This window comes from Anabrus simplex, chromosome X (assembly GCF_040414725.1).
Source record: "Anabrus simplex isolate iqAnaSimp1 chromosome X, ASM4041472v1, whole genome shotgun sequence".
In the NCBI taxonomy this organism is placed as follows: domain Eukaryota; kingdom Metazoa; phylum Arthropoda; class Insecta; order Orthoptera; family Tettigoniidae; genus Anabrus; species Anabrus simplex.
This window is the reverse complement of record NC_090279.1, coordinates 86,483,054-86,771,411: the sequence shown is the minus strand read 5'-3', so window position 1 is coordinate 86,771,411 and position 288,358 is coordinate 86,483,054.

Here is a 288,358-nt window from a genome sequence, read left to right as displayed (position 1 = left end):
GCAGAAAATGGGAGCTGATAAGTGTTAAATATAGTCTGTGTATTTCAGTAAATTCTAAAGTCCGACTCGTTGGCTGAATGGTCAGCGTACTGGCCTTCGGTTCAGAGGGCCCCGGGTTCGATTCCCGGCCGGGTCGGGGATTTTAACCTTCATTAGTTAATTCCAATGGCCCGGGGGCTGGGTGTCTGTGCTGTCCCCAATATCCCTGCATCTCACACACCACACATAACACAATAACACGCAGTTCCCTACACGTGGCAGATGCCGCCCACCCTCATCGGAGGGTCTGCCTTACAAGGGCTGCACTCGGCTAGAAATAGCCACACCAAATTATTTTTATAGTAACTTCTACAACCTAGCATGGTGTATTTTGCTATCTGTAGGTCTGATTTGACCTTGTAATATTTTAGTGGAAGTTTATCACAGTTTCAGCTATTAATTTTCGTGCTGAAAAGACACAAGTAGAAATTGACGATGCTTGCGTATGGTAGATGTGTCACTGTGTTATAACCGACATTTATTCATATTTTTTTTAAGGATGGGACGTTAGATTGAGTGCATTTCTCATAAAATTTGTTCAGACGTAATGAGGTACATGTTTGCAGTATAGCAGTGAAATTTAAAGGATCAGTTGAGTATGCAAATTGGAAAGGTCTGGTCAACTTATAATTTGTACATGTCAGTAATTCCAATATTTATTTATTTATTTATTTATTTGGCGTGTGGCTACATCACTAAAACAAATAATATTTACAAATATTATCTCATACTAATAACAATAATTGATTTCATAACGCTAATAAGTTGAAGACAGGGGAGAGTTCGATTTTAATCTATCTCAGCAGTATAACTAAGATATTTAGCATCTGAGGCTGCCTCAAGACACTTTCCAAGCTAGTTAATCATAAAATTCATATCAAATGTTCGGCCTTCACAAAAGGTCTCATTATTTTATCCAACAATAGGCAGGAACGAATTCAGTCCCTGGAAAACTTCGTGCAATTCCATCTAAAACGAATCTAAAACTCATATAAGAAAACCCAATACATGGGAGGATCTACTCGATAATTACACAAACAAAATCTGGTAACTCATTTTCGCAAAATTACTCAGGTAAATAATTTCAAATACTTGGGAAAATCATCCAACAATCTGCATTAAATCATGAGGAAAACAGAGAGAGATTTCTATATTACAAGTAGGCCATAGAACCACATGGAAAAGTACGACAAAATATCAGTATCAAGCAACGCTATGTTAAAGCATTATAACACCGTAATTAAGCCTCAAACATTACACACGTCAGAAACCTTCATCAGCGAGAAAGATCATTATCTAAAATGATCGAAAAACAAGATAGGGAAGTCCTCAGGGAAACCATGGCCCAGTATGCATAGGAGTGTGGATGAATAGGAGGTCTCCGGAATTATATCAACATATTGAGGAAATATTAGATACAATCTTTGGAAAAGGTGATTGAAGTTTGATTGCCATATTCAAAGAATAGATGATGAAAGACTCACTAAAAAATTTAATAATGCCTCCTCGCTTAAAGTCAGAATAACTGGATAATCGAAATTGAAAAGGACCTTCAAGAAATCAACATACCAGATGAAATTATATGGGACACGCCTAGCTTTAGAACGTTGATGAACAAACATCATTTTGCTGAGAACCCAAGATGAGAACACAGTTACACAGAAGGAAGAACAGATGATAAACACAAAGAGGGAAGAAACTCAGGCAGGAGAAGAAAGCGCAACCATCTGCAAAATAAGTACAATCGCGCTCCTTAGTGGGGCAAAACATTTTGAAATAATAATAATAATAAGTAATGGAATGAGTAATAGTTACCATCCACGTGGTATGCTTTTTTGTGAAGTGTCAGTCTGCGATACATTTGTCAGGAGGTGATAGCTCGGGGTTCGGTGTATTGAGGTTTGGGGTCTATGTTGAAGTCAGTGTCATATGCGTCTGGACTATTGTATTTCCAAGTGAAGTGAGAAACTTCGTAACTGTCCATAACTGTCGGTGGTAGATAGGTTCTATTTGTCCATGTAGTTATGAAACCATGCGACTCAGTTTGTGAGACATGCTCCTAGTAGATACTCTAGAGGTAATGGTGTAGATAATGCCGAGGTTTATTTGTAAAAAAGCTCGAGGGAAAAATCAGGACAGAGTGTTTTGAAATATGGTAAGGTCCATGGTTTGAACACAGAACATGTTCGTATATCCAGAGGGATTCTTTGTTCATCCAATTACTCCATTAGTATCAGTGAAATGCATATCAAATTCTACAGATCCCATTAGACTTGAAATTATTCGTGATGGCAATAATGTTGACCGATATATTGTGATAATACAAGGATTTGGACGAAGATTTGTGCTGTAGTAAAAGGCCATCCGTGGCGAGATCGGTTTGCTCACTTGTGTAAGCCAGTGGAGAGCGGCAGGTATAAACCTGTTTGACGAGATAACGGGTGTTCACATTTATATGCGGCGGAACCTCTTAGGAAATAGAGGCCCGTGTTACAACATTATTGATGTTACAATAAATGGGGAGTAATTTGAATTTCAATTCTACTGCATAGGCAAATGACAAGAGTGGATTCTCAGTAACATTCCCGAACACTTGACTGTGTATTCTAGTTTCGATGTTTCCATAACACAGTCATAGTTCGTATTGCTACTGAGCGTTTAAATAATTACTCCGGTGACAGAAGGTTGTCCTTAGATATTAAGATTTCCATTTCTTGATATATTCATAGTGCAGCTAGGTGTTAAGGACTGCCGATGGCGTGTCCTTCAGTGGAAAGCAGGATGGTGGTTGAAGTGCATGGAAGGGATTCTTGGGATTGCTCGCCCATGCTAGGATCATGAAATTACGTAGCTAGCCAACTGCTCCTAGATGACAGGTGAGTATTCTTGTTTGACACAATGAGTCAGTACCACATAGTATTCCTTAGGGTGTAGTAGCACCCTGCCATTAGTCCATGGGATACCCATGATTTTTGCCATGTTGTTCATAAAGGAGTTGTAATATTTTGTGTTTATATTTTAGCAGGACTATAAGTGGATGCAGTTGAACTCCGTGACCTAAAATATGTAAGGGTTACACATGAGTCGACTTTATTTTGGGGTTTGACTGAAGGTTATAACTAAATGTTAACAGAATTTCTTTTCACAGGTTTTCATGAATTTATTCCAATCACCGACTTCAACCTGTTATTTCGATTCATGAAACATCATTCAGTCAATACAAATAACACTATTTTATGTTGTATAATTTTACGCTATTATTCACTGGCACTTGAAGTCCACTTGTTTAGGAGGGTCACTGTGGTCATCACGCACATTCAATTAACTTCAACGATAGGTCACTTTGGTCCTCAACCTTAAACATTAATATAGTGGGTGACCATGATAGCTCAGTGATGTACATTTCGACGTTTCTCAGATTCCATTGAGGGTCCAGGTATCTCGTCCTATGCTGATGGACAGTCAGTGGATGGCCTAAATTAAAAAGGTATCGAAAACACTTCCTCATATTTAGACGATCGAGAAATCGGATGCATAACGCACAGTTGTTTATGGAGCTGAGCAGATTGAATTTCATGTTGTTTTCTAGTTAACCATAAACTGGTTTCCTGTGAAAAGCCCTTCAGCCTTTTTTGTGGTGGATATTAATTTCAACTCGAAATCGTCCAGCCGCAGCGTTATATTAATATCACTGACCGCAGAACACTGTTTATGGCCATATTTTTTTAACAAACCCGGCATCATTTTTCATTGTATTTTATTGAATAAAATAGTTAGATTATGTAGGCTTTTAATTTATGTAGGCCTTCCTTGATACCCCAATAGTCATGTCTGGAAGTGACGAAGAGCCATTAACACCCCCTGAGATACAAGAGTTAACAATTCAAGCTGAAGACCTGCAACAGGCAAACACCAGTTTGACATGACGAAAAGGGTTCATTACTCACTATGTCTCTTCAACACTTCCAACGTTGAGATATAAGAGATATTTAGTAACTTCCTTGTGGCCCAGTTAGAGAAAAGAGAGAGGCCAATTAACTGCCCCCAGGTAAACTAAAATGGAGAAAAGTATACTGCAGCTGTCAACATACGAGTCCCTACTTAAAGGCGCCCCTCGAGAATTACGTGACATTCATGAATAGCTATGGGCACTGAAGTAGAACTTTCAATTTGCATTCAAAACCGGCTAACAGACACAATATTATCGTACAAGTGCCGAGGGAGCATGTACAGTTTTGAGCTGCTCGTCTACTCATAATTAAAAGAAAACACGACATGTAGGAAACGGGAGCACAGATATGCTCAGGTTTCAGCAACAATTTCTTAAATTGCGTCGTATTATGAATTGATTCGGCACTTGCTAATTCCCTTGAATTGTTTATTCATAAGTCTGAATACTTCTTTCATGCGCTTCTAGTCTTTTACCAGTTTTCTTTGTCATAGGATCCTTCTGTGTTCATCCGAATTAATTCTTATCCTCGTCCTGGACGGCTCCCAAACGATTGTTGATGAGCACACTTCTACTTTGGTCCGAAAACATACAAAGGGTCGTCCATGGTTGAGAACAAGCGGTTGTATATATCTGTGGTTGATGAGGTGATAATTCATGAAATGACCTTTGCTCTTTTCGTACACGGACCTAGTACTATGTTACCTGAAGATTTTCTCTCAGAGAAAATGGCACAAAAGGATGGACCGCTCCCCGATGTATGTTATGAGGTCGCAGAAAAGGTGCTGTTCTAGCTGAAGAGCTTACTACTTCTCTGCTGTGTGCGATCGCTTGCGCCTTGCTACATCTCCGGAATTGGAGGTCTTGTGGAACTCCGGACACTTGTGTAGTAGTTAGTGGGACGTTAAGCAAAATATCATTGTTATTAAATCACGTGCGGCTTAATCACGACGTGACGTGACGCTCGTGCGCCGTATCGCCCGTGTGAACCGACAGCGTGGTGCTGCGTGCGAACGATTTGCCAAGAAACACGGTGGAGTGCGGCATCTCACCAGTGTGGTTTACATGTCCGTGGTTAACTTAAATGATTCTCTTAACATTTTATCGCAAAACAGAGCACTCGTGTGTGTTCTGATCTGAAATGTAAAAGGGACCTTCTAGGCTGTATATTTGTCACAGACATAACACCAGTATAGCTTCTGGCCTGTGTGAGTCCGCATGTGAACTGGTATGTCGGTTTTCTGGATGAGGAATTTGCAACAGATATTGCGGCAGTGCGCCTTACTCCCGTCTCCTGCTGAATACCCTGATTCAAACATTGCATGAGATTGGCTTCTTGCCTGTGCCAGTCAGCATATGAACTACTAGGCTGACTTTGATGCTGAAGAATATGCCACAGATATTGCAGCAATATGGCTTCTCGCCTAAGTGTGTCCGCATGTCTTCTCCTAACTCGCGTTTCTGGATGAATGATTTGCCGAACACATTGCAGCAGTGTGGTATATCGCCTGTGAGGGTACGCATGTGACCTGCCTAGATGGATATTCTGGCTGAAGGAATTCCCACAGACGTTGCAGGAGTATGGCCTCTCAACTGTGTGTGTCCGTCTGTGACTTGCTTGGACGGATTTACTGCTGAATTACTTGCCACAGACATTGCAGCATTATTGTTTCTCATCTATATGTGTCCGCACGTGATAGCATGAACGGATTTACTGCCGAATAACTTGCAACAGACATTGCAGGAGTAAGCCTTTCGTCCGTGTGAGAACGCATGTGAATAGCATGGTTGTATTCCCTGCTAAAGGATTCGCCACAGAAAGTCTCGTCTGTATGGGTCCACATATGATGAGATAGAGTGTCTTTCCGGCTGAATGATTTGCCACAGACTTTGCGACGGTATGACTTACTTTCTGTGTGTGTCCGCATATGAACAGTGAGAGTGCTGTTCAGGATGAATGATTTGCCACAAACATTGCAGCTGTTTGGCTTCACGCGTCTATGGTTCCGCATATGATCGGTCAGACTGCCTTTCTATATGTATGATTTGCCACAGATATTGCAGCTCTAAGGCTTTTCGCCTGTATGGGTCCGCATATGATCGGTTAGTATGCCTTTCTGTATGAATGATTTACTACAGATATGGCAGCTGTATGGCTTCTCGCCTGTATGGGTCCGCATATGTTCTGTCAGAATGCATTTCTTCCTGAATGATTTGCCACAGAGATTGCACCTGAATGGCCTCTCACTAGTATGGGTCCGCACATGTTCGGTTAGATAGCCTTTCCTTATGAATGATTTGTCACAGACACCGCAGCTGTATGGCTTCTCACCTGTATGGATCCGCATATGACCGGTTAGAATGACTTTCAGAATGAATGATCTGCCAAAGACCTATCAACTGTAAGGCTTCTCGCCTGTATGGGTCCGCATATGAGCGGTTAGTTTGCCTTTCTGTAAGAATGATTTGCTACAGACATTGCAGCGGTATGGCTTCTCGCCTGTGTGAGACCGAATAACGTCCGGCCTTTTCCTGAAATTATTATGAGATACTGAGCATTCGTTTATAATCGCACCTGTATGCAATCGCGTGTCCCCTGTCAGCATTTTCCTCTTTGTAAAGCATTTATCAGAAAATACGCACACTTGGAGCGGGTGGATCCTGAGGTGTTCCGACAAGCTGCTTCGGCTACATAACACCTTTTCGCAGTGATCGCACTTGAAAGGTCGATCTTCCTTGTGTCTCTTCAGATGTCGCAAGAGGTCCAACTTCCCAGCCAGGATGTCACTGCACACACTACACCTAAAACTAGCTGATCCGCCATCCGGAGGTTGATGATCTCTATAGCTCACCTCGGGTCTCGATCTACAGTGACAAATTAAAACCATGTGACCAATAGTTCAACAGCCAACTCCACTACAACTCTCACACAGGGGATTATCTGAGGTAAAAATTCAAAACCTCTCACTTGTAACGAGAATGTGTTGCGTCCTTTCTTAATCACGATATCACGCGCAAGAAACTTGTCACGGTTTAGAAATGTACGAGTTAATAGACCTCATTTGAAGAAAGCATGAGAAGTGGTCCAGCCTAAAAGGGTAAATACTCATACAAGCTCTTTAATCCAGCACATATTATTCTACCGAAATCCGTAGTCTGTTCTCCTACTTAAAGAACGGCATATGCTTTGGAGTTTTGATCTTGTTGAACCACTCTGCGCTTTGTCGCAGGCAAGTAATAATTTTTGTAAAGGACGTTGTCCTTGAGGTTGTTTGAGAGAATGTCTGTGTTGTAGATATTAATAAAGTTGAGAACGTTTGCCGACATTCAGCAACATCTGTTGAATCTTTTATGAATGTTATTTTGTCACACAAATATACATATTGTATTTGTACATTGTTATCATATCACTATAGCATTTTATTATGTCACTGTGTCGCTTTTCCGAAATATGTATCTTTGATGTGCAATCAAACATAGCCAACCTATATATAGGACGGTAGGTTTATACAAGGACGTTCATAATTACTACCATGTACTACATCACTCTACGTCTTAATTGCTGTATTTAACACGGAAACCACTAATACTGATGAAATCCTGGAAAAGCTGAAATATAACTACTATACGACGGCTCTCTCCCTAGCATTGATACTGTCTTTTCTCCTCAAGACACTGCTGTTATAGACATTATGAGGGCAACACAGAATATGGCTTTGGTGGTAGCGTTTTATTACAATGTTCTAATATCCTGATTTTGAAACCAAACGCAACCTATCATGCCCTTGAATATTCTTACAAGTATTACTTTAACAATACGGATAGAAGGAGCATAAAAATCAAGGCTTGAGCCAAAATTCGAGATGACAAGACGTTGAATTGCACTGTAGTGGATATTGCTGCTATGCAAAGGAAGGAATGTTATTCTATTTATTTCAAAAGATCACGGGCAACGTGATTATCTTTAGTGGATTGATAACATAGTTGGATAGCATCCAATTCTGTGCCTGTCTCACCACCACAGTGTAGTTCTACATATTCTATGGAAGAAGGGTTAAAGGTGAGATCCGCTTACCACTGCCACATGGGAAAATCGATCACGCAGGCTAAAATATATCGTAACATGAACAGGTACTTTCCAATTCATGCTGTATGAAATGAATTCACATGGCCCAGTCGAATGCATGACTGGCTCACAAGCAAAGTAATGGGAGGCTCAACCATGTATTGTTACTGCACTCTTCGGAGAAAATAAGTGGACAAATGAAAGGGGGACATTGATTCCAGATATGACAGACTAAACCTCTTGATCATCAAACAAGATATTGATGTTGACACCACTAGACAACAGGGGGCAGAAAATATGACACTGGATTGTATGTCATGCGTTCTGTGGCATATCACGCCAAGCAAAGGTGCAAACGTCTGTAACCCTTCTTCTTTACGTGAATACTTTCCTGTGACAAGTAATTTATCAGGTTCACAATTAGTTTTCAGTAAAATAATGTTTCATTTTGCATTGATAAATATTCTACCCCAACCAGCTATATTGCTGTAACACGTGGCGCTTCCCAGGTGACGGATACGGGTTCCCCGCTGGCCTGCCGATGAACTTGAGCAAAATATAAAAGCTCTCGCGTACCAAACATGTACAAAGTCTTTAATGGCAACTTTGGCGGAGATGGAGACGTTCACTAGGGACCAGATGGCGGAAGAGGTACACTAAATTTCTGGAAGTTAATGCAGAAAAGAGGGTAGCGTTTCTTCTCTAGAAGAGTGGCTGCAAAAGGCATCTGTTCTCCATGTCCGCAGCTGCGTTACTACCTTCCGTCATGAGCACCTAAATGCTTCAAGACAAGCCGGCCGTAAAATAATGCCGTTACATCATTACAGAAATATGTCTCATGGTATCGGAGCCAAGGTTAGTGCAGCCCCTGGAAGGGACGCGCATTGGCAGGGCCCAGTCAGCATGAAAAGTATGCTAGGGTTACCGTCGCACGGGCTGTGACGGCTAACCATGCTAGTACCCCCATTTTGTATCCCATCATTGAATTATGCCTGGATGAAGTAGCGAATAAGCCTCTGCACTTGAGAGAAGGCTTGTAGGCATCTGAGAGGTGCGGAAAAAAAGATGGAATGGAGAAAAGTCATGGGAAAAGAGGTGTGGTAACTAACTGGTGTACAACAGAAACCGAAGGACAGTTCATGGTGTTGACATTGTCATATCAGCTAAATTTGACGGTTCAGTCTCCGAGGTGCTAAAGTTTGATAATCGCTTGATGTAACTCGTCCGCACTGGGCAAAGAGGGAAATTCCAATTTTTCACAGCAACGCTCCACAAACTGACGTGCTCATGGAAACCAAAGATGCGTTCTGGGCACCGCCTGACAAGAAGACCGCTGACTATCTTATCGCTGTCGCTGATCTGAATGGACGTGTCGGACCGAGGAAAGAAGAACAAACAGTTCATGCCGTTCATGGACTAGTGAAAAGAACGACGATGCCCAACAAATTCGCGATTATGCAGAAACTGATCATCGCAAACACACGGTTCAAAAAGAGTGATATTCATCTACTCAGTACTACAGTGGCTCCCATCCAATTCGCATTGACTACATCCTTGTGAGAGAGTGAAATCTCGAAGATGTTCTAGAGATAACAGTTGTCCCTTATTAAATCCTCGCGATGCAACAAAGGCCAGTCATCTAAGCTGCGGATAAAGTCACCAAGAGCCCAGTACTTCGCAGGAAATAGACAAACTGGGATCAAATGGTTGCCCCTGAAGAAGGAGACTAACGTCGTTGCAAAAGTTACAGAGCCACAAATCACCATAGTTGAAGTGAGCCGGACTTAACTGAGACGCCTTTCGCTCTATTCCTGGAACAATTAAGTCAGGGCGACGACAACGAAGGATTAAACATGACATGAAGGAGGTATTTGCCGTAACAAAATAAAACCGGTAGGCAGGTCTATATGTGAAACATGACATGCGCGAATTCGAGCGGAATTTTTAACGACTAGTCCAATCGAGCCATCGCAAAACGTCAGAGTCCAACGTTTTTACGGCATCAATGAGGAAACAGACGATTTGCTACTGGACAGGCGGGAAGCGCGAGTACACTGGCGGAACTATTTTGACAACATTTCAATCATGGAATTTCCGTATCTACCAATTCTAATCACCTCCGCTGTTGAAGGTCCAACGTAGGAAAATGACGTCACTAAAGTCCAGACTATGCTGAAGGAAATGAAACCAGGGAAAGCCATCTGCCCCGATTATCTTCCAGCAGAGTTTTGTTTCTCTCAATGGGGGGATGCAGCAGTGTGGCTAAAGCAAGCTTTTCAACCATATCATCAAAGAAGGTCAAAAACAAACAGACTAGCGACGGAGTATCAATTCAGAAATAAGGGAAGCCCTGGCGATTTTTCTAATCACGGCCCGAACATACTTCTGAGCCTCGCAACGAGAGACTTAGAACAAATCTTCGACGAAAGGATTAGCGATTTAGCCAAACATACAACAAGCCAAGCTGGATTTGTGTAAAATTGTGGCGCAATAGGAGAAACCCATGCTGCCGGACTATTACTTGAGAAACACTGTGAAAAAAATAAGAGGCTTCATGACAAATTTCTGGACCCTTAGAAGCACTTCCATCGGGTAATTCATGACCTAATCAGTCAGCCCTACAAGTACATGGCATTCCAGAGCACCTTGCTGAGAGGGTATAATTGCTCTACAAAGAACAAATGAGTTGTGTTCAAGCTGCCGCAGGAGCGTCTGATGACTTCCGCATAACTGTAGGAGTCCATCAAGGCTCCGGCTTATCACCACTGCAGCTCATTCATGTGATGGACACAATTACCACAAACCTGTGCAGTTCAATACCATGGACACTTATCTAAGCAAATGATATCATTTGGCTGAAGAGAATAAGCTAGACCTGCAGCGTCAAACAGAAGACTGGAACAATCGACTAGCACAATAAGCCCCGCGCCTCAACAAGAACAAGACAGAATACATTGCATTAAATCGTCGAGAAGTTGGAACCATGCCTGTTGACGTTGAAGATATAGCACGAGTAGAGATATTTAAGTATATTGGCTCCACAATCTATGATTATGGCCAACTTACTGATGAAGTCAACTTAAGGATATACAAAGCCTGACTGAAGTGGAGAATGACAACAGGCGCCCTTCCGCACTTTGGACGAAGGGCCATCTCTAAACTAAGTTCTACCGAACTGATATCTGTCCTATCGATATCCATCCTGTCGTTTTCTACGGCAACGAATGCTTCCCAGCTCTAGAGGTAAAACGCCAAATAAGCATCATGGATACGAAGTTGCTTAGGTGGAAGGCTGGCATAACTAGACTAGATCATATTTCAAATTATGTTATTAGAAAACGTTTTGGCATTACAGCGATCCAGAAGAAAATTGGGGAAAGGCGTGTGCGCTGGTTTGGGCAAGTGTTGCGTGTAGAGGACGATACATTGGGAAAGTCAGAGTATTACACAGAAAGTCGGTGAAAAGAGGCGCTAGGGACGAACCAAACAGCATAGACTGATAAAGTGCACAACGGCCTGAAAGTTGGAAGACTACATGCAGACATGGCCCGAGACCGAACTAACTGGAGTCAATGAACCACAACACCGGACCCTGCCACCAGATGCAGACTGATGAATATTCTGTTACAAAAATGGAGTGCAAAGGATATTTTACACATCCTAACATTCAAATTAGTTTATTGTATGTTCAAATTTTCTCCCCTAAAGCCTATGTCCGATATCTATAAAAACTTATTTTCACAAAATAGTGTTTGAATGGCTGAAAGCTTCTCGATTTCGTGTTTAAGTGACTCCTATAAATGCATTGTGAAGAAAAATGTATAACTCAACAAAATAAAAAATGGGTATATCTGTGTTAAGTGGGAAGGACAGTTTGAATATCCGGTGAAATTCTATGAGTACTGTGCCGTTACATTGCCAAACACCACAACAACCATAACGGCCAGCCCAAGGTATGAACTAGCAGTTACACAACTGCACCAGTTCGTAAGAAATAAGTGGAAGCTTAATCAGACACTATACACTCCTTCCAACAACAAGAGAACAAGAAAAACTTACCTTAACAAGTGGAGAAGTGTCACAACAAACCGTGGATAATTTAAATTAACCCCTGTACTGGACATCACAACACCAAAAAGTGAAAGAAAGAACAACAACATACCTTTAAGAAGGTAAAATAATTTAATCTTGATACCCAAAGTAGAACAACCTTTTTTTTAAATATAAAAATAAAATTCAATAAAACCGTCCATAGAAGAGAAAAACAAACAATAATATAAGGTAATTAACAACTGAGGAAAACTCCTGAAAAACTGAGGTCGGCCAACCAGAAATAAGTGTAAAAGGTACATGATAATTACTTTAAGTGAGTAGTGCCTTTGGGGTGCTTTACAAAGGGTGACCTTCAAAGTACAAGTTTTCTCTTCATTTACTCTTACTTTCATTTAACTTATTATATTCGTCCGGATAGTGTGATCATGGAGCTTTCGCAAGGGGATCAGGGTAATTACGTCTCGAGTGGCATAAACACAAGTAGAATAAACAGACGTTAAGACAGCCGAACAAACACAAACCGGGAAAATATCAAGTCAAGAAAGTTTGGATAAAGTGTTAAAGTCACACAGACACCAAAATAAAATATTTACAAAAGCGACAGAATCCCAAAAACAACCACTACCATCACTACAGAGTAGCCATGGTAACCAACATTCGCCATCAAGAGTTGGCAATGACCAATCACAAAGCATAAGCATAACAATGGTCGAAACATAAGGAACCCGGAAATTCCAAAACTCATTCATTTACATTTTACAAGAAAAAAATAAAAGGAAAAGCAGGAATAAAATTAAAAGAGACCCAAACTAAATTTCTGATACCCTGGAGAAAACTCACATGGTCCTAAAACCTTTCCAAGAGGTAGAGTTCATTTGAAGTACATATAGAGGAGATACACCTTATCTCCCAAAACTCCACATTAATAATAATCATAACTTTTCATAATTTCCCAAACTAGATGAAACGTAATACACCTTCATACCACACATATCCAAAGCATTAGGATATGTATACTATAAATTTTTACAGAGGAAACCCGAAAAACTTGAACAGTTACTGCCTTTTAAATTTTTGAACCAACAACTAGCATTATGGCTTTTTCAAAGGTCTTAAACACACGAAAGTTCTAGAAGAGGGCATGTTTTCCAAAACATCATTCCGGTCTCCGGCGACTAAGTTCAATTTAAATTAAGAAGAAACTTACAGTTGCAGAATCAGGCTTGTAGTAACATCAAAGCGTCAGTTGCTCCATACTCACGTAATGATATCACAAAATATTGCATTTACTGCAGACAGGAGGACGGTCTTCAAAATTTAAAAATTAAACCTTTAGAATGGCTGAAAGCCATCGCACTAATATATTAAGTCGGATCCATAATGTGCGCTAAGGCCAAAAGCCGGAGCGAGTGAGTAGCATGTCCTTCCTCCATCATGGCCAAGCTTCTTCTCATTTCATAATGGCCGATTACTCCCGCTGGAAGAGAGCAGTTCAACAAGATGGCGAGGAGCTCCCTGATTGGTCGGAGGCGAGGTCACGTTTCGACCACACCATAACAGATGGCAGCACACAGCAGAATGAGAGTTAACTATCAAGAGCAAGTCCCAGAGAATAAATTAATTACTTAAGAAATATGATGGTTTACAAGTAGGAGAAATCCAAGTTGAGAATATAAACGTGACACAGTTTTCTACGGCTAAACGGCCAAATCAAAACCGTTCCTTGGGAAAGCAGTTTTAAATCCGTAATACTGTCTCAGTACCTACAAGAGGGGAGTTCGTCAGTGTATTCTAGCCTGAATAGAATTTTGCAATTCATATTTCTGCTTACATACGTCATAGACAGCAGACGATTATATTAATCAGTTTGTTATTTTCACTCCGATCACGCCTATAAATATGAAGACCATGGATGTGTGGCACAAAGTGGTCAGCTCAGGGCCATGTGACACTCAACGCTCTAAAGCTGGAAGGAAGCCACATAACTAAGTGGTTCGTTCAGGACCATGTGTCTCTACACAAACGGAAGTAAGCCTCATCACTAGTTAGCTCAGGACCATGTGTCTCTCCACAAATGGAAGGTAATCTAAACACTAATTGGTAACCTCAGAAATACGTGTATTTCCACAAGTCAGCAATTAGGAAATTTTATGAATCTTAAAATCTTTTCTTATGTAATTCAATACCCAACTGGCATGGCAAATATTTTTGACATTTTAAAGGAAGTCATTTAAGTTGCGGCATGATATTTGTAGACTGCTGAAATGAGAGTGAGGAAACAATAGCGCCTGAGGTGGGATATAAAACAAAGTGGGAAGTAGCAGATAAGATCCGCTCGACTGAATCCTTCAGAAGCATCTAAAATCTATGATGTAAAATGGACTAAGCTACGTAGACAATGGACTGTCCTCTGACATATATGCCAAGAAAAAAGAAGACACATAAAATGCATGTCGCTTTGCTGGTCTCTGCACAAAATATGTTTAGAAAGTAGAAAGCTAATTTAGACTCCATCAAAAATAGAAATATGATTTTGTGTGTGAAAAGGCTTCATAAGCAACATTTTTACTGGTGGTCATAATACAAGATTGTTCTCTAACGTAGCCTATTGTGTCCTGTTACATATGAATTACAAACAAACGGAGAGTGTGAGCTGGTACTGGGTAGTTGTGAGGACCGACATGAATATTTCTTGCCACTAGTTGTGAAAGTACAGTAGGAACAAGTCAGTGCATCACATAAGAGCCGAGAAGACCCTAACCACTCACAAAATCAAATAAACCATACAGAATTCGTAGTTTCCATCACAAATCTTGTTTGAAGTCAAACCTTAGGCTACGACTAGCCATCGCATGACCTGCTCATACAAGGGCTTGGTTAAGAGCACCAATCCGAGACTACAGAATCATTTCCCAGGGATTATCAAAGATCATTTCACACAGTAACCAACAAAGGTGTGACAGCAAAAAGTTAATTAGCAATGTCACAACTACAGTTCAAAAACACTACTGCATTAAATGTTTTAAAACAGGAGATACACTTGTGGTACTTTGTAAGGTCAGTGACAATAATTACAATTTTGAAAGAATATTATATCACTACGTTATTTACCTATTATTATTATTATTATTATTATTATTATGATTAGCATAGGGCAACAAGTTAGATACATATATACAAATATATAGTATTTACAAATATACACAGACAAGAAACATGTTTTATAGCAGAATGTCCAGTTGAGTGATCCACTGTATGGCTTCCTTTGTTGGTTCCATAAAGTCACTCGGGCTACCTGTGTAGGAACGTCGTGTACATTCACTTACAATATGGGGATCATCTGCCGAGATGCACCAAAGTCGCACTCTGGTGATGAGATATATTTCCACTTATAAAGGGCATCCCTGCATCGTCCATGATTTGTTCTCACCCGATTCAGAGTGGTCCAAATCTTACGCGGTAGATGATGTTCACCAGAAAAGATGTTGTGTAAGGAACTGTCTGTGGCAACTTCCCAGCGACTTCTCCATTCTTCTAAAGGGTGAAAATTCCCATCAGCCAATGCAACAGCATCATGCAAAGATGGATGTCGTGACTCGAGCCTCGTTACCTTGAGAACAGGAATATCATCCAAAACAGGCAGTTGAGGGTTCATTTCTATCTTCTTGAACTCTCGGATGGTAGCATTTCATCTTTTTAAAACAGGTGGCATTTTACCTGACAGAATTGGGAGCCAATAAAGGGATGTGGACTGGATAGTACCAGATATTAACCGCAAGCTAGCATTCAGTTGAGTATCAATTAGTCTTGTATATGGGCTATCCAGCCAAACTGGTGCACAGTACTCAGCACACGAGAAAACCAGTCCCAAAGCAGAAGATCATGAAGTCTTTGCTGATGAACCCCAACTTGAGCCATACAATTCCTGAAGGATAATATTATGTGTTTTGAACTTTCTGGACAGATTCATAAGATGTTGTTTGTAAGATAGTGTGCGATCAAGTGTAATCCCCAAATATTTGGGATAGCTGCTATGCCGAAGTTCTTGGTGACAAAAACGTATGTGAAGTTTAATGCCACCTTGGCGATTATTCAGGTGAAAACATGACACATCTGTTTTGTTAGGGTTAGGACACAGTTGCCATTTCTTGAAGTATGTTTCAAGTGAAATCAGGTCTCTTTGTAGCACTTCTTCTGTCACACTAAGGTCTCGATGTTGAGTGGCTAGTGTTATCATATCAGCATAACAAAATGTTTGTGATGATATTTGTGGGAGATCAGAGATATACAAATTGAACAGTAGGAGAGACAGTACCGATCCTTGGGGTAATCCATTTTTGAGCTTCCTTTCTCTACTCATACTATTTCCCATACACACTCGAAATCTTCTGTCATCGAGCATATTGCTTATAACCTGCACGATGGTCCTACAGGGTACAATTCTGAGAAGCTTGAAAATTAATCCTTCCCTCCAGACTGCGTCAAATGCTGCTGTAAGATCAATGAATACAGCTGAGGTCTTGAGTTGTTTCTGGAAACCTGCTTCCATGAGGAATGTCAGTGAAAGCACTTGATCGCAGCAGCTGCGATTTGGCCTGAATCCAGCTTGATCAACTGTAATACGCTGAAAAATAGTTGCGCTGATTCTGTTGTGGAATAGCCTCTCAAAAAGAAGGGCAACTGGTCTATAACTGCTTGGGTCATTGGCAGGCTTACCTGGTTTCAAGATGGAAATCACTTTCGTTCATTTGAATTCTGCCGGGAGTTGTCTGTTCTGTAGAAGGTCGGTAAAAAACCTTAACAGCCAACTTCTTGCATTCTTCCCTAAATGAATGCGAAATTCTGGATGAATGTCGTCAAAATCTGGAGCTGTACTTGGTTTAACGTCTTTGAGAGCAGCATTGATGTCTTGCACCGTAAGCGGTCGTGAATACCTTGATGTGCGTGGTGTTCTTGATTCCAGAGTTTGGAGCTGGCGCCGTATGTATTTGGTATGTTTCTTATCTGATGGAGTTTGGGAAGTTAATAATAATGTTATTTGCTTTACGTCCCACTAACTACTCTTTTACGGTTTTCGGAGACGGCGAGGTGCCGGAACTTTGTCCCGCGGTAGTTCTTCTACGTGCCAGTAAATCTACCGGCACGAGGCTGACGTATTTGAGCACCTTCAAATTCCACCGGACTGAGCCAGGATCGAACATGCCTAGTTGGGGTCAGAACGCCAGCGCCTCAACCGTCTGAGCCACTCACCCCGGCGGAGTTTGGAAAGTTGTGACGATGTGAGATGCTACTTCATCCGGAGTAACTCCAGGCTGTTCCTTCACCAAATGTGTCCTTCCTCCAAGTTTTCTGCGGTGCCCCCAAGATCTTCTACTGGAATGAGTTAGGTCGATATTCTCCACTGTTTCAATCCACCGTTTTCTCCGGGTAGTATCCATGCTGGAAAGAAGTTCATCGGCTATGTCTTCATCACTAGTATGCAGATATTCGTTATAGAGTGCATCAGTCTCTGCATTCCAACCAGGGATGTATTCTTTTCTATGGCATACTCTTCTTCTTAGCCTCCATCATAACTGCATCTACGAAACGCTTGTAATTGTGCTTGGGAGCAATCCACCGAACACATTTATCCAGTTCAGTGGTGAATGTTGACAAGTTTGTTTTTCGGAAGTTCCTCCGAGCATGTGTTATTGACCGTACAACAGGAATTTTGATGCCAATATCCACTAAAATGGGGCCATGTTGACTGTGGGGAAAATGTCTTAACACTTTACGACTGGTATGTAAGGGCTGTCCTGCCTCATTGCAGCTAACAAATCACAAGTCAGGATTGAAATCCCTATTTCATGCAGCTCATTGGAAAGTACCAAGATCTTTTGGGTAAAAAATCAGATGGAGATTGTTCATTTCTGTCCATTCTACGAGTTTCTTTCCACATTCATTGTTATTCGAGTACTTCCATAGTTCGTGATGGCTGTTGAAGTCGCCTATATAAACTGCAGGGTGATGAGCAGTCGGGAGTACGGTACCTGACCACTGTGCGTTTGGGGGTTTATAAATGTTAAAAATAGTAACATGTGCCACTCGCACAGCAACACAATGGATGTCTTCGTTTTGAAAGAGCAGTGAGGCATCTTGGATATTATTACGAACATAAGTAGCTATACCATGTGCACTGTGATATGTTGCACCAAGAGCTATGAAACCATCAATGAGGCCCCTTTTCCGAAACTCTTCTTTATCGGCTGTATGGATTTCATGTATAACCACAACATCTATATTATTATTCAGGATAACTTTGGATAGGTAGTCACATCTTGCTCTGCTGATGCTTTCTACGTTAAGCTCGAAAACATGGATGAAAGGTACGATGTTTCTTGTCTGGTAGCTCTGAGAAGAGCCATTTCCATGAAATACTTCTGCCATTGCTGGAGGATCTTTAAAAAGATAGGTCCAGCAGCCACAGTTATTGCTTTCTTAGCACCACCCGGGGGTCACGTGTAGGGCACTTTGAGCGTAAACCTACGGACGTGAAGCAATAATGTACCGCCTATTTATCTACTTTTATGAGATAATAAATTCACTTACTTGAAGAATTCTGAATTTTTTTAGGCAACCTGAACAAATTTAAAATTCCACTTGTACCTGTCCATTTTATTAGTTAATACTAATTGTGTAAGTATGTTTGCAATCAAAACACTAGAAGCACCTGACTGACAATGAACACTAAAATGAATCAGAAAATGTGACCACATCACTGGAATGAACATAAATCAATAGCACAATTTTTTATGCTTACAACAATGCACAAGTTTTATTTGAAAACTATGATACCGAAGACGTAGCCTAACTGACCTCAAAGTTTCATTTCTACAACACATTATCTGCTTTGGCGTCCACAAATGGAGGAATCTGACTTAACACACAAGAGAACAGAAATGATCAGAAAAAGGAATCTAACCAAATAATTTCAAAATGACATTCTTCGAGTTATCACATTATTGAACTGAGCCATCATTATATTGATTAATGAAACTGATTATGTTAGTTTGAAATATTTATTGTTTACAATGTACATAAAACTTAACAATTTCGAATTAGAAGATTTAACTTCTAATCTACAAGTATAGCTTTTTCTGTGTGTCACTGTTGGCATGAACGTATAAAAATATTACTCAGAATATCTGGAAGCAATAGTTTCAGATAGCTTTTCAGATGATAAGAATGTGATGAACAAATGATGCAGAGAAAGTGAAAGAAAGAACACTTTTTCATGGTTGCTTAAAGGTATTGTAAACAAATACACTTCAAAAATATCTTGCTTTAGCAGAGATTCTTTTTGTAGATATATATTGAATAAAACTACGAGTACATGATGAAACATTAAATATGACCTTAAAGTTCCTGAATATTTTAGATAATTTTAACCAATAGAATTTTCAGATATTAGTGTTTAAATGTAACCTTGTAAAGACAGGATTGAACTGATGAAAATGGCCACTTTTGGAGATAAACCAACCACTACTGAACACAACTGTGAATAGGTACAACATATTCCATATTGTATAAAACTTGTAGTGTACGTACTTTGTTTCTTCTTTGATGTATGGCAACAGCTTTTCATCAGTTTGTTCCTCTATGAATATTTCCTCCTTAGTATCTTCGGAAGGCTGTCAGTAAGAAATAAGACAAGTAGAGTAAAGAAGTAAGGAATAAAAATATATAGGCCTAAAATAGAAACAGCTGAGAAAATAAATTTCATAGTGGCACAAGAAGAGTATAATTAATTTATCCCCCATTTAAAAAATATATAATGGAAAGGAACAATCAAATGAAAATCCCATTAAATGCAAGAGAGGTGACTACCTTGGTGGTAAATGGTACACAAAAATACATTATTATCAAGCACTAAATTTTAAAAGGACAGAGAAGAAGACAATTTCCTAAAAACAGTATTCTACAATTTTTGCTATTTTTTTCTATTAAGCACACAGCTCATCCTTAATAAATGTATAGAATTTACAAACTCTTACTCATAATGTTTTCTGTTTTACAAACATAATCAACACACATACCACTTGTGCAACTACTTCAAATAATACTATACAAATTCTATTAGGTTAAAATTTACATTGCATTTACTTATTTAATTTTTTTACCCTTTTTGGAACCTAACTTGCACAATGACCTGCTGTGTTTTAACCTGAGTCCCTTTGGCACTGCTTTTCAAACAATTGATGAGATTAAGAACATGAAAAGGAACACACTGTTGGACAGCAGTAAACACAGTAGCATAGAAAGGGAGGAACATTGCAAATTTGTAAATTTAAAATCACCTACATATTTGTGAATATTCAGCAGAGTATATGTACACATACATGTATGAGTGGAGGTACTTCCATGTATGTGAACATGTACAATTTTAGGAAAATAAATAATAGTAAGCAGTATCTCCAAATCATTACCCAATACCATTCCTTGCTTCTGTTTCTCTTTCTGTTGATCCCTAATTCCACAATGACTAGCCATTTTCTTCATCCTCTTATATTCATACTGCCCTGTTCCCATCTTCCTACATATGAGTTGACTTGTCACCTCTTTGTTCATTTCCATGTTCCTATATACTTTCTTTCCAAAAACACTTCACTGTAATATCAAATAATCCCACAGTACTCCTACCACTTTCCCAACAAGTGGACAATGCTTAAATCATAAGCATAGAAATATCCATCATCCCCCCCTCTGTACATCACATTAAGACCAAAAGCATAAATCAGTTAATGTCCCAATCAATGAATGAATCAATCAATGAATCAATCAAACAACAGCAATTAGGGCTGTTGGTTGTTTATATAGAAAAAAGATTGTGGAAATATATGAAACATATTATTTCAATCACTAAATCATTTTCCTATAAGTGAACATTTGCCAAAATTTGTCCCCTTGAATTCAAACTTATCTTCATGTTGTGAACTTTCCTACAGTTAAAGAACATGACTTAAATGTAATCATCAACTAATGTCATTCCAAGCCATCTCTTCAATGACATCTCAGAATATACTGCTTAATCAAACAACTTGTCTCCTTTCTCCAAGTCTCCCCAGCTGAAACTTTGCAACATCTCTGTAACACAACTCTTTTGTTAGAAATCACCCGCAAGAAATGGAGATATTTCTGTGGATCATTTCCTGTTCTCTACTCAAGTAATACTGGTGATGGTCTCACACTTTCATTGTGGCTTTACTGGAGATTTATATGCCCTCTCCTTTACAACCCCTAAATAACATCATAATCATATTAAGAGATCTGTAAATTTTATTTTCAATATGTTTAAATGATTACCATAATGAAGCTATATACTTATTATGAATAGCTAGGTACTTACAGAGATCCCCATGAAGAAATTTCACCCATCAATACAATAATAAAACCGGAGAGGACTCTTTCTATAAGTGAAACAAAGAAACTGACTTTTCACCATGTTTACAAATATAGCATTGCCCGATGTCCATCTTACAATATTGTCAAGGTCTTTTTCAGTTACTCATAATCCTGAAACTTATTTATTACACAGAGCCTCATCACTTTTTTCAGTTCATTATTCATATTGTTTAATATATCAGAAAATAAAGGTCTCATAATACTGCCCTGTGGGACCCAATCCCATAATTGTTACAGGATCAAATAAAGCTTCACCTACTCTAATGCTCTGAGACCTATTTTGTAGAAATACAACCGACATGGCCAAAATTTAATGGTAAAAGTTATATTTCTACCTTTATGTAAACTATCGACCTTTATAGCCTAATCCTTGAACTTGTTTGGAGGCAAAGTTTCCACTTGGGATATCCTGGTCCACACTATTGAATTTTTTTTATACAGTGGCTACAGTGAGAACCACAATGTAATTTCATTATTCACATGGTTTTGTGTCATTTTTTTAGTGAGCATGTTCTGTTGTTTATCTTTATTACCTGCATATTGTTGCTGTTTGGAAGTAAATAATGTGACCTATTGTTAAGACTGTGCATTCTGTAAATTACATGTATTATTGATACTATTCAGGAGTTCAGTTGATATTTCTTAAGAGTGGTTCTAGAGAACTGTCAAATTTTGAGGTTATGGGGAGACGAAGAGACCTTTCGCCAAGAAAGGCATTGTCAGAGAGCTACTTCTTGAGAAACGTCAATCACAACAAGAAATAGATTCTAGATTGCAAATACCACAGCAAACTGTAAGTAGAATTTTAAAATGTGAAGATAACGGGAAGACAAAATGTGATGATGATGATGCTTGTTGTTTTAAGGGGCCTAACATGGAAGGTCATCGGCCCAAGACAAAATGTCAACAACGTGTTGGAAACTGTGTGCAGAAGAAGAAACCAACCCCAAAGAGGAAGCAAAACTGATTAATTTGTCAGTAAACAACCGCAAGGTTACTAGTTTGGATTTACGTAAGAAATTAGAAGAGTATGGGTCATTTGTATTAGCTAGGACTCTGAGGCGAGAGCTGTTTAATGCTGGAATGAAAGCAAGATGACCTCAAGGCAAAGATAAGTTTACTCCTGCTATGGCTGTAAAGAGGTTCCAGTGTGCCACGACTCTCCAGAATTGGTCATCTGATGAATGGAAACAGGCAAGTCCATGACAATTACTGTAATTCCTAAATTACCATTCATTATTCCATTATAACCCAATCTATGTGATGTAACCGTACAGCACAGTAAATGTATGAAATTCTTCTTTTAAACCATACAGCTTATTGCATTTAATGCTAGGCTTATTTGTTTTATTTATTTATTTCAGGTTTGCTTTAGTGACGAATCGGTATTTCCTGTCATAGAAGAGACAAGTCAATATGTCAGAAGATAAGGAGAAGCATTCCATCCAGATTGAGTGAAGCATCCAACTTTAGTGATGGTCTGCAGTGTGTTTTCTTGGTATGGCTGTGGACGATTATATATTGTAGAAGGAACTATGAGACGTGAACAGTATAGTATTAAGAACCCGTTTGGTAGCTCAGGTGCAAGAGTAATTCGGCCAAAGTGAATTTATTTTTATGCAAGATAAGATTTTTATGCAAGAACAAAGCCTAGAAACAGTCCAGACATGAACCCCATAGAATATCCTTAGAAAATAGCAAAGAAAAGTCCAAAAAAGTATAACGACAGAAATTGGCTTGATTGAGAAGCTCGGTCAGATCTGGTGTCATGATGACGATTTAAAGAGTCAGTGTAAAATACTGTTTGAGGGTATGCCCAGTCTAATCAAGTCGCTCATGAAAGCTAAGGGAGTGCATAAAAAGTACTAATGTCATCAACTTTAAAATTGGTAACATCTTATCTGTTCAATTCTCGAATTTTTAATGTTTAATAATTTGGCCATATCATTATATATCCCGAACGCACTAATTTTTTGTCAGTAGTTTCCCGAGATCTACCCTAAGAAAATCCTTGGATATGTCAATCGTAATACATTTGACTTCCTGAATCTAATATATCTGCTATATCATGCTGGAATCCACAAGATGAGCTTCAGTGGAATAATGTTTCCTAAATCTGAACTACCTTCTATCGAGCCAGTTGGTAATTTCTTAAATGTGTATAACATAATCAGAAATAATGCATTCCAAGAGCTTGCATGCAACACAAGTCAAGACGACTATTGTGTAATTACTAGCCCTAAGTTTAGCACATTTTCTCTATACACAGAGTGCTACTATACTAAGTATTCATTCATCTGGTATAGCTGTTTCATACATACTCTAATCAATATCTCAAAGAACTGACTTTCGTATATGCCCAGAAATTTTACCCATCCCAGCAGCATTTCTAGTTTTAAATTTTTGTGTATTACATTCAATGTTCCGTATAGTGGATATTGTTAAGTAATTTCAAAGGATTAGGTGAAATTGTCAACTGCGTCAGGTACTGCAAAAGGACATGACCAAACCATTGGTAACATATCGTATGCGTCACGAATGACGGCTGCGATGCCCATCGACTAATGAAGTATACACATTCATATGTTGTGTAATTGCTACTTCATACCTTCCTAAATCTGTCAACATTCAACACCGTACACAGCAACAAGCCGGAGTAACACGGCTGAAAGTAATTCCAGTATCAAGGAAGACAATGTACACTGCCGGCTGGTGCTCTCAGTGCTTTTCAATTAGCATTCTGGCAGTGAAAATTGCATGAGTTGTTCCAACAACCTTAATGAAGATGCATTGGATAGCAATAATGCCGGCGATTTCACCCAGTCAATAATGAAGGCTACTCTAAAAGATCTTCTCATGTACAATTGGGTGCAATTTGGATGGTAATTTTCACATTCTGCTGAATCCTCATTTTGCTCAAAAATAGGCACAAGGATGTTTACAGCCCAATGACTGGGAACAGAGCCAGAGTCAACTCTGGCAGTGAATAAGCTTGTCAGCCAGTTGATAACGAGTTCTTTAAACTGCCTCATCTTCCAGAAGTTTGTGGATGGTCATCCGGTCCTGGCGCTCTTTGGTCCTTCATACTCATAATGGCACTCTCCACTTCCTCTGATGTGATGCATAGGATGGGACTTACCATCAGGAATATTGTGATGTGGTAATTCAATGCAGGAAATATCTACAAATGTTGTTGCCAATGATTGAGGATTTCTTGTTTGTCCTCTAATCACTGGTCATCTTTGTCTCTAATGCAGACAGTGTGCTCAATACTTGTGTCAATTTCCGTCAGATGGAAAACAGTTCTCTTCTTCCTCCCTTGAGCTCAGTGGTGTATAGTGTTTATCAGAATTACACCGACAAAAATTCAAGAATGCTCTACGTATTATGTTAAGAATAATGGTTCAATCAGACTGGCGGGAAAAATTATATTTTTGAGAAAATGAGGTTAAATTGTTACTTCCTGGTGCGCGATTGAAATTGAAGAGCTGCTGCCGCCTTTCAGGGAAGATAAGGGTAGGGAGGTGTTGTGGAGTGTATGAGCAGACAGAGATAATGCTTCCTCATACAACTTCGAAAGGATTATCTCTAACAGGCAATATCCAGAGTCCAGTTATCTAATAGCTGTAACTGCACACAGAGTTAAAGAACACACTGTATTTCAGACACACATGTTAGTCAAGGAAAGCATCAGATTGTTTCTCCTCTCGTCTGTTTGTCGCAGTAATATTCTATATTAATGAACATGCTCGAAGATTGTGTATCCCTTCCCTCATAATATTGTAAACTCAATGAAATACTGAACGAAGGAATCAACATGCCGAATGATTTGATTACAGTGTATGTTCAATAAGGCCCCCTCATACTTTGGTGTATAGTTCACTATGGCGTAGTAGTGAGTGACTATGGACTATGTCCAGGATGTGTAGTGTGTGGCGAACGGTTTGGAAAGCTGCCTGTATTCTTGTTACAAGATGTCTTCTCTTTCTACAGGGTTCACATAGTAGTCAATTCGTGTAGAACAAACTGTACAGTGCCTACCGGAGTGTGGAAGCGACTATGCGAGAAGAACGAGAATATTGTGCATTCGCATCGAGAATTACCTATTTCTCCAAATTTCACTTCCCCTCCCTTCTCTTTTCTGGCGCACAGCGGCTGACTCTCTGACATAGCAAATAGAGCAAGTTCATCAATTTGAACTGCATGACCGGAAGTAACAAGGTCACTTTAATTTCCTCAAAAGGAAACATTTCCCCGAGAATCTGACTGCACCATCATTCTCAACATTACATGAAGAGCATCCCTGATTTCTCTGTCAGTATAGTTCTCAGACACCTTGTACACAGGTCATTACAGTGAGTGCGTCTCGATTCAGTGACAGATTTCTTAGCCACAGGTTCCTCAAAGACAATTCTTTCCCTGTGTTCTGGAGTCTTTTTTGAAAGCCAATTTATATACAGTATGCCTTCGTCTTATCCTACAACTCTTCTTGGACTGCAATCATCCATAGGAACGTTAGATATTGAATACAAGAGGAACTAGGTTATATCGTACCCAAGTTTACTGTGACGGTTGCAGTGAAAGATCTGTAGAATGTGTCTACATGTTGTCAAATGCATTAAGATCAACAAGAGGAAAATTTATGTTGTTGCTAGGGTCTCCTTCTAGTCTTTAAGCTTCCACCACTTGATGTTCTTGAGGGCATAGAGGTCCTTAAATCCGCTATGCCTACCTTATGCAGAGGTGAAATACTGTCAGATGGTGTGAATGTTCACATCCTTTCTTCGTCGTAGATCACGGTGCTGAACAACGATAAGGTCAATTTGCTTGCTGCAGTCACCACAAGTGAAACCTCAAATATGAGTTCCATCACCATATCAGATACCGAAGGTATTACCACCATGGCAGCTATAAAAATTCTTAGTGACCATCATGCGCATTAAGGTCATCACAGAGAAGTGGAAACTCATCTTCAGGATACGCTGCAACATGACCTCGTAGCTCCTGCCAATGCTCTTCCTTATCCAGGTCATCACAGCCAGATTGTGACATAGAAAACACGAGTTCGAGAGGATGCAACGTCGAATGTAATTCACATAAGGCTGTCGGTATAGCGCTGAACCTCAGCAACTCAATCTTGCATGCTTGCGCACACAATGAAATCAACACCATTCCTGCTGGATGTAACCTGGCAGATAAGTTCACAGACATCTTTGATGTCATGAGATTTCTGGCCTTTCCAAAGCGAGCAACTTAAAATCTAATTACATAGCTACACTTCAATTCTAAACCGGACTTACATTATCCAAATTGCAACAGGTTAACAGGAACAATAGAATGAAAAGATTAAGTAATAATAAAGCAAGAATGATATTTACTAATAAAATAACTATTCTACAATAATTCTAAGCCACATTTAGATGTATCCTAACTACAATAGTTTAACTGAAGCAACAAATATTCCTAAAGTATGAATCTATGGAACATATGAGAATGTAAATATTCATTGACTATGTACATAAAATTTAGTTTCCTTGATTTATCAAAGAGACAAAAAGGTGAATAGTTTGAATGTAATTATCAGTCAAAGAACAGTGGCCAGTTATAATCATAAATTTAAGCCATATTAATGAAAGTTAATTGAACATGTACATTTGCTGTGAAAATGTGAAACATGCACTTCAGGGCTGTCGACAGTGGCTTCGAGCCCAGCATCTTATAAACGCAGACCTAGAGCTACATGGCCAGTTATTCAGTACAACAAGGAAGCAATTGCTTGAATTCCTTCTCTTCCAATACTTTTGTGAGAGTATCTTAATATGTAATTTCAAACAATACGTTAAAAAGTAAGTTTTTATTTTAAAAATTCAGCTTTCACAGTTCCCCAGATGTACATGCACATTTAGACATAAGTTTTCATATACATGTCCAAAATTTTACGATACATGGGGTTACTTTGCAAAAGTAAAGAGTAAAGTAGATTCCCAAAATTCTATGCAGAGCATGCTTTCCTCCCTTGAAGTCAAGATGGGCTGCCTACGTATGCTCTTCGGATCTAGGATCGAGGTGGCCCTTACTTCTTCGCAGCTTCTATGTATGCCCTTCACCAAGAATCCCTTTAAGAGACTTATCAAGCCTATCGGCATTGTAATTACGATAGACAATGCTTCCAAATTTATGCTTATATTCTTGCAACACATTCCGAAGTAACCCCACGAAAGATCTCCTGCTCAGAAGAACAGCCAAAGACATGATTCTTGAGGTGATCAAGCTAATGCAAGTTGAACATAACAGAACTTCAGTTAGAGTAGAACAATTCACTTCAACTAACATTTCTTGACAATGAGAACATTCGGTACCACACGATACAACAAGCAAAGTCTCTCACTGAGGGACAAAGGAAAAGAGACAACAATTAAGAAAAAGGTTTATCACAATAGTTCTATTAACTTTGACTGTCCTACATCAACACAGATCTATCCATATTAAGAAACAAAGTACAAATTTATGTGAAGATAAACCGACTTCCAGAATTATCGCATGGAATATTTGGAAGCTAATACTCAGAGAAGTGTACGAAAATACTAGTAAATTGCAGGGTATATGCTGTAAACGGAAATCATGCATCAAAGGTATCTGGGCATAGAGAAATACTCACGGTCAATTTATCTCCAAAATGAGGAGACTGGGTTGGATCAAACACATTTCAATGATACATGGGTGAAATATCAATTAAGAAATAGTAAATGTAATGAATATCATTATTTTACTGTAAAACCAAATATAGTATTAATATTAACAGCTAAACGATAGCTGGGCATCTCAGAGAAGTTAACTGTTAATAATGTAGAATGACACTGCGTAAGCACTGTACAAGTCTACAGATAACTTCACCTTAAAGTTCTACACAACAATCTATACTGAAAATGCGATTTTCACACCACACACAGGATTTCTGCAAACCAATTTTAGTAATTCAACAAGGCATCAATAAATCAAAATAATGCACTTTTAATACTTCTGTATAATTAATGCAGCAGTATATACTGTGGAAATAAATCTTTCATCTACAACACACTGCACCCGAAAATGGCATAACTGGAGTTAAAATTGAGATTGCCGCAAAAGCTTAATTTAATTCGGTCAATGGGTCATTTATAACAGCTCTGGTGAAGGCCAAGATCTGATAACCTTGGAGAAATTCACCTTTAAGCTCATAGCTGCATGGTCGTGTGGCGACCCGTCCCTATTTTCTTATTGGTCAGGAGGTTAATATGCGACAGATATGAACAGTTAAAATTTTCAAGCCTAACACCGCCCGGCAAGTTTTCAGAATTCTTCACAAGACCAGTTTTGAACCATGATACTATAAGAAGACGTGAAGAAATGTATGATCGGTTTCCTACTAATCAAACCTTCTAGACTGAGGACTGATAAAATCAGTGTGAAACCGACGCTCAACTTACTCAGATTTTACTCTACTGTTTTCATACTGCTCTACTTTAAAGCACAACTTCACTTCGCTTTCCCACTATAATTCGACAAGATATTCAATGCCAAACGTCGTTTATTAGCCGTGATGTCTTACAAAGGGAACACATTATTTCGTCTTCTGCGCGACATAACCACTACAATATTAATTCCAGAACACATGTGGTGTGCAAATCATCTGAACCCGCAAGTTACCTGTCGACTGACATTTAAATAGGCATGGTTGGAACACATATTAATGTGCCATTTTAGTTTCGGTTTGCGTCAGTATATGTATATGTGTGTGAGTGGAAGCCTACTGTTACAAGAAGCCTGCAAGACAGTGAACAAGGGGAATCATCATGCTGCTTGCAAGAGGAATCTCTACTTTCATCATGGTGCACCTTGCAAGGGATATTACTTCCGGAATGTGCCACTAAAAGGGGAGATCCCACAACACCCTAAAGGGTGCTAAAGGGACCAATCGTGAGACGTTGCCAGCCAGGACTTAATCAACTTCCATCATAAAAGGTAGAGAACCTTTTTAAATATTAATTTCCTTTTCAGAAGGACTTCATTCTTGAAATAATATCTTCTATTATTTTGTGTTACAGATTCTTACCGCTTCTCATCCACTTATTGGTGTTGGTAAATTTTGTGAATGATTGAAATACACTCATGTCCATAAAATCCAGAGCACCTTGAAAGACTAGGAATAGGAAGTTCATATTCACAGGACATATGCATTAGTATGTTCTGAAGAAACGATTAGCATTTGAAATATGCCGATCCTCAGGTTCAAGGTCCACATCGATATCTCTGCGCACAACCACGGACTCGTAAATTGTGCCTGCGGCTCTCGTTGTCACTATAAACCAAAGGTAATGGATCAGCGTGACTTGAGCAGACGTGCCTGATGCCTCGCAGACGTATGCAAGAAAAGTATTGTCAAGTTAGTGAGTTTGAAAGAAAGCGAATTATTGGCATGAGAGAACGTGATACATCTATCTGGTAAACTGCAGCTTGTGTGCGAAGTGTGTCGGCAGTGCAGCGGTTGTGTACAGAACGTTCATAGAAGGCCGTAGATCACAACGAGATGGGTCCGGTCACACCAACCAGAGAAGATCGACACCTCATCCGGATGGCATTGCAGCACAGATTTGCGTCTTCCTCGGCTCTGGCGCAACAGTGGAGCACATCGTTCACTACCAGGAGTGACAATCCGTCCCCGTTGATTACGATATGGGTTACCAGCGCGTCTTCCACTCCTCCGCCTAACTTTGACCCATGTGCATAAACATGCTAGACTGCAATGATGTATGAAACGACGTCACTGGGGACAGGAATGGCAGCAGATAGTGTTTTCGGACGAATCCAGGTCCTTTCTGTTTGAAAATGATGGCCGCATTTTGGGTCGCCGCAGACAGGGGGAGAGGCATCACACTGACTGCTTTCACACAAGACATACAGCGCCAACTAAAGGCGTTATGGAGTGGGGTGCTATTGGGTACAACCACAAATCAGAGTTGGTGTGTGTCCAGGTCAATGTTACCAGTTTGACCTACGTGAATGGCATCCTGCGAGCTTAGCCACACCCTTTCTGCACAACACCCCAGACGCCTTATTTCAGCAGGTCAATGCGCGATCACATGTCGCTGCATGAACACGTGCTTTCTAGTTGTCACAGAATGTCAGACGGTTGCCGTGGCCCACCTGATCATCGGACTTGGCGCTAATTGAAAATGTGTGAGATATGGTGAAAGGACGGGTGTGGAGCTCTGACCCAATGCCAACCACCAAAGATGAACTGTTGAGCCAGATGAATGCAGCATGGATGACTATAACCCAGGACCCCATCTTTGCCTTATACGTGTTGATGCCATCACACATGGAATAAGTTATCAGTGCCCCTGGAGGACTCAGCGCCTACTAGGCAACGGGGCACATGCCGAACCTGGGGTACTGAAATGCTAATCGTTTCTGCAGAAAATACTAATGAACATGTCCTGTGAATATGAACTTCCTACCTCTAGTCTTTCAAGGTATTCTGTTGTTTATGAAGATGAGTGTACTTCTAAGAGTTGAAATGTGTTGATATTGTAATAGTTCCATTATTTGAATTTCATTAACAACGTATTGCACTAACAATTAATTGTTAAAAATCGCAGACCAATTTGTTTAACTTAGAACCTAAAACACTAACAGGGATGGATACGGTGCATTCCTTTGTGAATTTTTTACATAATATTACACCTCATCTTGCATAATTTCATCAATGAAGTATAAATTGTCACCCAAATGTTACTTATGCACATTAGGAACTAAACTTATGATATAAAGGTAAGTTATGTTAAAAGTAATGAACGTGGATGTAAATGAAGGAGTGTTAATAATAGGCTTTAATAACATACGATGCTCTATTTAAGAAGGCGGTTAGTGCTCAATGGAAATAACCTAGCCTTCTTAAGTGACAGAATGGAATGATAGCTCATATTTATGAACAGTGAGGAAGTAGCAACCAATATTGCATTATGGAGAGTATATTATTGAGCATATGAAGCGAACAGCACAGTTTAAGGTAATAAATCACTCTCTGTGCTCACTCAACAACACCAAGCTTGTCTAATTAAGGAAACGTATCTAATTAATGCAAATATTAAACCATTATTAGGCTATCTTCTATAATGTGGGAAGATAGATTGACAAATCATCTTAATGTGCTAAAGTGATCATTCTTCTAGTTATTCGATCATGATTCTTATAGCGAGAGAGACATAAGTTCTCGAATGTTCAATAAATGATGAAGAACACACGTAATGTAATAATCATGCCTAACTAAAATGATTAACCTCACATGACCTAACTTTTGGAGGGAGGGGGTATTTGAAAAGTAGGGCTTAGCCAAGAATGCAAACTTAACCTAACATGCATGGATTCGACTCGAGGCCTAACATCACAGGCCATGGACTCAACCCTAGGCTTAACCTTACAAGGTCATTAGCTTTACAGACTCAAGTTTGATGTCCAAGAGTGCTGGCTTAAGCTATCAAGCACGGATTTGCTGCCCGGCTTAACCTTACAAGGGCGTTACAGACTCGAGTTTGACATTCAACCCCAGGCTTAACGTAACTAGACAAGATGAGACATGGTGCATGGGCTTTAGGAGCTGAGCTTCGTAGTGCATGGCGGCCATTCACATTATTTTAATAAGACAAGACAGATGGTGTAAAGCTTAATACATGTGCTTCATTCATGGGGGCATAACGCGGAAAGGTGACATCAGGTCATGGAGCTGAGTGACTGCAAAAGGCAAAAAAGGGCTACAAACTAAAGGGCCAAAGGGAATGAGGTATGGTCTAGGGCTCAGATCTGAATGTGGAACAAGATGATGGTATGGGACTGTGGAGATGGTGAAAGGTTTAACACATGTGCACTATTCATAGGGACATACCTCTATAAAGCTATTTCAAGGTCCTCAAGCTGAGCGGCTGCAGAGTTACAGAGGTTGTTGCGTAATGTACTGCTGGTTTTTAGTGTTTGGAACTCTAAATGTTTATTGTAACAATTCGAGCTCAGAAATTTGAATTTTAGAATTATTCTAGAATTCTTTTTTTGCTAGTTGTTTTACGTCGCACCGATAGGTCTTATGGCGACGAAGGGACAGGAAAGAGCTAGGAGTGGGAAGGAAGCGGCCGTGGCCTTTATTAAGCTACAGCCCCAGCATTTGCCTGGTGTGAAAATGGGAAACCACGGAAAAACATTTTCTAGAATTCTAGAAATAGAATACTGTTGATATCACTTAGGAGATTAAAACTTAAGCGTTCAGAACATCAAAAAAATGTTCACTACATGTGACTGGGACTGCTGAGTATCATGCTAAGTAAATGACTGCACGCTGAAAGTTTCTATTTAATTCTAAACACCAAACATTTGAGCTGCGTGAAATCAAAAAATTCCCCACACCGACTGGAAATCTAACTCAGCAATCTTTCCGTTGGACTGCTGTCTACCATAGTAACTAAATTATTGTGTGTTAAGTTCAGAAACACCCAACTTTTGAGCTACAAGAAATGAAAATTTCGCCGACCCGACTAGGATTTGAACCCGGGACTCATTTACTTGGGAAGCAAACAACCATGCTAACTAAATGACTGTACATTAACAGCTTTATGTGTTTCACTGAAGCACCTAGTTTAGCGTTACAAGATTCAAAGGAAAAAGCACTAGCAATACTAGGATTTGAACATGGAGCACGCTTGGACCCAAAGCTGAAGTGCTATTCAAATATCTAACTCCAAAAATTCAAACTTCTAATTCTGAGCAAAGAAAACAATCGCTGATTTGGGTTCTCAAACCTGGAGCTAACTTCGACTCAGAACTAAAGGTCTTTAGTTCATAAGAAGAAAAAATGTTGAAAGATCTCAACCTGACCCGGAGTCGATGACAAGCTTTTCTTTCACTGAAAACTAAGTGTGAACGATTGGCACAAACTATGTTAACTGAATGTGGAAAGAGAATGCAACAAATTTTGTATTAAGTAAGGTCGTAACACATGTACGTCTCAGCAAAAATGAAATTGATTGTAGGAATATTCTGATTAGACTTGGAAATATTTGCTGTGACATGAAATACAAAGTTCATTGTTTTTGCAATTAGCCTATTATGCATATCTTAGAAAAAGAACATTGGTGGTACGAGCAAGTTGACCAGACTTGGAAGTAACTTAATTGCTAAGACAGGGAATACAAAGTATATTGTTCGCGCATCGAACTGTGGACTGCAGATTTGAGACCTGCTGAAATGTTTACACCACATGGTACCTAACATTAGAGCAGGGAGCAATTAAAAAATCCCCAGGCCACCTGGTAATCAAATTCAGCACACTTTCCCTTGGACTGTTGACTATCATAATAGCTAAAGGATTCAATACACACAACCATCGAGCTAAAAGAAATTAAAAATCACCGACCAGAGTAGGAATCGAACCAGTGGCTTCTTTACATTGGCAAGAAACAAGAATGCTAACTAAAGGACTGTACATTAAATGCTTGTTTGTTTAATTGAAACACATCAAATTCGAGTTCCTTTCACGGCGGTGGGGGGGGGGCGCAATAATAATATTCTCTTTACGTCTTACTAACTACACTCGAAAGTTTGAAAAGTTTGCAATAATAATTTTGAAGAACAAAACTGCTTTCATGCTGAATAGTCAACGTTCACGCACAATAAGAAACATAAGGCCAGCACTTTAACCTCTTGAGCTACTCAGCTCCGCAATGAATTTGCTAAGTGCAGAAATTTCAATCCCCGCTTTAAACAATTTTTCAAGATGCCAATGTGCCAGAATTTAGTCCTGCAAGCTTTCCTTCATGTGCCAGTAAATCTAACGAAACAAGGCGGACGTACTTGAACACTTTCAAATACCATTGGGCTGAGCTAGAATAAAACCTGCCAAGTTGGGGTTAGAAGGCTAGCGCCTTAACCGTTTGAGCTACTCAGCTCGGCTATTCAATTATTAAGTACCATAAAAAACCCACACTAATAATGATGATAATAATAATAATAATTTGGAGAATCCAACTCACAAACAAATGTTACAATTTTCGTGTTTTTATTGTTGGCGAAAAACATTACAAAATGAGGATCGGGATAAGGTTAACTATGCAGGGAGCCACAGCTGAGTACTCTCTAATACTATTGATGAATGATATAAGGAGAAGAAGAAGAAGAGGAGGAAAGGAGAGGATGAGGAGAAGGTGAATAAGAAGAAATCTGTCGCTCTACAAGCTCGTTTCATAGAAATATTTTTAGCACATACTTTTAAATCTTCCTCGGTTTGATATCCCTCTGATCTCCTGCAGAAGGAATTTCCATTCACGGCTGGCCACAACAGTGAAGGAATTATTGTAGGTAAATGATTTTTGCTTAGGAATAGCGAGCAATGTCGAGCTCAGCGCTCTGGTATTTTTATCATGGTGTTCAGAAAGGCTATGAAATTGTTCATACAAGTAAGATGGGGATTGTAAGGTAAGGATTTGATGCAATGAAGTTAGGGTATGCAGCTTGCGTATGTCTTCAAGGCGTAGCCATCCGAGGTCGACATAAGACTGGGTAAAATGATCTGAAAATTTCAGATTAAATATAAATCTTACACAGGCATTCTGTGCACATCGTAATTTATCCCGAACTCGGTTTTCATGCCTTTGTAAACTACGTCACAATAATCGAATATTGGAAGAACGAGGGTTTCAACTACTTTCTTCCTTAAACTGAATGGGGAAAGTAAATTTGAAATTGTTCAATAGGTGCAGCATCGCGAAAAATCGTCTACTCACAGATATTCTCTGATCCGTCCACGAGAGGTGCTGTTCAATGACCACTCCGAGACTTTTTAGAGTAAAGCTTGCTTTTGAAGTCATACCTGAGGAGTGGACATGCAGTAATTAGTGGAAATAAGTCTTGAGTGGGCAACTGCTATGGTTTGGGATGTTTTGGGTTTAAAATAAGTCCATGCTGGGAAGATCATTAGCTTATGGCTTCTAGTGTGCCGTATTCATGTGTGACATATGCTACAGCGCAAACAAAACCAACTAGCACGAGGTCCGGAAACATGGCGCCGGAGCAGTTTAGACGAGGACTGGTTTAAAAATGTCGAATACGCAATGAAGTGATTGTGAAGAAAGGACTTTACTTTCATCTCTAAGCGGAGAAAACGTGTATATATGTGTAAATATTGTTAGAATTAAATCAAATGTAAAATGTAGAATGTATGAAAACAAGACGAAACCAAAGACTGAACACATAGGGTAATGTTACGGAGTATAAAATATCGATATTTGTTAATAAGAACGGTAGCGACATCTAAGTGTCAGTTGATGTAAGTAAACACCTAAGATAGAGTTCCACATCTAGTATCTAATTTTGTTATTCTATGACTTGTGTAAAACGTTAAAAGTATTCTTGTTCATTGTTAATGTCAATGTGATGGTAGTATGGAAATGATACGTAAAAATTAGAAATTGTATTCAAAAGGAATTTATTAGGGGATATGTATATGCAGTTAAGCGAATGCACCTGGCCTAAAATGACGGTGATATGCTTATGATTGTATAAAGGCCAAGCCATTACAGAAGGAGCAATACGATATATAATAGAGATTGTCCGTATCGTAAATAACTTCATATAATCAGAAGTGTATGCGTAATTGATTTACTAGTGGCTCTGTGTGTTGTCAAAGAACTAATATTAACCTTTTTCAGGTGTAATCTGCATGAGTCTAAAATGATGTTGTCAGAAATGTATTCAAGAAGTACTAATTTACAGGAGAATATGGAGTGCTAAATCATGTACGAGTAGGTCCAGCTGAGATGATGGAGTGGTTACCGGGATGGATAACCTAAGCCAGTGATTCATATAACCCTGGCCATTCAAGTCAGTAACTGCTTTCCATTATAATGATGTCTTTTTACTGTGTGCACTTTATTTGATGCAACATGCATCTGTATTTTATTTTAGTTACTAGTTTCTTTAATGTAGGTAGTAATGTATATGTAGTACATGTTCTGAAGTAGTTCGCCAAAACGTACTAGTAATTACACCTCGAGCGGCGTGATATTATGTTATTTGGTATATAGGAATTCTCATATGCGTTTGGCGACTCGGCATTCGAAATGATACGATACCATGCGAGTGAATGAATGGTTATGTTAGTGGATGACTTCGACATCGCTTATATTATGTTGTAGTGCCGTGATTACTGGAAGACACGAGCCTATGTATACATATGTAACAACATTAACATAGAATCAGCATATTTATCGCGAAGCTAACCTTGGTAATGCAGGTAAGTGACACAAATGTAGTAATGTTGTGAGTAATGACACTAGTGTGAATCAACGTGAGATAATAATAATAATGACAATGATGATGGTGTGAGTGTCAAATATATTAAGTACCTGCGATGATGGTGGTCATTGTGTTGATGAATAATTCAAGTGTATTAAGTGCTTGTGGTGGTAATAGTTATTATGATGATGAATAATAAAACATGGGGATGATATCGTGATATGCCACTGATGTGTGGGTTAGCTTACATAAAATTTAGTGGTTGAAATAATGAAAAGTGCTGTGCTGTGTGGATTATTTAATAAGATGGGAGGTGACAATGAAGATTTATCTTGATGTCGCTACATAGAACGTATTATTTAATTGCGTTATGCCAGTGTGAAGTTAGATAAAGCAAAAGGAGGTGTAACACTCGTATATAAGCTAATGCTGAAATTGTAATGCCCTGGTATAAGATGATGTTAAGGTTATAATACTCTTACATGATTGAATGCTGGGATCGTAATGTTGATATGTAAGTGTAGGTTAAGATGGTAAGGCAGATAATTATTAATTGCGATGAGATGTCGGTCACAATTGTCCTATCGATTATCGTTACGTTTCGGATGTCATATTCAAAATTTATGTCAATCATTAGCGTTTTTAGTCAGTATGACGGCGACGTGTTTGAGGCGTGCATAAGGCTTACCACGCGTACGGCTTCGAGGATATATGACGTGATATTAATAAGTTAGATGTTAACTTCATGGACATGGTAGTTTAGTAGATGTAGTAGAGATGTCGTATGTGGTTTTATTAACATTTGAGTGTATATATTCTTGTCCTTATGTATATTATCTTCGATTATTTATTTTATGCATTAGCATTAAGGTAACATGATCCTCGAAGGTATGCGCGAGGATGGACGTGTAATTATTGTCGCGTTGAGGCGAACCTCATCAGGACGTACGAGTTAGTTAAGGTGGTGATGATTATTTATTTTAATTAGGTTAGGCATCACATATAAAAAGACATTATTATCAGCTGAATTTGACATGAACGAGATTCTCCTATTGAAAATCAGACATCAAATCAAAACTGAAGGAATAAAAATACCTAAAACTTGTGGAGTAAAAGAAAGAACACGGTCATAACGGTAATTTTCCAGGTTTAGGCATGTTATTGAATAAATATAGATTTAGGTTTGGAATTTCAAATAGCAATTATAAAATGAGAAATGATCAATTTGAAATCACTGCATTATGTTGAATCGGGTATAAATTAATTAAATTACGACAGCCGTTTTATGTCATTACCAATTTGTTTTTCGGTAATATTTGAAATCTGCGTTATACTTTGGTTTCGTCTTAACTAGTAGGATCATTTATATACATACATACATACATACATACATTATCATTATAGACTGTTATGCCTTTCAGCGTTCAGTCTGCAAGCCTCTGTGAATTTACTAAACGTCGCCACAATCCTCGATTTGCAACTAGTGTTGTGGCCTCATTTAGTTCTATACCTCTTATCTTAAATCGTTAGAAACCGAGTCTAACCATCGTCGTCTTGGTCTACCTCTACTTCTCTTACCCTCCATAGCAAAGTCCATTATTCTCCTAGGTAACCTATCCTCCTCCATTCGCCTCACATGACCCCACCACCGAAGCCGGTTTATGCGTACAGCTTCATCCATCGAGTTCATTCCTAAATTAGCCTTTATCTCCTCATTCCGAGTACCCTCCTGCCATTGTTCCCACCTGTTTGTACCAGCAATCATTCTTGCTACTTTCATGTCTGTTACTTCTAATTTATGAATAAGATATCCTGAGTCCACCCAGCTTTCGCTCCCGTAAAGCAAAGTTGGTCTGAAAACAGACCGATGTAAAGATAGTTTCGTCTGTGAGCTGACTTCCTTCTTACAGAATACCGTTGATCGCAGCTGCGAGCTCACTGCATTAGCTTTACGACACCTTGATTCAATCTCACTTACTATATTACCATCCTGGGAGAACACACAACCTAAATACTTGAAATTAACGACCTGTTCTAGCTTTGTATCACCAATCTGATATTCAATACTGTTCAATTTTTTACCTACTGACATCAATTTAGTCTTCGAGAGGCTAATTTTCATACCATACTCATTGCACCTATTTTCAAGTTCCACGATATTAGACTGTAGGCTTTCGGCACAATCTGCCATTAAGACCAAGTCGTCAGCATAGGCCAGACTGCTTACTACATTTCCACCTAATTGAATCCCTCCCTGCCATTTGATACCTTTCAGCAGATGATCCATGTAAACTACAAACAGCAAAGGTGAAAGATTACAGCCTTGTCTAACCCCTGTAAGTACCCTGAACCAAGAACTCATTCTACCATCAATTCTCACTGAAGCCCAATTGTCAACATAAATGCCTTTGATTGCTTTTAATAATCTGCCTTTAATTCCATAGTCCCCCAGTAAGGCGAACATCTTTTCCCTCGGTACCCTGTCATATGCTTTCTCTAGATCTACGAAACATAAGCACAACTGCCTATTCCTCTCGTAGCATTTTTCAATTACCTGGCGCATACTGAAAACCTGATCCTGACAGCCTCTCTGTGGTCTGAAACCACACTGGTTTTCATCCAACTTCCTTTCAACGTCTGATCGCACCCTTCTTTCCAAGATGCCAGTGAATACTTTGCCTGGTATACTAATCAGTGAGATACCTCGATAGTTGTTGCAATCCTTCCTGTCTTATAGATATGTGCAATTACTGCTTTTGTCCAATCTGAAGGTACCTTACCAACACTCCACGCTAATTTCACTACTCTATGAAGCCATTTCATCCCTGCCTTCCCACTGTACTTCACCATTTCAGGTTTAATTTCATCTATTCCTGCTACTTTATGACAATGGAGTTTATTTACCATCCTTTCCACTTCCTCAAGCATAATTTCACCAACATCATTTTCCTCCTCCCCATGAGCTTGGCTGTTCACAATACCACCAGGATGATTTCCTTTTACATTGAGAAGATGTTCAAAATATTCCCTCCACCTCTCCAGTGATTCCCTGGGATCTATTATGAGTTCACCTGAATTACTCAAAACACTGTTCATTTCCTTTTTCCCTCCCTTCCTAAGATTCTTTATTACTGTCCAGAAAGGTTTCCCTGCTGCTTGACCTAGCCTTTCCAGGTTGTTACCAAAATCTTCCCATGACTAATTTTGGATTCAACAACTATTCGTTTCGCTCTCTTTCTTTCATCTACATATAACTCCCTGTCTGCCTCGGCCCTTGTTTGGAGCCATTTCTGATAAGCCTTCTTTTTACGTTTACAAGCTGCTCTCACTTCATCATTCCACCAAGATGTTCGCCTTTTCCCATCTTTACACACAGTTGTTCCTAGGCATTCCCTTGCTGTTTCTACTACAGCATACCCGTATGCCACCCATTCACTTTATATATCCTGAACCTGCTTACTGTCTACTGTTCGAAACTTCTCACTAATCATATCCCTGTACTTCCGTCTAATTTCCTCGTCCTGGAGATTTTCTACCCTTATTCCTTTGCAGACAGATTTCACTTTCTCTACCTTAGGCCTACAGATATTTAGTTCACTACAGATCAGATAGTGGTCTGTATCATCGAAAAATCCCCGGAAAACTCGTACATTCCTAACAGATTTCCTGAATTCGAAGTCTGTTAAGATATAGTCTATTATGGATCTGGTACCCCTAGCCTCCCATGTGTAGCGGTGAATAGCCTGATGCTTGAAGAATGTATTCGTAACTGCTAAACCCATACTAGCACAGAAGTCCAGCAAACGCTTCCCATTCCCATTAGCTTCCATATCTTCCCCAAATTTACCAATCACCCTTTCGTATCCTTCAGTTCTATTCCCAGCTCTCGCATTGAAATCGCCCATTAGCACTATTCTATCCTTGCTGTTGACCCTGACCACGATGTCACTCAATGCTTCATAAAACTTGTCCACTTCATCCTCATCTGCACCCTCACATGGTGAATACACGGACACAATTCTAGTCCTAATTCCTCCAACTGACAAATCTACCCACATCATTCGCTCATTTACGTGGCTAACAGAAACTATGTTCCGTGCAATGGTATTCCTGATAAAGAGCCCTACCCCAGACTCTGCCCTTCCCTTTCTAACACCCGTCAAGTTCACTTTATAATCTCCTATCTCTTCCTCGTTATCTCCCCTTACCCGAATATCACTTACTCCTAGCACATCCAGATGCATCCTCTTTGCTGACTCAGCCAGTTCTACTTTCTTTCTTCCATAAGCCTCATTAATATTGATAGCTCCCCATCGAATTCCATTTCGTTCGCCAAGTTGTTTCCAAGGAGTCCCTCGCCTGTCAAATGGGAGTGGGACTCCGTTACTCCCATAGGTCCGAGCCTTGCTTAAAATGTTCTGAGCTCGGTCGATTCATGAAGCAGGATGCTACCCTACTTGCACATAGTCCAAGTGAGGATCTCTCCTCTAACAGGTTATGGACCACCGGTGGATTGTATAGTCCCAGCCGCCTGAGCAGAAGGAGGGCCAGGACTCAGAATATGTCCGAGATGCCCACTCCCATTCCATAGCAACTGGTATCCCGACTCTCAGGACCACTTACTAGGCCACTCAGCCGTTGCCCATGGTTCACGAACTAGGACGTGACTACAGTAACCCACAAACATGAACCATTAATAAATATAATCCGATCCAGAATATCTCCATCTTTTCATTAAAAAAAGATATGCATGGCCTTACTTATGAAATTAATTCAAATTCCAAGGTCATATTTGGTATAATCAATTTTAATTCAAGACAAGGTCTCGATTGTTACAAGCATATCATAAATTATGAAAATAGTAATGCAAACATAACGGCGATTGGCTTAGAAACTTTAATATAGCAATTTGATAATAAGTCGCCCGATAGGATTCCGAATCCAATTTTCCACCGTTGATGCGATTTCTATTCACCGGAACATATTAGCTAGCTGAGGCACATACAAAGTCCTGTGATCCTATGAAACAGCCCCACAATAATAAAAGAACCCGTCAAGACCCTGGGTGTAGAGTGCTCCCAATGCTAACCTATGGGGCAATGCCACGAGGAGGGCGTACTAGATCCATGCTAATTTCCTCGATTGCTTCCGAAACGTCTGTTGGTTTTGAATGGATATACAATTGTACGTTGCCAGCAAAAATGTGACATTTACAATGAGTCAGCTGTTTAGCTAAGTCATTCATATAGACAGAAAGTGGCAAGGGAGCTAGGGTTGACCCTTGTGTTACACCTGTTTTTACATATTGCCACAAAGAAAAAGTACCCTGATTGACGACACTTTGGTGACATTCGCGTAAATAGGCTCCCATCCATTTCAGAGTACTGTAGGAGAACCCTAGGCGATAAAGTTTGGATAGGAGCAACTCATGGTCTACAGAGTCAAATGCTTTGCTGAAGTCCAACAATACTAGAATTGTCAGCTTTTGCTCATCAGTAGCCTCATCACTCACGCTTAGTAAGGTAGTACATGTACCGTGATTTCGTCACAAAGCTGACTAGTGTGGGTCTAGTATGTCGTGGTCGTTGAGATAGTTCGTGATTTGATTATGCACAATGTGTTCGAGTCCTTTGGCTGTTATAGACAGTAGTCACTGTTTAGTCTAGGAGATTTTGTTTTTTGTAAAGGATGTACCAGGGTCATTTTACAGACAGTTGGAAATACACTGTTTTGAACGAAGAAGTTGTATATGAATGTCAATACTGGAATAATGGTGTCGATAATTTTCTTTATCATTATAATGCATATGTTGTCCACCCCTGTGGATTTAGTTTTAATTTGCAAGAAAAGCGCTTTCACTTGCAGAGGTGAGACATAACTACAATAAAATTTGTCTCTGCCTATGCGTAGTGGGTTGTAATTTGCACTCAAAAGATTTTCTTTTGCTTCTTCGTTTAACTGAACATGGGAAGACATTAAGTGATTATTGAATTCATCAACAGAAAACTCCAAATCGTCTACCTTGTTCGGTTTATTTAGTCCGAATTGTCGGATTGACTTCCATAAGGTACCGGGTCTTACGTGAGGTTTTATAAGGTCATGGGCGTACGATAGTCGAGCGTTTCTTACTGTATCAGCCGTTTTAATACATAGTCATTTGTAATAAAGTTTTCCTCTGTCGGGTAATGTTTATATTTCCTATGAGCTGCATCCCGCTTGGCCATCATTACTTCTAATATTTTTTATCCACGGAGGAGTCTTTTAAAGATGCGTGCTGTTCATAGAGGGGCGTGTTTGTCAAAAATGTGAAATATCATGTTATTGAAAGGGTTGACCATGTTGTCAATGTTAGTTATATGAGTTATCTCCAGCCACAGCATCGAAATAGCGTCTTTCAATAATTTTTCGATGTCAATATGGCTATAGTCTCTGTGTCACATATTTAGGTTTATGTTTGGGGTATTGCAGTGCGTAAGACATAAAGATAATGCCATGGGCTGACAGTCCGGGAGGAGATATCTGGCCATGATGTAATACTCTGTCAGGGTTGTTTGTTACTATTACGTTCAGTAGTGTGTGTGAAGTTTTAGTGTGGTGAGTGGGAGAAAGTAGGAGGATCGCCATACCGCATGCCAGAAACATGTTCAATAGATGGGTGGTTTTGGAAGGATCTGAATCTAGAAGGTTTGTATTGAAGTCTCCCATCATTGTAACATGTTTGTACATAGGTTCTGTTAAGATCTGTCTCTAAGTCACTCAGACGGTGAGCTTTAGGTGGCTTGTATACAGCACCTCCTAAGCATTTCACAGTAGAGACCTGTATCTCTATGAACATGTACTCCGGTTTTCGCTCATACGGTTGAGGAGACTGACAGATAATTTGAGGTATCAAGCACGAAGAGACAAAGCACAGACCCCACCTCTCCCTTTGCCAAGTCTCTCATTCCTCAGAAGGCAGTAGCCAGGTAATTCCAGATTCTTAGCCTGCTGTTTGACTTTGAACCAACTTTCACTGCATAAGATTATATCAAAGGACAGTAGTATGAAAATCGCTTTTAGTTCATGTATACGAGCTTGAGAAACTAAACTCTTTGCATTAAGGTGACATGTGAAGTGCGCTTTTATGTCTATTTAGGGCTGACTGGAGAATGTGTCTTGCAGCTTCAAGGAGTGGGGATTGGGTCAATGGACTAGCAGGTAGACAGGTTGAAGGGATGGATTGGGAAGGGGAAGTGTGACAAGGGAAAGTATTGCTATGGTCATAGGGAATACGGCTGTGGTATGCATTGCCAATTAGTAAAATAAAATTAACTAGAACACAGCATGCAACTATATCCTATGAATGGTCAGCAATTAACATATTTTAGATAGTGAAATTGTCCGTAGTAGTAATAATATTAATAATAATAATAATGTGCAACAGCAGATTAGGCATACAGAATACACAATTAGGAGCTTATTGTACGTAGTGTTGGTGTGAGATCTATGTGGACGTAATATCGAGGCCTAACTTAAGTTAGAACCAGTTAGGAAAATTAGTAAAAAGGGTAAGTAGATGGACAGGTGGTAGGATCAGAAGGGAGATAAGCAAATAGATATTTAGATAAATAGATAAATAAATACAGTAAATGGATAGATAAGTAGAGAGCTAGGTACATAGATAAAGCTACTTGAAAAAACTAGGTTCTCAGCTGTGACTTATGTTGAAAGATGGGAGTGGACTCACATTGCCAAGTGATAAGGCAGCACTGCAACAGAAGCTTATGCCATAGGAAGTTCCATTAACTGGCACACTCTTAATTTCATCTCGTCGGCATTTTTGATTACGATGTCTCCTGAGTAAGTCAAAGTGTTTGTACAAGCAAAATGCTGAATTGCCATTTTCAAGATGGACATTCTGATAGCCATTAGATCTTCATGGATTTTCGTGGATGAACTTTTCAGTTTCCTTTTCCTAGTGAAGATATCCTGACATGAGCGATAGGACAAAAATTTCACTAGGATAGGTCTCATTTTCCCTGGTGATCGAAGTCCTGCTCCATGACACCTATCAATGCCATTAAGTCTAACATCTACACCTACTGCTTTGCACACGTTCAGCACTGGTTCATCACAGCCTTCGTTCGAACATTCAGGGATGCCGAAAATTCTTACATTACTTCTGCTGTATTGCTCCAATGAATCAAACTTGGCATCCCTATCCTTCTTCAGTTTGTGGATTTCTGTCTCCTTCTTATCAAGTTTTTTAGGTAACTCTGAAAGTGTTTTGATATTAAATTTTAAAATTTTTTCAAGTTCTTTTATGACCACTTCTCTTATGCAGGTCAAAATGGCCTGCACAATTTTTTGAAGGAAGCTGTCCGAATTAATGAAGTCGTCCACACACACTTCATGAGGCAGCGTATGTTGGCAGCACTGGTAGTGGCTGGGCTTCCAACTCCATTCTTTCGGTGGGCCATTTTCTTTACAATGAAAATTTGGAACAAAAAGAAGATCAATACCGACAAAACATTTGGGTATATACAAATGTAACATTTCTGCAAGTTTTTATCACTTCCACTGCTGTATAACACCTTCAAATCACTTGATTACTGTGGAGCCTCATTAACTCACGTCCATCACCAAACATTTCAACAGATAGGTTAGAAACTATACATGGTGCGGCCTGAACGGTGTCCTGATGCATTATACATTTACACAAGGTTTACCTACATCAGTACGTTTAATAATTGTAATAATAATAATAATAATAATAATAATAATAATAATAATAATAATAATAATAATAATGAGCACTAGAATGAGTATTAAGTTTCAGCGAATTTCACACTTTCCTGCATTCTTGTTGTTGTTGATGCTTGTTGTTTTAAGCGGCCTAACATCGAAGGTCATCGGCCCATTTCCTGCATTCAGTCAGTGTTTTTTGTCAGTATATACATTTTACGAGGTAGTGACTATCGCACATGTCATTTCAAAGTAAACAAACAGTCATCCGTTGGGTTGTGGTATTTTGTCTATACGCAAATTTTGTTGTGGAAGCAATGTATTTAAGTGATTAGAAAATTGAGAACGCAATGTAGGCCTTGCCATTCCCCAACAACACAGAATATACAATAGTAAGCAGATCAAAACATTGAAAATTCGATCGAACAGTCGATCAATCATAGTCGCTACTGCTTGCTATAGCCTATCCATATAGCTACTGATGCTATTGGTTACTTCACATTCTAGATCACACTTGTTTTCTTTAATGTTTATTCAGATTTATTTACAATTTATTCCTGGCATAAAAGACATACCCAAGATTAATGTTATAAAAATTGAAACATGTGCTTCTATTAATGGATAAACATGGTATGACCATTTCATCTGGTAGAAGAACGAATTTCGAGACTTTTCTCTGAATTCCCTGTTATTTCCTGGATTTCCTGCTATTTATTGAATTCCCTGACATTCCCCGGTTTCCCGTATGGGCGAAATTCTGTTAAACCTGTATTTGGATGGTGAGGCCAGTCTTCTTTTTTTTTTTTGTAGAAGTGAAAAGACGTTCATGAATGTGTGTTAATGTGTATGTCTTTACTAGCTGATGTGATAACCTCCTCCTGTCTTATTAGTCAAATGGGGACGCTCATGCTTGAAGTTGGCTACAGCTTCAATGTTGAAATCTACTATTGGGGGATGTGTGGTAAAGAATCTGTAACGAGAGGAGGGTAGGAAGATATTCAAGATTAGGAAATAAGGGTTAAATTTGACAAAAAACACTGTGTATATTTTTACTTACACCCTCGACCTTTCTGGTGTTAACTAGTTGCCTTTGCAGCATCAGAACAAATAACACTTGCACATCTTGTATTGTATCTCTGTGGCATTTAGGGAACGGAGTGTGGCGGAGGAGAGGAGATGGGCGGAGCATTGAGCTTATGCAGTGTTGGCTGTAGGCTGAACATTTACACCGATAATGGCAAAACTTCTTCGGAGCAGCTAAGGAAATCAAGGCTTTCTCGCAAAACAACCCTCAGAAAACCAACTCTTCACACAACTGCAGGCATGAGACTGACATGGCATTTCATCCCTCCTGCAGCAACACACTTTGGTGGAATCTGGGAAGCAGCTGTCAAGAGTCTGATATATCACCTCAGAAGAGTGATGGATTCTTATCCCTTCACCAAAAAAGAATGGACCACTCTCATAACACATACATCCTTTCACCAAACATCTTTTAGACGTGCCTTAATTGTGTAAATTGGAATTTGTGAATTTAGACATGTCTTAATTGTGCAAATTGTCATTTGTTAAATTACAACAAGTCTCCTCATATTTATAACACACATTCCTCTATGTAACACTTTGACTAGAGTGATCAGGATCGTGATTTTTATCCCTTAGGAATGAGATCATGGCTGATGATGCCCATGCAATGGGCAAAACATGTCTCCTTAAATTAGTATGACAAGATCAAAATCTTAATATTAAGAACCCAACGTGTACTGAATACATGGATTTCAATAAACTTTTGTAACATTGTTGAATTAATGTACATTTTAATACGGACCAGTCATGAGATTTGTGACATATAATTTTCTGAGATTGTTGTAAACAACCCATGGAGTGAAATTAAAGTCCACTGTTTGTATCGGAGATGAACCCTGTATACAAATGTTAGACTAATGTTGTGTAGGAAACTATCAACTCATATAAAGACTATACATCCAATCATACATAAGGAAGGCCATCTTCTTGTTGGTGGAAGACTGCACAATACTCCAATACTAGTGGACTGGAAAAATTAGAAATTCTGCTTCATCTCACAAATATAATTATGATGGCAGAACACCTTCATCTACTTCATAATGGCACTCAACACACTGAGAGAAAAGTTTAGGATCTCATCAGCAAAGGGGACTGAAAGAAGCCACACTCATACACATCTCAAGTGTTCTAAGTTGAATGCAGATAACTCAGAACAGTTAATGCAAAATACACAAAAGGTGCCTCTAACCCTGACATAAACATTTGTTATAACTAGCATAGAGTATGCCTGCCCAATTCTAGTAAAAAATCGTGTGAAATCGAACAAGACCAGACCGCCTATCTACCAAGGCTGTCTAAATAGACATGATACCTGATCTCACCACAACATTTCTCTCCGCACTTTATCGACTTAGTTCTCATAGAGGTCAACTCCTGAATATTTACAGCAATAATGGAACGAACTTCTTTGGAGCAGCTACAGAAATCAAGGCCTTTCTACAAAACAACCCTCAGAAAACCTACTTTTCACACAACTGCAGGCATGGGACTCAAGTAGCATTTCATCCCTTCCGCAGCACCACACTGGTGGAATCTGGGAAGCAGTTGTCAAGAGTCTGATATATCAGCTCAGATGAGTGATGGGTTCTTATCGCTCCACCAACAAAGAAGGGACCATTATTACAACACATACTCACATCCCCTCACCAAAGCTAAATGATGACCCTTTTGACACTTCCTACCTAACAACATCCCATTTCCTTATAGGAGAGCCAATTACTTCACTCTCTGATCATGATTATACAACCTTGCCCACAAGGCTATACTTTCAGCAGCTAACCCAGAACTCCCAGAAGAGATGTTGAAATGAATATCTCAAGAAATGGGCAATGAAATATCCCATAGCAACATAGTCAAACTGAAAGAAGATGACACGAATGCTATGAAGTGGGCGATGACAGTTATCTAATGTGTATCCTGGTAATACCAATATAAATGGTCCGCTATTGGACATTTGGACGGACCATTTATATTAGTATTATAAATTTACTCATTTGGAACAAATGTTTGAGGTTCCCTATGGGAATCAACATATCCTGGTAATGACGAATTCATTCACGTAACGAAAGTTCAGGTGAGTAACGGTGAACTTACTAGCCCTATTCACAAACACTATCCCTTACGAACTACGAAATATAAAGGCAAAATAACTCTTGAATCGCTTATCTATTCCTTGCATGTTGAAGTAATATTGTTCCGGGATTATCTGTGGAACGCAGAGAGGTGAAAAAAGGTGTCGGCTTTGAATGGGTCTATCTACGATATCAAAGATTAATTTAAACATTAAAAGAAAGGTTATATTTCTTTTCAGATCTCAAACTTAACAAAAATTTTCACTAGGTGAAGGAACAAAATGTCAGATACAAAATAGCAAACAAAAAGAGAAATGCAAGGGTTGGAAATTACAAGTTTTGAGCTTCCAGCTCCAATTTACAAGTTTACAACTTCACAAATGTTGTGTGTGTTTAGATAACGAGAGATATCTCCCAAGACACAGTTCAAGAGCACCTTGCTCCAAAGGTTACACGTACAGCCTTCCGAAGGCCCCCTCAATATTACACCAATATCACGAAAGAGTTTACATGCTCTTTAAATTCAACCAAGGAGGCTATGCTCAAACCTTACAATTTCTTGCCTCTTAAGGCACAACGTACAATTTACTATTTCTTTATACAGGGGCATCTATTACCCATACTACTGGCCTTTGTGGAAAAGAAGAACAGGATAAAATACTGGCCCAAACTCAAAATGTATGGAGCCGTACACTTGCCCTCCTTTAAAACCAAGATTTAATACCCTACTTGGGCTTGTGGCCCAATGATGCAGAGGCTAGGGAATCCCACACTACTGAGTGAATAGAAAAAGAAGTTAATGAGTGATTTACAGGAGGAAAAAAAGTTACAAAATCGTAGTCACTTCAAGATAAATTGAAGGAGAATTTGAGATGGTAAAGAAATCTCCATTCACCGATTTACAGTTTACGTCTGTATGAAATTTTACATTAGCAGAAAGAAAGTTTACGTTATAGAAAAAAGATGATTACATAGTTAAATATAAGAACCTACCCCTCGGGTGAGTTTGCGGAAATAGATACAGAGATAGAAAACTGGTGGCTTTTACCTGGGCTGATGTACTTCCTGCCGAACACTTATCCTCTATTAACACACACACTCAGAAATTTGAAGAGTTTAGACGAGGTAACTAGAAAAAGCCGCGGCATTTATACCCGAGGGGAGGGTTCGAGAAGGCATCGGACTAAATCCGACCACACCCTCTCAATTTATTGGATACTCAAGTAGATACAAGAAGCTTATGATTGGCCAAAAAATAAATACAGAAAATTTGTGATTGGCCAGACTCCAAAGCTGGCAGGATGAGAAGGAAGTGTTGCAAACCATGAACTATCAAAATACATGAAAGTCGATTTAGATGAGAAAACTTATAAACACAAGACTTCTTTAAATCATTAATTATTACACCTTGCACCAGAGTGCATGACTTCAGTTTTTTGTACAGACATCTATGGAGAAAAGTTCAAACTTCTAGATGTACACCAAAACAAAACAAAGAAATCCAGTCAGTTTAAGTAACTTTAAAATAAAATATTACTCAGTTATTCAGTAGTGACATCTTCTGATTACTACTTTATGCATTAGCAGTTTCAAGTTTTGTTCAATAGATAGTGTTCCTTAAGGCACTTCTATTAAATGTGCGGGGTTGAGGTGTACTTCCTGGTACAAATATTATAAGTCAAAATGGACTAGTAACACCACAGACCACATTAGGGAGAATAACAATATTTTTCACTTCCCAAGAGATGGCTGCAATGTGTGTGGTATACAAGCGAATGCTGACAGTAAACAAGCATATAACCTACAACTTGTATGAACAAATTATCTATAAATCAATAATTAATATAATCAATAAGATAACAAAGTTGTTTCATTTGGAATCAACTAGTAAAATATCCTGTAACAGTAACAAAACAATGTGTCTTTTAGCTACTTTGTGTTCAAAACAATTTACAAATTCAAAAGTATTAGTAGGAATGATACCAGATCCCAAATAACATAGAATAGAGGTCTTTGGAATAATCCTAACTGCTGCATAATTCATAACGCAAGATTGTGGAACAACTTGAAGGAAAAGTGAAAACTAGGTAAGTAAACAGACAATCTCATAAAAAAGTATATTTTCTGTAGGACTATCAATCATGTGCCCTGAAATGAAGGATCAAACCCTGGTATCTATTGAGCAATTTTCTACCCATTTCCATTTCTTGATGATGGCTTATCAAATTATGTACATTACCTCACGAGAGTTTTCCTGCGATGACCCTGGCTCTGTTAACTCTGATTTAACTTCTTCTTTCAGAGCTATCACTTCTGATACGTGTTCAAAATTTTCCTGTGGAAAATAAGATATATTAGGTATGCTCATAACACACATCTACAAATACTGTCACTAACAAATGAGCATGTTAATTCATTGATTTCCAGTATTACAGTTACTTTCAGAATTTCACTGATGTTTACAGATGATTTCTACCAGCAGAGAACTGTTATAACCAAAGGCTGTACTGAGAATGGTGTTACTATTCTTGCCCACTCCTTATGTCACAGAAAGGATGAGATGGAGAACAAAATATAAAATGCAAAATACTTTCTAGCCATATCAGAAGATATAATACCAGGGATGGAATTGGGGCCATCTCACACAGAATTTGGAAGGAAGCAGCGATAGGCATAAACACTAAATTGTATGAACTATTTTCATATGTACAATCATATCAATCAAATCATAAAAGTCGTGTGAACTAATTAGAAGCGTTACAACTCTTCTAAATAATTTTTTGTTCTCAGCATACAGTTTGTTTATAGACAGATTAAAATACCTTGAAATAATGGAATCATATTCTCTACTCTGGTTTTGCTAAGATCACAGGGGCTACATAAACCATTAAGGCAGTTCTGTTTCAAATAGCATATATCAATGCTTCCAAGTTTAAAATGAAAAAAAAATTAACATGAATGAAGCAGACTTATCACAGTCATATACCAGCAAAATATGTGATGTAGCCCAAAGGAAAAGCAACTAGAAATGAAATATTTTACTACTATAAGTATGTTATGTAGTGTTCTGTAAGGAGCTGAGGGGATGAGAACACCATCAGTGGAGAATCAGCAGTGTTGGAGTGTATATCTGCAGTTTCAGAAGATCCCTTATGATCTACGACAAAACATTTAAATTTTTCACTTGGATTCATAAAACCTTGTCAATAGTAAAGGGGGGGAAGGGACTGTGAATGAAAGCTCATGTTTTAATATAAGTTAACCTACTACTAAAAGTGAATTAAAGTATCAAGTTCTACAATATACCAACTTAACGCATTCAATATAGAAGAGAACAGTAGCTGAACTAAGGAATGGATAAAAAGGATGAACAAAGAGGACAGGGAAATAATGAAAAAGAGGAAAGAAAAACTCTCTTTAATGTGCCTTAAGAGCCTTAAGAAATTCTTCTCAGAAATCCTGCATTCTAGAGCCCTTAGACATGGTTCTCTATATAACATAGGCTGACCTGCATTTGAGGAATAAAATGAGCTAATCACTACTCAGCCTTTTTGAATGAATTCAACGCCTGAGCAAAATACTCATTTTGAGATAAGTATATTCAGATTTGGAGCTATTTTATCCCTCACATGTCATAGGCAAATCTGCTCTTTCTTCAACACACATAATATCTTCCAGCACATTGTGGATGTGAGGGTAACCCAGAATAATCACACCTGTGTTGACTTTTTGTTTAGCAGACTGGCGTATCGTCTCAAAAACACTAACGAATGATTTGTGATTTAACTTCTTCTACACTAATTATGGTAGGAGTAATCATTTTAACATGTGGTGCTAATGGTGGTGCAGTACTGTAGGAGAATCAATACAATGGGCCAACCATCCTCTATTATAATCGGAGGGGGAAAATAGAAGAGGTGCATTCCCTACAGGAAAGTTATTTAGATACTGACAGTAAAAAGTAGAGACTAATCCAACCACAACCGTAAGTTCCTAAGAGTTGGCAGCTTTGTGTAGCATGTTGTGGTGCATTCCAAGACAAAGAAACAAAACAGAGTCATACTACACTTAGATGTCCATGCAGCAAATGGTGACTGCTGGTGTTAATATTGGGGAAGCACATAGTAAATTATACCTCTGTCAAACTTATTGAACTGCTAAGAGTAAGTTTCTATAATGTTATCTGGAATGAGACTTACAAGTGATGCATTTGTTGTTTTTTCAAGCCCGGCTGGTTCCTCTTTGATCTTTATTTCCAGGTCCATTTCGTACCGCAACTGAAGTAGAAGGTACTGGGATCGTTGATTACTTCCAATGACCTTACACTGAAACATAAGCCAGAAAAATATATTACCTTGTTGATGTCATTGCTGCTTATGTTGTTTGTCAACAGACTAAGCAACAAGCTTGTAATTTTACATGATCATCATATTATGATCATAATGAAGAACTCAAAATTTGATATGCCTGTTGATATTGTAATCATAGCTAAGGACCTCAAGTTTTCTATGACTGATACTTCGATCATAGCTAAAGGCGTCTAGTTTTACATGACTTCTAAAACAGTGATCACATAAATAGGAAATATAAGTTAACATATCTGTCAATATCAAGATCATAGTCAAAGGACCCCTAGTATTATATGACACCATATATCATACAGTTTTATATGGAACTGAAACCGCAACAAAATTATATTTCTTATTAAAAATCCAATGCGCATCGCTTGTGATGGAAATGCACAAAACTTCTTGAAAATTCAGTGACTATTCCGTTTGCATATCACTCTGATCACCTGGGTCCATATCTTGAAATCTTCCTACAATTTATGAAAACCTATAACTTGTTTTCCGGTCATTGACCAGGTCAGGGATAGAATGAATGAAGAAGATAAAGGCTATTAGTATGATAGGGTCGCCACTTCCAAAGTGATTTATTAATGACTGATAGTTGCTATGAAATGAGAATGGAGTGTGTTGCTGGAATGAAAGATGATACGGAAAACCGGAGTACCCGGAGAAAAACCTGTCCCGCCTCCGATTTGTCCGGCACAAATCTCACATGGAGTGACCGGGATTTGAAAAACGGTATCCAGCGGTGAGAGGCCGACGCGCTGCCGTCTGAGCCACGGAGACTCCCTTCCTACAATTTATATCCTTTGCAATTAGCTTCAAAACTAACTGAACAAGATGACAACTCTTTGAGATTTGTTCTATCAAAATTTTCCTTCTCAGGATCAAATTCTCTCAAAACATTCTCCCCTCATCCAGCTGATTCACTATTTCTTTATTTGAGACATTTTCTATCAATCTGATAATCAAGAACTTCTGATATCATGGCCATTCAAAGGATTCAACTCTGTGTTTTCGGCACCAGTTATTATCCGTGTTTCACTTCCATATGGTGTCGTACTCCATATTCAGTGTAAACATAATTTTAAAATTTTTCAATCTGTGAACCTAACAAATGTGATGGAGAACAGATGGAAATTTAGGCTGGATTCAGTGATGATATTTATCAATATTTACAAGGCATGTGTTAGTGTACCATGGCACATGATCTCCGATGCATTGATAAAAAAAGGGCAGGGAGAGGAGAACCAATTATAAAAGCCATGAAAGACAAGTGAGTAAGTAGTATGAATACTACGAAGGGACAAACTATCTGGTTCAAAGTAGAAACAGGACTTCAAAAAGGATGTGTTTTATCCCCTCCAATCTTCACTACAGTCATGGAAGAAATCCACAAAAGTATACAAACAATGGGAACCAAGAAGGCATCTCTGCAGATGACACAGTAATATGCGGAGAAGATGAAATGGAAGCACAAGAACAAGACACTGTATGGAATTAGGAGATAGAGGAATATGGAATGAAAATAAGTATGGAAAAGTGTATGATAGTAGTGGTGTCGAGAGGTAATAGAGAAGGAAGTGGGAATATTGAAGTAAATGGAAGACCATTAGAAGTTGTGGAAAAAGCTTCAAGTATTTGGGGAGAATAATTGCAGAAGATGGGAAAATGAATTAAGAAATTGGAAAGAGAATTGAACAAGCCAATGAGTTTTACTAATGTGTGAGATATATAGTCTGTACCTGGGACATCTGAAAGATATATGAAAAAATTCTGCACCCAATGTATTACAAAATAATTTTGACATATGCATCAGGCACATGGACAACAATAAAACATGATGAAAGCAGAATGCAAGAGGCCAAGATGAAATTCCTTAAGAGAAATAATAGGGAGGGCAAGAAGGGATAAAGTCAGAAACATAGACATCAGGGAGAGGATTGGATTCCCTGAACTGAAAGGCAAGATAGAGTCCCGTAAGCTAAAATGGTATGGACACATGATGAGAATGGAAGAGGATAGAGTACCAAAGTAAGTATTTACAGAGAAAGTCATAAGAGAAAGACATCGGGGAATGCCCAGAAAAGGGTGAATGGATATGGAAAGGAGAGTACAGAGAAGAATGGAGTAAATGTAGAAAAAATATTCGAGGAAGGAAGGGAGTGGTAGAGAAAAAAAGAGGAGGTACTTGATTCACATTTCAATGCAAAAGACTGGAAATGGAAAATGAAGAAAATTCTAATGATATGAAGACAAAAATTTATACAATTGTCCTATCAGCTCATTGCATTGAGCAATGCCATCAACAATTACTTAAGTGTCCTTTCTTTATTTTTCTGTGCATGTCACGTCTAATGACACAACCGAGTGGTGTTTACCAGAGCGCCCCTTGTAGGGTGTTCCATGTCAAACAATTGGTTTAAATGTTTAGCAGTTTCAATCAATCAATACTGATCTGCATTTAGGGCAGTCACCCAGGTGGCAGATTCCCTATCTGTTCTTTTACTAATCTTTTCTTAAATGATTTCAAAGAAACTGGAAATATGTTGAACATCTCCCTTGGTAAGTTTTTCCAATCCCTAACTCCCCTTCCTATAAATGAATATTTGCCCCAGTCTGTACTCTTGAATTCCAACTTTATCTTCATATTGTGATCTTTCCTACTTTTAAAGATGCCACTCAAACTTATTCGTCTACTAATGTCATTCCATTCCATCTCCCCGCTAACAGCACCGAACGTACCACTTGTTACAAACCATCAGTCTCATTTTGGTTCCATATTGAAAACAGCAAGCACACTTAGTTTACAAAAGGAGTATATTTACTGCCCCGTCAATTCAATACAATTAATACCACGTTATGTGGTTAAATAAACACAGATGTTCAAAATTTTAAGGGGACATGTTCTGCCCATCCCTAATTTGGCATAATCAGCCTTATTTAATCTTAAAACAAACATTATTTAGAGGACAATAATATTTATGTTTTCCAAAATTTGAACTGTGATGTCTTAAGGTTAAAAACACTAAGGAATAGTAGGTACAATGTATGATGTTGAGACATGACATATACAGCACATGTTAAAATCATTGTAAACAATTTTAAAATCTTTGTCCAAAAGCAAATTTGTGTCATATAAAATTCTAAAAACAACTCTTGTCTGGAACTGAAGTGGATCCTCTTTGTAAGAAAATTCGAGCATATGTTAGCTTGAGGCAATTGTCAATACAAGTCTTCAATTGAGTAGCTGGTTGAAACGTTGAGGCTGGATTTTGTTTATTTTTGCGAAGAGGAGCTAAAGAATATTGACCAGGAGAAGAGGCGAATGTTTCAAATTATCTTATTAAGTTGATTGATCCATAAACTGCGCGTGCTCAACCCTAGCCAATCCATAAACTATCGTAATATATAGTAATATAACCAATGCAAGGAAAGATGTTGTTGTGCTGGTTGAAGCTGCTTTTGAAACAAGTATATCTGGTATTTGACAGGTATGTTTGAATTTCTCGTGAAAGTGTATTCCCTTTAGAAGATGTAGACCATCGTGGAAAAGGATGTGCATATACTGTAATGAAACAAAGAAGAAAGACGTGTAACACGGTGTGTGTTTTACCTTCCCCTCAACATTCCGTTCCTCCTCTACCACATCGATACAACACGAAGAGTAGGAACTCCAGACAGAACAACGCTGCTAATACACAAAGATATACACAGTTACGGCGAATGAGTAAGTACCCGTTTTACATAATACATAACTCTTGGATATTAACATACAATTAAAACACACACCGTCATACACGCCTTTCTTTTTTACAGTATAACCACATCCTTTTCCACGATTCTCTACATCTTCTAGAGGGACTACACTTTTACGAGAATTTCAAACATACCTGTCAAATACCAGATATACTCGTCTCAAAAGCAGCATCAACCAGCATATCAACATATTTTTTGCATTGGTTATATTACGATTATTTATGGATCAACGAACTTAATAAGGTAATTTAAAACATTCGCCTTTCCTCCTGGCCAATATTCTTAGGCTACTGTTCACAAAAGGATACAAAATCCAACCTCAACGTTTCAACCAATCTAGTCTATTGAAGACTTGTATTGACAACTGCCTCAAGCTAACATATGCTCGAATTTTCTTACGAAGAAGATCCACTTCAGTGCCAGACTAGAGTTGTTTTTAGAATTTTATATGAAACAGATTTTCTTTTGGGCAAAGATTTTAAATTTGTTTACAATGATTTTAACATATGTTGTATATGCCATGTCTCAACATCATATTTTATAACTACTATTCCTTAATTTGTTTAACCTTAAGAAAACACAGTTCAATTTTTATAAATCATAAATGTCAATGTCCTCTAAATAATGTTTGTTTTAAGATTAAATAAGGCTGAAGATGCCCAATAAAAGAAGGCGAAACATGTCACCTTACAATTATGAATTTCTATGTTTATTTAACCACATAACATAGTGTAATGGTTGTAGAGTCCGCCATGCTAACTCGCTACGGCCGGGGCGTCACCCATCGCCCCATCCCCTTTACGCTCGAGCGCGCCAATCCGCGAGCAACACTCAAGCGCTGGGCCAGCCCTTCTCACTTCTATCCGTGGTCGCGCCGCAGCGAACTACGGAAACGACTGGAAGATTAATCTGGAGTCTTCTATATCGCGAGGTTCCTCGATCCATCGAACATCCGGACTATTCCAGAAGGGCTGGCGCAGGTATAAAAGAGCAGTTACTTGCCTACAGTCAGTTAGTCAGTGAGAGCTAGTCAGTGAGAATTGGAGAGTGACAGTTAGTTAGTGAGTGAGTGGGAGCGAGGTTGAGTTCGCTGGAGAGCAGTCAGTGATAGCCTGACAGAGTGCAGCCTGATCGAGTATCTGTCTGTCGGAGCCGACGACCCGTTCCTGTCTTCCTGATATCGTGAGTGTGTGTCCCTTGAGACTGGCTGCTGGAGGAGAACCTGGAGTGTTCTGGAGCGGCGAAGAAGGGAACACTAGGAGACGACGTGTGAAGACTGCGGAGTTCAACGGGTTGAGTGAACAGCGGATACTATCCCGACCTGCGAGGCTGACGACCGTGACAGCGCTAACGAGTGTGACTGAGTGGCTGAGAGAGTGTACTGTAAATGATCGATGACTCTGTGCGTGTGTGTGTGTCATTGTAGATGGAACCTAAGAGAAACTAAGAGAGAGAGCGCGCGAACCGTAAGTGTACTTGTGTAACTTGTAAGCTCGGCTATCGTCTGTGTGTGTGTGTGTAAATCTGTAATTATAGTGCTTAGTTAATCTTAGAAATAGGTTGCTACCAGGTGCTGTACGCATTTATTCACTTAGTTACCCCACCAAAACGTTACAACTGGCGTCAGAAGTGGAATGGACAAGTGTGATACACTAGTGGATAAACTCTTACGTAAAAACTGGTGTCAGAATCGAGTACCTGGTAGCCGGCAGAAATGAATTCCGAACAGCTTCAGATTTTTCTAAGCAAGTTTAGTGAACTTGAAAATAAAATTTTATTTGGTTATGGCGAACTCATTAGTGAACTGAGATCTGAGCGGGGGTCAAACCCGGACCAGCTGAAAACCGATTTGAGTGAACGGTAGAGTGAGGACGAAGTGTGCTCTCTCGAAACCGAGGCCGACGTTGACGATGTGCGGGATGGCAACAAACTGGACGAAAAGGGATACGAAGAGATGCTCGCGGTTGTGGAGTCCGGAGTTCGAGGCCCAGAGGTGGAAGTGAGTGCCCTGCGTGCGGAAACGATGGCTGTGGAGACGCGAATGAATCCTGCTAGCAGCGACGGCGGCTCCAGCATCGTGAAGTTGGAAAACCTACGGGGCGACGGGATTACTTCCAAGAGAACATGCCGGACCCAATTCAAGACCGAACGTCCAAGAAGAGTGCCGAATATCCGATCGCCGGGCCACGTGTACAACGCAGCCCCCAGCCAAGTTCGACCTACGAGGAGGTTATGGGATTGCTCGACGTACGCTGCGGGGTCCACCAACAGAGAGCCACCTACCGAGTCAAGTCGCAGGAGAGGACTCAGCGCACAGATATAACGCCCCGGATAATCGACGCCGAGATCGAGCGACTAGGCGACGTGACTGTGGAAGAGTTATCGCGAGGTGACACCAAGCTCGAGGCGGCTGACGCCTGTGAGAAACTACGTGGCGCTGAGATCCGTCCAGGGAGGACGATCGGCAAGAAACAGAACTAGGAAGAGGCTCTGATGATGACTCACGAGACAGCGGCAGCGACTGCAACGGCACGGCTGGAGGAACCCCTACTAGGAGAGGGAGCAGCAATGGAAGACGAACCGATGACCAACGAACGAGGATGCCACCTGACTAGGACACTTGTTCCGGCACGAAGCTGCGTGTCGGTACGAACACCAAATTCCGCACCCCGGAAGAAGAGGAAATCCAGCAGGCCTAAATCTGGGACGAGCAAACCAGTCCCCGGCATCGCACTAGAGAACTACGAAGGCGCTCAAGCCCTGAAAATAGACGCGGATGTGGACAAAAAGAAAACCACCAAAGATCCGGCTGCCACGCGAGGACTTGCTAATCGTTACCAACGGGAACGAGGACACCGTCGACCGGACATAGCGGATCCCCCATGGGAAGGTGGTGGCCAACCGAACAAACTGTATTGCAGCGAAACGTGGAGGGGGCAATGTAATGGTTGTAGAGTCCGCCATGCTAACTCGCTACGCCCCGGGGCGTCACCCATCGCCCCACCCCCTTTACGCTCGAGCGCGCCAATCCGCGAGCAACACTCAAGCGCTGGGTCGGCCCATCTCACTTCTATCCGTGGTCGCGCCGCAGCGAACTACGGAAACGACTGGAAGATTAATCTGGAGTCTTCTATTTCGCGAGGTTCCTCGATCCATCGAACATCCGGACTATTCCAGAAGGGCTGGCGCAGGTATAAAAGAGCAGTTACTTGCCTACAGTCAGTTAGTCAGTGAGAATTGGAGAGTGACAGTTAGTTAGTGAGTGAGTGGGAGCGAGATTGAGTTCGCTGGAGAGCAGTCAGTGATAGCCTGACAGAGTGCAGCCTGATCGAGTATCTGTCTGTCGGAGCCGACGACTCGTCCCTGTCTTCCTGATATCGTGTGTGTGTGTGCGTCCCTTGAGACTGGCTGCTGGAGGAGAACCTGGAGTGTTCTGGAGCGGCGAAGAAGGGAACACTATAGTGCTATTAAAACAATGTGCGTGTTCTGACAGCTCTCGGCGTGGTAGTAGGAGGTGGCAACCAGTACACGCCTCCTATTTCAGCCAATCCCAGCTCGGCATGAACTCTCCCTTTTCCTACCCCCGCTGTCTGAAAGCTTCGTGAGGCGGTCGGTCCGAGTTCCACGTTGCCAATATAGTATACCGTAGAACATGTGGCTGAGCTAACAATGTCTACTTTGAGAGATATCGTTGTCTGTATAGTGTGTTTTTTAAATCAACTAAATATTATAGTGCTATTGTGTTCGTGTTAATAAGTGTATCGTTATCGAGGCTGGCATTCTAGTGTAGTGTAAATTATAGTATTGTGTAGTATAGTGTAATTTTAACACCGTCTCATTTACTCAACTCAAAATGTTGCAACCCGTTCAGAGCGCCGCTAAACAACGAGAGCGACCTCGAATTCATTCACATAGAAAAAAGGCAAGCGTAATGGGGAGGTATGGCTTCGCTATTCGTGGTCAAGCTCGCAATATGGTATGTGCCTTACGGGAATATTTTGAGGCTGAAGGAAAAAATGGAGGCCCACTGACAGACGTTAACAAAGTTGTAGAAAGAACAGCAGCAGCTTTAAAATTTCTCAAGCTACAGTAATTAGAATAGGGAAAGAAAAAGAAAAGAAAGAAAAGGAGCCTTGGGAAGAAGGGGAAAGAGAGGGAGTGGATGTAATTGGACCATCACATGACAGGTTATCAACACCGGGCAAAACCCGACTCATTAAAGCCTATGAGGAAGGGAAATGAGGAGTTTGTCTTACGATATTTGAGCTGATAAAATTACTACTGAGCCATCTTGGAATAATAGCAACGATATTTAACGTTTTTCTAACTCTTTCATGATCGCCGCTAATGGATATTATTTTCCGCAGAGCCTAGCGCAGAACGAGAGCTGTTGACTGTGATGTAGTAACTCCTGCCGGATCATGTGGCAACACAGCGCTCCCACTTCTTTGTTCGGCGCCACGTGCTGCGAACTGTCAGAACACGCACATTGTTTTAATAGCACTATAGGAGACGACGTGTGAAGACTGCGGAGTTCAACGGGTTGAGTGAACAGCGGATACTATGCCGACCTGCAAGGCTGACGACCGTGACAGCGCTAACGAGTGTGACTGAGTGGCTGAGAGAGTGTACTGTAAATAATCGATGACAACGTGCGTGTGTGTGTGTGTGTGTCATTGTAGATGGAACCTAAGAGAAACTAAGAGAGAGAGCGCGCGAACAGTAAGTGTACTTGTGTAACTTGTAAGCTCGGCTATCGTCTGTGTGTGTGTGTGTGTAAATCTGTAATTATAGTGCTTAGTTAATAAATCTTAGAAATAGGTTGCTACCAGGTGCTGTATGCATTTATTTACTTAGTTACCCCGCCAACACGTTACAATAGTATTAATTGTATTGCATATGTGGGGTAATAAATATACTCCTTTTGTAAACTAAGTGACATACCACTTAGCCGAGCAGCTCGTCTTCTTTCTCCCAATTCTTCCCAGCCCAAACTTTGCAACATTTTTGTAACGCTACTCATTTGCCGGAAATCAACCAGAACAAATCGATGAGCTGCTTTCCTGTGGATTTTCATTCCATGAATCAGATAATGCTGGTGAGGGTCCCATACACTGGAACCATACTCTAGTTGGGGTCTTACCAGAGAATTATATGCCCTCTTCTTTATATCCTTACTACAACCCCTAAACACCCTCATAACCATGTGCAGAGATCTGTACCCTTTATTTACAATCGCATTTATGTGATTACCCCAATGAAGATCTTTCCCTACATTAACACCTAGATACTTACAATGATCCCTAAAAGGAACTTTCACCCCATCAATGCAGTAATTACAACTGAGAGGACTTTTCCTATTTGTGAAACTTACAACCTGACTTTTAACCCCGTTTATCAACATACCATTGCCTGCTGTCCATTTCACAACATTATCACGTCACTTTGCAGTTGCTCACAATCTTGTAACTTATTTATTACTCTATACAGAATAACATCATCCACAAAAATCCTTACCTCTGATTCCACTTGTTTACTCATATCATTTATATACAAGAAAACATTAAGGTCCAATAACACCGAATTGAGGAATTCTCCTCTTAATTATTACAGGGTCAGGTAAAGCTTCTCTGAGATCTATTTTCTAGAAATATAGCAACCAATTCAGCCATTCTGTTGTCTAGTTCAATTGCACTCATTTTTGCCAGTAGTCTCCCATGATCCACCCTATCAAATGCTTTAGACAGGTCAATCACAATACAGTCCATATGACCTTCTGAATCCAAGATATCTGCTATATCTTGCTGGAATCCTACAAGTTGAGCTTCAGTAGAATAATCTTTCCTAAAACCGAACTGCCTTCTATCGAACCAGTTATTAATTTCACAAACATGTCTAATATAATCAGAAAGAATGTCTTCCCATAGCATACATACAACGCATGTCAAACTTACTGGCCTGTAATTTTCAGCTTTATGTCTATCACCCTTTCCTTTATACACAGGGGCTACTATAGCAACTGTCCATTCATTTGGTATAGCTCCTTCAAGCAAACAATAATCAAATAAGTACTTCAGATATGGTACTCTATCCCATCCCATTGTCTTTAGTATATCCCCAGAAATCTTATCAATCCTAGCCGCTTTTCTAGTTTTCAACTTTTGTATCTTATTGTAAATGTCATTGTTATCATATGTAAATTTGAATACTCTTTAGCATTAGTCTTCTCCTCTATCTGGACATTATCCTTGTATCCAACAACTGTTTATTGTTCCCCAGGTGGTACAAAAATTGTCTATGTTGAATACCTCGAGTAGTGCCTCAGGGAATTCATTTCACCCAATAGCAGTGTTTTTTAGTCACTTTGTGATACTTCACTGTAAATGTAAACTTACTGCACTAACAATGAATACTACAATATTTCTCCTACAGGTAATATATAAACTTTGTTACTGTGGCTAATTGAGTCGATTCTTACACATTGCCGGGGAACAGATTTCTATCTAAACACATATCTATTCAGGAAACTATGCTCAATAGTATTTTGTATATTTCAAAGTGGAGGACACTACTGAAATGTGCTGTGTTTACTTGTTCTGGCCATCACAGGTTATTCTATTAATATGTTATTAGCTTTACTTTCAAGCAACTACTTTTACAGCTTCCACAGCCAGAATGTATACCTGAGGATTGTTCTTCCATTCCTGCTAGCAGTTTAATGTTGCACTAACAACGCCACGGGAAAGGGATTAGATTAGGTACGCAGCAGCTTTAATTAAGGTTAATGATAAAATGGGGAACACGGAAACGTTTTCCAGGGCTGCAGATCCTAGGATTCGACACCATGCGAACTCACCGTCACTCGCCCCTGATAATCTTCTACACACCAATAAATCAGAGAGGCAGCCAACTGTTACCTACATCATCACGAATAGAAACCGGATGTAGCTGCTGTGGGATAATGATGTCATACTGAAGAATCTCCATAACAACACTGATATAACAAGATACAGATATCCTAAATGGAAACATTTCAAGATTTGGAACCCTACTGCCATATGTCGCAACCTGTAATGTAAAGAAAACAATAATTAAAATTACACACTACATACTGAATTTCTTTCTGAAACTACCATCCGCAATCCTCATCTGCGTAGCTCTTCAGAAAAAGATCGTCATTTCACTAAATTGAGATATATTGCTGCTACACACATCTTGCAGGTACTTGCAACGCACAGGCTGGGAGTTTTTTAAAAAGCAAGCTAGATATATGCGTATTCATTTTGAATGCTTAATTAAAAATAAAATTTAAGAAAATTAATAAAATTAAATAGTAAAAATTAGGAGAATGCTGAAACTGAGAAAGATTAATATTAACTTCTAATATTCTCAATTGAGATCTATATATTTAGCAAAAGTATATGACTGAACTTACCAACAATATGTTACTGGTTGTGAACACAGTGTAGAATGATACAAATCACAATTCCTCAAAGAAGAAAAACCGTAAATCACTTAACGGAATAAGCTGTAGAATTGGCTATTACGCGCCTTATATAACAACATATCAGCCACTTCGAAACAAAACCGGATATTTGAATGTTGATAAATCACCTACAACAAACTCTTGAAGAACAAATTTGATTTGCAACAGTCAGTAGATCAGGCTGAATTTAGGAAAGGATGTATTACTAACGACCACTGCAGAGTATGCGACACTTCTTCTGCTTCTGAATCTGCTTGAAATGTGAATGGGCTTGTTATATCACCCAGTTCCAATACTTGTAATAAATCACACTGTAACACTCATATACAGTATATCAAAATACACAACTGTGGGGAGAGTTGTAGTTTAACATATTCGTAATGTCTACAATTGCAGTATGCGACACTGGGTGCAATGTCCCGCTAAGTCTGGCTCAAGGAGGATATGTAGGAGAGAAGGAACCTCTCCGGGTGAAAAAGGGAATACCAAAGCAGGTCCATAAGTCTTAAGGAGTGTTATGCCATGGAAGGAGGGATCAACTGACTGAATTTTACGATCCGATTCTTCGTACACTAGGGGAAATAAAATCGTCCGGCTTTTGTACATATATACATGCATTTTCATTATAGTCCGTTATGCCTTCCAGCGTTCAGTCTGCAAGCTTCTGTGAATTTATTATACGTCGCGACAATCCTCTATTTGCAACTAGTGCCGTGACCTCATTTAATTCTATACCTCTTATCTTTAAATCGTTAGAAACTGAGTAAAACCACCATCATCTTGGTCTCCCTCTACTCCTCTTACCCTCCATAATAGCGACTATTATTCTCCTAGGTAACCTATCCTGCTCCATTCGTCGCACATGTCCCCTCCACCAAAGACGATTTACGCGTACAGTTTCATCCATCGAGTTCATTCCTAAATTAGCCGTTATCTGCTTGTTCCGTGTACTCTCCTGCCATTGTTCCCACCTGTTTGTAAAATCAATAATTCTCGCTACTTTTATGTCTTGTACTTCTAACTTATAAATAAGATATCCTGAGTCCACCCAACTTTCGCTCTCGTAAAGCAAAGATGGTCTGGAAACACACCGATGTAAAGACAGATTCGTCCAGGAGCTAACTTCCTTTTTACAGAACACTGTTGATCGCAACAGCCAGCTCACTGCATTAACTTTACTACACCTTGATTCAATCTCACTTACTATATTACCATCCTGGGGGAACACAAAAAAAAAAACTTAAAATTATCTACCTCTTCCAGCTTTGTATCACCAATCTGACATTCAATTCTGTTGACTTTCTTACCTAGTGACATCAATTTAGACGTGGAGAGGCTAGTTGTCATACCATACTCATTGCACATATTTTCAAGTTCCAACACTTTAGACTGCAGGCTTTCGGCACAATCTGCCATTAAGACGAAGACGTCAGTAGAGGCCAGGCTGCTTACTACATTTCCACCTGCCTGAATCTCTCCCTGCCAATTTATACCTTTCAGCAGATGATACACGTAAATTACGAAGAGCTAATGCAGTGGCGGCTCGTGGATATCAGCAGTGGGGGGCGCGCCTTACTTTCATAATTCCACAAATATCTCAAGTTCTTCAAACCATGTTATCAAGATAAACACTTCGAACACTATACGGCGCAATGCATATGCAATTGTTTTGATGATGATGTTGATTATTATTATTATTATTATTATTATTATTATTATTATTATTATTATTATTATTATTATTATTATTATTATTATTATTTAGGGATATTAGGTCGTGTAATAATAAATAAATACCAGCTGACGCGTTTCAATCCTGCGACCAGGATCGTCTTCAGAGTAACAACAAAGCAAAATGGCTACGGTCTCTCCATAGTAAACAGACTCAAGATAGAGAGACCCTGTTAGAAATGTAGTTCATTCCAGGGCCTCCAGAGTCACGGAGAAAGATGTTGACGAGTTAACTATGGAGGGTAGTCATTATCTACTCAGTATATAGCCGTCACCTTTGTTAAAATTATTCGGGCGTTTAGCAATTTCTATCGCCTCACGAATGATTCTGGGAATAAAATGTTTCTCTTTACAAATGACAGAAGTTGCATCAAAAATTATTTGGTGGTCATTATGTATGGCATGTTCTGCCACAGCAGACTTCTCTGGCTGGCAAAGACGTAAGTGCCTGAGATGTTCTTTAACCCTTGTTGCTACTTTCCTACATGTTTGGCCGACATAAACCGATCCACAGGAGCAAGGAATCATATATATTCCAGCGCAGTTTAAACAAATAGGATCTTTGACAGATCGCAAACAATTGCCTATGGTGCTATTAGGCTAAAAATGTTCTTGATATTGTGCTTTCTGAAATATTGCCAATCCTATACGTGACAGATTGCACGTATGGCAAGAAGACCAGACTCAAAGGACGAGAATCACGTGAAAATCTGCCTTTTGGCTTAGGATGTAGCACTTCGTCAATCTGTTTCCCTGAATAGCCATTGCTCAGAAATGTTCAATCAATCAATCAATCAATACTGATCTGCATTTAGGGCAGTCGCCCAGCTGGCAGATTCCCTATCTGTTGCTTTCCTAGCCTTTTCCGAAAAGATTTCAAAGAAACTGGAAATATGTTGAACATCTCCCTTGGTAAGTTTTTCCAATCCCTAACTCCCCTTCCTATAAATGAATATTTGCCCCAGTCTGTACTCTTGAATTCCAACTTTATCTTCATATTGTGATCTTTCCTACTTTTATAGACGCCATTCAAACCTATTCGTCTACTAATGTCATTTCACGCCATCTCTCCGCTGACAGCTCGGAACATACCACTTAGTCGAGCAGCTCTTCTTCTTTCTCTCAATTCTTCCCAACCCAAACATTGCAACATTTTTGTAACGCTACTCTTTTGTCGGAAATCACCCAGAACAAATCGAGCTGCTTTTCTTTGGATTTTCTCCAGTTCTTGAATCAGGTAATCCTGGTGAGGGTGCCATACACTGGAACCATACTCTAGTTGGGGTCTTACCAGAGACTTATATGCACTCTCCTTTACATCCTTACTACAACCCCTAAACACCCTCATAACCATGTGCAGAGATCGGTACCCTTTATTTACAATCCCATTTATGTGATTACCCCAGTGAAGATCTTTCCTTATATTAACACCTAGATACTTACAATGATCCCCAAAAGGAACTTTCACCCCATCAACGCAGTAATTAAAACTGAGAGGACTTTTCCTATTTGTGAAACTCACAACCTGACTTTTAGCCCCGTTTATCAACATACCATTGCCTGCTGTCCATCTCACAATATTTTCGAGGTCACGTTGCAGTTGCTCACAATCTTGTAACCTATTTACCACTCTATAGAGAATAACATCATCCGCAAAAAGCCTTACCTCCGATTCCACTCCTTTACTCATATCATTTATATATATAAGAAAACATAAAGGTCCGATAACACTGCCCTGAGGAACTCCCCTCTCAACTATTACAGGGTCAGAGAAAGCTTCACCTACTCTAACTCTCTGAGATCTATTTTCTAGAAATATAGCAACCCATTCAGTCACTCTTTTGTCTAGTCCAATTGCACTCATTTTTGCCAGTAGTCTCTCATGATCCACCCTATCAAATGCTTTAGACATGTCAATCGCGATACAGTCCAATTGACCTCCAGAATCCAAGATATCTGCTATATCTTGCTGGGATCCTACAAGTTGAGCTTCAGTGGAATAACCTTTCCTAAAACCGAATTGCCTTCTATCGATCCAGTTATTAATTTCACAAACATGTCTAATATAATCAGAAAGAATGCCTTCCCAAAGCTTACATACAATGCATGTCAAACTTACTGGCCTGTAATTTTCAGCTTTATGTCTATCACCCTTTCCTTTATACACAGGGGCTACTATAGCAACTCTCCATTCATCTGGTATAGCTCCTTCGGCCAAACAATAATCAAATAAGTACTTCAGATATGGTACTATATACCAACCCATTGTCTTTAGTATATCCCCAGAAATCTGATCAATTCCAGCCGCTTTTCTAGTTTTCAACTTTTGTATCTTATTGTAAATGTCATTGTTATCATATGTAAATTTTATTACTTCTTTGGCCTTAGTCTTTTCCTCTATCTCGACATTATCCTTGTAACCAACAATCTTTACATACTGCTGACTGAATACTTCTGCCTTTTGAAGATCCTCACATACACACTCCCCTTGTTCATTAATATTCCTGGAATGTCCTTCTTGGAACCTGTTTCTGCCTTAAAATACCTATACATACCCTTCCATTTTTCACTAAAATTTGTATGACTGCCAATTATGCTTGCCATCATGTTATCCTTAGCTGCCTTCTTTGCTAGATTCAATTTTCTAGTAAGTTCCTTCAATTTCTCCTTACTTCCACAGCCGTTTCTAACTCTATTTCTTTCCAGTCTGCACCTCCTTCTTAGTCTCTTTATTTTTCTATTATAATAAGGTGGGTCTTTACCATTCCTTACCACCCTTAAAGGTACAAACCTGTTTCGCATTCCTCAACAATTTCTTTAAACCCATCCCAGAGTCTGTTTACATTATTATTTACCGTTTTCCACCGATCATAGTTACTTTTTAGAAACTGCCTCATACCTGCTTTATCAGCCATATGGTACTGCCTAACAGTCCTACTTTTAAGACCTTCCTTCTTATCACATTTATTTTGAACTACCACAAAAACAGCTTCATGATCACTAATACCATCTATTACTTCAGTTTCCCTATAGAGCTCATCTGGTTTTATCAGCACCACATCCAAAATATTTTTCCCTTTGGTTGGTTCCATCACTTTCTGAATCAGCTGTCCTTCCCATATTAACTTATTTGCCATTTGTTGGTCATGCTTCCTGTCGTTCGCATTTCCTTCCCAATTGACATCTGGCAAATTCAGATCTCCCGCTACAATCACATTTCTTTCCATGTCGTTTCCCACATAGCTGACTATCCTATCAAATAATTCCGAATCCGCATCAGTGCTACCCTTTCCCGATCTGTACACTCCAAATATATCAAGCTGCCTATTATCTTTGGAAATGAGCCTTACACCTAGAATTTCATGTGTCTCATCTTTAACTTTTTCGTAGCTTACAAATTCTTCTTTCACCAGAATGAAAACTCCCCCTCCCACCTTTCCTATCCTATCTCTACGATACACACTCCAGTGCCGTGAGAAAATTTCTGCATCCATTATATCATTTCTCAGCCATGATTCAACTCCTATTACAATATCTGGTAAATATATATCTATTAAATTACTTAATTCTAATCCTTTCTTTACAATACTTCTACAGTTCAACACTAACAATTTTATGTCATCCCTACTTGATTTCCAGTTCCCTGTTCCCATATCACCGCTCCCTAGGGCATCCCATTTCCCTGAATGTACCTCCCTATTACCCTTCCAAACAAATTTCCTAACTTATACGTACCACTGCGGTTTAAATGAAGGCCATCCGAGCGCAGATCCCTATCTCCTACCCACCCATTAGGATCTAGAAATTTCACTCCCAGTTTCCCACATACCCACTCCATAGTCTCATTTAAATCCCCAATCACCCTCCAGTCAGTATCCCTCCTACACAGTATTCCACTAATAACAATCTCCGCTTTCTTAAACTTCACCCGTGCTGCATTTACCAGATCCCACACATCTCCAACTATGTTGGTACTTATATCAGCTTGCCTTACGTTGTTGGTACCAACGTGAAACACTACCACCTTCTCCTTCCCCTCCTCCCTCTCTTCTACTTTCCTCAACATCTGCCCCAACCTAATTCCTGGATAACATTCTACCCTGGTTCCCTTTCCTCCACACACTTTCCCCACGTGTCTAACGATGGAATCCCCCATAACCAGAGCCTTAACCCTACCCACCTCATTTGATCCCCTCCCCTCCTGGTCAGCCCTATCTTTCCTGATAGCTTCAGAAGCTACTTCCTCCTCCCTTTTCTCCTTCCCATGACCCTGTTCCACCTGTCTTTTCCTATCCTCTACTCTACATTTCCCTTTCCTACCTTTTCCCTTCCTCCTACTTCCACGCATCTCAGTAACAGTTCCCTGTCCCTCATCTTCCCTCTGTTGTTCTACCTGGAGTGACTCGTACCGATTTCGCACAGACACCTTTCCTGAATTCTGATCCTGAATGGCCTGCAATCTCCTTCCCCTTAGAACATTAGACCACCTGTCTTCTACAACTCCTTCCCCTCCCTCTTGTACACCTACTGTAACCTGTACATTGTTTGAGGGAGTCCTATCTTCCTTCCTGTCCTCTGTGAGAATCCTAATTATCTCCCTCAAACTTTCCAACTCCTCCCTCATACCCCTCAATGCCTCACCACACCTACAATAAGTACACTCGCGCTCCTTAGCCATTCTTTACGGGAGAAAAATTTTAAATTAAAAAAATAAAATAACTATTTGCAAAAAAATAAATGAACGGAGGGATATATTGTCTGGGATAGTACACAACAATAAGGTAATTAATATACGACTACACTACAATACTACTTAGTCGTGCTCTATTTTTTTTTAAATCCTACAACCCCTAACAGGATAAAAGCTGCTGTTAATTACTGAATATCGAAAGTAATACACAAGAAATACACAATTCCAAACTGCAATTAAGCCTATCCTAATTTCAACAATATTTTAGTAAGAGTTTCTACGGGTACCTCTACTACACCAGTACTACACAAATATTTTACAATAATAAAATAAGCACACTAAATTCTAATAGGATATTATCTCGTATACTACTGCACAGTACACTACAGTAATTTTTAAACTACTTTCAGACGTATCCTAATTACGATACCGGTACCGTACCGTATGTCACTACTAAGCACAACAGAAATGAAATTTGCAAGAACTACTGTACTCAAAGATTACCAACGAAGCTAAATGCTTAGACAAATTATTATTAGTATTACGGTCTAATAGATATACACGAAAGATAACACACGAATATAGCAGGCAAGATACGGCACTATCTAAATATACTGTATCTATACTACAATGTATCTGTATGTTCTGGATAGGAACTCAAGTTCACCGTTTAATTTATCCTCCTCACAAACTTCCCTTGCTCGGCTGATAAGAGTGTTTAAACTGCGCTGGAATATATATGATTCCTTGCTCCTGTGGATCGGTTTATGTCGGCCAAACATGTAGGAAAGTAGCAACAAGGGTTAAAGAACATCGCAGGCACTTACGTCTTTGCCAGCCAGAGAAGTCTGCTGTGGCAGAACATGCCATACATAATGACCATCAAATAACTGGAGAACTTCATTTCTAACAGGGTCTCTCTATCTTGAGTCTGTTTACTATGGAGAGACCGTAGCCATTTTGCTTTGTTGTTGCTCTGAGGACGATCCTGGTCGCAGGATTGAAACGCGTCAGCTGGTATTTATTTATTATTACACGACCTAATATCCCCAAATAATTATCATAATGTCATTTAGTGGTCGTGAAAGTATACGTATTAAGATTATTATTATTATTATTATTATTATTATTATTATTATTATTATTATTATTATTATTATTATTATTATCTGCCTGTTCTTGTCCACTATCGAATAATGTTTACGAATAGTTTCACTGTAGTGTTCACTTAAACAAGACACGACACTGACTACACCAAGCATTTCAAAGTCCATGGTACTATTGATATCACCCCTGTGGTGATCCATTTATCTCCTTTCCTAGAACGGGAGAATAGCAAGCAAGGAAAGCAGTAAAAGGTTTCTGAGATATCACTTCCACATATCCGCGGGTTCTTGTTATATAGTTTTTTTTTTTGCTAGTTGTTTTACGTCGCACCGACACAGATAGGTCTTACGGCAACGATGGGACAGGAAAGGGCAAGGAGTGGGAAGGAAGCGGCCGTGGCCTTAATTACGGTACAAGTTCTTCAAACCATGTTATCAAGATACACACTTCGAACACTATACGGCGCAATGCATATGCAATTGTTTTGATTATGATGTTGATTATTATTATTATTATTATTATTATTATTATTATTATTATTATTATTATTATTATTATTATTATTATTATTATTATTATTATTATTATTATTATCTGCCTGTTAATTACCTGCCTGGTGTGAAAATGGGAAACCACGGAAGACCATTTTCAGGGCTGCCGACAGTGGGGTTCGAACCTACTATCTCCCGAATACTGGATACTGGCCGCACTTAAGCGACTGCAGCTATCGAGCTCGGTTTGTTATTTAGTCACGAGAATTAATTTGTCTGTGGAAATCCCTATTTTCAGTGTCATTTTTCTTGGTCTCCGATTTTTTTCAACAAGAAGTCTACCACACTCCTTCAGTTCGACTTTCTACTCGATAGAAAGAGAAGAAAACGTTAGTTCTTTAATATGTTCGACGGTAATCATACCGTACGAAGTGCAAACATAACACTACGCCTACATATATATCACAACCTTCCTTTTCACAGTCACCTCACGAGATCATTCATCAACACAAAGCTAAACATCGCGCTCTCCAGTGAGTATGGCCAACATGAGTCAAGTGCGAGGAGACTAGTTACGCTCCTTACTCGTTTCGTTAGTTAATAGTCCTAAATATTACAAGACTATTTTAAACATATACCGACACATTTAACTCACGTAAGTGCCTGAGTAAAGTAGTTCCTATTTTTAGGAGAGAAATGGCACAAACTGACCCCTGTTAAATAGAAATAAAATCACCAATGTTTCGGGTAGGTTGGCTACAACGATAGGCCGCGGCAGAAACGCGCCGGAATCTCCGCTGGAACAGCACATTTCCACTCTGGCTCTGATTGGCTCCCTCAAGGCCAGCCAAGCGAGACTCGGAGTATTTGGTCCGCTATGAGAGAGCGCCCTCCTGCGCAGGGCCAGCAGCGCATCGGGCCGCAGTACAGTACAACTCGCGCCCTTAATTAGAATCTTATAGTAAAATATAAAATATTTCCCTTGTTAACATTTAAGATTAAAATTCCCGAATTTAATGGAACCCCGTGGGGGGCGCGCGCCTTAGCGCCTCCCTAACGAGCCGCCACTGAGCTAATGAGAAAGATTACAGCCTTGTCTAACCCCTGTAAGCATCCAGAACCAAGAACTCATTCTACCATCAATTCTCACTGCTGCCCAATTGTTATCATAAATGCCTTTGATTGATTCTAATAATCTACCCTTAATTCCATAGCCCCTCAGTATGGTGAACATCTTTTCCCACGTTACCCTCTTATATACTTTCGCTAGATCTACGAAACATAAGCACAACTGTCTATTCATCTCGTAACATTTTTCAATTACCAGGCGCATACCGTACTGAAAGTCGGATCCTGACAGCTCCTCTGTGGTCTGTAACCACACTGGTTTTCATCCAACTTCCTCTCAACAATTGATCACACCCTCCCTTCCAAGATGCCAGTGAAAAACTTTGCCTGGTATAGTAATCAATAAGATACCTCGATAGTTGTTGCAATTCTTCCTGTTCCCTTGCTTATAGATAGGTGCAATTAATGCATGTGTCCAAACTGAAGGTACCTCACCAACACTCGGTTCTAATCTTAGGTACTACCGGTATTCTATGAAGCAATTTCATCCCTGCGTTGCCGCTATACTTCACTATATCAGGTCTAATTTCGCCTACCCTGCTGCTTTATGACAATGGAGTTTATTTACCATCCTTTCCACTTCCTCAAGCGTAATTTCACCACATCATTTTTTTCCTCCCCATGAGCTTGGTTGTTCGCGACACCACCAGAAAGATTTCCTTTTACGTTGAGACGATTTTCAAAATATTCCCTTCACCTGTCCTGTGGTTCCCTGGGATCTATTATGAGTTCACCTGAATTAACCAAAACACTGCTCATTTCCTTTTTCCTTCATTTCCCAAGATTAAGTATTTCTGCCCAGGTTTCTCTGATGCTTTAAATAGCCTTTCTAGGTGATTACCAAAATCTTCCCACGACTTCATTTTGGATTCAACGACTATTTCGTTCGCTCTGTTTCATTCTTCTGCGTACAATTCAATGTCTGCATTGGCCCTTGCTTGGAGCCATTTCTGATAAGCCTTCTTTTTACGTTTAGAAGCTGCTGTCACCTCATCATTCCACCAAGATGTTCGCCTTTTCCCATCTTTACACACAGTCGTTCCTAGTCATTCCCTTGTTGTTTCTACTACAGCATCCCTGTATACCACATATTCTCTTTCTATACCAGTAACCTGCTTACTGTCCACTGTTCGAAACTTGTCACTAATAATATCCATGTAGGCCTACTTCTGTCTAAATTCCCCGTCCTGGAGATTTTCTACACTTATCCCTTTGCAGACAGATTTCACTTTCTCTGTCCTAGGCCGTTGAGATACTCGTACTTAGTTCACTACAGATCAGACCGTGCTCTGTATGACAGAAAAGTCACCTAAAACACGTACATTCCTAACAGACTTCCTGAATTTGAAGTCGGTTAATATATAGTCTACTCTATGGAACTGGTACCCCTAGCCTTCCACGTGTAGCGGTGAGTAGCCTTATGCTTGAAGAATGTAGTCGTAACTGCTAAACACATACCAGCACAGAAGTCCAGCAAACGCTTTCCTTTCTCATTAGCTTCCATGTCTTCCCCAAATTTACCAATCGCCCCTTCGAATACTTCAGTTCTCTTTCCAACTCTCGCATTGGTATCGCCCATCAGCACTATCCTATCTTTGCTGTTGACCCTGACTGCGATGTCACTCAATGTTGCATAAAACTTGTCAACTTCATCCTCATCTCCACCCTCACATGGTGAATAAATTGAGACAATTCTCGTCCTAATTCCTCCAACTGCCTAATCTACCCACAACGTTCGCTCATTTACGTGCCTAACAGCAACTACGCTGCGTACAATAGTATTCCTGATAAACTGTACTACCCGATACTCTGACTTCCACCTTTTTAACACAAATCAAGTATACTTTATAATCTCCTGTCTCTCCCTCGTTATTTCTTACCCTTAATTTCACTTACACCTAGTACATCCAGATGCATCCTCTTTTCTGACTCAGCCTGTTCTACTTTCTTTTTTCCGCAGTTCCCCATCGAATTCCATTGTTTACAAAGTTGTTTCCAAGGAGAACCTCGCCTGTCAAGTGAGAGTGGGTCACCATTACTCCCATAGGTCCGAGGCTTTCTTAAAACGTACTGAACTTGGTAAATCCATGAAGCAGGATGTCACCCTACTTACACATAGTCCTGGTGAGCATTTTTCCTCTAACGGGTTAGGGACCACCGGTGGATTGTGTAGTCCTAGCTGCATGAGCGAATGAAGGGCCATTATACAGAATATCTCTGAGGACCCACTCCTGTTCTGTAGCAACTGGTATCCAGACACTCAGGACCACTTACTAGGCCACTCAGCTGTTGCCCTTGGTTCACGAACTAGAACGTGACTACAGCAACGTACACCATGAACCATCTAATATTATTATTCCGGAAATATCGTGCATCACAGAGATGTAAGAAGGTGTTGTGCTGAATGGATGGACAAGGAATTGACAAGAGCATAATTTAATGCCCAAAATTTTGAAATTGTATTCCTTCCGTCTTGTTCTCTTATTTAAAATTTGGTAAATAGAAGATCTAAAAAAGCAATAACAATATAAAAATGAACTCGTTAGTTCCAACAACAACGACATAAAGTCCAAAATCAGGTACAAAATTAGAGAGAATTATCAGGATGATAATATTCGATGGATGAGTATTATTAGCTCTGAAACAGTTATACTATTTTACTGTATAAGAGAAGGTTTGCTCCATTAACTTCCATAGCCTAAGAGTCTGAGCTCCAAACTCAGAGGCATAAATTTCTTATAGCGCAGAAGGTTATACAATGGCAATCTTCAAATCAGGTATTTTCAGTCACTTCCGCTCTATTGTTTTTTTTTTCGGAAACACAAACAGGGGCGATGAGTGCCCATAATAAATGGCTATGATGTAAAAAGGTAAAGGTTGATAAAGATCGGGGGAAAACAAAATCCATGAGGGCGAAAAACCTGCGCTCCTTGTAGAAAACTCTTAAAACTTTAAGTGGGCTTATGGCCCCAACATACAGAGGCTAAGCGTATTGTGCGCCGGGGAGACTAAATGATAAACATTAAATACCAAAATCTGTTAATAATTTTAGAGGATAAGAAACTTTAGTCACCCCATACCGAGATGAACGGTAGTCAACAGAGGGTAATCACTCTTGTCCCCTTACATTATGTATTTCCCAGTAGGGAATAAAACAGATTACTTAGATTAGCGAATTTTTTTACATTTAAACAGCAGAGTTTAGTAATGTACATGAAATAAAAGAGTTTTGAATCATTTCATATGTTAAGAAAATTCTGCCATTACCTTGAGTTGCTGGGCCTTTGAACGCCGACTGCGTCCTCTGCCACTTTAGTATACGCCGCACACAATAAACTGGAGCCATGACCATGACAATACAGCCTTAAAGCGCTCAGCTTTTATAGTATCTGGAGGGAAGTTCCAGAACTCTTTACAGATAGGCTGGATGCTTTTACACACCCCAAAACAAAATTTATTTGGATAGAGAAAGTATACACAAATTATCTTTAATCCCGGCGGAGAGGATAATTAGGCCGATGGTAGAGACATCTAATAGATGAAAATCCAAGTGTATTGCATAACATTAATTCAAGTTCAATTACATAGATATCCTTATAGAAGGCAAGCAGTCTGACTGCACGGAGAAGGTGCACCCCCGGTACAGACCGCCACTCCCTAAGGTTTTGCCACGGTATGAACAGCTTTGAAATCTTGAATCTTGCCGTACATAATTTTTGATAAAACATATATAAGTTGGATTATCACTTGATAGATAGGCCTTTCATGTTTAGTTGTTGAAGTAAAGTGGTTTAGATAGTGTTTTCGAAGTACTAGAAGTTCGGGGTGTTGCGCCCAGAGTCGACAGCAAGAGCGGCCGCCGATGACGATGTCAGGATGGGGTCGCCCGGGCCCCCGAGGTACCCTCAGATATCATCCTCCTGTATATTTTGAGGAGCAACCAAGGCGATGGTCACAAAGTACCAAGTAGCATTATTCGGGCCAAATATAGAGTGGGCGGTTGGAGTTCAGCATCAAAGCCACTCCAGAGGATGATATTCCCAAAGGAGTCAGTTTGGACGGAGTCTCGGCCGGAACGAGGCGGGTCCATACCCCGCGCCGGCATCTCTCGCTCATTGACACGACGTGGCCTCAGGTGAAAATATGGCACTGTAGTATTGATTTTTGGGGCAACTGTAACTTACAGAGAGTGTTACATGTGGTGCAGGTACGGTTGGCGACTTTGGAGGAATAGTGTACGGAGTTTCTGACACAGGTTTGGAGGCAGGGTCCTTAGTGGCAGAATAATAATGAGATCATTGAAGGGAAGGTTTAAAAAAAGGATTTAAACAAAAAATGAAATTTAAGTTATGATGTTACTTAAATACATACAATATTTCACAGCCAACAGGGGTAGCAAGACTCCTTATTCCAACTTGATTATATAAAACTTAAACTAATAAGATGCTAAGGAAGGAAATATAATTAAATCAACAACATCATCCTTTGGTGGCATATACTGAAGAAGCAAATGCCTTTACACAGGTTTTACTTGACACAGGTGTAGCTCAAAAATCTTTTCATTTCATTGACAGGAGTAAGGAAATCAAGCCTAATGCAGGGATAATGAAATCTGAGGGCAAGCTTGCCCGCGGAAACAAAGTTTTTAACCATTACCTGATCTCCAATTTTTTACTTGGTGGATCTTTGTCCACGGTCATACCTCGTTTTTACTCTCCGGTGAGAGGCCTTAAGATTATTTCTAGCTTTTCCCCATAAATCTCGGATATTCTCTGGATCTATTGTCTGTGGCAAAATCTCATTGGTCGACTACGAATTTGACAAATGAGTATTTGGGACAAACTTAAACATAAGAGAAATTGGAAAAACTTGTGCTACTTATGAATGGCCGAGTTAAATGCTAATGATAACCAGTGTAAGGAAGTGTCCCTTTGGGAATGATCTCCGTGGTGAAAAGCAATAAGGGCAGGTCGAGGATTATGATTAACCCGCTCAGCTAGGGATGGTTGTGGGTGGTGCGCAGACGTCGTGACATGCGAGATAGAGAGATCGAAACAGAACATACGAAATCAATTACAGGGGAACGGCTTAGCGTTATCAGGAACAACATATTGACAGGGTCCAAAAGACGACAAAACAGAACTGAGACAAGAAATAGTAAACTGAGTAGTGGCAAGCCTAGTCGGAAACATCCATAAAAACCGAGTAAAACCACCCACAACACACAAGAATGAATTTAATCCCATTCCCTTTATATTGGGGAAGGGTGTGATGTAATCCATGTACAATCGCTCCATAGGGCGAGATGCTTGGTGTGAGGACAATAGTCTTTAATTAGCTGACAACGTGGGCTTGCTAATCAAACAAGACTTACATGCCTTAACCAGTTCCCTAATCTCGCCATCCATACTCTTCCAGATAAACGTCCCTCTTATCTCCTCTCTGGTTTTATAGATGAATAGATTTCCCCTAATGCGATCTCATGGTAATACTTCAAAATCATAGGTACTAGCACTGCTGGAACGACAATTTTTGTCTTCTGATCGTGCCTCGAAGGGCCACACAGATCTCCATTCCTCAAAACATAAGAGACGACATGTTCCCCAGAAGAAAGGGTTTCCATAATAGGAGCATGCACCGTGTCTCCACGCTGGCATTTGGCTATATCGTCAAATAACAAAGAGGCATTAATCAAAATTGCACTTATGCTAGGTGGTTTGAAAATAGAAGGGGAACGTCTTTCCTCCGGATCAACAGAATTAGAATCGCCGGAAAACATTCGGCTTAAGCCACTGCGACTTCGTTCTCCGACACTCGAATGTGTAGCACGTCAAACTGAAAAGCTGAAACCCTAGTCGCCCAACGGGTGATGCGTCCGGTACAACGGGGCCTAGGAAAAATCCAGCTCAGAGCCTGATCGTCGCCTCCAATTAAAATTTAACGTGCTCAATGTAGAGGCGGAATTTTTCGAGGGCAAATCAGACGGCCAGTCTTTTCAACTCATTATAGAGTACTTGGTCTCTTGAGGTGACAATGTTCCAGGCGCATTGTTAGTTGGGCGCTTTCCGATTTCATATTCATGAAGAAGAACCGCCGCACCGTAGATAAAGCGGTGTCTGTCTGGAGAAATCTGGCATTGCCAAGACCGGGGCGTTACACAGAGCTGATTTCAGATCCTCAAACGCAGCTTGTTGTGATGTCCCCAATTCAAACTGGTCACCTTTCCTGCGGAGAAAGTTTAGGGGTGCCTTCCTACTAGCAACGATTAGGAATTCACCATGCTGATGAATCTGGCAACACCTTTAGCATTTTTAGGAGGCTCGAATCTACGGATTGCGTGAGTTCTGAAATGATCGACCGAAACTCCAGAAGGTGACACAGTATGGCCCAAGAAGGACATGGATGGTTTAGCAAAAGGTACCTTTGACAACTTGATCGTCAATCCAGCTTTACACAAGTGTTTAGAGCTTTCTCTAGACGAGCGAAGTGTTCTTCAAAGGTCTCGGAGAAAACAACATCATCCAGATAATGGTACAGATAATTAAATTTAATATTGGAGAAGATGCTAACTAGCAGCCTATTAAAAACCGCCACGTCCCCAGGGAGCCTGAAAGGCATCCCGTTGTATTCATACAAGTTCCATTCACTAGCGAAACCAGTCAGATATTTCGATTCTTCCACCAGAGGTATCTGGTTATAGGTTTGGTTAAGATCTAATATGGTGAAGAACGTGGCCTTACGTTTGAAAATATAAGAACAGTCACGTCCGTAGGGAGCCAGAAAGTCACCCGGTTGTATTCATGCAGGTTCAATTCACTAGCGATAGCAGTCAGATATTTCGATTCTTCCACCAGAGGTAATTGGTTTTAGGCTTGGTTAAGATCTAAGATGGTGAAGAACACAGCCTTACGAAACCAAGAAAGACACGAATGCAAGTCGGGAAGGGGTGCTGATTATAGAATTATCTTACGATTTAATGCCCTCTAATCAAGCCGCCTTGAGGTTTCTGAACCAGAAAAATGGGTGAAGAATACGCCTACTTGGAGGGTCGAATGATGCCATACCTCAGCATTTGGTCAATGATTTCCTTGAGGGACTTTGTTTCAGGTGGAGATAGCCTGTACAGAGGAAATCTTAGACGGACCGAATCCGGAAACTCGATTTTGTATTCAAGTAAGTCAGTCACACTAAGATTTTCCGAAAGACGTCGGAAAATGACTGACATAATTTACGAATGCAATTAGCCTGTTCCTCCGGTAGATGGCTAACGTCTAACGACATCTCACTCCCGGTAGACGAAATAACAGATGATGATACAGAATTACATTTTAAATGAGGTATATGGAAATTAATCCTAAATTTGAATGTGCAGGAGTTACTTTGAAAATCGAGCACGATACCGGAATATGACATGAAATCTACACCTAATATCACAGGCCATGACAAATTTTTACCAACAAATAACATAAAATTAGATGTAAATTTAGAAATACGAAGTTTCACCTGAGTAAATCTTAAAATTTCTAGTGGGCAAGAGTTAGCGAAAACACATCTTACAGAAGGAGAAACTTATTCAGGAAATTTACAACTAAGCTTTAATTTTGAATACCATTCTTCCGAAACAATAGAGTGAACACTTCCGGAATCTAAGAGGGCAGTAACATGTTCATTGCTTATTTCAATTTTAAGGAATGGAACAAAATCTGAAGTATCGGAGGCAATCTTGAGGCACTCTTTTGGACCTACAAAGATGGTCTTAGGCGTTCTTCCCTCTTTAGAAGATATGATTTCCGATTTAAACTGGGCTGGGCCTTGAGGTGCAGATAGTGGTGCGGACTCAGCCGAGCACCCTAGTCATTTTCCATTGCTGTGGTTAGCAAAGGTAAAACCAGAAGTAGGACAAGAAGATATACTATTTGACAAGTTACAGTTCTTAGCCTGGTGTGTGAATGGCCCGCATTTGGAACAACCTTGAGAAGACGATCCTCTTCCGTACTGACTTTTAATGGGACAGCATAGTCCCCATTTCTACCCGCAGACCCTGACATTAATTTATTAACTTTATTAGACAGTTCATAAATATGTTGAGCCAAGGAGTTTGGCATATTTTAGTGCTCATCTCTGATTTTAAGAGGAAATAGATCCCCTACACTATTACAGAAATTAAAGAGTATAGCCTGAACACGTTTAAGCTGGTTTACTTTCCGGGTTGAACCGTGTTGTCGTTTTTTGTACATTACATACAGTTTGCTGACGTTTCGAATACATCGCAGTATTCTTTGTCAGGGCGACTGAAATACCCCTACTCGATCCGAGGTAACCAGTCTCCCCGGCAGCAATCCCACTACAAAGGGTGGTTCCTGACCTTGATCTATATATCCTAGCCTTTCTGGCTGACGTAAGCACTGAAAAAAAGAGATCTACATCATTCGGAATTCTTTCATCCGCACGAAGAAAATGCTTTCGAGAGCGGATATGAACTCATCATCATCATCAACATCCTAAACCATCTCCAGTTTCCCGGGTGTGGTATATGTACCATGTGCCCTGTACCATTCCTCCTCCACCAACTTGTTGCAATCATGACCTCTCAGCAATACATCGTTCTTAACTGAATCTATCCATTTCCTTCGTGGCCTTCCCACGGGTCGTCTTCCTTACTTTTCTGTCAAATTCCTTCCTTGCAGTTCTGTTAACTGGCATCCTCTTCATGTGGCCAAACCACTTCAGTCTTGATATCTGAATCTTATTGAGGAGAAAATCATCTATTCCTACTTCTTCTCGAATTTTCTCATTCCTAACCATGTCTTTCCTGGTTTTATGGATCACAGTGCGTAGAAATTTCATTTCAGCTGCCTGGAGTTTGTAATTATCTCTATTGGTCAGTGTTGTGGTTTCGAGACTGCATGTAAGAATTGGTGTATAATAGGACTTGTACAACGTCATTTTTGTTTTCATAGGTATTTGCTCATCCCACAGCATGTGTCTTACCTGGTGGAAAAATTGTGTTGCCTTATTGATTCGATTGTTCACCTCATGTTTTGCTAGGTTGTCATTTGATAGAACGCTACCCAAATAGAGCGGAACTGAACTAAGCTAACAAATTAAGGAATATTACAGTGTAATTAACATGCAGATAATTATGATAACCACACCTGATGATTTATTGTTTGTATAAAATTTCTAGTCTTCTCTCTTTAGCTCTTGTGTACTGCTCTGTTTCTTTCTTATTAAACTCCGGGATGTTTCCCAAGGCTGAACAGAGCCATCTTCTCATAGTGTTTCTCAGAAAACTGTCAACCCCATTTTGAGTCGAAGAACGAGGTTAACTTTCAACTGTTGGCATGTGTATGGTGACGTTTTTATTCACAGCATTGACGCATTACCAGAAAGTTATTCCGAATGAAGAAGCCTTAACAACGTTTTAGCACCGGCAGCCACTCGCAGACCAGGTCTTGAATATAGAACTTGCAATTCTGTTTTCAGTTTTTGTTCATTCTACGATTATATGCCGATCCTACCTCGTTCCTACATCTTTGTTTGTTAAAGGGTTCACTTGCAGTCTCGTCCTATTTATAATCTCTGTGCATTGCTCTTTGTATCGAGATATCGATTATAGGAAATACCTTAGCATTGTTGATTTTACAGCGGTGTGAATATTATTAGAAAATTTTGTATAAAATCACATTTATTCATTGATATTTTTTTTCAATTGAAATTAATCACATATTTAGTATTTGGTATGCATTCGCTTTGATTATATGGCAGATTCAGTGCGATATGGCATGCTTTCTACATTTTTTTGCAGGAATCTTTGATTTGCTTATCACAGTGCCATTTATTAATAAGTGTCTCTATGATATTTATCTTTGTTGTAATGCTGTTTTTCTTCAGTTTTCATTTCACAATGGCCCAGAGATTCTCAATGGGGTTTACATCTGGACTACTGCAGGCCAAGAAAGTACTTTTACTTTGTTTCCACTTAAAAGCTTCGTCACAGACTTCGCTTTATGGCAAGGAGCAACATCGCGTATGAACACAAAGTCACCATTGGGAATCCACTCTCTCATTTGCGTCAATAATCTTCTTTCAAGTACTGTTTTGTATTGCGGCTGGTTCATCATACCCTCTACAATATACAGACGTCCTATACCATGAACTGACGTAACACTCCAGACCATAACCTGGATGGGATGCTTGGGGCAAGAACTCTCCATCAGTGCTTCTCCTCACGTACTCACTACTTTCGCCTGTTATTGCAAACACTGGTTCGTCGGAAAAACATGCCTGGAAAATTAAAAACATATCTAATACCATACACATATCAGTATAATGAAAATTAAATGAATAAGTTTCTTGCAAGGGGAATTTCATTCATTTGTGTTAAATTTGGAATTTTCTTACTTCAGAATATCGTATCATAATTCAGGTTCATTGACTGGTATTATTATAAGTAACCAATTATAATTTTATAATACCTTGCTCCAGTCATCTCCGAATCGTTCACTCACGTCTTTTGCCCACGCTTCATCCAGGTGTCAGCGCAAGACACACACAAGCCAGTAACGGGAACATCTTATTCAGTTGTTTCCAAATCACTGTTTAGGTTCACAGCTTCCAGCACTGATGATGTCAGATTATCCTCACATTACTTCTCTTTGTATGAGTCTACCTTGCAGCTGGGGGTGGCATGTTCATAATTCCACAAAACAAGCTGGTATCTTTCCTTCCAATACCTGAACATCTCATTCCATAGCACAATCTCAGGTTGCTTCATAAGTCCAGTTATTCACTTCAGACGTTCTAGAAGCAATATAAAACTGACAGCTGTCACAATACAAATATAACGTACAGACTACACCAACCCTCTCTTCGTCATCATATAACTTCAAATCTCGCGCACAACAGTTAGCACATGCACAAGCTGAACGAATAACTTCTCGCAGAATCCTCAAATCTATGAACCTAAACCCACTTGAGGATTTATCTTCCATCTTGTATTCATCGAACGAAATGCCTCAATCAATATTCGTCTCAGCAGCACTGGATATCTTGAACGAAGTACTGCGGATACTGGTATCCTGTTCTGTGCCTTGCCCTAATGCATTCGATTTCTTTTTCGTAAACCGAGAAGAACTGTCCATTTTTACTTTCTTCAAAACTCTACGTTCACCTCAAGGCACACAGTTACTTTGAATAACATACAACTAACAAAATTAGCAATTGGTAAATCGGATATGAAACCACAGCAACACATATAGATAAATACGCTGTCAACAAAGGAACCTGAAGAATGCGGCGGCCATACTTTTCCACAGCTTTATTGATGAGAGGTTTCCATGGAAGAAAGACAAACACGTGGAAATTCTCCGTAAGAGTAATGAAAAAACTCGTCCTACAGAGTTGGGCGTGGCAGTATACAAGCAGTTACAGATACTCATTTTTCTCATATTTACAGATGGCATTGACCTGTAATATTTGTTATTAAAATCCTGACATGTTACGGTATATTACGAGCAAATAAAAATTTGCTATTTTTACTCATTTTTACGTATGTTCCCCCTTAAAAGGTGTTTTATGGGTATCATAGGTAGTTTAAGACAGTATAGTACATCATCTGTGTCAAGACACATACAAAATGTAGTTACTAAGGAGATACTCTAATCTATATAAATAAAATTGAATCTGTTTGTCTGTTTGTCTGTCTGTTTGTCTGTTCCACCATCACGTCGAAACGGCTGGATAGATCTCAACCAAACTTCATATTTAGAGTATACTCATCCCGGGGAAGGTTTCGATATGCATATCATTTTAAAATCTTTGAATACACGGGGGGTTTATAGGAAAACCAGAATGGTTTTCCACCATCACGTCGAAACGGCTGGATAGATCTCAACCAAATTGCATATTTAGAGTATACTCATCCCGGGGAAGGTTTCGATATGCATATCATTTTAAAATCTTTGAATACACGGGGGGTTTATAGGAAAACCAGAATGGTTTTCCCACCATCACGTCGAAACGGCTCGATAGATCTCAACCAAACTTCATATTTAGAGTATACTCCTCCCGGGGAAGGTTTCGATATGCATATCATTTTAAAATCTTTGAATACACGGGGGGTTTATAGGAAAACCAGAATGGTTTTTCCACCATCACGTCGAAACGGCTGGATAGATCTCAACCAAACTTCATATTTAGAGTATACTCCTCCCGGGGAAGGTTTCGATATGCATATCACTTTAAAATCTTTGAATACACGGGGGGTTTATAGGAAAACCAGAATGGTTTTCCCACCATCACGTCGAAACGGCTCGATAGATCTCAACCAAATTTCATATTTAGAGTATACTCATCCCGGGGAAGGTTTCGATATGCATATCATTTTAAAATCTTTGAATACACGGGGGGTTTATAGGAAAACCAGAATGGTTTTTCCACCATCACGTCGAAACGGCTGGATAGATCTCAACCAAACTTCACATTTAGAGTATACTCCTCCCGGGGAAGGTTTCGATCTGCATATCATTTTAAAATCTTTGAATACACGGGGGGTTTATAGGAAAACCAGAATGGTTTTTCCACCATCACGTCGAAACGGCTGGATAGATCTCAACCAAACTTCATATTTAGAGTATACTCCTCCCGGGGAAGGTTTCGATATGCATATCATTTTAAAATCTTTGAATACACGGGGGTTTATAGGAAAACCAGAATGGTTTTTCCACCATCACGTCGAAACGGCTCGATAGATCTCAACCAAATTTCATATTTAGAGTATACTCATCCCGGGGAAGGTTTCGATATGCATATCATTCTAAAATCTTTGAATACACGGGGGGTTTATAGGAAAACCAGAATGGTTTTTCCACCATCACGTCGAAACGGCTGGATAGATCTCAACCAAACTTCATATTTAGAGTATACTCCTCCCGGGGAAGGTTTCGATTTGCATATCATTTTAAAATCTTTGAATACACGGGGGGTTTATAGGAAAACCAGAATGGTTTTTCCACCATCACGTCGAAACGGCTGGATAGATCTCAACCAAACTTCATATTTAGAGTATACTCCTCCCGGGGAAGGTTTCGATATGCATATCATTTTAAAATCTTTGAATACACGGGGGGTTTATAGGAAAACCAGAATGGTTTTCCCACCATCACGTCGAAACGGCTGGATAGATCTCAACCAAATTTCATATTTCGAGTATACTCATCCCGGGGAAGGTTTCGATATGCATATCATTTTAAAATCTTTGAATACACGGGGTTTATAGGAAAACCAGAATTGTTTTTCCACCATCACGTCGAAACGGCTCGATAGATCGCAACTAAACTTCATATTTAGAGTATACTCCTCCCGGGGAAGGTTTCGATATGCATATCATTTTAAAATCTTTGAATAGACGGGGGTTTATAGGAAAACCAGAATGGTTTTTCCACCATCACGTCGAAACGGCTGGATAGATCTTAACCAAATTTCATATTTAGAGTATACTCCTCCCGGGGAAGGTTTCGATATGCATATCATTTAAAAATCTTTGAATACACGGGGGGTTTATAGGAAAACCAGAATGGTTTTTCCACCATCACGTCGAAACGGCTGGATAGATCTCAACCAAATTTCATATTTAGAGTATACTCCTCCCGGGGAAGGTTTCGATATGCATATCATTTTAAAATATTTGAATACACTGGGGGTTTATAGGAAAACCAGAATGGTTTTTCCACCATCACGTCGAAACGGCTGGATAGATCTCAACCAAATTTCATATTTAGAGTATACTCCTCCCGGGGAAGGTTTCGATATGCATATCATTTTAAAATCTTTGAATACACGGGGGTTTATAGGAAAACCAGAATGGTTTTTCCACCATCACGTCGAAACGGCTGGATAGATCTCAACGAAACTTCATATTTAGAGTATACTCCTCCCGGGGAAGGTTGCGATTTGCATATCATTTTAGAAACTTTGAATACACGGGGTGTTTATAGGAAAACCAGAATGGTTTTTCCACCATCACGTCGAAACGGCTGGATAGATCTCAACCAAATGTCATATTTAGAGTATACTCATCCGGAGGAAGGTTTCGATATGCATATCATTTTAAAATCTTTGAATAGACGGGGGGTTTATAGGAAAACCAGAATGGTTTTCCTCCATTTTCTCTTATACTATTGATTTTCTGTAAGCTTCGTTTACCGTACGTGAAACGTCTCGTCATTATAAACAACTTTCGTTATGTTCATAATTTACCTTACTCTTTACATGACGGAGAAATTTACAATTTTCTGCTGGTACCATGCTCTGCATTGAGTGACCGACAGACCGACAACGAACCTACAGGTTACCATGGCAACGTCTCTGACTGCATGCCAGCAAGGAAGTAACGTATTGCCATTTTCCTCATCAAGCTTTTAAATTCGTGGTTGTTCCTTAGGTAGAAGGCAAGAGAGGCGTCAATTGGCCTATCTGCGGGATATTGGCGGAATATCGTTGGATGTTATAACCGCCTTCGAATAGATTAAGTAATAACACCATTAGTCATCTTCTTATTATTTGTTTACCTAGGAATCAATGGACCTAAATTTCTCCTCTGTTACCGCTTTATTATATCCATAACTCCCACTAGCATAATTTATTGAGGGGCATTTGATTTTCCAATACATTAACTTGGCATTTACATATTTGTCGTTATCCGGCTGTCCTCAGTTATAATCCATTTCCTATTACTTTCAACTTTCTTAACTGTATTATTTTCTTCCTTAATTACGCCGTATGTACGCGAGTGCTACAAACTACTGGATGTATTTCCACCAATACTCATATTTAGAATACACCTGTCCTTGATAGGTTTTATTGGAAATATTGTTTCTAAATCCCTGAACTGACTGGGGGTTTATACGAAACCGAAACAGTGATTTTGCACTTCCACAAAATATACACAACCAACGTTAATTTAAATCTACCTGCCTTGGTAGAAATTAATTTCTAAACCTTTTTTCTCATGTGCATCATTTCGATACGAGGATTAATAAGGGAGATATTATTAACGGACCGTTTTTTTGTACAAGTCCCATCGGACTTAACTCACGAGCGGGTGCGTGTAAAGCGTATTCCTTACAACTTGAAAATTACTGAAGACATTCGAACCAAAATTCATATTTAGCATCCACCTGTCCAAAGGTAGGTTTTAAACGTAAATAACATTTCATGTTCCGGAATGGACTGGCGGTTTATAGGGAACCGAAATGGTGATTTTACTCTTCCACAATATATACAGAACAAGACCAACCTGACTGGAAATCGACCAAACGTGATGGAATTCCACCTCTAAACCTTTTTTTCGTGTGCATTTTTTCGTCAGGAGGATTAATAAGGGAGATATCATGAATGGTCAGTTTTGCGGGTTAAGTCCAGCGGACATAGCCAAAAAGGTGTTTTACATGGAGCAGATTCCTTATCTATATAAATCAAATCGTAACGACTGTGTGCCTCTACACTGACTATTTTGGCGAAATTTTCGTACAGCTTTCCGTTTAAGGGGTAATAATGACCATCTGCATAATTTTTGGTTTAGTTTCCTGAAAGTCCTAATTTTTACCCGCCTCGCCCAAAATCCAGATTGCGGCATAATCTGCCAGAAGAAAAAGAAGATAATTGAAATTTGACAAAATTATACGTTTTAGCCTGTAACTAACGGAAAACATCCAAGATCATTAAATTTTTCACTTTTTATCCCCGAAGAATATCGAAATATGCAGGCAATTTTAATGATGGTGCAGACCTTCGGAAATTCCTATCACATAACAGATTGCACAATCTCCGTTCAATTTGGAATGATCTACAACCTTGGTCTTATGACTTTTTGCCGTATCTGTATCCCTTTTACGTTTGATTTTTCTCTATTAATGGATGTTAAGTCAATTTGGAATTTTCACATGCATAATTCAGACCTTCGATTACTTATATGAAATACAGAATCATCAAACTCTTCACGAAAATTGGCCCACCCAGTAGCCATATATGAGCCAAATGCTATGTATGTAGCTGTCACATAATTATCCGAAAATTATTGTAATGTGAGATAATCTTACAAGAACGTTACCCTGTTCCACGTTTCTAACTCAATCTGACCCAAGAATAGATGACATATCATAGGACCAGCCATTTAGGCGACTAAATCCGGCGTGTCTTATGGTATAATCCTTTGTCGATATGACGTACGTTTAGTAGCAGTTAATCTGTAAATGAAGGTCTTCAATATTGTAAACACGCATATACTTTCGTATGTCGATCTATATATATTCACTGATGTCGATTTTTAGCGATCGAGAAAGGGTGGGTCTGCTATTGTAATCAGTACTCCCCACACCGACTTTGACTGGCAGTATGAAAGGGTTCCTTCTCCAACTCCTGTGTAACTGTCATTAGTAAGGAAGGTCTACAGTTGTAATGAATAGTTCACTTCTCGATTTGACTTGCAGAAGGCAAGTGAGCATGCAGTTTTGTTTAAAACTCCCCTACCCGATTGTGTTTGGCAGTAGGCAAGGGTGCCCGCCATTATAAAGAAATGTCCTCATCTAAAATGTGACTGGCATTAGGCATAGTGGCCTGCTATTTTGATGGAAACTCACCAACTTGGTGTGACTGGCAGTAAGCTGGCTGGAAGTAGGAAAATGGGCCTGGCATTATAATGATAACTGCACAACTCAATTTCGAGTGATAGTAGGGTAATTGCCTGCCATTATAATAAAAACTGTAATCTGTCTGGAAGTAGGAAAGGGGGGCTGCCATTTTAACGAAAACTCCCCAAATCGATTCTGTCCGCGTTGTAGGCAATGGGGCCTGCAATTATAATGTAAACTTACCAACTTGATTGTGAATGCCAGTAGGCAAGTGAGCCTGCCGTTATATCACAAATCCGTAACAAACACTTTACATTGGAAACAACGTACGGGGACCTCCCCATGCTCTTTCTCGGATAACGCTAAGAGGCATGCAATTTTAAAACAATCTTATTTACTGCATGTACACTATTTACTTCGATATTCGAATACAATATAGAATACCGTAGCGAAGCACGGGTACATTCGCTAGTATCAAAATAAAGCTACACTAGAGGGTTCGGTCAAAGCTTTAAGAGTATTATGTCAGCAGATTGGAAAAATGGAACAATACCCGCTGGCTGGAAACGATCCATCATCTACGTTCCTATACCAAAAAAGGCGATCTGTTGGACTGCACAAACTACAGTACGCTTGTCCTAATATCACATGCTAGTAAGGTGTTGCTAAAGATCACGCAACGAAGATTAGAACCTTAATTGTCTAAACCTCGAGCTCGTTTTAGGATAGATATCATTAATAATATGCGTTGGATGGTAGAGGGAGCACAAGAGTTGGTCATCAGAAGGCCTTTTATAGTGTAAATCACAGGACCATGAGGGATGTCCTTAGACGGATTAACATCTCTCTGTTTTGGATCCTAACTACCGATTTAAATTCACACTCTTGACTTAGTTATATGGTTCTCCGAGTACTGATATACATTTTACCTGGACTTTTTCTGACCGTAATTTGGCAGCTGCGATCCTAGCTCAGTCAGGTGGTATTTGAAGGTGTTCAAATACGTCATCCCCAAGCTGGTAGATTTACAAGCAGGTAAATGTGCTCTTGCGGGACTAACTTCCGGCACCTCGGCGTTATTGAAAACTGTACAAGTAGAGTAGTTAGTGGTACGTAAAGCCAATAACAAAAATATTCAGTACTATTGTTGAAATTGTACTTTTTATATTCTTCTGGGTTTATTTTATCTTACTGTATATTATTTACTTCTCATTGGTAACGGTCAGGTTTGGATTCGTGGTTCCTTCTTATAGTTAACCCCAGGAATAATAACGGGGGGTACATTGTGCCCACCACCTGCTATTTATTGCTCTGTTTCTTTTGACATTTGATATTAAAAGGCTGTAAAATGTATTCATTGTTACCAACTCCGAATGGTGTATTTGGTTTGCTCATTTTTACCGTCTGAAGGCGGCGCAGTCATTCAAACATGAGTGAGCAAGAAGTAACCCCTCCACTTAATTAGTATTGGCAGGATTTATAGCGTTGTTGGCCACTCACAATAAAACTGAAATAGTTTCTTTCTTGACTGCTACTAGACATTACTAACTGGATAGTTCTGTGTGTACTCCAAGAGCATTGCACCTGATAGATGGATGCTGGAATACTCTCCGAGATAGCTAATTCGTCTGAAGATTACGACATTGATATTACTGTTAGTGAAAACGAAGAAGGAACTGAGAATATATATATATATATATTAAGAAAGCGAGCTGGATTACCATCATGAGAGAGATACACAGATAAACCCAGTTTCAAAACTGTTATCCGCCAGACGCGTAGAAATGATTCATCAGACTGAATGTAGAACATTGAAAATATTTGCACTTTAACAATAGCTCAGTCAGCTGTTTATTTATGGGGTTGACAGCTGATAATGTTACCAAGTTGAAATATATTTCTTCAGCTGATTGTAAGGAATGTGAAATAAGTTGGTAAATATCTCCAATAATAAACATCAGAGATTCACAGGAACTTGACTTTAAGTGTTCGTCACAAAGCACACTCCCGTTCGTATACAATGACATTAAAAATAGGGTTGATATTCCTAGGGTTAAAGTTGTAAGTCACGCAGATAACAATAGAACAACAGTGGAAGCTATTGGATGAGGGTGACAGTGGGTTGAGTGAGAAGACGTATGCATAGAGTGGAACTTTCTTTCACACATCACAGGAAAACTAGAATCCAGCTTTGAATTGTTGATGCTAGTAAAATAAATTTTAATTTATCAACTGGGAAAATAAATTGTTAGATGATGCAAATATCTGTGAGTTTTCCGCAAATGTGTAGTAAAGCTGGAAATATGGTCATAATAATTATAACACCAGCTGCGCGGCGGAAATACTTGATGCGAGTCCCTCGACCTCTTGACGCGAGTGTAACGTCCAGCCGTCAGAGCAAATGAACACTATGACTATCTCGAGGAAGAACATCTTTACTATACACTCTTATGCCATTCAGCGTTCCGTCTGCAAGACCTGTGAAGTTACTAAACGCCTCAAGAATAATCTATATTCAACTATCCCTGAGACCTCGTTTATTTTCGTATTCTTATCTTTAAAACTGATTCTGACCATCGTCTTCTGTGTTTCCCTCTACGTCACTTACCTTTTACAACTACTTCATTATTCTCCTAGACAACCTACCTTCCTCCGCTCGCTTCACATGACCTCTCCACAGAAGCCGGTTCACGTGTACCGCTTCATTTATCGTGTTCATTCGTAACTCAGTCTTAGTACCTTCCTGCCATTGTTCCCACGTGTTTGTAGCAGCTATTTCTAACAGCAAACAGACTGGTACACAGATAGACTTCTTTCTTACAGAACACTCTGGCTGCGCGGTTAGAGTCACACACCTGTCAACACCACTGTCGGCAGCCCTGAAGCTGGTTTTTCGTGGTTTCCCATTTTAATACCAGGCAAACGCTGGGGCGCTTCCTTCCCACTGCTGTCCCGTCGTCATAAGACTTATCTGTGTCGTAAAGCAAATTGTAAAATAAATAAAACACTCACTGCGAGCTTCACACTTACTGTGCTACCATCCTGGAGAATACACATCCTAAATAGCTGAAGTGATCTACCTGTTCCAGATTTGTATCACCAACTTCAGATTACATTCTCTTAGGTTTCTGGATATTCATTGCATTAGCTTTGCTGTACCAATCACATTTACTGTGCTACCATCCTGGGAGAATACACATCCTAAATAGCTGAAGTGATCTACCTGTTCCAGATTTGTATCACCAACTTCAGATTACATTCTCTTAGGTTTCTGGATATTCATTGCATTAGCTTTGCTGTACCAATCACACTTACTGTGCTACCATCCTGGGAGAATACACATCCTAAATAGCTGAAGTGATCTACCTGTTCCAGATTTCTATCACCAACTTCAGATTCAAAAATTCTCTTAGGTTTCTGGATACTCACTGCATCTATTTTCAAATTACTACTAGGCCACCATATCTCAGTGTTAGACCAACCAACGCGAAGTTTCTAGATCCCGGGCTTCAGCAGAGTCTGCCAAACTGCTTACTGAATCCCTCCCTGTCACTTTTTACTTTCCAGTAGTTTATCCATTAAAAGTAGGAATAACAAACAGCTTTGTCTAATTCCTGTAACTCCTTGAACAAAGAACTCATTTCGCTCTCCGTACCCCAACTGTCATCATAAATGCCTTTGATTGCTCAATTATAGTATATATATTATTTGCTTTACGCCACACATAAACTCAGATAAGTCTTATGGCTTCGCTGCGATAGGAGAGACCTACGAGAAGGAAGGAATCTTCCGTGGCCTTCATTAAGGTACAGCCATCTTTAGGGCTGCCAACAGTGGGGTTCGAACCCACTATCTTCCGGATGCAAGCTCACAGCTGCGCGCCCCTAACCATACAGCCAACTCACCCGACAATTATAGCATATTATATTATGTTATATTATAAGAATAATTTAGTGTGGCTATTTCTAGCCTGGTGCAACCCTTGTAAGGCAGACCCTCCGATGAAGGTGGGCGGCATCTGCCATATGTAGACTACTGCATTATATTGTGGTGGAGGATAGTGTTAGGTGTAGTGTGTGAGTTGCAGGGATGTTGGGGAGAGCACAAACACCAGCCCCGAGCCACTGGAATTAACCAATGAAGGTTGAAATCCCGACCCGGCCGGGAATCGAGCCCGTGACCCTCTGAACCGAAAACCAGTATGCTGACCATTCAGCCAACGAGTCGGATATTATATTATATTATATTATATTATATTATATTATATTATATTATATTATATTATATTATATTATATTATATTATATTATATTATATTATAATAGTGGTTGCAGAGACCATAGGCCTTCGAATAGGAGCAGATGCATAAAAAAAGCGAAATTTTTTGTTCACTCGGTGACAAATTCTTTCTTTCCTAATCAGTTTACCCCACAGGGTTGGTTTATTCCTCGGACTCAGCGAAGGATCCCACATCTACAGCTTCAAGAGCAGTGTCCTGGATCGTGAGACTTTGGGTCAAGGATAAACTGGGAAAGAGGACAAGTACCTCGTCCAGGTTGCCTCACAAAAGTTCAAATAAAGCGTATAGGAATGTTTTGAGATATTAGAGAGCTATCGGCTGTCCTGAAAATACTTTACTGCAGTTTCCTATTTTACTTGCAGGCAAACAGCCGATTCCTTGCAACGCCTCACCCAGTTCCATTTCATCTTCATTTTTCTATAAAAATGTTCAAATGTTGAGGATTTTTCCTTCATTAAAAATATTTTACACCTGTTCAAGCAATTTTGCTAATGGGCCTTATTTTTTCAAAATTTAACGATTAAAATCTCACATACTTTTGTAGTCACATTCGCGCAGATACTTGCGGCTTGTAGTCGCTACGCATTCACGTTTGGAGCTGAAGGTTTCAGCACTGTTTTTTTTACTAATGCATCTATTTTATTTAATTTTCTCAATAATTATTTTTTTGTTGTGGTCTCTTTTGTTTTAGAGCTATCTGCAATATTTTGAACCATTGTTACTCCTTGTTGCTTGACGTAAGTCTCGTCTTATTCGTTAGAATTTAAATGCAGCGCTGCGCTACGTTCATCCGCACTGCAACAACGCACTTTCCTCCACAATCAAGCTAAATTCTCTGATTCATCAGCAACTTTCATCTAATCCTATTGTAGGCATGATAATGTATTGTCCACAGCGTCTACGGAAAGACAGTAGTGTTAGATAAAATGGGGGAAAACCGTTCGTTTTTTCCTATAAACACCCAGTCTATTCAAAGATTTTAAAAATGATATGCATATCAAAACCTTCCTGCGGATGTGTATACACTAAATATGAGGCTTGGTCGAGATCCATCCAGCCGTTTCGCCGTGATGATGGAACAGACAGACAAACAGACAGATAAACGGACACGAAAAATAAAAATCACCGGATTGGTATTGAGTTGACCTAAAACGGATAAATATCTGAAAATTTGGCAAAACAAATGAAATTACAGACAGCGGACCGCCTACAACTTTATTTATATAGATAAATGGACACGTCCAGAAGTGCAGACCTTTATTTCGAGAGTCGCTGCTTTGAAACTGTACGACATATCTACAAACGGACCTCACCATCAGACGTCTCATTTAGTGTTTACATGGTTGGCCCTACGACATCTTCTCGTACCTCCTATATTTATGGGTTAGATTGAGTTAGAGTCATTGAATTGAGTAACATTTTGTACAGTTTTATCACTCATGTGACAGCTAGAATCACAAAATTTGGCTATCATATGGCAACTGGTCATGTCAACATGCGAGCTGAATGTCGTCACTATATTATGTTTCCTATAAGTGTGCGAAGCGAAAACATAATCGTGTAAGAAGTACAAAATTAACTTGAAATCGGGAAATACATCTCTATTTAACGTATAAGGGATAGAAATACGACCAAAGTTGTAGATCTCTCCAGAATGCAAAAGATTGTGCTTTCTGTTTTGTGAGATGACTTACCGCTTAGCCACCAATTATCCCGAAACGAAGGTCTGCACCGTCGTTAAAATTTCATCCCTATTCCGATATTTTCCGGCGCCAAAATTTATACATTTGCGTAGCTTAGAATATTTCCTCAAAGAAAGAGTGTCCAGGCTTCGCGATTAGCATTCGCATATGTATGGAGGAAGAAAATAATACAGTTAAGAAAGTTGAAATTAATAGAAAATAGGTCAATAAATGAGGACAGTCGGATAGGACAATAATATGTAAACACCAAGTGAATGTATTGGAAAATCAGATGCTGCTCAATAAATTATGCTGATATGAGTTAAGGATATAAGAAAGGGGTAACAGATGGGATATTTAGGCGCTGGGATTCTTAGGAAAACACATGAGAAGATGACTAATGGTGTTATTACTTAAGCTATTCGATGACGGTTATAACCTCCAACGATATTCTACCAATATCCCGCAGAATGGCCGATTGACGTCTCTCTTGCTTTCTACCCAAGGGACAACCACGAATTTACAGGAATGATGACGAAAATTGCAATACGCTACTTCCTTGCTGGCAAGCAGTCAGAGAAGTTGCCATGGTAACCTGTAGGTTCGTTGTCGGTCTGTCAGTCACTCAATGCAGAGCATGATACCCGCAGAAATTAGTAATTTTCTCCGTCATTTGAAGAGCAAGGTCAATTATGAACATACTATAAGTTGTTTATAATGAAGAGATATTTCACATACAGACCACGACGTTTACAGAAAGACAGTAGTATAACAGAAAATGGGGGAAAACTGTTTGGGTTTTCCTATAAACACCCAGTCTATTCAAAGATTTTAAAATGGTACGCATATCAAAACATTCCCCGGGATGTGTATATACCAAATATGACGTTTGTTTAAGATCTATCCAGGCGTTTCACCGTGATGGTGGTACAAAACAAACAGACAGCAAACAAACAAACGGACAAATAGACACGAAAATAAAAAAACACCGATTCGGTATTGAGTTGACATAAAACGGATCAATATCTGAAAAATAGGCAAAACAAACGAAATTTCAGACAGCGGACCCCTACAATTTTATTTATATAAATAACAGATAACATTTATGAAGCTAAATGAGAATATTTGAATGGTAAAATTTGCTATTAATTTGAGGTAATAACGTTTAAATGAGGTACCTCGATTATTTAACTTAAATATACTAAGTCCTTACAACCAATAATTAATTATTTAATATATCTTGAAGGAAAGGGTTAGAGCTCAAATTCTGGAATCCCCAAATTACAACTGATCAATCAATCAATCAATCAATCAATCAATCAATCAATCAATCAATCAATCAATCAATCAATCAATCAATCAATCAATCAATCAATCAATACTGATCTGCATTTAGGGCAGTCGCCCAGGTGGCAGATTCCCTACCTGTTTGCTTTTCTAGCCTAATCCTAAATGATTTCAAAGAAATTCGAAATTTATTGAACGTCTCCCTTGGTAAGTTATTCCAATCCCTAACTCCCCTTCCTATAAATGAATATTTGCCCCAGTTTGTCCTCTTCAATTCCAATTTTATCTTCATATTGTCATCTTTCCTACTTTTATAAACGCCACTCAGACTTATTCGTCTACTAATGTCATTCCACGCCATCTCTCCGCTGACAGCTCGGAACATACCACTTAGTCGAGCAGCTCCTCTTCTTTCTCTCAATTCTTCTCAACTCAAACTTTGCAGCATTTTTATAACGCTACTCTTTTGTTCGAAATCACCCAGAACAAATCGAGCTGCTTTTCTTTGGATTATTTCCAGTTCTTGAATTAGGTAATCCTGGTGAGGGTCGTATACACTGGAACCATACTCTAGTTGAGGTCTTACCAAAGACTTATATGCCCACTCCTTTACATCCTTACTACAACCCCTAAACAACCTCATAACCATGTGCAGAGATCTGTGCCCTTTATTTACAATCCCATTTATGTGCTTACCCCAATGAAGATCTTTCCTTATATTAACACCTAGATACTTACAATGATCCCCAAAAGGAACTTTCACCCCATCAACGCAGTAATTAAAACTGAGGGGACTTTTCCTATTTGTGAAACTCACGACCTGACTTTTAACCCCGTTTATCAACATACCGTTGCCTGCTGTCCATCTCACAACATTTTCGAGGTCACGTTGCAGTTGCTCACAATCTTGTAACCTATTTATCACTCTATAGAGAATAACATCATCCGCAAAAAGCCTTACATCCGATTCCACTCCTTTACTCATATCATTTATATATATAAGAAAACATAAAGGTCCGATAATACTGCCTTGAGGAATTCCCCTCTTAATTATTACAGGGTCAGATAAAGCTTCACCTACTCTAATTCTCTGAGATCTATTTTCTAGAAATATAGCAACCCATTCAGTCACTCTTTTGTCTAGTCCAATTGCACTCATTTTATCCAGTAGTCTCCCATGATCCACCCTATCAAATGCTTTAGACAGGTCAATCGCGATACAGTCCATTTGACATCCTGAATCCAAGATCTGCTATATCTTGCTGGAATCCTACAAGTTGAGCTTCAGTGGAATAACCTTTCCTAAAACCGAACTGCCTTATATCGAATCAGTTATTAATTTCACAAACATGTCTAATATAATCAGAAAGAATGCCTTCCCAAAGCTTACATACAATGCATGTCAAACTGACTGGCCTGTAATTTTCAGCTTTATGTCTATCACCCTTTCCTTTATACACAGGGGCTACAATAGCAACTCTCCATTCATCTGGTATAGCTCCTCCGACCAAACAATAATCAAATAAGTACTTCAGATATGGTACTATATACCAACCCATTGTCTTTAGTAGAACCCCAGAAATCTGATCAATTCCAGCTGCTTTTCTAGTTTTCAACTTTCGTATCTTATTGTAAATACCATTGTTATCATATGTAAATTTTATTACTTCTCCTAAGTCTCCTCCTCTATCTCGATATTATCCTTGTAACCAACAATCTTTACATACTGCTGACTGAATACTTCTGCCTTTTGAAGATCCTCACATACACCCTCCCCTTGTTCATTAATTATTCCTGGAATGTCCTTCTTGGAACCTGTTTCTGCCTTAAAGTACCTATACATACCCTTCCATTTTTCACTAAAATTTGTATGACTGCCAATTATGCTTGCCATCATGTTATCCTTAGCTGCCTTCTTTGCTAGATTCGATTTTCTAGTAGGTTCCTTCAGTTTCTCCTTACTTCCACAGCCATTTCTAACTCTATTTCTTTCCAGTCTGCACCTCCTTCTTAGCCTCGTTATTTCTCTAATATAATAAGGCGGGTCTTTTCCATTCCTTACCACCCTAAAAGGTACAAACCTGTTTTCGCATTCCTCAACTATTCCCTTAAACCCATCCCAGAGTCTGTTTACATTATTATTTACCGGTTGCCACCGATCATAGTTACTTTTTAGAAACTTCCTCATACCTGCTTTATCAGCCATATGGTACTGCCTAATAGTCCTACTTTTAAGACCTTCCTTTCTATCACATTTATTTTTAACTACCACAAAACAGCTTCATGTTCACTAATACCATCTATTACTTCAGTTTCCCTATAGAGCTCATCTGGTTTTATCAGCACCACATCCAAGATATTTTTCTCTCTGGTTGGTTCCATCACATTCTGAATCAGCTGTCCTTCCCATGTTAACTTATTTGCCATTTGTTGGTCATGCTTCCTGTCGTTCGCATTTCCTTCCCAATTGACATCTGGCAAATTCAGATCTCCCGCTACAATCACATTTCTTTCCATGCCATTTCCCACACAGCTGACTATCCTATCAAATAATTCCAAATCCGCGTCAGTGCTACCATTTCCCGATCTGTACACTCCAAATATATCAATGAAATGAGCCTTAAACCTTAAACCTAGAATTTCATGTGTCTTATCTTTATCTTTTTCGTAGCTTACAAATTCTTCTTTCACCAGAATGAACACTCCCCGTCCCACCATTCCTATCCCATCTCTACGATACACACTCCAGTGCCGTGAGAAAATTTCTCCATCCATTATATAATTTCTCAGCCATGATTCAACTCCTATTACAATATCTGGTAAATATATATATATTAAATTTCTTAATTCTATTCCTTTCTTTACAATACTTCTACAGCTCAACACTAACAATTTTATGTAATCCCTACTTGATTTCCAGTTCCGTGTTCCCTTATCACCGCTCCCTAGGCCACCCTGTTTACCTGAATGTACCTCCCTATTACCCTTCCAAATAAATTTCCTAACTTATACGTACCACTGCGGTTTAAATTAAGGCCATCTGAGCGCAGATCCCTATCTCATACCCACCCATTAGGATCTAGAAATTTCACTCCCAGTTTCCCACATACCCACTCCATAGTCTCATTTAAATCCCCAATCACCCTCCAGTCAGTATCCCTCCTACACAGTATTCCACTAATAACAATCTCCGCTTTCTTAAATTCCACCCGTGCTGCATTTACCAGATCCCACACATCTCCAACTATGTTGGTACTTATATCAGCTTCCCTTACGTTGTTGGTGCCAACATGAAACACTACCACTTTCTCCTTCCCCTCCTCCCTCTCTTCTACTTTCTTCAACATCTGCCTCAACCTAATTCCTGGATAACATTCTACCCTGGTTCCCTTTCCTCCACACACTTTCCCCACGTGTCTAACGATGGAATCCCCCATGACCAGAGCCTCAACCCTACCCACATCATTTGATCCACTTCCCTCCTGGTCAGCCCTATCTTTCCTGATAGCTGCAGAAGCTACTTCCTCCTCCCTTTTCTCCTTCCCATGCCCCTGTTCCACCTGTCCTTTCGTATCCTCTACTCTACATTTCCCTTTCCTACCTTTTCCCTTCCTCCTACTTCCACACATCTCACCAACGGTTCCCTGTCCGTTATCTTCCCTCTGTTGTTCTATCTGGAGTGACTCGTACCGATTTCGCACAGACACCTGTCCTGAATTCTGATCCTGAATAGAGCCCTTAGCCTTCAATCTCCTTCCCCTTAGAACATTAGACCACCTGTCTTCTACAACTCCCCCTCTCCTTCCCCTCCTTCTTGTACACCTACTGTAACCTGTACATTGTTTGAGGGAGTCCTATATTCCTTCCTGTCTTCTGTGAGAATCCTAATTATCTCCCTCAAACTTTACAACTCCTCCCTCATGCCCCTCAATGCCTCGCCACACCCACAGTTCGTATACTCGCGCTCCTTAGCCAATCTTTACGGGAAAAAATGAAATTAAAAATAAAATAATTTAAAAAATAAATGAACGGAGGGATATATTGTCTGGGATAGTACTCAAAGATCACACAACAATAGGGTAATTAATCTACGACTACAATACAATACTACTCTATTTTTATCCTACAACCTGTAACAGGATAAAAACTGCTGTTAATTACTGAATATCGAAAGTAATACACAAGAACTACACAATTCCAAACTGCAATTAAGCCTATCCTAATTACAACAGAATTTATAATAAACGTTTCTACGGATACTTCTGCTACACCAGTACTACACAACTATTTTACAATAATAAAATAAGCACACTAAATTCTAATAGGACATTACTCGTATACTACTGTACAATACACTACAGTAATTTTTAAACTACTTTCAGACGTATCCTAATTTCGATACCGGTACCGTATGTCACTACTAAGCACAAACAGATATGAACTTTGCAAGAACTACTGTACTCAAAGATTACCAACAAAGCTAAATGCTTAAACAAATTATTATTAGTATTACGGTCTAATAGATACACACGAAAGATAACACACGAATATAGCAGGCAAGATACGGCACTATCTAAATGTACTGTACCTATACTACAATGTATCTACACTACACCACACTACGTTTGGTTAAATTCTTAAGTATCGAAAGGATTGCCGTACACGAAGAAAAACACGAATATAACTGGCAAGATATTATCTAATATATTATACCTTATCTTCACTACAATTCTACTGAAATGTGGTTACGTGATTATTACAGCTGGTGGATTACTATTATTTTCCCTACTCCACGTGACTGAGAGTAAAAGTGTCCTTAATTAGGCCTACTGAAAAATACGAGGTTGTCTACAATAATTTCTCAAATATTTCTATCAAAACTACTCCTACTACTCCAGGGACTCTAACTACAATTAGGCCTACTGGGATATGTGAAATTTATTATTATTAGCTAACCACTCATAAAGCCGGGTTGGATGACTTGCTTAGCACCAAAAGATGTTATTTGAAAACAGCTGATATGTTTTCTAATTCGATCAAAAAAATTACCATGATATGGATGGGCACCCATTAGTAACTGTACAATGGTTCAGGTGGAGATTAGAGTGGTGGCAGCAAAACCTTGCCAGAATCGCAACACATGCCTGGTGTTTCATCTTTCCACTCGAGAGCATTGCAGAATTGGCATTTATGGATGATTGTACCAATGGTTATCAAGCTGTTGTCTTCGTAATTCATTTCAGGATCGTAAGACATCCCGGAACGAAACTTAATTGTACATGGACGCAGTCGTCTTTCTTTTCGGACCCCTGGGTGATGTTGCTCATATCGCATTTGAATTGTCCTGTGATATTCACGATTATTTTGCTGGTGTGTAGCTGCCGCTGCTCTATGAAACTCGGGATTATTTTTCTGGTATGTCAGTACCGCTGCTCTGTGAACCTTGGGGTTATTCTTCTGGTACGTGACTGCCGCTGCTCTATGAACCTTGAGATTATTCTTCTGGTACGTGTCCGCTGCTGCTCTATGGACTTCGGGATTTTTATTTTGGTATTTACTTCCAGCAATGGTACCGTACGTGCGGAAGGATTATTTTGTAAAAATGTGGCTGCTTCTTTTTAAAATTGTATTTTTCTCGTACCGTTTGAGTATCGAGTACGACGTTTTTCAGAAACTTTTGTAACAACAAATGAAGCACTTGTTTCTTCGCACAGACATTCACACACAGTACGGTACTTCAAAATGTCCGTTAGAGAGATTACCAGTAAATCGCAATCTTTTTACGGGATTAGCTTCATCACTAAATATCCAGTATAACTTTATATCACGATAAACTTCAAAGCGGAATGGAAATATTTTGCCACCTGCCGTCAACTCACATGTTCCACCACAAGTTGAATCTTCTGACACGATAAGTCGGCACTATTGTGAAGAGGAATAGTTATTACCAAGATGATTTTCGGACAAAATGGAAACAACTTACGAAACAATAGCTTCACGAACTTCATCAAACCGTAACTGAGTAGAATATAAAATGTAAGAAAGAGATGTAAATAGACATGCACCGCCACCTACAATAGAAACAATGTTATGTGGCAACACTTCACCATTAATGTTGGGATAAGTTACTGCCATTATGCTGTGTGCGTGAAAAAGACGTTATCGCGCTGCAGTCTGTTATTTAACCTGTCTCCTTGAAATATCACACACCAGTACGTTGTATCTTCTGGTATGAAATGTTTGTACTCTTCTGAGGAGGAGTAGTTATTAGCAAGGATTGCCAAGGTTCAAACCCTTATTGCTCAAGAGTTCTGTGGCACTCACTTTATTACTGGTCGACAATATTATGCAAGTTGCCTCCGGTCTCTCCTTCGTCAATATGAGCGACATATCTTCGAACCATAGACAGCTTTGTTAATGACGCATGCTCGTGCCGAACTGGTACTGCTTTCGCCTAGCCTTTTCTACCAGTTGTATGGATGAAACATTTCATTTAAACTGTAAGCGGCTGCATAACTCACTAACAAAATATAAAACCGTAATAAATCTCATTGATAAAACAATATTCCTGAGGCTGCCCACAGGCAGATTCGAACCTGCATTTTTGCAGTCTGCACTCCGTTGACTTAACCGTTGCGCTATCAGCACAACGTAATACAACCTCTCACGAATTTACTCACAAACATTCGTATATGTAGGCCTATATACTGTTACTTTTATTTTATTTTCTTTAAGGATTTGGTTCATTACCGTCTTAAAATACACGGAAGTGGAGTGAATCGGCACGTACACGTATGTGTTGGAGAAAGTGCCGCTGCCATTTTTAATTGGCAAAAGCCAAAGATTCATGCGCGAAAGGCAAGCATTTCATCTGGAAAATCTTGAAAATACATATATTTCCGTTGACTTTTCAAGAAATGCAAGATTTTTGCTGTACTATTGAGACGATTTGGAAGACTGAATGAATATATATGTACAATATTGTTAAAAAAGCGGATATTTTGAACACAAATGTAAAACCACATGTCACCCCTTTTCACCCCTTTGAAATCGAAATTTTAAAAATTTATTTTTAAATTGTATTTATGATATATGGAAATAAATATGTGAGTGAATATAAGTACCTACAATATTTTTCACAGAAATGGAGAAAATCATCAAAAAAAGTAAAAACACCTTTCAACCCTTTTCACCCTTTAAAAGAGGAATTTTTAAAAATCCTTTCTTAGTGCGCATCTAAGCTACGGTAGGAACATGTCCTCAAATTGTCATGCAATTATCTCCAGTAGGTTTTGCTGTGCGTTGATTATCAGTCAGTCAGGACATCTTGCTTTATATATATAGATGCAAGAAATATGCACAGATGATGTCGCTAAACAACTCCTTATCTCCCCTTTTGGGAATCTGTTCTTCAGTATTACTGGATCTGCGGCCTGGAACGTCATGCTGTTTGGCGTAGGTCAGAGGAAAAGTTGTTCCTAGAAACTTTCTCAGAATGTGGCAGGTGCTCAGGAGGGTATCTTTCTGTAGTTCGACGTATGCGTGATGATGCAGGTATAATGCGGCCAGAGAGCTGTGCAACCCTTCTGGAATAACACCGGTACATGATATTACTGTTGGAACTGTCGTGGCTGATTCTAGTTTCCACAGGCATTATATTTCTATTGCCAGTTCTGTGGATTTTAATATCCTTGTGGCTATTTTTTATTTATCGACTAGAACAATATCTGGCCTATTGTTGCAGAGCGTGACATCGGTTATGCCTTCTTGGTACCATAGTAGTTTGTATGAAGAGTTTTCGAGAACGGGTGGAGGTGTATATTTCCAATATGCAGTTGATGACTGAAGAAATCCACATTTTACAGAAAGTTTCAGGTGAATGATTTTAGCTACCTGATCATGTCGGTGCTTATAATCGGTGTTGGTCAAGGATGGGCGGCCAGAGATGACGTGCTTTATGGTCTCTGTAGTTCTGGAACAGTGGCGGCAGTTGTATGAGACGACTCTTGGATCATTCCTGATGAATCTACGGTGGTTCCGTGTAGCAATTACGTGAATTTGGATGGCCAGATCAAATCCTTCTGTTTCAGGGAAAAGACCAGAGTAGGTCAGCCAAGCGTGCGACGCTGGTTGGTCGACATGAGGCTGATCCACTTCGTGGGGGTATTTCCCGTGAAGAGGTTTTTCCTTCCAAGTGTCCATATTCATCTCCTTTGTAGGTGGGCTAGAAACAGGCATTTCCGGCGACGATGGATTGAGAGTTGTATAGTTTATGTCAGCTCTGCAAACAGCTTGATGAAGACACGATGTATCAGCTCTCGAGTGGAAATATTCTCTTAGACTTGATATCAAATTGCTGTGTAAATTGACAATGGGTAAGAAGCCTTTACCACCTTCTGATCTCGGGAGTGTAAGACGATTGATTGCAGATTTAGGATGGTGCATATGGTACCGGGTGAGTGAAAGTGCTGTTTTCGTCTGTAACTGCTGAAGTTCTGATTGGGTCCATTTTCTGACGCCAAAGGAGTATGTGAGCAGTGGTACGGAGTACATTATTATTATTATTATTATTATTATTATTATTATTATTATTATTATTATTATTATTATTTCATCCTACGTAATGCCCACTTCTCTCAGTAGCCTGTGTTCTCTGTTAAGTAGTTTTATTATTGCGCTGGTTTCATTAATTTTTGTGATTATTGATAAGATGTTTGCCCTCGCATATTGCCTCCTAAGTAATGGCCCTGGATTATACAGTGAAGTGTATCATTACCTATTGTTACGTGCCAGTCCTGTCGTAGTCCCTTTCACTACTTGCTGAAAGGCCTAAGGAGTCAGATGACCGGGGATCTCCCAGCTGGCCAGGACTTTCTGTGAATTGTACTCATTGGTTGGTTTCCCATTGAGTTTCTGCGAGATACGGAAGTGTTTTGTCTCTAGCCATATCACGCGAGCTGTAGAAAGGAGGCTAGCTGCGAACAGTCAGCGTTGGGTTACATATGGCAGAGGTGTTGGCTGTCCCTGGTGACCCACGGGGAGTTGTGGTCCTTGTGTTAAGTGAGCACCAGAAGTGAAGACGGCTGTGGGCTGCCATCGTCGTTACACTGGAGTCACGACATTCTTGGGTATGGGACGGAGTACTGTGTGTGCTTTTCTGTGGACTGCGAACTGTCATAGAGTCAGCGCTGGAGCCCAGCTACCGTGAGTAATTCCTGCTGCTCAGCACTGTTGAATAGTTGCTGTGTAGTTGTTAATTGTATGCGATAGTAGAGGAGCTAAGGCGGTCACAAAGCCACGGACTGTCTGCCCTCGGGTTAGAACCATCATTGTTCCCAACTAGGGGTCAATAACCCCTAGTATAGTAGAGGTACAATGGCGATTTAGCATAAGAGAGCGAGCCTAACATCACAGTCGCCATCTTGAGGGGCCTAACTACACTTTAACAGCTAGTTACACTTCCCGATGCCTAAGAAAGCAAGCCTAACCTCATGGAGGGGCCTAACCTTAGTTGTACGGCTAGATGCGCTTTCTGACGTGATCAGTCGTTATCTTGGAGGGGCTTAACCTTACAGGACGTAGTTTTACGGCGATATGACTTTCCCGACGCTATCTTGAGTGGTAGGACAATGATGATTCTCGCGACGCTATCTTAAGTAGTAGGGCAATGGGGATTCACATAAGAGAGCCAACGTAACCACATGGAGGAGTCTAACTACGCAGGGCTATAGTTTTACGGCCAGATGCGCTTCCCAACGTGACTTGCACAAGATGGCGGCCATACACAGGTTCTTATAAGACTAAGTACTAGAACCTGAGTTAGAGGTTACTGTGCAATATGGCGGCTATACATACGCTCTTACGTGGCCAGCCAGGGGTGCTTGCGCAAGATGGCGGCTATACATAGGCTCTTATGAGACGGCCTAGAGGCACTTGCGCAAGATGGCGGCTGCACACAGTTTCCTATAGAGAAAGATGACGGCCATTGGCGTTTGCGCAAGATGGCGACCATACATAGGCTTTTATGGAGAATGATGACGTCCATGGGCGATTGCGCAAGATGGCGACTATACATAGACTCTTATAGAGAAAGATGACGCCATGGGCGATTGCGCAAGATGGCGACTATACATGGGCTCTTATCGAGAAAGATAATGGCCATGGGCGATTGCGCAAGATGGCGACTATACTTAGGTTCTTATGGAGAAAGATAACGGACATGGGCGATTGCGTAAGATGGGGACTATACATAGGCTCTTATAGAGAAAAATGACGCCCAAGGGAGGTTGCATATGATGGCGGCTATACATGGGTCTATTATAAAGAACGCTGCCGGCCATCGGTGATTGTACAAAATGGCGGCATTACACGGGCTCTTATAGAAGAAGATGGTGCCCAAGGGCGGTTGCACAACATGGTGGCTATACATGGGCTATTATAAAGAAAGATGACGGCCATGGGCTATTACACAAAATTGCGGCTATACATGGGCTCTTATAGAGCAAATGCCGGCCAAAGGTGATTGCATAAGATGGCGGCTATAAACGGGCTCTTATGGAGGAAGATAACAGCTATCGGCGATTGCGCAAGATGGGGCTATACACGGCTTCATTTGGAGAAAGATGACGACCATGGGCGGTTGCACAATATGGCGGCTATACACGGGCTCTTATGGAGAAAGGTGACGACTATGGGTGATGGCACAAGATGGCGGCTATGGGCGATTGTACAAGATGGCTGCTATACAAAGACTCTTATAGGGAGAGATGACGGCCATTCGCAATTGCGCAAGATGGTGGCTATACAAAGGTTCATGTGGAGAAAGATGACGGTTATGGGCGATTGCAAAAGATAGCGGCTATACATAGGCTCTTATAGCCTCCTCCTACTCCGACAGGACACAGCCGTCCTCCTCCTCCTCCACTTCCTCATCTGTATAGCAAACGGGCAAAAGGGCAGGGGACACAGCTGCTCTCCTCCTTCTCCTCCTCTTTATCCGTATAGCAAGAGGACAAAAGGGCACAGGACACAGCCGCCCTCCTCCCCGTTTTCCTCCTCCTCATCCGTAGAGCAAAATTGGAAAAGGGCAAATAGGCTCCTCTTCCTGGCAAAAGAGAAAATGGGAAGAAAGGACACCTCTTCTTTATGTGTGGGGCAAAAAGGCAAGAGGGCTCCCCTTCCCGGCAAAAAGGCCAAAGGGCAGCTCCTTATTCGTGGGGAAAAGGGCAAAAGTTTTTCTCTACATTATCTGTTTGGCAAAGGTGTAAAAGGGCTTCCCCCTCGTAGAAAAATGGCAAAAAGTCTCCTCTTTCTGGCAAAGGGGCAATAGGGCTCATCATCCCTACAAAAGGGCTCCACTTCCTGGCAAAAGGGCAACTCCTCCTCCTTACAGCTACTGAGGTTTGCTCAATCCATCTTCCTACGGACAGATGACTACTTACGTTATTAAACTAATGTAGCGTTATCATCTTGTTCTCGTCGCAAAAGTTTTTACCCTCTTCGATTGACGAGGGAGCGGTTGGAAGATGATGAGGTAAGGAGAACGTAATATTTTTTCGATTGGAATTGAAATGAAAACCTACAACCTGTTTTCCAGTCATTGACCGGCTCAGGGATGGAATGGATGAGGCAGATACAGTCTATTAGTACGATGGGGTCGCCACTCCCAAAGTGATTTATTAATGCCTGATGGATGCTATGAAATGAGAATGGAGAGTGTTGTTGGAATGAAAGAGGACAGGGAAAACCAGAGTACCCGGAGAAAAACCTGTCCCGCCTCCGCTTTGTCCAGCACAAATATCACATGGAGTGACCGGGATTTGAACCACGGTATCCAACGGTGAGAGGCCAACGCGCTGCCATCTGAGCCATGGAGGCTCCTCGATTGCAATTATCATGCAAAAATATAGAACTGAATGTAGAATAAGTAAATGTTGTATGTTACTATCCGACAAGGCAAAAGAGGTTCAATGGAGTTACAGAATGCAATTAGCAGAAATATAGATCTGACAAGCTAATGCTGTATGTCTTCATCCAGCAAGAGAAAACATGTTGACTGTTAAAAATAAAACACTTATAACGCAAACACAATAGTTACTGTGTTGTATATGTCTATTCGACAAGACAAGTTTAATCCTGTTACAATTAGCACACACTAGAATTGATTGTAGAACAAGCTAATATTGTATGTCTTTATCCGACATAACAAAACATGTTGACAATTAGTGTTGAGAACAGAAAACTTTTAACGCTACTGTGCTGTATGTTTCTATTCGACAAGTTACAATTACCACACACTAGAATTGATTGTAGAACAAGACGAAACATGTTTAAAATTAGTGTGTAGAACAGAAAAACTTATAACGCAAAATACTATGAGATTTAAAATCTGCGTTATAGGATTAATCTGTGTTGACACAAGCGCACTTCTATGCAGTCAGCCTGCACAAATAGAATTGCAAATGTTGTATATCTCTATCCGACGTACAGTTGTACATCATCTTAATTACTGCAGATGAAATGATTACTACATGGAAGGGGATACCTATCTTCTAAGGAGATTGATTTTGCGGGATTCGAACACATGCAACAGAGAAACAAATCTGTATAGCGATTTAGTTACCGTAACAGAATAAAAAATCATTCTACTGTGCAGATAAAATGATTTTACTACTTACCAGGGGGTACCTTTGTCCTACATCATATTGTGTTAAGGATAAAATTTATGGATTTTAACCCTGTTGTAACACTATAAAAGATTTTTGGGATTGAAACCTTGTTTACAAGGGAGGGGAATAGAAGTGTACTTCCTCTTAAATCATAAATCGCTACTATTATGGAGATAAAATGAGCTGTGAGAGGGATCGGTAATGTATATGGTTAACTTACCTTCATTTTAGGGACGGCTTAGTATTTTGAACAGAAACAATTATAACGCGAAACATTATGAGATTTGAACTCTGCATTATGAGATTAATCTCTGTACTGATACAAACGCACTTCTATGGAATCAGCGCGCACACATACACACATGGAATTGCAAATATTGTATATCTCCATCCGACGTACTTCTTCTTAATCACTGCAGATAAAATGATTTTACTACGAAGCAGGGTATACCATGAAAAATCTTTGGCATAAGGATATGGATTTTTGCGGGATTCGAACACATGCAACAGAAAAAATCTGTATCGATTTCGAACTCTGATTTAAAGGATTTCAAAACCTCGCTCTACGTAGTTAAATTAGTGCACATAGGTAGGACGTTGGTAAGATAGCAGGTGTCATCTTAACGACGTAGGCGCACGAAATTTAAAATCTGCATGCTATTTGACAAGTTCTAGCGACATTGGCGTCGATTTTGAACTTCGGGTGCCAACGCAGAATACCATGTGACCGTGACATCACGACCACGTGCTCTTGTTTGTAAACAAAGCCACGTGCTTGGCCACGTTCTTTTTTGAAAGCTCACATCTTGGCGGACCCTAACCTCATTTTTAAGGACAATATATTATCGCTAACCTCACTGCTATCATATTCACGGTGCTAAACCTCATTGCTGTTAACTTGTGCATGTGGTGGCCAGGAATTCTAAATCCATGTGCTTTTCTAACAGCTGTCAAGATAACAGCTGCCATCTTTAACCACGTTGGTGCGGTATTCTAAACAAAAGAACATCGCTAACCTCACTGCTGCCATCATGACGAGGCTAAACCTCACTGTTGCAACTTTATGAATGTGGTGGCAGGCAATATAAAATCCACGTAATCCTAACTCGGTACAATATTCCACGACAGCCAGCCAGCTCGCTCCCTGGAAATATTTACTTTGAATGTACTGTGTGTTAAATCCAGATCTGTTCTTTTCCATTTCAGTATGTAAGTATTGTTAATCTCAGGTAAGTGTGTGCTTTTCTACTGTGCGGTGCTAATAATTTACACGTCAACGCCTTCGAAAACAGGATGCTTTTTGTGTATGCATGTGTAGTTTTACGATGCAGAGTAACAGTAGGCAGTGATTATTGTTTTACCGTTTATTCACACGCTACTGCATGTAGCTATCAGCTTGGAGCTGGCAGGTCTGAAGATGCGTTTCCGTAGTTTCTAATTTTTGTACCAGGTAAATAATATAAGTTGTATCTTAGCTGTAATCAATTTTAGACTTTTGGGTTGACGATGTGTTAGCCTCCGGATCGTAAGATATTCGGTTCAAACTGTAATGTTAATCGTGGTAGTGGTGATTGTTGTTTTAAGAGAAATGTAACGTTTAATTCTGTATTTCGTAGATCGATTTTAAACATTGTGTGTTCTAAGCATGTGCTGTAAGTGTCGAGACCGTCCTACTGTGTGGCTGGGGGCTCGATTAGTGATTGTAGTGTTTCTTGTTTTATGAGGAAGTACATCTCTCCACTATTTATATCGTTCCGCTCACTTGGAGTTGCCCTTCTGTCAATGATTACAGCGTTATCGTTGCACAATTAATTAATAACGTTTTCGATTCCCGGGATTACAAGAAGATGGTAAGTATAGCCTGTTGTGATGTTTTAGAATTCTAATATGAATATCGACAGAAGATATAGTTGCAGAAAATCGCATTTTCTTCCACTATTTTATCTGCATAGTGGTAGTGATTATTGATTTATGAGGAAGTACATAAATTCCTCTCTCCCTGGGATCTAAGGTCGAATCCTATAATTAATTTTTCTTTCTCTATGTTATTTGCGATAAGAGAATAGGGTTTGAATCCATGTTTTCTTCTATTGTAACTAAATCAGACATCGAAATCCATACATTTTATCTGCGGTGATTAAGAAGAAGTATGTCGAATGGAGATATACAACATTTGCAATTCAATGTAGCGTGTGTGTGTGTGTGTGTGTGTGTGTGTGTGTGCGTGTACGCGTGCGTGCGCGCTGAATAAATGGAAGTGCCATTTTATCAATAGAGAGATTAATCTCATAATGCAGAGTTCAAATCTCATAATGTTTCGCGTTATAATTGTTCCTGTTCTAAACACTAAGCCGTCCCTAAAATGAAGGTAAGTTAACAATATACATTACCGATCCCTCTCACAGATCATTTTATCTCCATAATAGAAGCGATTTTTGATTAAAAGGAAGTACACATCTATTCCTCTCCCTTGTAAACAAAGTTTCATTCCCAAAAATCTTTTATAGTGTTACAACAGGGTTTAAATCCACAAATTATCTTCTTAACACAATATGATGTAGGACAAAGGTACCCCCTGGTAAGTAGTAAAATCATTTTCTCTGCACAGTAGTATTATTTCTTATTCTGTTACGGTAACTAAATCGCTATACAGATTTGTTTCTCTGTTGCATGTGTTCGAATCCCGCAAAATCGATTTCCTTAGAACAAAGGTATCCCCTGCTATGTAGGAATCATTTCATCTGCAGTAATTAAGAAGATGTACGTCGGATAGAGAGATACAATATTTGCAATTCAAGTGTGCTCGCTGATTGCATAGAAGTGCGTTTGTATCAACAGTAAGATTAATCCTATAACGTAGATTTTAAATCTCATAATATTTTGCGTTATAAGTTTTTCTGTTCTAAACACTAATTTTAAACATTTTTTGTCTTGTTCTACAATCAATTCTGGCGTGTGCTAATTGTAACTTGTCTTGCCGATTACAAACATACAGCACAGTAGCGTTAAAAGTTTTTCGGTTCTCAACACTAATTGTCAACATGTTTTGTTATGTCGGATAAAGGCATTCAACATTTGTTTCTTCTACAATCAATTCTAGTGTGTGCTAATTGTAATAGGATTAAACTTGTCTTGTCGAATAGACACACACAGCACAGTAATTATTATATTTGGGTTATAAGTTTTTCTGTTTAATAGTCAACATATTTTCTCTCGTTGGATGAAGACATACAGCACTAGCTTGCCAATTCTGTATTTCTCCTAATTGCATTCTGTAGCTCTGTCGAACCTCTTTTGCCTTGCCGGACAGTAACATACAGCGTTTGCCTACCCTACATTCAATTCTATATTTTTTCATGCTAATTGCAATCGAAAAAATATTATCTTCTCCTTACCGCATCATCCTCCTACCGCTCCCTCCTCAATCGAAAAGGGTAAAAACTTATGCGACGAGAAGAATAGGATAACGCTATATGAGTTTAATAACGTGAGTATGTGACGTTCAATTCTATTTGTGCAGGAAGGCATCTGTCCGTAGGAAGAGGGATTGAGCTAACCTCAGTAAATGTAAGGAGGAAGAGTTGGCCTTTGCCCAGGAACAGTGGCCATTTTGCTAGAAAGAGGAGCCCTTTTGTAAGGAGGAGGAGCACTTTTGCCCTTTTGCCAGAAAAAGGTGCCCTTTTCCCCTTTTGTTAGGAGGAGGAAGCCCTTTTAGCATTTAGCCAAACAGATAATGAAGAGAAACACTTTTTCCCTTTTGCCAGGAAGAGGAACCATTTAGCCCTTTTGCCCTACAGATAAAGAAGCGTTGTCCTTTTACCCATTTTCCCTTTTGCAAGGAAGAGGATCCCTATTGCCCTTTTCCCCTTTTGTTAGGAGGAGGAGGGTGGCTGTGTTCCATGCCATTTTGCCTTTTGCTATACAGATGATGAGGAGGAGGGCGGCTGTGTCCCGTCGGAGGAGGAGGATGCTATAAGAGCCCATGTATAGCCGCCATCTTGTGCAATCCCGCATGGCCGTCATCTCTCTCAATAAGAGCATATGTATAGCCGCCATATTGTGCAATCGCCTATGGCCGTCATCTCTCTCTATAAGAGCCCATGTAAAGCCGCCATATTGTGCAATCGCCTATGGCCGTCATCTCTCTCTATAAGAGCCCATGTAAAGCCGCCATATTGTGCAATCGCCTATGACCGGCATCTTTCTCTATAAGAGCCCATGTAAAGCCGCCACCTTGTGCAATCGCCCATGGCCGTCATCTTTCTCTATAAGAGCCCATGTAAAGCCGCCATATTGTGCAATCGCCTATGACCGGCATCTTTCTCTATAAGAGCCCATGTAAAGCCGCCAGCTTGTGCAATCGCCATGGCCGTCACCTTTCTCTATAATGGCCCACGTATAGCCGCGATCTTTTACAATCGCCTATGGCCGTCATCTTTCTCTATAAGAGCCCATGTAAAGCCGCCATATTGTGCAATCGCCTATGACCGGCATCTTTCTCTATAAGAGCCCATGTAAAGCCGCCATATTGTGCAATCGCCTATGACCGTCATCTTTCTCTATAAGAGCCCATGTAAAGCCGCCATATTGTGCAATCGCCCATGGCCGTCACCTTTCTCTATAAGAGCCCATGTAAAGCCGCCACCTTGTGCAATCGCTCATGGCCGTCATCTTTCTCTATAAGAGCCCATGTAAAGCCGCCATCTTGTGCAATCCCGCATGGCCGTCATCTTTCTCTATAAGAGCCCATGTAAAGCCGCCACCTTGTGCAATCGCTCATGGCCGTCACCTTTCTCTATAATGGCCCACGTATAGCCGCGATCTTTTACAATCTCCTATGACCGGCATCTTTCTCTATAAGAGCCCATGTATAACCGCCATCTTGCGCAATCGTCCATATCCGTCATCTTTCTCTGTAAGAGTCTATGTATAGCTGCCATCTTGCGCAAGCACCCCTGGGAAGTCTTATAATGCCTATGTATAACCGGCATCTTCCACAGTAACCTCTAACCCAGGTTCTAGGAATTAGTCTCATACGAACCTGTGTATAGCCACCATTTTGTGCAATTCACGTCGGGAAGGGCACCTGGCCGTGAAACTATAGTCCTGTGTAGTTAGACTCCTCCATGTAGTTACTTGTGCTCTCTTATGCGATTCTACATTGCCCTACTACATAAGATAGCGTCGCGAGAATCATCATTGTCCTACTACTCAAGATAGCTTCGGGAAGGGTATCTCGCCGTAAAACTACGTCCTTTAATGTTAAGCCCCTCCATGATAACGACTGTCTACGTCAGGAAGAGCATCTAGCCGTAAAACTACGGTTAGGCCCCTCCATGAGGTCAGGCTTGTTCTCTTAGGCGACGGGAAGGGCAACTACCTGTTAAAGTGTAGTTAGGCCCCCTCAAGATGGCGACTGTGTTGTTAGGCTCGCTCTCTTATGCTAAATCCGCAAAATCGCAATTGTACCCCTAATATACCAGGGGTAATTGACCCCTAGTAGGGGAGCAATGCTGGTTCTAACCGAAGGGGAGACCCTTCGTGCTTGTGGGACCGGCTTAGCTCCTCTATTTGCGATTGTGGAATTTCTCTGGAGATGAACTAAGGACCGATCATCGTGTGTCGTTCCTTCATTCAAACCCAGCCATCGGCAAGCAACTTCTGTGTGAGGTGAGAGCACCCTGTCCAACTGAGAGAGTGTGCTCATTCACGTTGTATGGTGTGCGTTATCCTGAAATAAATTAGAGTAATACAACAAACGGTGTGCGATTTGTGAAACTAACAATTGTTAAATTTATCTTTTGAACTTAACCTAATATGTGTTGTATTGGCGTTACAAGTGCTTTAGGCATCCCAGCCATTAGGTCAGAGGCATCCTGAGTTGGAGTTTACTTGAGGTGGGCTCGCTCCTTCTCTACCCAACAGCATGTTGTGACCAGTTTCCGACTGTTTCCAGACAAACCGCACTGTACCAAATGCCATCACTTCGAGGCCTAGTGATATATTTGATTCATTTTCATACCATAATATTTTAAATTTCATAACCATTTTATACGCACAGGATGAGATGGGTATCTCCCTATGGTAATGGAACAGACCATACTGCAAGCAACTCTACGCCGAGTGTCGGGTAGTGGAAAATAATCCGACTCCCTGACAGAGTGGTTGAACTATTCTGCGTGGAGGAATTTCCACTCAGTTTGATTACAAGGCATCTGACTTTCCGTTTCAGGAGAACCTTACAAACAATGTAATCCTACTCCTCACTATGTTTAAGGGTGAGAAAATACCTTCACAGACAGATGAACTGGATATACACCTCGCCAGTCACGTAGGATTTAGCAGGCAAGGGAAAATCTTCTAAGTATTACCCCAGAAGTGTGTTTCGTGATGTAAATTTGGCTACCTGCCATGTATAGCACAAGTTGAAGCCAAGTGATTTAAGTAGTAGTGTGAAAGCTGGGCGAGCACGAGAAGGGATGCTGTGAACGCAACGTTACCAATGTAGTAAAGCGCAACGGTCATAGCTAGCTGTTAACACTATGAGAAAAATTTACTGTAAAAATACACTTCTAAAAGCAGTGATTCTAAGTCATCATATTAAACAATGAATACCCAGTTCAGATGTGATCTCACAATGCTATTAAGTTGCCAGCAGAGTAGAACTCTCTACCATTGTGCACTGAACTGTCATGTTCAGAGATTGAATCGCTATTCCTATCACTACCAACATGTATGATGAGTTCTCCGAGCTACACATTCCTCATCCAGTACTCAACTCTTAGCCTGTATGCAAGTTCATACTCATTCCATTCCTCACTTATAACAGCTGCAAAAGCACTGTAGTGATGCACTCTTTATCCCTGAGTACCTGTTACATATTTGTGTCAGCAATTAGTTGCTTCACTGTACTCCAATATGTCATTAGCTAGTTCTCTTAATTCGTATTTATTGCCAGATGTTGAAGGTACTCCATTGATCTGATGGGTTGTCACACTTGATATGTTTGTGGTACCAACTTCAAGTCATGAAGTTATATACCTTCATTTCGTTTTCGATTTGAACATGCAGAGTGCGCAGGGTACAAACCGGTTCTCACTACCTGCATATAACCTGCACTGTCCAAAGATAGAAGGTCTAGTCAATTATACTCCCAAAACTTCATTACAGTATAGGATGGACGGAAAAACGTTTCATCTAAAAAAAAGGACCGATCTCTTGTTTTTCTCTGCTAAAGTTCTCTGGTACACCAATCTCTTAAGCAGAATTTATCTTCCATGTTCTTCACACTTATTAAATTTAAAGCCTATTGAAAGCAAAACTTACCTCAGACGTTTGCGACTCGCCTTGTAATACAGCAATCTTGAAACGAAATGATTCTGGATCCACATTATTCAACACCAATGCGTATACTGTTGTCAATACAGGACAGCGAATATGAGATTTATAAATTGCAGATCGCCTAATTCCGTCTGATGATGCACTTACCTGTATCATCTAGTAAGTTTCCATTATTCACTGCTCCATTTTACCCAGAGTGAATAGCTTCATCCCATTATCACCTCCCTTCTGATTTTCTTAATAAATGTCTGATGTTTCCTTACCACTGAAGCTCGTTTACTTGCTTGAAAGAAACGCAAGCTAAAGGAAATTGCACTCTTTCCTAAACCACGAAAAGCAATTACATTCCCTATGAACAACCTTGTTTTAGGACTTGCCATCACCTAACATACGGAGACAATACACTTCCGAAGGAATACAATACATTAAATCAACGGCGTCAGCTAAAATATCGCACAAGACAGTTCAACATTCGGCATGCAAAAGCCGACAGCACAGCTAATTAGGCACCTTTCCCGCCAGTACATACCCTACCTCGTTCTTACCAAGCTTTGCACAGTAAGGACGAGAATTTCTTTTCCTCGAGAGTCTAGAGAAAAATGGCTAAAATGTGGAGAATCTCACAGCATCTCAAAATAAATGTAATAGTGCCACATTCCCTTGAGCACCTTTGCGAATTGCAACAAAATGTTGGTGTTAGAACTTCTAGTTCAAAGTGCGGCATTCGGGTTATTTTAAACAACGGCATTTTTTGTTGATCTGTCCTGGAACACTTGGATTATTTCTTTTGATCTTATATTTAAGTTTATATGAACACATAAAGGAATGACATAGAAAATAACTTACTTTAGATGATCGTTAGAAATGAACACAAAAATAAAAATCAAACTTTCGCAATGGTTTCATGGGCTGTGAATTAGTGGAACATCCTTTTACATTATTTTAAAGACGTAATATTTATTATGAAATGTAAATTTCTCGAACATATGCAATGGTAATTACTTAGTATGTACTTTTTAGAAAATGGAAATTGCAGCACCATGAAGGCATAGAGTCGTTTGTGTTGATTTTCAAGATATGGAACGATGCCATGTAGGTATGTAACCGGTTAAAGTTTCAGACCCATTGGATTGTTGCTACAAGTCTCCCCACGTGATTGGTCGCGGAGGAATCAACTCCAGTATATGGACTCTGGTGTGGCGTAGTTGACTAGCAGTCTGTGCAGTGAAGTGTTCCCCGTAAAACATGCCTCGACGTCAGAGAAGAGCACGCTATCAACAACTGTCGCCGTTTGAGAGGGCTCGGATAATTGGGCTGTGTGAGGCTGGATTATCGCTAAGGACTGTCGCTGCACGTGTTCGCCGACAGGCATCTACGGTACAACGTGTATGGCAGCAGTGGTCAAATGAATGTACCTACACTCGTAGACCTGGCAGAGGCCCAGCGCGACAGACAACTCTGAGAGAGGATCGCCGCATCATTCGGATGGCCCGGATGGAACCCCATGCAACAGCAGCGCAAATGCGAGCAGCTGTTGCACCCCACGTTACACAACAAACAGTTGGTAATCGCCTGCGTGCAGCTGGCTTACGAGCCCGTGTCCGTGCAGAAGGTGTTCCATTGACCCCACAACAGCGACGTGTAAGGCTGGCCTGGTGTCGAGAAAGATCGACGTGGGTCGACGAATGGCATAGGGTCGTCTTTAGTGATGAATCGCGCTTCTGTCTTGCCCGCAATGATCGCCGGAATCGTGTGCGCCGACGTACCGGAGAGAGGGGCCGCCCAGGTCTTATTGTCGAGAGCACACAGGGCCAACACCAAGCATTATGGTCTGGGGAGCTATTGGCTTTAATGTGAAATCACAATTAGTGCTTGTTGAGGGCACTATGACTGCTCGACAGTACGTTGATAGGGTACTCAATCCAGTGGTTGTCCCTATGATAATGAACAATGCTAATGGGATGATTCAGCAGGACAATGCCCGGGTTCACACTGCACGCATCTCCAGAGAAGATCTCCAGGACATCACAACCTTAGAATGGCCCGCCAGATCCCCGGACCACAGTCCTATTGAGCATATGTGGAACATGATGGGTCGACAACTGGACAACCGTCCTCAGCCACCCACAACTCTGGAACGACTGACCCGTGCAGTGCAGCAAGCATGGTTCGCAATTCTTCAGGAAGCGATCCAGGGCCTTATTGACTCCATGCCTCGAGGAATTCGTCAATGTATTGCAGCTCGTGGTAGGCACATCCTGTATTGATTGTTGTCCAAACTTGCGGTCAAAGGAACCTGAAAGTGTAATAATAGAATCACAGCCGAACACTGGTCCTGCATGTTCAATTGCAGCAATGTAGCACCACTCCTTCTGGGTGTTGCAATTTCCATTTTCTTCAGTGTATTTCTGGAGCAGATGTCATAAAATCAGATGTCCGCTTCACACTCGCTCGAAGATACTCCCACTCTCCCCCATTTATTGTAAATAATTCACTTTACAGATGTACACAGTGAGCAACATTAACAGTGAATCATACAATAATGTTGACTGGACGAATCAGGCAACGTGATCTTGCTGCGACTACCAGAGTCGAGTTTTGTCTGTCATAAACGTGTTAGATTGTTAATAACGTAAATCTAAATACAGGATGTAATGAAAGTAACATGAACATACACTTCTTTAACATGGCATTGCAGTTTATTTTCTGGGTTATCCCTGAAATATTGACGGGCCCAAGATTTCCTCTTCGTAGCTATCAATATGCGCTCTAACAACTGCATCGCAGTCAAATGATTAGGCTTAAATTAAATGACTGACTTTTACTCGTAGGTTAAGTGTGATGTTGCAAACCTACTTACTTCCCCGTGAATAGAAGGCCAAACTTCCATTCATGACACAACCCATTGTCCCGTTGCGCACGATGTCAAAGCCTGTCGTTCTTAGTGTGCCACGTAACTGTCGTGTAAGATGTGTGCTTATGTCCTCGAGAGCCTCGTGGGGCATGCTTTTGTGAGAAAAGCATTGAGAGGTTCTCGAGAAACTTGAGAGATGTCCTCTTGTTTCCTATCCCTAGTGCACAGTGACAAAGCATGGAACTAGAGCTATTCAATATTGGCTTAACGGCAACGTCTCCCATGAGACCTGGGTGAGCACTGACCTGCGTTACCTTTCGACAACATTGGGCAATCTTCACTTTTATTGGCTTGTGACTGTACAATCCCCTGTGCAGATTAGAAAGCTATTGGTCTTGGATGACTAGGGCAAAAAGAGCAGGTAAGTTATCGAGAAGTTTGCATTTCCCAGAAGTTTCACTTGGAGTTGCTGAGATCTAGGTATGGAGGTACAGGCCTCACATGTGGTATTGGTGACTTGATCCGGCATGTGGAATACGGTATCAAGAGTTTTAATTCACACTGAAAAGCTGAGAAGTTAGACATTTGTGGCTTCCCCAGAACACATTAGCAATATTGAGACACAACACACCGCAAGGGAAACATTCCTCTACACGATCATGATCGTGTTGATCACCAGTCATATCAGTGCAGAAGTATGGAAAATCACAGACGTTGATCTGAAAAAGCAAAGAGGGTTTGGCTAGGACTGAGAAAGGAGAATGCCTCATACATTTTGTGATTTAGACAATAACACTCTTTCAATTCATGTTTATTACTATTAATTTGCAACATATAAAAGAAACAGAAGAAAAATTCTACTCATGGCATCTCTAAAATACAAAATGAACTAAGATTAGCACAAAATCACATAATCTCTGTGTCACAAAACAATCAAGATCTCGCCACTTAATTGCAGAAAACATAACACATCTCGTTCCATAAGCTGTAAAAAAAATTCTTTCTTGAGGAAACCACTTTTCATTGCTCAGAATTTAAATCCAGACCTCCTCGATAACCAACCAATGGCAATGTTATCCAGAAATCATGCCCCACTAAAATGATATTGTAAATGTTATTTAAACACCACTACTAAGTATGTTTTAGATTCACACAATATACTATTCCTCATTCAATTCTGAAGAGCTCAAAATAAATACCCTACACAGGGTGGCGCAAAAGTCACTGGACACTGATTTAAAAAAAAGATTGAATTTATGTTTCATTACAAATACAAACAATGCTAACTGTATTCTGTCTGCATGAATACATCTTTCAAGTCTTTGGAGCATTTACATACTGTATGGCATAGTGTGGTATCACTGTCGAAATCATGAAATGCGTCGTGTATATAGTCTTTTATTTCAGCAATGGTCCGAGGATTTTTAAAATAAACAGAGTCCTTGACGACATCGCGTAGGAAAAAATCCATGCACGTGATATCTGGTGAACGTGGAGGCATGTCACCCTTCGACCAATCACTTTTCTATGGAAAGTTTCATTTAAATAATCGCGGACGGCAGTGACAAAATGTGGTGGTGCCCCATCACGTTGAAAGTAATTTTCTTGAAAGTTTTCAGCACACGCTGTAAGTTCTGGTAACAGATAATTCTGAAGCATGTCCAAATACTTATCCACTGTAACTGTTCCGTCAAAAAATATGGGCCAAATACGCCAAATAATGATATTGCCCCCAGACACTCACACCGGGTTGATTTACTTGTTCTTCTAAGAAAAGATGTTTATTCTCAGTATACCAGTACGTGCATTTATGTCCGTTAACTTAAAATTGGCGTCATCAGACTACAGAATGCTATTGAATAGGTTAGGACCATCATTTTGTTCGCCAAGCATCAATTCACAAAACTTAAGACGATAAGGATCGTCTTGAAGTATCCCATGTCGTAAACGTGGTATGTTAATTTTAAACTTCTGTTTGTGTAACATTCTTTGCATTGACCCTCGTGATAAATTCAGCTCACTTGCTAATCGTCTGGTTGATTTTCGCGGACTTTGGTTCACAGCTAAACATACACGCAATTCATTTTCCTCAATTGTGACTGTTCTTGGGCGGTCAGATCCCGGTGCATCCATAACAGATCCATGTTCTTCAAAACTATTTCGTACGTCGTACGCTGTTTGTCTAGACGGTGGTTTTGATCTAAAGTGTTGTCCCCGTTCATTAACAACTGCAGTAGCACCGCTTTTGAAAATGACAAAATTAAACCAAGATTCGTTGGTAAATCAGATCAATGCACATCATATTATAAGAAAAACACAAATTACAGAGGACAATGAAATAACATTCCCAACAAATATACATTCACCAGCCTAGTGATACTTGAAATACACAATTAAATGTGTATTTATAAGAAAATCATAATTATTGATAAACAATTTGCTAACACCTTAATGCACATTTCAATCATCGTTTTCAAATTCATACTGCAATGACACTTATCAAGGTTACATAAACTGCTAGCACCGCCTCTCTTTGATTCTGTAACTTAGGAAATTCTGGTTTGTAACTGTAACCAATTAACACACAGAAAATTCTGAACAGTTTGCACAGTGGCGGCTGTAACCCATCCCCACTCCAAAAAATACAAATATTTAGAAACATACCGGTGTGTGGTTTTCTTTCTTTGACATTTGTCTTACGTCGCACCGACACAGATAGGTCTTATGGCTGCGATGGAACAGGAAAGGTCTAGGAATGTGAAGGAAGCGGCCGTAGCCTTAATTAAGGTACAGCCCCAGCATTTGCCTGGTGTGAAAATGGGAAACCACGTAAAACCACATTCAGGGCTGCCGACAGTGGGATACGAACCACTATCTCCCGGATGCGAGCTCACATCTGCGCGCCTCTAACCGCACGGGGAATTCGCTCGGTGGTATGTGGTTTTCAGGGGCTCTCCACTGAGTTTTCCACACTCAACAAACACGCAAACAACCCCAACACATATACACATTCCTCATAAAAAACTATAAACCTATATAATTAAACACACAATAACACCTGCAATGGCAAAATATTCACCAATTCAAACACTTGGTGTGAGCGCGCAAAAACGTAACTTGTTAATGTTTCCAACGTCATTGAAATAAAACCAGCAACGTCGTAATGCAAAATTACATGTTATGTTGACATTTATAAACTACAGATTTTTAAATAAGGAAAATCACAATATCATGTCCTTATTTTGACAACATGAAAAGTACAATTTTTATAGTTCATCGATTTACAAATGTGGCTATGGAATAGGAAAGTTGGTGGTATTCTATCCTCTTTGGTATTAAAAGACCTGGCGTGAACAGCTCTACAGCATTTTGTGTTCCCGTTTGCTTTGAGCGATCCCCTCTTAAATACTACCGCTTAGTCAAGAGGGTGCCAGCTGCCACGTTGTCATATCGGTCGTAATGCAAGTGTGACTAGTGCTAGTGCTGCCTCTCTGTGGTCGAACGAAGAATCCCTGTGAAGTGATGTCTTGGCTGTTGTTTCCACAGCCTGTCGGAACATTCTCTTTGTATCGAAAAAGTTGCGCACGCATGCGCAAAAGGCAGAGTTCCTGGTTTCTGGCTAAAAGCTTAGCTCTCGCTGAGCTGTGACCACACAGCACCCGGCGTGCAGCGCACCAGTAGTTACCTGGTTGTAAGGGGAGTTGAATAATTTCTTATTCTTTGGCTGACGCCTTTTCCAATGCACTGTATTTGATTGTAGATAATATTTTTCCAACAGGCAATGTGCTGCAGCACTTCAGCACATAAGGTACGGCCGCCACACAGGACATGACCATCAATGATGGACACTTCTAACCACCTCTCTACACTACTTTGGAATACATCACCATTTCCCTGTCACTATCCACAAGCAATTTCTTTTCAGCCTGCAACATTTTAATGCAGACATCACACTTTTTACATAATATTTTAATCACTTGCAAACTGATGTAGCTGGCAATGCAGACTAAAATCCATTGAGTTTCAAGGGGAACTCTGATATGAACTACTTCTTCTAATGCAAGATCTAACACATCTAAATTATCAATAACTGTATCATGGCTATTGCTATAGATATTATGAGCAAAGTCTTTCAAAGTAAATTCACGAAGTTTTGCAGACCTCATCTTTAATACACCTAACAGTTTGATCTTTCTTTCAGACTCAAGAATTCATTCCACAGAGGCATTAGAAGTGCAACCACTCAATCTCCTGTAGACACCAAATCTGAACTGTCTGTCTACAATTTTGTAGTAAACACATACGACCTGTGGTAATTAAAAATATATATTTTCACAGTTCTACCACTGTGGTAAGTATGTTTATCAAAGTAGTGTATGTTTCACTTGTCAATCTTCTTTCTGTTTATGACATGTGCCTAAGTCCATATATGTTTTAAATATGTAAGGAATGAAAGGTTCATGTTACCTGGACCAGTAATTGGACTAGCATCTTCATTCCTGGTATATGTATCTTTCATGGGATGCTGTATATTACAGACTGACCACCAGTTTTGAATTAATTTTAGGAAATGGATTGTGCCATCAGAAACATCTAAACCTTGACATTTAAGCAATTACAAATCAGCAACATTCTTACGATCAAAGACTTTACTGCTAATAATACATCCTGTCTCTATTGTTGTTGGATACAGAGCCATCCTAGATAATTATAAAGCCATTTTTAGTAACAATTTCTTCTCTGTACGAAACAACTCTTTATGGTCTGAAAATTTGGTCTCTAGTAGTTATAATTTACAGACTGGCTCTGTACCAACACCAACACTGACCACATCACTAAAAACACCAAATGTATTATCAAAGTTTGGTATAATAAGAGAATGTCACTGCCCATATCATTAGTTCTGGAGAGTATCTTATTTGATTAATTACAATGAGCTCTAACTGTTCCGGGACAAATTTTATTTTACCAATTCTCTCTGCATTAAACTCACAGGTCTAACTCAAGTGCATTTTTTCAAAAGGTTCATAAAATGAATCATCAGAATAACTTGTGAAATGACTTAGCAAAGTGTAAAACTTCGTCCATCTGTCATATTTCCGGTCTTCACAAGCACTAAAATGCTCTGTAGGCAAACACACATTTTTGTGAAACATTTGAACTGCAAATGAACTTGAAACTTTCAATCTCAATGTTGCAACCTTAATACATGACTCATCATTCACCTTCACAAACAATGCATAATCTTCCTTCACTATTCCATTGAATGGTTCAACGAATTTCTTCTGAACTTCACAGATGAAGGAGGTAAAATCTGTAAAATTGTCACATTCACACCACTTAATGAAATAACGTCTAAATACTAAAAACACCGCAACGCATAAAAATATCTTGATGACCGATAAAAGGACACTGCAACACTATTTAACACATACAAATATTCAGTGGAAAACAAACCAAAACCAAACCCCATGGCACTACAGCCATGAAGGGCCTTGGACTACCAAGCGACCGCTGCTCATCCCGAAGGCCTGCATATTGCGAGCTGTCGTGTGGTCAGCACGAAGAATCCTCTTGGCCGTTATTATTGGCTTTCAAGACCGATTCGGTGGAAAATAAAAATCGCGAATTCCAGTAGCAAGATAACCTCAACCAACCACACACGTGAGCGGTATAAACCGAACTGAATGTAAACACGCCCCACACGCCGTCTACACGTGGCCCAATGTGACAGCCATTTTGTCACGCATCTATATATGCATTCCGGTCTGATAATACTGTAGTTGGTCTGGGTTCATACGTGAAGAGAAATTGACAATCCTTTCCAACATACGATAAGTCAAAGACGCCAACATTTGGTTGTTTGAGATGATAGACGACGTGAAGAGGCTGGGTGGTGCGCATGCAGACGTAGAAGTATCGCACGTTTGAATTTACTGAAAAGTGTTTCTTATTTATAAAATAAGGAGCAACATAATAAATATAAGAGATCCGTCCGACTCCTTGGCTGAATGGTCTGGGTTGAGGCCTTCAATTCGGAGGGTCCTGGCTTCCAATACCGGTAGGGTCACGATTTTAACTGCTTCTGACTCGGGGACTGGGTGTTTGTCCCAACACTCTCCCCTTCATATTTATGCAACACTACCAACACGCAATAGTGATTACATACCATCACGTAGGCTTGGCGTCGGGATGAACATAAGATCGTAAAACAGAGTCAAATCCACATGTGAGACACATCTCGCACCCACTACACCAATGCTGTGGGAAAAGCGGTAGAATATAACAGATCCATGTCATGGATACAATTGACTTATATTAAATTATCGACAAGAAGCAGAAACTTGTAAAGGGAATACACAATTATGTAACATGCGTCACGCGCAGTTGGTACGATCTCAAAACTGACCCTCTTCCTGTCTCCTTACCAGGATGACGATGAAGTGTTGTAACTGCACGTACAGTATTTTATAATTATTCAAGTTAGTTCACGTACGTAGATTACTAAGTACTGTTCATTTGCTAGTTAACATTTCATGAAGTTCATATTTTCTCGTTGTCAGAACGTCGAACATTTTCTTTAGTAAATTGGACTTAGCTATGAAGCATGGTTCATTTACCACGACGCCATCAAGAAACACTGTTTCTCTTGCATTCCGAGACGGAAGTGCGCTGTGTGTCGTCACACGGCTTCGAAGAAATTCGCTGTGGCGCATCGAATGTTTCGAAACAGTCAGCGGTGACATTTAGCCCATATTTACTGTTAAAACTGTATTTAAATATACAAGAGGCGGAATAATTCAGGCTTATCGCATTCTATGTTGTACATATATAATCATGATATAAAACTAGCAATAATTCTTCTTCTTCTACAATTTCCTCATCGCATGTCCGCTGTCATCACGGCGATCGACTCTTGTTCCCAGCAAGTCGGAAAAGTGTGGTGGAACGAAGCCCACAACATTCTCGTAGATTATGTACGCAAGATTTTCTCCTTTTTGCCCTACTCCTCTTTCCTTAAATGTCATCTATAAGATAAACTGCAGGAGGTCACTTATTCATTTGAGCCAGTCCCATAATACAGTAAAAATTACAAGAAAGATGATACATATTAGAGTGGTGCTGCCTAGTACCAGATACTAGCACTAGTATCAGAGGGATGTTTTTCTTTACGTTGTCCTTGGACCTCCCAATTCTGTTTAAAGACTTCCATGTCGTCCAGGACTCTTTGTAGTAACAGAGAAGCTTCTGTTCAAGTTTCTCAAGTTCCAAGCGATCTGGGAATTTGCGGTTCCTGGTTCAAACATGGTTTCATTTGGATCTGTAAGTAGACAAGTTGATGTCTATCGAGAGGGCGAACTGTACGTCTCCACATTCGCGGCTACTTCACGTCGAGTGTCAGGTGGAGCTATTAGTTTTAGTTGGTTGGTTTTAGATACCCTGCGATCAGTCAGTAAGCTTCTACGAGTGCAACGTAGAACTTCTTGGCATGTACAGATTTATACCATACAGCTGTGGCACTGTTTCTGGATGAGCGGCCCAATCTGATCATGTCAAAGCATTGTGAGAGGACTTTTGCCTCGGTGTTGCCACAGTGATAAGTGCAAAGCTTGACCTCAGATACTTAGGCGCATCAGTGTGTTCCAGTACATTTCCCAATCACTTCACCTGCAACTTTCAGTATTCCCCACGTGAAAAGCATATGTCTGGTTCTTTGATGGATTTGGTTTGAAATTATTATTCCCTAAACGTATAAACCACCACATTACCTCACAATTTCCAATGACATGACCAAAGTACTCTACTTTCTGATATTGTACGTGACCTCCAGCTCGGAGTACTGTAGCCCCACATCTCGAAGGATGGTGTGCAGGCGTCAGCAACATAAAGTAAACCGGACGAGTTAGCCATGCGGTTATGGGCGCGCGGCTGTGAGCTTGCATCCGGGAGGTAGTGGGTTCGAACTCCACTGTCGGCAGCCCTGAATATGGTTTTCTGTATATTCCCATTGTTACATGGGGCAAATGCTGGGGCTGTACCTTACGAAGGCCACTGCCGATTCCTTCCCACACACAGGCCTTTCCTATCCCATAGTCGCCATAACACCTATCTGTGTCGGTGCAACGTAAAGCAAATAGCAAAATCACCATAAAATAAGACAGGACATACACAACACTGAAGTAAACAGGAACAGAGAAAATGAAGTGACACGGGATTTAAATAATTCTCTTGAATGCAGTCCTTGGGAACTAGTTTCAACAGGACTGCTCATGCTGTGATCAAGTACGCTGGTGAGAGACCTAAAGCACTGCACATGCTCCAGTGATGTGTCAGGTACTGTCAACTTTATGGGTTGAATGGCATGTTTTCTTACGGTCACTAAGTTAGTATTTTTCGTGTTTAAACCCAGAACGTTTTTTGACCAATCAATTTGCCAATATCTGTGGATTTTCATCACTTACTGCAAACAGAAAAGTATCATATGCATATTGCGGATTATTTATTAGATTTATTTATTTATTTATTTATTTATTTATTTATTTATTTATTTATTTATTTATTACGATTTGGAAATTCTAAATTCCCATGGAGGGAATTAGATATTTTTCCACCAATAGAGCATATCAAAAATCAGATCAAAAATTGTATATATGGTTTTACAGGCGTTTGCTCTATTAACCAGCATTTCGTCTTAGGTCTGACACTAGACTCGTCAGAGTGGGATGTGTCAGACCCTACCCACTGATGCTGGGTTGTATGCAGGTGCAATTTATCAGAAGCCTATTATAAGGCACAGTCTGATAACTGCATACGGGAGATGAAACTCCACAATGGAATTAGTGCCCGCCTAGCAATTCCAAATGGAAATTCTAAATTCCCATGGAGGGAATTAGATATTTTTCCACCAATAGAGCATATAAAAAATCAGATCAAAAATTGGATATATGGTTTTACAGGCGTTTGCTCTATTAACCAGCATTTCGTCTTAGGTCTGACACTAGACTCGTCAGAGTGGGATGTGTCAGACCCTACCCACTGATGCTGGGTTGTATGCAGGTGCAATTTATCAGAAGCCTATTATAAGGCACAGTCTGATAACTGCATACGGGAGATGAAACTCCACAATGGAATTAGTGCCCGCCTAGCAATTCCAAATGGAAATTCTAAATTCCCATGGAGGGAATTAGATATTTTTCCACCAATAGAGCATATCAAAAATCAGATCAAAAATTGGATATATGGTTTTACAGGCGTTTGCTCTATTAACCAGCATTTCGTCTTAGGTCTGACACTAGACTCGTCAGAGTGGGATGTGTCAGACCCTACCCACTGATGCTGGGTTGTATGCAGGTGCAATTTATCAGAAGCCTATTATAAGGCACAGTCTGATAACTGCATACGGGAGATGAAACTCCACAATGGAATTAGTGCCCGCCTAGCAATTCCAAATGGAAATTCTAAATTCCCATGGAGGGAATTAGATATTTTTCCACCAATAGAGCATATCAAAAATCAGATCAAAATTGGATATATGGTTTTACAGGCGTTTGCTCTATTAACCAGCATTTCGTCTTAGGTCTGACACTAGACTCGTCAGAGTGGGATGTGTCAGACCCTACCCACTGATGCTGGGTTGTATGGAGGTGCAAGCCGCCGCTGTCGCCATGACGTCATTTCATTCCTCCCGAAGGGGAGGCGGGCCATCAGCTGAACAAAGCAGCTCTTCGGCCAGAGGGTAAAACAAGAAGTAGTAAAGGTGAAATGTAGAAGGCATGTATCGTACACACCGAAAAGGGAAGAATGTAAGTGAAGTGGCGCAGGGAGACCGTGACAACAAGCCGGGACCCAGGGAGGAGCCACAAAGCACCCGATCGAGCGAACCCCCGCGAACACCAGAGAGAAGAGGGACGAGAAATTTATTGACAGAGGAAAGTATCTCAGGCGCGCATTACAGGAAAGTGAAAGTGTTACAGTGAGTTATACAAAAGTACAGAGAGCCACGAAAGAGAGTATTACAGAGGGTGAGGTGGGGCAGGTTGTGGGTACGATGGAACAGTAGTGAAAGGAGAACAAGAGGGGTAAGATTGGAGGAGAAGATAATAGAGAGTAGTGGTGATATTGGTGATGGAGGTGGCAAGTAAACGGAGAAGTTCGAAAAAGGAAAAAGGCGGCGGGCTGGAAAGTGGGTGCGGAACAGGAGGGTAAGGAGCGTGCGACGGGGGGTCGGGTGGCGGTGTTGGTCGGGAACGGGCTGAGGGGGAAGGGGAAGGTGATCGCGCAGCACGGGGTGGGGAGCGAGAAGGCTCCACACGATAAGTCCGCCGATGAAGATGGACGCCGTTGGTGATCAAGCGTTGGACGTCTTCAGTGGTGGGAAGCTGAAGGCGAACCATGTACGTCGGCCCATGGATGCTGAAGATGCGGAAAACTCGCCACGCCGGGACGCCTGCCTGATGGAGGTCGAGCAGGAGGTCATGCTCAGTAATAGCTGGGTCAACGCCACGAAGAACACAGCTGAATGTTGAAGACGGAGGATGTGTCGTAGTAGCGCCAGACTCTCGGACAGAGGCTGGCGGAGTGGCGCTGGCAGTAGCAACGGAATTTTTGATCTGATTTTTGATATGCTCTATTGGTGGAAAAATATCTAATTCCCTCCATGGGAATTTAGAATTTTCATTTGCAATTGCTAGGCGGGCACTAATTCCATTGTGGAATTTCATCTCCCGTATGCAGTTATCAGACTGTGCCTTATAATAGGCTTCTGATAAATTGCACCTGCCCCCCCCCCTCATACTACGCATTTCCACGCATTTTTTCGGCTGGGTGGCGTTCCTTCTTGCTGCGGCTCAGTCGGCCCAAGAATAAACACATGGGCAGACGCCTCGTTCGCTGTCGCCTTCCCTCAACATGCTGTCTGACTCCTGTCTCGTCAAGAACGTGGAAACTCACTATTCTCCCTCTGACATTCGCAAATGGCTGAGTGATAACCACGTCCCAACTACTGCGGTCATCCGACTTCAAGATGCCTCATCGGGCCAACCTTCTCCGGACATCGTGGTCTTCTTTCGTTCATCACGGTTCGCGAAGAGCACCCTCCTCTACGGCTACTTACACCTCCTATATACTCAATATAAAGCTCTACCCACTCCTGACTATATTCTAGAGCAACTCGCCTCCGATCCTGATTTTACTCTTAAATTTCCCTCCCTTGCACCCCCTTCCACTACCTCCGTTTGTTCCCCCTTGTCTTCCCGTACTACGGTCACTATTACCATCACTACTGTCACAGCTTCCGTTCATCCTTCCCCTTCTTCCGATACCTCCTGTGTACTGTCCACTTCTCCCTCTACTGTTACGTACAGTCATCCCTCCCCTATCATGTCCACAGCCACGACCTCCTGCACTTCGACCCTAACTACTTCCCAGTCATCTGCTGCTCATCGTCTGGATGTCACCATCGCAGCTCCGCCCGTCTCCCAAGGAACTGAAGGACCCTCGACGCCAGCCCCTCAACCGCTCTTCTTACCGAGCTGTGTCGTCCGTGGAATTGCACCCGACGTCTTGGATCAGGATATCCTACATGAACTACAACAGGAGGGTGTCCCTGTCCGACGGGTCTTTCGAATCTTTAACGCTGATGGCCCGACTTTTATGGTCCGCCTTCGCCTTGCCTCTCTTACTGACGTCGACCATCTTCTCACTACAGGCGTTCGTTTTCGAGGACGAATCCATCGACTGGAGCGTTCTCGCTCCCCACCGCGGCTTGCTGGCTCTACCCGTTTCACGTCTCCTCCTTCTCCTACGCCCTCGCCGCCACCAACCCCACCAGCGACAAACCCTCCACTCCCTGGTTTCTACCCACAGTTTTCCCTTTTACCATACCCTACTTTTGACCTTCTCCGACTTCTTGCCACCTCCATTACGAATATTACCACCACCCTTTATTATCTTCTCCTGCAACATTACCCAAACCCTTCCTCCCAATTCCTACCGACCGCACCTTTTGCACATGCATAAACTATGTAACATGCTTTTGTAATACTCTGTATTCTCCTTTTCTGAATGCGCGCCCGAGACACCGTGTAGTAGTCTCAATAAATCTTTTTTCCTTCTTCTCTGGTGTTTTTTGGGGATGGCTTGTGCGGGGTGCGTTGCGGGTCTCCCCTGGGTTCCGCCTTGTCGTCCCGCTGCCCCTGCGCCTACTCTAGTCTTTTCTTTCCTTTCTGGTATGTAGAGTACATACCTCCTTTACTGTTCTCTCTATTTCTTCTTTTTCTTTTCGAACGGCCCAAGAGCTCCTTGGTTGAGCTGATGGCCCGCCCACTCCTGAGGAGTGGGAATGAACCAACCTTGTGATGATGATGATTTTGCACCTGCATACAACCCAGCATCAGTGGGTAGGGTCTGACACATCCCACTCTGATGAGTCTAGTGTCAGACCTAAGACGAAATGCTGGTTAATAGAGCAAACGCCTGTAAAACCATATATCCAATTTTTGATCTGATTTTTGATATGCTCTATTGGTGAAAAAATATCTAATTCCCTCCATGGGAATTTAGAATTTCCATTTGGAATTGCTAGGCGGGCACTAATTCCATTGTGGAGTTTCATCTCCCGTATGCAGTTATCAGACTGTGCCTTATAATAGGCTTCTGATAAATTGCACCTGCATACAACCCAGCATCAGTGGGTAGGGTCTGACACATCCCACTCTGACGAGTCTAGTGTCAGACCTAAGACGAAATGCTGGTTAATAGAGCAAACGCCTGTAAAACCATATATCCAATTTTTGATCTGATTTTTGATATGCTCTATTGGTGGAAAAATATCTAATTCCCTCCATGGGAATTTAGAATTTCCATTTGGAATTGCTAGGCGGGCACGAATTCCATTGTGGAGTTTCATCTCCCGTATGCAGTTATCAGACTGTGCCTTATAATAGGCTTCTGATAAATTGCAGCTGCACACCAGCACTACGTCCCGCCCCACTATTTTTGCGGCTGGGTGGCCCTCTTCTCGACGCTGTCTCAGCCGGCCCAAGAATAATCAAATTGGCAGACGCCTCGTTGGCTGTCGCCTTTCCCACAATGCATACCTGTCTCATCAAGGGCGTGGATACTTCCTACTCTCCAACTGCCATTCGCGACGAAATCCGCAGTCAAGGATCTTTCGTCGATGCGATTCTCCGTCTTCAAGATGGCTTCTCCGGTCAACCTTCTCCGGATGTGGTGGCCTTCTTCCGCTGTCCCGGCCCACCGGCTGGCATTATTGCCAACGGTGTCTCTCTCGGCGGTGTCACACACGTGGCGGTTCCTACCCCGGATCATCTTTTGCAACAAATGGCCTCCCTCCCTAATTTTCCTCTTGGCTCTCATTTTAATCCGCCCCGCACACACCTTCCTACCTCCTGTACGACCACTTCTACAGTTACTACTCCTACCACTACGGTCAATGCCTCCTTGACCTCCCTCACCCTCACTTCCACAGCTAGTCACTCCTCCCCTCTCATGTCAACGACCTCCTCCACCTTCATCAATATGTATAGGTACTTTAAGGCAGAAACCGGTTCCAAGAAAGACATTCCAGGAATCATTAATGAACAAGGGGAGTGTGTATGCGAGGATCTTCAAAAGGCAGAAGTATTCAGTCAACAGTATGTAAGGATTGTTGGTTACAAGGATAATGTCCATATAGAGGAGGTGACTAATACTGAAGAAGTATTACAATTACCTATGACAGCAGTGACATCTACAGTAAGATACAAAAGTTGAAAACTAGAAAAGCAGCTGGAATTGATAAGGTTTCGGGGGATATACTAAAGACAATGGGTTGGGATATAGTACCATATCTGAAGTACTTATATGATTATTGTTTGCATGAAGGAACTTTACTAAATGAATGGAGAGTTGCTGTATTAGCACCTGTATATAATGGAAAGGGTGATAGACATAAAGCAGAAAATTACAGGCCAGTCAGTTTGACATGCATTGTATGTAAGCTTTGGGAAAGCATTTTTTCTAATTATATTAGACATGTTTGCAAAATTAATAACAGGTTTGATTGAATTTTGGCATTTAATAGGGTAGATCATGGGAGACTATTGGCAAAAATGAGTGCAATTGGACTTGACAAAAGAGCGACTGAATGGGTGGCTCTGTTTCTAGAAAATAGAACTCAGAGAATTAGAGTAGGTGAAATTTTATCTGTCCCTGTAAAAATTAAGAGGGGAATTCCTCAAGGCAGTATTATTGGACTTTTATGTTTTCTTGTATATATCAATGATATGTGTAAAGAAGTTGAATCAGAGATAAGGCTTTTCGAAGATGATGTTATTCTGTACAGAGTAATAAATAAGTTACAAGACTGTGAGCAACTGCAAAATGACCTCGATAATATTGTGAGGTGGACAGTAGGGAGTGTATGATGATAAACGGGGATAAAAGTCAGGTTGTGAGTTTAACAAATAGGAAAAGTCCTCTCAGTTTTAATTACTGCGATGATGGGGTGAAAGTTCCCTTTGGGGATCATTGTAAATACCTAGGTATTAATATAAGGAAAGATCTTCATTGGGGTAATCACATAAATGGAGTTGTAAATAAAGGGTACAGGTCTCTGCACATGGTTATGAGAGTATTTAGGGGCTGTAGTAAAGATGTAGAGGAGAGAGCATATTTGTCTCTGGTGAGACCCCAACTAGAGTAGATTACTTGATTCAGGAATTGGAAAAAATCAAAAGAAAAGCACCTCGATTTGATCTGGGCGATTTCCGACAAAAGCGTAGCGTTACAAAAATGTTGCAAAATTTGGGGCTGGGTAGACTTGGGAGAAAGGAGACGAGCTGCTCGTCTAAGTGGTATGTTCCGAGCTGTCAGTGGAGAGATGGCGTGGGAGGACATCAGTGGACGAATAATTTTGGATGGTGTCTTTAAAGGTAGGAAAGATCACAATATTGTAACAGTAAATGTGGTACTTCGGTAGACATGAGACGCAGGGCGTGTACCATTCGTTGAAGTGCGTACAGAGGGAGAGGGTTTGTTTAGAAATAAATCTTAAAATTTTTCCTCTGAGTTTATTAACAAATTCAAAGTCATGTCACCTCTGTACAGCAGATACAGTAGAAAATGTTCCTCGTCCTATGGCTGGCGATGTCCTTGGATTCCGTCAGATCTTCCTTTTCCCATACCAGTGAACCACCATTCCTCCCCCGATGGAAGTTCTAGAAGATCCATACGGTGCTGATGAAGGGCGTTGAGGTAGTCCTCGTGAATGATGAACGTGAATGAATATCGTTAAGCCTTCGGGCGAGTTAATGCAAAGACTGCTTCTGCACAGATGAGAGGAAAGTTTATCAATGGTTTTAACAAGGTTCAAACACGAAAAAAAGGTATCTTTGAGAGTTTATCACACGGTGAAATGTCACTAAATTTTGTGCCGTGTTAAATGAAAAGAAGGCCACTAGACTCGAATGAGCATGTAAGTTTAATACTCATAAAAATAAAAGTCCACTCGAAACTTATCGTCGAATTTTAACAGAGTCACTTGAAGTTTGTGGCACTTGGCATAATGTAAAGTAATGCCGCACGACTTAGTTCTTAGTTTGAAACACTGTTCAACGTAATTTAATTGGATTAGAAAATAAAGATGTTTCACTCGTGAATTCGAACTCATTCACGTATTGATAATAACATGAAATTAAAAGACGAAATTAATCATGTATTGACAGTCCTCGGTTCGACTGTTCGTAAAATCGAAACGCACAACTGAATGTTCGTAGAATTGAAACGTGCTGTTTAGTATAATTGAAATGCACAGTTCACATATGCACAGTTTACTGTTCATGACCTAAAGTTCATCAAATGGTAAATTAGTGACGTAGTCATGCTTGCAATCGAGTAAATCTGGATTAAAACACAGTCTCATAAACTTGAAGTATTTAGTACTCTGTAAGGAGCAAACTGTCCTAAGTCCTGTCCATAACATTAAACTTCAAATTACGAGCACTCGAAAACATTCGCAAGTCTTAGACACTCGTGTAGAATAAACAGTCACTTGATAATGTTCAGACGAAGCACAATTTATATCACGTCCCGTCGGAGTAAAAGTTTATCACTCACAGTATAAAGAAATCCGTACAAGTCCATATTCGACGCGATTGGGTTAAAGTACACGGACTCGAAGACTGATAGCCGCTTCACGCTAGATCACGGTCCTCGCGAACCGACTGTATGAACTCCACTGCCTAGCGTGCACATACACACTCTGGCCACATACTCAGGCCACACACTGCTCTGCTGAGCGAAGCAGTACTGTATTTATATCTGATCCGGGCCTTCACATCTCGTTCCATAACTTCATCGCCTCATGCCAGATTTACGTAAAACTCTGCAGGAACGTAGATAAGGGATCGGGTTACACGATGATATTGTTAAATTTGTTTAATTATTATTGTGGGGAAAGTTATTACCCATAGAATCTCGAAGAACATTCCACATCAGTCTAGGCTCTGTGTTGTGGTGAGGCATGCTGTGACGTCACCCGCTCTCTACGTCACACGCTCGCCGTCCAGTCAGTCTCTCGTAGCCGGCCCGGAGCGTAACGCGTAAGTTTTTTTTAAAGATTTCTATTACGGGGACTTAGTTTTGTACCGCCGTTACCGGTACAATATAAAGAGATGGAAGATTTAATACAATATGTAATGGTGACGAGAATCTAATTGTGATGGGAGACTGGAATATAGTGGTATGCAAAGGAGGGTAAAGTAATATAGTAGGAGAATTCGGATTGGGACAAAGGAACGAAAGAGGAAGTCGGCTGGGTGAATTCTGCAATGATCATAATTTAGTCCTTGCTAATACTTGGTTCAAACACCACAAACGACGGCTGTATACGTGGACGAGACCTGGAGACACTGGAAGGTATCAAATAGACTTCATTATGATTAGGCAGTGATTCAAAAACCAGGTGTTGGGTTGCAACACTTTCCTAGGAGCAGACGTGGACTCCGACCACAACTTGTTGGTCATTAAATGCCATCTGAAGTTGAAGAAATTGAAGAAAGGAAGGAATGCAAGGGGATGGGATCTAGACACGTTGAAAGAAAAGAATGTGAGGGATTGTTTCAAGGAACATTTTTGCAAAAGGATTAAATGAAAAGGCTGAAGGAAACACAATAGAGGAAGAGTGGATAGTCATGAAAAAAGAAGTCAGTAGGGCTGCTGAAGAAATGTTTGGAAGGAAGAAAAGATCAAGTAAGAATCAATGGATAACTCAGGAGATACTAGACCTGATTGATGAACGACGAAAATACGAAATTGCTAGAAATGAAGGAGGCAGAAAAGAATACAAGCGATTAAAGAATGAAGTGGATAGAAAGTGCAAGGTAGCTAAGGACGAATGGCTGAAGGAGAAGTGCAAGGATGTCGAAGGTTGTATGGTCCTATGGAAGGTAGGTGCTGCATACAGGAAAATTAAGGAAACCTTTATAGAAAGGAAATCTAGGTGTATGAATATTAAGAGCTCAGATGGAAAGCCACTTCTAAGAAAAGAAGACAAAGCAGAAAGATGGCAAGAACATATCCAACAGTTGTATCAAGGTAAAGATGTAGATGATTTGGTTCGGGAACTGGAAGAGGCTGTTGATGCTGATGAAATGGGAGACCCAATTTTGAAGTCAGAGTTTGACAGAGCTGTGAGTAATAAATAGGAACAAGGCTCCTGGAATTGATGACATTCCCTCTGAATTACTGACTACCTTAGGAGAAACCAGCATGGCAAAGTTATTCCATTTAGTGTGTAAGATGTATGAGACAGGAGAACCGCCATCCGATTTTCGGTAGAATGTCGTTATACCTATTCCCAAGAAAGCCGGTGCTGACAAGTATGAAAACTACCGCACCATTAGTTAAGTATCTCATGCCTGCAAAATTTTAACACGTATTATTCACAGAAGAATGGAAAGACAAGTTGAAGCTGAGTTAGGAGAAGATCAATTTGGCTTCAGAAGGAATGTAGGAACACGTGAAGCAATCCTGACTTTACGGCTGATCCTAGAGGATCGAATTAAGAATTAATAATGTTGATTGGACCAAGCTATTTAACATTCTGAAAGTGATTGGGATCAGATACCGAGAACGAAGAATTATCTAAAATCACTCTCCAGTCATAAGAGTGAGGCAAAGCTGCAGATTTCCCCCCCTCCTTTTCCTTGTTTACAGTTTACAAAGAATAGGCAGTAAAGAAAATCAACGAGGGATTTGGAGAGGAAATCACAATCCAAGGAGAGGAAATCAAGACCTTGAGATTTGCCGATGATATTGTTATTTTATCAGAGACTGCAGAAGATCTCGAGAAGTTGCTGAATGGTATGGACGAAGTCCTGGGTAAGGAGCACACGATGAAAATAATTAAGTCCTAAACCAAAGTAATGGAGTGCAATCGAATGAAGGCAGGTGATGCAGGAAATATATTAGAAAATGAAGGCCTAAAGGAAGTAGATGAATATTGTTACTTGGGTTTAAAATAACTAACGATGGCAGAAAGAGGGAATAAAATGCAGACTAGCACAATCAAGGAGGAGCTTTCTTAAGAAAAGGAATTTGCTCACTTCAAACATTTATACAAGAAATAGAAAGACGTTTCTGAAGACTTTCATCTGGAGCGTGGCATTGTATGGAAGTGAAACATGGACTATTACCAGCTCAGAAAGAAAGAGAATAGAAGCTTTTGAAATGTGGTGTTACAGAAGAATGCTGAAGGTGCGATGGATGGATCCAATCACGAATGAAGAGATACTGAATTGAACTGGTAAGTGGAGATCGATTTGGCTAAATTTGACGAGAAGAAATGATACAATAGTAGGACACATCTTAAGACACGGAGGACTTGTTCAGTTTGTTTGGGAAACAAGTGTAAGAACGGTAGGGGTCGACCAAGGTATGAATATGGCAATCAGATTAGTGCAGAAGTATGATGCAGTAGTTACGTAGAAGTGAAAAGGTTAGCAAATGATAGGGTGGGATGGAGGGCTGCATCAAGCCACTCTATGGACTGATGACTCAAACAACAGCAACTTGTGAGATGACTTACCGAAGTGCCAAACTTCGCCCATCTGCCATATTTCAGGTCTTCACAAGCATAAGATTCCAATATAAAACTAAAGTGCTCTATAGGCAAATACACATTTTTGTGAAACATTTGAACTGCAAATTAATTTGAAACTTTAAACCTCACTGTTGAAACGTTATTTAATGACTCTCCTCTTCATGAATACGCTACATTACCACCGAATTGTTTTGAAAATAAAATACAGTCCGTGGTTACTCACTGGTAAGGTGAAGTAATTTTTTAAAATCGGTAAGTAGTTTTTGACTCTATCCCTTACAAACAATATTCTTTATAATATTAGTATAGATTTAATACATGGATCTTCAAACATGACACCTGACTAACTCTATTAATTCTGCTCATCACTAACTAACCGCTTAGTGCTAATTGAAAATTTTAACATTATTTCAGATGGTGGACACGTTAGCTATTTCAACTGAAATGCTAGAAGGATTTGTCCGTAATTCATCACCTGCAGATCATTTCTCGTTTTCAGCAGTAATCATGTCAGCGTCACTCGAAGAACCCTCAACTTCAGAATGTTTTAGTTTTTTAAGTTATTAAATTGTGACACTAGAACTATTTACGTTTGCTGCTAACCACATAGAAATTGGTAAATTTTCTGTTAATATTTTATGTATTACTTGTGAAATAAACCTACTTTCGAAACCCATAAACTGTGGGTGTTAATGCGAGCTCCTCGTAACTTGTTGTGGAGCACTGTATCCGTGCGGTCGCTGAAGTAAACATGCAGCCTGTTTTTGCCTATTGTTGTCAACAGCCAAGAAGAGTCCAGAAGTTCAAATTCAAGGGATGTATGCTTCGGTGACATACGTATTTAAGGCAGCAATAAAGCTGTTAGCACAGCGTATACCAGACAAAGTGTTTCACATCACCTGTTTGAGCAGACTATAGTATTGCGCTATGCAATATAAGGTACTAAGGAAAAGAAGATTTATTTCTGTCATTCTTATGTAGCACTCTAGATAATTTCCTTACCAATGTAATACACACACAAGTTGTTATGTTCAGCTCTAGACACATAGTCTTACTAATAAACATCCTTATACACTTGTTTAACACTTGAATACACGTTCATGGCCACTTTTTCTGGTTAGGCCGATCTGTATATAAATCTGAATGTTATCGGGTGACATAGGTAAATATCCAGTTATGTACAGTATTTGAAGCCGCATCTAATGCCGTTAACAAAAATAATGTTAAAAAAGGAATCGAGTGTGAAAATATTAATATAATGGAAAGTTACTTCAGATAAAAAATCTTCATAGCATGGAACCTACTATGTCATAACTCCCATTTCATCTTCATTAAGTTTTCAATTATTTCACAGGTGGTAAAGAAACATTTCGGCTCAACGTAGATAAGTTTGATTTATATTTGAATGATAAAATATCAGTACGTGTCATTCCTTACAGTCATGTTCAGAAATTAGTATGCGCAAGCACGAAAACGTCTGTCGCTGGCCAATGTCTTTACTATTAACTCTACATTGAGGGGAGGGGGAAAGCAAGGCAAATGGTCTCCGGATACAGAAGTTACTTTTAAAACAAACATCAAGTTTTTATCTCGCTTAGTTCTTAATTTGTGACAGGAAGAACGTCTCGTTTGTTTAGGTTTCACGCGTGACACTGCTGGCTGGTGATGTGCCAGTAGGGGTCTCACATTCCGTGTGCATTTAAATCTCCAGACAGTCGTATGCATTCCAGTGTTCATTTTATCATCAGTACAATACTGATGAAATAAAAATCAGTGATAAATGAACTCTTGAGGACAAGTGGATTGTGGTTGTGAAGTTTTGTGTAATTTGAGAGTGCGTGCTTTTGCGTGGGGATTTTTAGTTCATAGCAAAAAGGCAGAAGCCTGCACAATGGATCTTCAAAATAAGAAGAAACGTTCTATAGTGATAATTGTCACTGATAATAATTACAAACCTCCTTCCTCGCTCATGTCCGCAGTGCTGTGAGAACTTGAATTTCGCAAGATATGAAGCCGCCACTAGTATCTTTCATTAAATCATTTCTGGCTGTGTTAAGGAGAATTCGAGCATGCGCCTTCGTAAATGTACATTCAATTTTAAAACTTCCGTCATCTTGTTTCACTCCACCTCCTAGAGTGTTTTATTTTCCAGCCTCCATAATCACAAAATGTTCTGTCTTCTACTATGTCTTCACAATATCTTGGAGATCATCAACGTTATTTTCCATTCTTTCAATGTTTGCTCAATGGATGAGTCGGATGTTTCACCACGATTATATTACTGCAGATAAACTGATCACTCGTTTCCTTCTCGTCAGTCGGTCCTGGTCTGTACAAGTAATTCAGCGAATAACTATAACAGACGTATACATGGGAAGCTTATACACGGTTTATTAGTAACAAATTGCATATCAACGGTGTATAAACTTTGTATAAAAGTTATACACCGTTTATTAGTAAGACTGATAAATATTAAAACATTAAGACCACTGTCGCTTTCTTTCGCTCCTAGTCATTTCCTATGCCATTATCCCCATGAAACCTGTTCATGGCAGTTCTGACACCAGCTGCTCTGTTAACGACAGTGAAGACTGGAGTTGGGATCATGGCTGAATCTTGATGTACGCCACTTTCAGCAGGGAAAAACGAACTAGATTCCTCTTTCGTAGAGGGACGGACATATCTTCCTTAGTTTGGAGGTATCACATGTTCCATATTCTTAGTCATTAAAAGCAATACAGTCCACATTTCGGCTGAAAAGTATTAAGTACTATTACATTAACAGTCCTCTCAATAGTCGAGAAACAAATTAAATATGTAATATGTTAACTGGTGAGCAACTCAACAATAGGGACAGGGTGTGGTCGGATCACACGGAAGAACGTCGGTTCGATTCCTCGTCAGGAAGTCGACAAATTTCAGAAAATAGATTTCCTTCTCCGGAAGTGCACATTGCCCTGAGGGTCGCTCAGTCTATACCCGGTTAATTCCTTGGGGTAAAGGCGGCCGGGCGTAGAGCTAACCACTCTGCCCCACCAAGTGCCGAGATTACGGATAGTGGACTGTACGTCCGAGCTGATAAGTGGTGTGGAGGGAGAGAGGAGGAGAGGACAGCCAGTCAGTACATAACACTAGAGTAGTTCAGTCGACCAGTTGGATGACATGCATATTGCCTATCCCGGTCTTCGGCGAGGGGAACTTCTCCGACTTCTGTATTTGGAGTCGTCCTCCGACCAGACTACTAAGCAGTATCGAACGGTAGAGAAGAGAGGCACGATGAAGTATTTATGAAGCAATTGTGATCAGTGGAAAAAGGTAAATGAACATGTAAACGGCCTATGAGATAGATTTAAAGCGAATCTCGAGATGTTTAAAAAATTTTCTAGGAAAATTAAATTACGAAAAAATGTCATCTAAGGAAAGCATAATGGGTTGGTTACTTGCAAGTCATGAGAATGTTAGTGAAAGTGTTGAAGTATTTACTGACACATTAGGGGAGAAATAAGTTCCTGGAAGTATATTCCAGGGATCAGGAAAGATCAAGGGTAGTGTCCTGGTACAGATGGTGACTAATACTAGAGAAGGACGGAAATTAGCGTATAATAATAAAGATCCTTACATGAGAGATACTAAGAACTAAATCTGAAATTGATAAGGAACCAGGGAATACACAAAGAAGGTAAAGGTTCGGGATATAGTTGGGTATCTGAAGTACTGATTACAGTTTGCAAAAGGGAACAATACCAAATGCATTGAGACTTGTAATGTGCAAAGTATGGGTTGTTAACATAATGTGGGTAATTAGATGTCAGTGACATGTAAGGTGTGGGAAATAATTATTTCCCAATTATACTTAACACAGCAGTTGTCAGGATAAATGGCAAGATATCTGAAATCTTCAAGACAAAAGGGGCGTTCGCCACGGCTGTATATTTTCCTATTGGTGGCAAAAAGGTATCGAATCTCCGATATGCAGATGACACTCTATTGATTGCCATGGATGAGGCAGAAATGACAGAGCTTTCAGACCGGGTGAAAACTGAGAGCATCAGTTTGAGTTTGCATATCAACACGCAAAAGACAAAAAATTTGGTAGTTTGTAGGCCTGGCAAGCTGAACAAACTCAGTGCCTTCAGCGAAATGGAAATGGTTTCTGAAATATTTTACCTGGGTGTCATTATAACTAGCAATAACAGCTGTGAAATAGAGATCAGGAGAAGGATTGCCAGTTATCTCAGTTATCTCATATTTGGAACGATCGCTACATTTCTGTAAAGCTGAAGATGAGACTAGTACATACACCGGCACTCTCTGTCTTCTCCTATAGTGCTGAAACGTGGACCTTACGAGCTTCACATTTGAATAAGATCAAGTTTTTCGAGAAGTGGTGCTGGAGAAGAATGTTTCGCATTCCTTGGACAGCATTTCCAATCTACGACTACATCCTCAGGAAGCTGAACATCAATACCAGGTTATCGGCAAAATGTCAACAGAGGATTCTCCAAATCTTTGGTCATATTATGCGTTGTGGAGAAGGAAGCCTTGAAAAGCACATAATCTTGGGAAACGTGCCTGGAAAGAGGGAGCGTGGGCGAGTACCTATACGCTGGACATGCAACAAAGACATCGTTCATACAATCTACCGATACAGCAGAAGACCGTGGAGGATGGAGACGGATACAAAGAAATATCTTCAGAGAACACGATCCTCAGGATTGAAGGACCAATATAGACAGACATATTTAAGATGACATGTGGATGAGGACTCCCTTGATGTTAGTTGACAGTTCTGTTATTTTCTAAAACACCATTTAGCGGGGAACCATTAAAATCACTTCCCTTACGATTACCTCTTGTTTTGCTATTAAGCCTGTTGATAGGCTACGTGCTGTGCAGTGAGGGCTCGTGAGGGATCACACAGACGACAGCAGAACTAAAGTAAACGAAAATAAATTAATTCGTAGGTCAAGACCCTTTACTGTCTTCACGGTCTTCGAAGACGCTGAACCGCCGAAATTTTGTCCCGAAGGTGTTCGTTTACGTGGCAGTAAATGTACCGAGACGAGGCTGACAGGACTGAACCGGGTTTGAACCCAGCAAATTGAGTTCTCTACAGTAAATAATAATCTCAGAATACAGTACGTTGTATAGTATATAAACCAAGAATATTGTATAGTAAATAATGAACAGAGATTACATTACGTTGTATAGTAAATGCACAGTGTATTGTATAGTAAATAGTGATCTCACAAAACAGTACGTTGTATAGTATATAAAACAAGTATATTGTATAGCAAATAATGAATACCGAATACAGTACGTTGTATAATAAATGAACTAAGTGTAATGAATAGTAAATAGTGATCTGATAATACAGTACGTTGTATAGTAAATACACCAAGTGTATTGTATAGTAAATAATGATCCCAGAATACAGTACGTTGTATAGTAAATAAACCAAGCATATTATATAGTAAATAATGAACATAGAATGCAGTACGTTGTATAGTAAATGCACCAAGTGTGTTGTATAGTAAATAGTGATCTCAGAATACAGTACGTTGTATAGTTTATAAAACAAGTATATTCGATAGTGAATAATGAATAGTGAATAGAGTACATTGTATGGTAAATGCACTAAGTGTATTGTATAGTAAATAGTGATCGCAGAATACAGTACGTTGTATAGTAAATGCACTAAATGTATTGTATAGATAACAGTGATATCAGAATACAGTACGTTGTATAGCATATAAACCAAGTATATTGTATAGTAAATAATGAACATAGACTACAGTACGTTGTATAGGAAATGCACCAAGTGTGTAGTAAATAGTGAGCTCAAAATACAATACGTTGTATAGTAAATACACCAAGTGTATTGTATAGTAAATAATGAATACCGAATACAGTACGTTGTATAGAAAATACACCAATTGTAAGTTATAGTAATCAGTAATCTCAGAATACATTACGTTGTATAGTATATAAGCCAAGTATATTCTATAGTAAATAATGAATGCCGAATAGAATACGTTGTATAGTAAATGCACAAAGTGTAATTTGTAGTAAATAATGATCTCAGAATACAGTACGTTGCATATTAATACACCAAGTGTATTGTATAGTAATTAATCAATTTAGAATACAGTGTGTTGTATAGCAACGGTTACGATAAGAATATCAGAGAGAGAGCAGAGTTCGTTTCTATATCCATAATGCAGAATTTTCTGTTGCATGTGATAGAGATTTTCATTTTCTTAATCTGGCATTCAAGAGAGAGATCAGTGTAGGAATACATCAGGGTAATAGAGACTTTTTATAGTGGTTATATGTTTGTGTCATAAAATTAATGTTATATTGATTCACATGTAGACAGCACATGAAATAAGGAGTGTGGTAGTTTTTATTCTTGCAGTATTCAGAGAGATCAGGGTTCGAAATCCATGTGATGCATGTATTAGAGATTTTTATTCTAATCCTGAACAGAGAGAGATCAGTGTTTATTCATTCTGTCACGGTGACTGTTGTGTTTGCGTCATAAAGTTGATGTCATAAAGAGGCAGAGAGGGGTAGTCAACATCATCTGCCTGCATGACAATTTCTGTTGTTTTTGCAACCCCATTAAGAAGAAGAGGCCTAACAATGAAAATACATACATAGCAAAATGAAAACAAATCACAATTACTCACCATGAGGGCAGTAGCACAAAATAAAACGCGTGAAGGGCCAAAACATGAAGGATAAAAGGACTGGATCTTAAAATTAACGCTTGAAAGTTTGCCAGGTCAATATTACTAACTACTAAATAAGAAGCGAGATTAAAGTTAAATTAAGCTTTAAATTTCATTATATAGTATATATGTACAATTAAATATATTTTTGAAAAACAATAACGCAAAGAAAATTAAATTGTGAAATAATACTTCATAATGAATTTTAAGTAGACATAAATGAAGCTGATACCAGCATAGGCTTCTTTAAGGAATTAAATATTTGGAGGGCTTAAAGTCTTTTATCCTTAAATAATCTGGTAAACAATGTTTAATTAAAATATTGAAGAGCTAGAATATTTTAAAAAATAGGTTGCAACCAATATAATGTATAAATACTTGAACCATAAATACTTGATAATTAGTATACAGGCCCGCAACTACTAACACTGCTTAGAATTGATATTTGCTACACTTCCCAGATTAACACACAAGGACACACATACTACAATCGACTGTGGCTCCAACCGCGAATAAATATTAAACAATTAAATGAAAGAATATTAAATGACAATAAATATATAGCAGAAAGCTTTCCCAACCAAGCCAAGCATTACAAGGGAAAAAATAAAATAAACGTTCCACACTTAACAACAGAACACAGAAGCAAAAAACAGAAGCACGCCAAGCCATCATCCCGTAAAAGTCGTCAAAGCCATCAAAATTAAAAATGTGTCCATCAGATAAGATAATATGACACATTATGTAATAATAAACGAAGGCAAAGGCCCCAAACAATGGATAGTATGTGACAAGAAAACGTCAACAGAACGGCATATATTAAATTAAATGTCGACCAGCAAATTTAAATTTTTTGCAGACTCGATGTTATTAAAAGGATAGTAAGAATAATTATAATTACAGTTTTGGATGATAGTACGAAATTACTTTTAACTTTTAAACAGTTCGCCAAAAGCTTAGATAATTTTGAATGGAGGGGGCTTTGGATAATGCCAGATGCATACGTAGGTGTTTCAATTAAAGTCGAGAACAACGCAAAAAACGATCCGATACAAATAGTCAGGCAGCAAACGCAATAGCAACACAGTTAGAAGGCAAATTCAAACAAGCAAGAAAATTAGGAAGGAAAACACACATCAAAATTAAAAAAATAATAATCACGAAGAATGAATCAATGACAATGAAGAACGAACGATAAGACAATAAATTTAAACAACTCACACAAAACACAACCTCATAGACGCATCACTAGCGATTCCAAATTCCAACATAATTTAATTATATTTACATTTAGAAATTTAGTACATAACCAATACAAGAACATTTTGTTTACCAAAGTTCACAACCGACGTTGCCAAAAAGAACACAGTTCAATTAAATAAAGAAATGTTGTAGATAGGATCAATAAAATTATAGGCCAAATTCACGATAAGATTTCTTACTTCTAATCATCCGCGGTCTTAAAAGATCTGCCGTAATAATTATGATTTTCCGGTACTTACATTTCGTAACGGTCGACACTCACAATACTTTCTATTTACACAAATAAATCAAACTTTAGGTTGGAGCTCACAGATATATAATAAAAAAGACACAAAGGCGTAGGCTTAGTCGCCCCATACTTAACCAGGAGTATTCCACTCCATTTGTAACACGCTCAGGGTATCCCAAAATGTCTTCCCACGGACAAGGCAGAACACAGCCATCTTTGAAAGGTGGCACTTAAGCACTTTATGCAGCAGGAGAGTTTGGATGCCTTTTCCTCTCATTGGTAAGTTTAAACATCATTCTCAGAAACTTTGAATTTACTTTTGTTTTCCTTCATAACTAAAACATTTTTGAGTTATCCTGATGAAAATTTGTACGCGTATTGTGACATTTTAGGTCTATTGTAATTGGCAGTGAATTTTATGTGACCGGACTGTACGCCATGTGTTCCGCGCAGAGTGTCGGCGCGGAACCTAAAGGGATGACTTCTTTTTCTTTTTGTATAACCTGTTGTGGGGTGAAAGACAATGTTGTCACCGCAAGAGAAGACGGGAACTCTCTATCCACGAGAAGTACTACATTCAAAATATTTCGTAATATCACGTGTTAATAAACATTCTCCAACAAGCTTTGATATCACATTTCAGGAAGGCATAAATAATAATATTTGGAAATTAAATTAATTGTGGAATTAATTAACTAATTAATTAACCCTTTTGGACCCAACCCCATTAAAAATTTGTTTTCACAGTTTATCTTTATTTATTTATTTATTGACTTCATTTTAGACTGCAAAACACATTTAAAAGAACACTACATATACTAATATCTTCAAAAATGGATGTTCCCATTTGGGAACAATGGTCCCACACAATAGCTCTATTGAGTCCAGTCTTCTCATCTTGCACTGTGGAACAATGGTGAGCAGTGAAGGTGCAACAGGACTGGAATCTGTGCACCACAAGCTGGTACGAGATGGTGTGCTCCACCGGATCTCTGTACAAAAGAAAGTGATCCTGAAGGTCCAGTTCTAGGAGATGGTGGAGTGGATGTAAACATACCACTGACTAGCATTCTGGTGAAAACAAGGTGGTCCAGCTTTAACTCTGGAGAGAGCAGTGTGTGGATCCGCCAAGCAGCAATTCTCAGTATACTGATGCAATTCATGAGTATATGCCAGTACCATTTTTTGGCGTTATTACCGGCCTATACTGCGAAGTAAAACGGTCAAGTAAATCCTCTCCACCCATATACATGTTAAAAGGTTTTATTAAAAGAGGCTGGGTAACTTGTATATGCTTTTTCTGACTTTGGTTATACCGTTTGACCTGCTGGGTAGGATGCACTTTATCAAAATTTGTTGCAACACAAACAACTTTATTGTCTTTCCACTTTGCTACGAGGACCCTTCCATCAGTTCTAAAGTCGTATGTTCCTCGAATGGACTTGTCTGTTGAGGTAATATTCTGGAGAGGGCAGTTCTTGAGTCTCACCTCGCGCACTGTTCCCGTAGCCCTGAATCCAAGAAGACGTAATTCAGCCAAGAGATCATATTACGTGAAAAAGTTATCCATGAACACAATATGACATGACGGGTTGAGTACACAGCTCAACATATTTTTCACCACTTTAGTACCCAAAGAAATACCAGATTTCTGATTATTGATGTCTCTACCACAATATGGATCAATATTGAATGGATATCCAGGAGATGAACCTAACATCCAAAGCTTGAATCCGAATCTGATCGGTTTACCACGCAGGAACATTTTGCAACTATGGCGCCCATAGTAAGGTACCATTTGTTCATCCACACTCAATTCTCATTCAAAAATCCCGAACTGTTGTTCACTGCCTGAATGAGAGGTCTCACTTTTACCATTTTGTCTCCAGGTGTCAGGTCTTCATTGTTGGCAACATGAATGTTTCTTTTCATCGCCTGAAATTTGTTACGACTCATTTGCCTTGAAACAAATGGAACAGCAACATCTTCTGCCTTTGACCAATACAATTTTTCTCGTGATAAAAAATGATATCCGGACCTAAATATTATTCGAAATTTTTTTTGCACATCTGTTTATCACAGTAAAAATTAGTCATATTTTATATGCGTATCTTTTCATTTCCCTTACAAACATGTCCAAATTACGATTATTGAAAAAATAACGGAATAGGGAAAACGGCTCCAGTCCTACAAGATGAGGATGACTTTGTTCCAAACTGTCAATAGGAGTTTCTTGTAGATTGGCTATATATTTTTCCGACTTCTTCCATTGCGGTGTAATTCTCTCTCTCTTGCTTTTACTATTTGCCGTTTTACAGGAAATGCGTGGATCTTTTTCATACCTAGCCCCCTTAGAATGCGATTCACCGCCATCATCACTATCATCTTCAGTAGCATGGTGTAGTTCCACCTCTCCACACACTTCTGCAGGCAGATCTTGCTCATCGGTGCATGTTACGTCATCGTCACCAGCTTCATCATCTGTCAAGTTCCCATCTCCTCCTTCAGGGGGCATTATAACAATATCTACTTCACCCTGTAGATTGTCATTTTCTAATTCTTCTAAAATCTCTTCAAGTTTCAGGAATTTATTGAAAGACATCTGAAATAAGAGAGAAACGGACTTATATGAAAAATGTGAAGTGAAGCGGATGTTACATCGAACCGGTTATATGTACGAAAAAGTCATAGAAGTTTTACTGATTAAATCCGGAGAAAATGAGCATTGATAATGCGTTTGAATTTCTCACTAATCTTACTAATACAGATATTCAAATTTGATAAATGTTTAGGTTGTCAGTGGAAATGTTACTGTGTCATACAGGAAATACACTATATGCAAGGTCCCATTGTTCCCATTTGGGAACAACAAAATGAATCCTTTACCATCCCCCCATGTATCGTGTTCTTAATATTTACTTTGGTACATTGTAAACTCCAGAGATAAAAAAACATATTTGTCACTGATTTTTTAAACAAATATTATAACTTACTTCAAACGTAAGTAAGAACGAAGTCTGAAGACATTCGGCTGCAGCATGAATATACAACAACAAAATGACTGATGTCGGTACTGTATAAAACCTGGAACAGAGTTGGAACTCTCAAACGGAATTCAACACTAGGCGCGAGTAACAATAGAACAGCCTTAACTTTGCTTATTGTTTCCTGACAAGAATAAGAAATCATGTTCCGATTTGGGAACAATTGGATCAAATAGGTTAACAAGATATTAGGGGACATGTTAATTACAACGTCGAGGAATTCAGGACGTCAATCGAATCACGAGGTATGACGTCAGAGCTCAGAATATAGGTGGCGAACCGAACTAGGATTTTCTTACTCTTGCTTATCTGCTGGCTACGCGTGTTTCTCGGAAGCTCACTACGCAGGGAGGTCTTTTATAGACCTGGACAGCTGTTACTTGCACCACGAGGAGAACAGTGTCATTTCTTGGCAGTTTAACAGACCATCTACAATCATAAGAGACGTCAATAGTGTCTGGGAAGAAAGTTCGTATCATTACATGTCAACTGTGAAACCACGAGAGGGTAATTTGTACTAACATTTTTGTGAAAGTTTCAGTGAACATCAAGCAGTACCAGTTCGATACCGGTCAAGGCACTGAAGATCTACAGTAAGAAATTCGTGTGCCCCGGAGACACCGCCCACATCAGGATGCAGTACTAAAAGACGGGACCAATGCCGACAGCGTCCTAATGCCATGAATCCAGCCTAGAAGGAGACGAGGGTCAACAAGACATCCAAGTTAAGTCGACATTACATTCATACTGGGTATCATCTGTTCTATGTAGCTGTAATAAGTAGTTAACTTTCTTCTTGAAGGGATTATTGATTGAACAGTAGTTTGAGTAGATTTCTAGTATCTTTACCATGTCATTTTCTTGTGTTATACGACGTTGAATTTGTATTTTATCCTACTATTCGATTTTAAAGTGCGTGATGACGGTATGTCAACATCATCGACCACGCGGGTTTCAATAAGTCATGTCATCGGACAAGTATCCGATTTAAATATCAGCCATCATCTATGCTTTAAGGAATTTTACGTTTCCATTCAATTACTATAATATTGAGGATTGTGTACGCGTGATATTATTTTTCTTCGGAATTTATTTCTCCTATATTTTACCGAAAGTGGTTGCCACGTTTTTTATGAGGGAGCAGGCTCATCTGACATATTAATGCTACGCTAACGATACAGATTGCTTTCTTTTGGATCCGATTTCATACTTTTAAGGGAGGATATTGTCTGATTGTTATATTTACGTGAGGTTCCAGTCATTTATGAGAATTTTCCCGTGATATTTTTGACGGATGTGGCGAATTATTTTCGATATTGTACCTCTCACGCTGTGCCACGTGGAGAAATGTTGCATGGATAATGGTGATTTTATGTGCTATTTGGGGGCGAATCTTCTCGTCTCTATGATCAGAAGCACATGCAATCTATTTTCTGTGATGTTGTGTGCAACGATGAATGGATATTTAGGAATAATTTATCGTCATTTTTGATGTATTTGCGAGTAGTTGTTTCCGTGAGAGAACCATAGGCAATAGCGTCTTCATAAAATATTATTGAACCACGAGGTAAACCACATGTCTTCCTACAAAATAAAATTGAGCGTATGAGATTGTTAGAGCCTTTTGTCATACTGCATGAGCGTCATCGCAATAATGTCAAAATCGTGGCTGTGTAATATTACTCAATGCCTCGACATTTGATAAATTTTGGTAGCGTCCTGAGTTCGATGTAGATATTGACGATATTATCAGTCACCATTACCCAGACTATTTGTACCTGATGGATTATTTCTATGTGCAAGCCATTATTTACGGGAGTCTTCCATTTCCATAAAATGGACGTATAACGTGTGGACGTGTGTGTATATTTGTAAAATAGCACCCTTAGTTGTAGTTGGTTCCAATTCTTTCCTTGGTGGATGAGGGTAAGGGGAGACTTATTAAGTGCATTTTATTTTGTTATTTCCACAGGTTGAGTGATCTTATTTTTGTTATGAATTTTTGATGTGTGTGTTACCACCGTTGGTCTGAGTTTCGGCGTTGTGTTAAGGTCATGACACATGGTTAAAATTTAAATTAATTTTTTTCCTCTTTCTTGCTTACTTTTATCACGTAAAGTCACGTGTATTCTGAGGTTACACTGAACAGATAATCACGGAAAGGTCGCTTTAAATTGGAGAAATAATTAGCAAGTGAAATTAATTTTTTAATTATTAATTTTTTTGTATTTCATCTTTTTGACCAGTCATGTAACTTAAGCATTTAAAATCTTGTTCCAGAATTTTCGGCATGATTTGAAATGCGTACGAACATAATTCTCTAACAAAATCAAATTTAACATTCAAATAATATTCGATAAAATATGACTTTTATGAAAACAATGTGTGTCAGAATTAATAAGAATTAATTAACATGTACCATCTCATTTGCTTTAATTTTTGGATGTACAGCAAGAGTTAACGTAAAATTAAAACTTTTAGTGATCATCTCACACAATCATAATTCTTAGAAGGACGGAATTAATGTGTATTTCGACGGTTCATTATTTACTGATATCTGTCCATTTCCTTGATCCACACCATCTTTTTGTGGAACATGGCAATCCCTTACTGAGCACCCCTGGGGTTGTCTTATGTTTCTAATGTGTTAGTCGTGGCTTAAACGGGCAGAATATGTAGTTTTTGCTTCTTAACAAATGAACTAGAACCATTGCTCTAACTTTTGTTTTTGGTATTTTTTGGGGAGAAAATACTTCAAGAGAATGCCAAAAAATTAAACTACTCCAATCAAAAAGGGAGAATAAATATTATTTCAAAGGATAACCTAAGGATCATAGTTCACATTGTTAACACAAGCATTGTAAATATTCTAGAACAATCATATTCCAGTAATATGAAAGTTTGTAGAAATTATCAAGGAAAAGCATAATGAACGTAGAAATTAGTCCAAAATTTTGAAAATTAATTTTTATTGACATGGGACAATTACAAATGTTCAAACGCAATACTAAAGAAGAAGGACAGTACTATGAGTGTGTTAAATTTCATTTCAACAGAACATAGTGTTACAGAGAAATAAAAGGTTAAATGTTGTAGATTATTATACTTGTAAAAGTGTACCTTCCCCCTTACCCCATTTTTTGTGTTCTATCATAACAGGAGCATTGTCGGAGCAGAAAGCCACACAGTTTTCAGTTGGTATGTTATGAGAGTTCAGCTGTGTTTACATCAGCTTACTTATGTTTTGCCCTGTTGAGTCGCCTTCTAACGCTGGTATGGATAGCACAATGCTCACTACTTTTCCAGGAGGATTATCGGAGAATGTAACAACAATAGGATTCAACTTGGCATTCGTATACTATCTTCCATCCGTTGTCAAAGAAAATGGTCCGTTCTGAGGGCACTTAACTTCAGATGATGCATTTTTGCCATTTTATTTAAAAAGCATGTCGTTTTCGTGCGACCACAACTGTATTCCTTTGCAACTTCTGATGTGGGAAACATCTTAAATAAAGCACCAGCATGATCAGCCGCACTTAAAGGAACATTGCATTCCACCAAAAAGGAAGTAAACAGAAACTCGGCCCTAATTACGTCACTGTCAACGTCTCCAGACTTGGCAAAAATGTTGTTGATTTTCTTGTTATCTTCCTTCGATTTAACGTAACATAGGTGTTTACCGCACTTCACACGATCACCTAAATCATTTCTTCCACCGTGTGCAATATTAATATCACACCCACATACAGTGCAAAGGCAAATTTTTCTCCCTTTCTTGATTTTAGTTAGCACGGAAAGCAACATAATATGATTCTTTAAATGTCTGGAAATACTGTATCTTGTTGGATTTATACATGATAATCTACAAATGGAATATAGTGTATGAAAATGTTCGAGTAAAATGCCTCTATATCTATTGAAACATCGAAAGGAACCTGGATCACTGAACGTCACATAAAATTATAACATAAACACTTAAGGCAGGCAAACACTTCATTAAAACATGGCAAATCACACAAAGTCTTAAACGATTAAATGAACACGACGCCAACCTCGTGAACGAAGAATATGCACATGGTAAGGACATACACACGTGGAACGAATGTAATTACTCTACTTCATTTTTATAATTTCATGGGCTGCTCGAATAGCGATATACCCAGTCAATGGAACGAGTATAATTAGTCCAACGAATACAGTGAACTGCGAGGCACTAAGTTATTACAAAAAAACTCGAACACTTCATTAAAATATATCATAACCTTAAAAGGCCAACAAACAACAACAATCACGTGGTCAAAGAATATAGGTTAAATCACAACAAGCGAATGGAGCGGAACAAAGAATTTGCAGAGCAGAGTCCGTCGACACCTAAGATTCACTCGGAAGATCTGTTATTCTGGCTTTAAATTCAATTCCAATAACGACACAAACATCACATAGTTAAAAATACCGATCATATCAAAGAATGTGTTATCGACTATCGTGAATTTGCCTTCGACCAAGACCGAGCATGCTTCGACCCACGCAAACAATCTATTGTACGGAAGTGGAGCAATTTTCGAATGTTACTAGTTCGGACTTACGTAAAAAATTAGAAGAGTATGGATCATTGGTACCAGCCAGGACTCTGAGGCGAGAGCTGTTTTATGCTGGAAGGAGAGCAAGACGACCTCAATAAAAACCGAGGATTACCCTTGCTATGGCTGGAAAGAGGTTCCGGAATTGGGCATCTGATGACTGGAAACAGGCAAGTCCATGACAATTCCTGTAATTCGTAAATATAATTGATTAGTCCAAGTTTACCCAATCTGACTGATGTAACCGTACACCACAATACAAGTATGAAATTTGAATTTGAAACTGTACAGCTTATTGAATTTAATGCTTCGCTTACTGATTTTATATATTTCCGGTTTGTTTTATTGACGAATCGGAATTCAGGTCGAAGAAGGGACAAGTCAATATGTTAGAAGGAAAGGAGGAGAAGAATTCCATCTACACTGTGTGAAGCAGAGAGTGAAGCATCCAACTTCAGCGATGGTCTGGAGTGCGCTTTCTTGGTACGGAGGTGGACGAATATATATTGTAGAAGGAACTATGAGACGTGAACAGTATAGTATTAAGAACCCGTTCGCTACCTCAGGTTCAAGAGTGGTTTGGCCAAAGTGACATATTTTTAATCATGATGGGACTCGTTACCATAAAGCGAAGGAATTAATTTGATTTTTAATGGAAAACAACACGAATGTGCTTGATAGGCCTAGAAACAGACCAGACATGAACCCCATAGAAAATATTTGGGCGATAGCAAAGAAAAATCCGAAAAACAAATAAAACAAAAAATGGTCTGATTGAGAAGCTCGTTCAGATCTGATTTCATGATGACGATTTAAGGAGTCAGTGTAGAATAATGATTGAGGGAACGCCCAGTCGATTTAAGTCACTCAAGAAAGCTGAGGGGATGCACACCAAGTACTAAAGTCATCAACGTAAAAATGGTAACATCATATGTGTTCAATTTTCAATTTTTTAATGTCTACTTGAATAATGTGGCCACGTCTTTATAGTCACCCATTTAGCCACTATTTCATTTTGCCCACCTGCACTAAATTTTTTCAAGCTCTACCCCAACAACATCCTAAGATATGTCAATCGTGATACTTTTGACCTCCTGAATCTAATATATCTTGCTGGAATGTACAAGAGAAGCTTCAGTGGAATATTGTTTCTGAAACCTAACGAACCAGTTGGTAATTTCGTAAATGTGTATGATATATTCAGAAATATTGCATTCCAAGACCTTGCATACAACACCACTCAAGACGACTAGTGAGTAATTATTGGCTGCTACGTTAATCCCTCTTTCATCTGGTATAGCTGCTTAATACATACACTAACCAATTAAGCACTACAGATTTGGTTCTATATCTCAACTAATTGACATTCGTATATGCCCAGAAATGTTACCAATCGCAGCAGCATTTCTAGTTTTAAATATTTGTTTCTTATTTTCAATATCTTCTTTTATCGAAGGTCCATGTGAACACTGCAAAGTAATTTCAAAGGATTGGGTGAAACTGTCAACTGCCTCAGGTACTGCAAAAGGACATGACCATACCATTAGTAACATATCCTATGTCTCACGAGTGACGGGTGCGATGCTCATTTGCTGGTGAAGGTGTCTCTTTTACGTGATGCAGGACTGCGATGCCCATCGACTAATGGAGTATACACATTTCCATGTTGTATAATTGCTACTCCATACCTTTCTCAGTCTGTCGACATTCAACACGGTACACAGCAACAGGACGTAGTACCATGCAGTATATTCCGGACATCAGATGTAGTGGCATCCTTCAGTCACAGAGTATGCCTCTGACTTCACGTCATCTCATCCATGCTGCCTTTTTCATAATTCGCACTTCAACAACTACCCCACTAACAGAGTGTAGGCAAAATCCTAGATACCTGAATCAACTTGAATGGAGCCATTGGACGGTTCGGATGATTCCAGGTATTCACTCTTACTTTTTTCATTCTAAATTTTTTTAGAAGCAAGTATACTAATCTTCACATTGATCCTGCAGTCCGTTTCTGGGTTTATCAGAAAGTGAAACATCATCTGCATAAATTAGAGTCGTAGGAACACTCCTTTGCAGGTCCCATGTGGTGGTGTCCATGCTGAGGACAAAGGACAATGGGGACAGAGTGGAACATTGGCGTACACATCAACATTCACTGAGAAGCTCTCCGAGACGTTTGGCAACGCAACATACACAACCTCTCGTGTTCGTGTATAGCATCTTGATCCAAATTATAAGCATTTCTGGAACACCATGGTCACGAGTGCAGACCAGATCACACGGTGTGGAACACGGTCGAAAGTCATTTCAAGATCAAGGAAGACGAAGTACACTGCCTGCGGATGCTCTAAGTGATTTTCAATTAGTATTCTGGCAGTGAGAATTGCATGAGTTGTTCCAGCACCCTTAATGAAGATGCACTGGTTAGCAATAATGCCGACGATTTCACGCAGTCAAAAATGAAGGATACTCTCAAAGGTCTTCTCATGTGCAACTGGGGGCAATTTGGACGGTAATGTGCACATTCTGCTGGATCGTTATTTTGCTTAAAAAGGCACAAGGATGTTTGTAGCCCAATGACTGCGAACAGAGCCAGAGTCAACTCTGGCACTGAACACGCTTGTCAGCTAGTTGATAATGAGCTCTTAAAATGGCTAAAAATTCCAGAGGTTTCTGGAAGATCATCCGGTTCTAGCGCTTTTTCGTTCTTTATACTCTTAATGGGACTGTCGACATTTTTTGGTGTGATGGATAAGATGGGTCTTAGCATCTGCAATACGGTGATGTGGGAATTCAAAGCAGGAAATCCCTACAAATGGTTTTGACTTTTGAATATTTCTTGTTTGTCCTGTAATCACTGGTCATTTTTGCCTCTAATGCACACAGAGTGCTCAATACATGTGTCAAGTTTGGTCAGCTGGAAAATAGTTCATTTCTCCTTCGTTTGAGTTCAGTGATGTACAGTGTTTATCAGAGCTATACCGAAAAAATTCAAGGATGCTCTTCGTGTTATGTTAAGAATAATGGTTCAATCAGGCAGGCGGGGAAAATTATTACTTTTGAGAAAAGTAGTTTAAATTTGTACTGCCCGGTGCGCGATTCGAATTCACGAGCTGCTGCCGTGTTTTACGGAAGGCAAAGCAAGCACCAGATTGTTTCTCCTCTCACCTGTTTGTCGCAGTAATATTCTATATTTATTAACATGCTAGAAGATGCAAAGCTGCCGCGTCGCGATCTGTATTCTTTCCCTCACAACATTGTGAATTCATTAAATACTGATCGAAGGAATCAACGTTTTGATTACAGTAGATGTTCAATATGGCCCCCTCCTACTTTGGTGCATAGTTCACAATGGTGTAGTTGTAAGTGTCTTTGGTCTCTGTACAGGATGTGTAGTGTGTGGCGAACGGCTTGGAAAACTGCTTGTATTCTTGGTGCAAGTATGTCTTCTCTTTCTATGGGGTTCACATAGTAGTCAATTTGTGTAGAACAAACTGTACACTGCCTACCGGAGCTCGGGACTATGCGAAATGAACGAGAAACTTGTGCATTCGCACCGAGCATTACCTCTGCCTCCCACTTTTCACTTCCCCTCCCCTTCCCTCTTCTCACACACAGCGGCTGACTCTCTGTCATAGCACATACAGCAAGCTCGTCAATTTGAAATGCACGGCCGGAAGTAACAAGGTCACTTTATTTCCTCAAAAAGGCACATATCCTTAGCAATCCAACTGCATCATCACTCTCAATATCACACGAAGAGTATGCCTGATTTCTTTGTCAATATAGTTCTGATATCGTAAACATGTCATTACAGTGAGTGCGACAGATTTCTTAGCCACACGATCGGCAAAAACAATTCTTTCCCTGTGTTCTGGAGTCTATTTGAAACCCAGTTTATATACGGTATCTGTCTGTCTTTTTCTACAGCTCTTCTTGGACTGGAATCATCCATAAGAACGTTTGGATTTCAATGCAGTAGGAACTAGGTTATTTCGTACCCAAGTTTAGCTTCCACCACTTGACCTTCTCGGGGGTATTTATCCTTCCACCTGTACAATGCATTAAATCCCCTGTGACCACCTTATGCTGGGGTGGTACACAGACTACATGATATTCACATCGCTTCTTAGTCGGAGATCACGGTGCCGATCACAGATAAGGTGAATTTGGTTGCTGCAGTCACCACAAGTATAGGTAATGAGATGATTGATGCACTTTTGAAGAACGTATTACCACTAAAAGCAAGACATTTGCTTCTGAAAACCAAAATATGAGTTCCATCATAATTTCAGATACCGCAGGTATTACATCATTGCAGTTATAACCATAATTTGTGTGACCAACATGCGCATTAAGATCACCACAGATAAGTGGGAACTCATATTCTGGACACGCTGAAACTTGATCTCGTAGCTCTTGCCAATTCTGTTCCTTATATAGGTCATCACAGCCGGATTGTGACAGAAAAAACACAAGCTCGAGCGGATGCAACGTCGATTGTAATTGATATAAGGCTGTCTGGATAGCACTGAACCTCAGCAACTCAATATTGTGGGCTTGCGCACACAATGAAGTCAACACCATTCCTGCTGGATGTAACCTGGTAGATAAGTTTATAGACATCTCTAACGTCATGAGATTTCTGGCCTTTCCAAAGCAAGCAACTTATTATCTAATTAACATAGCTACTCTTCAATTCTAAACTGTACTTACATTATCCTAATTACAACAGGCTATCTGAAACAGTCGAATTCAAGTGGGAACTAAATTTCTAGGGACATATCTCCCCTACAATGAAAATATAATGTAATAATGAAGCAAGAATGATATTTACTAATAAAATAATCACACTACAATAATTCTCAGGTACATTTGGTTGTATCCTAATTACAATGGTTTAACTGACACAACAAATATTCGTAAACTATGAATCTATGGAACTTATGAGCCTGTAAATTTTCATTGACTACGTACATAACATTTAGTTCCCTTGGTTTTTGAAAGAGAATATAAGGTGAAAAGTTTGAATGAAATTATCACTCAAAGAGCAATGGTCAGTTGAAATCATAAATTTAAGCCCTACTAACGAAAGTTAATTAAACATAACATACGTCATATTGTTTTTATGATGTTTTTATGATTTTACGATATCTGGCATTTCTCTTTCAAACCACACTGATAGGTCGTATGGCTATGATGAGCTTGGAAATGGCTAGGAGTGGGAAAGAAGCAACTGTCGCCTTAATTAAGGTACAGCCGCACCATTTGCAGCCCTGAGGATGGTTTTCCGTGGTTTCCCATTTTCACACCAGGCACATGCTGGGGCTGTACCTTAATTAAGGCCAAGGCCGCTTCCTTACCACTCCTAGCCCCTTCCTTCCTCATAGTTGCCATAAGACCTATCTGTGTCGGTGCGACGTAAAACACATAACAAAAATGAAAATGTGAAACCATGGAAAACATGCACTTCAGGGCTGTCGACAATGGGTTCGAGCCCAGCATCTCCCAAATGCGGGCCGATGCGTACACGGCCAGTTATTCAGTACCAAAAAGAAGCAATTGCTTGAATTCCGTCTCTTCCAATACTTATTGTGAGAGTATCTTAATATGTAATTTCAAACAATACGTTAAAAAGTAAGTTTTAATTTTAAAAATTCAGTGTTCACAGTTCCCCAGATTTGCATGCACCCTCGGATATAAGTTTTCATATACAGGTCCGAAATTTGACGATACATGGCGTTACTTTGTAAACGTAAAGAGTAAAATAGAATCGCAAATGCATCATTAAAAATTCTATGCAGAGCATGCTTTCTTCCCTTAAAGTCAAGGTGGGCTGCCTACTTATGCCTTTCGGTTCTAGGATCGAGGTAGCCCTTACTTCTTCGCAGCTTCTCCGCATGTCTTTCACCAAGAATCCATTTAAGAGACTTATCAAGCTTCCCGGCATTGTAATTACGATAGACCTTGCCTCCAAGTTTATACTTATATTCTTGCTGCACAGTCCGAAGTAACCCCGCGAATGAACCCTACTCAGAAAAACTGCGAAAGACATGATTCTTGAGGTGATCAAGCTTACGCAAGTTGATCCTAACAGAACTTCAGTTACAGTAAAACACTCGAAAACAAGTCACTTCAACTAACATTTGTTGACAATGTGAACATTCAGTACCACACCATACAAGAAACAAATTCTCTCACTGAGAGATAGAGAGAAAGAGACAGCAATCAAGAAATAGTTTTATCACAATAGTTCTATGAACTTCGACTGTCCTATATCAACACAGATCTATCCAAATTAAGAAACAAGGTATACACTACTTTGAAGATAAACCGACATCCAGAATAATCCAATGGAATATTTGGAAGCTAATACTCAGAGAAGTGTAAGAACACTAGTAAATTGCAGGGTATATGCTGTAAAGGGGAATTATGGATCACAGGTATCTGGGCATAGAGAAACCCTCATGGGTCAATTTATCTCGAAAGGGAAGTGATTAGGTTGGATGAAACACATTTCAGTGACACGTGCGAGAATTATAAGTTAACAAATAGTAAATTTTATGATTATCGTTATTTTACTGTAAAACCAATTACAGTATTAAAATTAACAGCTAAAAGATAGCTGAGCATCTCAGAAAAGTTAATTTTAATAATGTATAACTAGGGGACTCATACGAGAAATCTCGCATCTTTATAAAAGTTTGCAGTGGTGTAGCCCCTGGTGAACTAAGGAATACACAAATCAGTACAATATTCGACAGTCGCACTTACCACTTAATATAATCTTTTTTTACATTTATGATATCGACTTGAACGGAAGCAAATGCAAGTGCATTACTATACTGACGAATGTTCCGGAAGTAACTTTTGGTTTTACTATCATTCTCTTCTTAACTGATCATTACAGCATATCATAATGACACAAAACAGGCGTCCCAACGGCCAAATGTGAAGTGGACACCAATGATGGCGCGTATTTTCCTACAGTTAACATTTTCAAGGCTAACACCGCGCGGAAATTTTTCAGAACTCTTCACAAGACCAGTTTCAAACCACAATAATTTAGGAAGAAATGAAGAAAATTTATGATTGGTTTCCAACTATTCACAACTTCTAGGCTGAGAACTGATAAAGGCAGTGTGTAATCGACGCTCAACTTACTCAGCTCTTACTCTACTGCTTTCGTACTGCTCTACTTTAGAACACAACTCCACTTCGCTTTCCCACTACAATTCTACAAGATATTCTACGCCAAGTGACGTTTATTAGCCATGATGTCTTACAAAGGGAACACTTTATTTCGTCTTCTGAAAGACATAACCACTATAATATTAATTGCGGAACACATGTGGTATGCATAAATCATCTTAACCCGCAAATTAAGTGTCAACTGACATTTAAATAGGCATGGTTGGAGCACATATTAATATGCCATTTTAGTTTCAATGTGTGTATCTGTGTGTGTGGGTGGATGTCTGTGCGCGTGTCAGAAAGCTTACTGTTACGAGAAGCCTGCAAGACAAGGAACAAATGAATCTTTGGGCAGTTTGCTAGAAGAATATTAATTTCATCATGATGATCTTGCAAGGGCTATTCTTTTCCGGAATGTGGAACTAAAAGGGGAGATCCCACCACAACCTAAAGGGTGCTAAATGGACCAATCGTGAGACATTGCAAGTCAGGACCTAATCAACTTCCATCATAAACATTTAAGTACCCTTTTTAAATATTAATTTCCTTTTCAGTATGACTTATTTATAGAAATTATATTTTCTACTGTTTTGTGTTGTGACAGATTCTTATCGCTTCTCATCTACTTATTGGTGCTGGTAAGTTTTGTGAATGATTGAAATACACCCATATCCATAAAATCAAGATCACCTTGAACGACTGGAGGTAGGAATTCACACTCACAGGACATGTGCAATAGTAAGTTCTGAAGAAATGGCTGGCCTCGACCCTCAGTTTCAAGGCGCACCACCACCGACTGGTAAATTGTGCCTGCGGCTCTCGTTGTCGCTATAAACCTAAGGTAATGGATCAGTTTGTCCTGAGCAGTGCAGTACCTACAGTACTGTACATGTGCCAGGTACTGTCAGGTTTATAGGTTGAATGACATATTTTCTTACGGTCACTAAGTTAGTATTTTTTGTGTTTAAACGCAGAACTTTGTTTGACCAATCAGCTTGCTAATATCTGTGGATCATCAGCACTTATTGCAAACAGAAAAGTATCATATGCATTATGCAGATTATTTATTACGATTCCATTATCAATGATGATATCCTGTTTTCCTTGCAGAGCTTAAGAAAAACACCCTTTCACAGTAGATATTGAAGAGGAGTTGAGTTGTAACGGAGCCTTGCCTCATCCCTTGCTTTATTTCAATAGCATGGTTGTTGGTGTTATCAACATTAACAGATGAGGACTGATTTTAATATAGGTTGGCAACGGTTCGTATGTCTTTTTTATCCAGACTAATATCTTATAGTTTAGTCAATTTAAGAGGTAACTAAAACGTATCTAGACAACTGGAAATAAAGCAACACCAAGACGAATCAGTCTCTTATGAAAGGAAACATGCTGTCTTTCCTAAACATAGATACCTTGATCATGACCAAGGGTTTCTGTGGGAGTTTCAATGTCATTGCGGGGGAGGATCTGGATGTTGGATAGCACTGAGGATCTTCAACCACTAAACGCATGCCCTTGAGTTTTGAACGGCGAAGATTCTGGTCTCGGTGAGTTTCTGGAATGCATATTATTAGCGTGCGGAGAAAATTGCGAGGGTATATAATTTGTGTTCTTTTTCAGATTCTTGGAATTCAGTCACTAATCGAAATAAAATAATCAAAATGCAAAATATTATTATGCAAAAGTGCGTAAAATAAGCCAGTATATCCATACATACAGAGGACGACGAAGAGCAGAAATTGAGCGGTGACAAAAGTTAAATACGGTCTGTTTATTCCAGTAACTTCTACAATGTCGTCCGGTGCTCTTTCCTATGTGTAGGGCTGATATGACCTTGTATTATTTTAGGAGAAGTTTATCACAGCTTCAACTATTAATTTCTAAAATTAAATTGAAGGAAGAAATTAAGTGGTTCAACCTATTCAATGCAAATAAATAAGAAATGTAGTGTTACATTCTTATTTGGTTAAAAGAGGTATCGGTTTCGACCACCAATCTCGGTCATCATCAGCCAATTCAAAAAATAAAAACAATGCACAGGGAAACAAAAAATTAAAGGATATGTCTTTCACAAAAGCAGTTCATGAAGCATTATAAGACAATAGGGGTTAGGACTGCCCGATTTTAAGTCATAAAATCCAGATGAACTCGAAGAAGTCACTTATTTGTGTCAAAGCGCAAGTCCCTGAAGAGTGGCACAACACACGCAATGTCCGGCACTGTTTTTAACCAAATAAGTATGTAACACTACATTTCTTATTTACTTGCATTGAATAGGTTGAACCACTTAATTTCTTGTTTCAATTTAATTTGTGATACAGTTCAATATGGAATATTATGACATTTTATTAATTTCTGTGTTGAGAGGAAACGAGGCGAAAAGTACGATGCTTGCGTGCGTTAGAAAATTCGTCAAATTATTATTCGGCATCGGACATTAAATTTAGTGCATTTCTCATCGAATTCTTTCAGACGTAATGAAGCACGTGTTTGCATTAGAGAAGTGAAATTTAGAGGAATTTTAAGTAAGTTAATTTGCGAGATTTCATGAGCACAGACGTACAATCAGTTGTGTATACAAATTGAAAAGTTTTGGTCAACTTGAAATTTATAAACGTCAATAATGGCAATAAAAATTATTTATTTATTTGGCGTATGGCTACATACCTAAAATCAATTAATATTTACAATAATAATTGAATACTAATAACAACAATAATTGATTCCATCACGCTAGTAAGTTGAAGACAGGAAAGAGTTGGATTTTATTCTATCTCAGCAGTATAACTATGGTATTTAGCATTACAGGTTGCCTCAACGCATTTCCTAGCAAGCTGGTTAATGATAAAATTCACATCAAATGTTTGGCCATGACATATTGTCTAGTTGATTTATCCAACAATAAGCAATAAATTTAGTCCCTGGAAAAACTTCATAAAACTGTATCTAAAATGAATCCAAATCTCATAATAGAAAACCCGATACACGGAAGTATCTACTCGTACAAACAAAACCGGTAACACAGTTTGGCAAAATTCCTCACGTAAATAATTTCAAATACTTGGGGAAATTCTCCAGCAATCCACATTAAATCATGAAGAAAACAGAAAAATTTTCTATAGTACAAGTAGGTCATAGTATCACATGAAAAAGGTACAAAAATGAATATCCTGGAACGCTAAATTAATATATCATAACACGTAATTAGGTCTGAAGCATCACACATGTCAGAAACATTGATCAGACTGGAGAAGGAGCACTATATAAAATTATCGAAAAACTAAAAGGAAATGTCCTGAGGGACATCTTTGGCCAGGTATGCATAGTAGGGGTGTGGATGAATAGGAGGTCTTCGGAATTATACCAAGATATTGAGAAAATATCGGACATAATTGGAAAAAGGCGATTGAAATTTGATGACCATATTCAAAGAATGGTTGATGAATGACAAACTAAAAAGATATTTAAGTATGCCTCCTCGCTAGAAGGCAAGAATAATTGGATTATCGACAAGAAAAGGACTTCGAGAAATCAGCATTCCAGATTAAAGTACATGGGACAAAGCGAAGCATTATGATCAAAAGCCGGGATGAAAACAAAGGGATGGACCGCTCTCCGGTATACACCATGAGGTGTGTCGAGAAGGTGCCGTTGTGGCTGAAGAATTTATTACTTCTCTACTGTGTGCGACCGCATGTGCTTGGCTACATCTCCAGAATTTGAGACGGTCCTATTCGTTCAGTAGTTAGTGTGACTTAAAACAAAACCACAGTATTAAATCACGTGCGGCTTTATCCCGGCGAGACGTGACGCTCGTGCACTGACAGCGTGGTGCTGCAAGCGAAGACTTGCCACAAAACACGGCATAGATGGGCATCCCTCGGGTGTGGTTCAGATGTGCAGCGTTAAGTTACATGAATCTAAACATTTTATCATATTACTGAGAACACGTGTGCTTTCACACCAGTGTGTGTTCGGATCTGAACAGTTAGATTGACTTTCTGGCTGAAGATATGCGACAGATATTTCACGGTATGGCTTACGCCAGTGAGCGTTTTGGAAGTGCGATTCTTCCGTTGAAGTGCTTACTACAGATACTGCTGTGGTGTGGCTATTCTCTCATGTGAGTTACTATTTGACGTACCAGTTGGGATTTTCTGCTCAATGACTTGCCACAGAAATTGCCAACGAAGAGTCTCTCGCCAGTATGAGTCCGCATGTGACGTGACAAGGCGGATTTCACACGGAATGACTTGCTACAGATATTTCAGGAGAATGGCGTCTCATCAGTATGAGTTCGCATATGACAAACCACGGAGGATTTAGTGATGAATGACGTGCCACATATACTGCATTTATACGGCGACTCGCTGGTGTGTGTCTGTATGTGACGTGCCAAGTGTGATCTACTGCCGAAAGCCTTACCACATACAGTGCAAAAAATGGCTTCTCGCACGTGTGAGATCTCATGTGACCTGTTACTCGGGATTTCGTGATGAAAAACTTCCCACACACATTAAAGAATGTGACTTATTGCCCATGTGAGCCTGCATCTGATATTTTAGAACGACTAGCTCGCTGACGGATTTGCTGCAGACATTACAGCAGTAAGGCCTCTCGTTCCTGTGAGTCCGCAAATGTTGCGAGAGTCTACCTCGTTCCGTGAAGAGCTTCCCACAAATATTCCAGGAGAATGGCTTCTCACAGGTGTTAATCTGAATGCGACGAGCAACGTAGGATTTCGTGCCGAACGATTTGCCACAGACTTTGCACCAGTGTGGCTTTTCACCCGTAAGACTCCCCGCGTGACGTGTTAGCTGTACTTTTTGTATGAACGATATTCCACACCCATTGCATTCGTGCGGCATGTGGTCTGTGTGTATTTAGATGTGACGTGCTAAGTGGCATCTTCTACTGAATAACTTGCCACACGCATTGCTGTTCAATGTCTTGTGTCCCGTATGAGTCTGTATGTGATAACTTAGCCCACATTTCTGGCTAAAAGATTTGCCACAAACATTGCAGGAATGTAGCCTCTCACCAGTATGATTCCTCATATGTACCGCAAGTCCACTTTTATGGATGAATTGTTTCTCACACATAGTGCAACAGTGTAGCTTCTCACCCGTGTGAATGCGAACATGATAACGTAGGCGAGATTTACTGCCGAAGGATTTGTAACAGACATTACAACGGAATGGCGAGTTACCCGTGTGAGTTCGCTTATGAGCGACCACGTTTTCTCTTTGCATGAAGGATTTGCCACATAGATGGCAGCGGTGTGGTTTGTTGTCCATGTGATGCTGTAGGTGAAGTGCTAAGTGGGATTTCCTACCGAATGACTTATTGCATATATTGCAACAGAATGGCTTCCCTGCTATGTGTGTCTGCATGTGAGAGGCTAGGTAGGATTTCGTGATGAACGACATACCACATACAATACAGCCATGAGACCCTTGTACCGTGTGAGTCAAATAAATCAAAATCTCTTTATTTGCAAATGAGGTGTTTACCTCGGTGGCAAATGGTACACTAAAATACATTATTGTCAAGCACTAAATATTAAAATAACAAGAGAATAAAATTTTCCTATAATACAATATTATATAATTTACGCTAACGATTTTTTTCCATTAAACACACAGCTCATCCTTAATAAATTTACATTGTTTACAAAATTCTACATATAATATCTCCTGTACTACATACAAATATAGTCATCTGATATACAATATGTGGAATTACTTCAAATGATACTGTACAACTGGTATAAGATAAAATTTACATTGCATTTATTTACTTTTTCTTTTCTTTACCCATTCTGGAACCTAAGTAGCATAACGACCTGCTGCGTCTTAACCAGAGCCCCTTTTACCACCACTTTTCAGAGTTCCTGAAGGGCCTTCACAGCTACCGTAGCGGTCCCAGGGCCCTCGAAGTCCCCACTGTACTTCACCTCTACAGGCAGTCCCCTACTTTGGCTGTCCAAACTCCTTAGACCAGGGGATGAGATGAATTTATTCACACACATTTTTTTTAAATTTACAATAACCTGCACTGGTCGAATGCCCTCTAACACTTCATTTATTTTCTCTGTTGCTGTTTATTCTCTTCTTGAATATCTGTACAGATTTTGGAAAAGGATCAAACACTACCCCTGGTAAACTGTTCCACTCCTTCACACCCTTCCCAATGAATGAAAATTTACCCCAATCGCTTCTGCTAAAATTCCTTCTAATTTTATATTTGTGGTCTGTCCTGCCGATATAATTATTTTCCAACTGAAGCCTCTCACGGATATCTCCCCATGCTTCTTCTCCTGTATAGGCTCTATATAATCCTATAAGTCTAGTTTTCTCCCTTCTCTTACTTAAAGTTTCCCACCCAAGTTCCTTTAACATTTCTGATACACTACTCTTTCTCCTGAAATCCCCTGTTACAAATCTTGCTGCTTTCCTCTGCACACTATCTATTTCTTTTATTAGGTATTCTTGGTGAGGATCCCAAACACTGTTTGCATATTCCAATAATGGACGAACCATACTCAAGTAACTTTTTTCTTTTAATTCTTTGTTGCATCCTTTAAGTAGCCTCATTATGACATGTAACGGTCTGTATGCTTTCCCAACAATGTCATCAATATGACCCTTCCAATGCAAATTACTTTCAAATCTCACACCTAAGTATTTGCACTTGCCATCTTTTGGGATAACTACCTCATCCAAAGTATATTCAAATTCAGTTTTAAAGCTCCTGTTTGTAAAAGTTGTAACAGTTGATTTGCCTCCATTAACCTTCATATTATTTTCTTCAACCCATTGTTGGATACTTTCAAGGTCCCTTTGTAATTCTGAACAATCCTCAATGTTGTTTATTTCCCTATAAAGAATTATGTTATCTGCATACAATCTCATTTTTGATGTTATAGTGTTCCCTAAATCATTTGCATATATTAAGAAAAGTAACGGACCGATTATACTACCCTGTGCAATTCCCTTCCAAACTTTCTCTTCCTGAGATACATTATTTCCTACTTTGACTTTCTGAACCCTTGAATTTAGAAATGCTTTTATCCAACGTGTAACCCTTACGTCCAATCCTATTCCCTCCAATTTCTTTAATAATATTCCATGTTCCACTCTATCAAAGGCTTTGGAAAGATCTATGGCTATGCAATCTAACTGACCTCCTGAATCCAATTGATCTGATATGTCCTGCTGAAATCCCACCAGTTGTGCCTCGCAAGAAAATTTCTTTCTAAATCCATACTGGCTCCTCATGAACCAATTTTTATCATCACATATCCCTCTGATGTACTTTGATATTGAACTCTCCAGTATTTTACAAACTATACTGGTCTGGCTGATTGGTCTGTAGTTCTCTGGTTTCCTTTTATCACCCTTTCCTTTATAAATTGGTATTATTATAGATTCCTTCCATTCTTTTGGTATTACACTATTATTTATGACATAGTCAAAGAGAAATTTTAAATAAGGCACTATGTACCACCCCATTGTCTTTAGTACCTCCCCAGTAATTTGATCACTTCCTGCTGCTTTTCCTTGCTGAAGCAGTTGGATTTCTCTGAAAATATCTTCATTTGTGAATGAGAAGCTTCTTGTTTCCCTCTGTCTCTCTCCCTCTCTATCTTCTGTTTCGGTTTCCAACTCTTGACAATCATCTACTGAATCTCTAAATTCCCTACTAAATAGGTTTGCTTTCTCAGTATCTGTTAAATAGTGTTCACCCCCTTCTCCCACCATTGTAGGAATTTGGATTCCTTTTCCTTTTTGATTCCTGATATATGAATACAGCTTTTTCCATTTCCCTTTGTGGTCATTACCCTCTTGAAGTATGCCATTCATATAATTCTCTTTTGCTTCCTTTTTCACTCTATTCAGTTCCCTCATTAGCTGTTTTCTAGTTTCTCTACTCTCCCTACCCTCTTTGATTTTCCTGTTTGCTATTCTACATTTTCTTTTTAATTTTCTTATTTCCCTTGTATAATAAACAGGGTCTGAGGTCATTTTACCCTTCTTAACAGGTACAAATCTCTTCTCTCCTTCCCAAATGATTCCTTTAAATTTAGCCCAAAGTGTATCCACGTTACTCCCTTCACTTATCCAACAACTGAATTGTGATTTAAGGTAAGTCCCAAATTCATCAACTTTAGTTTTTCTGTACAATTTCTTGTCTTGTGTAACCCTCTTATTAAGCCTTTTTGGTACGAGTCCTACATCCATTATTACAGCCTTATGGTCTCCTATTCCTTCAATCACCTCAGTTTTATCAACAATTTCCCTTGGTTTAACCAAGAATACATCTAGTAAGTTATTGAGACGAGTTGGTTCTTGTACTACTTGTGTAAATCCTCCCTCCCAAATTAACTTATATGCCAGTTTCTGTTCATGGGCTTCACTTGCAGCTCCATTCCATTCAACCTCAGGCAAGTTTAGATCTCCCCCAATTATTACCACATCATTATTATTGTTTTTATGAGTATAATCTATTATTTTCTCAAATATTTCCATGTCTCTTTCCTCTCTTCCTGGCCTGTATGTTCCTATAATTCCCACCTCCTTCATATTATCACAAATTAATTTTATCCCTAATATTTCATCCCTTTCATCGGTAAACCATTCATGTGAACAATACGTTTCCTTCACCAGAATAAACAGCCCCCTCCCTTTTTATCTCCTCGGTCTCTACGATAGACTGAGTACCCTTCTGGAAATACTTCTCTATTACCCACCCCTTCACTCAACCACGATTCCACTCCTATCACCACATCAGTCTCATAAGATTCCATCAATGTACCGAATTTTAATTGTTCATTTACTACACTCTGACAGTTTACCAAGAGCAATCTCAGACCCCCTTCCTCCCTAAAAATTGACTGTTGCAATTGGGTAACTTGAAATTCCTTACTTTCCTGAGTTTCATTTACTAGTTGGCTGAGCCAGCTTGAAGTACAGCTGGCTCTTTCTACTAGTTTTCCTGGTCAGTATTATAACTCAAGGGAGTTGCCTTTTTTACAGTACATATCTTATGATTAATAAAATCTAGAACAATATTTGCTATCTTTCGTTTACCTGAATTGTTTAGATGAAGGCCATGCTTTGTGTAACAGTGTCTCTCGAAACTGCTGCTATCAATTACCTGTGTATTACGAAAATGTTTACAAATTTTAACCATATCTGTATTAACTTTGTCCACTTCAGTGTTCACACACGTGTCTCTAATCGTGAATGGTCGTGAATATGTAGTGAAAGGTGGCATCTATTGCTGAATGTCTTGCCACACAATTTGCACCAAAAACAGGTTGCTCCGCCGTCCGTAGTTTGATGATCTGCATAGCTCATCTCGGCTCATGATCAATATAGACAAATTAAAACCATGTGACGAATAGTTTAACAGCCAACTCAACCAAAACTCTCATGCAAAGGAAATGCGATTGTACATGCCACCTACTAGTATCCCATGCAGATAATTTCATTACACATGAACATCACATTTCTAGGGTAAACAGAATCTGAGATCAAATTCAGAGTGTAGAGTTAAATTAAAAAAGCTCTCACTTGTTACGAAGATGTGTTGCGTCTTTTCTATCGAATTACGATATCACGCGCAAGAAACTTGTGACGATGTGGGAATGTACAAATTCATAAACAACCTCATTTAAAAAATTCAATGATAAGAAGAGGTATAGTCTAAATGGAGGATAACAAGCTCTTTAATCCGGCATACATTTATATACTGAAATCCGTGTATGACTTTTCTCCTACATAATGACGGCATTAGCTTCGGAGTTTTGATTTGTTCAAGTGCTCTGCACTTTTTGGCAGTAAAGTAATAATTTTTGTAAAAGCCCTTGTTGTTGAAGGTGTTTGGGAGAATCTCTCTGTTGTAGATATTAATAAAATTAAGAACATCTTTTGTCGACAATCAGATAGATCTGCTGAAGCAGAGCTAATCTTCTATGAATGTCACTTACTGTCACGCAAAACATACTTATTGAATTTGTACATCGTTATCATATCAATGTAGCAGTCTATACGTCAGAGTCTGATCATTTCTAATTACGTAGCGCTGATGTGCAATCAAACAGAGCCAACCCACATATAGGACGGTAGGTTTATACAAGGAAGTTCATACTTACTACCATGTCTTTAACAGAGGCCATATAAAAAAATGGAAACCACTCATCCTGATGAAGTGCTGTGAAAGATGAAATATAACAAGCACATGACAGCTCTCTCCCTAACACTGACGCATTCTTTTCTCCTCCAGATACTGTTGTCATAGGCATTATGCAGTCAACAATGAATATGGCTTTGGTGTTCCGTTACTATGTTCTGATATCCTAAATTTGAAACCTAATTCAAGCTATCATGTCTGAATATTCTTACAAGTGTTCCTTTAATACTACGGCTAGAAGGAACATGAAAATCAAGGCTTGAGCGAAAACTCGTGAAGACAAGACGTTGAATTGCACCATAGTGGATATTGCTCCTATGTAAAGGAAGGAATGGGATTCTTTTTATTTCAAAAGTTCGGGGACAAAGTGAATATTTTAGTGTCTTGATGACATAGTTGGATAGCATCTGAGTCTAGGCCTGTCTTCCCACCGCATATTCTATGAAAGAAGAGCGAGAAATACAAATTTCTTGGTTAAAGGTCAGATCCGTTTACAACATGCACATGGGAAAAGTCGATCACGAATGCCAAAGCATATCGTAAAAAGAACTGGTACTTCTCAACTCATGGTGGATGCACTGAATTCTCATGGCCCAGTCGAATGCATAACTTCGTCACAAGCAAAGTAACGGGATGCTCGACCACGTGTTGTTACTGCACTCTTAGGAGAAAACAAGTGGACAAATGAAAGGGGGACATTGATTCCAGATACGATATGCTAGACCTCATGATTATCGCACAGGATATTGATGTTGATACCACTAGGCAACAAGGCACAAACAATATGACACCGGATTTTATGTCATATGTTCAGTGGCATATCACGCCAAGTAAAAGGTGCAAAAGAAAGGCCATTCTTCTTTACGTGATAATGCATTTTCTGACAAGTGATTTATCAGGTTAACAATTAGTTTTTCAGTAAAATGGTATTTCATTTTGCATTGATAAATATTCTCCACGAACCAGCTATATTGCTGGAACATGTGGCACGTCCCAGGAGATGGACACGGGTTGCCTACTTGCCTGCCGGCAGAATTGAGCAAAATATGATAGCTCTTGCGGACGAAACACGCACAAAGTCTCTAATGGCGATTTTGGAGGAGATGGAGACGTTCGGTGCGGAGCAGTCGGCAGAAGAGTTACTCTACATTTCTGGAAGTTATTGCAGAAAGGAGCATAGCGTTTCAACTCTACAGGAGGGGCTGCACAAGGTGTCTGTTCCTCATGTCCGGAACGGCGTAACTACCTGCTGTTATGAGCTCTAAAATGCTTCAAGACACGCCGGCCGTAAAACAATACTGTCTCATGTTTACAGAAATATGTCTCATGGAATCGGAACCAAGGTTCGGGCGTCCTCTGGAAGGGACGCGCTTTGGCAGGGCCCAGTCAGCATGAAACGTATGCAAGGGTTACCGTCGCGCGGGCAGTGACGGCTAGGCAAGCGATTACCACCATTCTGTAACCCATCACTGAACTATGTCTGGATGAATTAGCAAATTAGCCACAGCACATGAGAGAAGGCATATAGGCATCTGTGAGGTGCAAAAAAAGATTGAGGGGAGAAAAGTCATGCGAAGCGGGGTGTGATTACTAACTGATGTACAATGGAAGCCGAAGAACAACTAATGGTGTTGGCAAGGAAACCAAAAATCCCTTCTGAGCACTACCTGACTAGAACACTGCTTACTATCATATCGTGGTCGGTTTCTCTGAATGCACGTGTCGGACGGAGAAAAGAAACGCACACAGTACATGGCGTTCATGGATATGTTCAGAAGAAAGATGACTGCCAACAATTTCCCGATTATGCAGAAACTGATCATCGCGAACACACGGTTCAAAGAGCGTGATATTCACCTAGTCACGTATTACAATCGCTCCCATCCAATGAACATTGACTACATCCTTGTCAGACGAAGGAATCTCAAAGATGTTCTAGAGACAATAGTTGTTCCTTACGAAACCGTTGCGATGCAACATCGACCAGTTACCTGTAAGATGCGGATAGTCACCAAGGGCTCAACACTTCGCAGGAAATGGACCAAATTGGATCAGACGGTGACGCCTGAAGAAGGAGGCCAACGTTTTTGCAAACGTTACAGTGCCACAAGTCACCACATTAGAAGCGAGCTGGACTAAACTGAAAGGCGCCGCACGCTCCATTCCTGGAACAACTAAGTCAGGGCGACGAAAATGGAGGATTAACAATGACACGTGGTTTCAGAATGACGATGTTATGTATGCAATACGGTTGAAGAAACAGCTGAAAAACGAGTTTCTTGCTCGTTGTAATGCCTACAAAGCAGCCAGTAGTAAAGTGAATGAGGTTGTCGCTGTAACAAAAGCAAAGCGGTAAGCAGGTCTATATATGAAACTTGACATGCGCTAAAACGAGCGGAATATTTAACGGCTAGTCAAATCGGGGCATCGAAACACGGAACGTTCTACATCATCAATTAGAAAACAGACGGTTTTCTACTCGACTGACGGGAAGCGCGAGTACACTGGCTTAACTACTTTGACAAAATTTCAATCTTGGAATTTCCGTACCTACCAATCCCAATCACCGCCGCTGTTGAAGGTCCAATATAGGAAATTGACGTCACCCAAGTCCAGGCTATGTTGAAAGAAATGACACCAGGGAAAGCCATCTGTCCTGATTATCTTCCGGCAGAGTATTGTTTCTCTCAATGGGTGGATGCAGCAGTGTGGCTAAAGAAAGCTTTTCAACCAGATCATCAAAGAAGGTCAAGAACCAACAAACTGACGACGGAGTATCCATTCAAAAATAAGGAAAGTCCAGCCGATTTTTCTAATTACCGTCCGATCATACTTCTCAGCCACGCAGTAACACATTTCGAACAAATCATCGACAAAAGAATTAGCGATTTAAACGATCACACAACAAGCCAAGCTGGTTTTGTGTAAAATTGTGGCGCAAAAGGAGCAACACACGCTGCAAGGCTGTTGCGTGAGAGGTATTTCGAAAAGAATAAGAGGCTTCATCACGACTTTCTGGACCCTGAGAAGGACATCCATCCAGTAAATCATAACCTAATCAGTCAGCGCTACAAGAGCACGGCATTACAGAGCACCTTGTTGAGAGGGAATAATTGATCTATGTAGAACCGAGGAGTTATGCTGAAGCTGTCGCAGGAGCGTCTGATGACGTCCGCGAAACTGTACAATTCTACCAAGGCCCTTCCGTATCACCACTGCTGTTCATTCTTTTGACGGACACCATTACATAAGACCTGCACATTCCAATGCCATGGACACCTCTGTATGCAAATGGTGCAGAGAATAAGCGCCAAACGGAAGATTGGAACAATCCACTAGCGCAATACGTCCCGCGCCTCAACAAAAAGGATAGAGAATACATGACATTACATCGCCGAGAAATTGGAAGCATGCATGATGACGGTGAAAATATAGTACGAGAAGAGAAATTTAAGTATCTTGGTTCCAAAATCTCTGATGATGGCCGACTTACTGATGAAGTCAAGTTAGGGATAAGCAAACCCTGGCTGAAGTTGAGAATGACAACGGGCGCCCTTGCGACCGTCGTTTGAAGGACCACCCGAAATCTAATATCCACTGAACTATTATCCGTCCTGTCGTTTTCTATGGCAACGATTGCTGGCCAGCTAAAGAGGAAGTAAACGCCAACTAAGCATCATGGATACGAAGACGCTTAGGTGAACGGCTGACATAACTAGACTAGATCACATTTCAAATGATGTTATTAGAAAACGTTCCAGAATTGCACCGATAAAGTAGAAAATTTAGGAAAGGCGTGTGCGCTAGTTTGGGTATATTTGCGTGCAGAGGATGATATATTGAGAAATTTAGCGTATACACAGAAAGTAGGTGAAAAGAGGCGCAAGGGACAAACAAGACAGCATAAGACGAATGACCTGAAAGCTGTGAGACTACATAGAAACATGACCCGTGACCGAACTAACTGGAGACTCACACCAGGCAGGACTAATTTTAAAAGAGCAGAATAACAAGAAGCAGGTTGATGAATGATCTGTTATAGAAATGGGATACCATGGATATTTTGCACATCCTAACATTTAACTTACTATGTTTAAATTTTCTCCCTTAAAGCCTATGTCTAATATCCATGTTCTTATTTCCATTAAAAAGTGTTTGAATGACAGAGCACCTCTGGATTACGTGTTTAAGGTATTCATAAACGTTTGAAATGGCGTATTTAGACAGAATTTTCACTTTTTCATTTTTGTTTCCTGATGAAAGATTTATTCTTCTACTTTAAGAAAATGTATAGTACTTACATCTTTCGTGCATAAATATTCTCAGAAAATTGATATAAAGGGAACAATGCACCCGTGTCTCGGTCTAAGATGGGCGCGGCTTCGCTGCACGGAGAATTTCATGGTTCCTTTCGATTTAATTTAAGTTTGGCGCTCGTTGTTACAGAATAGCTTTCCATAGATGGCTCCACATGCGTATTCTTTGTATGCAGCAGTAATACAATTTGGTATTGAGAGCTTCCATGGTTTCCATAACTGCGTGCTTTTAGTGAAAATATTGTCATGTTGCCTGTTTGCCTGTGTGCCTTTGGATGTATATTCGTTGTTGAGATAATGTCCAGAAACTGTATTGGATGTAAGAAGCATTCAAATGATTATATGCATTCCCCATTCTATTTAGGTTGGAAAGCTGGATCATGCTACAGTCTTTGCCAAAAATTACAGTGAGTCTTCGCCTAATATGGAACAGTAAAAATATTTTCTCGCTCAGGTGAGAGTAGTGGTCTGGAGTATGTAGATTTCTATGGGGATGGGGATTCCAAAAGTTACAAGGTAGTGTGTGATTCCAATCCATACAATGGTAAATAAGTCAATAAACTGGAATGTGTGGGCCACTATAAAACGCATTTAGGAACAGCTCTTAGAAAAATTGTACAACATAACAAACCATGGGTGGTAGAGGCAAATCAACTGGAACACTGAGAGACAAGTGTCAGAATTATTTTGGAATTGCTTTGCGTTCCAACTACAGTTTCATAAAAGATATGACAAATGCTCTATGGGCAACATTGTATCATTTGACTGCCCATAAAGTGCCTCCCCACCACAGGTGCCCTATAGGAACAGACAGCAGGTGTTTATACCAACGAGTCACAGCTGGCAAACTACTTGAAAATTATAAGCATAAAGCAGGAATACCACTGGAATTCCTAATGCAATGGTAAGGTAAGGGTTATTCTGCCTAAAGGCAGGTCCGAACCTCCGCAGAGGTGTTCCTGAGCCGGAGTTTACGTGCAGAAGGGTGGCCAGTTCCTTTCTGCTCCTCCGTTCTCTTACCCCCACCAACAGCGCGTGGCACCCCACGGGATCCGGTGTTTCAACACGGCTACGGCCGTTGGCACATGCAATGAAGCCTGTGTATGAAAGGCTCTGTAATCCAAAAATTTTATTCAAATGTCTTCATGGTTTGACTCAAAATACCAATGAGTCATGCAACGGTACGGTATGGACGAGGTGTAGAAAAGATACATATGTGGGGCTATCCACTCTCAAACTGGGTGTCATGGATGCAGTTTTACACTTTAATTGTGGATACAAGGTTGAAATAGAGGTTTTAGGAAGAATTAACGTTGTGCCTGATATGTACTCAGCATCAGGAGTGTCACAAGCTGATGAGGCATGTGTACGCATAAGTCAGCTTCACAGCACTTCTGAAAAAAGACAGCGAAGGAGGTACCTCAGGGGAAGAATGAAGCTGAAATAGGACAAGAAACTTGAAGGGGAAGGTCGCACCTATGCAGCGGGAGAATTCTAATACTTTCAAGTAAAAAGAAAGAGGTCTAATCATAATACAACCCTTAAAATTTACTCAAAACTAAAAACTGTGTTTTTTTCAGGTTCGAACAACAATGAGTCGAGTTCTAAATCGGATATCTACCTCGAAAGGTATCAAATTGATGATAATTAATTTAGGAATATCTTGTACTAGAACTGAGAAAAAAAATACATCGCCGTTCAAAAACTCAGAACGAAGAAATGAAAAATAATTTTTAAAATTTTGAATTTTTGAAAGAAGGTGTTATAATTCATTGTGAAATCGTGATAAACTAATACATTTAGTAGGAGACATCAAGAACACTAACGATGATAGTTCGGCGAAGGAAACATTAAAATAAGTGCATTTTTGTAGTTGCTAGATAGTCTCAAAAATTGCCATTTTTGTTGACAAAAAATTCTTGGACATCCCTTAAATGATAAAGTGGGCAATCCTATAGTATAACCGTCTTCATTTACCTTCCTGTTAACTACTAACACAATTTTAAAATTTTTGTGTAAAATTATGGATTTTGTAATGAAGCGAACATGAATACCGGGGACAAACAAGACAGCATGGAAGAAATGACCTGAAAGCTGTGAGACTACATAGAAACATGGCCCTTGACTGAACTAACTGGAGACAATGAATCACAACACCAGGCAGGACTAATATTAAAAGAGCAGAATAACAAGAAGCAGGTTGATGAATAATCTGTTATGGAAATGAGATACAATGGACATTTAACTTACTATGTTCAAATTTTCTCCCTTAAAGCCTATGTCTAATATCTATGCCTTATTTCCACAAAATAGTGTTTGAATGGCAGAACACCTCTGGATTACGTGTTTAAGTGACTCCTATAAATGCATTACTGTATAAAGAATAATATATAACTCAACAAAATAAAAAATTCAGGAGTATCTGTTTTAATCGGGAGTGACAGTTTGAATATCCGGTGAAATTGTACGAGTAACAACACCTTCATTGTATTCTAGCCCGATTGGAATTTTGCAATTCATATTTCTGCTGACATCCGTCATAGATAGCAGATGATCATAATAATTAATTTATTTTCACCCTAATCACGTCTATAAATATAAATATGAAGACTATGGAGGAGTGACAAAAAGAGGTCGGCTTAGGGGCTCAGGGGCTTGTGACACTCGACATCTACAAGTGAAACGACACCGCATCACTACATGTTTAGTTCAGGACTATGTTTCTACACAAACTTAAGTTAGCCTCATCACTGATTATTTATTTCAGGGCGATGTGTTGTTCCAAAAATGGACGGAAATCTCATCAGTAATTGGTAAGGTCATAAACATGTGCCTTTCCACATGTCAGCAATTAGGAAATTTTATGAACCTTAAAACCTGTTCATATGTAATTCAGTACCAAACTGACAAGGCAAATATCTTACACATTTTAAAAGAAGTCATTAAAGTTGCTGCTTGATATTTGTAGACTGCTGAAATGAAAGTCAGGATAACATAGCACATGAGGTGAGATATAAAACAAAGTGGTATGCAGTAGATAAGATCCGGTCAACTGAATCATTCAGAAGCATATAAAAATCTATGATATACAATGGCCTAAGCTACATAGAACATGGACTGTCCTCTGCCTTATATACCAAGGAAAAAGCATACACACAAACTGCTTGTCGCTTTGCTGGTTCGAGACTGCATCTGCACAAGATATGTTTAGGAAGAAGAAAGCTATTTAAACTCCATCCAAAAACAGAAATGTGCATTTTGCATGTGAAAAGTATTCATAAGGAACATTTTTATTGGTGGCCATATTATATGATTGTTCTCTAACAGCCTATTGTGTCCAGTCACGTACAAATTACAAAGAAACAGCAGAATTTCCTCCTCGAAGAGTTGCATTTGGGCGATCTTCAGTTGTGTGCATGGTTCTACTCTGACTAATGAAAGCATGTAAGCTGGTACCGGGTAGTTCCGAGGTCTGAAATGAATATATTTTGCTACTGGTTGCAAATGTACAGTAAGAAGAAATCAATGCGTCATATAACAGTCAAGAAGACTCTAACCACCCACAAAATCAAATAAACATTTCAGAATTCATAGTTTCCATCACTAATCTGGTCTGAAGTCAAATCATAGGCTATGACTAGCCATTGCAGGACCTGCCGATACAGGGGTTCAGTTATGATTACCAATCCGAGATTATACCATCATCTCCCAGGTATTAACAAGGATCGTTGCGCACAGTAACGAACAAAGGTGTGACAGCACAAAATTAATTAGCATATAGTCCAAAGGCACACTTACAGTTCAAACAAACTACTGCATTAAATGTTTGAAAACAGCATGTACACTTCTGCTACTTTTTAACCTCAGTGATAAAAATTACAATTTTGAAATAATATTATATCATTGCATTATTATTTACTTCCTTTTAGGAGATAATAAATTCACTTACTTGAAGTAGTCTGAATTTGTTAGGCAACCTGCACAAATTTATAGTTCACTTGTAGCTGTCCATTTTATTAGTTTATACTAATTGTGTAAATGTGTTTGCAATCAACAAGCTACAAGCAATTGACTGACAATGAGCACTAAAATGAAAAGTGAGAATTAGCGACAGTCAGCAAGTGTGACCACAACACTGGAACAAACATAAATTCAATGCCACAAATTTCCTTTTCTTACAAAAATGTGGACGTTTTATTTGAAAACTATGATATCTAAGATGTAGCACAACTGACCTGAATGTTTCATTTCTACTACAACTTATCTGCTTTGGGATCTACAAATGGAGGAATCTTACTTAACACACAAGAGAAGAGAAAAGATCATTAGAAAGGAATCTATCCAAAAAAATACTTTAAAATGGCATTCTTTGAGTTATCACACTAATGAAATCAGGCATCATTATATTGATTAATGAACCTAATTATGTTGGTTTAAAATTATTGAACTGTTTACAATGTACATAAAACTTAACAGCTTCGAATTTGTATATTTAGTTTATAATCTACAAAAATGGCTATTTCTGTGTGTCACTGTTGGTACTGTACCAGGAAAAATTAAGGATATGGGCATGAGAAACATGTGAAGGGGGGAACGGTCCTTAGGGAGCAGATATAGAGAGATTTAGATGCAGAGCAAAATAATGGATAGATTTTGAAACTTAATTTATTCACCTGGAGAATTTGATGAATAAGTTACCTATTATTTCTGACTCGTAGCATTAAACCAAATTAAAATATTGTCTGAGCAAGTTCATGTCTCCTTGCTAATTGAAACAAAATTCAAATTTCCACTGCAAATCGAACAAATTTACTTGATTTAAACTTGTATTCATATTCGAATGAAACTGATTTTAAACATTCATGAGAAATAAGCGTACGAATATTAAGACGATTTTCAAGTGAAATAATTAAACATTTAATCTGTCAGGGAAGAACAATGAAATCGACCAGTTGGATCTTGATCATTTGGATTATCAACAAGCTAATAAAGTCCGTAACTTGTGCCATCAATTTCCTGAGGTATTTACCAACAAGTTAGGACTGACGGATGTATTGGAGTACGATACTGAACTGTCTGACAACCAACTTGTTAGAACCCCTCCTTACCTCTGTCACCTCCTCGCAAGCTAGAACTCAAAAGGATTATCGACCAAATGCTTGCCGATGGTGTCATCAGACCGTCCATTTCTCTTTATGCCTCTCTTGTTTATCTGGTACCTAAACCCTCTGGAGGATACCGTGCCGTTATCTATTACAGATCCCTGAATCGCACAATCATCCTGCAATCTATTCCTTTGCCAGATTTACATGTTTTGGGTGGTTCTCCGCCCAAGTTCCTTACCGTGTTAGATCTAAATCAATCCTATTATCGGATTCCGCTCACTAAAACTTATATTTCGCTGAACCGTCTTCATCACGGACTGGAATATTTATGAGTACCTCAGGTTGACGTTCGGACTATCTTGCGGAGCAGCTGTTTTAACTAGATTTCTGAATTCTATTCAAGGGGATATCAAGTTTAAGTTTGTTTTCAATTACTTTGATGACTTGTGATCTTCTCGAATACCTTTTAAGAACACGTGGATCATGTCACGGAAGTCCTTGAGCGTTTGAAAAAGGCTGGTCTTACTGTAAAACTATCCAAGGTAACCTTCGCCAAGCTAAGTATATCCCTTCTTGGCCATGTCGTGTCGCCCGACGGAGTCTCCGTTAACCAATCTAGGACGCAGGCTATCAGGGAATTCCAACCACCTAAGGACGTAAAAGGTGTTGCACGCTTTGTGGGTACGGTAAATTTCTTCCACAAGTTTATCGCGAATTTTGCTGTGGTACCTCACCCCTTAACCATCAGAGGCGTAAGGATGTCAAGTTCACCTGGGTCCCTCCCAGCAAGAAGCCTTTGAAACTATGAAACTTGCCTTATCGAATGCACCTGTGTTGGCCATACGCGACTTTAGTAAACGTTTCATTGCACAAACTGATGCCTCTGGAGAATCTGTTGCTGGTGCACTCTTTCAGGACCATGAGGACGGTCGTAGACTCGTTGCCTATGTGTTTAGGATACTCAATAATCTGGAGAGTAAGTACTCAATCTATGAGTTGGAATGTTTGGGCGTGCTGTTTGCACTTGAGAAATTCAGACCCTTTATTGAACATGTAATTTCGACCTTGAACCGACCCAAAAGAACGGGCAGAATCACTAGATGGGCACTTAGGATACCCGCTTTTAGTTTTCAGGTTAAGCGTATCAGAGGTTCGGAGAATGTCACTGCTAACAGCTTAAGTAGATGTAATATTGTTAGTGTGGGCGCCATTCTTCCGGATCTACCTTTGTTATACCATGAGTTTGGCGATCAAAAAGCTGATCCTGAGTTGAATGAAATCACCGACAAGATTAGTGACGGAATGGTAGTAAAACCTTATTCTCTGGTGAAGGGTGTTCTATGTTGAAAAGGTCGAATTGATGCTAATTTCATTATTGTTCTTCCCAAGGTCCTAGTGCCAATCATCTTCAAATATTATCACTGTTGACGCATTGGTGGTCACTTAGGCACATTTAAATCTAGGCAGAAAATTAGAAAATTCTTCATTTGCAAAAAGATGGATAGTGATATCCGAAACATGGTTAAGTCCTGTAAAACTTGTGCTATCAGTAAACCTAACCTGAAGAACCGTGTTGGTTTATTTTCATCTTCAGAAGCCTCTCGGCAGATGGAAAGGTCATTCATCGATTTTGTAGGTCCGCTCCCTCGCTCTACCTTGGGAAACATTCATATCTTTGTGTGTATTGATGCGTTCTCTCGGTTTTCCGGGATTATTCCAAATAGATCTATGACTTCTCGTACGTCTATAAGTTGCCTTAATTCTATCTTCGCATCCTTTGGTCCTCCCATGTTTCTGGTTTATGACAATGCCTGTGCATTCACTAGCCACTTGTTTAAGAAGTACCTATTCGAGTTGAGCATTTCGCATGCTACTACAAATCCAAACTATCCAAACACATCTTACGCCGAGAGAATGAACAGGAACCTGAAATCTTCCCTGATTGCATATCATCACAATAACAAATCCAAGTGGGATTCTTGCCAACACTGGTTAGCCTATGCCTTCAATTCTGCCACACACGAATCTCATAGTAAAACTCCCATGTTCCTTATGTTCTGTTACACCCCATATTCTCCTATGTCCAACGAACTTGGTATTGATGATCTTCCCGACCTGTCTAAACCCAACGATGTTCAGAAGAAGAAATTGCCGGTATCCTGTAAAACGAATGTAGAAAGTCAACTAGGTTGAAAGTTGGTGATCAAGTTTTTGTCAGGTCCTATCCCATTAGTAAAGAAATTAACAAATTTTATGCTAAGCTTGCTCCTAGGTATCAAAGCCCTGTACTATTTTACAGTTTTTGTCTCCAGTATCGGTACTGGGGAGTGACCCCATCACCAAGAGGATTAGGCGAGTTCATCTTTCCCAGTTAAAATCAGGTTAATGTGTGATCCCTCTTCTCTCCTAAGGGCTTCTTGATAATACGTATGGTATGTACTTTGGATCTGCGGATGAGAGCTACATTTCAGTGAGAAAATTTGTTTAATTATCTTTAGATTATTTTGTAACTATTCTGGTTGCGTGTGAATTTTACTTAGTAACTTTTCCATGTACAGTATTTTTGTTTTGAGTATTGCTTCCTGACCGTATGACCTTTTTCTCTCCAGAAACTGTTGTTTAGTAGTGTGCGAATTAATTGCAACGTGTTATGATTTTCTGCACCAAATCTTCTGCATTCATGTCTCATGTGAACCTTAATATCACTGTGTAGTAGCTTACTACTGTGTACTTGTTAACATTGTATTTTAAAATGTGGTTGTGGTTCGTGGCGTGTGGATCCTTTCACTTGCGCTATTGGCACCTATTTATTTAATCGTTAATATCTCATTGCTCCTTTGGTTTGGGTGCATGCCTGCTCTGTCCATCATAAATTGATTATATCCTGATCATTGAAGATTACTAAATTTTGATCATTAATTTAATTATGTATTATGTAGTAGCCTATGTCTTGTAGCAAATCTTGGAAAATTGTATATAATATTAGGTCTGTGCATTGTTGTTCACTGGCATGAAAACTGTTAAGGTGTCCTAACCTGTATTTATCTTTAACTGTTCTAGTATTCTATTGCCTATGTCTTGTTATCCGACTTTAATTTGGTGATTAACTACTCTCTATTCCGGTTGTGGTAGTGTTAGCTGTCCATTAAACCGAGTAATCTGTTAGGTTAGTTTCTTTATTTGGGGGGTTGACTAGGAACTGGATAGTACTCGGTGTTAGATCCTATATGTTGAGTTTTGGATTTGCCTGTGGATATTGGTTATTGCGGAACTCTGTCGATCGGACTTAGTGGTGGTTGGCTGTTTGCCTTTACGGCATGGACTTAACTGCCTTCACTGCTTTCGGTCTCCAACTTCTGGTGGTACGATTTCCTAATTTCCGATTGGTCTGATTCCCACCTTTTAATCATTTATATAATCAGTTTTGAATTACCCGTTAACTGAGTGATCTATTTTTAGTCATTCCTGTCGTTTTGATTTTCTGATGAGTAACATTTTACCCTATCTACCTTCTGAAAATTAGGCATCTGGGTTTTCCTTTCTGGTAATGGTCGTTAACTACGTTGTTACTTGTTGTATTTTTGGGGCGCATGTGGTATTAATTCTGCACTATTCTACAGAACGTACTTGCCTGGTTTCTGTCTCTAAATTGGTATATTATTCATGAAGTGTGTTAATCTATTGAGTTGTAACTTCCATGTCGTCCTACTTCGTCTACTTGTTATGGTGGTGTTATTTTTCACAAATTGCACCAATGGATCCTCTTCTTTCGAACCTAGTAGGTGATGGTTTTGGTCCTGAGTTAGTTATGTCGTAACGGTACGTGATTTTGTTTTAAGCTTGCATTGTGAGGTGGCATGATGGCTTCACAGCATGTCGTTGTGGATAGTTAGTGCTCCCTTCCCCCCTTTTTCGCTAACGCATGTCCGTTGAGATTCATTAAGGTTGTACTATTATTGTGTTATATAATTAAATGGTTATAACACTTCGGTATGATCGGTATTGCATTTAATTTACCCCTGTGTGCCCGTAGATAGGGAAATAAATTCTGGCATGGGTTTACTGCTCTTCTTAGAAAAACCTGGTCTGCTTGCATGTAATTTGTGATTCCTGTATGACCTGGTCTATTCATTTTTTGTTTTAATTCTCTGCATACCCAGGTAATCTGACGTCATCATGTATTTATCCTGTATTATAAAGTTCATTTTGGATTAACCTGCCAGTCTATTGGTCCTTTTCTCTCCAGAGTGTTAGTATCCGTTGCTATTAATTTTTGGTCATCTTGCCGTTCTGCGGGGCGACAGTTGAGTATGGGATTAACTAGTGCTTCATAGGTGGTATTGAAGCCTCCCACTATTCGATGATCGGGTCTTTTCGTGGTGTTTTCTCCTTCTTCACCGTTGTATTGAGCGTTTTCCGCCGTCCTAGTTCATGATCTACCATTTATATGTTATTTACCTTGTTTCATATTTATTTCGCACGGTACCTGTGGCTGTGTGGCTAGAGTGTGAGTCTACGGATGTCACTTGTTACTATTCCGGATTTGTCCGAGATCCCTTGTGGATAAGCGGTAGGGAATCGTGTCAGGTCTCTGCTCTCATTTCCAAATTGACCACTTAATTGAGGGGTATTTCTAAACCATTTATTTAAATGAGTATTCCATTGTTGATGTATATGTTTGAAAATTCGGTGAAGTTGTGAGGAATATAATTTAAGATTGGGTGACACTTCTGAATTTCTTTCTGCCATTTTCTGTCCTGCTCCACCATGGTGTTAATGATCGTGTTATTATGAGTTCCGATATCCTAATACTATTCTTGACTTGGTGTTGCTGATAGCTCGTTGCTGATACGCATATCCACCATCTGAAAGATCTTGACGTCTCAAACTGCAAACTAACTATATTCATCTTGCCTTGAGTAATTGTTTACCGTAACCCATGGATTTTGATCTTTTCTCATATCCAGTTTCTCAGTGTTTCTCTTATTTGTGAGTATAACTATATCTGATCTTATCTCTTCTTTAGACGGGTTATGCATGGAGTGTATACGTAGCATTACAATTGATTAATTGCAAAATATAATTTCTAGATTTTGGTCGTGTATTTAATGGGTGTAAAAATTTATTTATTGGCTCACTGATTAGTGGTTCTACTCCACTGATTTAAAAAATTAATTGTAATTTTAATTAACTTGGATTACTGTGTAATGTGTTATTGTTTCGCAACATGTTCTCCCTTAGTCAACGTCTGGTTATTTTGAAATAATGTATGGATTGCTGTTCTCTTAGTATTTCAATTTTGGAAATGATTTGACATCTCTGGGAAGGTTATCTATATGAAGAGTACTCTCGGTGTGGCTGTGTTAGATAATTTGATGTGTTTCTTGCTGTGTTGTTATCATGCATAGCTGGATAAGGTGTTATGATCTGTAGCATGTTCTTACTTGATTGATGCCTGGACTTATTGAACTTACCATGTTTGTGGTTTTTTGTATTCTGTCAGTATTTCCTTTCCTAAGCTTAACTTATTTCTGTGTATTGTGTATGTTTGAAGTTGTATGTCTAGGCAACAGTAGCTTCTCGTTTTCATTGTTGCTGGTGGTGCCTTTATTATGTGGCATTCCGATAGGTTTGCTGACGTGCACAGAAAACTAATTTGAGGAGATGACTATCTTTAATTTTCAAGTTAATTCTTTTCCTTATATGTTGTGCATAAAATTTCTGCCGATATATTTAATTTTAGCATGATATATTTATGGTTATATATTTCCTAGTACCTGGTCAAGGGTTGTTTAGGTAATTATTGTATTCTATTGTAATCCTGTTCTCCTTTTGTTTTTACTAGTTGTTGTATCCAATGTCATACTGTAGTCTTAAGTCAAGTTAATCCAGTTTAAGATTATGTAAAGAATTTACCTGTTGGATCTTGTGATCTTATTACATGCTCACCAATTTTGTTTTCCTATACTTGTTCATTTCTTTTCCTTGCTCTTCTGGGCGTTTTTCATTTGTTAAATTGGTTTATGCCACCCTGGCAATAATAAAAAAATGGAAACCAAATGAAGGCGTTTCTTAACTTACGCAAGTCCGATAAACAATACTAAAATGAATGTCTAACATGTGATAATCTCAATTTGGGTTTATAATCGCGTGCATTTAAATCTAAGAAGGTTTATGATTCTACCAGTGAACATTTAAGAAGTTGTTCAGTTGTGTGTGTGTACCACAAAGTAACGAAATCTTTGAACAGTTGATACATATGAACTTGCGAGACTTGTTTATTGGAATTAAAACTTAGCAAATGATCTGGAGCATGAGTGTCACCATTTATCTAGAATATTAACAGATTTACCTGCGACTTGCGTGTAGCACCACTTTAATGCATGGGACTCCTTAATGATTGAAAGTAACTGGACAGCTAGTGTCATTTAAATGCACTCAATTGTTTTTTACTCAATTCATATATGTTTTGGTTCTTAATTGACCATTGGATTCATTTTGCTGGTGGTGCATAAACTGGGACATGTGATTGGTGGTCATTTTCTTCTTCGGACTATTCCATCAAAAACTCAGCTTGTATCCAGACCACCACCTTATGAAAGTCGTCAGTAGATATAAAAGAAGAATTCTGGACCAGCGCTGCGAGAGAAGAATTCTGGACCAGCGGCAGCCACTGTGCATGCCCGTGCGCTTCCTCTCCCCCTGAAGGGGCCTCTCACTTGCCAAGGCATGTGCGGGGGGCGCCTCTCGCTGTCAAGGCTACACACAAGTGTGGAATGTCGCTCCTTGCGGTAGCTTTCTACTGCTATGCCTAGGTGGGTGGGCGTGATAGGTAACATCACTTGTTATAGTGCGTAATTGAGTATCTTTTCACTGAAAGGTATTGTAAGAGCAAAACACGTTCACTATTAACCTTACTCTTCTAGTAGAGATTTAAAAAAAGAACCTCTATTGAGTGTAATTAACTGCTTAGTTCAATTATCAAAAAAAATATTCTACCCTACTTGCCTATGTGATTACCTCTTGAATTGTTTATGTTGGTGACAGGAAAGACACTTAGACAAAAATCATCATGTTAGATATGGTACTAATTTTTTTTTGCAGAGTTCTTTTACTTGTTAGGGTGCATGCAGGAAATGTTAACTACACTTACCCAGAGGTCTTTATGTAAGAGGTAAATATTTCTTGAAAGGCAAGGTCCTGTGAGTAGATTTGCTTCTAAAAGTTACTTGCTGGAGTTCCTCTCACTGCTCAAGGTGAGACAGCTACATGTTAAATAATTGCAGCATCTGGATTTGCTTTACAAGGTTACTTGCTGGCGAAAGGTGAACAGGATATGAGATTTTTTTTGTAAAAAAGAATCGCTCCTCTCCTCCTGCTTACTTGAAGGTTAGCTACTAACGACTCTAGCCAACTGGTGATGAGTGAAGGACAACACAATCGTTCTTAGTTTAATTAAATAATAAAAATATTTTTCTCGACTACTTACCTTTAATTATTTTTCGACAGGATGCACATCTAGCTGTAATTCTTGACGATAGATACACGCATTGTTTACTAACCTTACATCAATAAATGTCATCTATGAAATATCATTGTACTAGGTAAAAAACAAATTTAAAAAACTCGGATAAAGTCTGAAATCAGAGGTTGATTAAGACATTCCGTTGTTACGAACGCGATAGTATTAATTTTTACATACGGAATAAAACAAAAACATCTCGCCATTTTTGTTGGATACGTCGGCAACTGTTTGTACTCATCGAGGTCAAACAGCCCATACATGAGAGTGTCATGTCTGTGATTTCTTCTTATCTTTGTCCAAGATGGCTGACACAAAAAATGCATTATGATCTCTGAACGAATAAATTAGTTAGGCTAACACATGATGTGCTATCTCATCAAAAATTATATCGAATATATATGTTTAGCACGGAAGATGAAATAATAAATCGTCTAATGAATCAGTTAGGGGCGCGTGAATTCACCGCAAAGAACAACAGCAAAGAACTTCAGTGAAGAAAGACATCAAACACGACAGTGTTTTAACAAAACAAAAGAACGTGCTGCCACGTACCCGAAATATTGGTTGAAAAACTGTAAAGCATGGTTTCTTTTAAAATAAAATATTACGAATTATTTCTTAATCAACCTCTGAATTGACACAGTGTGTGAGTGAAAGCTATAATTTGTCACACCTACATACGTTGGTGATTTGATGATAGAAAAAATAAAATCTGGTAAAGGATTCAAGGTTATAGCATTTGGTTGGTGTAAAAACAAAAAAAACAAAAAATATGTGTATGCATATATAGGTTAGGATGAATTATTCAAGCAACTCGAATAATAAATGGAACATCACACTGTTTTATTTACCTGTTAGTTCAAAATACATGATTAAATTCTTTCTTACATGCTTCACAGTCTTTAATCATTGGATTCGGTCCGTCAAAACCATCAACTTCGTCCTGTCCTCTGTAGCAATAATGTCTGACACATGGGCTGCAGACTGCTATTTCCAGTTTTGCTTTTACATAGTAGGGTAGTTTCTCCCATGCTTCATCTAAATCTTTAGCAGCATATGTTGAGAGAAACCCAGATGGTAAATAGCGAATTAGATGTTGTGGCATTCGAAGTAAACTGCCATGTGTATAGTATGATGTAATAGCCTCACTTACTAGTGAGAAATATATTGTACGTAAAGGATCAGGTTTAATATTTGGTGTACAAAGTTCACATTTACACTGGATGTTACGGTTTCTCTTCTCACCAAACTCATTCTTTACTTGTCGCTCCATGACTGATGACACGCACACACTGTTGCCAACAAGGACAATACCTTAATATATATTCACACACTTTTTTAAATAGTGTGCTACAGTTTACGTTACGTCACACTGACATGGCGTATACTCCAGTTAGCTTTAAGGTATACTTCTCTTAGCAGTTGCCTAGTGTGAAAATAGCGAACTAGAGAGAATAATTTTATGATTGCCAACGAGGAGGATCGAACTTGTACTCATCTAGATGTGAGCGAATTCACTTGCTTTATATAAAAAGTTTAATGCAAGGTGTAAGATAATCTCACATTATATTACCAGACGCGACTTTATTGTGTGTACAATTATTATTTTGTAGACATATGTTTGAAGCAGAACATTCCTTTGTAGTGTATATCTATCCCGGATGTTTCCTGCAAGCAGCTTTCGCATAAACCGGTTAACGTCTTACTTCTTTCGCGCTCATTGCTGGTCATGGCCGTGCTTTGACCACGGTTTCGTCAAGGCTACGAAAAAAGGACGCGTAAACTGAAGTCTGGGTCGCTACGCAGCTTACTAGCAGATGTTGTATCTAAGCAGGTTTTTTTGAAACTAGTTTTTTTTAAAATTACATGTCGCCGTTAGAACGGGTATATATACTGCGAATCGCTTGCTGTAGGTACGTTACAGTTTCAAACAGCTATCGAAATGCCGTCTGTCCAAGAAACTCTCTTTGAAAAGCTTCTAGCGCTGCGGGAAGTAGTTAGACTACAGGAAATGTGTGAGATAAATAATATAGTGGAAGTACAGGGCTCATTTGAAAGAGCGATTGTAAACAGAATACGTCATTTGACTAACGAAGAGTTTCGGCTTCTCGTTAGGCTGCATACTCGTATTTTGTTACGACGCGAAAGTCCGAACTTCCATTTATTGTTTATTCACAAATTTAGTTTCTTTTCCTGCAACGTCATGTTAGCTAAACTAAGAGAGTTAATGGACGATCACGGAAGTGATGGTGATATTTTTGGTGAGTTTTAACTTTTTTTAAATTTCAAGACTTCGTCTATTGTCAGATTGCGAAAGATTTTAATTTTACATTAACTTTTTCTTTCTATATAGGAGAAGAATAAGAAGTGAGCCTGGAGGAGGAGGAGAATTTAATTTATTTGAACCGTTATAGGTGAGTGCAAAAATATATTTTATTTATCTTGCTTTCTTTTCTGCTCATAGACAGATAATCTAATTAAAGAGAATTTTTTACGTCGCACTAACACAGATACGTAAAGGAGTAGGAAAAAGGAGGGAGTTTAATTTTTTATTAAACAAATTACAAGAGGTTATCTTTAGTTAAATTTTGTTTAATATAATTTATTAAGATACATGTTACACAAATGTTTCGTATTAATTATGCAGAGTTGAGGTGAAAATATCTTCTTGCTTGAGGTAATGTCCAACGTTGGCATCAACAAAACAAACAGCACAGTTTCTTGAGCAAGGGAAGTCTGCAACAATAGAGAGAGGACACTATAAGATGGTAAATCTATCAGACATTAGTAAAAAATTAAAAATATATTGTACTAGCGTACTTACTATTGATTTTTTTAGAATACATATTCCTTCGGAATCCATGAATTATGCGTGGCGTCGAATCCTAGCCACGATACGAAAACTTTGTCATTCTTTCTTCTTAAAATTTTATCAATGAGGTATATTTTAGGATGTTTTGTCTTCTGCAGTTCTTGTTCATAGAACGCACCAAATATTGGTTTATTTTGATAGTCGTGAAGCAAGTAAGTTCTCGGTGATGTTTCTTTTACTTTTCTTACAGTAAATAATTCATTACTCCAATTAGGAGTATAGCCCTTTGTAAAATATCGCTGAATTTTACTTATTCGTACTGTGTCACCTACTTTAAATTTTGGTGGATAAGGTGACTTCTTTTTCTTCATTTCCCGTAATTTGTACACAGTAGCAAGTCGTTGTAGATTATTTGTGACGTCTATAGGTTTCATACCAATCGTACGATGTTTTCGATTATTATATTCATCTAATAGTTTTGGTAGCATGCGAAGCCAGTGGTATGATCCGCACTCCGAGAATTTCCTCCACATCCACTGCTTCAGTGTTCGATTGAAGCGTTCAACTATGCTTGCCTTCAAGCTGCTCCCTGTCGAATAGTACTTAATTTTCCTTATTGTAATCCACTGTTGAAAAATCTTATTATAAAATTCTTTTCCCCTGTCAGTTTGCAGATGTTTTGGATAGCGTTTACATTTTGAATAGATGCGTTCCATATTCTCCAATACTTCGTTTCCTGTTTTTGTTTTAAGTGGAACTGCCCGGGCATACTTTGAATAAACATCAATAACAGTTAACATGTATTTATATCCACTATTAACTTTCGAAAACCGAGACATATCAACAAGATCCGCTTGATGTAAATCATCTCTTCCGAGGCTAATAACGCTCCGTCTTTCAAAATTCTTTCGCACTGGAGCGTGGAGTACTTTCGCTATTTCTTCTCTGATATTGTTCATAAAGTATAGGTAAAAGAATTCGTTCTGTGTCGTCTATTCGTTTCTTGAATCGCAGTCGATCTATAGCAAGTTGTTGCCAGTTGCTTCTTCTGTCTTCACATCCAATTTCATAGATTACTGAAATATCCTTTGAGAATCTAACCGCTTTAAATATATTTGCGAACGGAAGTTCGTCCCACCGCGCAGTGTTCATTTATTCGATGTACCTCGACTTTCGAAGTTCTTCTTCGATTGACAAGATTTCGTTTTCGTGTGACGAATGACCAGCACTTCTAGATGCTATTAACTTTTTCAGTCTCTCCACTAGACTGTTTGGATCATTCCAATGAACTAATTCGATCTTCTTTCTTTGTTCATTTTTCCACTTGGCTACTTTTGATCCTCTTCCTGTACGTTTGTATTTGTGTACACTTACAAATTTTGGTGTGCTGCTTCCTTTTTTCACTTTTGCATCTTCTACTAATGGCTTGATAATTTTTTGAAATTTGAGCGATTTCGTGCCTCTCATTGGCTTGCCTGCGTCATACTGTTTCCTGTGCACGTTAGTGTAATTTAATATATGACTGTAAGCTGACAGATCCTTATCATCATACAACTGTGCGTCCGGATCTTTCTGAAATATTAATTCAAGGAGACCTTCAGTTAAAGGATAGTTAAAATTGTCAATTATAAGATTGTTATCGCGAAACAGTACTTTTTTACTCCCTAAATAGTGTTCTCCATGAACTACTCGAACCCCGAATATTCTATCAACTTTGTGTCTCAATTGTGGGTTAAGATAATTTTGCAGGAGAGTTGTAACCTTTCTGTCCAGAGTTTCTTCTTCTTCTTCTGATTCTTCTTCTTCTTCACCACTTATATAACTATTTAATTTTCGATTTTTCTTTGCATTTAATCCATTCGAGTTAACTGTAAGCTGCTGTAGTTTATTTAATGGTGCAGTTATTGGTTTAAATGTTTCTTCTAACTTTAGTTGGTTTAAAGCCATATCTGCTTTAAGAGAGTTATATTTTTTTTACATCTTTTCTTAATTTTGCTAGTTTATCCTTTACACGACTTTTTTCCACTATGTTCGCCTGCATTTTTTAAACTGAAGTGTAACGTCTATTGTTTTAGTCATATATAGTATATTCAAAGAGTATATGGAGCGGAAGATCGTTAGTATTCCATTGTTCTGGATCTTTTAGGCGGAATTGAATTTCATCACCTTCCTTTACAGCAATTGGTGTACCTACTTCTAATTCGATTGGATTGTTCACGTGATTAATCATCGCATATACCAGAGAACCACGTGAAACTGTTAACGGTATAAGTGTACCCGTGTAGGGAAGCTTATACATAAGTCGACAGTTTTGTAGCATATATATTGGTGACTGATTTGACGGTAGACTGTTAATTTGAAAAAGAGCTTTTCTTGTTTTTTTGTGCAGTTCCTTTTTCATCACTTCAAACTCTTCTTTTGCAGTAGCAAACGTTTCTAAATACTGTTTGTTAACAACATCTTGCTCGTGGATAGGTGAATCAACATTTGCAATTCGCTTGTTCTTCATATTTAATTCTCCGTTAGATTCTACTGGTAGAAAATTTTTCTGAAGTTTAGATATGACAAGTTTTAACTCGTCAACTTCTCTCCGCGCAGCTGCATACTGTTCTACAATGATTTTATTTGCAACATCTTTCTCATTTAACGGATTATGTACGTTAGTAATTCGCTTATTTTCCAAACTCAAAGTACACCCACATCAACGTTTGGTTTCTGTTGATTGCTTATTTCATTCTTCAGTTTTTCGAGTTCTTCACGCGCTGCTCAATGTTTTTCTAGGTATGCTTTATTAATCACATCCGTCGAATGAATAGGTTTGCCGATGTTTGTTACTCGTTTATTTTGCATATCTATCGATCCATCGTCATTCAGTTGTAATAGTCTACCTTTTGTATGCTTTTCTAAAAATAAAAGCGAAATTGCATCTTGTTCCTCTTCAGGATCTGCCACACCCGATATTCTCTTGTTGTTCATGTTGAGGTTATTGTCAGTTACAGGAAGGTGATCATCCACAATATCACGTAAAAGAGAATCAACATATTCTATGCGTGCAGAAACGTCGTTAACTCGTTTCTCTAAATATCTCTGCACATGGTTAGTGTGCGTACGCATTGTGTCAAGCGAAACTGCTTCGTTTCCATTCATCGCTGGAGCTATTCCTTTCAGCCTTTTGTTCTTAAAATCAACTGCATCCTCTTCTAGTTCACATATGTCATGTATTTCATTTTTAAGATCTAAAATGTCACGTTGTATTTCTTCTTTATTAATACTGTCCTTAACGGTTTTTAACACATAATTTGTATTACAAGCATCCTCCATGTTTATAGGATTGCCGACGTTCTTTAAACGTTTACCATGAATACTTAAGTTTCCGTCAGATGTTGATGTTACGTAATTTGTATTAACCATCATTTTTTCATCTACATATGATTTAGTAGCAATATCATGACGTGATGATGGTCGCGTTACATACACGTTACTGGTTCTGTTGTATGATGCCATCGTGATGTTCTTTCTCTACTCAACAATTCGAAAATGAGTTCGTTAATGTATACACTGTCGTATTTATATCAAATAAAATATATCGAATCCATTTCGATATCGACCTTTGCTTATTTCGCTATCCTTATCGATAACGAGAAAGCTGAATTTCGACTGCGACCAACAACGATAACATAAATCAGTGAACTGGTTGTAACTCATATCGGTGTTCACGTGATCGTCGTAGACATGCCGAAGATTTCTTGCATCTTGTTTAAACAGAAGAATGAAATTAGCGTTGTCTCTAATAAGTTGTTTGGGAATGCAGGAATAGGTCTGACATAAGTAAAAAACATCCACGATATGGTGTCGACCTCTACCAAAGTAGTCTTTGATGTGCTGCTGTTTGTCGCTTGCTACATCGTCAAAAATAAAAACGGAATTTCTTTGAGCTTTTTCTGGCGGTATTACTTGCTCACGATCAGAGTAAAACTCACATATTATTTCTTTAATAGATTTTAAAGCTTCTCTAGCTCAATATATTTCTTCTGCGACAATGATTTTGAGTAAACATACACATTCTCAAAACGTAACCCGTTCGGTTGCAATAACAAATTAATCATTACATTAGTCTTCCCTGCATTCGATGGTCCGCATATGAGACCGCGTATTGTGTCCGGCAACAGTTTAGTATGTTTATTTTTCTTTCCTACTGAACGTTTTGTGTCGTTCAGATTTGCAACAGGTAAAGATATCGATTGTTTTATTGTCTTTACCATCACTTTCTTTTGATGATAATAATTTTCAACGATCGAGTACACAGTGGATTTCTTTTTTCTCAAAGTTATTGTTGATTACTAAATAAACACGAACTTTTTTTACCTTCTGTTTTACTTATCTAGTTCCAAAATGGTTCGTGCACCACACTACACGTAGTATTAAGAAGTGCTGGAAGAGCTGTCCTGTTATAGTGATCTAATAATATGTTGCCAACTTCACAACCCCTCATATACCGACAAGAAGGTGACCATTTTCTATGTTCTGTTATTGGATCATCATCTTTATCCCACGAAAATAATTCGATTCCGCAAAAAATACATTTAACTGCGTCTAGGTATCCCGTGAAGTAAAATCCAGCTTTAGCTAAACTTACGGGGTCTATCCACGGTACACGCCATCTAGCGAAAGTCCTTATCCGATCTACCTCAGATTTTAAATTTAACGGACGAGGAATGTATGCCATGTCGCTGTAAAATGAGGAGAGCAGAAAAATATCTCTCTTATATATATATATATATATATATATATATATCTTTCTACCTTTCAAAAAAAAAGAAATAAAAATAAACTTACATACATTTTAGTACTCAACAGTTGCACATCGTGTAAAAATGTAATTCGTATATAATAACACACTTGATAGCAGGAGCTCTTATTTGAGTATGCTGCGTCGAAGACGCAACGTTGTAGCAGCTCCATGTAAACGAGTAGGGAAAGGAGGAATAATAGGCAAAGTTCTTAATAAAGCTATAGATAATTTACCAGTAGAATTGCACATACCAGGTTATGAATTCTGTGGACCTGGGACAAAGGTAGAAAAACGACTTAAGCGTGGTGATCAAGGAATAAATCTATTAGATAAGGCATGTAAAGAACACGATATCGCTTACGCTACATACAAAGACCAGAACAGAAGGAAAGAAGCAGATGAAATCTTATCCTCTAAGGCTTGGTCTCGTGTAAACTCTCAGGACGCATCATTAGGAGAAAGAGCAGCTGCACTAGCAGTTACGGGTATTATGAAAGCGAAAACTAAAGTAGGTGGCGGTAGACGAAGAAGAAAATCAAAACATCGAAGAGAGCGAGTAAAATCGAAAAAAAGACAACATGCTGTAAAAAAAAGAAAGTTGGTTTTCTTCCACTCCTTCCGATATTTGTAGCCTTGTCGGGCTTGGGCGGTCTAGCAAGTGGAGCTGCGGGCATAGCATCGGCTGTAAACAAGGCGAAAGCCGCAGAGGAAGAATTAAAAGAAATGAACGCCACAATCGAATGCTAGAAGCGATGCGTGGGAAAGGGCTTTCTACTCGAAACAAAGGAAAGGGCATTTACTTAAATCCTCCAGCATACAAAAGATAATGGAAGGTCTGCTGAATAGAGCATTAACTAACATAGATCCATATCGTTACGCATATCGTTTAAAAATTCCCTACTTCAGAGGTGTGTTTGTGCGAGATACGTTACCGAAAATTTCTCGTAAAAATGAGAGTTGTATTTTGAATTTAGATCCAATAAGTAAATCTGGTTCGCACTGGGTTGCGTTCAGTAAACGAGGTGCGTATGTCTACTACTTCGATAGTTTTGGTAATTTACGTCCCCCTAAAAGGTATTAGAATATTTAAGAAACTGTTACATTCGATATAATTTTCATTCTTATCAAACTTTTAATTCATCAATTTGTGGTCATCTGTGTTTACTATTTTTATACTGTATAAATAAAGCAAGAACTTAGTATTTGTGTTCAGTGTGCACGATGCCGTATGAAGGACGGATTACACTCGAGGGTAGAGGCTCGAAGATTGATGTAGTATTAGAAACTCCGATTTATTTGAATAGAGCTTCTTTCTATGAAATAGGTCTTGCCGCACTATTTACATCTAATAGTATTCGAGATGTCACTAGTAAAAATAATAAGTTTGCTATATATTTGAATGGTAAAAAAATTCTTTTGAGTGTAGCAGAAGGCATTTATGAATTCGAAGATCTTGTTGCAAAAATAGAAAGTTTGCTAACTATTAAAAATGTGAAACTATTTCTGCGGGAGTACACTCCATAACTTAGTTTTTTTTATCTCGACTATTAACAACAAACCTACTATGCATTCTCCGTTTGACATTGATTTCAATGTACCGAACAGTGTTGGTACTAGCTTAGGTTATCTGTTAAATGTATATGAGAAATATGCTAACCATGAATCACAGCTGAATGAAATAGGTAACGTAATCGTTAATAGCACAAATAACCAGATTGGTATTAAAATGAAGGGAGACAAAACAACTGTACTCACATTACCGGAAGGTAGTTACACTTTTTCGGAAATAGGAGCTCTAGTTCAAGAAGCAATAATTAACAACTTTCCTATTCTCGAAGAGGAGAATGACCCTCTAGATGGAGATAGTAAACGTATTACTATTACTTAAGAAAAGACCTATCTTCGCTGTAAAATGTCCTCCAACCTAGACGTAGACTTTGATGTTTCCGATTCAATTGCTGATTTGTTAGGATTTTCACGTCGAAAATATGATGCTAATAAATTACATATTACAGGGGAGATTATTAAAATTAATAACGTGAACTCGATTCGTGTATATTGTAATCTCGTGTTAGGTTCCGGTTCATACCTCAACGGTAAACAAACACATTCGTTATACAATTTTAAACCGCTTGTTCCAGCAGGCTATCCTATCGTAGTTCAACCGTCAACTATAAGCTTCTTACCGGTAAACACTAGTGTTATTCAACATATATCCGTCGTACTCGAAGATCAGTTCGAAAACCCAATCGACTTACAAAATGAGGATGTAACAGTAGAGTTAATTATTCGTCCAGTAAAAATACAGTAATCATATATAACATAAAGCGTACACTTATGTACTATCATTCGAGTAAGGAACAGTTGAACAACAACATCATGGTAGTAATTTACAACAACCAGTCAAAAAACCGAGGATTAAAAGAGGAAGCAGCTAGAGTAGTAAAATATAGAGTAAAGCTAAAAAAACGATCTCATCGTGTACGCGACAGGAAAAAATTAACCACAAACAATAAAGACTTTTTACAATCGCTAGGCTACCGACTACTATAAGTTCTATTTCCCCTACAGAAACTACTTTACTCTCTTTTCGTGTGCGTAATCAAGGTAACATTACTCTCTTTTCGTGTGAAATCACTTTACAATGCTACCGACTGCCCCCCAGGATAAAGCATATAAATTCTAATTCTCTACCAATAACTACTTTAGTCTCTTTTTGTGTACAATCACGCTAACATCAAGGAGAAATATGTTCAACGTAACGGACAAAGTTATATTTGACAACAGAGTTGCCAGGCGGGAAGTAAGGAGCTATCATCCATATGCTGGCACGAAATATGAAAACAACGATGATATTCGAGTTCCTGTACACGACCAAGAACATATCTTTTTACCTTCTGAAGCTGATGTTCACATAGAAGGTGAAATAGTTAGATCAAGCGCAGATAATACACCTTCAGCTACAGCCGCTCCCGATCAAAACTTTGCAGCAAATCTCTTCGATGAAATGCGTATTGAAATGAATGGGAAAGAGATTGAAAGAACACGACGTGCAGGCACGACTAGTGCTATAAAAACTTTCGCCTCTTATTCTAAAAATGAAATATTAGCGCTGCAAAATGCTGGCTATTTTCCATCAATTTCTACACCACCAAACGAAGCTAATATTGCCCACGCAACTACAAAGCTGTTCCATGCAATTATCCCACTGAGTCTTCTTTGCGGATTATTTGAAGACTACAGGAAACCATTCATAAACTGTAAACTTGAATTTATCTTTATTCGTTCTAGAGATGAGAAATGTGCACTGTTTTCAGCCAACGCGGAAGATACAGCTAAGGTCAAAGTACGAAAAATGTATATAAAGCTACCAACTCTAATACTGTCCGACGAGAAAGAAGTTAAACGCATAAAGTTAATCCAAAAAATCCTTCTATTCCTGTAGCATTTCTATCGTGGAGTTATCACGAGTTACCTACTATTCCAAATTCAACGAAATTTAATTGGACTGTTATGACTACGTCACAAATAGAAAAACCGAGAGTTTTTATGCTTGCTTTCCAAACCAATCGTAAGAAAATTAATGTTTCTTCTCTGTTCGATCACTGTAATATTCGATCCGTTGGCGTATTCTTAAATTCAAACTTTTATCCCTATGAAAAGGCTGTAGCTAATTTTAACAATGGCGACTACAGTGAATTGTATGATATGTTCATCAAGTTTCGTAATGCGTACTATCAGCTTGATGATAATCGTTCCGAACCGAACATATCACGAAGTGAATTTCACTCGCATTGTCCTATTGTTGTTGTTAATTGCATGGAACAGGTTGAATCGATAAAATCTTCCTCTGTAGATGTTCGCGTTGAAATTGAAACAAACGAACCTATTCCAGCCACCACTACTCTGCATTGCATTATTATTCATGATCGCATAATAAATTATAAACCACTAACGAATGAAGTATTTTTCTTCCAATAATCTTGCGCGAGTTTTTCTTCCTTTTTTTCTAATAGTGTATATAAACGAGAGAGTGAAGATTCTCTGCTTCAGTTCTTCGATATCAAGCACACCATGAGTGCAAAACCCAGAGGAGTGATAGTTGACATTCAGAGGTTACCTACTGGAGGTTACGAGATAGCCTGTTGTAATATAGATTCGTCTACAAATGTGTTATCTACTGCTCTATTAGGTATGAGTGTACCTAATTTAGATTTCACGCTTACGTCGTTTTTCAATCTTCTCAGTGAACAACAATACGAATATCTGGTTGTGTGCAACTGTGTTAATGAGTTACGTCTATTAGCACTGCAAGAGTATCCTCGTACATGCATAATTGACTTGAACACTATAGAAGGTGTACCTGATTTAAGAACAATGCGTAACGAGTGTTTCCCTGTTGACTGTCCGCGCCATTTACCACATGTTGCAAGACATTCAGGCAGCTGTGCTATGTTCAACGTTCACGCAGTTCATAGTTGGCTAAATTCGTCAGATGGTGTGATGAGAATAGTGTGTTCAGTGATAAACAAATTTAATAAAGAAGGTGTGATCAGATTCAATAAATTTGAGTGGGCTTTCTTCCCTGAAAACATATTGTCTATTTACGAACAACATCAGTTAAGTGCGCTCTGGCAGTATCTACCAGATCATCTGAAGGCGAACTTACACCAGGCTTGTCAGGATTCAGGAGCTAAAAACGACATCGTCCGAGCTTGATATCAGCTACTAATACATCAATTATTAAGGTGAAAAAATATATATAATACCATCCTTTTTTCCTTGCTTGTTTTTTCGGTTTTATTCTGCTTCTAACTAATTTATTTATTTTTTCTCCTCTGCAGGTGTCTCCTCATAGTGGCATCAACAACAACAACAACAACAACAACGTCTGAGCTTGATATTAGTTACTATTTCATCAATTATTAAGGTAAAGAAAAAAATTAGTTTCCTTTTTTTTCTTGCTTGCTTTTTCTGTTTTATGCTGCTATCAACTAATTTTTCTCTCCTTCCCCCCCCTATGCAGGACTCTCCTCTGGTGACGGTCGAAGATTCAGTCTCTGCAGATCTCTCCTCGTGGTTGCAGTTACAAATTCAATCAAAAGTTTATATTTTGAAAATCCGTTGTAGTTTCCTATTCAATAAACTTGATTGTAAAAAAGAAATAAGTTCTCTTTTTTTTCATTCTCCAACTCCTACTTTAGTTAAGAGTACAAGGAATAAAAGGAGAGGCTGCGCAGGATAGTTTGAAAGAAAATCAACTTTTTGATCATCTAGTGTAGAGTTTTTATTTTTTTCGAAAAAGAAAAAAGATTAAATAAAGGTTTACAATGCACTTTAATATATAAATGATAGAAAATTAACTTACAGTACAATACTAGTTAGTACAATAGTATACAATGTACTTAAACAGCGAGTGAAATTCTATAAGATTCCTTTTTTTCATAATTAAATAAATATAATAGTATGCAATGTACTTTAAAAGTATAAATACAGTACAATACATTGAATAAAAGAAACAGCGAGTGAAATGTTTATCTAGTTTGAAATTCTATAAGATTACATTTTTTTCTTTAATTAATTACAGAATGAAACAAAAGTTTCTAAAATAAAAATGATTAAAGTAATCACAGGAGCTTCTCCTCTTATTACTTAATATTCACCTTCAGAGAAAATTACATTATTTTATATACAGAAGGGTAAACTGATGACAAAGTGGAGGAGGTGCTCACAAAAAAGCAAACCTACTTTGCAAGATAGCTATACATTACCGGTAGTTATACTTCTTTTCTCTGCAAGACTGTAATGTCCAAATGGTAATGTATTAATTTTGTTATCTGTGATGTACCTTTTGTCATCATTAGCTGTGAGTGCTAGTTTGTATTGACGAACCGTGAACACAGAATGAGAATTGGAAGTAATGCACACTTGCAGTTTGGTCACTTGTTCACCTTCATACAGACAACGTCTACACTGATCAATTGTAAGGTGATCGACAACATTTTTTTTGACACCCTTAGCTTTACATTTAGGTTTCTCTTTTTCACACAACTTAATAGCATACATCTTTGGTCGCAAACCTACAAATTCTTCAACAATACTTCCACCGTTTTCATCCTTCATCAGACCTATTTCACCAGAATTTTTTCTTTCAATTTGGAAAGGATTATTTTCATCATAATTTCCTGTATCAAACAAAACTGAATTTTCCTTCATAAACTCATATATATCAAATGAAAAATTGTATATCAAACTGTCGGTGTCAGTGTATAGTAGTTGTGAGTTTGATTCTGTGTTTCTCAAAATAACGTTGTAGTGAAAATCGTTCATTTTCATTTTTGACAAATCTAAAATTGTAGCACCGAGGTAAACCGGTTGATTGTGATGAATTTGAAGTTTCATCATTTCGATAACCATACACTGTTCGTCTACTATAATACGACGTTTGAAGTTTGCTCTTGAGATCAACGTACCTGCACCAGAACGACCCTCCCACTGTGTGACCCATCTGACGTCGCGCAGCTTCCTTACGTTCATTAATGAACGACCAAAAATTGCGTTATTCATTAATTTATAGAAACTTTTCTCGAACTCATTTTTTGCTAACTTTCGTTTCTCTGTGTTCAAATCAATGTAGCATTTTAACCATGCGCTCTGATTAAACTGAATCGCTCTGTAAATGTGAGCTACTTTCATACCTAATTCTACACACTGTTTTAATAGCCTATAATGAAGAACATACCGTTCCTTGTTGTAAAGAGTGCTCATTAGTTTCGTAGATTTTTCAGGACACAATGGATAATCGGCATGTTTATCATGAAGTTCTGGCGGGTAGATTAAATCAACTTCAACCATAAACCCAACATCTGCTTCATCTCCTACATTCATAATGTCTAAATTCTCAACGTTTTCAACCCATTGAAAGCCGCCCGTTGGAAGAAACTGTTGCATAGCAAATCCATACAAATTGTTCACGTCAAAGTACATTATGTATGATTCCGGTTTGGACTCATCGTATGTTAACATGTACTTGTTATTTGCTACTGCATGCCGCGTAACGCATTGCACATTACCACCGCGTATGGAGCGTTCGAAAAACTGCAGCATGTCGATATCTTGAAGTAATTCTAGCTGGACAGCTGTTATTTTCTTCATAGCACTTCATGCCATACACGGTACCGTGTAGAAATGAGCGGCATCAATACCATATGTCTCTTTTCCACTCAATCTAAAGTTTTCAAATACATCGGCCAAGAGTAAAGTATCGATTTTCAAGTAAAGATCAGAATATTCACCCAACGATTTACAGTTAAACTTATTCCAAATAAGCTGAGCAAACGCGTAGTTTTCTTCCGAAACAGTTTCACCCTTTAAAGAGCTAAAGAATGAACTCCTTGACGGTAAACTAGTGTCGTCTAACACCTCCATACTAGTAACATATTCGTATGGAAATATCCCTTTCCGAGAAGCGAGTTTAAACTGTAAATCATCGGTGAAATACCGTCTCGTTACAAGCTTTGACTCGTCACTAATAGGGACATTTTGTCCAGCGAAAAAGGAATAAAGTTGTAAGTGTCTATAAATCTTAGTTCAACACATTGTCTTTGGTTATAACGTATAAAGTTTGAAAATCCTTTGTATTGTTCCATGTTCACTGCTAATAGTTTAATGTTCGTTCTGAGATTTGTCACAACATCCCCTCCCTTCCTATGCAGTTCTCTAATTATGAAATGACCATCATAGGCTGTCAAATTATGGAATGCTACCGGCAAGATAGAAATTTTACGATACTGTAAGTTACACAATAGATGTGCTGATCCCCTGTAAACACCCGTTAAATGACAATGATCGCGAAATTTAATTTCATTATCTGCAGTTTCCTCCTCACATATGTGACATAATGTGGACGAAAGAAATTCATTTTCTTGTTCAACAGTTAATGCTAACATTGGTTTCGTTTCAAAATAATAGGGCGCAAGCGTGTCCACCAAGTTATACATCTCATCTACGAACCATTTTACACAATCACTACCTCGATAGAGTTTGAAAGAGCACAAATCTCTGTCAAAACTACAGTGTAAATAATATGCTACGCTGTATGGCACATGTTCGTGAATTCGAGTTGAATGTGAGGTTTTATCACTTGGAAAACAAGTAGACACAGGTTTCAGTATGCATTCTGTGTCAGCATACACAATAAAAGACACTGTCTCTTTAATCTTATACTCGGTAAAGTACACTAGCCGTTCCCTATGAAGGCATTGTACTTTTGCCCACCGGAAATTGTATACAGTTATTAGTATGCAAAGCTAATTTTTCCTTATTAGAAAAGTAAGACATACACCGTCTGCAAATATAAATTGTATTATGGTTCTTCGTAAGAGATGAGCGCACAAGACGCGGAAGATTCTTAATCAAACAAAAGTGATACTTCTCACTGTCGCCAATCTGAAGCATTAGAAGATCTACGATCTTTTCACACGTTTCATGTGAAATGTACAAAGGAACAAGAGTAAACTCTTTTTTGTCATCATTCTGTCCTATGCACACCCAGTTCTCGTCATACTGCGCTCCGAATACATTCACGGAGATTTCGTTTTGATCTTCAAATTTTCTCATGTATCTCATTTCCATCGGGATTGGTATGTCTTTTAAATTTAAAATTGCATTATAATGTGGATAAGAAGAAATGCGATCTACATGATGTTTAGCTGGAACTAAGCCAGCAACTACACTCCACGCAAAGCAAGCATCTCGTGTGTTCTGCAGATTAATAACTGCTTTCTTGTTTCGAATTGCTGTAGGCAACGTTAGACTAGTTGGCGACATGCCCACGTGAAAACCTACATTTTTATTAATGTTTATCCGCAATTCGCGAATTCGTAGCAGAGACCATCCCGAATCACGAGCCTCGAACTCTGATAATTTTTTCAGAATCGGTTTCGTTACATGTTCGTTGTACCATTCTCTTAAATTAGTACCTTCAGTAATTTCAGCGTTCCTTGAATGAAAATAATTGTTATCGATTTTATCGTGAAGGACATGTTGTGTGCAGAGAACGGTATTTACTTTTAATGCTTGTGTCTTGAGTGCTTCCTTCACGTATTTATTAAACCATACGTAAGATTTATCTAGGAACTCTTCGGGGAGTAAGAAATCATTGTTAACATTTACCACCGCTAGTGTATACACTCTGCGCCGAAAAGCTTCCTCTATTTGTTTACACTGGAAAGCAGACAAATCTTCTATCTGAAAAGTTAGTCCATTAACAGCGCGAGCGTGAAAATAAATTTCTAACATCTGATTACGCATTTCCTCTAGCTCGTTAAGATTTCCAATCAGCTTGAACTGAGCTTCTTCTCGCTCGTCGCTAGGTTCGAACCGATATGAAATTAGTATTGATCCATTTACCTCCCTCATAAACTCGCGAATGCGTTCAAACGCTCTATCAAAATGAGTTTGCATTCTTCCCGCATCTTCATCTGTCTGTAAATTAATGTCTAGTTTTCTACGTTTGCTCGAAGGATACTCCATGACTACAAAAAAAGTACGATTTGGTGCTAAATATTTCAGCAATCTCAAGACAAGTCCAGCAGTTGCTGTAGCAACGACTTATCAAGAATGTACAATCCGTCATTACACAGTATAACCATCGAGCTAGGTCACTACCTTCTGCATCGCGTGAACAGTGTACAGCTTCGCTTGGAAACTCGTCCTGAAGCTTCCCTAACAATGTATTACGGTAATAGGAAATTTTATTGCATTCTTGTGAAGAAAAGGAAAATTCAATTTTATAAATTTCTTCGAATGTATTATACCCAAGAAATAGTAAAAAATGTTCATTACTTGAAAGTTCACTCAAAAGAAATCGCACTACAGCAGCTGTCACTTCCTGCTGGCTTTCGTAAGCTTTACTCAGGTTCGTCACATATACTGTATAACTGAAAAGAGAACCCCCTCTGTTCCATAGTTCAATACAATTAGCACTCACTTCTTGTTCTTGTTGTGCGCTCAGTTGTCCCGCTTCATCTTCAACAGGCTGTGAAGTAGCGACCACATCCTCCTCTCGATGTACTTGAAGACGACGACTCTGTATGCTTGGATATGCTTGATGTTCAGTTCCTGGTTGAATCTCAACTTTCTTCCACTTCATCATATTACCACCTCGGACCTGAAAAGAAACACCACATACTATTTTCAATTAACAAAACAATTATGCAAATACGGCAAAAAAAGTTACATTAAGAACGAAAATACTCTCTGCATACTTACTTAGTTAAAATAGATGTCGTAACTGATGACATTCTACTGTAGGAAGCACACTTGATGGTAGCCCCTCTCCATGCCTCTGTACATCATTTTCAAGTTGTTTTTTAAAGAATTTATTTCTTCTATTTCTTCTGCTGTAAGTTTTGAGAATTGCGCCGGCAGGAAAACACTCACAGTCTCCTCATCTTCCCCTTCTATATCAACGATTATTTTCCTCCCAAATCTTGTTTCTACCACTCTCAGCGCTTTAACCTTAAATGGATGGTTAAGTTGCAACTCACTTAACTTTCTATTATGAAATTGTGGTGCCCTTGCAATTTTGTTTAATTTCATTAACATATCCATTCTGTTGAAGCTGCTATATCTTTTTAAAATTAACAAACTAAATAAACTTACACTTACTGAAGAGGAAAGAAAAGTAGTAGTAGTAGAGAACTCTTCCAACTAGATGATAGTTTTCATGTTGCGCTCTGCTCCTTAAATACTCCTTGCCACCACCTTCACTCCTCACCAGTAGGCTAGACTTGTCACTAGTTCACCATCACTCAAAATTACAACCCACAATAAACATCCTGTTCGTGACAGAGATAACCTTCAACAAGTTAGAAAGCGGATCTTGCCTAGTAACAGCTGCACTGTAGCACTCCTTAGTGTTTCCCCCTCACCCACAGTAAGAGAGGAGTGAGGGATCATTTTTTTACATAAACTAACATCCTGTTCAGCTTTCACCAGCAAGTGACCTATTAAAGCAAACCCAGTAGCCACATAGTTACTGTACCTTGGCCACAAGAGTAACCTTTCAAGAAAATTAATTACCTCTTACATAAAGACCTCTGAGTGTGTTGTCCTCATTCTACATGTGGTTGACCCCCTTAGCCAGTGAAAGCTACTCCAGCAAATCCAGTCACAGCACCTTGCCCCACACCTTTCAAGAATTAATTACCTCTCACATAAAGACCTTGCAGTATGTGTAGTTAACATTCCACACACGCCTTGGCAAGTGAAAGGCCCCTTCAGGGGGAGAGGAAGCGCACGGGCATGCGCAGTGGCTGCCGCTGGTCCAGAATTCTTCTTTCGCAGCGCTGGTCCAGAATTCTTCTTTTATATCTACTGTCGTCATATGTTGTATAAGTGGAGCTTCGGGGAGGATGACTATTACCGAATTAAGAATTGATACCTCTGTGAATATTTTAGTGCTGGCTGCATGGTCATTGAAATTCGTGTCTTTAATGTGGTTTGCCGCTGCGTTATTCATCAAGTGATTCATGGTCACAGATACCATGGTTTTCAATATTTATAAACATTAACTTCCACCAGCTTTAAAGTTATTAATATGCCCATCTGTGGTGTATGGCCAGACAGTGCCTTTTCCAGTATTCTCCTGCATTCTAGTGTCGTCGGTATGAACCATCTCGCCACTCTCCCCCTCCACCGAGCGAGTATGCGCACGTAAACATTGCGACTGTGGTCTGACATGTAGCCTTCTGGCCAGTCGCCATTATGGTTTTGCTAGTGAGCTGTGATGGAAGGACGGCGTGCTTCTATACTTGCAGGGATGGATAGAGTGATTATCATGGACCCAGGGTGACGTTCGCTTGATACGGCTTATGCACTCTTGAACTGTGAAAGTTAATTTTAAGTTTTATTACCATTTAATGTACCTCGCCTGGAATGTTGGAGTGCACTCTAAGGATTACCTTTACCATACGTAAGTAAGGATATGACGCTGAAGCGAACTCACGACTATGGCAAGATACACTGTGTTTTCTCAACTCGTCTTTAATATGTTCCAACTGGTGAACTGAATATTTCAAAATGTGAAGTGCGTACCACGACAGGATGTAACTTTGCATCAACTTAACTCTACGTTTTAGCCCTGCGGTGTTTGAACATTATTCGAGTCAAAAAAACTTATATATATAAACTACTTTTGTTTACCAGGGACTTGTACCTGCTGTGAATTAATATTAATTCTTATTCTTGGAAATTGTAAATTTAATACTCAATGTTTGGTAGCGGCATTCTAGCCCTAATAAGTAGGGGTTAATGCAATGTTTTGGCAGGGTTATTAACCAAGCGAGTTGCTGCAAGGATGTGGAACAAACGTTCGTTTTCCATCTTAATTTTCCTACTTCTGGGTTATATTATTAAATTAATTTGTTTGGTATTTTCGTGATTTTTCGACGTCCTGCTTTTCTCATAGAAGGCCATGAACAACGATCTTACTTGATATCATACGTGGTGTTTAATAATGCTGATCACGAAAATTATGACTTCCGTAATGCCATTTAATCAAAATTAGGGTGCAAGAATATGTTCTACGTAAGTAGTAGTGTTGTCTGTCTTGTGCGATCTTCCTGTTAAGAGATTCTTCATTTAATTGTGAAGTTAAATTAGTGCCAAAGTCAACAGCCATCTTTATTTTATTGCTTGGCATTGATTACACATTGTTCTTCTCGAGGCAGACTAACTTAAACGTTACCAAATCTTGGAAGTTATAACGCACTACCATCTGGCGGAATTCGCATTAGTTACATCTGACATCATCATATGGAGTGGGTATATCTACCCGTTTGTATATTCTACGTACCTCGTATACATTATATTTACAATGTTCTTCTTTTCAATATTCAGCACGTCCAATCTATATTATATTCTCAAAATTATCATTGATCCAGCGCTAAGAATACCTACAGCTCCGATATCTACCTTAATAACTCTATGAAAAACAAAATAATATTCATCTCTTGCCACGTTCAAATAAATATAATGAATTAAAATGCCCAACGTTGATTCACAGTCTGGTGACGAAATTCCATGTCCTATCTGTAATAAATGTTGTAAGTCTACGTTAGGAGTAAATATTCACATAGGAAAAGCTCACCCTGAGAAAAGGAGAAGTAAACTCTCAACACAATATGCTAATACCGGTAACATGAATGTTGAGGAAAGCTTACAGTTGACAGAAGTCGCTGATCATGAAAATGAAAATATTAATCCTATGAAAAATTGGGAGGATAGGATTTCAAACATTATGCAAAACGGTGATGCTAATCAGCTGGAATCTTTTACTTCTGAGGTTATGCAGTTCTTTGCTGATCAGGTAAATGAATTACCTGGCCCTCAACATCCTGCTGTTAGATTTTACAAAAGTAGAAAATTACAAAATAATCGTAAATATGACCATAAAACCTCTAGTAACCCACAGCGGAGGTCTAAAAGACAACGAGAGAAAAACAGAGAGCGTTATGCCTACGAGGTAGCCCAATATCATTTCTATAATCAGAGGCGGAAAATTGCTCGCAAAATTTTGAACAAAACTAATAAGGCCCATTCTTGTAAAATCCCAATAACTACGATTTCGGATTATTTTGAAAAGACTTTTGGTACCGAAAATAACAATTCTCCTCTTTTTATTATGGAAAAAAGCAATGACTTACCTGCTGATATTAATATTTCAGTAGATGATGTCCATAAAGCATTATACAACATTAAAGTTGACACCTCACCAGGCCCTGATCATATTACAGTTCGTGTTTTAAGGCACCTCAAGGCTACAAAATTTCTGACGTTACTCATCAACACGATGCTTCATTTTTCCTACGTACCTACAAAACTCAAAATGGCCAGAACAATTTTAATACATAAGGGTGGAGACATAAATGATATTAAAGAATGGAGACCTATAACCATATATTCGGTGATTAGGAGAATAACTGAACGAGTACTAGATATGAGACTGCGTTCATATATCACACTAAATCCTCACCAGCGTGGCTTCGTGCCATTACCTGGAACTCATGTCAACGCTTCCCTCGTGAATGGTTGCCTCCAAGATGCGAAACGCAACAAAAAGGATTGTTGCATCATTTTTTTAGATGTCACAAAAGCATTTGACTCTATCGGACATGAACATATCAAACGATCTCTTCGACAATCTGAAATTCCTCCTAACTTATGTATATTAATTGAAGCATTTCTTACAAAGAACACAATTCAAGTGGAAGCTGATAATAAGAAATCAAAACCCATCGAAATTAAGTGTGGCGTAGCTCAAGGGTCCCCTATCTCACCACTGCTGTTCAATTTAGCAATCAATACTGTAATACAAAATCTCACCGACCATGACATATGCCAACGTTATGGCTATACTTTATCTGATGATCTACCGCCGTTATCCTCATTTGCTTTCGCAGATGACCTAGTCATACTCAGCAAAACTGAAAATGATGCTACTACCGTGTTAAATTTAGCTGAAAGCAGCTTTGCAGAAATTGGTTTACATATCCAGCCTCATAAAAGCAAATCTATAATCCTGAAGAAAGGAAAATTAACTGAAGGAAACGTCACTACACTTGAGGGATCAACAATCCCATCGATAAAAACACACAATGAACGAATCAAGTATTTAGGAATTGACTTCAACAGTGAAATTTCTCTTGACAGACATAAACTAATAAGCACAATAACTTCTGACTTAAATAATCTGGTAAAAACAAAGCTTCTAAAACCAGAGCAAAAGATCAAGATTATTAACGAGTTTGTTTGGCCGGGTTTGATCTATCCTCTACAATGTGCCCCTCTGACACAACTATCAAACACTTTTCTTAAAGATCTGGACAAAATTATAAGAAGTTCTGTAAAAGAAATAATGATGCTGCCAGATGATACTCCAAATTCGATGCTGTATAGTGCAAGGAAGGTCAGAGGGATGGGATTAATTTGCGCAGAATGGGAAGCCAATATACAGCATTACAATATATGTAATCGCTTACTCCATGTTCAGGACGTACATCTACCATACGTAAGGAAGTTACCTGAAGAACAAGATATGGCACTCCACAGACTTGACATAAAAAAAGAAAGTCTTCCTTCAAAGACTGACGGAAGAAAACTACGTGAAATTATGAGAAATCGATCCTTTCAGTCGTGGTGCCAGCTACCACATAAAGGAAAAGGAGTAGTGTTACATTCATACTGCCCGAAAGCAAACTCCTGGATGACTCGTAAATCACCTCTGTCCTCTTCTGAATACATAAACGCAGTGAAGATGACATGCAACCTCACCGCAGTCAGGTCGGTTCCCGGTAGGTCATTCAACACAACCCGTTGCCGCCAAAATGGCTGCAACGAGACAGAAACCCTTGGACATGTGTTGGGATTCTGCCGGAGTACTGAGCTAATGCGCAACCATCGCCACCATCGTGTAAGAACGTCGATTGCTCAAGGCTTGAGACAGCGTGGATGGGAGGTGCACGAGGAGGTTCACTGCATCTCTACTGATGACTCTAATCGGAGGGCGGACATCGTAGCCATCAACAGAGAGGACATGAAAGCGATGGTCTCAGATCCCACCATTCGCTTTGAAAGAGACCTTAATCAGGCTCGGGATGTGGACCTAGAAAAGCAAGCTATTTATGTTCCGTGCTTGCCTTACCTTTCATCTAAGTATAAAATACCTATTGATCGGTGGATTGTCACAGGCCTGCTTTTCGGAGCAAGAGGCACCCTCCCTAGTCAGACATCGAACTTCCTACAAAATTTGAAAGTTCCTTTCTGCGAGTTAGAAAAAATAGTAATACAGATACTGAGGGACTCGCTGCAAATCATTCATTTCCACCTATACCTGAGAACGTGAGTTACATTCCTCCCCCACTAACCCTGGAAAAAAAGAAGATAACAGCATTAACGATTAAATGTTCATCTTTTGATAATTTTAAACCATTGAAATTGAAACTGTATTCCGGATCCAAATGGTCACCCTCATTGGAGGACGGATGATTTATTTCTTTAATAAATCTCTCTCTCTCTATGTACATGCCTATTGTTTGGTGGCCTATGATTGACCATTTTCCTTAACTACCTAGCGTGTTTTCGTTGCCATGGGAATATTATGTTAATTGATGGTGATGCTGATTGTTGATGGATGTTGGTGGAAATGAATTGATTTCCCTGTTATGAATTTAGTATTGTGAGTTGCTTAACCTGTTTTTCTTTTAATTAATTTTGGCATTTTTGTCTCCCTGTTGGCATATTTTCCTACCCTGTGTCGTGGACGTTATTATTATTATTTTGGGGTAAACTAATTCTTGGAAAATTGATCGTAATATTCCACCCTTCCTTGTGGGAGCTCCTTGGAATATGCCCCAAATAACGTTTCAGTATCAAGAAAATCACTATTTAAGTACAACTATATAACCATTCTCTAAAAGAGAGGGTGTTTCACTGACATGGACATGACACATATGAAAAAGATTTCAAAGTCGTTTACGACTTGTTGGAATTTCAAATGATAACCTCCCTAAAACCAGTAGCTAATAATAATGAAACTGAAGCAAAGATCTATTTAAATCAAGAGAATTGGTCAGACAGACAAAGGTCTGCCTTCCAAAAATTAAAATTACCAAGTTTCGACAGAGACATAATGTTGTGACTATACTTCAAGGGCAATTTTTGAAATAAGATCACTAGAAATTAAGGCCTAACTGGAATCAAAAGTTTCAAAATATCACCTTGTCCCTGAAAGTTTAGACAAAGAAAACCCTCGAAAAACATTGCCATGATTGAACCAAATATAACCATACTGTAGAACTTAATTCATAACCACTACCACTGCCCTATGCTGATTGCATTGGAGTATGCGAAGCACATCCTTGAATGTGCAAATAAGCTCTGCCCCACTTGTAGCATTATAATGAAGTTAGACATTATTATCAGCATCTCGACATGTTCATTAAGGCTCGTATCTACCCCATTTAATCCTTCTAATGTGAATGGGTTGCATCGACCCAGATTTAATATTCAATTGCTTGTAACTGACAAAATATGAAATGTATATGCCAAAAACTTGTGTATTTGTTCATCTCCTTTAGTAGGTATTGACATGATTTAATATATTTTTCAGTTGCTGACCACTCTACCAGTTCAAAAAATTACATATATGATGAATGGATCAAATGGACATATCCATTAATATCAATGCTGCCCTACCTGCTGGTCACTACACAAACAATGTTCGACTACCTCCACGACTAGGGAGTGCTGCATTGTTTCTGTGATCAAATATGGCTGGTCATCAGCGGTTAATGAGAAATCTATATGAAATATATTATACGAAATTAGTGAGAGTAAACATGAAGAGGAAGCTGATGATGCATTGGCTGATCCTGAATTTGTGTTTTCCAAAAAACTGATGACGATCACGTTTCTCTGGAGGGAAGAAAATGACGAGCTCCAAGTATCTGGTTATAAACTACAAGATGAGACTGACTCTGTACAAAAAGAAGTGTACATATCTCAAAATGGGACGGAACGGAGAAAACAACCATACCGACAATCAGGTGTAAGGTACGTTGCAAATTCAGCAGAACCCTTATTTAACGGCTTTACAGGAACCTGAATTTTTATTGTTAAATGGGGGTTAACATAAATTGTGCCATCATACATTATTTACACAATGACAGCAATAAAAGAAGGAGATATCTACATTATACGCAGTACTGTAGTTACAGTTTGTGCTTCATTTTGACAATTTTTTGTTGGTGAATGCAAATCTCTTCAGTTTAAGGTTTTTCTTATAAGGTTATGCATGATTTTTCATAAATGGCAGGAAAGATACTGAACTCACACAAACCTATTAAAATTACTACAGAACAGCAATCAGTTTGTTTAAACATTATTGCGGATGTTTTCCAAGCAGCAGCGGACTCATTGGAATGTATTTTCTAATTCCAATAGACTGAACACCCATATTACATTTCCTTCTTAAGAACTGCAATAGCATCAGTCCAGAGGATTGTTGCAATCATTGCCAGTTTCCTATTTCAAGCGGCATCACCTAACCTAGGTTTCAATTGCAAGAAATCAGCTTCATTTCCCGTATCAAATCCTATTTGCAAAGAAACAGTAACAGCAAAAATTTCCACCTATTTGATACTTATATTTGCATTAAGCAAATCAATTAATCACACACAGTACATGTTTCATTCCATTTTGAAATATCTTCAGCTGTATTACATTGCTTAGGTGAACACATTAAGTATTTATCTTTTTTAGAACATCTCAAACAGGTACCTTGTTTTTCTTAAAATCTACATAAATTTAAAATTTGAAATAGATTAAAATCAATGTGGATGGTTGAATGGGGTGGTGAAATGAGAGGGAAATGGATCTGCTTATGGTTAGCCTATTTAAAAAAAATCTATTCACTTGAACAGATGTTGTAAAAAATGTTTCCAGTACTTTTATCACCAAAATATTCTGCTTGTCTTCTAATAAAAAGTTTTTGAAAATATAACTTTCCTTTGTCACTGTTCTGAATATTACAAGGTGTTCTCTTCGTTTGCTCCTTCAAAGGTGATTGCTATTTGTTTTAAATTTACAAAAATATCCCTTGAATTTAGTTGGTTCAGGATCCCTGAAGCTGATTGCTGTTTTACTATTAATAAAAGAGCTTCCCCGTAATCTTGTAGCTAAAATCTAGTATGTCCTTCGAGGAGCGCAGCTAATGCAGCCTTTGACCCCATTCAACCATCCTCATTCATTTTAATTTATTGTAAATTTTAAATTTACGTAGATTTTAAGAAAAACAAGGTACCTGTTTGAGATATTCTTAAAAAAATAAATACTTAGTGTTTTCACCTAAGCACACTAATACAGCTGAAAATGTTCCAAAATGGAATGAAACATGTACTGTGTATGATTAATTGATTTGCTTAATGCAAATATAAGTATCAAATAGGTGGACATTTTTACTGTTATTGTTTCTCTGTAACATATATTTACCGCGCACATTTTATAAAAATAAATTTCAAGCTCCCTGTAGAATAATAACAATTTTACTATAAATATACATGGGAAAAGCTATTCTGAAATTTAACAAGATGCGAAAGTACATAACCTAACCTCTGAAATTAGTTATGCACACCACTGCATCTTGAGAAGTATCACATTCTAATTTTATTTCAGAACATAGTAAATTAAGCAATCATTTACTTCAGCTCTTATTTCTAAAAGTTAACAAGTGCTGTCATTGCACTTACTGCAAAAATATGTTATCCCGATGTTGAATACACCAGTCTGTGTTGTGAGGAGACCTCAGACTCACTCAAGATCAATTCACTCACGCGTAGCAATGAATCAACACAGAAGACGATTGATCACATTCAATATAAACCCTGGAGTAGAGTGTGTGAATATTGGTAATGGATGAAAACTAACATGCCTGAATTTGCTTGTGATAATGGATGAAACGGTAAAAGGATTCTCACTGTATTGTAACTAAAGGATATTGCACAGATTAATACAGGAATTTTCATAGATAATAATAAAATTGTCATTAAAACGGGGGTTCTGTTCTACTACATCGGCCGCGAACAGATGTCAATCAGAGTCAGACATCTCACTTTAGCTCTAAGTGCCCATGCTCCAAATTCCTCTTCTGCCTTGAATCATCCTTAGCAAGCTTATGACGTCTTTTGCAGTGGTTCTTAATGTCCCATAACCAAAATGAATAGAAATATAGGAAACTTTTTACATTTCCAGAACGCTAAATGCGAGTTTTGCCCTACAGTATTTTGAATTATGTAAAATTGAATATAAAATTGCATTGCTCTTATGGAATAATTTTCAGGACCTGAAATTTCTTCCATTAAATGCGGGTTTATGTTAAATCGAGGTCACACAAAACTGGGGTTGCACTGTAATATGAACAATGCTATTGCTTCATTTACATCATTGACCTATATCTATAGGCCTATATGCTCTTCAATATTTTAGTTGTTTATATCAATAATACTTCAGAGAAACGTAAATTTCAATTATGCGTATTCCAGATTGAGTAACATAATGAGAATTGCACCTGGACCTACGAGATATGCTCTTCAGAAGACAGGTGATCCCAGATGTTGGCAATGAAGTTATTCATCATTGATAAAATGCTGGAAACCACTTTATGGGAAACAAATTTTGACATGAAGAGGGTTTTTGCAGATAAAGGGAAAGCTACAAGCCCATTTCTTTGATAGAGTTTGAAGCATTTCTAGATATGTACGATTTACACAATTTGGAAACAATAGCAGTTTCTGTCTTTTGTTAACTGCTAATAATCACAATTAAAAATAACATGCAGTTATCTATATTTGCAGGCTTGATTTTGCTGGAGTCTACAAATCAGTGGGCAAATCACTTCGAGAAGTATGGAATGAAGCAGACGGTCACCCTATCCTTCGAGCTACAATATCTCTTCAACTGTCCTAAATGATAACCCAGTTTTGAGCTTCGATAATAAGGAAGAGAGACCTGCCCATAGATGTAATGGCAAGTTAACAGCAACAAGAGATGTTCATGACATGTTCGTTTCACAACTACGTAAAGTGTTTGTTCCATATGAAAATAATACTGTGGATGAACAGCTGGCTTCCTTTAGGTAAAATGCCTCTTTAAGCAGTATTTATATTCCAAACCACGAGGAAAATATGGAATAAAATTATGGCTCCTCTCGGATTTGGACGGTTTATGTGTGCGCCTCTGCAGTTGACAACGCTACATCAGTAAACAGAGAGAGAGAAATGAACAATGGAAGGAATGTGGTATTGAGATATTGAGGGAACAGGGAGAAACGTCACTACAGACAATTTCATCACCGACTTTACCCTGGTTAGTGAGCTTCTGAAAAAGAACCTCAATTTCAACAATGACAATTTCCTACTGGAATGTTCCTAGAGACTTAACACTTGCTGATCCCATTTTGCATACTCCTCAAATGGACCTATTCCCAAGAACTCAAATTTTCATACACCGTTTAATAATGTATCAGCAAACTCATAAAAACTAACCAGTTCTCCAAAACACAAAATTGAGATGAATCTCTGATGGACAGGTTAGTAAAATTACTTATGACAGATAAAAGGTGAACATCAAAGAGACATATGCATGGGCTGGCCAAGAAAGGTTATACTATGGATTGTACACAGGGGTAAGATATAAATAATGCAAAAGCAGTCAGGAAAATACAAGGACACCAGTGCATGAACAAGAACTGGCTACTTCAGATGTATTGAAAGACAAGGCACAACAACTTACAAACAGTACAACACAAAAAAAAATCAAAAGGTAATTCACAACCAAACACAAAGGAAATACTACAAAGGTCAGTGAGAGTGTCACTAACATTTACAATTAGTTTCATTAAACAGAACACACATTTCCTAACCAACTGTACAATGAGAAATAAAGGAATATTATGTAACAAATAGAAAAAATTAGAACAGGTGACTGAATAAAAGATCAGCATTTTCAATTACAAAATCTGGGCATACAGTAAGAATTGAAATAACTAGAAAATATAAGCGAAAGCAAGTTCAAGATAATACTATTATGCAGTTCAGGAATGTAAACAAATTTTTAATTCCAGGATTTTTGAGAGACTTGACACACAGAAAGTTCATTTTCACATAAATTCCAAAAGCGTTCCAAATAAAGGAATTAGACATGCAGCTGCACCTTTATGGATACATAATCAAATATTACCACTCGTCTTGATGATGATGACGGCGATGCTTGTTGTTTAAAGGGGCCTAACATCTACGGTCATCACCTCACTCGAGAATTAAGCACAGTTTACAAAACCTTATGGTCAAGAATAAGTCCCATACCAGTGTGAAAATTTACACCAGCATAACACAAAGATTTTGCCCTCTGTCCAACAGCCAAAGAGTGCATCAAGGTAACAGGTAAAGACGACATGAAGAGGGGAGGTACAGGAAAAGTCATGACACATGGCACTAGAAATGCCGAAAACATCCATGAAGAGTGTAGAGTGTACAATCTAAAACCGATGATGCCATCCATGTTTGATGCAGGTAATCGGATGACTGCAGTCCCGTAACTGCAGCAGTGTGCACATGTCAAATGCCAGGAAGAAAGCAGTGGTAAATGACGAACGCGGCAATGGTGAGTTGACAAGATAAAACTTATGCCTTATCAATCTCTACTCGTATGCAACCTACAAAACAAAATTCACTATTTTGGATAACATAAGAGAACAACACCAATGGAAAAACAGCATGAAGCAAACTTCCAGCAACACATGATGACAGACACGTCAGTTAGATACACTGTATAACTCCCTGTGAAGAAATGCTTTAAAACTTGGTTGATCTAAACAAATGGAAATTAAGCATGTCCTGTCCCTGGAAAAAACGTCTGAAAAATAAGAAGTTTTGCCAGGAATATATTAAATTCATGTAAGAATTCAAATCACTTGATAACATGAGAGGAATGTGAAAACCTGCAGGAAGAAAATCACTATCCTGTCATAAATCATTCAAGTAAAACAGCAAAAACACTTGTTAAAATCAACGCTTCAGTCAAGACTGACAATGGCATTAGTCTCAACTACATACACCATGAAGGGTCATCCACTCAAGAACATCTCTTCTCTATAATCATCTGACTGCGGGCTCAACAAATAGCATTTACGTGTGTATGTCAGATTGTTTAGCAATAATATGTTGTTCTGTGTAAAATGCAAGGCAGCAAAGCTTTAAAAAAAATTGGTTTTTCATAACTCTCCCTTCAAAGTCTGAGATTTGCGGAGCCTTTCTCTTGACAAGACTACTCAAAGAAAACATTAAAGGCTCCCAGTTTGAAGTTGCTAATGATACAAATGAGTGGCACCATGTGCCTTCCAAAGAGAAACCCGCTGACTTAGTGTCCAGACGACCACACATGAACACAATTGTCAACAATACAGTTTGTTGGCACAGTTCTGGATGGTTGAATCAAGATCCTTTGAGTAGGAATAAATGAAAACGTGATGTTCAAATTAATCTCCCAGTTCAAAAAATGCTACAAATGCTTCTTAGAGACTTGATGATGACTTATTCATAAGAAAAGTTTCAAGATAAAAGAAGGTACAGAGAGTAGCTGCATATTGTTTTTGATTTATGTCAGATTGTTATAAACAAGAGTGAAATTCAAGTCCACTGTTCATATCGGAGTTGAACCCTCCACTCAAATGTTGCATTAATGTTCTGTAGAAAATATTAAATCATATTGATTATAACCATAATAATAGATCAAGAAACCATCTCCTTGTCGGCAGAAGACTGCACAATATCTTAATTGTAGTGGGGAGGAAATATTAGATAATTCTCTATATATATCATCATCTCACTAATCTAATTATCATTGCGGAACAACTTCGACTACTTCATCATGGCACTCAACCCTTAATCACATCTCTGAGAGGCAAGTTTCAGATCCCATCAGCAAGGGGAGCAGCAATTTATGCACGTCTCAAGGGTCGTAAGTTGAATGCAGATACTTCTGAACAATTAACGCGAAATACACAAAGTGTGCGTGTACCCATTTCTTAACACTAGAATAGACTATGCTGGCTCAATTCTCATAAACATCGGCGTGAGATGGAACAAGACCAGACTGCCTAGCTACCAAGTCTCTCTACATAGACATGATACCTGATCTCACAATAACTACATTGCTCGCCTCTCTTTGTTCACTTATTTTCACAGAGGTCACCCCCTGAACATTTACAGTGATCATGGCACAAACTTCTTCAGAGCAGCTAAGGAAATCAAGGCCTTTCTGAAAAACAATCCTGAGAAAAACCAGCTCTTCCCTGCAACTGCAGGCATGGGACTGATACAGCATTCCTTCCCTCCTGCAGCATTACACTTTGATAGAAAACGAGAAGCAGCTGTCAACAGTCTGATATATCACCTTAGAAGAGTGATGAATTCTTATTTCTTGACCAACAAAGAATGGACCACTCTTACAACACATACTCACATCTCCTCACTAAAGTTAAATGACGACCCTTTTGACACTTCTTACCTAACTACATCCAATTTCCTTGTAGGAGAGAAAAATACTACACTCCCTGATCATGATTATACTTCCTCTCTCATTATCCAGATGGCTGTATATTGAGCAGCCAACCCAGAATACCTGAAAGAGATTGTCAATTAAATATCATAATAAATACCGCATAACAACATAGTCACACTGAAAGAAACACATGCTATGCAGTGGACAATGGCAGTGATCAAATGTGTATCCTGGTTCAGGTGAGTAATGGGGAACATACAAAGCCTATTCACAAACACTGTCCTTTACCACATATGAAACAGAAAGGCAAGATCACTCTTGAAGGGCTCATTTATTCATTGAAAGTTTAAGTAATATTATAAGTCACCATAGACTAGTATCATCACAGACCACATTAGGAAGGATAAGAATGTTTTCTACTTGTAAGTGAATTCTGACAGTAAGCAAGCAATCACCTGCAACTTGTATCTACAAATAATTGTATTATCTAGAAGTCAATAATTAATATAATCAACAAGATTACAATGGTGTTTCATTTGGAACAAATAGTAAAATACCCAGGAACAGTAACAAAAAAGTGCTCCTTATAGCAACTCCGTGTTTGAAAATATTCACTAAGTCAAAAATATTAGTAGCAATGATACCACCTCCCAAAATGATATACAGTATAGGTCTTTGGATCTATCCCAACTGCTGCGTGATACATAATGCAAGATCTTAAAGAACATGAAGGAAACGTGAAAATTAGGTAAGTAAACAGTCAATCTCATAAAAAAGTGTATCAATCATATGTATTGAAATGAAGGGTCAACCACTGATACCTGTTCAGCAATTTTCTATTTTCACTACCTAACAATGGCTTATCAAATTATGTACATTACCTCAAGTGAATTTTCCTGCATTTGCCCTGGCTCTGTTAACTCTGATTTGGCTTCTTTTTTCAGTGGTATCATTTTTGATACATTTTCAATATTTTCCTGTGGAAAATAATATACATAAGTTATCCACGTAACACACATTTACAAATACTGTCACCAACAAATGAGCATGATAATTTACTACTTCCAAGTATTACAGTTACATTCAAAATTTTACTACTGTTTAAGAGAGATTTCTAGCAACAGAGGATTTCAAAACCAAGGGCTGCACTGAGAATGGTGTTATCATCCTTGTTCAAACCTAATGTCAGAGAAAGCATGAGACTGAGAACCAAATATAAAGTGAGAAGCATTTTCTAGCCATATCAGAAGATATCCTACCAGAGATGGAATTGGGACCATCTCGCACAAAATTTTGGAAGGAATCTGCCACAGACATAAACACTAAATTATATTAATTGATTTTAAGTATCCAATTACGTCTATCAAATCATTGAGGTTGTTTGAATCACATCCAAGTATTAAAACTGTCCTAAATCTTTTGCCATACAGTGAGAAATATTAATACTATGCTCTTAACATACATTTTGTTTAGACAGAGAGATCAAAATCCCCTGAAACATTTTAATCACTTTCTATAATCTGGTTTTGCCAAGCTCACAGGGGATAAACACTGCATTGAGACAGTTCTGTTCATCCAAGTGTAAAAATATAAAACGAACATGAAAGAAGCAGGCTTATCACAGTCATAGACCAGGGAAAGATGTGATGCAGGTCAAACATAAAGCAACTACAAATGAAATGTTTTACTACTACAAGGATGTTATGCAGTGTTCTGTGAAGAACTGTGGGGATGAGAACACCATCAGTGTTGGAGTGTACATCTGCAGTTTCAGAAGCTCTTTCATGATCTACGAAGGTCATCCAATATGTAAGTTTCCCTATTTTTTCTCTGCAAACCACATGTTTTATAATTAAGTTGGTACTGTAGAAACTTCCACTGGCGTATGGCTGGGGTAAGGTGATCTTCAACCGCACGTGCTTGCTCTGTGTTCACCAGTACGGCGCTACCTGCCATGGAGCTACCAATTGAAAGCGTGTCCACTTGTGAACTCTGTTCTGTTATTCGCTTTCCCACGGCAAAAAATTAATTGGCTACCAATATTCATTGTCATTTGGTGTGAGTTTATAGTGAAAAATGCATGCTGGCATTCATAGTTCCTGGAACGACAGCACGATGTACATGATGACAAGCGCAGCGCCAGCCCCAATACAGCCACTGTTGCAGGTCGGAATGTGGTGGACGAAGATTAACGCGTCAGCACTGATGAGATAACGAATCTACTGCCTCCCGGCACGGAAACTGGGCAGTCCTTTATTGCAATGATATTGTTGAATGTCTTGCAGTACCGTATTGAAAAGTCTGTCCAAGATGGGTCCCAAGTTTTCTTACTGATGCTCACAAGCAATAACAGAACGAGGTAGCCTGAGCTTTCCTGCAAATGCTTCAAAGAGAGGGAGATCAAATGCCTTCCCGCATTGTTACTGGAGATGAAAGCAGGGTGCATTATTCAACTCTAAAAACAAAACCACAAAGCATACTATGGAAGAAACTTAGCGAACATGCCCATAAAAAGGGCCAAGACCTCGGACTCTTTTTTACAATTTACTTTACATCGCATCGACACAAATAGGTCTTATGTTGACGATTGGAGAGGAAGAGCCTAGGAGTGGGAAGGAAGCAGCTGTGGCGTTAATTAAGGTACATCCCCAATACTTACCTGGTATGAAAATGGGAAACCACGGAAATCCATCTTCAGGGCTGCCGACAGTGGGGTTCGAACGCACTATCTCCCAGATGCAAGCTCACAGCTGCGCGGCCTTAACCGCATGGCCAACTTGCCCGGTTAGACCTCAGCCTCTGTAGGCATAGTTTTGGCTACTGCCTTTTGGGACTGTAATGATGTTGTATTGGTTGACTGACCGCCCCAATGCACTGTGGTTACACATGAGAGGTACTGCACGGTCCTTACGAAGCTCAGAGTTGAAATCCAACGAAAACGTTCTGGTCTTGTCTCAGAAAATATTGCCCATTCAGCTCAAAGGACGCAGGATTTGCTGCAGAACTTCAAAAGGGACCTTTTTCCCCATCCACCTTATTCTGCGGAACTTGCCCCGAGTGATTTCCATCTCTATCCACAACTCAAGTTGCACCTTGGAGGTAAGCGGTTTGCAACTGATGAAGAGGTGGAAGAGGAAGTGCACCGCTGTCTACAGAGATGGGACCCGACCCGGTATGATGAAGGTATCAAGAAACTGCTGCCAAGATAACAAAATGTTTGGACTGAAATAGTGACTATGTGGAAAAGTAGTGTACGAGTTGTAGAATGAAAATTAAATATTTCTCAAAGGTAAATAAAACCAAGCACCATGGGGCAACAGCCCCCGTAGGGCCATGGCTTACCAAGTGACCACTGCTCAGCCCAAAAGCCTACAGATTATGAGGTGTCATGTGGTGAGCACGAACAATCCTCTCCGTCGTTATTCTAGACTTCCTAGACCAGAGCCACCATCTCACTGTCAGATAGTTCCTCAATTTTAATCACATAGGCTGAGTAGACCTCCAACCAGCCCACAGATGCAGGTAAAAATCCCTGACCTGGCCAGGAATTGAACCCGGGGCCTCTGGGTAAGAGGCAGGCATGCTACCCCGACACTGCACGGCCAGCAGAAGTGTAAATAGCCTGCTTGTATTTTTTGTAAAATAGGGAAACCTATTTATCGGATGGCCCTCGTACTACGAGACCTTTAAATTTTTCACTTGGATTCATGAAACATTTTGACACTACAGGGATGCAGGAGGGACTGTGATCAAAAGCTTACATTCTATTACAAGTTAGTTTACTAATAAAAGCGAATTAAAGTATAAAATTCCAGAATATACTCATCCCATTTAATACAGAAGAAATCGAACAGTAGCTGAACTAAGGAAAGGAAGATAAAGTGACGCACAAAATGGAGAGTTTGTTAAAGATGAAGCCATACTTTCCATTGTAGACTTAGTTAAATGTAACAAAAAAACTTTCTAGTTTGTCAAACATACAATTTTAACATAAATTATTACACTATAAACATACCCGTAAAAAATAAACACTCTATTATACAAAGAATGACATGTTTCATTCTACAAGAACATCCTCAGATTCTATGAAATCACACAAAATATGCATATATGTACAGCATTGTTTACGTTGCATAAACTTTTCAATGATAGAGAGTTCAGTGATAATATGAGCCAGTACTGACAAATAAGAAATTGACCAGTATTAATATAGCGAGTAAACTCCTGAACTTATCTAGACTGCCAATGCCAACTTTGTTGTCACCAAATACTATTTCGGGACTGTGGTCATGGAGAGGTAAATGGAAAGTTTTGAGTATAGCACAAACCTTACGGAGAGGGGAAGGGAAGCATGAGAGGGGAGTGCCGAACATTGTGGATCCCTCCTACTGGATGTTAAAATCTAGTACACTGTACCATGGAGAGGAGAGGGGGAAGTAGGATGGAACGAGTGGAGCACTGTGGAATACTCTTTCCACACTGGAGAGGGGAGAGAAGGTTATTAACCTACTTCATGTTATAATGTACTTTTATGTAAGATGGATGAATGCAACTGAATGATTTTAGATGAATAATGTATGGAATTGAAATAGAGAATATGTATAGGATATTATTGTGATAAATGCCAATTTAATGAGTAAGTATGGTCCAGATATTATGTGAGTAGAGCGATGTGCGGGGAATTTTTTAAGTGTGTATGGTCATTTAAGTTGGTTACATTAGCACTTTTTTAGATCTCGATTGCTTCCCTCATATTCGAAGGTTTGATTTTATTTTCAATGTGTAAAATTTTTAGATCTGTGTTGATGTCTGTGAAATAGTGTGAACTGTCGTACATGTGCTCCCCAAAGGCTGAATGCTGATTATATCTGATCGTTTATTGTGTTCTTTGAATCTTGTGTGGAAATTTTGTTTTGTCTGACCTATATAGGTGGCATTGCAGTTAAGTTCTTGGCACTTGAGTTCATAGAATCGTGACTTTGAGAAAGGGTCTTTTTTGTTTAGGTGCACTTGTTGATATGTCTCTGCAGTGTGTTGTTCATCCTAAAGGTTAATTAAAACCCTGTTTCCTAAAGATATAACCTACTTATTATGTGTTATTATTAATGTAGTTGAGAACCAAGTGTGGTGGTTTTCCAGGGACTTTTCTTTTGTTTGTTTAATATTTTATCTACTGTGCCTGGAGGGTGGTTGTCTTCTTTCATGATTTGTTTAACAATTCGTGCCTCTTCATTGAACTCCATTGTGCTCATTGGTATGGAAACAGCTCTGTGTATCATTGTATTCAATCCAGCTATTTTTAGTGTGTATGCATGGTTAGACTCGTCAATAGCATGCAACACCTGAGTGGGCTTGCTGTACACTTTGTAAGACAGGTTGCCATTATTCCTGCTGATTGTGGTGTTATTTTCTTATTAGATTCTTGCTCCATTGTGAAGCTGGTGGAATTTTGTAAATAATTTAGTGTGTTTAATAACTGGTGTGCATTAGTGAAGTCATTATCATATGCACATGATGTCACCTACATACCTGCTCCAGTATAATATTCTTTTTGAATGCTGATAAGTTCAGAAGATGTTTTCAAAGTTATTCAAAATAATGTTTGCTATTATACCTTATAATGGTGAGCCCATGGCTAACCCTTCTTTGTGGCAATAAATCTTGTCAGTGAATGCAAAGCTATTTTGGTGTAGCATTGTTCTAATAAGGCTAATTATTTCTTTGGTTTCCTGCAGTGAAGTATTTCCTTTATGAACATTTTCGATAATTTTAATGGATTCATCTATTGTTACGTTGGTGTACATGTTAGTGATGTCAAAGGGTATCTTTAACCCTTTACCACCCACATGTTTTCTCCGCTTATCCCCAAGTTTCAACCTATTAATTAGGAAACATTCAAACAGAGCACACCGTTTCAGAAAAGGTTAAATATTATAAAAAATAATGATCACAATGTATTCACATTTTCAATAATATTAGAAAATATGCCATCATTTACAACATTTAACATACCATCATGTCCATTTCTCTATTCATTGAGTCATAAGTTTGTCGGTTCAAACCCCCACCCGTGCTGGAGATACTCAACACTGAGGTAGCCTGTATTTGTCACATTCTCATGTTGTCTAAATCCCCCTAAGCCAATAAAGATGAGATTCTGGCAGTGTAATGGTGACCTTGTATATCAACTTTCATTTCCTCTAGCAAGTGTCTTCCCATTCTGTTTCTATTTTACTGAAATGCGCCTGTTTGATTGCTGCATTAATATATACGCAATCGGTAATGTAATTGAATAGATTGTCTCCGGCTAACATATGTAAAAATATAACCTATTTCTCATAATACTCTTTTGAAATTATTGATAGGTTCAACATAATCCATATAATCATTGAGTAATGAAACAAAATGTTTGTGTTACCTGAATTGCAGCTGCATCATCATCAGGTCCGATTTCTAGATATCCGTTTTCACTTATATCACAGTTATCAGTTGTTGATATGTTATTTACTCACTAAAAATTTTACCTCCACCCCTGCTCAACAATTCTGTGTCATTTCTTATGCCGTTATTCAGCTCAGTCTCAATATCCGCAGTATTCAATCCCGTCATGTTTACAAACTAAACGGCTGACCAGCACTCGCGGAAGTTCAAGACCGTTGCCTAGACAACTTCAAGACAAATTCTCACTCTTCTTTTATTTCCTAAGGCTAGTATATTGTACTGCATGTTCATCAATGCCTAATAAACAATTCACCACCAAAAAATACAAAACTATTGCATAGATTGCACACGTATGCGGATAATGCAGCTGGGTGTTTTCGGGCAATAAGGACCGTAAGGCAAAGTGAACAGTCGGGCGCTTTTGGGCGGGAAGTGGTTGATTAGTTCTAGGCTGGTTTTAATTTATCTGTCTTCTTTATGTGAGACATTCTCTTTTAGGATTTTTTCAGTTGTTAGCTTAAATTGTAATTTGGCACATCATAATTTACTATTGGTCTAATGGGACATGAGCTTTTGTGTATTTTGGGGATGGCTCTTACTGTGGGAAGTTTGGGATTTTTTGATGGTGAGGCTTTCTTTTTCTTGTTCTGTGAGAATGAAGTCTGTTTGCTGGATAGCTTGTTTTATTTAGTTTTGAAATTTATTTGTAGGATCACATTGTAGTTTTTTAATTCCGTTGTTGTTGATGACAGTTATTGTTTTTTTCTACATACCCAAGAATAGAACATAACAAGAAGTGTCAAGAGTATAGATCTTGAATAGCAGTGCACTCGCATCTCAGATTTGTTCAGACACCGTTCTCTTCTGTAGTGTCTGTAATTTAGAACTCAACTAGCACACATTTATTCAGAGAACAGTGTGCATAAGCTGCAGAATTTCACCTTTAAGCAACTCCTGGACAATATCACATCTATAAATTAGCAGTTCACAGTGTTGGGAGTAGATTTTTGCTGTCGAGTCACAATTATTCATTGAATATCCCTCTTCCAACTCTCAATGTTTTCAAAGACTCTGAGGTGCAAGAATGATGTGCAGGAATTCACTTTTATGCCAGTATAACTACAGACGTGTGCTGGGATATTCAGCTTCATCAAATACCTCTAGAATGGACCCAAATTATACTCGCCAACATGAAAGTAGAATGTTATCACATCACCATGTAAACTATCAGATGAAGAGAGACTGAACTGTAAGCCACACATTCAGAAGATTACAATTTACTGTGTTTACAGTAGCAACAGACAGAGCAAGGAAAGATGATGACAATAAGTCGCTTCTTCTCCAAAATTATTTCACAGCTTCTCCGCCAAGGCAGAGTTTTACTATGAGATCACCCAACATTAGTAACATTGTAAAGAAGTTTAAATGATGCAAATCTTACCTGGAATTTCTTTTGGAGGCAAAATATGTTCACTATGAGATTCAAAGACCTACTGGTCATAACCAAATTAAATCCAGCACCCACAATTGTCCTTCAGTTCAGCAGCTACTAGCACAAAAATTGGATAATGTATGATAGGAGATGATGTCAATCCCACAACGATACCATTACCAAACCATGGAGAATAAATACATAACCATACAACCTACAGAAATCCATTTCAATAAATGCCAGAGGTAATCAATAAACAATAAACAGTCATTTGATGGGTACTTAGCTCATGAAATGTCCTGATGCCTCGATCTTGAAACGCTGCCTGTCACAACATCATTGGTAGCTGGACCTAACCAAGGTTCCTTCACTATCAAGTCCACAACTTTAATTCAGCTTTTTGCCACTATCAAACATAGCATGCACTGCCATCTCCCTAGTAAATGCTAGAGGCCAATTGTCCACTTGGCGACCATAATCTGAGGGCATGTGCCACCAGAACCCCTTTCCTTGCCCCATGAACAAAGTTTCTGTCACTAGTTGGACCTATAGATGTATATAAATACTGTTGTTTGTACTTCCTAAGAGTTGGCTGCCTTGCGTAGCACATTATCACATACTCCCAGACAAAGAAACAAAAGAGAGACATACTTTTCCTAGATGCCCATGTAGCAAATGGCGACTGCTGGGGTTAATATTGGGGAAGCACATAGTAAATTATGCCCCTGCCAAACTTATTCAGCTACTAAGCGTTAAATTTTGATCTCTATAAAGTTATTTGCCATGAGACTCACAAGTGATGCATTTGTTGTTCTTTCAAGCCAGGCTGGTTCCTCTTTGATTTTTACTTGCAGATCCATTTCACACTGCAACTGAAGTAGTTAGAAGCTACTGGGGTTCTTGATTACTTCCAATGATTTTACACTGAAACATAGCCCAGAGAAATATATTACCGTACCTTATTGCAGTCATTGCTACTTAGGTTATATGTCAACAGACTAAGCATTATGCTTGAAATTTTACATGACCGTCAATATTATGAACATACCAAAAAGACTCAAAATTTTACATGACTGTTAATATTGTGATCATACCTATTGGACCTCAAGTTTTCTATGACTGATACTATGCAGAACAATCTCCATAACAACACTGAAAACCATAACAAGAATTCTACATATGATATCCTAAACGGAAACTTCTCAAAATTTCGAACCCTACTACCATATGTCGCAGCCTACAATGTAAAGAACAACTCAACATTCACAGCGTCACTATTAAATTGCAAACATAGGTAAATAACACAGCAACACAATAATTAAAATTATGCACTACATATTGTAATTTCTTTCTGAAACTAATATCCGCAATTCTTCACCTGCGTAGCCCTTCAGAAAAATTCTTCACTCCAAAAAAATTTTGATAGGTAAGGTAAGTTACGTTATATTGCTACAACACACGAGAACAGATTTGCTGGCACTTGTGACACAAAGGCCAGGAGTTTTCAAAAAGAATGCCAATTATATGTGTATACAGTTTTAATGCTTAAGTAGAAATAAAATTTAAGAAAATTAAAAATATAAAATGTTAAAAATATGTAGAATGCTGAAACTGAGAAAGATTAGTATTAACTTCTTACTGTTCCCAATTGAGATCTATAATTTTCGCAAAAGTAAATTATAGAACTTGAACCTTACCGACAATAGAGATTGTGGACACAGTGTAAATGATAAACATCACAATTTCTCAATGAAGAAAATCTGTAGCACAATAAATTAACGGAATAGGCTGTACAAATGCCTAATACGCGTCTTATGTAACACATACCTCACACCTTGAGACAAAACCTGATATTTTAATTCAGTGTAATCACTTAAAACAAACACTTAAAGAACGGATTTGATTTGTAGCAGTCAGTAGAACGGGCTGAATTTAGGAAAGGATGAATTACCAGTGAGAACTAAAGTATACACGACACTTCTTGAAAACAGCACTGGGTGCAATGTCCCGTTATATTTCTAACTATCAACTATCAATGCAGTCCTGCTCTAGTGGGCTTTACACGTGGTCAAAGAGAATGAGTAAGAGATTACTCTCAACGTTATTTTTCACTTCTGAACGCAACGGCTGCGAAAAGATCGCCAGGAATTGCACACCAGCACCTCTAGTGTAAACAGGGCTGAACTAAAATTACCGGGCGGGTGATTTAAATCGTTTAGCGCGCGGAGGGTCCCCAGGTTCTCGTCCCCCTCCACTCTTAAATATTATATTAAGTATATTTTTTCTTTTTTGCTCTTCTATTTTTCTTTCATTTACTTTTCTTTATTTCCTTCTTTCTGTTACCTTTTTCTGAAATACTGCATTCTGAACAACAATACACCTGGAGGTTGGGCTGTGCTTTATTATTATTATTAATAAATTTTTTGCTGGAGAAAGGAAGCTTACAAGCTTGAGCTGCTTATTATAATTATTTCAATTATGGAGCTATATTTTATTTTTACTCATTCACAAAGCTTTGAAGGATCGGAGTGACTGGCCTTGCCTGTGCTCCTTTTGTTTGTTTCTGCTGAGGAAAAAGGAAGCTAACTCACAAAGGGAGGAAGGAAGTGACCTGAAGGTGAGTGGGATTGGCAATCCTTATCTCAGATTAAGACCTATGACAGAAATAGACACTAATATCCCCTCGTACATCAGTCTTCTTTAACACTACTTAAGCCAACTGTAACATTCAACAGTATCAAGATATGCCAATTATGCAGGAAATAAAATATAAATACAATGTAAGAAAGAAAACCACATACAGGAACCAAAAGGATGAAAGGAAACTCATATGCTAAGGAGGGAGTTTGTAGGATTCAAAGGTAAATTGAAGTGAAACATGATCTTTTGATTTATGGAGCTATATTCTACCTACTATCCACAGTGTTACAGGTATAAAATTGTGTAGAAATTATATTCAGCAGTGTTAATCATCAATTAATATTCATCAGCCAGAAAACTATTCAATACAACACAAATACAAGATCATTCATTTATGAAAGAAAGACTGGAACTGACAAGGTACAACATAATACTTTTCTCTCTTATTGCAGTTTAACGTTGCAATGACAAAGCAAAAGTTTTCAGCAACACCATTTGTATTTTCCCAAGGAACTTACTATATGATACATCTTTCAGTCTGTCAAAAGAGGCGCCTTGGGCCACACACTGAAAAATATTGAAATGTGTACTTCTTTTGCATCTACTAGAGGATGACAAATCTCTGGCAGAGTAGTGTTTGAAGAAACCAAGACATGATAGCACATACTCTGTTCTACATGCTGCACCAAAACACAACATATCATTCAATCAGTCATCTGCATTTAGATGATAAAGAATGTCAAGCTACAAAATTGTATGCATCCCTTGTATTCATTGATCTACACTATTTACAATAAAAATGTTCTATTTTATGTGACAGTAGGATATATCAAAAATTTTCTGCTACATGGAAAAGGATGGAATCATGAATATATTTGAGGGTTTAAAAGATAAGAGAGAGCTTACAGATTCTGTGATTGCTCGCTCTTACAACATGCAGGAGGTACAAATAATGCTTCCTTTCAGTCCATCCGCAGGAGAGGAGTTCTAATAAATTTACAGAAATATGTAGCATCAGGATCTACAAACAATAATATGGCAGCTGATCCAGCACAAAACATTCCCATGCCAAGTCACAACATAGCTCCACCTATTAAGAGCTATGTCCAAGGAATTGCTTGCTAATTTAGTACAGTATTATGAACAATATGCTGCTACTTCCAAAACATTACGGTGTGCAAGGGACTTTGCTGTGACCTAGACGAAATGCCAGTTGATGACAGTGGAAACTCACTTCAGACAGTGACATTTGTACCTGCTGTATATCGAAGGCAGAAATCTATGTTGATGGTTGCAGAGTAGGCTGATCTGTGGTCTGACAGCATGCACTCCAACCGGCCAACCAAGCAGAGGAGGGGTGGCTATGGTTCCACCGTGTTTCTACACCTCTGCATTTGGAACACAGAAACGGGCTGTTCCCCTACCACTGGCTGTCCTGAGATTGGTTTTTCCTTTCGCCTGCAGTAAGGCGAATGATGGGACAGTTCCTAGTATATGTCATGGCCACCAAATATCTTGCCCTCACCACAAATCTCCTTGCTTAAGATGATGATGCCTGTTGATTAAAAGGGCCTAAAATCTAGTTCATTGTTTTAAGAGAAAGTACAACTAGGCAACCATCCCCTATATATATTAGTAATCGGAGAGAAGAAATGGAAGGGGGCTGACACTAGGAAAAATGATGGTATCAGCTAAGAAGGACCATGCCATTTGAGGAAAATAAGACTCCCTAGGCCTCCATACATAATACAATCGGGGGCAGAAAAGAACAGGCCGTGATCGAGGTAGATCAGATAGGATATATGAAAGTGGGGAGCCTGGCACAAATAAGCGGAAGCAGTGCCAAAATTCAATTAAGTGCTCCGTGGCCGCCTACGCAAGCTCCCAAGTACAGAGCCCACATGGGACCCCTTTTAGTCGTCTCTTACAGCAGGCAGAGGATGCTGTGACTGTTATTCTACTGCCCCTACCCACAGGGGGACAACTATGATAAGGCTAGTTGCTTTACGTTGCACCGACACAGATAGGTCTTATGACGATGATGGGACAGGAAAGGCCTAGGAATGGGAAGGAAGCAGCCGTGGCCATAATTAAGGTACAGCCCCAGCATTTGCCTGGTGTGAAAATGGGAAACCACAGAAAACAATTTTCCGGGCTGCCGATAGTGGGGTTCGAACCTATCTCCCGAATACTGGATACTGGCCGCACTTATGTTTCAAATTATCCGAAATTCATTTGCCTTGCTGTGGTATGTTTTCATGTTCTGGCCTCAGGAGATTAGTAAAACAAGAACAGTAAGGATGCTTACCTCAAATATCTTGTACTTTTTCTTCAAACACGCAAACGAAGATAACAGATATACGCATACAAATCAAAGTAAAGCAAAATGTCACAAACGTCAAAAACGTGGTCGTCCCACGTGGTCCAAGTTGTCAAACTCAAATCGACCAATAGCAATCGGGAGATGTTTCTACCAATAGGAGCTGCCGTATTCGTCACGTGGGCTTAGGGTGAGTGACGTGATGTACAACAGCGTGCCCACGCGAGTGGAGGGCAAAAGTATTCAGTCTGAGCCGGGCCCTCGGAAGGGTAGGACCTATGCCGCTGTCAAACCCTTTCACGTGGTAGTGATGGGGGTAAGGTTCGGCAGTACGGTTCACTGCCGTCTCAATCCTACATACATAGATTGAGACGGCGGTGGGTCGATTATTGATGTTGGGGAGGAAGGGACGTTATCGTTGAAGGAGGGATTGGATATGGGTGGGGTATAGTAGCCATTACTGAATGAATACAGCTCATTTGCGAGCTTTAATCTGAAAATGCAACAACCCGACAACATTATCGAGATCATTTTGCAGTTGCTCACAATCTTGTAACTTATTTATTACTCTGTACAGAATAACATCATCTGCGAAAAGCCTTATCTCTGATTCCACTTCTTTACACATATCATTGATATATATAAGAAAACATAAAGGTCCAACAATACTGCGTTGAAGAATTCCCCTCTTAATTTTTACAGGGCCTGATAAAGCTTCACCGACTATAATTCTCTGAGTACTATTTTCTAAAAACAGAGCCACCCATTCAGTCACTCTTTTATCTAGTCCAATTGCACTCATTTTTGCCAGTAATCTCCCATGATCTACCCTATCAAATACCTTAGACAGGTCAGTCGCGATACAGTCCAATTGACCTCCTGAATCCAGGATATCTGCTATATCTTGCTGGAATACTACAAGTTGTGCTTCAGTGGAATAAACTTTGTAACAGTATGGCTTCTCTTATGTGTGTGTCCGCATATGAACAGTTAGGTCAGACTGCCTTTCCTTGTGAATGATTTGCCACAGACGTTGCAACTGTAAGGCTTCTCGCCTGTATGGGTCCGCATATGTTCGGTTAGTTTGCCTCTCTTTATGACGCGCCTGTATGTCTCCACATATGTTCGGTAAGTTTGACTCTCTTTATGAATGATTTGCCACAGACATTGTACCTGTATGGCTTCCCGCCTGTATTGGTCCCAATATGAACGGTTAGAAAGGTTTTCTGTATGAATGATTTGCCACAGACATTGCAGCTGTTTGGCATCTCGCCTGTATGGGTCAGCATATGATCGGTCAGACTGCCTTTCCTTGTGAATGATTTGCCACAGACATTGCCACCGTACGGCTTCTCGCTTGTATGGGTCCGCATATGATCGCTTAGTTTGCCTCTCTTTATAACTCGCCTGTATGTCTCCGCATATGTTCGTTAAGATTGCCTCTCTTTATGAATGAGTTGCCATAGACATTCCAACTGTAAGGCTTCCAGCTTGTATGGGTCCGCATATGATCGGTTAGTTTGCCTCTCCGTATGACTCGCCTGTATGTCTCCGCATATGTTCGTTAAGATAGCCTCTCTTTATGAATGATTCGCCACAGACATTGCGGCTGTATGGCTTCTCGCCAGTATGCGTCCGCATATGTTCGGTTAGTTTGCATCTCTTTATGACTCGCCTGTATGTCTCCGCATATGTTCGGTAAGTTTGCCTGTTTTTATGAATGATTTGCCACAGACATTGTAGCTGTATAGCTTCCCGCCTGTATGGGTCCCCATATGACCGGTTAGAAAGCCTTTCTGTATGAATGATTTGCAACAGACATTGCAGCTGTTTGGCTTCTCGCCTGTATGGGTCCGCATATGATCGGTCAGACTGCCTTTCCTAGCGAATGATTTGCCACAGACATTGCAACTGAAGGCTTCTCGCCAGTATGGGTCCGCATATGTTCGGTAAGTTTACCTCTCTGTATGAATGATTTGCCACAGACATTGCACCTGTATGGCTTCTCGCCTGTATGGGTAAGCATATGATCGGTCAGACTGCCTTTCCATGTGAATGATTTGCCACAGACATTGCAACTGTATGGCTTCTCGCCTGTATGGGTACACATATGTTCCGTTAGTTTACCTCTCCGTATGAATGACTTGCCACAGACATTGCAACTGTATGGCTTCTCGCCAGCAAGGGTCCACATATGACCGGTTAGACTGGCTTTCTGAATGAATGACTTGCTACAGACATTGCACTTGTTTGGCTTCTCTCCTGTTTGAGTCAGCTTGTGATAAGATAAACTGCTTTTCCTGACATATGATTTGCAACATACAGTGCAAAAGTGAGGCTTATTAACTGTGTGAATACCCATGTGACCTGCTAGTTTTTTCCAGCTGAAGGATCTACCACAGACGTTGCAGCAGTATCGGTTCTCGCCCGAGTGAGACCGTATATTGTCCGGCATTTTCCTGCAATTTTTATGAGATACTGAGCATTCGTTTATAATCCCACCTTTATGCAATCGCGTGTCCCCAGTCAGCATTTTCCTGTTTGTAAAGCAATTATCAGAAAATCCGCACACTTGGAGCGGGTGGATCCTGACGTGCTTTGACAAGCTGCTTCGGCTACATAACACCTTTCCGCAATGATCGCAATTGAAGGGTCGATCTTCCTTGTGTCTCTTCAGATGTCGCAGGAGGTCCAACTTCCTAGCCAGGACTTCACTGCACACACTACACCTAAAACTAGATGATCCGCCGTCCGGAGGTTGATGATCTCTATAGCTCACCTCGGGTCTCGATCTACAGTGACAAATTAAAACCATGTGACCAATAGTTCAACAGCCAAATCCACTACAACTCTCACACAGGGGATTTGCTACTGGACATTCCAATCACTGATATCCAGTGCAGAGAGCTTGATACTCATAAACATTACATTCCTGGGAGTAAACATCATCTGAGGTTAAATTTCAAAAGCTCTCACTTGTTACGAGAATATGTTGCGTCTTTTCTTAATCACGATATCAGGCGCAAGAAACTTGTCACGGTTTAGAAATGTACGAGTTAATAGACAACCTCATTTGAAGAAAGCATGAGAAGTAGTCCAGCCTAAAAGGGTAAATACTCATACAAGCTCTTTAATCCAGCACATATTATTCTATCGAAATCCGTAGTCTGTTCTCCTACATAAAGAACGGCATATGCTTTGGAGTTTTGATCTTGTTGAAGCACTCTGCGCTTTGTTGCAGGGAAGTAATAATTTTTGTAAAGGACCTTGTTCTTGAGGTTGTTTGAGAGAATGTCTGTGCTGTAGATATTAATAAAGTTGAGAACGTTTGCCGACATTCAGCAAGATCTGTTGAAACTCAGCTAATCTTTTATGAATGTTATTTGTCACACAAATATACATATTGTACTTGTACATTGTTATATCCCTATAGCATTTTATTATGTCAATGTGTCGGTTTTCCGAAATATGTATCTTTGATGTGCAATCAAACATAGCCAACCTATATATAGGGCGGTAGGTTTATACAAGGACGTTCATACTTACTACCATGTACTATATCAGTCTACATCTTAATTCCTGTATTTAACACGGTAGCCACTAATCCTGATGAAATCCTGGCAAAGCTGAAATATAACAAGTATACGACGGCTCTCTCGCTAGCATTGATACTGTCTTTTCTCCTCAAGACACTGCTGTTAAAGACATTATGAAGGCAACACAGAATATGGCATTGGTGGTAGCGTTTTATTACAATGTCCTAATATCCTAATTTTGAAACCAAACGCAACCTATCATGCCCTTGAATATTCTTACAAGTATTACTTTAACAATACGGATAGAAGGAGCATGAAAATCAAGGCTTGAGCCAAAATTCGAGATGACAAGATGTTGAATTGCACCGTAGTGGATATTGTTGCTATGTAAAAGAAGGAATATTATTCTATTTATTTCAAAAGATCACTGGCAACGTGATTATTTTTAGTGGATTCATAACATAGTTGGATAGCATCCAATTCTGAGCCTGTCTCCCCACCACAGAGTAGTTCTACATATTCTACGGAAGAAGGGCGGGAAATGCAAATTTCTTGGTTAAAGGTGAGATCCGCTTACAGCTGCCACATGGGAAAATCGATCACGCAGGCTAAAATATATCGTAACATGGACTGGTACATTCCAATTCATGCTGTATGAACTGAATTCACATGGCCCAGTCGAATGCATGACTGGCTCACAAGCAAAGTAATGGGAGGCTCGACCATGTATTGTTACTGCACTCTTTGGAGAAAATAAGTGGACAAATGAAAGGGGGACATTGATTCCAGATATGACAGACTAAATCTCTTGATCATCAAACAGGATATTGATGTTGACACCACTAGACAACAGGGGGCAGGAAATACGACACTGGATGGTATGTCATGCGTTCTGTGGCATATCACACCAAGCAAAGGTGCAAAAGTCTGTAACCCTTCTTCTTTACGTGAATACTTGATTCCTGTGACAAGTAATTTATCAGGTTCACAATTAGTTTTCAGTAAAATAATGTTTAATTTAGCATTGATAAATATTCTACACCAACCAACTATATTGCTGTAACACGTGGCGCTTCCCAGGTGACGGATAAGGGTTTCCCGCTGGCCTGCCGATGAACTTGAGCAAAATATAAAAGCTCTCGCGTACCAAACATGTACAAAGTCTTTAATGGCAACTTTGGCGGAGATGGAGACGTTCACTAGGGACCAGATGGCGGAAGAGGTACACTAAATTTCTGGAAGTTAATGCAGAAAAGAGGGTAGCGTTTCTTCTCTAGAGGAGTGACTGCAAAAGGCATCTGTTCTCCATGTCCGCAGCTGCGTTACTACCTTCCGTCATGAGCACTTAAATGCTTCAAGACAAGCCGGCCGTAAAATAATGCCGTTACATCATTACAGAAATATGTCTCATGGTATCGGAGCCAAGGTTAGTGCAGCCCCTGGAAGGGACGCGCATTGGCAGTGCCCAGTCAGCATGAAAAGTATGCTAGGGTTACCGTCGCACGGGCTGTGACGGCTAACCATGCTAGTACCCCCATTTTGTATCACATCATTGAATTATGCCTGGGTGAAGTAGCGAATACGCCACTGCACTTGAAAGAAGGCTTGTAGGCATCTGAGAGGTGCGGAAAAAAGATGGAATGGAGAAAAGTCATGTGAAAAGAGGTGTGGTTACTAACTGGTGTACAACAGAAACCGAAGAACAGCTCATGGTGTTGACATTGTCATATCAGCTAAATTTGACGGTTCAGTCTCCGAGGTGCAAAAGTTTGACAATCGCTTGATGTAACTCGTCCGCATTGGGGAGAGAAGGAAATTCGAATTATTCAGCGCAACGCTCCACAAACTGACGTGCGCATGGAAACCAAAGATGTGTTCTGGGCACCGCCTGACAAGAAGACCGCTGCCGCTGATCTGAATGGACGTGTCGGACCGAGCAAAGAAGAACAAACAGTCCATGGCGTTCATGGACATGGAGAAAAGAACGACGATGCCCAACAAATTCGCGGTTCAAAAAGAGTGATATTCATCTACTCTGTACTACAGTGGCTCCCATCCAATTCGCATTGACTACATCCTTGTGAGAGGGTGAAATCTCGAAGATGTTCTAGAGATAACAGTTGTCCCTTATTAAATCCTTGAGATGCAACAACGACCAGTCATCTAAGCTGCGGATAAAGTCACCAAGAGCCCAATACTTCGCAGGAAATAGACAAATTGGGATCAAATGGTTGCCCCTGAAGAAGGAGACTAACGTCGTTGCTAACTTACAGAGTCACAAATCACCATAGTTGAAGTGAGCCGGACTAAACTGAAAGACGCCTTTCGCTCTATTCCTGGAACAATTAATTCAGGGCGACGACAACGAAGGATTAAACATGACATATGGCTAAGGAATGAAGATGTTAAATATGCAGTACGGTTGAAGAAGCAGCTGTACCACAAGTTTCTTGCTCGTTGGAATGCCTACAAGGCAGCCACTCGTAAAATGAAGGAGGTATTTGCCGTAACAAAATCAAACCGGTAGGCAGGACTATATGTGAAACATGACATGCGCGAATTCTAGCGGAATTTTTAACGGCTAGTCCAATCGAGCCATCACAAAACGTCAGAAGTCCAACGTTCTTACGGCATCAATGAGGAAACAGACGATTTGCTACTGGACAGGCGGGAAGCGCGAGTACACTGGCGGAACTATTTTGACATCATTTCAATCATGGAATTTCCGTATCTACCAATCCTAATCACCTCCGCTGTTGAAGGTCCAACGTAGGAAAATGACGTCACTAAAGTCCAGGCTATGCTGAAGGAAATGAAATCAGGGAAAGCCATCTGTCCCGATTATCTTCCAGCAGAGTTTTGTTTCTCTCAATGGGGGGATGCAGCAGTGTGGCTAAAGCAAGCTTTTCAACCATATCATCAATGAAGGTCAAAAACAAACAGACTAGCGACGGAGTATCAATCCAGAAATAAGGGAAGCCCTGGCGATATTTCTAATCACGGCCCGAACATACTTCTGAGCCTCGCAATGAGAGACTTAGAACAAATCTTCGACTAAAAGATTAGCGATTTAGACAAACATACAACAAGCCAAGCTGGATTTGTGTAAAATTGTGGCGCAATAGGAGAAACCCATGCTGCCGGACTGTTACTTGAGAAACACTGTGAAAAGAATAAGAGGCTTCATCACAAATTTCTGGACCCTTAGAAGCCCTTCCATCGGGTACTTCATGACCTAATCAGTCAGCCCTACGAGTACATGGCATTCCAGAGCACCTTGCTGAGAGGGTATAATTGCTCTACAAAGAACAAATGAGTTGTGTTCAAGCTGCCGCAGGAGCGTCTGATGAATACCGCATAACTGTAGGAGTCCATCAAGGCCCCAGCTTATCACCACTGCAGCTCATTCATGTGATGGACACAATTACCACAAACCTGCGCAGTCCAATACCATGAACACTTCTCTAAGCAAATGATATCATTTGGCTGAAGGGAATAAGCTAGACCTGCAGCGTCAAACAGAAGACTGGAACAATCGACTAGCGCAATAAGCCCCGCGCCTCAACAAGAACAAGACAGAATACACTGCATTACATCGTCGAGAAGTTGGAACCATGCATGTTGACGTTGAAGATATAGCACGAGTAGAGATATTTAAGTATATTGGCTCCACAATCTATGATTATGGCCGACTTACTGATGAAGTCAGCTTAAGGATATACAAAGCCTGACTGAAGTGGAGAATGACAACAGGCACCCTTTCGAACTTCGGACGAAGGGCCATCTCTAAACTAAATTCTACCGAACTGATATCTGTCCTATCGATATCCATCCTGTCGTTTTCTACGGCAACGAATGCTGCCCAGCTCTAGAGGTAGAACGCAAAATAGGCATCATGGATACGAAGTTGCTTAGGTGGAAGGCTGGCATAATTAGACTAGATCACATTTCAAATGATGTTATTAGAAAATGTTTTGGCATTGCACCGATCCAGAAGAAAATTGGGGAAAGGCGTGTGCGCTGGTTTGGGCAAGTGTTGCGTGTAGAGGACGATACATTGGGAAAGTCAGAGTATTACACAGAAAGTCGGTGAAAAGAGGCACTAGGGACGAACCAGACAGAAGAGACTGATAAAGTGCACAACGGCCTGAAAGTTGGAAGACTACATGCAGACATGGCCCGAGACCGAACTAACTGGAGTCAATGAACCACAACACCGGACCCTGCCACCAGATGCAGACTGATGAATATTCTGTTACAAAAATGGAATTCAAAGGATATTTTACACATCCTAACATTCAAATTAGTTTATTGTATGTTCAAATTCTCTCCCCTAAAGCCTATGTCCGATATCTATAAAAACTTATTTTCAAAAAATAGTGTTTGAATGGCTGAACGCTTCTGGATTTCGTGTTTAAGTGACTCCTATAAATGCATTGTGAAGAAAAACTTATAACTCAAAAAAATAAAAATGGGTATATGTGTTAAATGGGAAGGACAGTTTGAATATCCGGTGAAATTCTATGAGTACCTAAAAGAGGGGAGTCCGTCAGTGTATTCTAGCCTGAATACAATTTTGCAATTCATATTTCAGCTTACATACGTCATAGACAGCAGACGATCATATTAATCAGTTCGTTATTTTCACTCCGATCACGCCTATAAATATGAAGACCATGGAGGAGTGGCACAAAGTGGTCAGCTCAGGGCAATGTGACACTCGACGCTCTAAAGCTGGAAGGAAGCCACATAACTAAGTGGTTAGTTCAGGACCATGTGTCCTACACAAACGGAAGTAAGCCTCATCACTATTTAGCTCAGGACGATGTGTCTCTCCACAAATGGAAGGTAATCTCATCACTAATTGGTGATCTCAGAAATACGTGTATTTCCACAAGTCAGCAATTAGGAAATTTTATGAATCTTAAAATCAATACCAAACTGGCATGGCAAATATTTTAGACATTTTAAAGGAAGTCATTTAAGTTGCGGCATGTTATTTGTAGACTGCTGGAATGAGAGTGAGGAAACAATAGCGCCTGAGGTGAGATATAAAACAAAGTGGGAAGTAGCAGATAAGATCCGGTCGACTAAATCCTTCAGAAGCATCTAAAATCTATGATGTAAAATGGACTAAGCTACGTAGACAATGGACTGTCCTCTGCCATATATGCCAAGAAAAAAGAAGACACATGAAATGCATGTCGCTTTGCTGGTCTCTGCACAAAATATGTTTAGAAAGTAGAAAGCTAATTTAGACTCCATCAAAAATAGAAACATGATTTTGTGTGTGAAAAGGATTCATAAGCAACATTTTTACTGGTGGTCATAATACAAGATTGTTCTCTAACGTAGCCTATTGTGTCCTGTTACACATCAATTACAAAGAAACAGAGAGTGTGAGCTGGTACTGGGTAGTTCTGAGGACCGACATGAATATTTCTTGCCACTAGTTGTGAATGTACAGTACGAACAAGTCAATGCATCACATAAGAGCCGAGAAGACTCTAACCACTCACAAAATCAAATAAACCATTCAGAATTCGTAGTTTCCATCACAAATCTGGTTTGAAGTCAAACCTTAGGCTATGACTAGCCATCGCATGACGTGCTGATACAAGGGCTTGGTTAAGAGCACCAATCCGAGACTTTACAATCATTTCCCACGGATTATCAAAGATCATTTCACACAGTAACCAACAAAGGTGTGACAGCAAAAAATTAATTAGCAATGTCACAACTACAGATCAAAAACACTACTGCATTAAATGTTTTAAAAAAGGACATACACTTGTGGTACTTTGTAAGGTCAGTGACAATAATTACAATTTTGAAAGAATATTATATCACTACGTTATTTACCTATTATTATTATTATTATTATTATTAGCATAGGGCAACAAGTTAGATACATATATACAAATATATAGTATTTACAAATATACACAGACAAGAAACATGTTTTATAGCAGAATGTCCAGTTGAGTGATCCACTGTATGGCTTCCTGTGTTGGTTCCAAAAAGTCACTTGAGCTACCTGTGTAGGAATGTCGTGTATATTCACTTACAATATGGGGTTCATCTGCCGAGATGCACCACAGTCGCACTCTGGTGATGAGATATATTTCCACTTATAAAGGGCATCCCTGCATCGTCCATGATTTGTTCTCACCCGATTCAGACTGGTCCCAATCTTACGCGGTAGATGATGTTCACCAGAAAAGATGTTGTGTAAGGAACTGTCTGTGGCAACTTTCCAGCGACTTCTCCATTCTTCTAAAGGGTGAAAATTCCCATAAAGCCAATGCGACAGCATCATGCAAAGATGGATGTCGTGACCCGAACCTCGTTACCTTGAGAACAGGAATATCATCGAAAACATACGGTTGAGGGTTCATTTCTATCTTCTTGAACTCTCGGATAGGAGCATTTGATCTTTTTAAAACAGGTGGCATTATACCTGACAGAATAGGGAGCCAATAAAGGGATGTGGATTGGACAGTACCAGATATTAACCGCAAGCTAGCATTCAGTTGAGTATCAATTAGTCTTGTATATGGGCTATCCAGCCAAACTGGTGCACAGTACTCAGGACACGAGAAAACCAGTCCCAAAGCAGAAGATCTTGAAGTCTTTGCTGATGAACACCAACTTGAGCCATACAATTCCTGAAGGATAATATTACGTGTTTTGAGCTTTCTGGACAGATTCTTAAGATGTTGTTTGCAAGATAGTGTGCGATCAAGTGTAATCCCCAAATATTTGGGATAGCTGCTATGCCGAAGTTCTTGGTGAGAAAACGTATGTGAAGTTTAATGCCAGCTTGGCGATTATTCAGGTGAAAACATGACACTTCTGTTTTGTTAGGGTTAGGACACAGTTGCCATTTCTTGAAGTATGTTTGAAGTGAAATCATGTCTCTTTGTAGCACTTCTTCTGTCACACAAAAGTCTCGATGTTGAGTGGCTAGTGTTATGATATCAGCATTACAAAATGTTTGTGATGATGTGTCTGGGAGATCGGAGATGTACAAATTGAACAGTAGGGGAGACAGTACCGATCCTTGGGGTAATCCATTTTTGGGCTTCCTTTCTCTACTCATACTATTTCCCATACACACTCGAAATCTTCTGCCATTGAGCATATTGCTTATAACCTGCACGATGGTCCTACAGGGTACAATTCGGAGAAGCTTGTAAATTAATCCTTCCCTGCAGACTGCGTCGAATGCTGCTGTAAGATCAATGAATACAGCTGAGGTCTTGAGTTGTTTCTGGAAACCTGCTTCCATGTGGAATGTCAGTGAAAGCACTTGATCGCAGCAGCTGCGATTTGGCCTGAATCCAGCTTGATCAACTGTAATATGCTGAAAAATAGTTGCGCTGATTCTGTTGTGGAATAGCCTCTCAAAAAGAAGGGCAACTGGTCTATCACTGCTTGGGTCATTGGCAGGCTTACCTGGTTTCAAGATGGAAAGCACTTTCGTTCCTTTGAATTCTGCCGGGAGTTGTCTGTTCTGTAGAAGGTCGGTAAAAAACCTTAACAGCAAACTTCTTGCATTCTTTCCTAAATGAATGCCAAATTCTGGATGAATGTCGTCAAAAACTGGAGCTGTACTTGGTTTAACATCTTTGAGAGCAGCACTGATGTCTTGCACCGTAAGCGGTTGTGAATACCTTGATGTGCGTGGTGTTCTTGATTCCAGAGTTTGGAGCTGGCGCAGTATGTATTTGGTATGTTTCTTATCTGATGGACTTTGGGAAGTTGTGACGATGTGAGATGCTACTTGATCCGGAGTAACTCCACAGGCTGTTGCTTCACCAAAGGTGTCCTTCCTCCAAGTTTTCTGCAGTGCCCCCAAGATCTTCTACTGGAATGAGTTAGGTCGATATTCTCCACTGTTTCAATCCACCGTTCTCTCCGTGTAGTATCCATGCTGGAAAGAAGTTCATCAGCTATGTCTTCATCACCAGTATGCAGATATTCGTTATAGAGTACATCAGTCTCTGCATTCCATCAGGGATGTATTCTTTTCTATGGCATACTCTTCTTAGCCTCCATCATAACTGCATCTACGAAACGCTTGTAATTGTGCTTGGGAGCAATCCACCAAACACATTTATCCAGTTCAGTGGTGAGTGTTGACCAATTTGCTTTTCTGAAGTTCCTCTGAGCATGTGGTATTGACCGTACAACAGGAATTTTGATGCCAATGTCCACTACAATGGGGCCATGTTGACTGTGGGGAAAATGTCTTAACACTTTACGACTGGTATGTAAGGGCTGTCCTGCCTCATTGCAGCTAACAAATCACAAGTCAGGATTGAAATCCCTATTTCATGCAGCTCATTGGAAAGTACCAAGATCTTTTGGGTCAAAAATCAGATGGAGATTGTTCATTTCTGTCCATTCTATGAGTTTCTTTCCACATTCATTGTTATTCGAGTACTTCCATAGTTCGTGATGGCTGTTGAAGTCGCCTATATAAACTGCAGGGTGTTGAGCAGTCGGGAGTAAGGTACCTGACCACTGTGCGTTTGGGGGTTTATAAATGTTAAAAATAGTAACATGTGCCACTCGCACAGCAACACAATGGATGTCTTCGTCTTTGTCTTCGTTTTGAAAGAGCAGTGAGGCATCTTGGATATTATTACGAACATAAGTAGCTATACCATGTGCACTGTGATATGTTGCACGAAGAGCTGTGAAACCATCAATGAGGCCCCTTTTCCAAAACTCTTCTTCATTGGCTGTATGGATTTCATGTATAACCACAACATCTATATTATTATTGTTCAGGATAACTTTGGATAGGTAGTCACATTTTGCTCTGCTGATGCTTTCTACGTTAAGCTCGAAAACATGGATGAAAGGTCCGATGATTCTTGTCTGGTAGCTCTGAGAAGAGCCATTTCCATGAAATACTTCTGCTATTGCTGGAGGATCTTTAAAAAGATAGGTCCAGCAGCAACAGTTATTGCTTTCTTAGCACCACCCGGGGGTCACGTGTAGGGCACTTTGAGGGTAAACCTACGGACGTGAAGCAATAATGTACCGCCTATTTATCTACTTTTATGAGATAATATTCATTTACTTGAAGAATTCTGAGTTTTTTTAGGCAACCTGCACAAATTTAAAACTCCACTTGTACCTGTCCATTTTATTAGTTAATACTAATTGTGTAAGTATGTTTGCAATCAACACACCAGAAGCACCTGACTGACAATCAACACTAAAATGAATCAGAAAGTGTGACCACATCACTGGAATGAACATAAATTCAATAGCACAATTTTTTGTGCTTACAACAATGCACAAGTTTTATTTGAAAACTATGATACCGAAGACGTAGCATACCTGACCTCAAAGTTTCATTTCTACAACACATTATCTGCTTTGGCATCCACACATGGAGGAATCTGACTTAACACACAAGAGAAAAGAAATGATCAGAAAAAAGGAATCTAACCAAATAATTTCAATATGATATTCTTCGAGTTATCACATTATTGAACTCAGCCATCATTATATTGATTAATGAAACTGATTATGTTAGTTTGAAATATTTATTATTTACAATGTACATAAAACTTAACAATTTCGAATTAGTAGATTTAATTTTTAATCTACAAATATCGCTTTTTCTGTGTGTCGCTGTTGGCATGAACATACAAAAATATTACTCAGAATATCTGGAAGCAAGAGTTTCAGATAGCATTTCAAATGATAAGAATGTGATGAATAAATGATGCAGAGAAAGTGAAAGAAAGAACACATTTTCATGGTTGCTTAAAGGTATTGTAAACAAATACACTTCAAAAATATCTAGCTTTACCAGAGATTCTTTTTGTAGATATATATTGAATAAAACTACGAGTACATGATGGAAAATTAAATATGACCTTAAAGTTCCTGAATATTTTAGATAATTTTAACCAATAGTATTTTCAGATATTAGTTTTAAAAGTAACCTTGTAAAGACAGGATTGAACTGATGAAAATGGCCACTTTTGGAGATAAACCAACCACTACTGAACACAACTATGAATAGGTACAACATATTCCATATTGTATAGGACTTGTAGTGTACGTACTTTGTTTCTTCTTTGATGTATGGCAACAGCTGATCATCAGTTTGTTCCTCTATGAATACTTCCTCCTTAGTATCTTCGGAAGGCTGTCAGTAAGAAATAAGAAAAGTAGAATAAAGAAGTAAGGAATAAAAATATATAGGCCTAAAATAGAAACAGCTGAGAAAATAAATTTCATAGTGGCACAAGAAGAGTATAATTAATTTATCTCCCATTTTTTTTTTTTTGCTAGGGGCTTTACGTCGCACCGACACAGATAGGTCTTATGACGACGATGGGATAGGAAAGGTCTAGGAGTTGCAAGGAAGCGGCCGTGGCCTTAATTAAGGTACAGCCCCAGCATTTGCCTGGTGTGAAAATGGGAAACCACGGAAAACCATCTTCAGGGCTGCCGATAGTGGGATTCGAACCTACTATCTCCCATTTAAAAAATATATAATGGAAAGGAACAATCAAATGAAAATCCTATTAAATGCAAGAGAGGTGTCTACCTTGGTGGCAAATGGTACACAAAAATATATTATTATCAAGCAATAAATTTTAAAAGAACAGAGAAGAAGACAATTTCCTAAAAACAGTATTCTACAAATTTTGCTATTTTTTTCTATTAAGCACACAGCTCATCCTTAATAAATGTATAGAATTTACAAACTCTTACTCATAATATTTTCTGTTTTACAAACATAATCAACACACATACCACTTGTGCAACTACTTCAAATAATACTATACAAATTCTATTAGGTTAAAAATTACATTGCATTTACTTATTTTATTTTTTACCCTTTTTGGAACCTAACTTGCACAATGACCTGCTGTGTTTTAACCTGAGTCCCTTTTGCCAATGCTTTTCAAACAACTGATGAGATTTAAGAACATGAAAAGGAACACACTGTTGGAGAGCAGTAGACACAGTAGCTCAGAAAGGGAGGAACATTGCAAATTTGTAAATTTAAAATCACCTACATATTTGTGAACATTCAGCAGAGTATATGTACACATACATGTATGGGTGGAGGTACTTCCATGTATGTGAACATGTACAATTTTAGGGAAATAAATAATAGTAAGCAGTATCTCCAAATCATTACCCAATACCATTCCTTGCTTCTGTTTCTCTTTCTGTTGATCCCTAATTCCACAATGATTAGCCATATTCTTCATCCTCTTATATTAATATTCCCCTGTTCCCATCTTCCTACATATGACTTAACTTGTCACCTCTTTTTTCATTTCCATGTTCCTATATACTTTCTTTCCAAAAACACTTCACTGTAATATCAAATAATCCCACAGTACTCCCACCACTTTCCCAACAAGTGGACAATGCTTAAATCATAAGCATAGAAATATCCATCATCCCCCCTCTGTATATCACATTAAGACCAAAAGCATAAATCAGTTAATGTCCCAATCAATGAATGAATAAATCAATGAATCAATCAAACCACAGCAGTTAGGGCTGTTGGTTGTTTATATAGAAAAAAGATTGTGGAAATATATGTAACATATTATTTTTATCACTAAATCATCTTCCTATAAGTGAACATTTGCCAAAATTTGTCCCCTTGAATTCAAACTTATCTTCATGTTGTGACCTTTCCTACACTTAATGAACATGACTTAAATGTATTCATGAACTAATGTCATTCCAAGCCATCTCTCCAATGACATCTCAGAATATACTGCTTAATCAAACAACTTGTTCCCTTTCTCCAAGTCTCCCCAGCTGAAACTTTGCAACATCTCTGTAACACAACTCTTTTGTTAGGAATCACCTGCAAGAAATGGAGCTATTTCTGTAGATTTCTTCCTGTTCTCTAATCAAGTAATACTGGTGATGGTCTCACACTCTCATTGTGGCTTTGCTGGAGATTTATATGCCCTCTTCTTTACAACCAATAAATAACCTCATAATCATATTAAGGGATCTGTAAATTTTATTTTCAATATGTTTAAATGATTACAATAATGAAGCTATATCCTTATTATGAATAGCTAGGCACTTACAGAGATCCCCATGAAGAAATTTCACCCATCAATACAATAATGAAACCGGAGAGGACTCTTTCTATTTGTGAAACAAAGAAAGTGACTTTTCACCACGTTTACAAATATAGCATTGCACGATGTCCAACTTACAATATTGTCAAGGTCTTTTTCAGTTACTCAAAATCCTGAAACTTATTTATTACAAAGAGCCTCATCACTTATTTCAGTTCATTATTCATATTGTTTACATATATCAGAAAACAAAGGTCCCATAATACTGCCCTGAAGGACCCAATCCCATAATTGTTACAGGATCAAATAAAGCTTCACCTACTCTTATGCTCTGAGTTCTATTTTCTAGAAATACACCAGACGAGGCCAAATTTTAATGGTAAAAGGTATATTTCTACCTTTATGTAAACTATCGACCTTTATAGCCTAATCCTTGAACTTGTTTGGAGGCAAAGTTTCCACTTGGGATATCCTGGTCCACACTATTGTATTTTTTCATACAGTGGCTACAGTGAGAACCACAATGTAATTTCATTATCACATGGTTTTGTGTCATTTTTGCTAGTGAGCATATTCTGTTGTTTATCTTTATTACCTGAATATTGTTGCTGTTTGGAAGTACACTGACTGACAGTGACAATGCAACACCAAGGAGGAGTGGTTCGAAAGGGATGAAAGTTGGGGAAAAAACAGAGACGGCACGGAAGAATAATTGATGTTTATTTCAAACCGATATGCAGGTTACACAATGCGCACGGCATCGACTCAGTAGGATGTAGGACCACCGCGAGCGGCGATGCACGCAGAAACACGTCGAGGTACAGAGTCAATAAGAGTGCGGATGGTGTCCTGAGGGATGGTTCTCCATTCTCTGTCAACCATTTGCCACAGTTGGTCGTCCGTACGAGGCTGGGGCAGAGTTTGCAAACGGCGTCCAATGAGATCCCACACGTGTTCGATTGGTGAGAGATCCGGAGAGTACGCTGGCCACAGAAGCATCTGTACACCTCGTAGAGCCTGTTGGGAGATGCGAGCAGTGTGTGGGCGGGCATTATCCTGCTGAAACAGAGCATTGGGCAGCCCCTGAAGGTACGGGAGTGCCGCCGGCCGCAGCACATGCTGCACGTAGCAGTGGGCATTTAACGTGCCTTGAATACGCACTAGAGGTGACGTGGAATCATACGCAATAGCGCCCCAAACCATGATGCCGCGTTGTCTAGCGGTAGGGCGCACCACAGTTACTGCCGGATTTGACCTTTCTCCACGCCGACGCCACACTCGTCTGCGGTGACTATCACTGACAGAACAGAAGCGTGACTCATCGGAGAACACGACGTTCCGCCATTCCCTCATCCAAGTCGCTCTAGCCCGGCACCATGCCAGGCGTGCACGTCTATGCTGTGGAGTCAATGGTAGTCTTCTGAGCGGACGCCGGGAGTGCAGGCCTCCTTCAACAAATCGACGGGAAATTGTTCTGATCGATATTGGAACAGTCAGGGTGTCTTGCACATGCTGAAGAATGGCGGTTGACGTGGCGTGCGGGGCTGCCACCGCTTGGCGGCGGATGCGCCGATCCTCGTGTGCTGACGTCACTCGGGCTGCGCCTGGACCCCTCGCACGTGCCACATGTCCCTGCGCCAACCATCTTCGCCACAGGCGCTGCACCGTGGACACATCCCTATGGGTATCGGCTGCGATTTGACGAAGCGACCAACCTGCCCTTCTCAGCCCGATCACCATACCCCTCGTAAAGTCGTCTGTCTGCTGGAAATGCCTCCGTTGACTGCGGCCTGGCATTCTTAGCTATACACGTGTCCTGTGGCACACGACAACACGTTCTACAATGACTGTCGGCTGAGAAATCACGGTACGAAGTGGGCCATTCGCCAACGCCGTGTCCCATTTATTGTTCGCTACGTGCGCAGCACAGCGGCGCATTTCACATCATGAGCATACCTCAGTGACGTCAGTCTACCCTGCAATTGGCATAAAGTTCTGACCACTCCTTCTTGGTGTTGCATTTGCTCTGTCAGTCAGTGTAAATAATGTGACCTATTGTTAAGACTGTGCATTCCGTAAATTACATGTATTATTGATGCTATTCAGGAGTTCAGTTGTATTTCTTAAGAGAGGTTCTAGAGAACTCTCAAATTTTGAGGTTATGGGGAGACGAAGAGACCTTTCGCCAAGAAAGGCACTGACAGAGAGCTACTTCTTGAGAAACGTCATTCACAACAAGAAGTAGATTCTAGATTGCAAATACCACAGCAATCTGTAAGTAGAATTTTAAAATGTGAAGATAACGGGAAGACAAAATGTGATGATGATGATGATGCTTGTTGTTTTAAGGGGCTAACATCGAAGGTCATCGGCCCAAGACAAAATGTCAACAACGTGTTGGAAACTGTGGCCAGAAGAAGAAACCAACCCCAAGGAGGAAGCAAAACTGATTAATTTGTCAGTAAACAACTGCAAGGTTACTAGTTTGGATTGACGTAAGAAATTAGAAGAGTATGGGTCATTTGTATTAGCCAGGACTCTGAAGTGAGAGCTGTTTAATGCTGGAATGAAAGCAAGATGACCTCAAGGCAAAGCGAAGTTTACTCCTGCTATGGCTGTAAAGAGGTTTCAGTGTGCTAAGACTCTCCAGAATTGGTCATCTGATGAATGGAAACAGGCAAGTCCATGACAATTACTGTAATTCCTAAATTATCATTCATTATTCCATTATAACCCAATCTAAGTGATGTAACTGTACAGCACAGTAAATGTATGAAATTCTTCTTTTAAACCATACAGCTTATTGCATTTAATGCTACGCTGATTTGTTTTATTTATTTCAGGTTTGCTTTAGTGACGAATCGGTATTTCCTGTTGAAGAAGAGACAAGTCAATATGTCAGAAGATAAGGAGAAGCATTCCATCCAGATTGAGTGAAGCATCCAACTTCAGTGATGGTCTGGAGTGTGTTTTCTTGGTATGGTGTGGACGATTATATATTGTAGAAGGAACTATGAGACGTGAACAGAATAGTATTAAGAACCCGTTTGGTAGCTCAGGTGCAAGAGTAGTTTGGCCAAAGTGAATTTATTTTTATGCAAGATAAGATTTTTATGCAAGAACAAAGCCTAGAAACAGTCCAGACATGAACCCCATAGAAAATCCTTAGAAAATAGCAAAGAAAAGTAAAAAAAATTATAACGACAAAAATTGGCTTTATTGAGAAGATCGTTCAGATCTGGTGTCATGATGACGATTTAAGGGGTCAGTGTAAAATACTGTTTGAGGGTATGCCTAGTCTAAGCAAGTCGCTCATGAAAGCTAAGGGGGTGCATACCAAGTACTAATGTCATCAACTTAAAAATTGGTAACATCTTATCTGTTCAATTCTCGAATTTTTAATGTTTAATAATTTGGCCATATCTTTATAGTCACCCATTTAGCCACTGTTTTATCTGTCCCAAACGCACTAATTTTTTGTCAGTAGTTTCCCGAGATCTACCCTAAGAAAATCCTTGGATATGTCAATCGTGATACATTTGACTTCCTGAATCTAATATATCTGCTATATCCTGCTGGAATCCATACGATGAGCTTCAGTGGAATAATGTTTCCTAAATCTGAACTACCTTCTATCGAGCCAGTTGGTAATTTCTTAAATGTGTATAACATAATCAGAAAGAATGCATTCCAAGAGCTTGCATGCAACACAAGTCAAGACGACTATTGTGTAATTACTAGCCTTAAGTTTAGCACATTTTCTCTATACACAGAGTGCTACTACACTAAGTATTCATTCATCTGGTATAGCTGTTTCATACATACTCTAATCAATATCTCAAAGAACTGACTTTCGTATATGCCCAGAAATTTTACCCATCCCAGAAGCATTTCTAGTTTTAAATTTTTGTATATTACATTCAATGTTCCTTATAGTGGTTATTGTAAAGTAATTTCAAAGGATTAGGTGAAATTGTCAACTGCGTCAGGTACTGCAAAAGGACATGACCAAACCATTGGTGACATATCCTATGCGTCACGAGTGACGGCTGCGATGCCCATTGACTAATGAAGTATACACATTCTCATGCTGTGTAATTGCTACTTCATACCTTTCTTAATCTGTCAACATTCAACACCGTACACAGCAACAAGCCGTAGTAACACGGCTGAAAGTAATTCCAGTATCAAGGAAGACAATGTACTCTGCCGGCTGGTGCTCTCAGTGATTTTCAATTAGCATTTTGGCAGTGAAAATTGCAAGAGTTGTTCCAACACCCTTAATGAAGATGCACTGTATAGCAATAATGTCGGCAATTTCACCCAGTCAATAATGAAGGCTACTCTAAAAGATCTTCTCATGTACAATTGGGTGCAATTTGGATGGTAATTTGCACATTCTGCTGAATCGTCATTTTGCTCAAAAATAGGCACAAGGATGTTTACAGCCCAATGACTGGGAACAGAGCCAGAGTCAACTCTGGCACTGAATAAGCTTCTCAGCCAGTTGATAATGAGTTCTTTAAACTGCCTCATCTTCCAGAAGTTTGCTGGATGGTCATCCGGTCCTGGCGCTTTTTGGTCCTTCATACTCCTACTGGCACTCTCCACTTCCTTTCATGTGATGCATAAGATGGGACTTACAATCAGGAATAGGGTGATGTGGTAATTCAATGCAGGAAATATCTACAAATGTTGTTGCCAATGATTGAGGATTCATTGTTTGTCCTCTAATCACTGGTCATCTTTGTCTCTAATGCAGACAGTGTGCTCAGTACTAGTGTCAATTTTCGTCAAATGGAAAACAGTTCTCTTCTTCATCCCTTGAGCTCAGTGGTGTACAGTGCTTATCAGAATTACACCAACAAAAATTCAAGAATGCTCTTCTTATTATGTTAAGAATAATGGTTCAATCAGACTGGCGGGAAAAATTATATTTTTGAGAAAATGAGGTTAAATTGTTACTTCCTGGTGCGCTATTGAAATTGAAGAGCTGCTGCCGCCTTTCAGGAGAGATAAGGGTAGGGGAGGCGTTGTGGAGTGTATGCGCAAACAGAGATAATGCTTCCTCATACGACTTCAATATTATTGTCTCTAACAGGCAATATCCACAGTCCATTTATCTAATAGCCGTAACTGCACTCACAGTTAAAGAACACACTGTATTTAAGACACACATGTTAGTCAAGGAAAGCACCAGACTGTTTCTCCTCTCGTCTGTTTGTCGCAGTAATATTCTATATTAATTAACATGCTCGATGATTGTGTATTCCTTCCCTCATAATATTGTAAACTCAATGAAATACTGAATGAAGGAATCAACACGCCGAATGATTTGATTACAGTGTATGTTCAATAAGGCCCCCTCCTACTTTGGTGTATAGTTCACTATGGCGTAGTAGTGAGTGACTATGGACTATGTCCAGGATGTGTAGTGTGTGGCGAACGGTTTGGAAAGCTGCCTGTATTCTTGTTACAAGATGTCTTCTCTTTCTATAGGGTTCAGATAGTAGTCAATTCGCGTAGAACAAACTGTACAGTGCCTACCGGAGTGTGGAAGTGACTATGCGAGAAGAACGAGAAACTTGTGCATTCGCATCGAGAATTACCTATTTCTCCAAATTTCACTTCCCCTCCTTCTCTTTTCTGACGCACAGCGGCTGACTCTCTGACACAGCAAATAGAGCAAGTTCATCAATCTGAACTGCATGACCGGAACTAACAGGGTCACTTTCATTTCCTCAAAAGGAAACATTTCCCCGAGAATCTGACTGCACCATCATTCTCAACATTACATGAAGAGCATCCCTGATTTCTTTGTCAGTATAGTTCTGATACACCTTGTACACAGGTCATTACAGTGAGTGCGTCTCGATTGAGATTTATATACAGTTTGCCTTCGTCTTATCCTACAACTCTTCTTGGACTGCAATCATCCATAGGAACGTTAGATATTCAATACAAGAGGAACTAGGTTATATCATACCCAAGTTTACTGTGACGGTTGCAGTGAAAGATCTGTAGAATGTGTCTACATGTTGTCAAATGCATTAAGATCAACAAGAGGAAAATTTCTGTTGTTGCTAGGGTCTCCTTCTAGTTTTAAGCTTCCACCACTTGATGTTTCAGGGGCATAGAGGTCCTTAAATCCGCTATGCCTACCTTATGCAGAGGTGTAATACAGTCAGATGATATGACATTCACATCCTTTCTTCGTCGTAGATCACGGTACTGAACAACGATAAGGTCAATTTGCTTACTGCAGTCACCACAAGTGAAACCTCAAATATGAGCTCCATCATCATATCAGGTACCGAAAGTATTACCACCATGACAGCTAAAAAATTCTCAGTGACCATCATGCGCATTAAGGTCATCACAGAGAAGTGGAAACTCATCTCCAGGATACGCTGCAACATGACCTCGTAGTTCCTGCCAATGCTCTTCCTTATCCAGGTCATCACAGCCAGAATGTGACATAGAAAACACAAGTTCGAGAGGATGCAACGTCGAATGTAATTCACATAAGGCTGTCGGAATAGCACTGAACCTCAGCAACTCAATCTTGCATGCTTGCGCACACAATGAAATCAACACCATTCCTGCTGGATGTAACCTGGCAGATAAGTTCACAGACATCTTTGATGTCATGAGATTTCTGGCCTTTCCAAAGCGAGCAACTTAAAATCTAATTACATAGCTACACTTCAATTCTAAACCGGACTTACATTATCCAAATTGCAACAGGTTAACAGGAACAATAGAATGAAGAGATTAAGTAATAATAAAGCAAGAATGATATTTACTAATGAAAATGGTCATTCTACAATAATTCTAAGCCACATTTAGATGCATCCTAACTACAATAGTTTACCTGAAGCAACAAATAATCCTAAAGTATGAATTTATGGAACTTATGAGAATGTAAATATTCCTTGACTATGTACATAAAATTTAGTTTCCTTGATACATCAAAGAGACAAAAAGGTGAATAGTTTGAATGTAATTATCAGTCAAAGAACAGTGGCCAGTTATAATCATAAATTTAAGCCATATTAATGAAAGTTAACTGAACATAACCTACGGCATATTGTTTATTTGATGGTTTCTACCATTTCTCTTTCACACCGACACAGATAGGTCATATGGCGATGATGAGCTAAAAATGGCTATGAATGAGAAGGAAGCAATTGTGGCCTTAATTAAGGTACATTCGCACCATTTGTTTGCTGTGAAAATGTGAAACATGCACTTCAGGGCTGTCGACAGTGGGTTCGAGCCCAGCATCTTATAAATGCAGGCCAAGAGCTACATGGCCAGTTATTCAGTACAACAAGGAAGCAATTGCTTGAATTCCTTCTCTTCCAATACTTACTGTGAGAGTATATTAATATGTAATTTCAAACAATACGTAAAAAGTAAGTTTTTATTTTAGAAATTCAGCTTTCACAGTTCCCCAGATGTACATGCACATTTGGACATAAGTTTTCATATACATGTCCAAAATTTTACGATACATAGGGTTACTTTGGAAAAGTAAAGAGTAAAGTAGATTCCCAAAATTCTATGCAGAGCATGCCTTCCTCCCTTGAAGTCAAGATGGGCTGCCTACGTATGCTCTTCGGATCTAGGTTCGAGGTGGCCCTTACTTCTTCGCAGCTTCTCTCTATGCCCTTCACCAAGAATCCCTTTAAGAGACTTATCAAGCTTATCGGCATTGTAATTACGTTAGACAATGCTTCCAAATTTATGCTTATATTCTTGCAACACATTCCGAAGTAACCCCATGAAAGAACCTTACTCAGAAGAACAGCCAAAGACATGATTCTTGAGATGATCAAGCTAATGCAAGTTGAACCTAACAGCACTTCAGTTAGAGTAAAACAATTCACTTCAACTAACATTTCTTGACAATGTGAACATTTGGTACCACACGATACAACAAGCAACGTCTCTCACTGAAGGACAAAGAAAAAGAGACAACAATCAAGAAAAAGGTTTATCACAATAGTTCTATGAACTTTGACTGTCCTACATCAACACAGATCTATCCATATTAAGAAACAAAGTACACATATACGTGAAGATAAACCGACGTCCAGAATTATCGCATGGAATATTTGGAAGAGAAGTGTACGAAAATACTAATAAATTGCAGGGTATATGCTGTAAACGGGAATCATGGATCAAAGGTATCTGGGCATAGAGAAATACTCACAGGTCAATTTATCGCCAAAAGTGAGGAGACAGGGTTGGATCAAACACATTTCAATGACACTTGGGTGAAATATCAATTAAGAAATAGTAAATGTAATGATTATCATTATTTTACTGTAAAACCAATTATAGTATTAACATTAACAGCTAAAAGATAGCTGGGCATCTCAGAGAAGTTAACTGTAAACAATGTAGAATGACACTACATAAGCACTGTACAAGTCTACAGATAGTTTCACCTTAAAGTTCTACACAACACTTTATAGTGCAAATGCAGTTTCCACACCACACACAGGATTTCAACAAACCAATTTTACTAATTCTGCATCAATATATCAAAATAATACACTTTTAATAATTCTGCATCATTTAGACAGCAGTGTATACTGTGGAAAGAAATCTTTTTTTTTTGCTAGCGGCTTTACGTCGCACCGACACTGATAGGTCTTATGGCGACAATGGGATAGGAAAGGCCTAGGAGTTGGAAGGAAGCGGCCGTGGCCTTAATTAAGGTACAGCCCCAGCATTTGCCTGGTGTGAAAATGGGAAACCACGGAAACCATCTTCAGGGCTGCCGATAGTGGGATTCGAACCTACTATCTCCCGGATGCAAGCTCACAGCCGCGCGCCACTACGCGAACGGCCAACTCGCCCGGTAAGAAATCTTTCACCTACAACATATTGTAACCGAAAATGGCATAACTGGAGTTAAAATTGAGATTGCCGCAAAAGCCTAATTTAATTCGGTCAGTGGGTCATTTACAACAGCTCTGGTGAAGGCCAGGATCTGATAACATTGGAGAAATTCGCCTTTAGGCTCATTGCTGCATGGCCGTGTGGCGATTTACTCCTTTTCTCTTATTGGTCAGGAGGTTAGCATGCGACAGATATGAACAGTTAACATTTTCAAGGCTCACACCGCCCGGCAAGTTTTCAGAACTCTTCACAAGAACAGTTTCGAACAATGATACTTTAAGAAGACGTGAAAAAAATTATGATTGGTTTCCAACTAATCACACATTCTAGGCCGAGAACTGATAAAAGCAGTGTGTAATCGACGCTCAACTTACTCAGCTCCTACACTACTGATTTCATACTGCTCTACGTTAGAGCACAACTTCACTTCGCTTTCCCACTACAATCCTACAGGATATTCTTCGCCAAGAGACGTTTATTAGTCGTGATGTCTCATAAAGGGAACACTTTATTTCGTCTTCTACAAGACATAACCACGACTATATTAATTCCAGAATGCGTGTGGTATGCATAAATCATCTGAACCCGCAAGTTAAGTGTCGATTGACAATTAAATAGGCATGGTTGAAACACATATCAATGTGCCGCTTCAGTTAGAGAGAGAGAGAGTGAGTGTGTGTGTGTGTGTGTGTGTGTGCGCGTTTGTGTGTGAGAGAGAGAGAGAGAGAGGAAGCCTACTGTTACGAGAAGCCTGCAAGACAAGGAAGAAGGGGAATCATCATGCTGCTTGCAAGAGGAATCTTTACTTTCATCATGGTGCACGTTGCAAGGTATATTCCTTCCGGAATGTCTAACTTAAAGGAGAGATCCCACCAAACCCTAAAGGGTGGTAAAGGGACCAATCATGAGACGTTGCCAGCCATGAATAAATCAACTTCCATCATAAAATTTTAAGTAACTCTTTTAAATGTTAATTTCATTTCCAGAGGGACTTCATTCTTGAAATAATATTTTCTATTACTTTCTGCTGTTGCAGATTCTTATCGCTTCTGATCTACTTATTGATGTTGGTAAATTTTGTGAATGATTGAAATACACTCATGTCCATAAAATCCAGAACACCTTGAAAGACTAGAGATAGGAAATCTATATTCATACGACATGTGCATTAGTATGTTCTGAAGACAGGACAACATCGATATCTCTGTGCAACACCAACTGGTAAATTGTGCCTGCTGTGTTTTTAGTCTTAAGGTCTATAAAATGTGCTTAAATGTAGCTGCGTATGCTTTTATAATATACTTTATATTAGGCTTATACCTTGTCAAATTAAGTAATATAGACCTTAAGACTAAAAACAAAGCAATATGACAAAGTCATTCTAGGAACTTGTTTTACTCGAAAAACTTGAACGTTAATGATATAATTCAAGGTCATATGTACATAGCAAAGTTTTATCATACGTTGTAATCCATTTAATGTGTTCAAAAAGTGGTATCTCTTTAATATATAATAGTTTTCTAAACTTAGACATAAAACACAGTATTATTCACTCTGAAACATATTACCTAATGTCAGTCAAATATGAAATGTTTATGGGCAAGGTACAACTATTAAAAAAATGTATTCTAATGTGAATGTACATGACAGCTGAGGATGACTTGTGAAGAGTCGAAACAGGTCCTGTTATTAAGAAGAAAATTTTAATAAATTAGTATTGATTAGGTGGATCTCTTTCTTTCTATGACATATTTTGTTCATCTATATGAGTTGAGAAACTAAACTCTTGGCACTAAGGTGACATAAGTGAAGTGTGCTTTTATGTCTATTTAGGGCTGACTGGACAATGTGAGTTGTAACTTCAAGGAGGGGGAGATTAGGGTGAATGGACTAGCAGGTAGACAGGTTGATGGGATAGGTGGGGAAGGGGAAGTGTGGCAAGGGAAAATATTGCTATGGTCAGAGGGATTATGGCTGTTTGTGGCATGCTTTGCCAGTTGCTAAAATGAAATTAAAACACAGCATGTGACTACACCCTATTAATGGTCAGCAATTAACATATTTTAGGTAATTAAATTGTCAGTAATAATAAGAGTGAAAATGTGCAACAGCAGATAAGGCATAGAGAATACCCAGGTAGGAGCTTTTTATACGTAGTGTTGACGTTAGAGCTATGTACACGTAATATGGAGGCCTAACTTAAAAGAGAACAAGTTAGGAAAATTTTATTAAAGAGTATGTAAATCGACAGGTGGTAGGATAAGAAGACAGATTAAGTGAATAGATATTTGGACAGATAGATAAATACAGTAAATGGATAGAGAGATAGATAGACAAATTTACTTGAAAAAATAAAAAAGCTAGCTCCTCAGCTGTGACTTATGGTAAACGATGGGTTTGGACTCACGTAGTCAAGTAATCAAATAGCACTGCAAGAGAAGCTTATGCCATAGGAAGTTCCTTTAACTGGCACACTTTTAATTTCATCCCGTCAGCCTTCTTGATTATGACGTCTCCTGAGTCAGTCCAAGTGTTTCTAAGACCAAAACACTGGATTGCTGTCGTCATGATGGACATTCTGGTAGCTGTAAAATCTTCACAGATTGTTGTGGATGAGCCTTTCAGTTTCCTTTCCCTAGTGAAGACATTCTGCCATGAGTGATAAGACACAAATTTGAATAGGATAGGTCTTGTTTTCCATGGTGATCAAGGACCTAGTCTGTGACACCTATCAATATCATTAGTTCATCTCAGTTTTCGTTCAAACATTCGGGGATGAAGAAAATCTTACATTATTCCTCCTGCTGTATTGCTCCAATGAATAACATTTGGAGTCCATATCCTCCTTCATTTTGTGGATTTCCACCTCCTTTTCATTAAGATTTTCTCTGATTAACTCTGAAAATGCTTCGACATTAAATATTAAAATTTTTTCAAGTTCTCTTATAACCATTTCTGTTATGCAGGTCAAAATGGCCTGCACAATTTTTTTAAGGAAGCTGTCCGAGTTAATAAAGTCGTCCAGCGTGCACTTCATGAGGTGGTCTACGTTGGCATCATTGGTAGTGGCTGGGCTTCTAAGTCTGTTGTTTTGGCGGCCCATTTTGTTTACAATGCAAATTTGGAAGAAGAAGAAGAAGAACAATACCCACAAAATGTGTTGGTACGATTCATAAATACAAACGTAACACTGTCTCAAGTTTTTTCACTTCCACTGCTGTGTAACACCTTCAAATCACTTGATTACTGAGGAGCCTCACTCACCCACGTCCGTGACGAACCATTTTATCAGATAGGTTAGAAACTCAACATGGACAGCGTCCTTGAAAAAATTAGTCATAATAAAGCTAATAAACTTAAAGATGACGAATTCCAGGAATCGGGTATTTATAAGCTGACTTGTGCTCAATGTAAAAAACTTACGTGGGACAATCTGGAAGGAACTTCTCAATTAGATATCAAGAACACGTCAATGCTGAAAGATACAAAAGATTCTCTGCCATGGGATCCCATGTGAAAGAGTCCAACCACAAATTCACCAATATAAAACAGGACCTTCAAATTATCTGTATGATTAATAAAGGTAATCTTATGAACAACCTGGAAAACATCCACATCGTTCTTGATAAATTGGAAAACGGTGAAGAGAATCTCAACGAAAACGAGCATAAAAACATATTATATGAGAATATTAGCAAATACTTTGAATGGGTAGACATGAAACAGACTAGACGAACAAGAGATATAATCAAACACGACATCGCAGAAGCACAGCCCAATCTCCTCCCTCACATGTTATTTTAGATGACGATAAAACCCTACTTCCCTTCTCTCCAGAGCTTTCCATGAACTGTCAAACTGTATCACATCGTTACTTCACCAGGTCGCGCTCAAAGACAGACCCTCTAGACAGCGCGGAATAAACATCTTTTCCAAACAAGAACGAGAGGCAAGATGACCTATTCTGATGACCTCCATTTTTATCAAAGGAGTCTCCAAAGGACCTTTATTTGTGCTTATTGTCAATGTTTTTCCTTTCAGTTCTTTATTTATACGGCTGAAGAGGACCACTAAGTGGTCGAAACATGTCCTGTAAGTTTTAATTTTATTCAATTTTGCCTGAGGCATTAATAAAGTATCGATTAGGTGGTTATTTATACTTACTTCTTGGAAGGGGGTGTGGCGGAGGGAAGGAGATGGGCAGAGCATTGAGCTTATGCGCTGTTGGCTGTAGGCTGAACATTTACAGCGATAATGGCACAATCTTCTTCAGAGTAGCTAAAGAAATCAAGACCTTTCTGTAAAACAACCTTCAGAAAACCAACTCTTCACACAACTGCAGGCATGGGCCTAAGTTTCCTCCGTAACACTTTGACTAGAGTAATCAGGATCGTGATTTTAATCCCTTAGGCATGAGATCACGGCTGATGATGCACATGCAATGGGCGAAACATGTCCCCTTAAATTAGTATAATAAGATGAAATTCTTAATTTTAAGAACCCAATGTGTATTGAATACGAGGATTTCAATAAACTTTTGTGACCTCGTTGAATTAATGTACATTTCAATATGGACCAGTCATGAGATTTGCAACATATAATTATCTGAGATTGTTGTAAACAACCCACGGAGTGAAATTAAAGTCCACTGTTTGTATCGGAGTTGAACCCTTTACACAAATATTATATTAATGTTGTGCAGGAAACTAACAACTCATATAAAGACTATTAATCCAATCATAGATCAAGAAGGCCATCTTCTTGTCAGTGGATGACTGCACAATACTCCAATACTAGCGGACTGGAAACATTAGAAATTCTGTATCACCTCACAAATAAAATTATAATGGCAGAACACCTTGGACTACTTTATCCTGGCACTCAACACTCTGAGAGACAAGTTTAGGATCTCTTCAGAAAGGGGAACAGAAAGAAGCCACACTCATACACATCTCAGGTGTTACATCGTGTCATACTAATTTATGTTTCGCCCATTGCATACGCATCATCAGCCGTGATCTCACGCCTGGGGGAATAAAAATCAGGATCCTGATTACTCTATGCAAAGTGTTACATAGAGGAATAATTAATGAGAAATACACAAATGGTGCCTTTAACCCCGACATACCCATTCCTTAAAACTACAACAGACTATGCTGGGCCAAATCTAATTTAAAAAATGTGTGAAATCGAACAAGACCAGACTGCTAGCTAATAAGGCTCTCTACTTAGACATGATACCCGATCTCACCACAACAACATTTCTCTCCGCACTTTATCAACTTAGTTCTCATAGAGGTCAACCCCTAAACATTTACAGCAATAATGGCACAAACTTCAACGGAGCAGCTACAGAAATCAAGGCCTTCCTGCAAAATAACCCTCAGAAAACCAACTCTTCACACAACTGCAGGCATGGGACTGATGTGGCATTTCATCCCTCCTGCAACACCACACTTTGGTGGAATCTAGGAAGCAGCTGTCATGAGTCTGATTTAACACCCCAGACAAGTGATGGATTCTTATCGCTTCACCAACAAAGAATGTACCATTCTTGAAACACATACATCCTCTCACCAAAGCTAAATGATGAACATTTTGACACTTTTTACCTAACTACAACCAATTTCCTTATAGGAGAGCCAATTATTACACTCTCTGGTCATGATTATACTTCCTCTCTCATCACAACCTTGCCCACATGGCTATATTTTCAGCAGCTAACCCAGAACTCCTGGAAGAGATGGTGAAATGAATATCTCAATAAATGAGCAATGAAATACCCCATAGCAACATAGTCATAGTAAAAGAAGATGACACGCATGCTATGAAGTGGACGATGACAGTGATCAAATATGCATCCTGGTAATGATGAATTATTCATGTAACGAATGTTCAGGTGAGTAATGGTGAACTAACAAGGTCTATTCACAAACACAATCCCTTATGAAGTATAAAACAGAAAGGCAAGATTACTCTTCAATGGCTTATTTATTCACTGCATGTTTAAGTAATATTGTTCCGAGATTATCTGTGGAACGCAGAGAGGTGAAAGAAGGTGTCAGCATTAATGGGTCTATCTACGATATCATTGATTAATTTAAACTTTAAAACAAAGGTTATATTTCTTTTCAGATCTCTAATTTAACAAAATTCTTCACTAGGTCAAGGAACAAAATAGCAAACAAGAATAGAAATCCAAGGGTTGGAAATTACAAGTTTTGAGCTTCCAGCTCCAATTTACAAGTTTACAATGTCACAAATGTTGCGTTTGGTTAGATAACGAGAGATATCTCCCAAGACACAGTTCCAGAGCACCTTGCTCCAAACGTTACACATACGGCCTTCCAAAGGCCCGACTGAAAATTGCACCAATATCAGACAAGAGTTTACATGCTCTTAAAATTCAACCAAGGATGCTGTGCTCCCAATTCCTTACAGCCTACTCAAGGAAACATTACACAAAACTATACAATTTCTGGCATCTCTAGGCACAACCTACAATTCCTTTACACAGCGGTATCTAGTACCCATACTACTGGGCCTTCATGGAAGAGAACAACAGGTTATATTACTGGTCCAAACTCAAAATGTATGCAGTCGTAAACTTGCACTCCTTGAAAACCAACTTTTGAAACCTTAATTGGGCTTGTAGCCCGATGATGCAGAGGCTAATTCTACACAATTGAGGTGAATCGAAAGAGAAGTTAATGAGTGATTTACAGAAGAAAAAGGTTACAAAATCGTAGTCACCTCAAGATAAACTGAAGGGGAATTCGAGAGGGTAACACACTCTCTACCCCCAATTTACAGTTTAAGTCTGTATGAAATTTTACATTAGCAGAATGAAAGCTTACATTTTTGAAAACAGATGGTTACATAGTTAAACATTAGAAGCTTCCCCTCCTGTGAGTTTAAGGAGTCAGCTACAGATATAGAAAACTGGTGTCCATTACCTGGGCTGACGTTCTGCATGCCAAAGAATTAGGCCTCCTGTCTTAACACACACTCAGAAATTTGACGAGAATAAGACAAGATAACTAGAAAAAGTCGTGGTTTTTATACCCGACAGGAGGGTTCGAGAAGGCTCTGGGCAAAATCCGACCTCACCCTCTCATTTTATTTGATACTCAAAAAGTTACAAGAAGCTTATGATTGGCTGAAAAATAAATACAGAAACTTTGTGATTGGCCAGACTTCAAAGCTGGCGAGATGAGAAGGAAGTGTTGCAAAACATTGAAGTATCAAAATAAATGAATGTAAATTTAGTTGAAAAAACTTATAAACCCAAAACTTCTTTAAATCAGTAATTATTCCACCTTGCACTAGAGTGCATGACCGTAGCTTTTTGTGGGGACATCTATGGAGAAAAATCCAAACTTTTTGATGTACACCAAAACAAAACAAAGAAATCCAGTCAGTTTAGGAAATGTTAAAATAACATACTCAGTTATTCAGTAGTGACATCTTCTGATCAATGTCCCTACTTATTGCATTAGTGGTTTCAAGTTTTGTTCGATAGATAGTGTTCCCTAAGGCGCTTCTTTTCATTGTGAGAGGATGAGGTGCACCTCCCGGTACAAATATTATAAGTCACAATGGACTAGTACCATCACAGACCACATTTGGGAGAAAAAGAATATTTTTCACTTGCCAAGAGATGGCTACAATGTGTGTAGTATACAAGCGAACAATCACAGTAAACAAGCATATCACCTGCAACTTGTATCAATAAATTATTATTTTGAAAACAATAATTAATATAATCAATAAGATAACAAAGGTGTTTCATTTGGAAACGACTAGTAAAATATTCTGTAACAGTAACAAAAGAATGTACCTTTCAGCTACTTTGTGTTCAAAACTAATTAACGCATTCAAAAGTATTAGTAGGAATGATACCAGCTACCAAATGACATACAGTAGAGTTCTTTGGAATAATCCTAACTGCTGCACAATTCATAACGCAAGATCGTGGAACAACTTGAAGGAAAAGTGAAAACTAGATATGTAAACAGTCAATCTCATAAAAAAATATATTATCGGTAGGACTATCAATCAAATGCACTAAAAAGATGGATCAAACCCTGGTATCTGTTGAGCTATTTTCTACCCATTTCCATTATCTGACGATGGATTATCAAATTATATACATTACCTCAACAGAGTCTTCCTGCGATGACTCTGGCTCGGTTAACTCTGATTTAACTTCTTCTTTTATAGCTATCACTTCTGATACATGTTCAAAATTTTCCTGTGGAAAATAAGAAATATCAGGTATGCTCATAACACACATCTACAAATACAGTCACCAACAATTGAGCATGTTAATTCATTCATTTCCAGTATTACAGTTACTTTCACAATTTCACTAATGTTTAAAGAAGATTTCTACCAGCATAGGATTGTTATAACCAACTGAGAATGGTGTTACTATTCTTGCTCACTCCTTATGTCAGATAAAGGATGAGACTGAGAACAAAATATAAAATGCCAAACGTTTTCTAGCCATACCAGAAGATATAATACCAGAGATGGAATGGGGGCTATCTCACACAGAATTTGGAAGGACGCAGCCATAGGCATAAACACTAAATTGTATGAACTGTTTTCATATGTTCAATCATATCAATCAAATGATAAAAGTTGTCTGAACCAATTAGAAGCGTTACATTTCTATATGATTTTTTGTTCTCAGCATAGAGTTTGTTTATAGACAGATTAAGATTACTTGAAATAATGGAATCACATTCTCTACTATGGTTTTGCTGAGATCACAGGGGCTACATAAAACATTAATACAGTTCTGTTTGAAACAGCATATTTCAATGCTTCCAAGTGTAAAATAAAAAACATAAACATGAATGAAGCAGACTTATCACAGTCATATAACAGTGAAAGATGTGATGTAACCCAAAGTCAAAGCAGCTGGAAATGAAATATTGCACTACCATAAGCATGTTATCTAATGTTCTGTGAGGAGCTGAGGGGATGAAAACACCGTCAGTGGAGAATCAGCAGTGTTGGAGTTAATATCTGCAGTTTCAGAAGATCTTTTATGATCTACTACGAGACATTTAAATTTCACTCTTAGATTCATAAAACCTTGTCAGCACTACAGGGGGAAGGGACTGTGATTAAAAGCTTATGTTCTCATGTAAATTAAGTAACTAATAAAATTGAATTAAAGTAACAAGTTCTAGAATATGCCAACTTAACACATTCAATACAGAAGAGAAGAGTAGCCGAACTAAGGAATGGATGAAAAGGATGCACAAAAAGGACAGGGAAATAATGACAAAGAGGAAAGAAAAAAATCTGTTTAATGTGCCTTAAGTCCTTAAAGTGTCAGAGCCCACTATGAAGGGGCATATAAAAGAAATCATTCTCAGACATGGTTCTCTATATAACATAGAATCTGACCTGTATTTGAGGAATAAAATGAACTAATCACTATTCTGTCTTTCTAGAAGAATTCAACATCTGAGCAAAATACTTATTTTGAGAGAACGTACATTCAGATTTTGAGCTATTTCATTCCTTGTATGTCATAGGCAAATCTGCTCGTTCCTTAAAACACATAATATCTTCCAGCACATTGTGGATGTGAGGGTAACCCAGAATAATCACACCTGTGTTGACATTTCGTTTAGCAGACTGGTGTATCCAGGCTCAAATACACTAATGAAAGATTTGTGATTTAACTTCTTCTACACTAATTATGGTAGGAGTAATAATTTTTAACATGTGGTGCTAATGATGGTGCAGTAGTGTAGGAGGATATTAGTTTTTTAAAGTACAATTGGCCAACCATCCTCTAATTTAATCAGAGGGGAAAAATAAAAAAGTGCAACCCCTAAACCAAAGTAATTTCGATACTGACAGTAAAAAGTACAGACTAATCCAAGCCCAACCTTAAGTTCCTAAGAGTTGGCAGCTTTGTGTAATGCGTTGTGGTGTATTCCCAGACAAATAAGCAAAACAGAGTTGTACTACACATAGATGCTCATTCAGCAATTGGTGACTGCTGATGTTAATACTGAGGAAGCACATAGAAAATTATGCCCCTGCCAAACTTATTCAGCTATTAAGGGTTAATTTCTGACCTCTATAAAGTTATCTGGAAAGAGACTTACAAGTGATGCGGTTGTTTTTCCTTCAAGCCAGGCTGCTTCCTCTTTGATCTTTGCTTCCAGGTCCATTTTGCACTTCAAACTGAAGTAGTTAGAAGGTACTGGTATGGTTGATTACTTCCACTGACCTTAGACTGAAACATAAGCCAGAAAAATATATTACCTTATTGATGTCATTGATACTTATGGTGTTTGTCAACAAACTAAGCAACAATCGTGTCATTTTATATGACCATCAATATTATGATCATACCAAAAAACCCGAAATTTTACATTACAGTTGATATTATGATCGTACCTATAGGACCTCAAGTTTTCTATGACTGATACTTCAATCAAAGCTAAGGACCTGCAGTTTTATATGATTTCTAAAACAGTGATCACTTCCATAGGAAATATAATTTAACTTATCTGTCGATATCAAGATCATAGTCAAAGGACCCCTGGTATTACACGACCAAGCTTGATAGCTGCAGTCGCTTAAGTGCGGACAGTATCCAGTATTCAGGAGATAGTGGGTTCGAACCCCACTGTTGGCAGTCCTGAAGATGGTTTTCCATGGTTTCCCATTTTCACACCTGGCAAATGTTGGGGCTGTACCTTTATTAAGTCCACGGCCGCTTCCTTCCCAATCCCAGCCCTTTTCTGTCCCATCGTCGCCATAAGACATATCTGTGTTGGTGCAACGTAAAGCCAATAGCAAAAAAAAAGTATTACATGACACCTTATATCGTATTAATAATAATAATAATAATACATATCTTTATTGCCCACCCTAGTGTACACCATCGGCTTACAGGCAATAAAGACAGGCAGAGCGAAACAAAGGAAAACAAGCAATAATAGCAACTACATCTCTCTTAAAACTACTTAACTACATTTACTACATCTACTCAGTATCATCCCACACCTACGCGGATAGCCAGCACACATGCAGGACGATACCGCACTACTAACTACCCAAAGCCCAACCCCTGACTACCACCTAAAAAAATAATTTAAAAAATTAATTAGACTGGTCGCTGCAACAGCCATGGCATGGAACACACGCCCACCAACCCGTCTACAGCAGCCACCAGCCTTGCCACGTGAGAACTGGTATCGTATCTCACCGACCCTCGCTGACAAACACTGTGTTCCTTTCCTTATCATGTGTTACAAGCCACCCTGGCTGAAACCAGACCCAACAGGTGGCCTGCAACACACTTCCGCTATGTACGTCACACATACTCTTGTCCATTGTCAGCACACTACCTTCGCTATCCTTTTCCTTTCCGTGCAGAAATGCTCAAGTCTAACTTCTTTGGAGTGGGTCAAGTCCCCACCCCTCCCTCTTCCCTTGATACGTCACCCTCACCTCTCACGCACTACTCCCGCTCTCTACATCTCACCTTATAAAACTTAAGACTTAAACATCAGCTAACAACCATTTAACATCCCTCATCAACGCACCTAAAAACAATTAATTTTTTTTTTTTTACACAGACAAACATTTTTCATTCGAAGTCCATTTGTTCACTCAGTCTTCTCCACCTACCGCACCACACTTCACATATCAAACCGTCTCACCTTATTAAGCTTCAGACTTAAACATCAACTAACAATCATTTTACATCGCACTTAAAACAATTTGACTTTTTTTTTTAACATTTCACTTACACACAAGCAGTTTCCATTCCAAACCATTAGTTCACTCCGTCTTCTCAGTCTACAACACCTCAATTACATCAAACTGTTAGATCCCCTTTCTTCCATCCTATTAAACTTAATACATAAACATCAAGAATCCCTCAATTTTACACCCCTCATCAAGGCATCTACACCATTTAAAAAAAATTTTTATGACCTACTTTCAAAATTTCCATACTGCCAACATTTTCTCCTTAACTACATTCACACTTAATCTATCTCAATTCTATCACATATACCTTCTTTATACTCCCTCCTCACACAAATACACTTAAACAATCCATTTTTTTTCACTCCTCATTTACACACCAACAGACAGTACTCCATTCCAAGTCCATTAGTTCACTCAGTCAACTCGCTTTTTTTTGTTTTATTTATTTATTATTTTTTTTCTTTTTTTACTTCCACCTAAGCTTTACACTACCCTCAAACCTACTCAACCTCCCCTTTTCTCAATGCTTACCTAATTTTCTCAGGCTTTCCCTTTGCCCCAGGCGGATCACCTTTCCACAGGGCAAGGTGCTCTCCCCCTTTCCCCTAACACTACAGCCCCCTCTTCTGATATCATGATTACCATGATACCCTTCCCGCATTTGTTCAGGGCGGATATCCATTCCTCTGAGCAGAATGCCTTCCACCTTTCTCCCTCAGCATGAACCACATTATCTGCACAACCCCTGTTACTCCCTCAATTTCTTTATATATATAGCTCTGGCCACATTTAAGAATTTCGCTATATTCGTTCCTTTCTCCCACTCTCTACATAACCAAGATGTTATCTTATAGCTTTCCCCTACCATATTCAGCTCCTTCTTACTTGGTAGTTTGATCTTTATCACCGCCAAAGGCCGGCATTGATTAAAAATATGCAGGTCCTCCCACTTCTCTCCACATAACACACATCTATCCCTATTCTCACTACCTACCCATCCCCTATTCCTCGGAACACCCAATATCCACCAATACAAACCTCTCTTATCCCTTCTACCCTCAAACTCCGTTTTCGGGTTTATTACTTCCACCAATTTATTTAATACTGATAAAGAGACTCTCTCTCTACATTCCCCTATTAAGCTCTGTCTTTCAATATCTAGTAGTCTTCCCTTTATCCTTTCCCATACCCATTTATTCCTACCATCCCCCCAGACCTCTCCATATACCCCCAATCCAATCTTTTCTAACCATTTTTTGCACTTATTCACCCAGTAACCTTCATTCGTCATACCTTTCTGAAAATTAAACGTTTCTTGTACTAACGCCCCACCATTCCCTTCCTCCAATCTAATCCAGTACTTGAACACCCTCTTAGCTATTTCAACCTCTATCGATTCTTTACAGACTAATCTGGCCCCGGCATTGGCTGTACAATTCGGTAGGTCCATCATGATCTTGCTAAATTTCGCCACCACCTGGTTTAGTTCACTCCTGTCTTCCTCCATTCCCCATACTTCAACCCCAAATAGCATTTTGCCCATTACCAGTGATTTAAACACCGTTTTCTGAATTTTGTATTTAACGTCTGGAAATTTCTTTTCTAATACCCCTACTACCGCTCTGCTACTACTCTTCCTTTAAGTTTTGCCTTCTTACACTGATTTTTCCAAGAAGCATTCTTACTAATTATTACACCTAGGTACTCAATTTTTTCCCCTAGTTTAATTTCTTCCTGCTCTAGCCTCCAGACTTCCTTATTCTTTCTCCCACCCCTTTTCCTACACACCATTATCTGAGTCTTTCTTACATTTACTCTGAGAGACCATTTCCTAGTATATTCAACTACATTGTCCAACCCTTTTTGCAACCCATTTGCCGTCAAAGCCAAAATCAATAGGTCATCCGCGAATAGCAACCCCGGAACCTCCATTTTCCCTACCCAAGGGCATTGCCATGCGTCTCCAGCATGACCCTCTAAAATATTATTTATAAATAATATAAATAATATCGGGGATAGCTCACATCCCTGTCTCACCCCGCTTTTCGATTCAAAACACTTACTCAACCTTCCATCCTGCAATTTAATCATCACAAACACTTCTTCATAAATAGTTTCAATTGCCACACTCATTTTTTTCGACATCCAACCTCCCCTAATCTCAAAAATAGCGCCTCCCTACTGACCGTATCAAAGGCTTTTTCTAAGTCAATCGCTGCTATAAATAATTTACGCCCTGCTATACTCACATACTTTGTAATCAAAGTGTCCAGAATCCAAACATTATCAACTGTATTACATCCTTTCTTAAATCCATTTTGGAACTCAGATATCCTACCGTACTGTTCCGCCCAATTTGTTATCCTATTCGCCAAAACCCCTGTGTACACCTTTGACAGCGAGTCTAGGAGTGTAATTCCTCTATAGTTGTTTGGATCACTACTAGCTCCTTTATTTTTATAAATAGGGCATAATACCCCCTTCCTCCATTCTCTAGGAAATTTCCCCGTTTCCAGCAACCTATTAAAGAATTTCACAATCCCTCTCAACATCGGTTCATTTGCCCCTACCTCTTTCCATACACTATTGGAAATACCATTCACACCTCCTGCAGCCTTGGGTCTAGCATTTTTAATACTGTAATTACCTCCTGCATTGTTATCTCCCCATCCAATATTGTAATGCCTACTTCCAGTTCCCTTCCAATTTGTGACTTGTCTACCCAATTTCCTCTCCCCTTCTAAAAGCCTTTTAAAATGCCTAACCCACTTGTTTTCTCCTATTTTATCCCCCTTCCACTCCGGTTTCATTCTTCTGATCTTGTTTATTGACTCCCAAATCCTCTCAAATTTCTTCTCTCTACAATATATATTTATTTTTTCAGCTTCCGCCTCCTTCCATCCTCTTTTCTTCTCATTCAATACCTCCTTATATTCCCTTCTCAATTTACAATATTCCTTCCTTTTTTCTTGCACACCCTCCTTCCTAAACTCCGCTAGGGCTCTCATTACAACCTCACGTTTTCTCCTACAGTCTTCATCAAACCATCCATTCATTTTATTCTTTCTTCCCTCTACCCTTCTCCTCACTTTCTTCCCCACCCTCCATACAGAGAGTTCAATTAATTTTAGCACATTATCCATATCATTCCCTTCTACCGCCCTTTCAATTCCTACCCTTATTATATCTCCCTCCTCTTTCACATGCCGTCTTAATTTCTCTTTAGTATTATCATCCCATACATACTTCCATCCTCCATTCCTATACCTCTCCTTACTTTCCTCCATCTTTCCCTTCTCATGAGCAACCAAAGTTCTCAATTTTATTTTGATAGGCATATGTTCTGTCAACCCATATTCTAACACCTCAAAACTTATTATTCTCCTTAACGCTATCTCTGAGCTTATTCTTATGTCCACCACACTCCCTCCATTTGTTGTAATATACGTCAAATCTCCCACACTATCCCCCTTCATCCACCCATTTAAAATAAATAAATGTTCTGGAGCACATAACTGTAATAACCTTTCTCCATAACTGTTTACAACATTATCCTTACTCTTCCTTTGCAGTACCCCATTTACTTTTACTTCTTTGCCGTATACCAGTACTGTATTGCTCACTCTCGCATTCCAATCCCCCAATAAAATCATCCCATCTACATACATTCCTTTGTGTTTATTTCTTCAATCAATTTGTCAAAAAAATGTTTATTTGCATACACTGAATCGCTCGGATGGTTATAAAGCAGTGCCAGACAAATTGCTTCCGCTGCCCCCTTCCCCATTTTTACTCTCAACCACACCACCCCTTCTACCCTAGTCTGTAACGTCTCCACCCATTCAGCTATCTCATTTCTTATTAAAGGGCTACTATGCCCCCTGGGTTTCGGCCCCTCTTCCCTATTTTTTTCCTTAACACGTTAACTACTCTATAACCGTCCCATGTAATTTCAACCCCCTTCCCTAACCACGTCTCTACTAGAGCAATAATATCAAAATCTTTCACTAAATCCACAATTTCCTTATTCCCTAACTTCCCCATCAACCCCTCAATATTCAGCATCCCTATCACCATATCTAGTTATTCATTTCCTCCCCCTCCCTCCCTATACTTCTGCATTTCACCACTTCCCCCCTTACTTCTCGTGATTCTTCCTTTTGGCTCCACCCCATCCCTCTCTTTCCTCTCACCTCCATCCTTCTTTTCCGTGCCAGAGCCTTTTTTCCCACCCCATAGATCTTTTAAACTTAAGGATCTCGCCTTATTTAACTCCTGCTTTCTCTCCAGGTTTATTTCTGCATTACTCCTATTCGGGGAGGTTGAGTCACTACCCTGACTCCTTTCCCTTCCCGTCACCTCTTCACTACCTCTATCTACTTCACTACGGTCTAGTGTCCTACTTGTTGATTCACTCCTTCCTGGGCTGTTCTGACTCACCAAGGACTCTGCTGTCTTCACTACCTGCCCGCTGACACCGCAGTCCCTTCTTCTCTCTTCCTTCTCCGTATTGATGTCGCCCTGCTCTCGATTTCTGCAACTCATTTCCTCCTCACATTTTTCCATCCTCAGCAGTTCCTCCAGTGTCCACGATCGCGACCAATTTCTGCCTGAAGTTACCAGACACTGGGGTCCATATACTGGAATCTTCCTACCATTTTTATCCTTTGCAATCGGCTTCAAAACTAACTGAACAAGATCACAGTTCTATATGTGTTCTATCAAAATTTTCCTTCCCAGGATCAAATTCTCTCAAACCATTCTCCTCTCATTAAGCTTATTCACTATCTCTTTATTTGAGACATGTTCTATCAAAATGATCTTCAAGAACTTCTGATAACACGGCATTTAAAAGGCTTCAAACTCTGTTTTTCTTGGCACCAGTTATTATCTATGTTTCACTTACATATGGTGTCATACTCCTTACTCAGTGTAAACATAATTTTTAAAATTTTTAATCTGTTCAACCTAAAGAACGTGACGGAGAACAGATGGGAATTTAGGCTGGATTCAGTGATGATATTTATCGATACTGAGAAGGCATATGTCAGTGTACCATGGCAAGTGGTCTCAGATGCATTGATAAAAAAGAAGGCAGGGAGAGGTGAAGAACATATTATAAAAGCCATGAACGAAAAGTGAGTAAGTATTATGAATACTAAGATAGGACAAACAAACTGGTTCAAAGTAGAAACAGAACTTCAAAATGGATGTGTTTTATCCCCTCCAATCTTAATTACAATCATTGATGAAATCCATAAGAGTATACGACAAAAAAATGGGAACCAAGGAGGCAAAGGTCTCACTCTTTGCAGATTAGACGGTAACATGTGGAGAAGATGAAATGGAAGGACAAGAACAAGATAATGTAAGGAATCAGGAGATGGAGGAATATGGAACGAAAGTCAGTGTGGAAAAGAGTACGATAATAGTGGTGACGAGCGTTAATAGCGAAGGAATTGGGAATATTGAAGTAAATGGAAGACCATTAGAAGTTGTGGAAAGCTTCAAGTATTCAGAGAGAATAGTTGAAGAAGATGGGAAAATAAATTAAGAAACTGGATAGAGACTTGAACAAGCCAATGAGTTTTACCAATGTGTGAGATGTATAGTCTGTAACTGGGACATCCAACAGAATGCAAGAAAATTTTGCATCCAATGTATTACACACCATGGACAACAAAAATACATGATGAACGCAGAATGCAAGAGGCAAAGATGAAATTATTTAGAGAAATAATAGGGAGGGCATAAAGGGATAAAGTCAGAAACATAGAAATGAGGGAGTGAATTGGATTCCCTGAACTGAAAGGCAAGATAGAGACACATAAGCTGAAATGGTATGGACACATGATGAGAATGGAAGAGGATAGAGTTCCACAGTAAGTATTTACAGAGAAAGTCATAGGAGAATGACATCGGAGTATGCCCAGAAAGGGGTGAATGGATACGGTAAGGAGAGTACAGAGAAGAGTGGAGTAAAATTAGAAAAAAATATTTGAGGAAGGAAAGGAGTGGTAGAGAGAGAAAAACTGAGGAGGTTCTTGATTCACATTTCTACCCAGAAGACTGGAAATGGAAAATGAAGAAAATTCTGTTGAATTGAAGACAAAAGTTTATACAATACTGCTATCAGCTCATTTCATCGAGCAATGCCAGCAAACTTTACTTAAGTGCCTTTTCTTTATTTTTCTATGCATGTCATGTCTAATGACACAACCAAGTGGTGCTTAACAGAGAGCCCCTTGTAGGGAGTTCCATGTCAAATGAGTGGTTTAAATGTTAAGCAGTTTTTATTTTTCGCAGGTGGTACGAAAATTGTCTATGTTGAATACACACAATATTAAACAGAAGGAAGGATTCACCTTTCAATACTCCGTTTTAAGTTGAACCAAACAGAGGTTACAACTTGTTCGTTTGGGACCGGTTTCAACACATTTGAAGTGTCATCATCAGCCAATTGGCAAAGCAGTGCAAAAATGAAGTCATAAATGTCTAAAAACAACTAACACAGTGATCACAACTTAACAACGGAGTATTGAAAGGTGGATCCTTCCTTCTGTTTAATATTGTGTGTTTCTCTATTCAATACGGGAAAATCATGAAATTTTTAACTTTATATGTTGAATACCTCGAGTAGTGCCCCAGAGAATTCATTTCACCCAATTGCAGTGTTCATTAGTCACTTTGTGATATTTTACTGTAAATGTAAACATACTGCACAAACAATGAATACTACAATTTCTCCTACAGGTAATACAAGCTTTGTTCCTGTGGCTAATTTTGTAGATTATTACACATTGCCAGGGAATACATTTCTATGTAAACACATATCTATTCAGGAAACTATGCTCATTTGTATTTTATACATTTTAATGTAGGGGACAATACTGAAATATACCGTGTTTACTTGTTCTGATTACCGTTTACAGTTTCTACAGCCAGAATTTATTCCTGAAGATTGTTCTTCCATTCCTGAAAGCAGTTTAATGTTGCACTAACAACTCCAAGGTAAAGGGTTAAGATTAGGTATGCAGTGGCATTAATTAAGGTTAATTAATGATAAAATGGGGAAACCACGGAAACGTTTTTCAGGGCTGCAGATACTAGTATTCGACCCCACGCAATCTCACCACCACTCACTCCTGAAAATCTTTTACACAGCAATAAATCAGAAAGACAGCCGACAGTAACCTAAATCATCACAAAAAAATACCAGAAATAGCTGCTGCGGGGTATTGATGTGATACAGAAGAATCTCCATAACAACACTGATAAAACAAGATACAGATATCCTAAATGGAAACCTCTCAAGAATTTGAACCCTATTTCCATATGTCGCATCATACAGAGTAATGAACAACTCAACATTCACAGCCTCACTATAAAATTGCACACAGAGGTAAATAACACAGCAAAACAATATCGGTAATTAAAATTACACACTAAATATTGCAATTTTTTGTCTAACTACCATCCGCATTTCTTCATCTGCGATGCTCTTCAGAAAAAAAATCCTCATTCCACAAAATTTAGATACATGATAGATTGCTACTACACACAAATTGCAGGCACTTGCAACGCAAAGGCTGGGAGTTTTCTAAAAAGCATGCTAGTTATATGCGTATTCATTTTTAATGCTAAATTAAAAATAAAATTTAAGAAAACTAATAACTTTAAATATTAAAAATATGTAGAATGCTGAAACTGAGAAGGATTTATATTAACTTCTAATATTCTCACTTGAGATCTATACATTTAGCAAATGTACATTATTGAACTTGAACATTACCGACAATATGTTAGAGGTTGTGGACGCAGTGTAAAAAGACATGAATCACAATTCCTCAATGAAGAAAATCCGTAACTTTCTTAACGGAATAAGCTACAAAATTGGCCTTATTTAACAACATACCAGCCACTTCAAAACAAAACCGGATATTTGAATGTTGTTCAACCACTTAAAACAAACTCTTGAAGTACAAATTTGATTTCTAACAGTCAGTAGAACAGGCTGAATTTAGGAAAGGATGTATTACTGAAGACTTCTTCTTCTTCTTCTTCTCCTTCTTGATACTTATGGACTTTTTTTACTGTCGTCCAGCCACTATGCGTATAAAAAGGAGATCACACGCCAAATAGAGTCCAAAAAACATAGGATAAGTGCATTTTGCACATATTATAGAGGGTTGAAAAAACTTTTGTCTTGAAAGCAGTCTAAGGGTTCACTGTTCATATACAAACAAAACTTGCACTGGATTCAAAGATGGAAGCCAGAACAGCACGCAATAATGATAGGTATAAACTTGTGGAGAGAACAAAATATATGGAGCACCAGTAAATATGATGGAACTGCGAACGTGTCATGTAAATTCTTGTATGGAACGTAACAATGTAAAGCAGGTGAGAAGGGGGAAAATAAGGGTGTGTGACACAGAAAAAAGCACAGGGACACAAAGGTACTAAACTTCACGCCGAAGTGGCCTGTCTTGGCGACTTGTCTACTACTCAAACACAACACCGGGCCTACAATTGGGATAGACAAACACTTAGAAAAAATGTAGTCGGGAGAAAGGAAAAAATTAAAGCTAATGGGAGTATTAATTGAAGGAATATGGAGGAGTTGAGGTATAGGCCTATACCAGAGAATTTAGTGCAGAAATGAGAATACTATCCTAAAAACAGTAGTGCGCAATATTCTGATTTAGTTGGTGAAAGACGAATTTACCGTAATTACGTATAGTAATGTTTGAAACACGAGGAACGGGAGTAACAAAAGATTGTAGCTGTTGAAAGTAGCGAGACAAGCAGTAGCAACTAAAGTGAAGTATAACGGGAGCCAAATGAAAACTAAGATCAAATGAAAATGAGTGAATAAACGTATATACCAGTGAAATGTGTAATTAAAGGACCAAAAGCGTGGAATGATTAGAGGGTCAAATGAGCATCGTGAATAAATTGATTAACAACTGCAATGATATCAGATGAGAGATCAACTAATAGACAAGTAAGACTTGTAGGAAAGGGAATTTTCATTCGTGTCAGGCGAACGTGTCATGTAAATTCTTGTATGGAACGTAACAATGTAAAGCAGGTGAGAAGGGGGAAAATAAGGGTGTGTGACACAGAAAAAAGCACAGGGTGTGTGACACAGAAAAAAGCACAGGGACACAAACTTCACGCCGAAGTGGCCTGTCTTGGCCGGGGTGCAGAATAGACAGGACATTGAAAAAAGAGATGGTTACTATCCCCTTCTAATTCACCACATACGCAGTTAGGATGATTAACTAAATGAAAACGAAACTTGTATTGCGGCGTAAGGGAATGATTGAAACGTAATCGAATTATGTTAGTGATATGTCGACGTGTGTATGAACCCTTGGCAAACCGGGGTTTTGTGGTAATATGTGGTTGTAGTTGATAATAATACGTGCCTCTAGAACGTGCAGTTTGATTCCAGTCATCTTTCCAGGAGCTGTAGGCGGTGTCCTTAAGACTGGGATAGAAATCAAGAGGGGGTATAGCTACTGTGAGAGGGGGTGTGGGGAATCGACTAGCTTCTTTAGCAGCTGTGTCCGCTAGATCATTACCAAGAATATTGGAATGTCCCGGTATCCATACGAGTGTAATATATATGCCATTTTGTTCAAGGTGATAAAGTAGGGATTTAACAGTATAAATATATAAATTTAAGGATGGAGTAACAGAGGATAATGCCTGTAATACACTTTTAGCGTCGGTATAAATAGTAGCTTTTGGCAAGGAATGTTGTTGTATGTAAATTAATGTTTATTGAATGGCAAATAACTCTGCAGAAAAGATGGAGAAAGTAGTCGGAAGATGAAAACATTCAATTGTGTTGGAGTCTCTAATAACAAACGCAGCACCGACTCCTTGGGGGTGTTTTGCCCCATCTGTGTAAAAGTCTACACCGATAACAGAGGGAGATATGCGCATTCTTTTTGACATGGGGTAGGCGCAATCAGCGATAGCTGACGATCCTGTTAATAAAGATGTATGAGAGAAAATTATTGTGGGTGCGTAGTGTAAGCTTGCAAATGGAGTAGAAGACATGGGTATGGAAGGAGTTCTAAGGATCGAAGTGCAGAATCTGTTTATAATGGTATATGCAGTATATATAGCTGGCACGCGTCCCGATCTAGGCGGACATTGTTGATAGTAGTCATGTAAGAGCTGTAGTTTTGGAATTAAAGGGGAAGATGAAAAAGCAAGCCTTTTAATCAGATATTTTTGTGAGAGCAGTAAACGCCTTATCACAAGTGGGACTTCACTCGTTTACACTAATAATGCATTGGTTGGGGTAGTCTTAAGTGCTCCAATACAAAGGCGTAAAGCTTGAAATTGGAGGGTATTGAGTGGAATAAGCGAGATAACTGAAGCGATGTCTATTATGTGAGCTGAATAATCAAAAATGGAGCGTATAGATGCTTTGTATAAGGAAAGAGCAGTATTGGGATAGGCGCCCCAGTTACGACGAACCACAGTTTTAAGAATTTTGATAAATCCATCAACTTTTTGACGTATCAAAGTAATATGACGTTGCCAGGTGAGTTTGTGATCAAAGATTATGCCAGGTATGATGAGCAGTGAGAGGGATACTATATCCCTCAAAAGTAAAGGGAGAGTGATCATATGAACGCTTATGAGTAAATATCATTGCCGCACATTTTTCGATGGATAGTTGAAGGCCATTATCTTGAAACCATATATACACGTGACTCATGACCTGGTTCATCAGCTGTCGGGCAACATCAATGTTGTCTTGCGATGTGTAAAGAACTATATCATCTGCATAAATAAGTACTCGGGCATATTGTGAAATGAGATGTTCCAATTCACTGATATAAAGGGCAAATAAAATTCCGCTTAATATATCACCCTGAGGCAAACCATTACAAGCAGAGCGGCTGGGTACGTGATGATAAGATGATTTAATATTTAATGAGCGATATGTATATAATTTTTGCAGGATAACAATAAAGGTGAGAGGTATGCCTTTTGCCGCTAATTTTTCCCAGAGACAGTGGAGTCATATGCACCTTTGATGTCTAAAAATATAGAAAGAGTACTTTGCTTTCGATGTTTGGCTAGGAGCAGGTCAATAGTAAAAATATTAATAGGATCTTGGGTGCTTTTGCCTTTAAGGAAAGCATATTGATATTTAGGTATTAACCAGTGGCGGTGGGCTCTCAGGAGCACAGGAGCACGTGAACACCCAGTTTTAATACATATTCACGCATTCATGAATAATTTAAAACTTTCCTTTCTTTCGACCTGATTTCGACAATCGATCGAAAGCATTCGACTTATATCGAAGCTCCGTTACACCGATAGTTGTTCGTTTTGACTGACAGTGCAGCGAGCACACTGGATAATGCGCTATTGTGCTGAAGACTATACGCATGCGCAAAGCAGATGACGTCATGGTTTTCTGCACTGATATTCCCATTAGCGAAGAGCACGGTAAGGTACGTGCCTTGTCATCTAGAGCCACCCTCAACCCAGTGGCAGTATTATAGTTGACCACAAGGGTCCGCCACCTCCCCTATTACGGTTAGCCACAGCCTCCCAGGAACTACTATTGCATTACATTACCGGCAGATTTCGCTAGTACCCTAATTCTGAATAGGCATTTTCTAGCTCGTTGTGAACAGGTGTTTGTAATCGCGGGAAAAAGTTTGCTTTACATCAGTGTATTCAATCGTTAAGTGATTGAGAAATTTGCGCGATTGAAGGACAGAAGGATTGCTTTCCTGTACAAGTAATCAGCATTTACGTGAGTTGCTAATCTAAATGCTATCAGTTAAATAAGCATGATCTAGTGTTGTTGGTTGTACTGCATGCTATAAATTGTTTAGAGTTGTGGCTATAATTTGCAAAATGAGAATATTTACCATGTGATACAGTAGAACCCTGACTAACCGAGATAATGTGGAGACTATTGGGGTCAATCCGGAAATAATTATTTTAAAAAATTACCGGTAAATGCGGTACACATTCTTGTCATACCCAGGTGAACTTCGTGCTGTTTAAAAACCAGGAATAGTGGTCGCATCCTTCAGTGTTCGCAGTGCAGTAAAGCTATTATGAATTTTACTATTGTTCTACACTAAGACAGCTGGCCCGCGGTGTAGGTGTAGCGTGCCTGCCTCTTACCCGGAGGCCCCGGGTTCGCTTCCCGGCCAGGTCCGTGATTTTAACCTGGATCTGAGGGCTGGTTCGAGGTCCACTCATCCTACGTTATTACAATTGTGGAGCTATCTGAAGGTGAGATGGAGGTCAAAAAAGACAAGAATAACGGCCGAGAGGATTCGTCCTGCTAACCACACGACACCTCGTAATCTTCAGACCACCGGGCTGAGCAGCAGTCGCTTGGTAGGCCATGGGGTTTGGTATGGTTCTACACTAACACCCAGGTGAACTTCGTGCTGATAAAAAACCAAGAATAGTGCTCGCATCCTTCAATATTCGCAGTGTAGTAAAGTTATTGTGAATTTTACTTTTGTTCTACACTAACAGATTAGTATCGTATAAAATTTATCCTCGGTTACAGGGGTTCTACCAAATTATTTGTGAAGAAGGAACCGTACAAGAAACTTTTAGTGAAATGATTTATGTACCTATGTTACTTTTTTGCTGATTTGAGACATGAACAAAAATGTTGTGAACCCCCTAAAATTGATTTCACGAGCTGCCATTGGTATTAACTGATAATACTCAATAGTCCATAATAGTCTTTGTAATAATACTTTTAAGAATGTCTTACGAATACTAGATCCAAGTACAATACCACGATAACTGTTTGGATCTGTTGGGGAATTTTGTGGATTGAGGATCGGTATCAGAAAAAATTCAGTCCAATGCGGTGAAATATGCTTATTCAGTAAAATATCATTATAAGCATTTAGAAGTGCATTTTGTGCTCGTAAGGGTAAGAGCCGGAGCATAGTGTATGAAATATAGTCCGGGCCTGGGGTGGATTTAGAGGCGGAATGAAGGACAGCTGATATTTCACTTAATTGAATAGGTTGAATTAGAGTGGAGTACTGTGAGCGAACATTATACGAGGGAAGTTCAAAATAAGGTATCACATAGTCGGGGGTCAGAGAATGCAGAAACTTATTGATGATATCACGTGGGATGATTCGATGTACTTGATATTGAGAGGCACGCGACAACATACGAATAGCGTTCCATAAATGCAGAGCTGACATATGAGAATTGAGAGAGGAGATGAACGACTTCCACGCAGCACGTCTTTTCTGATTAAAGATAAGTTTAGTTTTGGCAATATGATTCTTTAAACGCAAATAGTTATCTCGCGTTAGAGAACGACGATATGTGCGGAATAAAGCCTTGCGGGTTAATATTAATTGGTGACATTCCTTATCCCACCAATGGATATATTGGAACGGGCGAGGAGTAGAAGAGGCGAATGGTTTGGGAGGATGATAGATATCAAGATACTGACGAAGAAGTGACATAAGGGAAGAGTACGTGTTGATGCGCTCGGAGCTATGACGAAGATGATATTGCCTATAAGATATATATGTATGTTCATCAAATGATCGTATTGAACGTACATTGCTGGATGACATTGAAGTGGGCTGGTCTTGTATGGGTCTACCAACCACATACGTAATCTGTGGAGAACACAATTTATACCTTTGGCGACTAATCGATTTCAAGCATAAGAAAGACAGTCTTTTGTTCTATGTTGTTATGTAGTTTCCTTGCTTATAGTTTTGAAGATGGTGTTAAATTATATGAATAAAATTGTGTTAAAGTAAATGATTTGTTACTGTATAGAACATTTGGCGACCGTGACAGGACTACAGGCAATTTCAACATCAATATAAATTAGAAGAACGATGACTGAACGACGAGTATTACGCGGCGTGTTTACTCGCGAAGTGAATAAGCTTGAAGAACTACTGAATCTTGCCGATTGTGACCACATAGAAATTCGTAGCAGGTATGCTTCACTTGTGGAAAGATACGAGAAGTTAAAACGTATTGATGATGAAGTCTACAATGAACTGCTGCAAAGAGAAAACCTAGAAGACATCGTGCTTGAAACAGAGATCGACAATTGCAGTGAGTACGAACTGAAATTTTTTAAGGTTAGAGAGAAGGTGCAGGCCTTACAAGTTGCAGATCAAGATGTTTTGGAAGTCAATAGTAACTGTTCACGTTCTTCCAATCAGAGATTATTAAGACTGCCGAAACTAGAGCTCAAGAGGTTTGATGGGAATGTGAAAGGTTGGATTGGGTTTTGGGCGCAATTTACTAAAATACATGAAGATGGCAGCCTTAAAGATGAAGACAAATTTGTTTATTTGATTCAATGTATGGAACCTGGTTCACCTGCTCAGAAACTGGTAGAAAACTTTCCTCCTTCCAAGGAAAACTATAAAAAGGCTATAGATTTGTTGAAGTCTAGGTATGGGAAGGATGAGTTACTTATTGAATACTATGTTAGGGAACTTTTATCCTTGGTGTTAAATAAAGACAGCTTAAGATCCATAGCACAACTGTATGACAGTCTGGAAGGACAGTTGAGGGCGCTTGACTCATTAGGAGTGACAAAGGAGAAATACGCAGCAATGTTATTTCACCTTGTGGAGAGTGCCTTACCAGAGGTTATGTTTAAAACCTGGGACAGGTACCGTGTATCGAAAGAAACGTCTACCAAGGAACCTGACTGTTGCTTGACAGAACTGTTAGCCTTCTTAAAGACTGAGGTTGAAGGGGATGAACGACTTAAGCTAAGGCAAGGTTCTTTTGAAGCTAATGAGAGGGTAGATCGTGTTAAGCAAGATGATAAAATCAAGATTAAGAAGAGGGAAGTGCCTTCAGCAACTGCTTTAGTTTCAGTACAGGATGTTTCGGTTAGTAAGGGAAACAAGAACAACAGAGAACTAGCATGCGTGTTTTGTAGCAGAACCACACATCCCTCCCAAGACTGTGCTGTAGCTATCGATTGTTCTCTAGATGAACGTCCAGGGACGTTAAAGAAAAAGGGAGCTTGTTTTAGGTGTCTACGACAGGGACATGTCAGTGCTAAATGTAAGATGTTCGTGAAGTGTCCGTTTTGCAGAGGGAAACATTACGCTTTGATGTGTGCGAAGACAGCCTCAGATGAACCTAAAGATGATTCAGTTTCAAATACAGTTAGCATGATAGCAGGTAGTAACGAAAGACAAGTGACCTATCTGCAGACTTTAGTTGCTAAGGTAGTTGTTGGTGGGCCCACTCACAGAGTGAGAGTTCTTTGCGACAGTGGATCGCAGAAAAGCTACATTAAGAAGTCTTGTGCTAAGAAATTAGAGTTGAAACAAACCGGAAAGGTAACCCTAAGTCAAGAATTATCTGGAGGTAGGAAAACAGCACCTGTTAGCTTCGAGTCCTATTAGATAACCCTGTTGGGTATGAACGAGGAAAGGAGATGTGAGGCTACTGTGTTAGGTTCTGATTGCATTTGTAGTAGTGCTCCCCTAGTTGACGCTGACTTGTTTAATTTACTGAAGGATAAGGGAGTTGAATTTACTGATGTTAGACAGTGTGATGATAACAATGCAAGTGAAATACAGGTATTGTTAGGAGCTGATATCTGGGCTCAGATAATCACGCCAGACTTTGTGCACGTATACAAGAATCTGGTGGCTGTGAGAACTTGTTTGGGGTGGACACTTATGGGCCCTTCTGAGACCACCTCACCAACTGCCTCGTCTTACACTTTACTTACATTGATTCAATCAACAAGACTAGCGGATTTGTGGGAAATTGAAGCTATGGGTATAAAAGATCCTGGCGAGCAGATCAAAAAGGAAGAGAGGGAACAACAGGTCAAGATGTTCTTCGATAAGACTGTGAAGAGAGAAGAAGCATCTGGACGCTACATTGTTAAACTGCCTTGGATTGACGGTTGTGCTTCTCTGGAATCAAATCGTGAAGTTACTGAGAAACGATTGTTGAACACTTCAAGAAAGTTACGAGGAATGCAGAAATTTCAGGATTATGATGAAGTGTTTCAAGAATGGGAAAGTAAGGAGATCATTGAAGGCGTTGCAAACGAGGTTTCGGATGGAGCTACGCATTATCTGCCTCACCGAGCTGTGCTGAAAGACAGTGGTACTACAAAGATTAGGCCAGTGTTTGATGCTTCCAACAAGGACAGAAATGGTAATTCTTTAAATAAGTGCCTCGAACCTGGACCAAACCTCATTGACCTTGTTCCATCCGTACTCACCAATTTCCGATCCTACCCTATAGGTCTAATTGCTGATATAGAGAAGGCCTTCCTGCAGATTATAATTGATCCTGAAGATAGAGATATGCTTCGTTTTCTTTGGTGGAATAAGGGAAAGGTCGCCACTTTTAGACATTGTAGGGTGGTTTTTGGGGTCTGTTCCAGTCCCTTTTTATTGGTTTCAGTACTGAACCACCTTCTGGATGGTGCCCCAACTCATTTTAAGGAAGTAGCTAACAAATTGAAACATGCATTTTATGTGGACAACTGTCTTACTGGAGTTGTTTCAAAAGAAGAGATTGGGCCATTTATTTTAAAGGCACAAGAGTTGATGTCCTCTGCAGGTTTCAATTTGAGGGGATGGGTGAATTCCTCAGATTGTAATGTTGGCACAACTGAAAATGTCTTAGGACTTCGATGGTATTGTGACGTAGATGAACTTGGATGCAACTTCAACCCAACTACAGGTTTGGTAACCCGAAGGGTGGTACTCTCCAGTGTGCAGAAAATATTTGATCCGGTTGGATTTTCGGCCCCAGTAACCCTTATTCCCTAACTCATTCTACAGAAGACATGGCAAAAGAATGGGATGAGGTTTTACCAGAAGATATTTGTGAAGAATTCCATCAATAGAACCAGCAGTTACAATACCTACATGACTGCCGGATACCTAGAAGGATTTTCCTGCATGACAACAGCTCATTGCATGTATTTGTTGACGCCAGCAAACGGGCGTTTGGTTGTTGTATATTTCTGAGGACAGAAGATGAAAATGAAATCAAACTGTGCCTTCTGATGGCTAAGTTGAGAGTGGCACCTCTCAAGGTACTAACACTACCTCGTCTCGAACTGATGGGTGCGCTCCATGGAGTTAGGATGTCTCGGTTGAGCCTGCGATGCCTACATAGGGATAGTATACACACAGTGTTTTGGTCCGATTCAACAGTAGTCTTATCCTGGATAGAAAACAAAGGACATTGGTCTGTGTTTGTAGAGAATCGGGTAAAGGAGATTCACGAGTACAGTAAGGCTGATTCATGGAGGCACGATCCGAGCGGTCTCAATCCAGCAGACCTGCTGTCTAGAGGATGTTCACCTGCACAACGTTGGAGATCCCGATGGTGGGAGGGTCCCTCTTGGCTTAAAAGTAAAGAGGAAGAATGGGTCTCTAACCGTCCTGAACCGGTATGGGAAGAAGTCAACAGGGAAAGAAGAAAAACAGTTGTAACTGCCAAGATCACTGTTGTGAGAACGATCTTACTGCAACTAAGCTCACGATTCTCTGGATACACTAAAATCGTTAGAACTATTGCTTGGATTTTGAGATTCAGGCAGTGTAGTCATAGGGATCATGTATCTAAAGAAATTGGTAGTGAAGAATTTCTCTATGCTGAGAAGAAGCTGTTCTTCCTTATCCAGAGTGAAACTCTTTATGAATAAGAAAGAAAGGAGCAATTGAAGAATCTGCAGGTGTTCACAGATAACGAAGGAATTCTTCGCATGAAATCAAGAGTTGTTGATTCTGACGACACTCCAGAATATACCTATCCAATTGTACTTCCAACAAGACATGTAATGGTTGAAAGGATGATTGAACAGTTTCATTATTTTCATAATCATGCTGGGACACATTCGCTACTTCTTTTGTTGCGCCAAAGGTTTTGGATTCTTAGAAGAAGAAGA